The following is a 288,358-nucleotide window of genomic DNA, read 5'->3' as shown; positions in this document are numbered from 1 at the left end:
AATCTCGCTATACTCTCGCGAAAATACATCCGTGCGGGCCTCGCATCCGGATCACAATGGAAACCGGCCATGCGGGAGCGCCATACAGAGTGGAGTCCGGCCAGCATTATGAGGTCGAATGGAATTCCGTCTTGTTTATTGCTAGGTATCTAATGCCGTGTGGGTCCAGTGGAAAATCTTTTTTGACCGTTCGCTGCAGAACATCCCAAAAGTACACACCTTCCCAGCAATGCAGAAAAACATGATCTATAGTTTCGGGCTGTTTGCATATCATACAGTCAGCTCCCCACGGTAAGAAAAAGCCCCGTTGCTCTAGGAATTTCTTTACTGGCAGTGTTTCAGTGTGTAGCTTGAAGAAAAAGGATTTCATTCCAGGCGTCACCTGCATTCTCTTTACCCTTTTCAAAACATTCTGACCGGGTTCTCCACTATGCAAGGCTCTGTACAATGGTTCCGGAAAAATGCTGTCACACACATCTTTATACAGTGTTGTTATTTTCACTGAAGAAACATAATCAACCGATAAAACGCGCCGACAAGAATCGTACACTAGTCACGACCTCCTTGAAAAAACCTGAAATGGATCCAAGCATCACATTTGTTCCAACAAGAAAACTAGGCAACGCACCTCTTAATCTGACTTCGCACACTGTGCGTAAAAAAGGATCGCTCGTGTCACGAAAAAACATAAACCTATTAACGAGCTGTCGCACAAAGAGATGCGACAGGCTAAAACCGCCGTCTTTCACCCTTCTGAACAAGTTCGTTCGACTACATCTTTCCCATTGCGATGCCCCATATAAAGGTGGCGAACACTCTGTGTAGCCTTTGCACATTCAGCCGCGAGCAGTGCAGTACCTGCATCAAATACCACAACTTACTTACAAAAAAAAGATTGCACACTGTGGCCCTGGCGAAGAAAGAAAGGGGAACCCCCTTCCACCTGTCTGCTTTTTCTCGCGTTTCGTGCAGCTGGCTTAGCCAGAGGTCGTCATTGTTTTTGTAGCATTCCAGAGGGACACCTAGGTACTTCGCTGGGGTGTTCACCCACGTCACGCCAGCAAATGTGTCTGGGGTTGTCGGCCATTCTTCATGCCAGAATCCCAGGCATTTACCCCAGTTAATTAAACTGCCCGTGAGATCCCGGAAACACTTCACTACTTCAACCGTTGCTGTAATACTTCCTTGGTCGATGCAGCATACGGCGACATCATCGGCATATGCTAAGAGCTTTACTTCAGAAGCTTGCAGTTGAAACCCGCGAATCGAATCATTCTGAATAATAGCCAAGCACAGTGTTTCAGTGTAAAGACAAAATAAAAGTGGGCTGAGTGGGCAACCCTGGCGTACAGAACGCTGCACGACAATGGGGGCCCCCAGACTCTTGTTTATGATAAGGTGCGTGGTGCAATTCCTGTACGCCATGCCCACTCCATCTTTGATAATCGAACCGACATTAATATGATCGAGAATAGCGAACAAAATAACATGTGGGACACAGCCAAAGGCCTTCTGTAGGTCGAGCTGCAGCACAGCGACACAAGCTTTCATGATGTCACGGCACTCAAGCACGCACCGCATCTTATGTATGTTAGTCACTATAGACCTGCCCCTGATTCCACATGTCTGGTGGCAGCCTACTAGGTCTTTAATCACTGTTTGGAGTCTTCTCGCTAAAACTTTCATAAAAATTTTGTAGTCAACATTAGTTAAAGAGCTTGGTCTGTAATATGACACCAGTCTAAGTTTTTCTGCGGCATCAGTCTTAGGTATAAGAACAGTGTGTGATGTACTATAAGACTGTGGTAAAACTTTCATGTGGTACGCCTCATTGAACACTATACCGTGAGCACTGCAGCCAGCTTTTCTTTGAAAAACTTATAAAACGAGGCGGATAAGCCATCGGGCCCAGGCGACTTTCCGTCGTTTAAGTTTTCAATTGCTAGGCACACTTCACTTTCACTTATTGGTCGCTCCAAGAATTCTTTTATCTTATCGTCCAGTCGCGGCATATGGCCAAGAAATGTCTTTTTAAATCCGTCCAAGTCTGCATGATGAAACGCAAATAGCGCCTGATAATGCTCAGAAAACTGGTGCCGAATGCCCTCGTTATCATTCACCACGACGCCATTCCGCTCTATCTCGGCTATGTGGTTTCGTCGGGCGTTTGTCTTTTCAATCCCTAAAGCCCGCTTCGTAGGTACCTCGCCTGCTTTCAGTGAATTTGTTCGTGCACGCACCAGCGCACCGCGATAGCGCTCTTCTTCGATCAACTGCAGTTTCTGCTTTACATTCCTGATATCATCTTTGAAAATGCCGGGCGTTTTGCACTCCTCTGCTATCAGTTTCTCCAATATTGTGCGCAGCTCGGTTTCCTTCATTTTTCCTTCGAAACGAATCGCACTGGCCCTGTCAATTGCTGTGACTTTAATCTGCTGCTTGCATAGTTCCCACTGCTGACCCAGATTAAGGCTAGTGTTTGGTTTTATTCTGTTAATATCTTCTAATGCTTTTGTTACAAATTGTTCGTCGCCAAGTAGCATAGAGTTCATTTTCCACATGTCCCATACAAAGTGTTTCAGTTGTTTCTTTGTTCCTATTGCGCATTTAACGAGGCAGTGATCAGTAAAACATATTGGTACAACATCGTAGCTACGGCACATCGGGATCACATCCAGAGCAACGTATATGCGATCCAGGCGTGAGTGGCTAGAACCCTGGAAATGAGTGTACTTTACCGCGCATGCGCTCTGTAGGCATTCAGCCACATCTGCTAATTCCGCTTCGGCAACGACCTCAGCTAATAACTCCGTACTCCTGTCTCGAAAAGCTGTGCAGCTGGTTTTGTCCGCAGAACTCAGTACTCAGTTAAAGTCCCCCATAATTATGAGGCGTTTCTCAGGCATCATGTACTGCCTAACATAAGCAAAAAAATTGTCTTTCCTCCAATGTGTTCGGCGCGTACACACAATTCACTCGATATTCCGCGTTACACAAAAGGAAATCACACACTATTAATCTCCCAGATGGGCATGACATGATGCTTTGAATATTAAGACCGGGCAACGTTTTCAAAAAGAGTACACATCCTGCTGACAGTCCTACAGCGTGGCTAACTACGGCGTAGTACGTTGCTGTGAAACGCTGCACCATGCTCCCGGTCTCCCCCTCTCCCTCGACTTTGATCTCCTGGACGGCGAGAATGTCAATGTCATTTTCTGTTACCATCCGATACAAATGACTTTGATTTCGTTTCTGTCCTAAACCTCTGACATTCAACGTAGCTACACAGAGGGCTGGTTCAGGAGCTAGTTCGGTTCTCAGTAGGAGGGAGGCCCGGAGCATGGTGCTCACCTTTAGCATCTAGCGTACCGCTAGACGCCTCCGGGGCCGTCTGGTTGTCTGCTCTCGCTTCTCGATGGCGGTGGCTTGTCGGCAGGCTTTCTTTCCGCGTTGACATTTGGCCGTGGCTTGAAGGTAGCCCGCCGTCCTTGCACCGCTTTCACTGGCGGCACTTCAACGCTGCTTGCGATTTCCTGGTCGTCGTGGTCTCCGGAGACTTCGGGGGGCGTTTCGTTAGACGATAGAAACGGCAGTGCATGAGTACTCGCTCCGCTTTTGTCGACACTCTGCTGCACCAGTGGTGGACCAGGCGACGGTTCACTCGGACGTTCCGCGCTTGTGTCCTGCGGTTCACCAGCGAGGGCTGCTTGCTCTGCCACAGTGGTAGGCAGCGGCTCGCCAGTCCCCTTCGCCGCGTCCTCTGCCTCGGTCGCGTTCATTAAGTGCTCGGCTTCATCCCTTTCCCCCGGGCCCATTGCTGAGGCATACGTGTGGACGCACTGGGAGTCCGCGTCTCCGAAACGCCGGCAGTTCGAGCAGCGCGGCACCTTGCATTCTCTCCGGACGTGGCCAGTGCCGTGACAGCGCAAGCACTGCATCGGACGACCGGGTGCCACGACTAAGGCCAGTTCTCCTCCCACCCGTATTTGATGCGGCAAATTTTCAACTGTCATGCCCTTCTTGAACTTCAGAACGACCGTCGTCGTCATGGAACCCTTGTCGCTCATACCTTGCACACGCCACCGCTCTGTGCTAACGTCCATGACAGTCCCAAACGCCGCTAGTGCGCTCCGCACATCCTCGTCGGCCACGCCGTGCAGCAGCCAGTGAAGCCTAAGCCTCACCTGATGATCCTGCGGGTCGATGATGACGCAGCGACGGTTCTTCACCTTCAGTTCCTTAAAGGCCAGCAGTCGCCTTGTAGCCTCCGCGCCGTTCAGGGTGCTGCCCACACGTGGTTGACCTGGTAGGCTACCAGGGCGACCACACCCGGCAGCAAACCGGTAGGCACGAGAGCATCCCTAAAATCTTCGACCCGGTAGGGCCTCGCTCACAGGTCGCCATGCAAAAACAGGGTGTTCAAATTGATGCTTCCTGTTGGCAGTTGGGGCAGTATCAGCTGATAATCCGTGTCGTCGCTATCGGTGATCCTGTTTCCGCGGCCAGCAAGGGCCGCCGTCGCCGCTCCGCCGGAGCTCATGATTCTGCGTCCGTCACGTTCGGTGGCCGGAAGTAGAATGCTGGCCACTATACTAACGAGGAGACGGAAGCTCTGGCTCATCTACGCTTAGCTAACGGCACAGCGGACGAAAGCGAGAAAAAAGAAGCTCCCCGTCGGGGAATCGAACCCCGGTCTCCCGCGTGACAGGCGGGGATACTGGCCACGACAGTGTCGTATGTACATAGCGTTTTTTTTCTTTATTGCCTGGCTTTGGCTCATAACATTTAACCAAAAAACACTCAACAAAAACCACACAAAACACTATGTACATAAGACACTGTCGTGGTCAGCCAGCATGAGTCTGGCTTCGTCATTCTAAAATTCACGAAGCATACAGAGCGGCTCTAGCCTCGAGAGCCACTCTGGAGGCTCCGCAGCGGCTTTCTGGATGGCCAGAAAGCAGTCCATTTTTTCCCGAAAATAAATTCGGGCAGGTCGTGCGTCTTTGTCGCAATAATAGCCTGCCATTCTGGAGCGCCATATACAGTGGAGGCCCAAGAGCATTATGAGATCAAATGGTGCCCCATCCTCATTGTCAGTGCTTAAATAACGAATGCCCTGCGCGTCAAGTGGTAGCTCTTTCTTTATTGTCCTTTGTAGCACATCCCAGAAATAAACCCCTTCCCAGCAATGCAAAAAAACATGGTCTATTGTTTCGGGCTGTTTACAAATTAAGCAGTTCGATCCCCACGGTAAAAAGAAATCCTTTCCCTCCAAAAACTTTTTAACTGGCAGTGTCCCGGTGTGTAACTTAAAAAAGGTCTTTACTCCTGGTGGCACCTGCATTTTCTTCACCCTTTTTAAAACATCAGCTCCCGGACCTCCACTGTACAAGGCCCTGTACATGGGCTCTGGAAAAACAATATCACAAAGATCGTGGTACAACTTTTTTCTTTTAGTTTTATACAAATAATCGCTGGAAAAACGCGCTGAAAGAAACCTAACACTTGTTACAATCTCTTTGTAGTAACCAAAAATTCCACCCGCGACCTCTTCTGTGGAAACAACAAACTCGGGCAGCAATCGCCGCCGCCTCACCTGGCACACGGTGCGCAGGAACGGGTCTGAGACATCGCGAAAAAACAAAAACGGTTCACCAGTTGCCTTAAAAAGAGGTGCCCTAGCCCCAGGCCCCCGTCTTTTACCCGCCGGAAAAGGTTCGTTCGGCTGCAACGTTCCCATCCGGAACCCCATATAAAGACGGCAAAAATCCGGTGTAGCTTTTGAATGTTCACCCGAGAGCAATGCAAAACTTGCATGACATACCAGAGCTTGCTAATAAAAAAAGATTGCATACTGTAGCTTTGGCGAAAATTGAGAGATTGGTGCCTTTCCATTTTTCAGCTCTGTCACGTGCTTCTTTCGTTTGCTGTTTCCAATACAGCTCGCTTTCGCGATAAGCATCGAGCGGAACGCCCAAATACTTGCCCGGGGTCGTCGCCCACGGTACGTTGGCGAAATGGTCCGGGTGGGATGGCCACCATCCATGCCAGAGTCCGAGACATTTGGACCAATAAACCCCGCTACTGGTGACTTCGCTGAACTCGCGTACACACCCGACAGCTTCGCTTATGCTTCCCTGATCAACCGTGAATACAGCAACGTCGTCAGCATACGCCAGCAGCTTAACTTCAGCAGATTGCAATCGAAACCCATTAATGCTATTGTTTTCTATTATTTTCCTACACAGTGTTTCAATGTAGATACAGAATAAGAGAGGGCTGAGGGGGCAGCCCTGACGCACCGAACGCTGCACGCTAATGGGAGCCCCCAGACACTTGTTAACGATCAATCTTGTCGTGCACTTTCGATACGCCAGGGCTACACCCTCGCGAATAACTGAACCGACATTCACATGGTCTAAAACGGAAAACAAGATTTCATGAGGAACACAATCAAAAGCTTTTTCGAGATCAATCTGAAGCATGGCCACTCGCCCATTAATATCATCGCAGCTTTCAAGTACACTGCGCGCTTTGTGAATGCTGGAAAAAATCGATCGCCCTTTTATTCCGCATGTCTGGTGAGGTCCAACAATATCCGATATCACTGTTTGCAGTCTTCGCGCTAATACCTTCATAAAGATTTTGTAGTCGACATTAGTGAGTGCTATTGGTCGATATGCGGTAACAGATTGCAATTTCTCTATATCATCAGTTTTCGGAATGAGTACTGTATGGGAAGTCCCAAAAGACGGAGGCAAAAAGTTTATTCTATAGGCTTCATTAAACATTGTACACAGCACCGGGGAAATTTCATGCTTAAATTCTTTATAAAATGCCGCACTGAATTCATCTGGTCCTGGTGATTTCCCGAGGTTTAATTCATCTATCGCTTGCGCTACTTCGTTTTCAGTTATTGCTAGTTCCACTTTCGTTTTCTTTTCTTCGTCCAGCCGTGGCATTGTACCAAGAAACTGATGCTTAAATGCGACTGCGTCTACCGGATGCCATGAAAAAAAGCTTCTCGTAGAATTCTTTAAAGGCTGTTTCGATGTGGTCAGTGTCTGCCGATAAGATACCCCCCATTCTATTTTATCGATGTGATTACTTTCAGCGTGGGTTTTTTCTAGACCGAGAGCACGTTTTGCTGGCGCTTCGCCAGCAGCTGTGTCTTCCGCCCTCGCCCTCACCAGTGCTCCGCGATAACGCCGTTCATCCATGAGCTCTATCTTTTGCTTGGTTTTCCTGACATCTTCTATCTATTGCCCAGGCGCTTTGCATTCCTGCTTCAGCAACATTTGCAGCAGTGCCCTTAACTCAGCTTCGTCTTATTTTCCTTACCCGGATACAAGTGGCCCTTTCTATTGCTTTGATTTTTAAGATTCTTTGCTTAGCTCCCACTGTTGCCAAATTTTCAGGTTCTTGCACGGGTTTATTTTCCCTATTTCATCCTTTACTGCTCGGTAGTACACATAATCGCGAAGAAGCGTGTTGTTTAGCTTCCACATATCCCATGAAAATGCCTTGCTTCACTTGACACTTCCGAGGCAGCACTCAACTAAACAGTGGTCTGAGAAGGACACTCCCACAACTTTGTACTGGCTGCATACAGGGGCAAGGTCAACGTATGTATAAATGCGGTCCAGCCGTGCATGGCTTGAGCCCTGAAAATGGGTGAACTTCACTGCCCGCGCACCCTCAAGCCATTCAACCACATCCTCGAGGTTCCCGTTATCAATAATTCTGATCAACACTTCAGTGCTCCTGTCTCGGAACCCACGGATGTTTGACTTATCACGCGCATTTAGGACACAATTGAAGTCGCCTAAGACGATGAGCTGCCTCTCCGTGTGAACGCGCTCTTGGAGGCTTTGGAAAAAAGCAACTCTTTCCTCTACCACATTCGGTGCATACACGACAACAATGCGCCACTCAATGCTATTCAGTGAAAAGTCAAGGACAATACACCGGCCAGACACACACGAAAAATAAGCTTGCACCTCTAGCCCCGGTATCTTCTTTACAAAGAGCACGCAACCAGCAGATGTCCCCACTGCATGACTGACGATAGGAAAAAATCTAGCTGTGAAACGTCGCACCATGCTGTCGGTTCTTTCGTTGCCGTCCACTTTCGTCTCTTGCACGGCCAATACATCTATCTCGCGCTCTGTAATAAGTCGATACACCTGGCCTTGTTTTTTCCTGGTCGCCAGGCCCCGGACATTTAGCGTAAGGCGGAGGCGGGAGCCATTTTAACTCAAAAGGAAGGACTCAACAGCACGGTGCTTACCTCCCACGTCTAGCGCGCGGCTGTGAGTGTTTTCTCTGGGCGTGAGATGGCCTTTTTCGGTGACGGACTGCATGGGCTGATTTTCCAGTCCATACGCACGAGGCACTTGTGTAAAGGACGTTGGATTACCGCCACCGCACCCATCGAACACATTAGACTGGGCAAGTCACCCGCACCGTCGCCTTGTGTCCCGAGGTATGCACCATATGTCTCCTGTACCAAAACTAGATGGCTTCTACACCTCTCAGAGCGTTTCGCATTCCAAGAAGCGTCAGTACCAACTAAGCCGGCTGTTCGTTGATAATGACCTCGACATAATAGCCGTACAGGAGACGAAAGTCGAAAGACAGGAACAGGCGGACCTTATGGTGCAGCCTTTTACTGCACGCTACAATGTTTGTGTGTGCCATTCTTCTGGCACATCGGGCGGTTGTGCTGTATTAATTAGGAATTCTCTGGGGATTGTCGAGCAGAATTTAACTGTGTGTCAAACTGGCCGTTTGGTTGTAGTGGATTTTTGTTATTTCTATTTGCTATGGAGAGTCATATGCGTGTATGCCCCTAACAGGGAGAACGAGCGCAAGGAATTTTTTGAGCGCCTTGAACAATATGTGTGCTGTGAGCGGTTAATTGTGCTTTTGGGCGACTTAAACTGCGTTTGTAAAGCAGAGGATAGAATTACAAAAAGACTCCTTCGTGACAAAAGTGCGGAATTGTTGAATTCGATTGTGCAAGAAAATGGTTTAGATGATGTTGCTGAAGTTCTTTCGGTAGCGCCGCATTTTACTCACTTCCAGGGTGAAAGTCACGCGAGACTTGACAGAGCGTATGTGTCGCTTGATCTGATTCCTTTGTGCAATAGCTACGAGGTAAAACACATGTCTTTTACCGACCACAGCTTAGTTACGTTTACCCTTGGGGAAAAAAAGACAAGAAATCTCGTTTCTCGTGGGACCTGTGGAAGTTTAACGCACAGTTACACGAGGATGAACGCTTCGACATTAAAGTTAATGAATGCATTAAAGCATTGCTATCAGCAGAGCCTGGGAACTGGGTAATTAGGTGGGAAGATTTCATACAGCAAGTGAAAATAAACGCGATTGAAAGGGCAAGCATCATATGCCACGATAAACGTGTTAAAGAAAAAGAACTACATTGCCAACTTGACTTGCTCGCAAGCCTGGAAAGTTCCCAGCCGGGAAGATATAAGAAAGAAATAAGAGATACAAAAAGTAAACTTGAGATTATCGAAAAAGACCAGTATATAGCTGCCATGATACGGGCCCGTGCTGAGCGTCCCGGGCCTGACAAAGTAGCTACTAAACGCTCGCTTAGTGACGAAAAGAAGTACGCGACTCAGAATGAAGTAAGACAAATCAGGTAGAGAAACGAGTTAACAAATGATAGCAAAGTGATTCAGTTGGCGTTTGTTGAGCAGTATCGGGAATTTCTTGGGCGGCGACGGCTTGAAGAAGAGGGGTTTGCAAACACGTTCTTGTCCCGTATGCCATAACTAGGAGACGATATAAAACAAGTTCTGGAGGTACCAATCAGCGTAAGCGAAGTGGGAAGAGCAATCGAAGAGCTGAGTGCCGGAAAATCTCCCGGTCCTGACGGCTTAGGTAGTGAATTTTATAAGAAGTTCAAAGCCGAACTCACCCAAGCTCTCCACTGCGTCTTCACCGAAATTTATGAGACAAAGAAAATGCCACCATCGTTTAAAACAGCACACGTGGTTTTAATACCCAAGAGTGAGGACCAGGCTAAACTTCTGTCCGTTGGGGCTTATCGCCCGATAAGCCTAACCAACGTTGACTATAAAGTGTTTATGAAGATTCTTGCAAACAGACTGCAAAAGGTCATAAAGGACCTTGTAGGGCCCCACCAAACGTGCGGTATTAAAGGTCGCACCATTGGAACAAATGTGCACATTGCTAGAACTGTTCTTGAATGCTGCGATGCCTTCGGGGGCCGAGTTGCCATGATACAGCTTGACCTTGCAAAGGCCTTCGATCGAGTGTCGCACGACATTCTTTTCGCCATTCTAGAATATGCCAACGTCGGCTCTGTGATAATACAAGGTGTACAGATGGCGTACGACAACTGTGTTACCCGAATTATAGTAAACAAACAGCTGACTGAACCTGTACCTGTGTGTTCTTCGGTCAGGCAGGGTTGCCCGCTCTCGCCTTTGCTCTTTGCGATCTACCTTGAGCCTTTTCTGTTATCACTGTTGCACAATGATGGGATCTGCGGTTTCACTCTTCTGTCGGCGCAAGTAAAAGTGCTTGCTTACGCTGATGATATGCTGTTTTTTGCGCGGATCAAGAAAGCGTTAAAGAAGTTGTGAAAGTTGCGGGGGAATATTGCAAAAAGACTGGGTCCGAAATTAACTGGGATAAGTGCATAGGTTTTTGGCACGGTGATTGGGATAGCACACCTGCCGTGTTTGCTAACATAAAGTGGACGACCTCCCCTGCGAAGTACTTGGGGGTACCCTTGGAGCACTATAAAAGCAGTACGGAGTTGTGGGGTGAGATAACGCAGAGTACAAGGAAAAAAGCGGATGGCTGGAAAGGACGTGACCTTTCTGTTTTCGCGCGCGCAAGTGTGTGCAATGTATTTTTAATAGCCAGAATTCGGTATTTATTGCAGTTCGTGCTCATTACCGGAGTAAACCTGCAGAAGCTGCATAGAGTGTTTGCTGTCTTTATTTGGAGCTCAAATTGGGAGCGAACAAGTCGATGTAATCTGTTCCTTCCGGTCAAAAGGGGCGGCCTTGGTCTTTCTAATTTGTTTCTGAAGCAAGTTGTCTGAACATTTTTGTTTCTATGTGATCAAACCGATCCTTTGTTGCGCACAATGTTGCAGGTGCGCTTAGGCAACGTGTTGCCGGAATTTGTTGTGTCCAGTTACCCGGCCATGAATTGTGCTGTAACAGGTTTTTTGCGTGAAGTTGTGGCAGCCTTCCGCACTTTGAGCGCTCACTTTTCTACACAGTATCTATCTGCTGTACCCAGGAAAAAACTGTACAAAGATTTGCTAGATATATTTATACCTGCTCCCTTATACCGTTCCTTTTGCTGCGGAGGCCCAGGCAAAGATGTGTTAAAGCGAGTTAAGAAGATGCCGGTAAGACCGACTGTCAAATCCTTTTTCTTTAAACTTCATACCGGTACCCTTCCGGTGAAAACATGGCTAAACGATAAAGGCATTTTTGTGCCCTGGATCACTGACTGCATACTCTGCAAAAAACCCGAGACCATCGAACATGTGTTTATCGACTGCTGGGACCCGGTTTTCCACTGGGACATCTTGCAAGGAACATTAAAGAAAGAACTTCCTGTAACTCCTTAGGGCATCCGGTTCCTACCTATAGAAAATGAGGAAGTTCCTTACGACATGTTTATGCTTTTGGGCCTCCACAGCATCTGGAAAACGAGAATCGCGGCCAGGCACGCTGACGCAAATGTGCGACCAGTGAGAGAAAACTTTATAGAAAGTGCAGTTTTCCTGAGAGATGTTCTCCGGAGTCAACCCCAGCCGCCGGACTGGGTGGCAGTTACGGATGAACTGATTAACATGAAAAAGTTTTAACCCATTGTCTCGGCCAAAGTGTGGCTAGAGATTTTTATGTATTGTTTACCGGCAATAAAGAAAAAAAATCTTCGTTAGTATAGTGGCCAGTATCCCCGCCTGGCACGCGGGAGACCGGGGTTCGATTCCCCGACGGGGAGCTTTTTTTCTCGCTCTAGCCCTCTGTGCCGCTAAATAAGCATCGGTAAGCCAGTGGTTCCGTCTCCTCGTTAGTATAGTGGCCAGTATCCCCGCCTGTCGCGCGGGAGACCGGGGTTCGATTCCCCGACGGGGAGCTTCTTTTTTCTCGCTCTAGCTCTCTGTGCCAATAACTAAGCATCGGTAAGCCAGTGATTCCGTCTCGTCGTTAGTATAGTGGCCAGTATCCCCGGATTCGACTTCCGGCCACCGAGCGTGACGGACGCGTTATCATGAGCTCCGTCGGAGCGGTTTCAGCGGCCCAGTCGGGCCGCGGTAACAGGTTTTTTGCGGCTACTGCCGAAGATTATCAGGTTATTCTGCCCAATCTGCCATCCGGACGCATCGTCGCCAACACCGTTTTCATGCACGGCGATCCAAGATCCCGGCCCTATCGTGTTGAAGACTACCGGGACACTTTGGCCAACCTTGGTGCGCTTCCCGACGTTGTGGCGTATCAAATGAACCACGTGTGGGCTGTGACAATGACAACTGCTGATGCTGCTCAGAAGCTGCTTTTGGCCGTCGACGTGAAGGTAAAGGATCGCCCATGTTTGCTCATTGATCCGAATAACCGAGAGGTTCGCGTAAAGCTGCACTGGTTGCTGCATGGCGTTACCGACGAAGACGTTCGCGTGGCACTGTCGCCCTACGGGAAGGTGTTAGAAGTGACCCGGGAGAAGTGGCGGGCGCTCGGTGTCACTGAAAAAGGGTCGACGACTCGTACAGTTGGAATAAAATTGCATGCCGACGTCAAAATAGACGATATTCCGCATCAGCTCAAGATAGCCGGAGAGCTAACTCTTGTTGTTGTGCCGGGCCGCGCTCCTCTGTGTCTGCGCTGCAAGAGCACCGGGCACATTCGTCGCGACTGCAAAGTGCCGCGCTGTAGTCGTTGTCGTCGTTTCGGCCACGTCGATGCTGATTGCGCAAAGACGTACGCCAGCGTAGCCGGACCAGTGCAGGCAAACGACATATCGGACCACCTGATGGACGAGGAAGACTCAGAGGAAACAGCAAGGACGAGCCGTAACCTGGTTACGCAAGGTGCATCGTCAAACTTTCAAGGGGAACAACTAATTGACGGCGGAGATAAACCCGCAGACAAGCGGCGACATGACGACGCAGAAGGCGGGAACGAGAAGGATGAGGCAAGCACTACGGGCCACCCCTCTCCCGGAGGAGGCGAGAAACCACCCACCGAGCCGGCACCAGTCACCGTGATGGACAGCGACAGTATTAGTGCCGCTGCAAAGCGACCTCACGACGCAGGCGAAAATGGGAAGGAGCTTAGTGTCGTTGCTGCAGACGAGCCGCCAGCCAAGACGACTGTTGGACGGCGTCCTTCATTTCGACCGCTGCCGAACACTTCGGCGGCGCGCAAGACGGCGGAAACGCCGCCTATGCCGCCGTGAGGACCGCCCTGTGCTAGCACACTCCGGATCAAATCGCAGTTGTGAGGTAACGCCATGCCGCCGGTTTTCTTTCCCGCCTTGCTATGATGACTATGGATAAGTCCATTCGCGTGGCAACATTAAATGTCCGAGGGCTTGCCTGAAGGAGGAAGCAGAGTCAACTGTACCGCCTGTTAAACGACTTTGACCTTGACATTCTAGCAGTGCAGGAGACGAAAGTCGAGGGCGACGTGGAAACCGGGGGCATGGTGCAGCAATTCGTAGCGCGATACTGTGCTATTGTGAGCCATTCCGTGGGATATTCTTCAGGCTGCGCATTGTTGGTCCGACATAGTCTAGGAGCTAAAATAGAAGCCGTTACGTCATGCACGTCAGGACGGTTTATTGTATGTGATTTCTTGTTGTCGTCCTTGGAGTGGCGTGTAATCTGTTTGTATGCGCCGACTGTTGCCGGGGAAAGGTGCAGGTTTTTTGAACAGCTACAACAGTATACCCAGTGTAATAGGTTGGTCATTCTTATTGGCGATTTCAACTGCGTTCTTTCATCCCGGGACAAAACTAGCACCCGACCGTACAAGGATGCAAGCACGACTGCCCTAAATGAAATAATAGGGAACAGTAGTTTGGCGGATGTGGCTGAATGCCTTGGTGGTGGAAGAAATACGCAGTACACCCATTTTCAGGCTTCGAGCCACGCTCGTTTGGATAGAGCATACGTAAGCCTTGATTTGGTACCCTTTTGCAAGGAGTACCGAGTGAGCGCTGTTTCATTTACTGATCACTGCTTAGTCAGTTTTCTAGTAGCAAGCACGAAAGAAAGGAAAAGAAGCTTCGAGTGGCAGTTATGGAAATTGAATTCAAAATTACTGGATGATGAAATTTTTATGGCAGACGTGACGACGCAAGTTGATGCAATGAAACATATGGGTAATACGACGTACAGAGAAAAATGGGAGAACTTCAAGCAGACAGTTAAAATGAAAGCATTGGAGCGGGCGAGCGCTATACGCAGACAAAAGGGGGCAGAGGAAAAAACGATGCGCGGAAACTTGGAAAAATTGATCAGTGAAGAGTGTAGTAGACCCGGCATGTTCATGGACGATATTCGCGCACTAAAGCATAAAATAGAACAGTTCGACATCGAAAGATACCACGGTGCTCTGGTGCGAGCGAGAGCTGAAAAGCTGATAGCGGGGGAAGTTCCATCAAAAAGAGCGTTGGGCGCAGAAAAGTGGCACGCGCGGCGCAATCAGATAGTGGAAATTGAAGTTGGTGGAAAAGTTAGTGACACAGCAGAAGATATTGAGCGCGCTTTCTTCGAGCACTACAGTGGGTTATTTGCCAACTGCTCAGTTGACATTGATCGTTTCAAGAAGGACTTCCTTTTGTTGATGCCCAGCCTAGACGACAGTACGAAGGAACTATTGGAGGCAGCTATCTCAGTAGAGGAGGTGAAAAACGCTATTGAAAGCTTGCAGCCGGGGAAGTCTCCGGGCCCGGATGGTCTGACCTCAGCCTTTTATAAACGTCTAAAAAGAATAATTTCACCAGTTTTAGCTGCTGTCTATAATGAGGCATTCGATCTCAATGTACTGCCGCCTTCCTTCACATCCTCCCACACTGTTCTTATACCGAAATCAGAAGACCCCTCTGTATTGCGCAGAGTAACTTCTTACCGTCCAATTTGCCTCACAAATGGAGACTATAAGATAATGATGAAAATTTTGGCTAAGCGATTGCAGACAGTCATTACTGACCTGGTGGGGCCGCATCAAACGTGCGGTATTAAAGGCCGATCTATTTTCTCAAATATACATGTAGCGCGTAGTATCCTTGAGTGCTGCGACGCAATGGGCACACAAGTGGCAATGATCCAAATTGATCTGGAGAAAGCTTTCGATAGGGTGCCTCATGAAATTCTTCTGTGCATTCTAGATCATGTGAATGTGGGTAGAATTATTCGAGATGGGGTCGCCATGGCGTACCAGGATTGCACGACAAGTCTAATTGTCAACAAGGTTGTGGGTTCACGCATTCCAGTCAAACGCTCGGTGCGCCAGGGTTGCCCTCTTTCGCCACTGTTGTTTTGTTTGTATATAGAGTCATTTTGTTTGAGCGTTATACAGAGCGATTGTATGCGCGGTTTTAAACTACATCAGTTAGAAGTCCGACTGTTGGCTTATGCGGATGATATAGCCATCTTTTGTAATGATTACGACAGTGTAACACAGGCTGTTAAGTGTGTTAAAAGTTTTTGTGCGGCCAGTGGCAGCGCGGTAAACTGGAGTAAGTGCCTGGGATTCTGGCACGGGGATTGGCCGGAGGCCCCAGACACTTTTGCCAACATGAGTTTTACTACGACTCCTGTTAAATACTTGGGAGTTCCTCTTGAGTGTTACAAAGACAGCGAAGCCTACTGGAGGAGTGAAGTGGATAAAATGAGGGAAAGAGTGAATAAATGGAATGGATGGAATTGGTCAATGTTCTCGAGAGCCACAATTTGCAACATATTTTTAGTGAGCAAACTTTGGTATGTCCTTCAAGTCTTGCATTGCTCCAGGGTTCATATCCAAAAATTTCATCGGGTGTTTGCAGTGTTCGTGTGGGCATCTTCCTGGGAGAGATCAAGCCGCACCAATTTATTTCTACGAGTTCGAAATGGAGGACTCAGTTTGTCACATTTGTTTTTGAGACAGGTTGTCAATCGGTATTTATTTCTTCGGGACGTTAAGCACCCGTTTCTACACACTGTCTGTCAACTTCGCCTGGGGAAGCACTTGCCTAATATGGTTGTCTCTGCTGGCAGTATGCCCGGTGGAGTGCATGGTTTTCTACGCGAAGTTGTGGTTTCATGTAGGTTTTTGACGGCGCGGTTTTCACTCCAATACCTGAGTGAAGTCAACCGGAAAAAACTGTATAAAGACCTCTGTAGTGTGGTTCTCCCCGTGCCTTTATATCGGTCCCTTTACAGGGAAGCTATAGGTTACAAGGTACTAAAGCGTGTTAAGGCAATGTTAGTCCCGTCTGGTGTTAAGACTTTCTTTTTAAATTACACACTGGAACTCTGACTGTCAAACCGTGGATGGCTGAAAAAGTTTTTTTTGTTCCCTGGGGTACTCACTGTATAATATGCAGAAAGGAGGAGACAATTGAGCATGTGTTCCTTGAATGCTGGGATGCTGTGTTCCTTTGGGATGTGCTTCAGCGCACAATCAAAAAAGAATTTCCGCTTGATGGGTACGGAATTCGCTACTTGCCAATTGAAAGTGATGACGGTACCCCATTTTATTTGATCATGCCCTACACAGTATTTGGAAATGCAGAATGGCAGTAAGGCACGCCGATCTCGATGCAAGGCCGGCACGTCAATATTTCAAAGAAAGCATAAGCAACTTTGTTCAGGAGAAAAAGATGCTGGAATGTAGTCCAGAGTGGCTATCACGTGTTGAGTTATTACTGGCGATGAAGGAATTTTAGTATGAGCGTGACCGCACAAGCTGGGCGGCCGTTGTTTTAACAAAGATGTTGATTGTGTTTTAGTGCTTATGTATGAATATGTGTTTTCTTTTCATGCGGGTCAAAATACCGGCAATAAAGAAAAAAAATAGTGGCCAGTATCCCCGCCTGTCACGCGGGAGACCGGGGTTCGATTCCCCGACGGGGAGATTCTTTTTTCTCGCTCTAGCCCTCTGTGCCAATAACTAAGCATCAGTAAGCCAGTGGTTCCGTCTCCTCGTGGTCGGGATTCTACTTCCGGCCACCGAGCGTGACGGACGTGTGATGACGGGCTCCGTAGGAGCGGCTTCAGCGGCCATGTCTGGCCGCGGTAACAGGCTTACTGATGAGGAAAATGCTTACCAGGTTGTTCTGCCACGATTGCCTACAGGGCGTTTCGTTGTAAATACAGTTTTTTTGCACGCCGATATCAGAGCCCGCCCGTACCGGGTTGAGGATTTCCGGGATGCCCTAGCTCAGCATTCGCTTTCCCCGATGTTATCGCCCTGGGGGCGTATCGGAGGAGCCACGTCTGGGCAGTCACTCTCAAGGATTCCGAAGCCGTAACGAAGTTGTTGAGCGTCGGTGAAATGCTTGTGAAAGAAAGCCGCTGCCTGGTTATTGACCCGACCAATCAGGATGTGCGACTGAAGCTGCACTGGCTGCTGCACAACGCAAGGCGGATTTATAGTGGTGGCGAAGGCTGGGCCGAAAAGTGGTTTAGCGCGACTGCAGCACAACCAGAGGATGGGGGGCAAAACACTCATATAAATAAATGATAAAACTACAAAATTGGAATGTAATCTGCCAATAGAAAAGAAAAAATATATTAGCACCTTGTTTTATGAAAGAGGTAAGTCATTTTATTAAAACCTGGCAAATTTTGTATTTTTGCAACACTCTTGACCTGCCCCCTATTCATAAGTGTGCGGTGCATTACAGCGCGTCTTTGCAGGCCTTGTTTCGATACCCGGCTAACCCGGCCACAGTGGCGATTTCTTATCGCCAGCTGCCTGCGATGGCGCGCCTGGTAAAGCGTATAAATTTAGCTCGCCGGTCTCAAAATGCTCCTTTTGCGAAGTTTTCGTCGTCCTTGCACGTCGCTTCTCTGTCACCGTTCGGTAAGATTTGCACCCCGCTGGACCGCTGCGGCAGTTTTCTCGGTTTTGTCGTTTCCTTCGGCGTGCGGCCAGTGCGAAGTCTTTTTCCGTCTTTGCACGCTTCGCGCTCTTCTTTTGAAGCGCTTAGCGCTTCATTTCAAGATGAGCTTGCGGCATGTGAAGAAACGATGCTCCGTGGTACACCAAGGCGGTACACTGCGACAGCGTGGATAGTACCATTGGTGTCACGCTACACCGATTCCCGCTTGACTTCGATATGGTTTCGCCGGGCTGTTCGCTCGTGTTTCATAGCTGTAACCCGTTCGTGCGTACTTGGCTTCATGTCTTTTTTAATGTATGGTATTTGCTCCTACGTTGAGCACGTTTGAGGGTGCTAAAGCTGGCTTTAACATTGCCTTGCAGATGTAAACGCACCTGCTATATTCTTTCAGCTGAAGAAATTAAATGTGAAGAATAATCCCAGTGTGCTCTATGGTCTGTGTTGATGCGCCTACTTATGTCATGTTATGTTTGCTTCAATTGAAGCTGTCGTAGCATTGTTTTCTATACTTTTCAATTTCCTAACTGACAACGTTCGTGGCACTTCAGGGCTTTTTCCTTCTGCACTGTGACTATTGAGATGATTAGCCAACTTAAACAATACTGCTTGTGCTGCCTGTGACATGTATTTTTTGTTTGTGTGCCAAGGGTGTGCTTTGTGACTGTATTTGTTTGGTTGCTGCAATAAACAATGAATATGAAACTATGAAAACCATACTTGCCGTACACTCTATTGCCAACTGTGCACTTGAGCCAGTGCTTTGTGCATCATACCTTGCATCATACCTTGCTGTACTCAAAAGCTCTCAAAAGTACTAGCACCAGTATTTGCACTACGAATCATGCATGCTTCGCCAGTGTCTGGAAGTGTTGCTGCCTTTCTATGCTGCCCCTCCTTTACCAGTCACTTTCATTGCGTTCCCAATTGCACATTAACAAAGCCATAACTAGCAGGAACTCGAGCACATTTGACTGGCAAAGGTTGGGGCGCGCTGAAAGGCAGCAACCTTCGAGAGATACGGGCTCGAAAACGCGGTTTCTACAGAAAGACCGCTTTATAATTCGCGCCAAAAGCATACGTATGCGTGACGTCATTCTACGTCACGTTTGCGTAGTTTGCCCCCCAAAATCCAGGGGGCGCTGGAGTGCCCATGAGCCGCCATTTTTTGGACCAATGGGCGTCTATGGAGCCTTCGCTACCAGTATACATCTACCTTGCACAACGTACCGGACGAAGACGTACGTGCTGCCTTTGCGCCGTACGGGAAAGTCACGGAAATCGCTCGAGAGCGTTGGCGAGTGCGTGGTGTGCTAGAAAAGGGCTCGACAACGAGGCTCGTCACACTAAAATTGAAAGCCGGAGCTAAGCGTGACGACTTGCCGCACCAGCTGAACGTTAGCGTTGAGTTGGCGCTGGTCGTCGTACCAGGCTGTCCCCCGTTGTGCCTACGCTGTCGCAATACGGGCCACATCCGAAAAGAGTGCCGAGTCCCACGTTGCGGAGCCTGCCGACGGTTCGGCCACGAAGACGGCCAATGTGCCCGCACTTATGCGAGCATTGCTGGCCCCGGGACCAGTGAAGACACGGCTGAGCTGCTAATGGACGAGGCAGACGCCGAGGACGCGGCCTGTGAAACTGGGCAGCCAGCGACACGGGATGGACCTACGTTGACGCGCCTGACGAAGCAAGGGGCGAAGACGTCCACCGCAGTTGCGACGGACGTACCAGTGCAGCGTGACCTTCCAACAGAACCCGTGAGCACGCAGAAGGAAGCGGCGGGAGCTGTTGCTGAAAATCCCGATAACGTAGGACCAGACAACAGCGAGGCCATGGATTCCAGCCAGGAGGCTGCCGGCCTCATAGCTGGGAAGCGCTCCCACGAGGAAAGCGTCGGTGAAAAGTCACAGGTAGGCGCTGGCGCTGACGAGCCGCCGTCGAAATCCCCGGGTGTTCGTCGCTCGTCTTTGAAACCACGGCCCAACATTGCGGCCGAGACACGGCAGGCAGGGAAGCCACCGCCCTAGCGCAGGAATGTGTTTGTGTAAGTGTGTTCCTGTTTTCCGCGGCTGTGGGTGGAAGCACCAAGCAGAGGTAGTTCCAAGGTCTGGCAAGGCCGACGGAGGACTGCCTAGCGGTTTTCCCGGTGCCTGCAAATGGACTAATGGATTGGCGACGCCGCACAGAGCACACTATGAGTCCAGAAGTGTTTTGTCTGTTATTGTGGGCACTGCACATCATATGTCAGCTATTCCTCACACATGGCGATGAAACTTGACACAGCTTTGCGCATAGCAACATTGAATGTGAGGGGTCTTGGTGCTCGTAGGCGCCAATGCCAACTTAATCGTCTTCTTGCTGATAATGCGCTGGACATCGTAGCTATACAGGAGACGAAGATTGAAAGTGAGGAGTTTACTGGGCGTATGGTGTCCACCTTCAGTGCGTTCTTTAATGTCTGTGCTTGCCATTCTGTTGGCACCTCGGGTGGGTGCGCCCTTTTTCTGCGCAATAATTTAGGCATCAGTGTGGAGTCGATTTTTTCTTGTCCAAGTGGACGCCTTCTTGTAGTTGACTTTTCTTTTTCGAAGTTATACTGGCGCATTATATGCGTGTCTTCACCGAACGTTGACTCGGAACGACAAGAATTTTTTTAACAGATTGAAGTCTTACATTGTTTGTGATAAAGTGCTGTTGCTTTTGGGCGATTTCAACTGTGTGTGTGCCGCTGCCGATCGGGTGAAGCGTCCGCCTGTGCGTGATAGCAGTGCACAATTATTAAACGCTTTGGTTAATGACAACAGCTTAGAGGATATTGGCAGCATATTTACCTGCGGTAATAGATCGCTATACACACGCTTTCAACGTGATAGCCATGCCAGATTGGATAGAATTTATGCATCTGTTGAACTTGTGCCCCTTTGCACAGGTTACAAAGTTGAACCTGTGGCGTTTAGTGATCATTGTCTTGTGATAGGAAGTTTCGGTGTGAAAGAAAGGTGTACGCGCTTCAACTGGAATCTCTGGAAATTCAATGCCAAACTCTTGGAGGACGAGGGATTTTTAAAAGCCATCGTAAATGAAATGCAGAGGCTGCTCGAGGAGCGGCCCAGTCTTTTTGCCGTTCGGTGGGAAGACTTCAAAGAGTGGCTAAAAAGTAAAGCCATAGAAAAGAGTTGCTCAAACCGACACAGAGAAAAACAAGAAGAAAAAGCAGCGCGCGAGCAACTGCAGTTTTTATTAAGCATGGAAAGCTCCGAGCCCGGGAGATATGCAAAAGATATAAGGGATGTGAAAAGCCAGCTTGAAAGACTTGACAGTGAAAGGTATAAAGCAGCAGTTATACGCGCAAGGGCACAAAAACTGTGGGTCGGTGAAACACCGACAAAGCGAGCCTTAACAGATGAAAAGCGGTACGCTAGACAAAGAAATCGGGCAGATAAGAAATGGTGCTGAAATTTCATGTGATGCCAATGTAATCCAGCAGTCATTTCAAAAGTATTTCAACGACCTTCTTGGCCAAGTAAGAGAGATTGGTGATGCTTTCTCTTCAGACTTTTTGTCGTTCATGCCAAGACTTGAGGATGATGTAAAGGAGAGCCTTGAGGTACCCATTACTGAGTATGAAATAGAATCTGCAATTGACGACTTACAGACCGGTAAAGCTCGCTCCAGGACCTGATGGGCTGGGCGCCGAGTTTTACAAAACATTTAAGCCCATAGTCGCTCAGATACTGCTAAGAGTGCTGGATGAGGCGTATGAACGTGGGCAAGTACCGCTGTCATTCACCACATCGCACATTGTGTTGATCCCAAAATCAGATGACCCAGAGAAGCGATTGTTGGTGGGGTCCTATCGCCCGATAAGCCTCACCAACGTTGACTACAAAATATTCATGAAGGTCCTCGCTAGGAGATTCCAGAGCGTAATAACAAAATTGGTTGGACCGCACCAGACTTGCGGAATCAAAGGACGCAGAATTGCGACGAATGTACACGTCGCACGTACTGTATTGGAATGCTGTGATGCGATAGGGGACCGCATTTCTATGATGCAGCTGGATTTGGCAAAAGCCTTTGATCGCGTGTCACATGATGTACTTTTTCACATATTAGAGCACGGTAACGTTAACCGCATTATCATAGAAGGCGTCAGAATGGCATATGCAAAATGTACCACGCGCATTGTTCTAAATGGTGACCTCACAGATAGGCTGGCAGTGCGTTCGTCAGTAAGGCAGGGATGCCCTCTGTCGCCCCTTTTGTTTGCGGCTTACCTAGAGCCACTATGTTTAGCTATTGCCAAAAGTGACCGCATCTCGGGCTTTCGATTGCAGTCGGCTCATGTCAAAATCCTCGCTTATGCGGATGATATCGCAGTATTCTGTTCCAATCGAGACAGTATTACTGAAGTGATCAGTATCGTTGATAAATTTTGTAAGCAAACAGGGTGTATGGTAATTTTTAGATTCAATGCACATGGTAACTGCGCTAGAGACACGGACAAAGATAGAAGGACACCACGAACAAGAGCTCTGGATTTTGGCACGGTAACTGGGAAACGAGGCCTGATCACTTCTCCCGTCTTGCCTGCCAACGCAATATCTCGGCGTCCCCCTTAACTGTTATCGAGACCCAAGTGAAAGTTGGAACGAGCAATGCTCAAGGGCGAGGGAGAAAGCAGATGCATGGCAAGGGAGGCCGTTATCAATGTTTTCACGCCCCTCCATCTGCAACCTTTTCCTTGTTTCGAAAATGTGGTACATGATGAATGTTCTGTGTGCGAGTCGGGCCAGCATTCAAAAGATGCATCGCGTGCTTGCTGTGTTCATTTGGGCGTCAAGCTGAGAGAGAACTAGCCGTACCAATTTGTTTCTTTCGGTTTAACGAGGAGGGCTCGGCCTCGTGCACCTATTCTTGCGCCAAGTTGTGTCGCGTTTTATCTTTCTCCGAGATCAAAAGGATCCTTTTCTGCGGACTGTTATCCAAGTAAGGTTGCAGAGACTCCTCCCAGAAATCGTTTTCTCATGCTGTGAAGGTATGTGCGGTGCTGTCAATGGGTACATGCGAGAAGTTGTACTTTCTTTTCGACCACTGTACGCGCGTTTTTCACTTGAGTACTTGTGTAATGTTTCCAAAAAAGAGTTTTACAAGAATCTTGTGGAAACAATGCTGCCGATTCCCATTTATCGTTTACCGCACCGTGGAGGCCCAGGACAAGACGTCTTAAAACGAATAAAAAGAATGCTGGTTAAACCAACCGTAAAAACATTCTTCTTTAATTTACATTGTAATACACTTCCTGTTAAGACGTGGCTGCATGAAAAGGAGATTTTCGTCCCATGGACGACCAACTGCCTACTATGCAAAAAGCCTGAAACGGTGGAGCACGTGTTTCTTGAATGTTGGGACCCAATTTTTCATTGCGATGTCATCCAACGAACCGTGAAAAAAGATTTCCCCTGCATCCATACGGCATCAGGTTTTTGCCAATCACAAACGAAGGAGGAGTGCCATATGATTTAATCATCCTCTTGGGCCTCCACAGCCTTGGAGGACACGAATGCAAGTGCGACATGCCGATGTTAATGTCCGTTCCGTGCGAGAAAACTTTATTGAAAGTGTTGTGAGCGTGAGAGAACTGTATCGTGCGCAAGCTGAACCTCCCGAATGGACCTCTGTCCTGGACGACTTAGTTGTCTTGAGAAGATTTTAACCTCTCCCGTGTCAGCCAAGTAGGCTGCTGCTGCTGTTTTTATCATTTCTACTTTTGTTTTAGCATGTAAAGATCGGCAATAAAGAAAAAAAATTGGCCAGTATCCCCGCCTGTTTTTTTTTCTTTATTGCCTGGCTTTGGCTCATAACATTTAACCAAAAAAAACTCAACAAAAACACACAAAACGCTATGTACATACGACACTGTCGTGGTCAGCCAGCATGAGTCTGGCTTCGTCATACTAAAATTCACGAAGCATACAGAGCGGCTCTAGCCTCGAGAGCCAAACGGGAGGCTCCGCAGCGGCTTTCTGGATGGCCAGAAAGCAGTCTATTCTTTCCCGAAAATAAATTCGGGCAGGTCGTGCGTCTTTGTCACAATAATAGCCTGCCATTCTGGAGCGCCATATACAGTGGAGGCCTAAGAGCGTTATGAGGTCATATGGTACCCCGTCCTCATTGTCAGTGCTTAAATAACGAATTCCCTGTGCGTCAAGTGGTAGCTCTTTCTTTATTGTACTTTGTAACACGTCCCAAAAATAAACACCTTCCCAGCAATGCAAAAAAACGTGGTCTATTGTTTCAGGCTGTTTACAAATTAAGCAGTTCGATCCCCACGGCAAAAAAAATAAACCCTTTCCCTCCAAAAACTCGATTCCCCGACGGGGAGGTTCCGCTTTTTTTTTTCTCGCTGTGGGCCTCTGTGCCACTAACTAAGCATCGGTAAGCCAGTGGTTCCGTTTCCTCGTTAGTATAGTGGCCAGTATCCCCGCCTGTCACGCGGGAGACCGGGGTTTGATTCCCCGACGGGGAGGTTCCGCTTTTTTTTTCTCGCTGTGGGCCTCTGTGCCACTAACTAAGCATCGGTGAGCCAGAGCTTCCGTCTACTAGTTAGTATAGTGGCCAGTATCCCCGCCTGTCACGCGGGAGACCGGGGTTCGATTCCCCAACGGGGAGGTTCCGCTTTTTTTTTTCTCGCTGTGGGCCTCCGTGCCACTAACTAAGCATCGGTGAGCCAGAGCTTCCGTCTCCTCGTTAGTATAGTGGCCAGTATCCCCGCCTGTCACGCGGGAGACCGGGGTTCGATTCCCCGACGGGGAGGTTCCGCTTTTTTTTTTCTCGCTGTGGGCCTCTGTGCCACTAACTAAGCATCGCTAAGCCAGTGGTTCCGTCTCCTCGTTAGTATTGTGTCCAGTATCCCCGCCTGTCACGCGGGAGACCGGGGTTCGATTCCCCGACGGGGAGTTTTCTTTTTTTTCTCGCTGTGGCCCTCTGAGCTACTAACTAAACATCGGTGAGCCAGCTCTTCCCGCTCCTCGTTATTATAGCGGCCAGGGGCCGTATTACGGAACGATCACAATTCCGATGAAACGTTATTGACAGTGACGTCACCGCTTGACGCAGCGAGGAATCAGCCAATTACTGCAGGGCGCCGCCCCTCTGCACGCCGAATGACCTTTTGCTGAATTGTTATAAAAGAAAAGACTGAACAAATACGCAGCGATCAAAATAACTAATATTTTGTTTTGCCGAAATATTGTGTTTGAAGATGAGAATATTAGGCTAAACAAAAAGCGTACGAAGTTGTAAGAAACCAATACCTTCATCATATAAGCTGGCTGGGCAAAGTGAGTCACAGTAAGCAAGAACAGATTCACTATGCCGAGGGAAAATGTTTAGAGGGAGGTGACGCTGTGAACTACATTGCATCAGTTATAGATGAGTCATTTAGTAAAGACGATATGGTAATCGCCCCAAATGAGGGAGCCACACAGGGCAGCTCAATAGAAAGCAGCTTAGAATTAACTAATCATAACTGGAAAAAGGCGGAAGTAAATATTCCAAAATGCACGTCCGCAGGGATAGACGAAATTCCAATCAAGCTAACTAATGAACTTGTACCAAGAAGCAAGGAAACGCTGATAAAAGAATTGGAGGCATTCATAACAAATATGCAATTTCCGCACATCTGGAAAAAGAGTAAAATCAATTAGATTTATAAAGGGGAAGGCAGTAAGACAAACATAAAATACTTCCGACCGATTACGATAACATCAGCAATGATGACCAGACCGTTGATAGTTTCTATGAAGACTTGGAATCGGCAATGAATAAAGTAAAATCACAGTACACTGTAGTGATGGGCGACTTCAATGCGAAGGTGGGCAAGAAGCAGGCTGGCGACCACGCGGTAGGCGACTATGGGTTCTAGAAATAGCAGGAAGAGCTATTAGTCGAATTTGCAGATAGAAGTAATTTACGGATCATGAATACTTTCTTCCGCAAACGAGAGAACAGGAAGTGGACCTGGAAGAGCCCCATTAGTGTGAATAAAAATGAAATTGACTTCATACTATGCGCTCAACCTGGCATCGTTCAGGATGTGGCCGTCCTCGGAAAGGTGCGCTGTAGCAACCACAGCGGTAAGGTCTCGAATTAGCTTAGACTTGAAGAGGGAACGGAAGAAGCTAGTGAAGAAGAATACCATTAACGAGTTAGCCGTAAAAGGTAAGTACAGGAATTTAGGATATCGCTGCAAAACAGATATTCGGCTTTAACTGAGGAAGACGATTTTGATGTTCATAGAATAAACGATAATCTGACAGCCATCATTACGGAGTGCGCAATAGAAGTAGGCGGTAGGACAGTTCGACAGGATACCGGAAAGCTATCTCAGGTGACGAAAGATCTGATTAAAAAACGCAAAAACATGATGGCGTCTAATCCTACCGACAGAATAGAACTGACAGAGCTATCAGAGTTATTAAATAAGCGCAAGGTAGCCGACATAAGAAAGTTTAACATGGAGAGAATCGAGCATGCTCTAAAGAACGGAGGTAGCCTAAAAGCGGTGAAGAGCAAACTAGGCATTAGTAAAAACCAGATGTCTGCGTTAAGAGGCAAGAATGCCAATGTCATTAGCAATATGGATAAGATAGTTAACGTAGCCGAAGGGTTCTACACAAATCTGTACAGTATCCAATGTAATCAGAACGTTAATGAGAGAGAGTAGCGCACAGCAATGCGTCATCCCGCCAGTAACGAAAGAGGAAGTAAAGACGGCCTTAGGAGCAATGTAAATGCGAAAAGGAGCTGGGGAGGATCAGGTAAAAGCAGATCTGTTGAAGTATGGGGAGGGGGGGGGGGGGTGAGATCGTGCTAGAAAAACTAGCCACCTTGTAACCTAATAACCTCGTCCGTACCAGAAGCTTGGAAGAATGCAAATACCATCTTAAATCATAACAAGGCAGACGCCAAGGACTTGAAAAATTACAGACCGATCAGCTTACTATCCGTTGCCTACAAGGTATTTTCTAAGGCAATCGTCAATGCAGTCAGGGAAACCTTAGACTAATCAACCAAGTGATCAGGCTGGCTTTCTTAACGTGCACTGACATCGCACAGTACACGGGCGCCTTAGCGTTTTTCCTCCATAAAAACGCAGCAGCAAGGCCAATTTTCTACAAGGGTCGCATATGATTGCTCGCTCGACAAACAACGTGCTTTTGGAGACGTACAGAGTTCACTGTAGCCGTGCCAATAGAAAACATCATATAAAACCTATCAGCTGCATGCCGAAGATGTTTTGCCGGGTGTAAATTCGGGGTGTTCTATTATTTGATGAGGAGATTTTCAATACTCTAGAAGAGGAAAACTAGGTTACTAAATGACGTTAGAAAAGTACCTTCTATTTAATGGACCCCGTGTGGAGCGGGTCCATTCGCAGTTGTTTTGTAAGTGGTGTAAGGTTCTCGACACAGTTTAATCACACACACACGCTACTATAGTGTGCATAGTTTACGTGGGTATGGTTGTTTTCCGCACTCTGAGCATGATAACATATAATTCTCCCCACGTACTCTCCCCACGGGCCCATCACCGGATGCCTTGTCCTGGAGCTTAACACACTCCGGATCTGGGCCTTCACACCCAGAACAATGGCCTAACACTTTTGCTATCAGGAAACTCCAGCGGGTGACAGAAGTGCTCTCGCCAGGAGTGGTACGAGAATTCCCAAAGATATATGAAGGTAAAAGTTCTGAATGATCTCATGCAGACGGTCGGCACATCTGAATGCATCCTGATGCGCCAGCTGGTGGAGTAGCAGGGCGTAAGCCGCGGTAAGGCAGCGACTGCTTTAGCAATGTTAGCACGCAGATCGGAAGAGGTGCGGAGGCGTCGCGAGGGCGGCTACGTAGAACTTGTAGAGATTGAATCCCTCTCTCAGTTGTTGACAGGAAGAAAGAAAAAGAAAGTGCACAGGCCTGCTCACTGGATCAAGACGAGCCAGAATCGCTACCACGTGCAGATAGCAGGAGAGAAAGACAGGATAGTAAAGACGCGCTAAAGACAAGGCCGATCCCGGAGGCAGTGCAATGCCAGGCCAACCGGTGGCGGTAGTGAAGCATCCTTCAAACTCTCCGCCACATTTCCAGAAATAAGTCCAATTGGACACGTAACAGATACTCTACGGGGTCCGGACATGCGCTTTTTCGTCAGCTGCGAGCACATCGGGTATAATCACGCCGCAACGCACGACGACTCTTTCACGAAGAGAGCAGGCGGGCTTACGCCTTGTCAAGCGTGAGCAGTCTTACGTGTCGCTGCCGACTTCTTGTTTTCGCTTGTTTAGCGAGATGTTTCCGCTTGTTGTAACCGAATTCTGCAAGGCTATCGAGGCTCTGCGGCAGCCCGACTCAATCGCTGCGCAAGTATCGCGGCATGAAGACATGTTCTGTAATCCCTTCTGTATCTGAAAGAATCATTGTCGTCAATTTGGAGTCACAGGCATTCGAACCTCCGGCTCATTCTTTTTGAAGTTTAAGTTGTGTCAACTTGTGCCAACTTCTCCAGTAAACAAAATTGACCGACGGTAAACGCGCCTTTGTAACGCGACTTTCTGCGAAATTGATTTTCGGGATCTTAGTTGCGCCTCGGCTATCACAGCCCGGCAACTGGGCTTCCTCGCATTGTCTGTGTTCCCGCGGCGTTTTAGCTCCACTGCGTGCCCGGAATACCACAAATTCGATGTTTAGCAGACTGCCTAAGCTGTACTTAACTCTGCTTGACACAGAGTGCACTACGTACAGCGACTTAGCGCCTCGACCAGCTTAGAGGCTGTGAGAAAGAAGGAAAAAAAAACAGGAAGGAAGGTGAAGCCAAGCGGCCATGAAGCCGCTCCCTCCCCTGTTTTTGACTAGGTGCAGCGGTGATGAATATCATCGCACGCTATCATGTCGCGTGGTCACGGGGGTACTGACACTCCTTTGAATGGAAAAGGTTCACTACGCTAGGTAAAGAAGTCTTCGGGTAGACAGCATCATGACCTCGAACGACCTTCTGCCGCACCTAGGGTAGCCGTGTATGACCCTGTGTGGTCAAGATGTGTTTTCGAACCCCTGATCTTGATTGACTCTCTTGAAGGGAAAAGCTTGACTACGCTAGATAAAGCAGTCTTAGGGTACGAAGCACAATGACTTTGAACGACCTTCAGCCCAGCCAAGGATAGCCGTGTATGGCCGTATGGGGCACAGTTATGGTCTCGACCCCTATCCTTTGACCCATTAGTTGACCTTTGGCATTATGTGACATTTGGCTCGACCTTTGACCTTAAGAACATCCGATGGGATGATGTGAAGCCATGTGATGACATCCAATGAGGGTGTCATAAGACCATATGATACCACGTCATAACGGCATGGTCTTTGTGGATATATATAGAACGGCTCTCGCGAGCGACTGAGGATCGTCCAATCCTCAGTCGCTTAGCAAGCGTGGTTGCTTTTTTGCTGAATTCTAGGGTCAGTCAAGTTAAGCGACTGCCAGTTTTTATAATTTATATGACCCCGCCGTGGTGTCTCAGTGATTAGTGCGCTCGGCTACTGGTCCGGAGTTTCCGGGTTCGAACCCGACCGCGGCGGCAGCCTTTTTATGGAGGCAAAACGCTGAGGCGCACATGTGCTGCTTTGCGGTGTCAGTGCACGTTAAAGATCCCCAGGTGGTCGAAATTAATCCGGAGCCCTCCGCTACAGAACCTCTTTCTTCCTTTCTTCTTTCACTCTCTCCTTTATCTCTTCCCATACGGCGCGGTTCAGGTGTCCAACGGTATATGAGACAGATACTGCGCTATTTGTTTTCCCCCAAAGTCACATATTTCGATACAGCTCGGTTCGTGTGGCCACCGAGATTCGAGACAATAACTGCGCCGTTACCTTTCTTCAAAAACAAATTTTCTATTTCATGTTCTTGTCATTGCCCTTAACGATCATCAGGTGGTCGAAACTATTCCTGAGCCCTGCACTACGGCACCTCTTCCTTACTTCTTTTGCTCCTTCCTTCATCCCTTCCATTACGGCGCGGTTCAGGTGTCGGCCGATATGTGAGACCGATACTCGCCATTTCCTTCTCCAATAACCAATTTTCGTTTTCATTTTTTTATTAAAGCGACAGCTGTAGTGGCCGCGAACTTGCGATTTTGGCCTGGCGGTCCTCCGAGGAGCACATGACGTCACAACCCGCCCCTCGCCGCGGAGCCGAACCGGTCTGGCCGGAACGGCGGCGGCTGGCGCACTCTGCCCGAAATAGAGACATGCTCCAAGTCTGTGCCAGTGTGGTTAGATTGCGCCGAAGCCGGCGAGCCCGTCGGCGGTCAAGCGCATTTGGAGTATGGAAGGTCTCGCCTTGGCCGACGTGACGTCACCGTGAAGCGCGCGCGCACGCGTTACACTGGAGTATAAACGCGCCTAAACAGAGCCTGCGCTTAACAGCTAATACTAACCTATTCGATAGCGGCATCTATGCGAGCGACTGAAAAGCCCCCGCACACTGACTGAAAAAATGTATGTGCCGAGGATCGGAATCGAACCAGGGTCTATGGCATTTGAGGTGGAGACGCTACCACTCCGCCGCGACAAACCCCCGCTGTGGTTCATAGATTTCGACTACCTAAGGTTTGTTAACGTGCACTGACATTGCACAGTGCACGGGCGTCTTGAGTTACTTGTCCATCACTCTTTATTTTATATTATTGGTATCCTTAAAATCTTTTTTGCAGTTAGACAGCCACTGTGCATTCCTATTTGAAAGAAACCAGATCCAAAGCCAGGAAACTAATAATAATAATAATAATAATAATAATTGGTTTCGGGGGGAAGGAAATGGCGCAGCATCTGTATCATATATAGGCGGACACCTAAACCGCGCCGTAAGGGAAGGAATAAAGGAGGCAGTGAAAGAAGAAAGAAAGAGGTGCCGTAGTGGAGGACTCCGGAATAATTTCGACCGCCTGGGGATCTTTAATGTGCACTGACACCGCACAGCACACGGGCGCCTTAGCGTTTTGCCTCTATAAAAACGCAGCCGCCGCAGTCGGGTTCGAAGCCGGGAAATCCGGATCAGTAGCCGAGAGCTGTAACCACTGATCCACCGCTGCAGGTAGCTAGAAAACTATATTTGACTCTCCAGGGTGCCATAGTGTCTAGACCGCACGGCTGTTGACCTCAAGGTTTCTGGTTTCTTCCGGGCCGCGATGGCTTGGTCTCGATGGAGATGGACACGATATAAAAGTGGCTCGTGTACTGCGCGATTTTAGTGCATGCAATAACCCCAGGTTGTCAACATTTCTCCCGTGACCACCGCAGCGATGTTTCGGTCTTCCTTCTTTCACTCTTTCGTTCTACTATTCTCTTACGCCACAGTTGAGGTCTCCACCGAGAAGAGGAGAAATTACTGCGTCTGTGTAATGACGCGAAAAAAATTTGGGTTTAATTATTATTAATATTAATTACCGTTGGACCAGTGGTTAGGGCACTGGGGTACTGATCATGAGTTTGGGGTTCGAACCCGACGGCGGCGGCAGTGTTTCGATGGAGGCGAGACGCATAGCCGCCCGCTCTTGTGTTGTGCGATGTCTGTGCACTTACAGATCCCCAGGTGGTCGAAATTATTCCGGAGCCCTCCTCTGCGGCACCTCTTTCGTCGTCTCTTCTCTCAGTGCCTCCTTTATCCCTTACCTTACGGCGCGCTTCAGTTATGCGCCGATATGTGAGATAGATAGTGCGCCATTTCACGCAACAAGCCGTTCTCTCCCTGCTCACCGACCGATACTGTTCCTACACGCATGGGAACTAGTGTCTGTAAAGATTCTACACCAGACCTCACGTTCGCACATCGCCTTCCTCACACCACATGGTGCAACACACAAGAGAATCTAGGTAGCGATCACTGCATCATCGAGATTCTAAACATTCAACTAACACCGCAAGCCTCCGAGAGGCTCCACTTTGAAAAAGTGGGACTCTTTCCACTCACGTAGAGCAGCTTGCACCTTCGCCCCCATCACGGACATCAGCGAATGCTCCAAGCAACTACAAGGCGATGTACGATCCGTAAGTACATCCCTGCATACATCACATGTGGATAGCACAGATGAAGACACAGCTTTAGACAATGCAATCGCGGAGGCTCGCCGCCGACTAGAGGAACTCGCCCAGCGCCGGGAACAGCGGCGTTCTCAATCCTCTCGAAGAATTCTAATAACTAGAAAGCAATCATCAGACGAATCACCTCGAGTAAGCACTGGGCCACAATCAGGTGCAGAACACCTGTTAGCCGTGACTACCCCGACAGTGGATAAGATATTAGCGCTGATGAAGCAGGCGACATCCCTCATCGTGGAAGCTCTTCAGCCTCGTCATGGATAGCGCATCATCATCGGTGGCGGTGCAGTGGAACTGTCGAGGATTCGCTAATAAGGCCTCTGAAGTGAACATCCGCCTTCGCGACGGAAAGCTGAGGGCATGGGCGTTCCTCCTGTAAGAGCATAAGGCACTCCCACGCCTTTCAGGTCTCTGCGCATACCATTCACCCTCTATCCCTGATCGCCGTTGCACCGCCTCCTCCCTCAGCCCAGGTAAACCTGAAATTTATATTCACAGTTCAGTTCCGCACCCACAGCTCGACCTTTCACGGTGGTGCAACACACGTCAAGAGGTTGTCGCCCTTCTGGTAAAACCTGCACGCACACCCCTTGTCCTAGTTTCTTTTTATAGTCGTCCTGGCTCCGCATCTCCCAATCTGGGATGGGTTCGTTTTCTACGTTCTACCAACTCGGGTATCCCTATTCTAGTTGGTGGTGACTTCAACGGCGCGCACACTGCGTGGGGTAACCCATCGGATACCTCAAGGGGTGCACACATCCAAGAGAGCTTTTCGGATCATTTCTTTCAACTTTTAAACCACCCGAATACTTCTACTCGCCCACGAGGTGGCCCGTATTAACCTGATTTGACTTGGTGGATAGGCCCCGGTAACCCTCGTTGGGCTGTTCATTCTGATACTTGGGGTAGCGATCACAGCCCTATTTTTATCTCCCTCAAGCGTACGCGTCTACGGAAAATACGCCGCACTGTACGAATAACATCATGGGACTCTGTACGCGCCGACAATCATTTATCTACATCCAACCCCTCTTCAGCACTGTCTACTCTCTCTGCTGTTCTCGCTACTCACACTATTAGCACTACTGTGAATAAAGACGACCCAAACCCGGACATACATCTCTTGAATCTGTGGCCTCTTCGTCGCCAGGCGGATCTTTACGCTACTCGTCACCCCGATGACCCATCGGCTCTTTATACTCTTCACCGCGCTGCCACACGGGCGCGGCGCTATGCAGAACGGCTAGGCAGGCAACGCTGGGCTGCATGGTGTGCCCGCCTGTCCTCTACGCAGGGCAATCGACATCTTTGGAGAGTGTTTCACGCCACGGAGCGCCCTTCTCAGGTTGAAGATTACACAGAGAGCATTCGTCTTGCGCTAAATGTGGATGAGAACACATTTGCACAACAAGCGGCCCGTCAATTTTTTTCCAAACCATGACTGCACCGCTACGTCTCCACTTGACTTATCGGTTACAGAGCCTTCTGATGGGATTACTTCTGACCTCACCATGGCAGAGCTGCTGGCCTCCATTGAACGTTTAAAAACTATTACTGCTCCCGGGCACGACGGCATACCTAACTCCTTATTCCGTAACTTGGAAGGGAGGGCTTTGCAAACCCTACTTGATTCTTTTAACGAAGTGTGGCTTTCTGGCGTCATGCCGGGAGACTGGAAGCATTCTATTGTGGTTCCAATACCCAAGTCAGGTCAGCCTCCAGTATCTCTCTCGGCCCTTCGTCTAATTTTTCTTACGCCTACCATCTGCAAGCTTCATGAAAACATTCTAGCCGCACGCTTGTCGTGGTGGCTGGAATCCCATGATTGTTGCCCAGATTCCCAAATTGGTTTCCGCCCACAAATTGGAACGGAGGACGGCCTTGCTACTTTGGCTGGGGACGTGCTTGACCACTCTCCGCAGAGTCACCTTGTACGAACCGTAATCGCTACGGACATAACAAAGGCATATGATAGCATCCTTTACTCTGCCATTCCTGCCTCCCTTCAAACTCTTGGTCTCCCTCACCGCTTCCTCTTCTCCACTCACACCTTTTTAGCAAATCGAACCTTCAGCATGCGTGTCCACGGAAAGCCCTTTGGTAACTTCACTTCCAATAGAGGAGTGCCGCAGGGCTCCGTTCTCGCCCCCCACATTATTGAATGTTGCTTTAATTCCTTTTGTTCGAGCCCTAGAGACCACGCCTTCTATCCGCGTGCTTGCGTATGCCGATGTTATAACCTTGTGGTGCTTTCATCCAGATGCATCTATTCATCAGTCGGTCCTTCAGCACGCGCTGGAAGTATTGACATCTCGCCTCCTACCTCTGGGTCTAACACTCTCTCCTACTAAATCATGTTTCATTCGCATTGGAAATAAAGCCGGCTTACGGAAAGCTCCCCCTTTAAATTTTATGGTACATAATTCTCCGATTCCTCAGGTAGGAACTGTTCGTATTCTTGGTCTTCTCCTCCATACATCTGGGACTGGCACCCGTAAATCGGCTCACGCTACTCTAGGTCTGATTCGTCGCATAGCTATGCGCTCTGGTGGCGCACGTGCTCATACGGCCCGCCAGCTTGTGCGCTCTATCCTTCAGCCACGGATAGTATATCAGGCACAATTTCAACGTCTCACCCGCAGACAGTGGGACTCCCTTGAAGCTATCAATCGTGAGGCTATGCGCGTCATTACTTGTCTGCCTTGTTTAACACCCATACCTGTGCTACAGGAGTTCGTCCAACTTAATACACTCAGTGAACTCATCGACCAACGGTTGGCAAATAGAGCTCGAAAACAGTCTCTCCAACTTCATCGTTTAAAGACACTTCCTCCGTGGTCCTATTGCCAGCTCACTGACAATCGCCCCACTGTTTCCCCATCGGTATCAGCAGCGTATCTGCCTGAAGGGTGCATATTATACACGGATGTATCACATTCTTTAGAGAGGGTAGTTACTGCTGTGTACAGTCCATCTCATTCGCATCTCAACTCTCGCGCGACGTATACTGCGGATACGTGCACTCCCCTGGCATTGGAACTTCAAGCCATTTACAATGTCATTGCTTACCTTCCGCCCGTTCCAACATTCAATACAGTTCATATTTACACCAACTCCGGCGCCGCCCTTAAACAGCTTAAGGCTGTTCGACGGACATTCCAGATTTCACACTGAATCCATGTGCTCTGCGCAAAGTATCCGTGTCCTGTGCACATAGAATGGATTCGCGGCCATGCCCAGGATCCACATAACATTCAAGTGGATGCTACGACCCATCTTCATACATCAGACGATCCGCCACCTTCCCCTCTTCACACCGATCCGTTCCTGTCCCATGTTTTCGATTCCGCAGTTCTGCGCCAGCGAACACGCGCTCTAATTCCTCCGCGTTCGCACCCTCTCCCCCGTAGTCTTACTCGGCAGGAGGAGGTATCCGTGCGCCGGATTCGGGCAGGGGCGGCTCTGACACCCCGTCGTCGGTGGCGTGCCAAAGATCTGCCAGTACCTGAAAGGTGCCCTCACTGTAGCGCTGCACCGGACGTTTGTGATGTGCGGCACTTGTTGTGGACGTTCCCAGCGACGGCTGCTATCAGAAAACGGCTCCTCAGGGAGGTGGGCCTGCGTTGGAACCGCGAAAGTGACTACGTGAAATGGACAATGGACAACAGTTTCATCAGCAACCTCTGCAACTACCTCAGCGCAACTCGTCTCCACTCCTTCTTTTAAGTTTCAATCCCGTGCATTCCTTCCCCCGCTTCCTTTTTTTTCAACTTATGCCTCATGGCACACTTCTCGAATAAAAAAAAGTACATCTCTACCTTATTAACGCTAGATGGGCTGCTCAATTACAGCAGCCCATTGGCGGTAGCTGCTGCTCGGGTGCAACCGACCAGTTCCTTTTGGCTCTTCAGGTCAGCGCAGCCGAGCAGGGCCGCCTCGCAGTTCTCCCGGGTAGGGTTGGGGATAGGGGGAAGATGCGTGGTTGATTGGCATGCCCCCACCATGTGGTAAATGTCCGAAGGCTTTTCCCTACAATGCGGGCATTCCCCCGTGCACGCAGGGTCGAAATGTTTGATGACAGGCGGGCCCAGCAGTGTTTTAGTATAAAGGCGTTTGTAAGGAACGGCCCCTTCAGGACTGCTCTACTCGCTCCCTGTATATATTTCGAAAATAATGTTTTTCAGTCAGTCCTTTATTCCCCTTACCAGAAGACCGTCCAAGCAACACAACTGACTCCCGCCTCCTCCATTTATGGGAACTTAAAGCATGCGTAGAGCGACGCTGGCAGCGTTGAAAGCGCTCGTGGTGTCTCAGTCTCTTTCTTCGTGTGTTTGTTTTTTGTGCGCTTGTACGTGTTTGCAATGCACCAACTCGCCCAACAGTCTGTGCTCCGGAAGTTACGGGCCACCTCGCCCCTCTTAACAGAAATAGAGATACATGCAAGTAATCTTTCACGTCAAAACTGGGAATCACCATGCAGCTGGCTAGATGGCAATATGAGTTTACCCCAGACATAGAGCTCGGAATCACTATGCAACAAGCTGGATGGCAATATGAGTATACCCCAGAACTGGAACCTCTTTAGGCACTAAATACACTCCACTCACTATAAGGCTACAACAAGACACAACGTCACCAAAATCATACATACTTCCGATACAGCTCCAGCGGAGCTCTTCCAAGAACTTTGCAGTGAATACTTCCCCATGTACCCTCCCCCATATGTCCTCCGGTAAAACACATTGAGTATGCAGGCACCCCAACGACCACCTTGACCCCCCCATTTCACAAGCAGAGGTTCACACTGAACTCCAAAGACCTAACACGTCCTCAGCCTCTGGCTCAGACGAGGTACATAACAAAGCACTCAGGAATCTCGACGCACTATATATTGCCGTACTTGCCGAATAGCTTAATGTGTGCTGGTAAATGGGTACCCTCCCACCGCAATGGAAAGCGGTCAAAGTCGTCTGCATACCCAATCCAGGCAAACCTCTGCTCACCTCAAGCCTCAGACACAATCTATCTCACATATTCTGTTGGCAAACTCATGGATCATGTACTCCAGACAACGCTTTGCCAATACCTATAAGCCTACAATCTCATGCTCACTAACAAGTTTGGATTTCGTTCTGGGCTTTCCACACAGGACGTTTTGCAGCAACTAAAACATTACATTTTCGACTCACAAACCTCCGACACCAAAGCTAATTTTGGGGTGGATCTCATTGAGGCCTTTCATAACGTTAGACACTCAGCTATTCTACAAAACCTTACCACCCTGGGAGTCTGCACCAGGAGTTACAACTACATCCGAGACTTCCTCAGCCACCGCACAACCACGCTTAACTTCGGCGACCACCGCCTCCCAGGGATCACGCTGGAAGCATGAGGTACGCTCCAGTTCGCCTTCCTCGGCTACTAATCTGTAGTACCCTGGTCCCAACTCGAGCACGGCGGCCGTGTTTCGATGGAGGCAAAGTGCAAAGGCGCCCGTGTGCCATGCGATGTCACTGCACGTTAAAGATCCCCAGGTGGGTGAAATTATTCCGGAGCCCTTCACTACTACACCTCTTTCTCTATTCTCTATGTCCCTCCTTTATCCCTTTCCTTACGGCGCGGTTCAGGTGTCCGCCGAAATGTACGACAGGTACTGCGCCGTTTCCTTTCCCCAGCAAATAATTTTCAACCGCCCTCTCTCCGTTATTCTATTCAACATAGCACTCCTTTACCTACCCCGACAGCCAGCTCATGTCCCCGAGATCCATTGCAGTCTCCACGCCGGTGACATCACTATATGGGGGAACCGCGGCAGCGATACTATTAGAAGAACGCCTGCAATTGACACTAACCACCATCGAGACATATGTACGGTAGCGTGGCCTCACCTGCTTCCCTTCAAAATTCGGGGTTTTTTTCTTCAGGCCCAAACAACACGATTCAGTCAACTAGCCGATCTCCCTCACTCTAGGTGCCCATTCTTTATAGATAAGAAATCCGCGTGCTAGAGCATATTCTCCACTCCCTTGGCGGGCGCGAGGAAGTCGTAAAGATTCTCTAAACACACGCTCAACAGACCATCCGAATGATTCGCCGCATATCGAACCGCTGGGCTCGCCTCCGCGAGCGACACACGACTCGCCTCACCCAGGCTTACGTTATAAGCTGCACCACATATGCCCTTCAATACCTACCCCTTAAACAAGAGAGAGACTTGGTAAATGTGCTCCTGCGAAGTGGCACGAAAACGACTCTACGTCTTCCCCCAGCACATCCAACGACCGACTATTCAAACTAGGTGTCCACAAACCATTTGAGGAACTCACAAAAGCTACCTTTACGCCACAAATATCCCTTCTATCAAACTGAGAGGCTGGCTGCAGTTTATTATCCCAATTTAACCTCGCCGCAACTGCACACACTACCAAGGAGGTCCCCCTCTCTCCTATCTTCTATTCTAAACACAAGGTGCCCCTCGTCCCCAAGAGCAGGTACCTTGAGCGAGACAGGGTCGCACAGTAGCAAGGGTTCGGGCGCTCCCCAAACAGTATGGAAATGACCATGAGGCTGTCTACGTGGACGCAGCGGAATATACGTTAGGCTCTCGTGTGGCCCTGGTGGTAGCCAACAATCAAGCAAAGCTTCTTAGCTCCAGCTCAATCATCACCAATTCTACCACGGAGGCAGAAAAGGCAGCCAACGCGCCTACTCTCATTTCTACATCTGCCAAAAAATTATCTCAGACTCCAAACCTGCCATTCTCAACTATGACAATGGCTACATATCACGCACCGCTGCTCGTTAACTACAATTCTGGCACCCCCGCCGCGCCATAATCCTCATCTGGGCGGCAGCACATGCCGGCCTCCCTGGCCACGAGAATCCTCAATCCCTAGACCCATGTCTCAAATTTCCTGCTTGAGTCGAGCCTCCTCTACGGGCCGGGGTGCACCTGCTCTCCTTCGATGCTATTTTCTCGTGCTACCGGCAACAACGAATGGAGTCCGCCGCCCCATCCCCATCTATCACCATAGCGCAGGCCACACACTGGCGACGACTACAAACTCGGACTTGTCCACACCCGAAGCTACTACATGCCCGATACCCAGACCAATTCCCCTCCCCATGCAAACTTTTCGGAAAACCAGGAGACTTTCTACACACCCTGGCTCACATGCCCCACCTTACCCTCATCCCCTATTACCGACTGCGGCGGAGTCTTACTGGAAGACTCTTTTGACCAAAATTTCTCAAGGACCAACGCCGGATCATCTCCAGCGCTGAGAAGGATTGCGCTCCAAGGGCTATCCTTCGCTTTGTAAGGGTGCCTCCTCACAGTGAGGAAGCATCCAAGTTCCATGTATGTTGTTGTTGTTGCGGCTGAAAGAATAATGAGCAAATTTGGCTCTGGTTAACCCTTGATGAATTGCGAAAGCTTCGTTTCCTAGGGACGTCACCTACGCAACATCAAATACGGTGCTCTGAGCCTAAGGGTTCTTCGGTTGCCGAAGAGTGCAAGCGAGCTCGTATAGCTCGAGTCTCCTTGCACGTTCTTCCTCCGTTTCCTCGGCATGTCGTCTACGCAGCGTCTCATTCCGGCGCTCCCGAGCACTCGAAGCTGTTTCTTCCGAAGATGAAGAGCCCAAAAGAGCAAGCTTCCGGGCGTATTGGTGATGCATTTAAACTAAGAAACACCGCGAAGAAACACGGGCACACGTGTGTCGTTTCTTCGTGTGTCCATGTTTCATCGCGCTGTTTCTTCGTTTAATTGAAGAGTCACTCCGCGACGTGGCAGGACTTCTAGCCTCATCTTCGTTAGACATTTATCGATTCGTGCGGCGAGTTCTTCTGGCATCTCTTGAGCGCGTTGTCTCTTCCTCGCTTCGTTCTGTGGTTGTTACGTCTCTTTCGCGGCCTTCATAACGACTACAATACACTGACAGCTGCTGTTACTGACAGGAAAAAAGAAAAGGAAAGTGCATGGGCCTGCCTACTGGCTCAAGCCGAGCCACGCATGCTGATACCCCTGTCACACGGGACTTCTTCTCGGCCTTTGCCGTAAAGTTGTATTATTGCAATAAAGGAGAAAAACCGAAAAGGAGCAGCGACGCTGCTACACGGAAAAACCAAAGGAGCTAGAACGCGGCTTTCGTGAATGCCAAAAGTCACCGCTGTGTGTGAAGCGGCGCTAATAACATCATGAAATTAAAGCAGACGGTAGCACTTCAGCTAAGAGTGCATTCGTTTATGTTGGAAAAAGTAGCTATCACGATAATAGACGAGCGTTCTGACGGTGAGAAACGGATATTTTGAAACAAAGTTTCCTTTTTTTTTTTTCATCGTTCTCGGTCCGACCACGGTAGGCGCACTTTTCCGTTCGGCTCCTCGTTGTGTTCGAGAAGCGTGCTTTGTTGCTTGTGTCTTTGTGCACACAAGCAAACTCAAAACACTCACACAACAAAGCAAACGAATAAAAACAGCAAAGCGAGATGCGCAAACACGTGTGTGTCGATGCGGCTGCTGAAAAGCGTTCAAGTCCTTTCTTAGCAGTGTGGATGTCTTTAGTCATAGCCTCATCTACGGTTAAGTGCACTGTAACGCAAAATTAACCATTGAATAAGATAAATTAGATATTTTTTACGGTTTCAAAGCTAAAAATTGCGTCAATTTTTTATTCGTCGAGCTCGCTAGCTGGCGCTGCCGTCTGGGTTGCTTCTTTAAGCAACTTTAAGGCCGCTGACGGCCGCCTTTATTGCTACGGAACTTTATCGCAAAGGTCTCGACACTTTGCCGTTTAGATGCGCGTCACGCGCCTTTGGGGCAAAGGACCTTAATTTCTAAGGCCTTACAAGTGCACGTGTGATAGGGGTATGAGGCGAAGAACATAGCCCCCGCGAGGCGACACCTCCTCTCCCGCTACCCCAGCGCAGCACATCTGGTCTGGTGCAGAGAGCGGCGGCGACGGCGCATCTGTTGGAGGTTGGCTGCTGTGTTGCTAGGAAACGGCGGCTCAAGGTCGTTCATTGGCCATCGGATGAAGTGCCGAAATGTCTTGCTGGTTGGCGTAGTGTTGCTTTTGCAACAAGAGAAAGAGCACTGGCCGGCCCACTGGCTCTAGCTGAGCCACAATCCCTGCCACATGCAGACAGTAGGAGGCTTAAAAGAGATAAGAGAGAAAAGATTCAGAAGAAAGGACGCGTGTCGCAACAACCGCGTAATTTGAGGCGACAGCGACGGTTTAGCAACATATACCCCCTGTGAAAGGAGCCCTCACCACATTGGTGAGAGCTCGTAGAACCAAGCACCGCAGAGCCAGGAATCCACCACGCTCTCGCCATCTAGGGGGATTCGCCCCCACCATTTATATCCGTGGCAATAGAAGTTTCCGCCACCACCACTGTGCCATTTCCTTTACCCAAAAACCAAATGCAAAAGGCGCCCGAGTGCTGTGCGATGTCAGTGCACGTTTCACATAATATAATAATAATAATTGGTTTTGGGGGAAAGGAAATGGCGCAGTATCTGTCTCATATATCGTTGGACACCTGAACCGCGCCGTAAGGGAAGGGATAAGGGAGGGAGTGAAAGACGAAAGGAAGAAAGGGTACCGTAGTGGAGGGCTCCGGAATAATTTGGACCACCTGGGGATCTTTAACGTGCACTGACATCGCACAGCACGGGCGCCTTAGCGTTTTTCCTCCATAAAAACGCAGCCGCCGCGGTCGGGTTCGAACCCGGAACGTTTCACATCCCCACGTTGATAAAATTATTCCGGAGACTTCCACTACGGCACCTCTTCCTTTCTTCTTTCACTCCATTCTTTAACCCTTCCCTTACGGCACGGTTCGGGTGTCCACCGAGATATGTGAGACAGTTACTGCGCCATTTTCATATCCATTATATTATCTTTGGTTTTTGGGGAAAGGAAGTGGCGCAGTATCTTTCTCATAACGATTTTCAATTCCTAAAACCAAAGTTAAGCTTTTAATTTTCAGTCACCCGTAGCGGTTAGAGTCGCGGGAGCTCACTGGATAGGTGGCTCGGCTAATCGGGAGTGTCCCCGAGAAGAAACCCGACCGCGGGAGCCGTATTTCGATGTAAGCTGAACAAACGCAAAGGGCGCCCGTGTGCTGCGCGGTGTCAGTGCACGTTAAAGATCCCCACTTGGTCGAAAATATTCCGGAGCCCTCCACTACGGCACCTCTACTTCCTTTCTTCTTTCGCTCTCTCCTTTATCCCTTCCCTTACGGCGCGGTTCAGATGTCCAAAGATATATGAGACAGATACTGCGCCATTTCCTTTCCCCAAAAACCAATTATTATTATTATTAGTGGCAGACTCCATGCACTAAGCAGGCAAGGACAACGCAACGTTCGCTACTGCCCACGTGCTTTACGAGTTCAATGTTATTTCGTTTGGACTCTGTAATGTTCCCGCTACTTCGTAAAGCATGATTGGTACAGTCCTTTGTTGGATTAAACAGAAAACTTGCTTATTCCACCTGGACGACATTCCTTTTCTCCGACTTTTCGTGAGTATCTACTCCGCCTCGATGAAATGCTCACGTGATTCGCCTCCGCTGGCCTTCAGCTTAATACAAAGAAGTGTCATATCGCATGCAATTAAATCAAGATCCTAGGCTTCCTCGTTAGCTAAGAGGGCATTCAACCGGACGCTCATTTACTTATTTTCGAGTCGCTCTTTGCTAGGCAGAAGCCCGAAAAAATGTGAGGGAATGTATTTCCCAGCATTGCTATCACAGGTGGACACTAACAGTCTTGCCGCTGTTTTTAGCATTGCTGGTTCCCAGCGGGTTAAAGAAGTGCGCAGTGTTTCCTTGGGCTGTCGTCCGAGTTTTGTCCGGTTATCAAAAATTCCGCCACCATTGCCGCGCTACTGCATCAGATTCTCAGCGCTTGCAGTGTTGTTTTAGATTTGAACAATGTGAAAATGCTTGTCTAAGCTAAAAGCGCGATGTCATTTCAGACCCTGTCCTTGTCCACTTCGACAATTCCACTCCCATAGTTATACACACCGACGCTGGCAGCCATGTGCTGTACTGGTCCTGTCCTTCTGCAGCGCGATAGCACTTATAGCTATGAAGTAATTTCCTTCGTTATCCGCGCCCTGACTCTTGCGGAACGAAACAACACCATTGCTGAGGAGTAATGTCTCGCCGCCGTTTGGGCAGCTCAAAAATTCCGCCCCTATCTTTACGGCCGCCACTCAACGGTCGTCGCAGATCACTGCGATAATACTGTTTGTATACCCTAAAAATTTGCCTGGATGCCGCGGCCGTTAGGTTCGCTCTTTGCTAGGCAGAAGCCTGAAAAAATGTGAGGGAATGTATTTCCCAGCATAGCTATCACAGGTGGACACTAACAGTCTTGCCGCTGTTCTTAGCATTGCTGGTTCCCAGCGGGTTAAAGAAGTGCGCAGTGTTTCCTTGGGCTGTCGTCCGAGTTTTTTCCGGTTATCAAAAATTCCGCCACCATTGCCGTGCTACTGCATCAGATTCTCAGCGCTTGCAGTGTTGTTTTAGATTTGAACAATGTGAAAATGCTTGTCTAAGCTTCAAGCGCGATGTCATTTCAGACCCTGTCCTTGTCCACTTCGACAATTCCACTCCCATAGTTCTACACACCGACGCTAGCAGCCATGTGCTGTACTGGTCCTGTCCTTCTGCAGCGCGATAGCACTTATAGCTATGAAGTAATTTCCTTCGTTATCCGCGCCCTGACTCTTGCGGAACGAAACAACACCATTGCTGAGGAGTAATGTCTCGCCGCCGTTTGGGCAGCTCAAAAATTCCGCCCCTATATCTACGGCCGCCACTCAACGGTCGTGGCAGATCACTGCGATAATACTGTTTGTATACCCTGAAAATTTGCCTGGATGCCGCGGTCGTTAGGTTCTTCGTCTACAAAAGCACACTTTCGACGCCAGTACAAGTCTGGTCGCAAACACCAAGACAGCGATGACCTTTCACTGGCGGCTCGTCGACGCTGCTTGCGAGCACCTTGTCGTCGTGGTCTCAGGAGACTTCGTGGGGGCGTTTCGTTGCCGTACCGATACCGTTGTAGCGGAGGCACCATTTTCTGGCGGTTCTTGGCCCTTAGACGATAGAGGCGGTTAGCGCTTGAATATTCGCTCCCCTTTTGTCGAGGTCCTGTTGCACTGGTGGTGGACCAGGCAGCGGCTGACTCGGACGGTCCTCACTTTTGTCCGGTGGTGCACCGGCGAGGGCTGATAGCTCTGCCACCGCAGTAGACACTGGCTCACCAGTTCCCTTAGCCGCGTGCATTAAGTGCTCGGCCTCATCCCTTGCCCCAGGTCCCATTGCCGAGGCATACGTACGGACGAACTGGGAGTCCTCGTGTCCGAAACTCCTGCAGCTCGAGCAGCACGGCACCTTGCACTCTCTCCGGACGTGTCCAGTGCCGCGACAGCGCAAGCACTGCATGGGACGACCGGGTGCGACGACTGAGTTTTCCTCCAACCCGTATTTGATGCGGCAAATATTCAAGTGTCATGCCCCTCTTTAGTTTCAGTACGACCGTCCTCGTCGTGGAACCCTTGTCGCTCAGACCTTGCACACGCCACCGCTCTCTGCTAACGTCCATGACGGTCCCAAATGCCGCCTATGCGGTCCGCACGTCCTCGTCGGCCACGCCGTGCAGCAGCCAGTGAAGCCTAAGCCTCACCCGATGATCCTGCGGGTCGATGATGACGCAGCGACGGTTCTTCACCTTCAGTTCCTTAAAGGCCAGCAGCCGCCTTGTAGCCTCCGCACCGTTCAAGGTGACTGCCCACACGTGGTTGACCTGGTAGGCTCCCACACCCGGCAGCAAACCGGTAGGCACGAGAGCATCCCTAAAATCTTCGACCCGGTAGGGCCTCGCTCGCAGGTCGCCGTGCAAAAACACGGTGTTCAAAACGATGCTTCCTGTTGGCAGTTGGGGCAGTATCAGCTGATAATCCGTGTCGTCGCTATTGGTGATCCTGTTTCCGCGGCCAGCAAGGGTCGCTATCGCCGCTTCGCCGGAGCTCATGATGCTGCGTCCGCACTCGCCAGTGGCCGGAATTAGAATCACCGGGGTTCGATTCCCCGACGGGGAGCTTCGCCTTTTTTTTCCCCGCTGTGGCCCTCTGTGCAATACCTAAGCGTGGGTGAGGCAGTGCTTCCGTCTCCTCTTTAGTATAGTGGCAGTATCCCCGCCTGTCACGCTGAAGACCGGGGCTCGATTCCCCGACGGGGAGCTTCTTTTTTCTCGCTCTGGCCCTCTGTGCCACTAACTAAGCATCGGTAAGCCAGTGTTTCCGTCTCCTCGTTAGTATAGTGCTGCTTCCGGCCGCGCTAGCGAACGGACGCGTTATCATGAGCTCCGTTGGAGCGGTGTCAGCGGCCCAGTAGGGCCGTGGAAACAGGTTTTTTGCTCAAGATTCCCAGGGTTATCAAGTTGTGCTGCCGCAATTTCCAACAGGTGTGTCCGTTTTGAATACCGTCTTTCTTCACGTTGATTTGAAAGCCAGGCCTTTTCATGTTGAAGACTTTCGCGACACGTTGGTTCACCTGGGAATGCTCCCCGACGTTCTAGTTCTGGGGGCGTTTCTGATGAACCACGTGTGGGCGGCACCTTCAGTAGCGCAGAACCGACGAAGAAAATTCTGGAAGTTGGCGAAGTGAAAGTTAAGGACAAACGATGCCTTTTAATTAACCCGAATAACCAGGATGTCCGGTTGAAACGGCATTTGGTGCTGCGTAACGCTCCAGACGAAGATGCGCTGGCCCTGACGGGAAAGTAAAGAACCTGTGTCGGGAATGCTGGCGCGTTCAAGGCATTGCTGACAAGAGGTGTTCTACCCGCGCAGTTGGTCTTAAACTAAAGCCCGGACTGACTATCCGGGATATGCCACATCAAGTACATATTGCCGGAAGTACCGCCCTACTGGTCGTACCATGCAGGTCGCCCGCCGTTATGCCTAAGGTGTAACAGTCGAGGGCGCATCAGGCGAGAGTGCAAAGTGCCGCTCTGCACCGTGTGCAAGCGCTACGGCCATGATGAGAGCAAGTGCACTAGAGCGTACGCCAATGTAACAGGACTCGGCACAAGCGATGAAGTACAAGCTGAGCACCTCATGGATATGGTCGACGCAGAAGAAGCAGCTGGTGGTGCGATTGAACCGCCAGCTCAAAACGCCATTAGTCCGCTTCCTCCTGCGGATGAAGAGGCACAGAGCGTACCAACAGAGGAGCGTAAGCCGGGGAGCGCTACAACGTCCACCAACGACTACCCCGAAAAGAATGACGAAAAAATGATTAACGCATCTCACACTGCAACCGTCACGCAACAGGGAACTGAAGACGTTGTGATGTCGAGCGTCGGGCCACCGCGGCAAAGCGACTTCACGACGATAGCGGCAACGAGACGCACGACACAAGCAAAGAAGTCGGCGGGGAGCCGCTTGTGAAAACTACACCCACCCGGAGATCAACAATGAAGCCGGCACCCAAAATTCCGCCCGAGCGGAAGCCGTCGGCGCTGCCGCCGACGTGACCCCAGGCCGAGTGAGCCTGTCGAACCCGCCGGCGAGCGACAATGACTAAGGTACAGACGCTTTCTTGCGGTGACATAAGAAGCGTCGCCTCAATCAGCCAAAGGGCGCAAGCGACTGTCCAGGTTGTTGGAAATGCTACTTTGATAACAGATTTCAATAGTGAAGGTGATACTGTGCGGTTCGGGTGCTTCTTTAAGGAAAAATGGCAGTCAACCTAGAAACAAGTTTACATGTAGGCACGCTCAACGTGTGCGGCTTGTCTAATCGCAGGAAACAGTACCAACTTAGTCGGCTTTTCATGGAACATGACTTAGATGTAATTGCTGTTCAAGAAACGAAAGTTGAAAGTGAAGAGGCAACGAACCGCACGGTGGAACATTTCAGAGCGCGGTATATTGTGTTGCATTTCTCACGCCATTGGCACAGCGGGTGGATGTGCTTTATTTGTTCAAAATTCTCTTGAAGTGTTTATAGAGAGTGTTTACGCTAGTGACAGTTGCCGCTTCATTGTGTGTGACTTTGTTCTACATGCAAATAAGTTCCGAGTTATTTGTTTATATGCTCCAAATAGTGCAAGTGAGCGAAAAATGATTTTTGAAAGTGTTGATCGACATTTAAACAGTGATGAAAGGATCATTGTCATGCTGGAGGATTTTAACTGTGTGTGCAGATCAGAAGATCCAGCGAGACAGCCACCGGTTCGAGACGCGAGTTCAGTGTTTCTGAGCGAGTGTGTAGAAGACCGAGTCCTAGCAAATCTGGGTTACTTTATGTCTAATCCAACGTCGCAATACTTTACCCATCAGCAGCGAAGTAGCGTCGCCAGATTATACCGAATTTACGTTTCGGCAACACTGGTGTCGGCGTGTACCAATTATGATGCTAAAAGTTTCCTTTAGTGATCACAGCTTGGTCACTATGACGTTGGGTCTGAAAAAACCATCGAAATTCAACTGGGATCTGTGGAAGTTCCATGTTCAGATTCTTGATGATTATTATTTTATACAGAAAACGCAAGACAAAATGAACGACGTGCTTGCATGCAAGACGCAAAGCTACACTAAGGCGTGGGAACTATTCAAACAAGAAGCGAAAATAGTTGCCATAGAAAGAGCCAGCGTTCGGAGCAAGAATAAGAGGAAAACAGGAAATGAAGTGAAAAAAAAGTTGCACTGCTATTTTAACGAAGAAGCTTCGTCACCGGGTAGGTTCGATAAAGAATTTAAAGAAGTGAAGAGCGAACTTGAGATAATCGATGTAGAAAGATACCTAGAAGCGGTAATACGGGCGCGTTCTGAAAGATTGTACATGGGGAAGCCCCGACTCGACGATCCATGTCAGACGAAAGGAGCTATGCTACACGCAACGAAATAAGAGCGATAACGTTCAGAGACACAGTTGTGCGAGACAAGGAATCGATTAAGTGCGCTTTCGTAGATTATTACTGCGAACTGTTTGGCCGGGAACTAGAGCTCGTAGAACGATTTGAAACAGAGTTCTTAAAGCTCATGCCAAAGCTAGAAGAAGTGAACGAAAGCTTAGAGGCACCAATTACCACAACAGAAATAGAAAGTGCTACTGATGACTTAAGCACCGGAAAAGGACCAGGACCGGACGGGTTCGGTTCGGAATTTTATAAAGCTTTTAAAGATAAGGTGGCAATGGTCCTACATTGTGTGATAGACGAAGCATACAACACAAAAAATTGCTTCCGTCTTTTAGACATAGCCATGTGGTGCTGATTCCCAAATCTGATGACCCTACTTCACTGTTGTCTGTGCGTGCGTACCGGCAGATAACGCTGGCTAACACAGATTGTAAGATTTTGCGAAAGTATAAGGTAAAAGACTGCAACGAGTAGTACAACAGCTAGTGGGACCGCACCAAACATTCGGCATTAGAGGACGTTCTATTCAAACGAACATATACGTGACAAGAACTGTTCTAGAGTGCTGCGATGCGTACTGTGGGAGGGTAGCAATGGTTTAGTTGGATTTACAAAAAGCTTTCGATAAATTTGCCCACGAAGTACTTTTTAGGGTCTTGAAACACGTTAATGTCGGCAAGATACTTTCAGAGGGAATAGAGCTATGTTACGCTAATAATTTTACTAGGATTATAATAAATACCACAACAACCACTTCAATCCAAGTGAACTCGTCTGTTAGACAAGGGTGTCCCTTGTCACCTTTATTATTCGCTTTGTTTCTCGAGCCATTTTCATTACGCATTAAAAAGAACAAGGCTATTACCGGTTTTAGTTTTTGCTCAAGAGAAGTTAAGCTTTTGCCATACGCTAATGACATTGTGATTTGCTGCGCCGGCAAGCACAGTGTCAGCAACGCAGTAAAGGTGGCAACCAAGTTCTGCAAGATGACGGGAAGTAGTATCAATTGGAGCAAATCAGTCGGTATTTGGCACGGTGAATGGGGCCTCATGCCAGCTTGTTTGAAAATATGCAATGGTCGCTCTCGCCAACAAAGTATCTCGGAGTGCCTCTGCAGAATACTGGAAGCACGAAGCGGAACGCATTAAGGAAAAAACAGCGAAGTTCGGAGGGCGGGACCTCTCCATATTTGCGAGATGAACGGTCTGCAGTCTATTTTTTACCGCGAAGATTTGGTATTTTCTGCAACTCATGTGTGCGTCGACAGTTTTAACCCACCTGTTTTTGAAGTCAGTGGCTTCCAGATATCTGTTTGTGCGAGACCAACCTGATGGATTTCTACGGACTATAATTCAAACCAGACTGCGTGATCATTTGCAGTTTTTTGTTGTCTCATCTACTCTGGTCTACGGGCCAGGTGTGCGAGGATTTTTACGGGAGGTCGTTTTGTCCTTCCGCTTCCTTCAGGCGCGCTTTTCTGTACAGTACCTGAGCAATGTCGCGCGGAAGAAACTTTACAAAGATATTGTTGATGTGTGTATGCCAGTGCCAATGTATCGTTCATTGTGTATCCGTATGGAGGGGGTAAAGATGTTTTGAAGAGGGTAAAGCGGATGCCGGTTAGGCCGTCTGTGAAAAGCTTCTTTTTTCAAGTACACACGCGACGCTCCCGGCCAAGCCGTGGCTCGAGCAAAAAGGCATCTTCGTCCCGTGGACTGCAAGCTGTTTGCACTGTAGAAGACCGGAGACCATTCACCACATATTTCTTGACTGTTCAGATTTGGTTTTTCTATGGGACATACTGCAACGCACCATAAAAAAAGATTTGCCACACCGTACGGCATCCACTTTCTCCCTACCGATAATGAAGGAGGGGTGCCATAAGATATGCCTATGCTTCCATAGCATATGGCGCACTCGGATGGCTGTGCATCGTGCCGATCTGAACCCAAGGCCTGCTAGAGAGTACTTCATTGAAAGTGTTGCTTTCATACGCGAAGTGTGTAAGGCAAGCAGTGAGCAGCCAGACTGGCTGCCTGTATTAGACGCTCTTGTCAATTTGAAGCGCTTTTAAACGCCGGCGCATGCCAAAGAGCGGTAAGCGCCTTTTCAACTATCATTTGTGCATGTGTAATCATGTATTGTTGTTGGCCGCAAAACAGGCAATAATGAAAAAAAAATCTTCGTTAGTATAGTGGCCAGTATCTCCGCCTGTTACGCGGGAGACCAGGGTTCGATTCCCCCAAGGGGAGCTTCTTTTTTTCTCGCTATGGCCGTCTGTGCCACTAACTAAAGGTACGGTCGATTCGCCTGCACTCCCTGCACCAGTTCTGTAAAGTTCTGCAGCGGTGCCGTGGCGGTGCCGCGAGCGTGCAGCGCCAGTTCCAGCAGTTCATGTGCTGCTTACTTCCAAAATTAATGGTCGAGTGCAGGCCTGGTCGTCTGCTAGCTTTGGCGTCGCCACCAAATTGCAGCCAGCAGCGTGGCGCCCAAATCAACGGCCGCCAACATCCCGAACTGCGTGAAGAATTTTCAAACAGCACATCGCAGCGAAGTGTTGGCATGAAGCAGTCTCGATGCAACCTTGCGGCAGCTAAGTGAAACGCACGTGTGTTCTTTTACTGAACACGACTGAGGTGCGCGCGCGCCGACTTGCATGCTAAGCGGTTGTAACAACGTGCATCATGCGCTGCATGCACGTGTTTAGTTTTTAGTTAACATAACCGGCTTTGAGTACTAATATAACTTTATTAGTAGAAAGGATCGACAAACGCCGGTTACGGGTCCGTCGAGAGCACTATGGTCGAGAAATGCAAGGTGCCGGCGACGGCCGCCGTCCCCACCTCCGTCGTCGCCTTCTCGGGTGGCCACTCACGTTCCATGAGAGTCGGCGGGCCCGTGTGAGGCACTGTTGTCATCGATGTGTGGAATAATTTGAGTATGTCCGCCGTTTATCGCAAAGCGCAATCCATCGTCGCGAAAGCCGTCGTCTGCTTCCATGGCGGCTACAGCTGCACCATTTCGGCACCGACCATTGAGGAGGTGCAGACTTTTCCTGCACTTTCCTGAACTAGACCTGCACAACGTCTGCACTTTTTTGAAACGAATGGCGTCGTGCAGACGGCGCCATCTTGCACCGCTGAATCGAATGGCGAAGTGCAGCACCGCGAGAACCAGTTCACGAAGTGCAGGCGAATCGAACGGACCTTAAGCATTGGTAAGCCAGAGCTTCCGCCTCCTCGTTAGTATAGTGGCCAGTATCCCCGCCTGTCACGCGGGAGACCGGGGTTCGATTCCCCGACGGGGAGCTTCTTTTTTTCTCGCTCTTACACTCTGTGCCACTAACTAAGCATTGGTAAGCCAGTGCTTCCGCCTCCTCGTTAGTATAGTGGCCAGTATCCCCGCCTGTCACGCGGGAGACCGGGGTTCGATTCCCAGACGGGGAGCTTCTTTTTTTCTCGCTCTTACCCTCTGTGCCACTAACTAAGCATCGGTAAGCCCGTGCTTCCGTCTCCTCGTTAGTATAGTGGCCAGTATCCCCGCCTATCACGCGGGGGACCGGGGTTCGATTCCCCGACGGGGAGCTTCTTTTTTTTTCTCCCACTTACCCTCTGTGCCACTAACAAAGCATCGGTAAGCCACTGCTTCCGTCTCCTCGTTAGTATAGTGGCTTTATTGCCTGGCTTTGACCCATAACATTTACACAAAAAACACACTCTGCTTCCGGCCACCGAGCGTGACGGACGTGGGATCATGAGCTCCGGCGGAGCGGCGATTGCGGCCCTTGCTGGCCGCGGAAACAGGCTTGTTGCCGACGCAGATAAGGACTACGAGATTGTTCTGCCTACTCTGCCAACAGGACGTGTTGTGTTTAACACGGTGTTTCTGCATGGTGACGTGCGAGCGAGGCCCTACCGGGTGAAAGATTTTCGGGACGCCCTCGCCAACGCTGGTGCGCTCCCCGACGTCGTGGCGTTGGGGGCGTATCAGATAAATCATGTGTGGGCGGTGACGCTCAGCAGTGCTGAAGCCACGAAAAAGCTTGCTGCATTGAAGGAGCTACAAGTGAAAGGACGCCGGTGCATCATTTTCGACCCGGAGGATCAGCAGGTTAAGCTGCGCCTGCATTGGATGCTGCATGGTGTGGCTGACGAAGACATCAGGACTGCTTTCGCGGCGTTCGGAAACGTGACGGAGGTGACGCGGGAGCGTTGGCGCGTCCAAGGGATGAAGGAGAAAGGCTCAACCACCAGGACCGTGCTACTCAAGTTGAAGCCTGGAATGAAGGTGGATGATCTGCCACACCAGTTGCGAGTAGCCGGTGAGCTGGCACTCGTGGTTGTGCCCGGGCGACCGATGCAGTGCTTGCGTTGTCACGGCACGGGCCACGTTCGCCGAGATTGCAAGGTTCCCAGGTGTTCCCAGTGCAGGCGCTATGGACACACGGACGCGGACTGCGTCCGTACCTACGCGTCGGCTACCGGTCTCGGAAAGGCGAACGACACCGTGGAACTCATGGACGTCGCCGAGGCGGAGGAAGCAGCGACTGGCATGGACGAGGCGGGCAAGCCGCCTTCGACGCTTGCCACGTGTGTGAGCTCCGAGGATAGCACCAAGGCGGCCGACGAACCAGCGAGCCAACCGCCGACGGTAGACTGCCCCCGCTTTGCTAACGAGACGTCAGGGAACGGGGCCTGCCCAACAGAGCCTGAGGACGTCGAGGCAAAAGAGCCGAGCGAGGACATCCACGAGAAGAGCGGCGCCCGTGCAACTAGCGTCACGCCCCCCGTCACCACACCGGCGAAGTGTCCCCACGACCAGACCAGCCCCGAAGGGGACAAGGTGGTAGCGCCCGGCGTCGAGGAACCCCCTGCAAAGACGGCTCAATCCCGGCGTCCGAAGTTACGGCCGCGCCCGAACCTTTCGGATGACAAGCGTTCCGGCGGCAAGGTACTCCTCGAGCAGGCCGATGTTCTTCGGCCGGATGATACCGGCGGCAAAAGTGGTGTCTAGCCGCGCGCTAGACGTGGGAGGTAAGCGCCATGCTGTTGGGTCCTTTCCTTTTAAATTAAAATGGCTCCCGCCTCCGCCTTTAAAGTCGCTACGCTGAATGTACGAGGCCTGGCGACTAGGAAAAAACAAGGTCAGGTGTATCGACTTATTGCGGAGCGCGAGATAGATGTATTGGCCGTGCAAGAGACGAAAGTGGACGGCAACGAAGGAACCGACAGCATGGTGCTGCGTTTCACGACTAGATTTTTTGCTGTCGTCAGTCATGCAGTGGGGACATCTGCTGGTTGCGTGCTCTTTGTAAAGAAGATCCCGGGGCTAGAGGTGCAAGCATATTTTTCGTGTGTGTCTGGCCGGTGTATTGTCCTTGACTTTTCCCTGAATAGCATTGAGTGGCGCATTGTTGTCGTGTATGCACCGTATGGGGTAGAGGAAAGAGTTGCTTTTTTCCAAAGCCTCCTAGAACGCGTTCGCACGGAAAGGCAGCTCATCGTCTTAGGGGACTTCAATTGTGTCCTAATTGCTCGCGATAAGTCAAGCATCCGGGGATTTCGAGACAGGAGCACTGAAGTGTTGATCAGAATTATTGATAACGGAAACCTCGAAGATGTGGCTGAATGTCTTGAGGGTGCGCGGGCAGTGAAGTTCACCCATTTTCAGGGCTCAAGCCATGCACGGCTGGACCGCATTTATACATCAGTTGACCTTGCCCCTGTATGCAGCCAGTACGAAGTTGTGGGAGTGTCCTTCTCAGACCACTGTTTAGTTGAGTGCTGCCTCGGAAGTGTCAAGCGAAGCAAAGCATTTTCATGGGAAATGTGGAAGCTAAACAACACGCTTCTTCGCGACGATGTCTACTACCGAGCAGTAAAGGATGAAATAGGAAAAATAAACCCGTGCAAGAACCTGAAGGTATGGCAGCAGTGGGAGTTAAGCAAAGAATCTTTAAAAATCAAAGCAATAGAAAGGGCCACTTGTACACGGTATAAGGAAAAACAAGACGAAGCTGAGTTAAAGGCACTACTGGAAACGTTGCTGAAGCAGGAATGCAAGGCGCCTGGGAAATGGATTGAAGATGTCAGGAAAACCAAGCAAAAGATAGAACTCATGGAAGAACGGCGTTATCGCGGAGCACTGGTGAGGGCGAGGGCGGAAGACACAGCTGCTGGCGAAGCGCCATCAAAACGTGCTCTCGGTTTAGAAAAAGCCCACGCTGAAAGTAATCACATCGATAAAATAGAATGGGGGGGGGGGGTATCTTATCGGCAGACAATGACCACATCGAAGCAGCCTTTACACAATTCTACCAGAGGCTTTTTTCGTGGCATCCGGCAGACGCAGTTGCATTTAAGCATCAGTTTCTTGGTGCAATGCCACGGCTGGACGAAGAAAGGAAAAAGAAAATGGAACTAGAAATAACTGAAAACGAAGTAGGGCATGCGATAGATGAATTAAACCTCGGAAAATCACCAGGACCAGATGGATTCAGTGCGGCATTTTATAAAGAATTTAAGCATGAAATTGCCCCCGGTGCTGTGTACAATGTTTAATGAAGCCTATAGAATAAACTTTTTGCCTCCGTCTTTTGGGACTTCCCATACAGTACTCATTCCGAAAACTGATGATATAGAGAAATTGCAATCTGTTACCGCATATCGACCAATAGCACTCACTAATGTCGACTACAAAATCTTTATGAAGGTATTAGCGCGAAGACTGCAAACAGTGATATCGGATATTGTTGGACCCCGCCAGACATGTGGAATAAAAGGGCGATCGATTTTTTCCAACATTCACAAAGCACGCAGTGTACTTGAAACCTGCGATGCAATTAATGGGCGGGTGGCCATGCTTCAGATTGATCTTGAAAAAGCTTTTGATTGTGTTTCTCATGACATCTTGTTTTCCGTTTTAGACCATGTGAATGTCGGTTCAGTTATCCGCGAGGGTGTAGCCCTGGCGTATCGAAGCTGCACGACAAGATTGATTGTTAACAAGTGCCAGGGGGCCCCCATTAGCGTGCAGCGTTCGGTGCGTCAGGGCTGCCCCCTCAGCCCTCTCTTATTTTGTATTTACATCGAAACACTGTGTAGGAAAATAATAGAAGACAATAGTATTAATGGCTTTAGGTTGCAAGGTGCTGAAGTTAAGCTGCTGGCGTATGCTGACGACGTTGCTGTATTCACGGTTGATCAGGGGAGCATAAGCGAAGCTGTCGGGTGTGTACGCGAGTTCAGCGAAGTCACCGGTAGCGGGGTTAATTGGTCCAAATGCCTCGGACTCTGGCATGGATGGTGGCCATCCCACCCGGACCATTTTGCCAACGTACCGTGGGCGGCGACACCGGGCATGTATTTGGGCGTTCCGCTCGATGCTTATCGCGAAAGCGAGGAGTATTGGAAACGGCAAACGAAAGAAGCACGTGACAGAGCTGGAAAATGGAAAGGCACCAATCTCTCCATTTTCGCCAGAGCTACAGTCTGCAACCTGTTTTTTATTAGCAAGCTCTGGTATGTGATGCAGGTTTTGCATTGCTCTCGGGTGCACATTCAGAAGTTACACCTGATTTTTGCCGTCTTTATATGGGCTTCCGAATGGGAACGTTGCAGCCGAACGAACCTGTTCCGGCGGGTAAAAGACGGGGGGTTGGGGCTAGGGCACCTCTTTTTAAGGCAGCTGGTGAACCGTTTATTGTTTTTTCGCGACGTCTCAGACCCGTTCTTGCGCACCGTGTGCCAGGTGAGGCTGCGGCGGTTGCTGCCCGAGTTTGTTGTTACCACAGAAGAGCTCTCGGGTGGAATTTTTGGTTACTACAAAGAGATTGTAGCAAGTGTTAGGTTTCTTTCAGCGCGTTTTTCTAGCGATTATTTGTATAAAACTAAAAGAAAAGTTGTACCATGATCTTTGTGATATTGTTTTCCCAGAGCCTATGTAGAGGGCCTTGTACAGTAGAGGTCCTGGAGCTGATGTTTTAAAAAGGGTAAAGAAAATGCAGGTGCCACTAGGAGTAAAGACCTTTTTTAAGTTACACACCGGGACACTACCAGTTAAAAAGTTTTTGGAAGGAAAGGATTTCTTTTTACCGTGGGGATCGAACTGCTTAATTTGTAAACAGCCCGAAACAATAGACCATGTTTTTTGCATTGCTGGGAAGGGGTTTATTTTTGGGATGTGTTACAAAGGACAATAAAGAAAGAGCTACCACTTGACGCGCAGGGAATTCGTTATTTAAGCACAGACAATGAGGATGGGGTACCATTTGATCTCATCATGCTCTTGGGCCTCCACAGTATATGGCGCTCCAGAATGGCAGGCTATTATTGCGACAAAGACGCACGACCTGCCCGAATTTATTTTCGGGAAAGAATGGACTGCTTTCTGGCCATCCAGAAAGCAGCTGCGGAGCCTCCCGAGTGGCTTTCGAGGCTAGAGCCGCTCTGTATGCTTCGTGAATTTTAGAATTACGAAGCCAGACTCATGCTGGCTGACCACGACAGTGTCTTATGTACATAGCGTTTTGTGTGTTTTCTGTTGAATGTTTTTGTTGGTTAAATGTTATGAGCCAAAGCCAGACAATAAAGAAAAAAAAAGTCGGCAGTAAAAAAATAGTGGCCAGTATCCCCGCCTGTCACGCGGGAGACCGGGGTTCGATTCCCCGACATGGAGCTTCGCCTTTTTTTGTCTCGCTTTCGTCCCCTGTGCCGTTAGCTAAGCGTCGGTGAGTCAGAGCTTCCGTCTCCTCGTTAGTATAGTGACCAGTATCCCCGCCTGTCACGCGGGAGACCGGGGTTCGATTCCCCGACGGGGAGCTTCTTTTTCTTTCTCGCTTTGGCCTCTGTGTCATTAACTAAGTATCGTTAAGCCAGTGCTTCCGTCTCCTCGTTAGTATAGTGGCCAGTATCCCCGCCTGTCACGCGGGAGACCGGGGTTCGGTTCCCCGACGGGGAGCTTCTTTTTTCTTCTGGCTCTGGCCCTCTGTGTCATTAACTAAGTATCGGTAAGCCAGTGCTTCCGTCTCCTCGTTAGTATAGTGGCCAGTATCCCCGCCTGTCACGCGGGAGACCGGGGTTCGATTCCCCGACGGGGAGCTTCTTTTTTTTTCTCGCTCTGGCCCTCTGTGTCATTAACTAAGTATCGGTAAGCTAGTGCTTCCGTCTCCTCGTTAGTATAGTGGCCAGTATCGCCGCCTGTCACGCGGGAGACCGGGGTTCGATTCCCCGACGGGGAGCTTCTTTTTCTTTCTCGCTTTGGCCCTCTGTGTCATTAACTAAGTATCGTTAAGCCAGTGCTTCCGTCTCCTCGTTAGTATAGTGGCCAGTATCCCCGCCTGTCACGCGGGAGACCGGGGTTCGATTCCCCGACGGGGAGCTTCTTTTTTCTTCTCGCTCTGGCCCTCTGTGTCATTAAGTATCGGTAAGCCAGTGCTTCCGTCTCCTCGTTAGTATAGTGGCCAGCATTCGACTTCCGGCCACCGAGCGTGACGGACGCGTTATCATGAGCTCCGTCGGAGCGGTTTCAGCGGCCCAGTCGGGCCGCGGTAACAGGTTTTTTGCGGCTACTGCCGATGATTACCAGGTTATTCTGCCCAATCTGCCATCCGGACGCATCGTCGCCAACACCGTTTTCATGCACGGCGATCCAAGAGCCCGGCCGTATCGTGTTGAAGACTACCGGGACACTTTGGCCAACCTTGGTGCGCTTCCCGACGTTGTGGCGTTGGGGGCGTATCAAATGAACCACGTGTGGGCTGTGACAATGACAACTGCTGATGCTGCTCAGAAGCTGCTTTTGGCCGTCGACGTGAAGGTAAAGGATCGCCCATGTTTGCTCATTGATCCGAATAACCGAGAGGTTCGCGTAAAGCTGCACTGGTTGCTGCATGGCGTTACCGACGAAGACGTTCGCGTGGCACTGTCGCCCTACGGGAAGGTGTTAGAAGTGACCCGGGAGAAGTGGCGGGCGCTCGGTGTCACTGAAAAAGGGTCGACGACTCGTACAGTTGGACTAAAATTGCATGCCGACGTCAAAATAGACGATATTCCGCATCAGCTCAAGATAGCCGGAGAGCTAACTCTTGTTGTTGTGCCGGGCCGCGCTCCTCTGTGTCTGCGCTGCAAGAGCACCGGGCACATTCGTCGCGACTGCAAAGTGCCGCGCTGTAGTCGTTGTCGTCGTTTCGGCCACGTCGATGCTGATTGCGCAAAGACGTACGCCAGCGTAGCCGGACCAGTGCAGGCAAACGACATATCGGACCACCTGATGGACGAGGAAGACTCAGAGGAAACAGCAAGGACGAGCCGTAACCTGGTTACGCAAGGTGCATCGTCGAACTTTCAAGGGGAACAACTAATTGACGGCGGAGATAAACCCGCAGACAAGCGGCGACATGACGACGCAGAAGGCGGGAACGAGAAGGATGAGGCAAGCACTACGGGCCACCCCTCTCCCGGAGGAGGCGAGAAACCACCCACCGAGCCGGCACCAGTCACCGTGATGGACAGCGACAGTATTAGTGCCGCTGCAAAGCGACCTCACGACGCAGGCGAAAATGGGAAGGAGCTTAGTGTCGTTGCTGCAGACGAGCCGCCAGCCAAGACGACTGTTGGACGGCGTCCTTCATTTCGACCGCTGCCGAACACTTCGGCGGCGCGCAAGACGGCGGAAACGCCGCCTATGCCGCCGTGAGGACCGCCCTGTGCTAGCACACTCCGGATCAAATCGCAGTTGGGAGGTAAGCGCCATGCCGCCGGTTTTCTTTCCCGCCTTGCTATGATGACTATGGATAAGTCCATTCGCGTGGCAACATTAAATGTCCGAGGGCTTGCCTCAAGGAGGAAGCAGAGTCAACTGTACCGCCTGTTAAGCGACTTTGACCTTGACATTCTAGCAGTTCAGGAGACGAAAGTCGAGGGCGACGTGGAAACCGGGGGCATGGTGCAGCAATTCGTAGCGCGATACTGTGCTATTGTGAGCCATTCCGTGGGATATTCTTCAGGCTGCGCATTGTTGGTCCGACATAGTCTAGGAGCTAAAATAGAAGCCGTTACGTCATGCACGTCAGGACGGTTTAATGTATGTGATTTCTTGTTGTCGTCCTTGGAGTGGCGTGTAATCTGTTTGTATGCGCCGACTGTTGCCGGGGAAAGGTGCAGGTTTTTTGAACAGCTACAACAGTATACCCAGTGTAATAGGTTGGTCATTCTTATTGGCGATTTCAACTGCGTTCTTTCATCCCGGGACAAAACTAGCACCCGACCGTACAAGGATGCAAGCACGACTGCCCTAAATGAAATAATAGGGAACAGTAGTTTGGCGGATGTGGCTGAATGCCTTGGTGGTGGAAGAAATACGCAGTACACCCATTTTCAGGCTTCGAGCCACGCTCGTTTGGATAGAGCATACGTAAGCCTTGATTTGGTACCCTTTTGCAAGGAGTACCGAGTGAGCGCTGTTTCATTTACTGATCACTGCTTAGTCAGTTTTCTAGTAGCAAGCACGAAAGAAAGGAAAAGAAGCTTCGAGTGGCAGTTATGGAAATTGAATTCAAAATTACTGGATGATGAAATTTTTATGGCAGACGTGACGACGCAAGTTGATGCAATGAAACATATGGGTAATACGACGTACAGAGAAAAATGGGAGAACTTCAAGCATACAGTTAAAATGAAAGCATTGGAGCGGGCGAGCGCTATACGCAGACAAAAGGGGGCAGAGGAAAAAACGATGCGCAGAAACTTGGAAAAATTGATCAGTGAAGAGTGTAGTAGACCCGGCATGTTCATGGACGATATTCGCGCACTAAAGCATAAAATAGAACAGTTCGACATCGAAAGATACCACGGTGCTCTGGTGCGAGCGAGAGCTGAAAAGCTGATAGCGGGGGAAGTTCCATCAAAAAGAGCGTTGGGCGCAGAAAAGTGGCACGCGCGGCGCAATCAGATAGTGGAAATTGAAGTTGGTGGAAAAGTTAGTGACACAGCAGAAGATATTGAGCGCGCTTTCTTCGAGCACTACAGTGGGTTATTTGCCAACTGCTCAGTTGACATTGATCGTTTCAAGAAGGACTTCCTTTTGTTGATGCCCAGCCTAGACGACAGTACGAAGGAATTATTGGAGGCAGCTATCTCAGTAGAGGAGGTGAAAAACGCTATTGAAAGCTTGCAGCCGGGGAAGTCTCCGGGGCCGGATGGTCTGACCTCAGCCTTTTATAAACGTCTAAAAAGAACAATTTCACCAGTTTTAGCTGCTGTCTATAATGAGGCATTCGATCTCAATGTACTGCCGCCTTCCTTCACATCCTCCCACACTGTTCTTATACCGAAATCAGAAGACCCCTCTGTATTGCGCAGAGTAACTTCTTACCGTCCAATTTGCCTCACAAATGGAGACTATAAGATAATGATGAAAATTTTGGCTAAGCGATTGCAGACAGTCATTACTGATCTGGTGGGGCCGCATCAAACGTGCGGTATTAAAGGCCGATCTATTTTTTCAAATATACATGTAGCGCGTAGAATCCTTGAGTGCTGCGACGCAATGGGCACACAAGTGGCAATAATCCAAATTGATCTGGAGAAAGCTTTCGATAGGGTGCCTCATGAAATTCTTCTGTGCATTCTAGATCATGTGAATGTGGGTAGAATTATTCGAGGCGGGGTCGCCATGGCGTACCAGGATTGCACGACAAGTCTAATTGTCAACAAGGTTGTGGGTTCACGCATTCCAGTCAAACGCTCGGTGCGCCAGGGTTGCCCTCTTTCGCCACTGTTGTTTTGTTTGTATATAGAGTCATTTTGTTTGAGCGTGATACAGAGCGATTGTATGCGCGGTTTTAAACTACATCAGTTAGAAGTCCGACTGTTGGCTTATGCGGATGATATAGCCATCTTTTGTAATGATTACGACAGTGTAACACAGGCTGTTAAGTGTGTTAAAAGTTTTTGTGCGGCCAGTGGCAGCGCGGTAAACTGGAGTAAGTGCCTGGGATTCTGGCACGGGGATTGGCCGGAGGCCCCAGACACTTTTGCCAACATGAGTTTTACTACGACTCCTGTTAAATACTTGGGAGTTCCTCTTGAGTGCTACAAAGACAGCGAGGCCTACTGGAGGAGTGAAGTGGATAAAATGAGGGAAAGAGTGAATAAATGGAATGGATGGAATTGGTCAATGTTCTCGAGAGCCACAATTTGCAACATATTTTTAGTGAGCAAACTTTGGTATGTCCTTCAAGTCTTGCATTGCTCCAGGGTTCATATCCAAAAATTTCATCGGGTGTTTGCAGTGTTCGTGTGGGCATCTTCCTGGGAAAGATCAAGCCGCACCAATTTATTTCTACGAGTTCGAAATGGAGGACTCAGTTTGTCACATTTGTTTTTGAGACAGGTTGTCAATCGGTATTTATTTCTTCGGGACGTTAAGCACCCGTTTCTACACACTGTCTGTCAACTTCGCCTGGGGAAGCACTTGCCTAATATGGTTGTCTCTGCTGGCAGTATGCCCGGTGGAGTGCATGGTTTTCTACGCGAAGTTGTGGTTTCATGTAGGTTTTTGATGGCGCGGTTTTCACTCCAATACCTGAGTGAAGTCAACCGGAAAAAACTGTATAAAGACCTCTGTAGTGTGGTTCTCCCCGTGCCTTTATATCGGTCCCTTTACAGGGAAGGTATAGGTAACAAGGTACTAAAGCGTGTTAAGGCAATGTTAGTCCCGTCTGGTGTTAAGACTTTCTTTTTCAAATTACACACTGGAACTCTGACTGTCAAACCGTGGATGGCTGAAAAAGGTTTTTTTGTTCCCTGGGGTACTCACTGTATAATATGCAGAAAGGAGGAGACAATTGAGCATGTGTTCCTTGAATGCTGGGATGCTGTGTTCCTTTGGGATGTGCTTCAGCGCACAATCAAAAAAGAATTTCCGCTTGATGGGTACGGAATTCGCTACTTGCCAATTGAAAGTGATGACGGTACCCCATTTGATTTGATCATGCTAATAGCCCTACACAGTATTTGGAAATGCAGAATGGCAGTAAGGCACGCCGATCTCGATGCAAGACCGGCACGTCAATATTTCAAAGAAAGCATAAGCAACTTTGTTCAGGAGAAAAAGATGCTGGAATGTAGTCCAGAGTGGCTGTCACTTGTTGAGTTATTATTGGCGATGAAGGAATTTTAGCATGAGCGTGACCGCACAAGCTGAGCGGCCGTTGTTTTAACAAAGCTGTTGATTGTGTTTTAGTGCTTATGTATGAATATGTGCTTTCTTTTCATGTGGGTCAGAATACCGGCAATAAAGAAAAAAAATAGTATAGTGGCCAGTATCCCCGCCTGTCACGCGGGAGACCGGGGTTCGATTCCCCGACGGGGAGCTTCTTTTTCTTTCTCGCTTTGGCCCTCTGTGTCATTAACTAAGTATCGTTAAGCCAGTGCTTCCGTCTCCTCGTTAGTATAGTGGCCAGTATCCCCGCCTGTCACGCGGGAGACCGGGGTTCGATTCCCCGACGGGGAGCTTCTTTTTCTTTCTCGCTTTGGCCCTCTGTGTCATCAACTAAGTATCGTTAAGCCAGTGCTTCCGTCTCCTCGTTAGTATAGTGGCCAGTATCCCGCCTGTCACGCGGGAGATCGGGGTTCGATTCCCCGACGGGGAGCTTCTTTTTTCTTCTCGCTCTGGCCCTCTGTGTCATTAACTAAGTATCGGTAAGCCAGTGCTTCCGTCTCCTCGTTAGTATAGTGGCCAGTATCCCCGCCTGTCACGCGAGAGACCGGGGTTCGATTCCCCGACGGGGAGCTTCTTTTTTTTCTCGCTCTGGCCCTCTGTGTCATTAACTAAGTATCGGTAAGCCAGTGCTTCCGTCTCCTCGTTAGTATAGTGGCCAGTATCCCCGCCTGTCACACGGGAGACCGGGGTTCGATTCCCCGACGGGGAGCTTCTTTTTCTTTCTCGCTTTGGCCCTCTGTGTCATTAACTAAGTATCGTTAAGCCAGTGCTTCCGTCTCCTCGTTAGTATAGTGGCCAGTATCCCCGCCTGTCACGCGGGAGACCGGGGTTCGATTCCCCGACGGGGAGCTTCTTTTTTCTTCTCGCTCTGGCCCTCTGTGTCATTAACTAAGTATCGGTAAGCCAGTGCTTCCGTCTCCTCGTTAGTGTAGTGGCCAGTATCCCCGCCTGTCACGCGGGAGACCGGGGTTCGATTCCCCGATGGGGAGGTTCTTTTTCTTTCTCGCTTTGGCCCTCTGTGTCATTAACTAAGTATCGTTAAGCCAGTGCTTCCGTCTCCTCGTTAGTATAGTGGCCAGTATCCCCGCCTGTCACGCGGGAGACCGGGGTTCGATTCCCCGACGGGGAGCTTCTTTTTTCTTCTCGCTCTGGCCCTCTGTGTCATTAACTAAGTATCGGTAAGCCAGTGCTTCCGTCTCCTCGTTAGTATAGTGGCCAGTATCCCCGCCTGTCACGCGGGAGACCGGGGTTCGATTCCCCGACGGGGAGCTTCTTTTTTTTTCTCGCTCTGGCCCTCTGTGTCATTAACTAAGTATCGGTAAGCCAGTGCTTCCGTCTCCTCGTTAGTATAGTGGCCAGTATCCCGATTCTGCTTCCGGCCGCGCTAGCGAACGGACGCGTTATCATGAGCTCCGTCGGAACGGCGTCAGCGGCCCAGGAGGGCCGCGGAAACAGGTCTTTTGGTGCTTTTTCTTCGACAGGTGCTGAATACCAGGTAGTTATACCGAGTTTGCCTACAGGGCGTTTCGTTGCCAACACAGTTTTTTTTTTGCACTGTGATATCAGGGCACGCCCATACCGGGTGGAAGATTTCCGCGATGTTCTGGCTGAGTTATCGCTCCTGCCGGAAGTAATCGCCATCGGAGCCTACAGGATGAGACACGTGTGGGCGGTTACGTTTAAGGATGAAGACGCCGTGAAAAAAATTGAGTGCTGGTGAGCTGGTTGTGAAAAAGTGCCGGTGTCTCGTCATCGACCCAGCCAACCAAGACGTGCGCATGAAAGTCCACTGGCTCTTGCACAGTGTTCCTGACGACGACGTGAAGCTCGCCTTCGCGGCATTTCGCAATGTGACTGACGTTGCCCACGAGCGGTGGCGAGTGCAGGGTATGGCAGACAAAGGCTCCACCACAAGGCTCGTCACCCTGAAGCTGAAACCGGGAGTGAAGCTCGACGACATTCCGCACCAGGTTAGCGTCGCCGGTGAGCTGGCTCTCGTGGTCGTGCCGGGCAGGGCTCCGCTCTGCCTTCGCTGCCGTGGCACGGGCCACATACGCCGGGAGTGCCGCATTCCGTGGTGCGGTGCTTGTCGACGGTTCGGCCACGAGGACAGCCAGTGCGAGCGTACCTACGCAAAAGTCACCGGGTCCGTTAACACTCAGGACGCTTGAGCCTTGCTCATGGACGCGGCGGATATGGAAGAGACGTCTGCCGCTACGACTGCGACAGCGGCGGGCGAGACGAATTCCGTGGAGACATCGCAACAGGACAAAATTGTTGCTGAGGAGGGCGTAACCATACGTGAACCAGCGCCTCGCCAGGACGAAGGGCCGAGGTCGGAGGGCGAGGTGAAATCCCCAGTCGCTACTGGGGCTCCTTCCGTTCCTCCTGACCCTGTGAGCATGGACATGTCTTCCGGGGCGGCTAACCTAGCGGCGGGAAAGCGCCCGCACGACGACGGTGAGAGCACGGCGCTTCAACAGGACGGCAATGGCGGAGTCGAGCCGCCGTCCAAAGCCGCAGGTATGAGGCGGCCGAGCTTGAAGCCGCGGCCGAACACTTCGTCCGAAGCACGGCAGGCGGGGAAACCGCCTCCGTAGTTTCATGCCTAGAGCCCGTTCTGGGGTCTGGGGTTTTTTTTTTTTTTTGGCGTGGCGCGAAGGCAGACACCATAAAATAAGGCGTTTTTTTTCTCGGTATGGCTCTCATTTTAACTGAAGCACTGCGTGTAGCCACTTTAAACGTGCGGGGCCTTGCAGCAAGAAGGCGACAATGTCAGCTCAGTCGCCTTCTTCTAGACAACGATCTGCACGTTGTTGCAATACAAGAAACTAAAATTGAAAGCCAAGAAGCTACAGAACGTATGGTGTCCGTTTTCCGTACGCACTTTGAAGTATGTGTGTGTCATTCTGTAGGTGCCTCTGGCGGCTGCGTACTTTTTCTTCGCAATAATCTCGGTATTACGGTGCAGTCACTTTTCTCGTGTGATAGCGGCCGTCTTCTTGTCGTTGATTTTTTTGTACTCTGGCGTTGAGTTCCGAGTTATTTGTGTGTATGCACCAAATGCGGAGTCCGAGCGAAGAGTGTTTTTTGACCGCTTTGAGACATACCTAAACTGTGACAAGGTACTAATCCTACTGGGCGATTTCAACTGCGTCTGTCAGGCTACTGATCGTGCAGGAAGTTCGTTTGTGAGAGATAGGAGTGCTGATGTCTTGAACGAATTGGTCCATGGCCATAATTTAGAAGATATTGTAAGTGTTTTCACCAATGGCCCTTGTACACGGTATACCCATTTTCAGGGCAATAGCCACGCCCGATTGGACAGAGTGTATGTGTCGGCAGAACTTTTTTCACTATGCACATTGTATGATGTCAGACCTGTGGCTTTCAGTGACCACGCCCTAGTGATTACAACCTTTGGCAGGCAGCAAAGCAAAAAGCGGTTTAATTGGCATTTATGGAAATTCAATAATAAGTTGTTGGAGAACGAAGGATTCGTTAAGGAAGTAAAGCAAGAACTAGAGAAGCTAATTACAGCGCAACCGCCGAACTTCGCTGCAGAGTGAGAGGAGTTTAAGCAAAGGGTAAAAATAAGAGCGATTGAAAAAGGTACGCAGTTGAAATATGCCGAGAAACAAAAGGAAGCAGAGCTTCGTGAACAGCTTGAATACCTCACGTGTATAGAAAGCGCACAACCAGGCGAATGCTTTAATGAAATCAGGGATGTCAAAGCCCAGCTGGAAAAAATGGACGCCGATAAGTATACTGCGGCAGTTAATCGGGCGCGAACTGAGCAGCTATGGGCAGGGGAAACACCAACAAAACGAGCGATATCCGATGAAAAACGATACTCGTGCCGAAAGCAAATACGACAAATAAACACTGGGGCAGGGGTTTCGGCAGACAGTGGCGTAATCAAGGAAACAATCTGTGATCACTTCAACGATATGCTGGGTCATTCGCGGAAAGCGGCTTCCATTGCGAATTTCTACCACTTATGCCGAAACTTGAAGTAATCAAAATACGGCTCGAACAGACGATTTCCTTGCAAGAAATAGAGGACGCGATAGATGCATTGACAACCGGTAAAGCTCCTGGCCCCGACGGCCTGGGAGCAGCTTTCTACAAAGCTTTCAAAACTGCAATAGCCCAGATACTGCAAGTCATTGTCGTTGAAAGTTATGAGAAAAAACGTGTTCCGCTGTCCTTCACAACTTCGCACATATTGCTCATTCCTAAAACCGATGATGCTGAAAAGCTCCTGATGGTGGGGTCTTATCGCCCGATAAGCCACACAAACGTCGACTACAAGATTTTCATGAAGGTGTTGGCGAAGAGACTGCAGAGTGTTATAACACCGATTGTAGGCACGCACCAAACATGTGGCATAAAAGGTCGAAGTATCGCTACGAACATACACGTGGCGCGGTCCATACTAGAATGCTGTGACTCTTTTGATGACCGAGTGGCGATGATACAACTAGATCTGGCAAAAGCCTTTGACCGGGTGTCTCATGACGTCCTGTTTGCCGTACTAGAGCATGCGAATGTTGGCCGAATAATAACAGAAGGTGTTAGAATGGCATACGCAAACTGTACGACTCAGATTGTTGTGAACGGCGAACTCACTGGCAGCCTGCAAGTGCGATCTTCTGTAAGACAGGGTTGTCCCCTGTCGCCATTGCTGTTCGCGGCGTACCTTGAGCCACTTTGCATGGCCATCCGGAATAATGAATGCATAACGGGTTTCAGGCTGCATTCAGCGCACGTAAAAATCTTGGCTTATGCTGATGACATCGCTGTATTTTGTGCAAATACAGAAAGTATTTCTGAGGTAACGAACGTAGTGCACAAATTTTGTAGCTGCACTGGAGCCCAGATCAACTGGGAAAAAAGCAACGGGTTCTGGCACGGTGGCTGGGACGTCACGCCTGAACACTATTCTCGGATGCGCTGGTCCACCACTCCAGCGTTGTATTTAGGAGTACCGCTTGACAGTTACCGGGACCCAGATCCGTACTGGCTTGACCAAGCATCGCGGGCCAAGGAAAGAAGTGATGCATGGCAAGGGAGACAGTTATCGATGTTTTCGCGTGCCATTATCTGCAACCTGTTCCTTACTGCTAAAGTGTGGTATGTGACGAATGTGCTCAGTGCTTCCCGGGCAAGCATTCAAAAACCTCATCGAGTATTTGCGGTTTTTATTTGGGCTTCGACCTGGGAAAGGACGAGTCGAACAAACTTGTTTCTTTCTGTGAAGAAAGGTGGGCTTGGCTTGGTGCATTTATTTTGGAGACAAGTTGTCTCGCGTTTCATGTACCTACGGGATGAAAATGATGTCTTCCTCCGCACCGTAATGCAAGTACGGCTTTGTCGACTTCTTCCTGACCTTCTTGTAAGTTCGGTACATGCAAATGGTGCGATAAGAGGGTACCTTAAAGAAGTTGTGCTCGCGTACAGAATGCTGCATGTTCGGTTTTCCATGGAGTATTTGTGTAATGTCAAGAAAAAAAATTGTACGTGGACTTATGTGGACACAATGCTTCCTCTGCCGATATATCGTTTGCCACACATTGCAGGCCCATGAGCTGATGTACTTAAAAGAGTTAAGAAGATGCCAATATTGCCAGCAATCAAATTCTTTTTCTTTAAACTCCACACTAATACCTTATCAGTGAAAACGTGGATGCACGATAAAGGTCTTTTCGTCCCTTGGTCAACAAACTGTTTCCTGTGCCACAAACCGGAAACCATTGAACATGTGTTTTTGGACTGTTGGGATCCCATTTTTTTCTGGGATGTCCTTCAGAGAACTTTAAAGAAAGACCTACCATTAGATGCATATGGCATAAGATTTCTACCTTTTCACAAAACAGATGATTTTCCATTTGATGCAGTAATGCTCCTGGGACTTCACAGCTTGTGGAAAACCAGAATGGAGTTTAACAATGCAGATGAACAAGTGAAACCTGTACGGGAACATTTCATTCAAAATGTTGTGCGATTTAGGGAGGCGTATAAGGCCCTCCCTGAACAGCCAAAATGGATCGATGTGCTTTTGATTTGGCAAAACTGAAAAAATTTTAACATGCCGTGTCAGGCAAAGGTCTGCCGACACGTTTTAATCGTTCATCTTGTGTGTTTTGAATGTCAAAGTCGGCAATAAAAAAAAATAGTGGCAAGTATCCCCGCCTGTCACGAGGGAGATCTGGGTTCGATTCCCCGACGAGGAGCTTCTCTTTTTTTTCTCGCTCTGGCCCTCGGTGTCATTAACCAAGCATCGGTAAGCCAGTGCTTCCGTGTCCTTGTTAGTATAGTGGCCAGTATCCCCGCCTGTCACGCGGGAGACCGGGGTTCGATTCCCCGAAGGGGAGCTTCTTTTTTTCTCGCTCTGGCCCTCTGTGCCATCACCTAAGCGTCATTGTGCCAGTGCTTCCATCTCCTCTTTTTTTTTTCTTTATTGCCGGTATTTTGACCCACATGAAAAGAAAGCACATATTCATACATAAGCACTAAAACACAATCAACATCTTTGTTAAAACAACGGCCGCTCAGCTTGTGCGGTCACGCTCATGCTAAAATTCCTTCATCGCCAATAATAACTCAACACGTGACAGCCACTCTGGACTACATTCCAGCATATTTTTCTCCTGAACAAAGTTGCTTATGCTTATTTGAAATATTGACGTGCCGGTCTTGCATCGAGATCGGCGTGCCTTACTGCCATTCTGCATTTCCAAATACTGTGTAGGGCTATTAGCATGATCAAATCAAATGGGGTACCGTCATCACTTTCAATTGGCAAGTAGCGAATTCCGTACCCATCAAGCGGAAATTCTTTTTTGATTGTGCGCTGAAGCACATCCCAAAGGAACACAGCATCCCAGCATTCAAGGAACACATGCTCAATTGTCTCCTCCTTTCTGCATATTATACAGTGAGTACCCCAGGGGACAAAAAAACCTTTTTCAGCCATCCACGGTTTGACAGTCAGAGTTCCAGTGTGTAATTTGAAAAAGAAAGTCTTAACACCAGACGGGACTAACATTGCCTTAACACGCTTTAGTACCTTGTTACCTATACCTTCCCTGTAAAGGGACCGATATAAAGGCACGGGGAGAACCACACTACAGAGGTCTTTATACAGTTTTTTCCGGTTGACTTCACTCAGGTATTGCAGTGAAAACCGCGCCATCAAAAACCTACATGAAACCACAACTTCGCGTAGAAAACCATGCACTCCACCGGGCATACTGCCAGCAGAGACAACCATATTAGGCAAGTGCTTCCCCAGGCGAAGTTGACAGACAGTGTGTAGAAACGGGTGCTTAACGTCCCGAAGAAATAAATACCGATTGACAACCTGTCTCAAAAACAAATGTGACAAACTGAGTCCTCCATTTCGAACTCGTAGAAATAAATTGGTGCGGCTTGATCTTTCCCAGGAAGATGCCCACACGAACACTGCAAACACCCGATGAAATTTTTGGATATGAACCCTGGAGCAATGCAAGACTTGTAGGACATACCAAAGTTTGCTCACTAAAAATATGTTGCAAATTGTGGCTCTCGAGAACATTGACCAATTCCATCCATTCCATTTATTCACTCTTTCCCTCATTTTATCCACTTCACTCCTCCAGTAGGCTTCGCTGTCTTTGTAACACTCAAGAGGAACTCCCAAGTATTTAACAGGAGTCGTAGTAAAACTCATGTTGGCAAAAGTGTCTGGGGCCTCCGGCCAATCCCCGTGCCAGAATCCCAGGCACTTACTCCAGTTTACCGCGCTGCCACTGGCCGCACAAAAACTTTTAACACACTTAACAGCCTGTGTTACACTGTCGTAATCATTACAAAACATGGCTATATCATCCGCATAAGCCAACAGTCGGACTTCTAACTGATGTAGTTTAAAACCGCGCATACAATCGCTCTGTATCACGCTCAAACAAAATGACTCTATATACAAACAAAACAACAGTGGCGAAAGAGGGCAACCCTGGCGCACCGAGCGTTTGACTGGAATGCGTGAACCCACAACCTTGTTGACAATTAGACTTGTCGTGCAATCCTGGTACGCCATGGCGACCCCGCCTCAAATAATTCTACCCACATTCACATGATCTAGAATGCACAGAAGAATTTCATGAGGCACCCTATCGAAAGCTTTCTCCAGATCAATTTGGATCATTGCCACTTGTGTGCCCATTGCGTCGCAGCACTCAAGGATACTACGTATTAAAGGCCGATCTATTTTCTCAAATATACCTGTTGCTTCCATCTCCTCGTTAGTATAGTGGCCTCCATTCTACTTCTGGTCACCGGCGTGTACGGACGCAGAATCATGGGCTCCAGCGGAGCAGCGATAGCGGCCCTTACCGGCCGCGGCAACAGGATGGAACATACTGAAGATGATCGTTCGATTATTCTGCCGACTTTGTCTACAGGACGTGTTGTTCTCAACACCGTTTTTTTTTTGCACGCTGACCTGCGAATGCGACCGTACAGGGTCGAAGTCTTCAGGGATGCTCTCGCCAACGTTGGCGTGCTGCCCGACGTGGTGCCGTTGGGGGCGTACCATACCAACCACGTCTGGGCGGTGACGTTGTACTCTGCGGATGGTGCGAAGAAACTAGCTGCGCTGAAGGAGCTGCAGGTGAAAGACGGCCGCTGTCTAATCATCGACCCCGAGGACCAGCAGCTGCTGCACGGCGTGCCCGATGAAGATGTCCGAACGGCTTTCGCGGCGTATGGAAAGGTGACGGGGCTGACGCGGGACCGTTGGCGCGTCCAAGGAGTCAAGGGGAAGGGCTCGACAACGGGAACCATTCTTCTGGTATGAATGTGGACGAAACCTGGTATGAAATTGGACGACCTGCCTCATCAGGCACGCGTCGGCGGCGAATTGGCCCTCGTTGTCGGGCATGGGCGCCCAATGCAGTGCCTGCGTCGCCGCGGCACGACACGTCCGACGCGAGTGCAACGTGCCCCGGTGCACAAAATGCTGGCGGTTCGGCCACAATGATGTCGAGTGCGTTCGCCCATGTGCGACAGCTACAGGGCCTGGATTCACGGACGATTCGGCTGATTTGACCATGGACGCAGTCGAGGCAGAGGATGCGGCGAAAGGCACCGAGTTAGCCGAAAGAGGCTAAGCAATGGCGGACACTTTGATACCGGGCAGCGGTGACGCCAAGGCCAACGAGACAACTAGAGAGGGGGAAGTAAAAGAAATCTCTTCTACCGAAGGAAGTACGTCGAATGATAACGCGAGTTCTCTGGCACCCAAGGGCGCCGAACCGTCAAGGAGCGCGGATAGCTCAGACAAGGGCGGCGCACACGTGGCTAGCGTCACCGCACCAGCTAAGCGACTTCACGAACAGACCGATGGCGATGGACACAAAGCGACAGTAACCAGCGTGGAGGAGCCGCCAGTGAAAACGGCCCAAGTGCGGCGGCCCAGTTTCAAGCCGCGGCCTGTCTCGGCGGACAAGCGGGTCGACGGCAAGGTGGCCGCGCTGCAGAACCAGTCTCTCGCACCAGATGGCTCTGGTGGCGGCGACGGCGTCTAGCTGGGTGCTAGACGCGAGCGGTAAGCACCGATCTCTCTGTCTCCTCACTCTATAACAATGGCTACTGCGCTTACGCCCACGGTGGGTACGCTCAATGTGAGGGATCTAACCGGTGAAAAGAAGCAGAGCCAAGTTTACCACCTCCTAACAGACCGTGGGTTTGATGTTCTTGCTTTCCAAGAAACAAAGGTGGAAGGGGACGAAGAGACCGGGATTTTGGTGCAGCGTTTCACGTCCAGATATTAGGCGGTCGTTAGCCACGCAAATGGCACATCGGCAGAATGTAATATTTTTTGTTAAAAAACTGCCGAGCCTTGAGGTGCAGACGCAGTTTTCATGTCCATCGGGACGATGCGTAGTGGTGGTCTTTTCTTTTGCGAGTGTTGAATGGAGATTCATTTGTATTTGAATGGAGATTCATTTGTATTTATGTGCCCAAGGTGCTGGAGGATCGAGTTCTGTTTTTTGAAAGTTTCCAGCAATACCTAAGCGCTGAAAAACAGGTAGTTTTTCTGGGCGATTTTGATTGCGTGTTGAATGCTGCTGACAAAATCAGCAAACGTTCCCACCGGGATAAAAGTACCGAGGTTTTGTGCCGTTCAACAGATCTTTTTGCCTTGGAGGACGTGGTTGATTGTGTGGAAGGTACGCGTAATGTTAAGTTTATGCATTTTCAACGCAGTGGTCATGCCCGTCTTGATAGAGTTCATAAATCTTTAGATCTGGTACCAAAATGCCATAGAATGTCGTGCCCGTGATTTTCTCAGATCACTGCATGGTGCAGTGTAGTATAGGATTTAAAAACGATCTAGCGTATATCAGTGGGATTTATGGAAATTAAATAAATTAAATTAAGTAACGTGCGAAGGCATACACGAATGGGGGACGCAATGGAAAATTTGCAAACAAATTAAAATAAAAGCCATCTACAAAGCTAGCTGTATAAATTACCAAGAAAAGTTACACGAAGCACAATTAAGGTCCCTGCTTGAAAAAATATTTGCTGAAGAGTGTAAATCACTGGGTATGTTCTTAGATGATATTAAAGAAATCAAGCAAAAGATAGAAGTGCTCGAAGAAAACCACTATCGATGCGCGCACAAGCGCGCGAGAGCCGAAGAATTTTCTACATGCGAGACGCCCACAAAACGAGCCCTGGGAGTAGAAAGAGTGCGCGCACGGTGAAATCACATAGTGCAAGTCGAGACATGGTGGCCGAACTGTGTCTGACGATAGTATCGCGCAAGCTTTTTTTGATCACTATCAAAAGCTTTCTGCACAGCATCGAGTAGACGTGGCACGGTTCAAAGAAAATTTTTTGGAGGGTGTAGACGACGAAGACAAAAAAAGATTATAGCGGCCGATTAGTGAAGCAGCAGTAGAACGGGCCATAGATAAACTGAACGCGGGAAAGTCGCCGGGATCTGATGGTCTAACCGCGGCGTTTTACAAAACATTCAAGAACGATTTAGCGCCAATACTATCCACTGTGTTCAACAAAGCTTATGAATTAGATTCACTTCCCGGATCGTACGCGTCATCTCACACCGTACTTATTCTGAAAACCGAGCAGACTGAAAAATTAAGACAGGCGTCAACTTACAGGGCGATCGCTTTGACAAATGTTGATTACAAGATAAACATGAAGGCGCTAGCGGCCAGCTTACAAACTGTAATATGGATATGTTGGATCACACCAAACATGCGAGATAAAAGGTCGCTCCATCGGACATAACATCCACAAGGCGAAGTGCGTGCTGGTGGGCTGTGATGCCACGTACGACTGCGTGGCAGTCCTCCAGTTCGACCTCGAGAAAGTGTTTGACTGTGTGTCTCATCAACTTTTGTTTTGTATTCTAGACCATATTAATGTCGGGTCTATAATTATTGAGGGAGTTGCCAAGGTGTACCGTAACTGCAGTACAAGGTTAAATGTAAATAAGTTGGGGGCCCCCATAATCGTGGAACGTTCGGTGCGCCATGACTGCCCCCTCAGCCCTCTGTTGTTTTGTATATATATATATTGAAGCACTGTGTTTAAAAATTGAAAACGATTCAACTCATGGTTTCTAAGTGCAGGCAGCGGAAGTGAAGTTGCTTGCATACGCAGATGACATCATTGCTTTTTGTGTCGATCAGAGCAGTATAAGTCATACGGTCGACATTGCAAAGCACTTTAGCACAGTTACCGGAAGTTTAGTGAACTGGAGGAAGTGTCTTGGGTTATGGCACAGAGATTGGCCATCAACCCCACACACTTTTGCCAACGTCTCATGGGTGACAGCACGCGTTAAGTACCTGGGCGTTCCTTTGGAACTTTATGAAGATTCTGAGCCTTATTGGCGAGAGCAAGTGAAAGAAACACTGGGGAATGCAGCAACATGGAAAAGCGCCCATTTATCTATTTTTTCAAGAGCCACAGATTGCAAACTTTTTTTCATAAGTAAGCTGTGGTATGTAATGTACGTGTTGCACTGTTCTCGGTTGAATGTGCAAAAGCTGCATCGTGTTTTCACAGTTTTTATTTGGGCCTCAAGTTGGGAGAGGTGCAGCCGGTCGAATCTTTTCCGGGGCGTCAAAGTAGCCGTCGAGGTAGCGGGCTTTGACTCGGGCATTTGTTTTTGCGTCATCTTGTAAATAGGTTCTTGTTTTTCCAGGATATTAAAGATCCCTTTCTTCGCACCATGTGCCAAGTAAGACTTGAGCGTGCTTTGCCGGAGCTTGTTGTCGCAACACAACAAACGACTGGATGAACTTCAGGGTTTTTTAGAGATTGTCCTCAGTGTTCATTTTCTCATCGCCCGTTTTTCAGTACAATTTTTAAGCAATGTTAAGAGGGAAGCATTGCATAAGAAGCTAAGTGAAAGCGTTTTCGCGGAGCGTATATGTACAAACCCTTATACTCTGGAGGCCCAGAGTATGACAGATGACATGCTTTTTGAGGGCATTCTCGCAGGTAAAGGAAGCCAGGCAGATGTCACACTTATACACATCCACGAGGTTGTGGTTCTGCTCCACGTGCATTGCAAGGAGCCTCACGTTGTTAAACACCTTGGGGCCATACACACACTTGTATGGCTAGGGATTAGGGTGGTGGTTGAAGTGCTTAGAGGGTCTGTACTTGGAGCGAAACACCAGGGGGCAGAGGTGACAGCTGCGCATCACGTCCCTACAAGTGGCGCCCTTGCTTGCGGGCGCATTTTGGTTGTCCGAACGAGTAGCTTGCTCCGCCACAGGGGCTGGGATGCTTGAGCAAGTAGTGGCTGCAATGGGTCGCAAGAGAAGGAAGAAATACAATCAGAAAGCAAGACACAAGGCACACAAAAAATGACAGCGACAAATAAGTGAAAAGCATCTGCACTTCAAGGAACTCTCCATTTTTTGATTAGAATAAACACCTGCCAGTAAAGAACTACTAGCATTAAGTTTGCAGCCCTCAAGTTGAGTTATGCAGAAGTTATCATGAGAATTACCCAAAGCTGCTCAAGTACTGCAAACATCAAAGCAAAGCTTAAACTGATATTATAGCTGGCTCAAGCTGTACTGTAGCTCAAGCAGTCACTGTCACAGTTACATAGCTGCAAGACAGAGCAATCTGTTGCCTGCCCCATGTGTGCATCGCAAATTCAAAGACAAACCTGCACCGTCACTATATAGGCACTAAAATGCCTTCAGACTGTCATTAAACTCAATTGACAGTCTTTCCACTGCCACGCACAAACCTTCAGAAGCCTTCAATAGAAATGTCATTTGAGTTGGTGGAACACTGTGAGGACATTCAAGATTTTTAAAACCCTTTGAGACACGAGCACATGTACCTCCATGTGTAACACCTTGGTAACTTCATTAAGAAAAATTATGCACTGATGTGTATTTAAGTTCATAAATTTTGGCACATAAATCTAAATGACAAATCCAAATGACACATGCCATTTGGATAAACTATCGTGCCAAGTGTGGCTTCAAAACACGGAGGCCCTAGCAGCCATGCATCTAAAAAATGCAGCTGCTCTTCCATACCATCGACCTCAAAATTTTGCGGCATCAATTTTGGAGTCAATCTGTGCAATAGCAGCCATTCTCAAAGCAAACTGAAAGCCATCATGTCTCTTTTGCCATTCACAGTAGACTAGTGTTAGGATGAACTCAGTTACGTAGAATTCTTGGATAAAATGAACAAGTGAGGACATTTCGTTGGTTTCCCATAGGACTCAATGCAGAAAACATCAACTTAATTATGACAAACAGTTTCACGTGTCCTTTGGTTAAGACAAACTTTTGTAGCGACTGTGAACCATGGTGACCCCGTGTAATGGCACTCACTGGGCGTCCGCACATCACTAAGGAAAGAAATAATTATATATAAAACGCTTCTACGCAACCAAGCGACCCCCGACAAGATGCCTTCTGCGCACCTTCGCGAATGCTGAGGAAAAGCCATCTTGTAAGAGCGCGTGTATTCCTAAGGGAAAGCTTTCTAGCCGGTGCGGAAAAGGCAGGGCACATCTTGCCTACACTGGTGCAAATCTCGGCATCCCATGCTCATCACGTGCCAAGCATTGCCTCCAAAGACTAAACGATGCATATGCTCGAAGTGCACCAGCTTGTTGACTTGGTGCTTAAAAAATTTCACAGGGTTTCAACAAAAGTTAAACCAAGAACCCCAGGACCACATTTTCAATAGACGCGGCGTCGCAACACATATGTTGTCGCAGTGAAGAGGTGGTCAGATATCAGCAACACACTGCCTGCAGCGTATGGAAAGGTGCATGGTGTGCCTGCTCGTGGCGTTGGTGACAGCTATGCTGCAGAGGGAGCAAAAATAGGGACTATTTTGCTGGACAGCTTTGAAGCAGGATGGAAATCAGAAGAAAACATACAAATAGCAGCCACTACAGATAACGGCGAAAAAAAAGAGATGTGGAAAAAAGAATGTCATTTTCTACCAAGATAACATAATTTTATTTCATACTCTGTCTTCAGCTAACTTCATGCACAGATCAATGCATATTTATTTATTTATTTTCCCACAGCACCACATGTGGCATTATAGTGGGAGGGCAGTAGGTTGTACAAAACAAGGGAAAATTGCAAGGGTAGTCACAATGACGATACAAGCACTTCACTGTTGGTAATATCAGCAAGAAATGAAGATAACTCATTCCCTTTTTGAACAGTGTAGAGAAAGGACGACAACTTGAACAAATCGGTTCTTTATCTGAATTTGCGCACTTCATGGTTATGATCAACCCGCTCGGATCTGTAGTGTGGCTGGAAAATGCGCTTCTTTTCTCGGAGTAGCAATCCTATTGTAATATATATTATGAAAAAATTTAAGCATTAGTTTTCTCTTCTCACTTCAAAAGATTCCCATTCTAATTCTTGTTCTGAAAACTAAACATTTTGACAGATTTACCTGTCTGGTTGGGTTTGAAGACTTATAATAAACTGCACATCTCCAACCAAAAATGTTAACTTTAAGCCAACATTTTGAAGCCAACTCGGCTCCTTCATCAGAGGTGACTGAGGGCAGTAGCAAGCATCTTTTTATGGAGGGGAGGGGGGGGGGGTGAAGAGAACGACAGCGGTGTCGCGAAAGGCGCGGGGGAGGGGAAAATCGCAGGAAAAACAGCGACCCATATCCGTCATTCCAGTCACTTCATCGAACTGGTGTCCCTAGCCACCCCTGAGGCCGATGAATGCATTGTCTCCTTCGACGTGGTGTCCCTTTTCACAAACAAACGTGAAGCTTGTGGTGGCCGCTACCCGTGATGCCCTACAACGCGACGACATACTCGGCGCACGAACCCCGCTGGGTGTAAATGATGTGTGCCGCCTCCTGGAGTTGTGCCTATCAAACACATACTTCTCGTCAAACGGGGAATTTTACCGACAAGTGAAAGGAACACCAATGGGAGCATCCATCTCTGTCGTCATGGCCAATTTAACAATGGAACACGTCGAACAGCGAGCCCTCAACTCATTCCACCCGAAAGCAAAGATTTTCCTCAGGTATGTCGATGACTGCGTCGCGGTCATCAAAAAATCGGAGGCTCAAAATTTCCTTCGTCATTTAAACTCCGTAGAACCTGACATTCAGTTCACGCTAGAGGTGGAACAAGAAAACTCCCTGCCGTTTTTCGACGTCCTCGTGTCCCGAAACGACAATACCCTTCAATTCTCCGTATACCGCAAACCAACCCACTCAGGCCGGTATCTCCACTTCTCTTCGAACCACCCGACATTCCATAAAGCATCAGTGGTGAAGACGCTGTTCAGAAGGATTGAGACACACTGCAGCACAGATTTTGACAGAAAAAAAGAACAACGCACGATATTCAAAGAACTCATCATGAACGGCTACCCAAAAGACTTTATATAAAAAACCATTCGACGTCAAAAACACAACATTCGTCAAGAAATCAATGCACAAAGACCAACGCCACCACCAAAATACGTCACTTTACCTTATGTGGGAGGTGTCAGCGAAAGCATCGCTCGAATCCTGAAAAAATCGGGTCTCCAGGTTGCGCACAAGCACACGAACACTGTTGCGCTTTGCCTACCTGTTCCCAAAGACCAGACGCCGAGAGAAAGAGCCCAAGGCATTGTCTACAAAATTCCATGCGCCAACTGCAACGCAAGCTACATCGGCGAAACCAAAAATTTCAAAGAAAGATTTCGGCAACATAAAAACGACGTCCGCAAATTAGCAAAAGAGCGCAGTCCAGCAGCCAAACATTCCGAGGACTCGGACCATAGAATCAACTTTGAAGAAGCCCGCATCCTCGGAACCAAAACAAATTACCACAAGAGGCTCCTTTTGAAATCCTGGCATATCCAAACCACCCCGAACAATATCAACTGCACAAAAGGAAACCTGCCCCCAGCATATGCCCAGGGACTTCGCTCTTCAACGCAACTAAAAAAAGTCGCCATTCAGCACCTCCCTGCAGTGGGCAAGCGTGACTAACAGCCTAAACCCCCCTCCCCCTCACACAGCTGTCGTTCTCTCCACCCCCCCCCCCTCCCATTCATACTTAAAAGACGCCTGCTACTGCCCCCAGTGACACCTGATGAAGGAGCCGAGTCGTCGGCTTCGAAACGTTGGGTTAAAGTTAACATTTTTGGTTGGAGATGTGCAGTTTATTATAATTCTTGTTTTACACGAGACACACTAATGTGTTTACTATAATTGCAGTACAGTGCAGTAAATGCTCTGCTTGCAATTATCCTCTCTCTGAAGGGCTATTATATTCATTGTTTTCATGAGACATGCACTGGACACAAGCATGTATGCTCACAAACCTTTTGTAGGGGCACTTGTGTTAAGACGAACTTCTGATAAGTCAAACAACTTTTCTGGTCCCCTGCTAGTTCCTCCTCAAGAGAGTCTACTATATATATATGGGCAAACCAGCAGTGATGACCTACATGCAAACCAAGTGAATCCATGGCATAGACAAACAGCGTGATGAAAAACTGAGACTGCAAGACAAAAAAAATGAAAACCAGGGAAAGCAAGATTTGTACAGCAAGTCATGTGCAATAACAAAATAAAAAAAAATTGTATGATTATGCCTAAAGTTTTCACAGTTAGTGATATTCCTTCTCGAGTGAAACTGCCATCTTTACTCGCGTAATGAACCCAACCCCAGTACTGCCATTGAGAATTTGCGTTTTTAACCTCGCATAAATGACGCGAACCTGACCTTCAGGGATGGTGTTCAGCAAGTTCAATTTATATTGGCGCAACTGGCTAGTGCAGTCAACTATCACAAAATCCTTGGATCGCGCAGCCTTTTGACGTTAGCTCTATTGTAGGGGGCAGCGAACTTGGCAGAGTGCCAGCGCTTGTCCTGTTGTGCAAGCCTCGTTTTCACCACGTCTTGGCGCTCTGCCAAGTTCGCCGAGCGCACCGCGACCCCCCCCCCCCCCCCCCCACCCCTCTTGAGGAGCTCTCCTCAAAATATATATATATATATAAAAACAAATGATGTTATCGGTGGCGGCAGCGGCTTGGCGCGCTGCCAATGCTCGCGCTCGCCCCCCCCCCCCCCCCCCCTCTGCTTCCTTGCTTCCCTCCTACCCCTCTGGTTGGAGCTCTCCTCAAAAGATAAACAAGTGGTGTTGTCGGCGGCGGGCAGCATCTTGGCGAGCTGCCAAGGCATGCGCTGCGGACGGCAGCGAAAACTGAGGAACTCGCTAGGCTGGAAAACAAATAAAGTAAATTCTGGCAGACAAAAGTGGGGGCGGGTTCATTACGCGAGTAAATATGGTAGTTCCGGGTTTCGGAGGTTGCGCGGAAAAGAGGGTAGGCAGCCGCCACCGCGTTCGCCAACCCCTACCCTACCTCGCCGCCGGCCGCCGCGCCGGTGATGGCGCCATTTAGGCTTTACCCACTCTTCCACGGTTTTCTCTGGTTCCATCTTCTGTCCCCGATTAGCACGTGCGCAGCCTCTAAGTACGTGGAGGCGCTTTTTTTTGGCCACGTGCTGTGTGCCAAGCCGCCCAGACGGGGCGACGCGTAGTTCGAATTATCCGTAGCGGAACCGACTCGCTTTTGAATTAACGGGCTTTTTTATACACAGATCTGTATGAAGCTTGGCCGAAACAAGTAGAGCAGTTCGAATTATCCAAAAATTCGAATTATCGAGGTTCGAATTAACGAGCTTTCACTGTACATTCCTCCAGTTAACATTCTCCTGTGCCAGCTGTGGTCACCTTATCCCCGCAAACATTCTAATCTCATCTGCCCAACTTAAGGCCCTTTCATAATTTTAAAGTAGCCACTCTCCTCTTATACGGCACCTTCATCCTCCTTTCTCCTCACATGCCGGCTGCAAGCGCTGCAAGGTTTTCCTCTTAAGCGCCCATTGGTTAGCTACAGCAGTGAGCATAGTCTTGCGTTTTTTGGGCCAGTTCAGTGTCTTGATGGTGCATAAAATTTTGAAAAAGAATAACAACAGCATCGAGAATATTAAGAGTAATAATTCTAAGCAAGTTTCATTTCTTACGCTTCCTGAATAAGCGACAATAAAGTTAATGAGCGTTTGGCCGAGTTGGTTTGATACTTCAGAAACTTTCTCGATTGCAAGGCATTTTATTCTGGTTATTGGTAATGGACCAAGTATTGCCTTTATTTGGCATGTGTCTATCTGTGCTTTGCATTGCTCAGTGTCTCTGCTCATATGCAATGCAGGTCTTTTATCCAGCATGCCTTCCTGAAGTCAACTAGTTAGCATGACATTACTCTGCATGCTTTCTGATATAAACGTGACTTTTGTGCTGCAGTTATGTCTGAAGCGACTAGGATAGCACCATAATTTCAAGGCAAGCTATGCTGAGAACCGCGCCCTGCTCACAACTGAAATGCAGAATTCAAAATGAAATACAAAGGCCTACAGGAGAACCCACCATTCTAAACAAGGATCAAAATTAATCAAAAGATGAATTTCAAATATTAATTATTATTACAAATATCTGCATTAAGATGTGCTACTTATTATTCACCTTTATTTTTCAACTCCTGTAAAAACCCCATACAGGACTGACAGTATCAATAAATATTAATAATAAATGAAGAGAGCTAAAGTGTCTTTACCAATGCTTTCGTCAAATTCGGATACGAACGTGTACATCAAGAAACGGCGATTCGATTCGTTTGATACCATTCACACCCCTCTGCGGCCACTCGTTACCCTGCCATGGCCCTCCGAAGGTCGCCCCCATAATAGTTTGTGGACCAAAGGTCATCCGTATGAATTTCTCACATATACTAGGCTTCAACAGGACTAACAACTTTGTGCGCAGAATAGTGCCAATTCGTTTGCCACCACTCTGAACCCTCTGCACCAAACAGGCGAGCCACAATTTTGTCACCAATGGCGCCCCCAAGAGGCACCAGTCTCGGCACCTGCTCAGACTACATATATAGCGGAACGCCAGCATAGGGGCAAATCGGCCATCATGCCAGCTCAATGATTGTACGCATGATCGGGCCACATTTCGCTGATCTGAGATTTCCAGCCACCATCTTGAAATCTCGTACGGACAAGCAACATTCAAATGCGAACAGTAAGAGCTGACGCTCCTAAAAAAATCACCTTGCACACAATGACCAGTCACTAATGCATTACATGCAAATGCATCAAATGCAAATGAATGTATTGTATTCTCTGTACAAAATTCGAGCACTGTTACATAATAAACCTAGTCAGTATTGGGCCACTGTGGTGGCTAAGTGGCAATGCAGTTTACGTGCTCATTTCAAGCTCACAGGTTCGATCCCAGCTGCACTGGCTTTATTTCAATGAAGTCGAATACAAAAATGCCTCTATGCTGTACGATGGCAGCCCATGTTAGAGAACGCCAGGTGGTCTAAAGCCCTCCCCTACGGTGTCCCTCATATGCAATGTGTTCAGACGGTTAAACTTCATAATTTATGGTTAATTTACGTGATCGCTATTGATTGCTTAACCTTAGTAATCATGTCGCATTGGCGTTAGGATCTTGCGTCATGTTGCAATGATGCAGAAACTTGCCCACTGTGCCAAAACACCCGCAGAGCTTGACCTTGAATAGCTGAACGCGATAGCGTTATCCAGCGGCCGCCGTTTATTAACTGCTGCTATCGGCTGTGGTGCGAAGGCTTGCCCGTGGGCACATTCCAAAACGAAAATGTATTAGTCACTGGACTACTCGTGTGCTGGTACTCGTATACCTGCCCATAAAGGTTTATTATGCCCATTGATATTAGCCCGCAAGATATTCACATGCTAATGCTCCATGTTAACAAATGTTGCTCCTCAGGTCCAGTTAACTGTGACGAGACCATTGTACTTCTTTTAATAAATTACTACCGCATTTACACGACTCTAAGTCAGCCCCCCATATCACATCTCAGGAAAATAACTTGGAGGTCGGTTAATTAAGCTAGGCCTTTAATAATAGAACGCGGTAGCATTGTCCAGCGGCCGCAGCTTATTGCCAGCCACTATTGGCTGCCGCGCACGGGCGTGCCCAGGGGTACATTCCAAAATGAAAATGTAGTTGCTTAGTCACTGGACTCTTCGTACACGCTTCTGCCATTGTCTTCACTAGCGCTGCCATCGTGATCGCTGCTGCGGTCCCACAGCACGTCATTCTAACGTCGTCGTCCAGGGATATCCTGCACTTCGGAAACAGCCACATCACGACATCGCGTGGGACAGCTGAAAATTTTCTGCGCTGCAGCTGCCACACCTGTATCACCCGTTGCGAACGTCGAACTTCCCGCCCGGCGCGCGGTTGTTCATTTCTTCGGCGTGAAAAATGGCAGCCATCTTGAATGTAGCCGTGAACGAGCGCAGGTCGCTTGACGGACCTGTAGTACAAAGGATGATTCACGAAGCACTGCTTTAAAAACCTGTGAAACGCGGCTGGCAGTAGTCAAATCCATCAGAGCCAAAGAGAAACTACGCGTGAAAGGCGTCAGCTCTTCCGTCGGCTACCGACATTCCCCGGCACCGCTGCTGTTCCGAGCGGGGGGCGCCGCCTCAATTGAAACGGTGGCCCTTCCATCAACTATCAACGCTCCCTTGAGCGCCGAGCGCGCATTTGAAAGTAAAAAGAAAACTTCGGACACTTGAGCTTCCCTTAGAAGTTGATTATGTTATTGGGTCGTCGCCGCTTATCAGCAACCACAGTCAGCAGCCGCTTGTGGGGAATGTGCGGTGCCAGTTTGCTGTTTATCGATAGCCACCATCAGCCGCTGCCTGCGCGCGCGAGGAGGGGATGCCAGTTCTGATGCAGATTGCTGGTCACTGGCCAAAGTCAAAAGATGAAAAGACGTTTCGGGAGCACTACGGCTCCCTTGTTCACTATGAAGCAATCGGCGCACGGATTCGTCCTTTTGTAGCACCCAGTAGCGTTTTTAATGATTTAGCATAGATAGGATGTAGAGTTCCGTCGTTCCTGTTTAATGTGTTAGACGATGTCTGTATGATAAGGGACTCAAGATTCTGCCGTGCTGATGTGTTCTTTTCTGTTGTCAATATCTTTACTTGATCCCAGTTAATCTCGTGGCCGGATTCTTGCACATGCTCGGCGATGGCGTTAGATGCTGCTTTCCGGTTTCGGACGTCGTTCTGGTGCTCTCTCAGGCGTCTCCTGAAGTCCTTTGTTTCACCGATATATATTGATGAGCAATCGGCGCAGTCTATCTCATATACAACACCTGGAAATCTTTCACGAGGGAGCTTGTCCTTCACATTCACCAGTTCTGTTCGCACCTGCTGCTCAAGGCCAGCACCAAGAGTGATGTGACGGAGCTACGCGGCAAAATGTCAACCATGCTGTAGCATGCCTGATATCTCGTTTGTCTCGTCTCTACTTAAACTGCAATGTTTTCATTGCTATTGTAAGTCGACCCCCCCTTTCGGATTTTCAAACTTAAAAAAATAGGTAGACTTACAGTCGTGTAAATACGGTACTATTATGTGGCAATGTACGTGCCTTACCTGGACTCTCTCACTGCCTCTTTGACTCGCCACATTTCTGAAAGCAATGCGAAGAGCTTCAGACTTCTCCAGCTGCATCCAGCAAAAATGAAGTAGTTGAGCCATGCTAAGTTCGTTGCCCTTGCTATAGAACTACAAGGCTTTCACTGTATCAAAAACCTTAAGGAAGAGGGTATCTCGTGGTACAAGATGTGGAGAAGCAAAACTGGAGACTCATCAGAAATAATACACTCTGAGGCCAAGGCATTCTTCCCCGCTGTTGCAAAAGCCATTGAGGTAGCTCTGGCCATGCAAGTGACCACTCGCACTGTCGAACGCTCCTTTAGTACAAAGAGGAGAATGAAAACCAGGCTGCACTCAACAATGACGAATGACAGGCTGGACGGCCTTAATATGAGTGTCCATCGTTTGGAGCACTTAATAAAGCACAAGGACCACTTAATCACTCATGTCATCAAGCAATTTGCCCGATAAACCCGAGACGTCTGCAGCTGCTATTGAAGAAAGACTGGCGGACTGCAGTTACATGCTGGTGAATATATTGTGTTGTGTGCTGGTTATCAGTTCACGTGAATCGAGAACCCGCACACAGTGAGACTGACCATTCTTCTTCACGAAGGGATACTAACTTTTTGCATTTTACTTAATAATTTTAATTCTTTGTTCAGCAATAAATTCCAATGTATGTTCTGCAAGACTAGCACTACTAGCAAGACTAGCAAGACTAGCACAAAAATTTGAAGCAGCACTAATTTGCTGCTTCAAATTTTTGTTTAATGTGCATAGTTCAGACCACAAAATAGTGCATTACTGGTGCTAACTTACCACCTCCCCCATCCCCGGCCATCCGATGCCCCCCTCGCCCTTCCCCCAGCAAAAAGTTCTGCGTATGCCCTTGGGCTTGTCACTGCAGCAAGCTCATCACTAGTGACGATGCAATTTATTCTTGCTTCTAGGTTATTGATAAGCTTTTTATTGCCATTTCTTTTTATACAAATTTATCAATATAGTGAAGTATTTTGTGATCCCCTTAAAGCACGATATATCCGAGCTTAACTGTATTCTCCACCAAATTTGAATGAATTAAAGTTTTTCAGACAGACAAGGTACAAAAAAGATTTGCCTAAGAGGTTGGTAAAACGCCAAGGATGCCTGACAAGTGTCGGTCCAATTTTGAACAACACCTCTCTCCCTTCATTCCAGAGGCACATGGCTTCAATCAGAAACTCTGCAGGTCTCTTTGATTTGACTGCACTTGCTGCACAAGTTCCCTGAAGTTCCAGAGGCGTGCAGCAATGATTCAGGCAGTTCAAGTACAGCTTGCAGCGGCTGCTTTCAAAAAGAATGGTGACGTGCAGACCTGGTCAATTGCTAGACATGGCATGGCCACAAAAATACAGCCAGCTGTATGCCAACCTCCACAGCTACAAATATCCCGATCCATGTGAAGAATTTTCAAGCAACAAATTGCAATAAGTGTTGAAATGAACCAGCCTCAGGAAATCGTTGTTTCAATGAAAAGGTCACTGCATGCACAGCACACAGATGCTTTACGAATATGCACTGAAATGCTGCCCATAGGAGTCAACTTGATTGCTTAGGTTGACAATTCTGACACCATCAACATATATCCCCCACTGCCTCTAGAAAAAGGATTGTCATCATTTCATTAAGACCACAGTCACATTCAAACTGCACATGGGCCTGCCATCTTGCCGTGCTACGGCTACCTCAAGTTATAGTGCCAACATTATGCAGCATTTGAAGGTACCATGACATATGGCACAAGGGGCAACCTATTGTCTGCATGTAATGCACACCGCTCCAGTAATCATCAAAATCTCTCTTTGAAAAAAATGCACTCAATGACAACTCTTTGCAATGAGACAAAAGTAAAAACGGCCTTAACTTTGGAAGTGACCAGTTCAAGAAGATGCCTTGGTGCCCGTTTCAAATTTTAAAACAAATGCACTACAGCCCAAACAGCAAAGGCATGAAAAAGCAGGTCAACATGCAAGAGGGGTCAGGAGCCAGTTTATAAGCAGGGACAGAGAGGAAAGGTGGACAGCTTCAAGTGACATTTTGTGCACTTTTTCACTCTAGCCCATCACCACTTCCTTCCCACAACACTAGGTGCCAGCAAACAAGAGCTGCCAAAGAGCTCCGCTACTCAAAACCATCTGAAGGTTACCACATATTTCCTCTCCCAATGAAGCCCATGCATTCTAGAGTGCCTTGAACATCAGCATCAATGATGATTGCCACAACCAAATATCGCATCTCACTTGGAAGTCCCTACAAATTCCTGTCTTCAGTTTATCCATGGGCAGTTCTGATCCAGGTTGCAATCCACTTATCTTGGAAGCAGTTAGGAAGGAGGCAAAGTTGTTCCAGACCAGAATGCTATCTCTTTGCATCTGAAGTTTATCACTTTTTCTCAAAATCAGGGAGGCGCTGCTCCCTCTTCGTGACGGCGATGGAAGTGGAGGACATCAGGCCTCCTCTGGAACCCGGTGGGTCGGCTGTAGCCGCCGAGAGGAAGCGCTTCTACCAATCGAGCGAGGCAAGCAGCCAGGACACAGTGCTGCACTCAACCACAAGCGAGGACTCCTCGCTGGATGACGGGTTCATCCCAGAGATGAGCAAGAAAGCCAAGAAGACTGCGTAAGAGTGGGGACTCGTCCTCATCAAGTACATCTACCGTCATCATGACGCGTGGTGCATCGGCGCATACAGTCTTGTTTGCACCTAAAATGGCCACCGATGTTTTTTTGGTTAAGTGTTTTGAGCCAAAGCCAGGCAATAAAGAAAAAAATAACCTCAACCTGCTATGTCGGTGTTCCTCGAGGCTCGCATCCCGGGGGTGATCAAGGACGCCAGGATCAACAGCTGAAGGAACCTCCTTGCCATCGATGTAACAGAGCGGAGCGCCTTGGAAAGTCTGGCCACCATCAAGATGATCGGAGACATCCCCGTTTGCTCTTGAAAACAATGGCACAACCACTGGCGTCATTTACGACATCGATGCGAACATCTATGACTCCGACCTGCCGATACTCATTGAATCAGCGACGAACAGCATAGAAATAACTAAGGTTCAGCGCCTCGGCAAGTCAAGGTGCATGAAGCTCACTTTCAAGGGCGATTGTATTCCATCACACATGAAGGTTGGCCACTTTTGACAGGCAGTTCACCCACTCGTCCCGAAGCTGCTTCAGTGCCAGAAGTGCATGAAAATTGGGCATGTAAGTGGTGTTTGTAATAACACCATAGCGTGCCCACACTGCTCTGAACCACGTAGCGGTGACAGTTGCTGCACTACCGTTTTGAAGTGCGCCAACTGCCGTGGCCCTCATGACGCTTCTTCGAAAGTCTGTCCCCGCCTGAAAAAAAGAACGGGCGGTGTTGACGCAAATGGTGCGAGACCATTCAGCACACAGAGAGGCCACAGCTACGGTGCGTCAGCATCATTCTCGTCATCGACGAACTACTAGACGAAAGGCTGACAGTGGCAAGGAAGCCCTCATCGCTGCTGCTACTTGTACCCTTCACCACAGAGTAATGTAAGCCTGGTGACTGGTGAAGCCGGAACGAGTTCTTCAGAGGTGACATGGCCACCATTGCCGCAGCCACGCTCGACCTTAGTGTATGAGCAAGCACCACACCCTTACTGTCCCACGCCTACAGCTGAGCGAGCCCAATGCAGAGATCCAGCCCTAAATGGGGAAGTGCAGGTGGTCACCATCTTGAGGTCCGTTATAAATGCCATGCCTGTGATGCTGTCTAGCTTTCACTCGCCAGCAGCATAGAATGTATTGCAGGTACTGGACGCACTAAATCCAGTCCTTGCAGCTTTCCAGTAGCAGACCCAATGGCTCTCCCAGCATTACCATTTGAAAGCCAAGTCAGAGAAGCATCCATTTTCCAGTGGAATGTCCATGGACTCAATTCCCGCATTTCGGACATTTGCGAATACGTCTATAAACACAGATTTCCAATCCTTGTCATTTGTGAGCCCAATTTACAAAATCCCATCTGAAGTTCTGACTATGAAGCATTTTCATCCTTCACACACAGGGGAAAGAGCAAGGTTGTCCTCTACATTCGAAGGGAGCTTACTTATGTGCACCATACGGTTCCCCTCACAACTATAACCAGTACGTCTGTTTAACGGTGAAAAGATGCACCCTGACGTTTACGCTTGTGGGTGCATACTTATCTCCAACAACAAGGTTTGACGCCGACAGACTGAGGAACTTGTTGGCTGTAACACCTGTGCCTTGGATCGTCACTGGTGACTTTAATGTGCATCACACCATGTGAGGAGGCATCCGGATGAATTCGAAGGGAAAAAGTTTTGTTTGTTTCGCCTCTGATCACGACCTACAATGCCTTAACAAGTGCTCTCCAACGTACATTCACGGGCTGTCTTACAGCAGTTGTCTGGACTTGGTGTTTGTGTCTCGGTGCCTTACGAGACGTGTCCGGTGGTTTGCCGACGCAGAAATACATGGAAATGACCACATCCCCACATATATTATTGTTCCTGGTCTCGCTGGATACAGATCTGCCATACGTTTGCAATGAATAGACTGGTCTATGCTAAAAACCTTTATGAAAGAAGCATGCAGAGAAGCCATTACAACATGCATTGAAGAGCGCACCAAGGAGGCTATGAAACACGCGAGATGCTTCTTCACTCCAATGCCAAAGTTCACAGACTTCGATGTGGAGCTGCAGCACCTCCGATCACTTCGACTAAGAGCAGAGAGAAGATACAGGCGCACAAAGTCGCTGCACGACTTAAGGGATGCAAGGCACACACAGAAGGAAATCCAGCGCAGAATTCAAGTCATGCAGGCTGACCGTTGGAAGACATTCTGTGAATCACTGGATCCTCAAAAGCCTCTCCCACGCATCCGGAGTGTGGTGCGTGGTTTGCAAACATCTCCTCAGCAGTTCCAACCATTCAAGTTTCTCGCACTTCACCAAGGACGTAGCGAAGCGGAGATTGGTGAACATTTTTGCACAAGAATAGCAGGTCCCAGAAACCAATCCACAACTTTGAATTGTTGCGAAGTGCCTAGATCTAGGTATTCACGAATTGATCTCCTTTTCTCCATGGAAGAACTAGACGCCGCCATGGCCGGTTGCAGACGGTCTTCATCGCCAGGGCCCGATGGAGAAACATACTCTGCCCTTGAAAACCATGGTCAGGAGGCTCGACGTGTTCTTTTAGACCACTTCAACTCATCATGGTGTGCGGGTACAGTTCCAGACGCATGGAAATCAAGTCATCTGGTTCCAGTCCTTAAACATGGAAAATCGCCGATTGACCTAGCATCGTACCATCCAATCGCATTGGCTAGTTGCGTGGGCAAACTCATGGAAAGAATGGTACTTACCTGAATTGAGTGGTATCTGGAGCACTATCAAATATACCCAGATGTAATGTCCTGGTTTCGGCGGGGATGTTCATCTATTGATAGCGTGATTGACCTGGTGCCATCAGTTCAACATCAGAAGCATCTCAAGCGGTTGACCACGGCGCTGTTTCTGGATGTTAAAGGGGTGCATGATAACGTCACTCATCAAGCGATTTTGGACTCTCTGGAAGCTGCAGAACTTGGTGGTCGCATGTTCTGCTAGATACAGAGTTATCTATCAAACCGATCACAATTTTATGCACATTGAGGACTGTCCAACATCTTCACATTACACTTCCTGTGGGGTCCCACAGGGTGGAGTACTTAGCCCAACGCTTTTCAGTCTCGTGCTTGTCGGCCTTGTTGATGTACTACCATAGTTGGCGAGAGTCTCAGTGTATGCAGATATTTGTATCTGGGCATCAGGAATTACATGACCACAAGTTCAAGCAATACTTCAAAAGGCGGCAAGCATTTTTGCGGCCTACCTCCGCTTGCAAGGCCTGGTGATTTCTACTGAAAAATGTTCCCTTGTTGCCTTTATACGCAAAAGCATGTCCCATTACCCCATACGCATAAATGGGTCAACAATACCCCATGAAAGAAGCCATTGCTTCCTTGGAGTAATCATTGATCGTAATCTAACATGCAGCCCACATGTCTCGTACATGAAAAGGCGACTGACGTCGACTGTTCACGTTCTCTCCTTTCTTGGAGGGAAGTCGTGGGGATCATCAGTGCAGTCGATGCTCCAGCTGTACACCGCATTATTCATGGGATTCCTTCGGTACAGTATCTCTGCACTAGAAAACTTGTGGAAAACGAACATGCGGTGTCCGCAAAGGGTTCAGGCTCAAGCTCTGCGGACGTGCCTAGGACTGCCAAAATGCGTGTCTACAGCCGCAACAGTACTCATTGCTCAGGAGAATCCAGTGACTGCCTATGTCAAAATCGAAGCCCTGAGAGCACATATTCGTCACCTCTCTCGGACTCCCACACACCGTCTTGCTAGTCTTCCTGCTAACCGGCAGAGTACATTGTTTGTGAAAATTATTGATGCCCATCACGACTTCCTACTAACCACAACTTCCTACTAACCCAATTTACACCAGCCTCTAGACCGTCTTCTCCATTATGGAGTCTGCAAAAGCCGTGTGTTTCTTTCCGTACCGGGAGTTAAAAAGAAGGCTGATTTATCAACAGCACTAAAACAGACCACTCTAGAATATTTGCATAAGAAACATGGACACCGACTGCACAAATACACCGATGGCTCCGTGACCCCTTCCAGTTCCTCGGGCTCCGTAGTCATCCCCATAAGGACCATAGTTTAGAAGGTGAAAACATCACACTGGACTTCATCGTCTGGTGCAGAACTTACTGCTATTCGTGTTGCCATTTAACATATCAGTGAAAAAACACCCCATCAATGGTCTGTTTTCACTGATTCAAAGGCAGCCCTCCATGCGTTACAATTTGCTCTTCATCATTGGTCCTATGAACAACTTGTCACGGAAATCCGAGAGCTCCACCACACAGCCATCAACAACGGTTACAATATTGTTTACCAATGGCTGCCAGGACACCGCGGCATCACAGGCAACCACAGCGCAGACGAGGCAACACGAACTGCTCATCATGAGGGCGATTGTGTGTCCATCCCCATCTCAAGAGCCAATGCAGAGGGTATGCTTGGACCACTGTCACAGGACATCATGCTTGCCACGTGGAATTCAGGCCAATTCTCGCATTTAAAAACCTTGAACCTAGATTGTAGCTTTCGCTTCCATCCAGCCTACCACGACATGAAGCAACTTTGTTGTGTCACCTGTGGCTTGGTGTAGGTTTCACCAAGCACTACTCCTCAATAGGTATGGCTGACAGCCCTGTATGTGCCATCTGCAGGTGTGATGAGACTACAGCCTACATTTTTTGTGAATTCCCTGCCTACAGCGCCGAAAGACAGTCTCTCTGCCGTGCACTGGAGCATCTAGACCTGCGCCCACTGATGTCAAAAGGTGACATGGTGATGTCAAAAGGTGACATGACCTCTCTCGACCAATCACCTATCAGGGCAGTTTGTGATGACGTCATCTTCTCTCCCAACTAATCAGCGAATTTCGTGACACCAGACAACAGAGCGGGTTGTGGTGCAGCGACAACTCAAATGCTGTCGCATTATTAACCTTTATTAGAAACCGAGTTTGAAGGGAGGCTCCAAGAATAGGAGCCCTTAGTCCAGGGTCGTATTTCCTGCTGCTATGTGGCTGGTGATCAGGTCAGGCTGGTTGTCCGTACAAGACAGGCAAGGTGTGCCTGATACTGAGGGGGTACTGGGGCATTCCCATGTGGAATGGTAGAGGGTGGAATAAAGTGTGCCTAAGTGCAGGATAGGGGAATGTGTTAGTTTGGAGTTGGTGCGAGAAGGCTGCCTCTTGTCGACGAAGATTTTCTGAGGGGGTGGAGACAACCAGTAATGTCGCATTAAAATGTGAAAATAAGCGAAAGGGAAGACTGCTGCCTCTTCTGGATTGAAATGGCCTTCTACTGGCACATGCAGGATAAGTCCTTAGGCTGTCACATGAACATGCTCATTGCCAGGGAGGGACACAACCCCAGGTGTCCACACGAGGACAGTTTTAGGCATGTGACGGGTGCAATGTAGGATGCCATGCACGATAAGAGAGATGCGTCTCTGTGCTTAGTTGCAAAAGACCATCTTGAGTTAGAGATAAAACTCTTAGGTGATCCTCGGTAGATCGCTTGAATAAGTTCACATTTTCAGCTGCTGATTTTGTTGTAGCTAATGGCGATATATGCCGAATTGGTCACGCTCTACTTTACATTGATAGATCGCTGGCAGTCCTCACACGGTATCACTCATGGCACAATGGTGCAGTGGTTAAGCAATGCGCCACTGCACCTGCTGTGGTTGTTTCAAACACAGCCACCAGTGGGGCTTGTGAGACCCAGGGGGTTTCTCTTGCCGAGCAACCTCTCGCGACCAATCATTATTTTGCCTCCCACCTGCTAGGATGGGCAGTTGGGTCACAATCCAGCGGTCAGGTAGAATTAATATCACAAGGTTCGCATTGCATCACGTGTCACACATGAAGGTAGTCGCCACCTTTGCTCGCACAGACCCTTCTAATGCCAATGCCATGGCCTACATAGTTGGTTTGGCGCCCGTCTCGGCTGCGGGAGGTAGTTGGTTCAAAACCCACCGCCGGACACCCACCGGTAAAAATGGGTACAAGCGGCCCCCGGCCTGGCGCCCGGCTTTCTTTAGGGGTGTTCGCTTGAGAGAAGCTCCGTAAAACCCGCTGCGCCCCTCGCGGGCTAAGCCCCAGTTTCGAACGACCTCGCAGCCTGCTAAAGGTGGTACTCCGGTCAACGTGCGATCAGCAAAGCAGCAGCAAATAACGATAGAATATCTGGGAGCCCTGTTAGTATGTTTAGGGCTATGGCATACTGCTCCACTTGTGTGGTAATTCTAGTGCCTACTGTGACTGTGGCAACTGAGTTACCCTTGCGATGAGCCACCACTGCTGTCACTGCTGCTCTGTGCAATATGCATCCTCTCAGCATTTTATGGCTATGAACAAGGAGGTACCATTTATCACTGTGTGGCTCACCAAGAGTGCCAATGAAAAAGCATGCCCTTTGTGAGTCGTCAGAATTTATCTGAGAGAGAGCAACTACAGGCTGCATTCTCCAGTTTGATACCAGTTATTGATATGCAATGGCAGCAGACATGTTTCTCAGTGCCATTTCCCATGTTGGCATTTCACAGCATCACAGCATTTCACAGAATTTAAAAGGAATGGAAAGAGAATCACAATAGGCTTACAATGTTTTCGCATTATTTGTAAGTTCCTTAACTGCCCCTGGTAGTTTTTAAGACGAAAGCCTTTAATGGCTCATACTCCCAGTCGAGATCCTGTCCATCTGTTACATCGCCTACCGGAAGTGACGTCATACAGTCTATCCGTCTGTTTGTTATGCTCTTCAGCTCGTTAAGAAAAAAAATTTTTGTGCATGATAGGATTCAAACCACCATCCTTCCGTTCTGCAGCGGAGCGTGGTAACGACTATGCTACTTCCTGCCAGCGCATATGTAGTTCTCCTTGTCAAGGACGCTGGACAGTGCTTGTGGAAAGGCGTCGAATCAGACGGATGCCTCCCAAACGCCCTCCGGTGTCACCAGCATTTAAGATCCACAAACAATTGTGTACTTAATTAGCATCTACACCACACATCAGTGACACACGCAGCAACACCTTGCTAAAGGCTTTTGCCTCACCACACTTTAGGTCAACAAAATGCCCCCTGAATGTTTTGTTTGAGTACACAGACTGATATCTAACTGCTAGATTAGGCTAGCAGCTTGCTGATCTGTGTTCTAGGCTGTCCTTTTCCACTGACAATTACCATTTACAATTGAATAAGAGCTACCAGCTGCCTGCTGGGGAAAGAATTGAAGGCTCGGAAATAGAGGAACCATTTCACTGGACTTTGACAAAAGCTTTCACATTCAACAGTAGAGCAATGTCAACCTTTGTATGACTTGATACAGATTCAGCAAAACAAAACAAATTTACAAACAAATGAAAATTTAGGAAAATAAAAAAGGCGACTGCATTAAGGCGGCAATTAGTAATCCTGTTAGGTTTGGTTTGGTTTCATGGGGTTTAACGTCCCAAAGCTACTCAGGCAGTGAGGAATGTGTAGTGGAGGGTTCGGTCAATATCGACCACCTGGGATTCTTTAAAGGGGCCCCGAAACACATTTTCAGTGCATTGTTTTGCGTGTTGGTTGTATAGAATGAGTTATAGTGATGCTATTAGCATCGGTCGTACCGCTTATACTGTGGTTTTTAATATTTTAATTAGCTCAAAAACAAATTTGTGGTGCTGACGGTGCCACCATACAGTGGTGGTTTTTACCAGCGGATATGACATCACTTTGCGCTAGCTAGATGATTGGACAAAGAGTAAATATACTGCCAATTGGGTTAATAACTAGAGATATGTTTTGTCAGGTTTTTGTGTTTTATATTACATTAACAAAACCAGCTTGTTTGCCCTAGATAAAAGCACTGTAGACCAAGTAAAACAAAAACTTGCCACCAGAGGCACTGGCTACTTTTTGCATCGAAGGACTTTGCACCTCTCTGTAAACATCCTACAACCTAGCACTAAACACTTATGGCTAATTTCTATGTATCTGAGAGCGGCTTTGCAGAATCGATCTGATCGAGCCAATGCACTCTATAAGCGTTCCTTTTGGTCCCATGGAAGGATGCGTTCGTTTCACATTTAGCAGGCAGTGTGCATTGTCAGTTTGTGGAGAATCACCGGGCGGTGGCGCCAGATGGCACCACTTTCCCGTCAACAGCGCGTGCTCCTTGCTCGCTGTGGCCAACCAGCGTGCTAGGAGCGACTATAGAGTGACGGGCAATGGTTGGCGGTAAGCAGTAGCAGTATGCGCTATGCTAAATGTGTCTGATACCTTGCGCAGGCTGTCACACTGTTGCAGTGTCTTGACCTCGAGTTCGGATCCATAAGTAAGGAAACGTCACTGATCAGTGTTCCCTTCTACACCGTCGACGTGATAGTGAAGCATCTCTGGGTCAGCTAGGCGTTCACATGGTTGTTGTAACCATGCAAACGGCGCTGCCAGCCTTGGCATGAACGAGTTACAGAGAACAGGCAACCATGGAGTGAAAACTTCCGCCACGTGCTAAGATAGGCTGTTTTGATTGGTCGCCCTGGGTGTCGTCACTGGGAGAGAGAAATCGGAATGGGAAGCTGCGCGAAAATCGAGTTGAGAACAGCATTTTGTTTGCTTGTATTTTAAAATTTCTTCGTTGAATAACTCCTGTTCCTATGCATCGATTCCCGTATTTCTTTTTGAGTCAGCATCTGTGTGACATAAAGAATCCATCTGAAGCATAACCGGCATCCGTTCAAGCAGTGTTTCGCAGCCCCTTTAAAGTGCACTGCTATTGCACTGTGCACAAGTTTCTAGCATTTCTCCTGCACCAAAATCAAACCACTGCAGCCAAGACCCCAAACGCATCTTTCGGGTCAGTAGACGGGTGGCGGCTAGTAATGGTGTTAAGCTAAGCTACAAAGAATGCCTTGCAAGCAAAAATTAGACATTGCCAAGTGAACAGTGCTTCCAAAAGAGGCATGTGGGAGTATGATTAAACAGAGTGATGAGAAATGCCCTCTCACAGAACCAAATTGCACAGATGTGTGTATTAAAAGCATGGCCGGGGCTTCTCAGCATGCACAGTTTTTTCGTTGTGCAAATTATGGGGTACGAAAAAAATGCCATCAGAATTTGATACTTTCCTGTTACATATAACAAATTAGGCCTGTGCAAACAATTCCAAATACAAGATCGAATAGTAAAATATCCGATACTTCATTCGTTTTATATGTTTGGCACTAAAATGCCAAAGTAGTCATCTTAAGCGAACGCTTCAGGAACGCTTGCTTCAGGTGGTTTGGGTTCAACGTACCTCCTTGGGAAGGTAACCAACTTGGCAAGGAGGTACCTGTGGCACACATATGCCAAAACCAGCATGGCAGCATGCATCATTAGAGCATATGTGGCTCCCTTGGCTTCCGCGGAATGAGCCTGGGCTGACTGCAGATACCGCAGCAGCTCTTCTCTGTGTGAAATTTTCTTAATCATGAGAGGAAGATAGCATGACACGCACTGAGATGGGTGCCCCTTTCTGGCACCTGATTTGGGGTGGTGCTGGGCATGCAGGTGAATAACGCATACGCCTAGCAGGTGTCTATCGAGTCACCGCTGAAAAGCAACAGCTGTGTAACAATCCAATCACAATTAAGAGCAGCTGTAGGAGGTCCCACAGACAGGTCCCACACCCCACAAATACGTTGGCTTCGAAAGCAGGTCAGCTCCCACAATAACTCCCGATGGCCATTTTCGAAGAAAGTCGAGACAGCTTCAATGAGAGTGACAATGCTTCAATGCACTCTTTCCCTTTTTCATGCAATGGCCTTATGTGTTAGAAAAAAACAATGATTTTGAAAGTGCCTATTCTGGCATTCAAACATTTTGTGTGCACCAGCAATATTTGTAATATTCGCTTCAAGATTATTCGAATAGGACTACTAATCACTCAGAACCAGAAAACCGGGGGCCGCCACGGTGGCTCAGTGGTTATGGCACTTGGCTGCTGTCCCAAAAGAAGTGGGTTCGATCCCAGCCGCAGCGGTTGTGTGAAGTCAGTAAATGTTAAAGAACACCAGGTAGTCAAAATTTCCGGAGCCCTCCACTACGGCGTCCCTCATCGCCAGATTTGCTTTGGGACATTAAGCCGCCATAAACCAGAACCAGAAAACCACTATTTGCACAGGCATAATAAAAAGCAACTTGAAATAATAGAACGTTGCTTGAGCCATTATTTTTAACTTTCAGTTATCACTCAAAGGGCATATTTTAAAATTTTTAATTCTATGCCTCCTGGCAGAAAGGTATGCAGCATAAAACTGGGAGACGAAAGTTCAAAAAGATTACAATTTTCAAACAAATCCACCATAATGTAAGCTCTCATTGCAAGTCTACAACTAATTTAAACAGTGAACTGCTGTGTAAGCAAAAATTTTTCTCCAGATCAGCGCTGTAGGTGCCTCTTGCAAGTTTTTAACACAATAGCATTAAGGTTTCGATTCTGCAAGAAATCTGGTGTCGGCGGTGTTAGAGCAAAAAATTGACCGGATAGGTATCCACCCAGTGCGGCCACCCTATGGCCAACCTGGAGCAAAAGATTCTGCTCTGCCTCCCGCAACCTACCATGGTAAAAAAATAATGGGCTGTCACAGGACATTGTCACATAATTCTAGGTCACGCAAACTTGTGGTGTCATCTCAACCTGCCCACTGGATCATGAGCAAACTGCCCCGCATGGCAGGTGGCATTTACATTAATGATTGGTCACGAGAGGCTGCTCGGGAAGAGCAATTTGGGTAGCAGAAGCCCCGCCGGTCGCAGCAGGGAAGTGGCACAACACTTAATTGCTGCACCACTACAACAGTGATACGAGCACTCGCCGTCATCTATGAATGTAAAATACAAAATGAGACAAGTTCCACACTTGCTATGCACATTAACCCATTGACGCTGTTGTGTCATAGCCTTTTAATGTTGAGCCTAATTGTCTGTTACAATTATTTCACACTGCCCTGTTGACATATTATAGGAAATGCTATCATTGCAAATGCAAAGCTGCTTAAAGACTGCCACTGAAAGAACCAGTGCTGCAGTGCCAAGGCAAGGAAATATAGTAAAAATTACCTCTGGTTGTGTAAGCACATGTTCTGCTCATTCTACCGCCTTCAAACTCTTCGCCTCTACTCTGGCCACCCAGGCAAGATTTGGGACGTGCTAACAAGTCCTTGCCCATCTTCTTTCACAAATTTTCCACCGTACTAATGTCAATCTTTTTTTCACTGAATTTGTAGCGTGCTGTCCATCCTTTAAACAGACAATGATTCTGCAATCTCCAGGGTGTAAATTTCACAAATCCTGGTATTTTAATACTACAGTTTGCATCTGTTTTGACAGCTTGTCAGAAATTTTGTACTGGTGTGCCTCATTGCAAAACTGATGAACAGGCTTTCCTGAGGCCTGGATACATTATTTACTCGGAATATTATTTGTTTTCAAAATGATCCACCAAGCAACACAGCCAGTGACTTTGACTTTTTTGTTACTCTGTGAAACACGAACATGACGTGACGACGGAAGGTCGCTAAAATTAAGGAGCCTAGGGGATGTTTTTTTTTTAATTTCTGGTGGTAATTATTTGAAGGTTAAAAGTATAATTAATTTATTGCTTAAAGATAACAAATAAGAAAACAGAAAAAAAAATGCATGCCTTCGGAGGGGTGTAAACTGACGACCTCTGAATTTTGCAGCGGTCTCGCTTCTTGGTTTCAACGCCCGTTGTCTTCTGCCATGTCTGCCACAACAAACACCTTTTTTTCCCCCTTCACTTGTATGCTTAATAGTTTACCGACGGCCTCAAATCAGGTAGCCTTGATGCCATAGGTAGCATAGGAGGGTCCTCGCACAGCTACCACCCTCACCATTCGACCACATTCCTACCTGGCACTCACCCACCATAAAAAATTACAGGGTTGTACTTATGTCTGCTTAAGAGGGGAAATGTGAAAGCCTTTCCCTTTCCTCTGTTTCTCCCTTAATTTTTCATTCTTTACCTTTCTTACCATTTTATTTTTCTAAAATTTTTACTTTTCTTCTTTTACTTTAATTTTTTATTTTCACACAAAGTTTTGCTTATTTTTGTTTTCAATTTTATTTTGTCTATTCTCATTTTTGATTTTTTATTTCATTAGGTAAGTGTTGCTTATGAGTTGCGTAATCAACTTTTACATTTTATTTTATTTACCATACAACTGACGATTGACAGTGCGGGCAACTTCCGTTCAAGGTTTGCTTACACTACACATACTCACTGTTGTGTAGATAAGAGAAAATCGAAAAAATTCCCTCAGCCTAACTGCCTTCTCGTTAGCGCTCAAAATTCGCGCAAATGTGGCATTTGGCGGTCAGTTTTGTTTTAGGTTGTTCTGGTGGAGTACTTGCCTGATTCGTTCAAGATTCATCGGAAATCTTCATTGTCTGTGGCGAGGGCAAACCAAAACTCCGAGCTTTCACAGTAATGATGCCAGTAGTGCCATAATACACGCTCCCAACAAACGAGCACTCTACCATGCAGGGAGGCTATAGAGAAGCTCATGGGAGAAACGCAAGGGGCGGGTGGGCGAGCAGTTGCATGAAACAGCACTGTCTGCACCAAATTTTGATAAAATAGCCGAGAAAGCAGTTTCAAACCAAACCCACAGCCACTCTCTCCACCTTGCATTTCTCCGCAGCCTCAATGGTAGAGTGCTCATTCCTTCGGCGAGCACAGATGGCACAGATGGCAAGCAGGGACAGCAAGGATAGGTGGACAGCTTAAAGTGACATTTCCTGCATACTTTTTTACACTAGCCCATCACCTCTTCCTTCTCACAACACCAGGTGCAGGCAAGCTCAAGAGCTGCCAAACCGCTCCACTCCTCAAAACCACCTCAAGATTAGCACAACTTTTCACTCCCAAAGAAGCCCATGCATTCTACAGTGCCTTGGACATCACCATCAATGATGACTGCAAAGACCAAATATCGCATCCCACTTGGAAGTCTCCACAACTGCCTGTCGTCAGTTAGTTGATGGGCAGTTCTGATCCAGCTCGTAATGCATGCACCTTGGAAGCAGTTTAAAAAAACATTAAATTTAGCTCACCGGTAGCTGCGGCAGGTGCTGGTGAGCGATCTGTTTCGTCAGTGGTTGCAGGAAAGGTCGTGGTCTCTGGAGCTGGCCATTCTTTCTTCAGAACAGAGGATGTGCAGAGGGCTGAGAGAGAGAGAGAAAACAAAACAGTGGGGACACACTTGTCACAGCTTCCATTGCAACTTGTGTGCATGACTCAGTCAGTTTCTTTGCAATTTTCAGTCTATTAAGCATCATATTCGGACTGTTAGTTGCAGTAGCAGGTATCTGCTATGGCGTGGCGGTGCCGACATTTGGATCTATCATATTTTTTTTCAATTTTCATTTATGTTTACCATTTATGTTGTGCACATCATGGTCAGCAAGTTGTGATACTGTCTCAGGGTCACACACATGACCTCCCTCCACCAATCATTAATTTAACTGCCACCCGCCACAATGGGCAGGTTGAAGGTGACGTCAAAATGTGACATGACCTCTCTCGACCAATCAGCCATCAGGGCAGTTTGTGATGATGTCAACTCTCTCAACTAATCAGCGAATTTTGGAACACCAGACACCAGAGAGGTTTTGGTGCGGCAACAACTCTAATGCTGTCGCATTAATAACGTTTCTTGGAAACCAAGTTCGGAGGGATGCTCAAAGGGATGGAGCCCTTAGCCCAGGGTCGCATTTCCTGCTGCTATGTGGCTGGTGATCAGGTCAGGCTGGTCATCCGTACTAGACAGGCGGGGTGAGGGGGGTACTGAGGGAGGACTTCGCCATTTTCATGTGGAATGGTAGAGGGTGGAATAAAAGTGTGCCTAGGTGCAGGATGAGAGAACGTGTTAGTCTGGAGTTGGTGCCAGAAGGCTGCCTCTTGTCGAGGAAGATTTTCTGAGGCGGTGGAGACAACCAGTAATGTCGCGTTAAAATGTGAAAATAGGCGAAAGGGAAGACTGCTGCCTCCTCGGGATTGAAATGGCCTTCCGCTGGCACATGCAGGCTAAGTCCTTAGGCTGTCACATGAACACGCCCATTGCCAGGGACAGACACATGCCCAGGTGTCGAGACGAGGGGGTTTTGGGATGTGATGGGTGCAATGTAACATGCCATGCAATAAGGGAGATGCGTCCCTGTGCTTAGTTGCAAAAGACCATCTAGAGTTAGCAATAAAACTCTTAGGTGATCCTCGGTAGATCGCTTGACTAAGTTCGCATTTTCTGCTGCTGATTCTGTTGTAGCAAATGCCGATATATGTGGAATTGGTCACTCTCTACATTACATTTATAGGTCAGTGGCAGTCCTCATACTACTCCTGGCACAATGGTGCAGCGGTTAAGCAATGCGCCACTGCCCCTGCAGGCGGTTGTTTCGAACATAGCTTGTGGGCTTGCGAGACCCAGGTTTCTCCTGCCGAGCAACCTCTCGCAAACAATCACTAATTTGACTGCTGCCCGCAAGGGTGGGCAGTTTGCTCAGAATCCGGTGGTCACGTTGTAATGACATCACAAGGTTCACACCGCGTCACATGACACACATGACGGTAGTCACCACCTCTGCTTGCACAGACCCTTTTAATGTCAATGTATTAATAACAATAAAATATCTGGGAGCCTCGTTAGTATAGTTAAGGCTATGGCACACTGTTCCGCTTGTGAGGTAATTCTAGTGCCTACTGTGGCTGTGCCAACTGTGGTGGTATTAGATTAATTCTGACTGAATCCGGCAAGCACACTACCTTAATGTAGTATAAAACAAAACCTACCACTACATACAACCTCTGTATGAAATTTTAGCCCGAAGAAATGTGCGATTAGACGAGACAATTTTTAAATTTTTTTTTCTGATTTATGCAACAGTCGGTGAATACCCATGAAAGCAGGAGACTAGACAGCCGTCGCCGTAGCTTAGTTGGTTGAGCACAGGACGTGAAATTCAGAGCTTGTAGGTTCAGATTCCACAGGTGGCATGTGATTGTTATTTCTTCTGCTTTGTTATCAGTTATATTTAAGTGACAAATTAATTGAGCTCTTAATCTCCAACGAATCAACACCAGAAATTGAAAAAAAAAACATTCCCTATGGTCCTTAGTTTTAGTGGCTATTGGCTTGCATCATGTTTTTCATAATGAGCCCCTCTTATCCCCCGCCTTGTCGGTGAAACACAAAGGAAGAGAAGGAAGAAAAGAGCACAACATTGCCCCACCCTCCGCAAACATATTTGCCAGCAACACTCAAAACTCAGTGCATCTCCGAGTAAAGATTCTATAAGCTGTTGCTTTGATGGCTACAAGATACACACCAGAACGGCAAACAAGAAAATCAAACTGGCCAGCAGTTCTGTTCCTTTCAAACTTCACGTCCATGACCATCGACCCTTTGAGATGCTACGTACACACAAAGTGAACTTGCAGCTTTTGCTGGGTGCGCTGCACCTAGCAGTGATTTCTGTTTGACATAAAATTCACATCATTCATGTCGCAAATAAAGTTTTTTTTTATGCCATATAGCAAACACAGAAAATAATATTTCATATAACAGTGAGGGGGCAGCACGTAGTCCACCATTTCTGCTAAGACATATTTTGCCACTAGAAGTACTATCATTTTTTTCACAATTTCAAGTGTTATGTGCACCTTCGAAATAAAATTTTTTTTTTATAAGATCCTTTGCGTGTTTACCTGATTAGTTGTGGCATTTCAATGTCGCTGTGGTGATCAAATGTGACACTCTGTACGAAATCTGGCATGTCCCTGCCAAAAAACAACTAAGAATATTGCATTAGAAAACTAACAAATTGTCATTAATATAGCCTGAATATATCATTTAGGTGGAGAAATATTTATTTTTAATGGAAGCAAAAATGTCGTAAAAACTGAAGAGTGTTAAATGCTACCTTTAGGTTGCATTCCAAGATGCTTTTGAGCAGAAATCATCGTTTAAAAATTCTTGTTCACATGAGCTGAAACACAAAGCTGAAGGTGGGGCAACGCACCATTGACAGAATGTAATTTACACAGCATTGGCTCCTCACCGGCCTGACTGTGCTGCTGGATCCAACTGGTCCATTCTGTGTCACCTTGGTACAACATCACACGCCCTGCATGCCCAACGCGCTCTTTTCTTTCAATTAAATCTGCATGGAAAAGGGTCACCTCAGTAATGGGAATGGCTTTCCCGTTTCACAACCCACCGACAACCAATTAAACATACACAAAACGCTTGTAAACCTGTCGGTTTCCTTTCTAGCCACGATTATTTACACAAGAACGGCAGCAAGAAAGGTGTTCAGCCATATTTTGCTCATAAGCTTAGCACAAGTGCATTTCCAGAACATATTCCCAGCTCGAGATAAACATGTATAGTTTCAGACAGAAGCAGAAAAAAAGCATACACACCTCATAAAATACAGTGTGAAAACATAAACCAAATTCCACAGCAATATGCTCTACATTCAATTGATTGCAAATATGTTTGGTTAACTGGGTGCAATGCTATGCTGACAAAAGTACCGCAAAAATATTGGGATATTAATGTCAGATTGGCATATGGGTACAGATACTACTCTTTTACAAAGCGCTTTACTTTGTAAGTAAAAATATTGTCCTGAGCTGCAGAACAAAAACAATAATTTAGTTCTGCGAGAACAGTCAGTAGCAACAAAAATATTTAACTTTTCTTAGACACTTTGCTAACTTGCAGTTTAGCTGCACTGTGTGAAAAGTTAGCACTTCACACTGCTATCTGACTAAGGCCGGCAGTACATCAACCTTAAGTGAATCTCAAAATGTGCCAGCGAAAGATCCACTGAACCTTAGAGCTATTAACCACTTTAACAAAATAGCACTAACAACAGGCACGCTCAAGAAAACCATTGAAGGAATATGAAGTGACCTTTGTCACTCTAAAGCAGTGCATAAAACAAAAACCCACACTGGTATATGTCACTTTCAAAAACTTATGAAAAGAAAGAAAACAAGAGAACCAACTGCTAAGTCGGCTACCATAGAAAAACATTCCGCAAAATGATGCACATGCTAAAACAGAAGAACAAAGAATTTCATTAAAAAGCACAATGACTGCAGGACTGCTTGTATATACCTCCACTGAACAAGTAAGAAACAACTGGTCCATGAAAAAGCACAGTAGCAAAGAGCTTCTAGCTACAATTTCACGCGAAACACTGAAAAAATGGGGGGAATGCCAATGGCCGCTAACACGAGCCAAACTATGTAAGAATTTATATGTGGCAGCGACAGCAAGCAAGCAAAATAAAACATGTAAAATTCTAGAAATACTTCTAAATGAAACCTGAAAAAAAAAAAAAAGATGTGGCTTGGAGTAAAACCAGCAAAGCAGCACAAGGCAATCACAAGAAGTGTAGAGTCAAAGTATTTCACGCAATAACTATGGCTGCAAGCAGAAAAACACTTCACATGCCATAAAATCGACATTACAGAGCATTTGAAGGTCCAATGGCACTCAGTATGAAGTGCTGTCTACCGTATAGAACTAAACAGTTCCTGCAAACAAAATGTATTCAATGTGAACTCTTCATGATGAGACAAAAGCAAACATGACTTAGCATCTGAAAATGGGTCACTGAGAAAGACACCACACTACAGATTTTAAAACAAAACACATCCCTGTCAAAACATTTAAGGCACACAGGAGGAGCAGGCCAACCCACAAGAAGTGTTAGAAGTAACCCAACACAATTTTGAGATGAAAGGCCACTGACAAATGATGTTCTCAGGTACTCATAAACAATCGGCGTCAAATGAAACATGAACAGGATACTTGTAATGCAAACACAAGAATACAAAAATATTAGCTGCTAGAGAAGAAATACAGGGAGGATGCATAAAGACTTCCATGAGGCACCTTCGCACCAGTGAAAATAAAATTAAGTACGCTAGTGTTCAGTGTCACTCATCTGCAATCTTTTGTTTTCCTAGTTATATTTCAGTTGTCTTGTTCACATTTAATTTGTTGCTGACAGTACAGTACTAGCATGCACTCAGTGTGCACAGTACATTACAATGTACAGTACTCATCACTATAGCCATGTGTGAGCATTCAAAAACCACATTAGTGTGCCATTTAGTACAAAACCCCGAATTTGCAATACACTGGAGGTGACAATGCTACACTGCAGAAGCATTGCCTTTTCACTGCTAAAACAAACCAAACATGACAAGAGTTACGTGTGACAAGAAATGCCTTTTCTAATAAAAAATGGAATTCTAACAACAGGAGCATGCTCCGAGACAGCTAGGTCACCAGGGGGGTTCAAAATAACACACAGGGTCACAGGACGGTCACTGAGAAAGCCTCCAAAGGAGCATTTGTGCAGGGTCCAGCCAGCAGCAATATTCTTGAAGATAAAGCCTCAGATAGCTAAGTTTCAAAATATGTGATAAAGCGATGCATGGTAGCGAGAAAACTGAAGAGCAGGTCATTTCAGAAAACTCAGAAGTGGGCTGCAAGCCAGACATGGTGTAGACATGGTGTGACGATGTGCCGATCTCTTCACAGTCTCCTGTGCTCAAAGTTGCTTGCCTGTCAGCTGTAGAACAGAGAAAAAACTCGTGAAAAGATGCTTTGAAATGGCAGTAGCAAGCACAGAAGAGGCTGAAATCGAGTGTGACACTGCTTTGAAGGTGCTCACTTGAGCAAGCCAGTGAGAAGAACAGATGGTAAGGCTTTCAAATTTTAGCCATTTGTTTGCTGCTTGCTGTGCTAAGCCTTGGTGTGTCTACTCAGTGAAGTGGGCAAGCGAAATTTGTTTCGGCTAGTAAGGAGTGTATCAAAACACTTAGGTGCAAATTAATGCAGCCTCACGGCAGAACTGAGTGGTTTCTAGATACATGTGAAAATGTCAATCATTCCACAAATGAAAGTTGAACACTTACGATTATAACCACAAACTTCACTTCCATGTGAAAAAGGAAAACAGCTTGTGAGGGCCAAGCTTTGCAATTTATAAGGAGATGAAACCTAGCTTACAAATTGATATGCTATTAGTGCCAAGAAAAAGTCATGCTGTTGCTCCACAAAAACAAAAAAATATCTACACTAAAACGATACATGCATAGCTATGTAGAGAGCCACACAATGTCATGATAATGATTTAAGACAGTGATGACTGCGTGTACAGATGGCCCCGCTAATGACAATGTTAAAAGGCCCGTAGCAGTCTTTGAACACAGTGCATCAACTGACCCAATCATTCATTAACTGGTGTGATCCCAATAATGGGTGGGCTCCCTTTACAGTCAACACATATTGCACCATGAATAGAGCGCTTTGGGAAACCTTTAACACACTTTGAAAAGTTGTTTGGTTGTGGAGCCAACCTTACAGTCTAAAGACACCAAATTTTTGCTTGCGTGTTTTTTTTTTTCCAATTCCAACAATGCATTAAACATTAGCATCACACAATGGTATTTCCCTAAATAATTTATAATTGAATTTCTCATTGATGCTCTTTTGGTTTCAGCAACCGAATGATCGCTGTGGTGCATAAGGAGTGTTTGGATCACATGAGACATGAAAAAAGCTGCAATGTAATCGCTGATATACAGTGTTAATTCACAGCAATGCTTAACCAAGTCTGTCTAAAATGTTGGAATAACAAAAAACAACGTATCAGTGTTTATATTGCAGTTTTTTTCGTGCCTCACATTTCTGACCACTTCTTAAACGTCACAGCCATCGTTCAGTTGATGAAACCGAAACAGCGTGTGAAAAGAAATTCAATTCTAAATAATTTAGTGCTAGTAGATGAATACCACACAGTGATCCATGCACTTTAATATTTTATGCATTACTACAGAAAAGAAAAGATGCAACTAAAATGAGATGTCTATATGCCTTTAAAAACATGCTACAGAAATTCGAGGAACGAATGATAGGGGGCTAGTTGGTACAACTATAGCAGCAAGTAATGCTCCAGGGGTATGTGGTGTCTCTGAACCTGTTTTCTGGAAAGCTTTTTGTAAAACCCTGCAATAGCAATAGCACATCACGTCTGAGGCAGCTAATCAGCTACACAAAGAATAAAAAGGCGCGAGAAATTCCGCAAGTCTTGAAGATACCTAAATATGACCCAGATTAAAGTGTTAGTGAGGTTTCAATCAATTTATATGATAAGGAAATAAAATTTGTGTTCAGTAAGCAGATTATGGTGGCGCATTTGACGGCTGCGAGCTAGTTGTGCATGTACACTGTAGGCTATGAAGGAGGCATTGCTTCAGTGGAAAGTCTGCATTTGTCCTTAGGGTATCTCATTTGCGTTTTGTCCATTGCATAGTTAACAGTTCATATGGATGCTACAGAAAATTCCTTGGGCCCTTGACAGGCATAAGTACTTAGGAGAGGAATCAGCTAACAATTAGTGGCCTAGGCAGCTTCAGAGCACTTATTCTACAATTACGCCTGCAAATTCCTTTCGTCATATACAGAACACATCTGACTACACAGTGATAGTTATCAATACATTCAGAACAAAAAGCAATTACTTTTTCAGTCAATGCCACTGATTGGAACATTGCTGGTACACATATACCTGCCCCTATAGGTTTACTATGCCCGTTGATAGTAGCCTGCAAGATATTCACGTGTTAATGCTCCACGTTCACAAATGTTGCTCCTCAGGTCCAGTTAACTATTGTGATGAAATCATTGTAGTTCTTTCAATTAATGTGAGTACTACTGCATGATTGCAAGTCGAACCCCCTATAACATCTCGGGAAAATAAAGCGGTAACCGCGCGCATGAGGAGATATTCTTTCGCGATACGTCGCGCGATGACCCGCCGTCGCCCATCGCTGCCGCTGGCGCAAACCGCACGAAGGGCCAGGACTCGGCGTTGGAGTGGCGTGTTTTCAGTGTTGCTCAATTGCGGCAGCTTCAGCGTTCAGTCATTTTGCAAAACGGATCGGACGTTACGCACTCGCTAGCTTTGGCTAGTATCGCACGGCACTTCCGCGGGCAATGGGCGAAATTTTCTGCAAACCCAGAACCTGGGCGCCACGTGCGACGCAATGAGCGACAGTGCTTCGGCGGCCCTCGGCTCATCGCGCGGCGTGTCGCTGCCATGCGGTTAGCGCTCAGCCTGTAACAATAGAACGCGATAGCATTATCCAGCGGCCGCCGCTTATTGCCAGCCGCTGTTGGCTGCCGCGCGTGGGCGTGCCCATGGGTACATTAATCCAAGATCAAAAAAGTGTTAGCTATCACTGGACTACTCGGCCACGCTTGCTATAATCGTCCTCACTAGCGCTGCCGTCGTGAATTAATTCTGCTGCAGTCCCATAAAACATCTCCGTGCGGCGAAATCCTGCACTTCACGCGAACAGCCGCATCACAACATCGCGTGTAACAGCTGAAAATTTTCCTCGCTGCAGCTGCTACACCTGTATCACCCGTAGCGAACGTCGAACTTGCGGCCCGACGCGCAGCTGTTCCTTTCTTCGGCGTAAAGAATGACAGCCATCTTGAATGTAGCCGTGAACAAGCGCCGTAAGCTTACCGGACCCGGAGCAAAAATGACGGCTGAAGATGCACTATTAAAAAATTGGCAGTGGCTTATGGTGAATTCCAATCGCAGGCCCGGAGCGGTCTGCACGCTCTGTGACAGAGCGCCTGAATCCGGCGCAGAGCGCGCGACATGAAATTGCGATTGGAGTACACTTGCTCTGGCCAGAGCATGTAGACCGCCGCTATCACCGCTTAAAAAGAACGTCACGCAAACTTCCGGTCGGATCCGCCGATTTCGGCGGAGCAGTCCCAACTGCTCCACGGAGCAATCTCGGCTCGGCAACCGCTCCCTGTCTACGATTGGAAGACGCGATCCGTGCCTCAGATCTGCGTTTGGAATACAGTTGCTCCGAAAAGAGCAGAAATCGTTGCTCCCGAAGTGCGCCAACTCTGCGATTGGAAGTAAAGCTAAATGCTAGGATATACAGTGTTGTGCGTTTTTATCACTGACACATTCAAAACTTTCCCCGCCTCAACCGCTGGCTCATTTGCGGTGAAACTGCACACAGAGCTTGCGTATTATGGTAACTTTTGTATCGTAGCAAGTTTGACAACGGTGCTTACTTAGTTCAGGCGCACATGATGTGAAAACTTGAGCGTCTACGAGAGATCGGCGAGCCAAAACCCACAGACGACACTTTTCGCTGAAAACCGGCAGTGGCGCCATCTGTTTTCGGCAGCGGGAAGCGTCACGACTAGGCCGCCGAGGCGAGCGTTGCAAGGAGCGCGGGCCCTTTGAATATGCCGTTCCGGCCATTTCGTCTGCTTCAACTGAAGCGCTTACAACATTTTCGGCTAACTGAGCGGGAAAAATATCAGAACAGCTGATTTAACGAGGCTTTACCTTTCAAAGAACATTGTTTGCAACGCTCGTCTCGGCGACTTTGTTGTAACGCTTTCCACTGTCGAAAACAGATGGCGCAACCGCCGCCATTTAGCGAAAAAGCGTCGTCTGCGGGTTTTGGCTCGCCGATCTCTCGTAGACGCTTACGTTTTCGCATCATGCACGGCTCAACTAAGTAAGTACCATTGTCAAACTTGCTACGATACAAAAGTTACCATAATACGCAAGCTCTGTGTGCAGTTTCACCGCAAACGAGCCAGCGGTTGAGGCGAGGAAATTTTTGAAAGTGTCGGCGATAAAAACGCACAATACTGTACATAGCGAGAGCTAAGGCATAGCTTGGTTAGCCTTGGTTAATCTTGATTGGAAGTCCAGGTTAGTTCGGCTGTCTAGCTATGTTGTTGCATTAAAGACGACACATAACGTGCCCGTCTCGCGGCGGCATATTCACGGCGTTTAGCCAGTCGTTCGGTTCCTCTGTTCGACTCGTTTCCTCTTCATCTCGTTCCGATGTCGATTCCAGGCCTCCTTTTGCTTAGCAGACTTGTCGCCGTCCATACTGCCGCCTCATCTGCGGTTGCGGCGCACGCGAGCACTGCTTTTAAATCCACCGACATCCGACACAGCTGGCGAAGCGAGCGCAACGACGAGGGAAGTGGTGTGACGTCATACCAAACAGCGGCGGTGGCGAGGCGTGCATGTGACGTCATGCCAGAAGGCGCGACGGTTGCTAGGCAACGGCTCAAGGCCTGTCTCTGCCTCCTCGGAGCAACGCCGCAGCGAAATCGCAAGTTCGTGGCCAGTACTGCTTTCGCTTTAAAAACTTGTAAAACAAGGCCGGTAGTAGCCAAATGCGTCAGGGCCAAAGAGAAACTACACGTGAGCGTCGTCGGCTCTTCCGTCAGCTACCGACATTCCCCGGCCCCGCTGCCGTTTCGAGTGGCATGGAGTGGTGCCGCCGCGATTGGAACAGCGGCCCTTCCATCAACTATCGTCACTCCCTTGAGCACAGAGTGCGCAGTTGAAAGTTAATAGTAGAGCGCCATCCCATCTATAGCCATGAGGGGGAAAAGGGGTGGGGAGGTGCTTATTTGCTGCATATCCACAGCCGCCGAGCGCGAGGAGGGGGTGCCGGTTCTGTGCGTTGACACAGCTGCTCAAGGCATAGAGTTTCTTACTATTAACTAGAGAGAAAGCTGGCGGCGTTGCACCTGTACCTCCATGGGCGCGCAAAGCATCATGGGGCAATGAGCTACCTGGTGCGGTGTGACAGTAGGTTTTTTTGAGGAACAGAGAGTGGCGTTACTGAGATATCCCATTCCAAAAACACTGCGGCGGCTGCTGTTCATGTGTGCGCGCTCACGGCGCACACGCGTGCTGCTTCAAAGATTGAATGTATCAGCTGCTCTTCAGGATCATATTGGAAATATCTGAATTGTGGTTAAGAGCGACACGCGGATGGTAAGCGCAAGTCCGCAGTTGATTTCTGAACTGTTATTCGCATGCTTTATTTCAGCCCGGGTCAGAGAAGGTTGCGTGCGTCAGTAGACATTGTCGGCGGTGATGGCGCATGAAGAAACATGCATATTTTTGATCATAGATCTCTGTTACAGTTCATGTATCTCTCTTGACCAGATGGGCTTATAACAGCTAGAATTCAGGAGGTGCTTGAAAGCGTTATCCCGTAGCAGCCGATGAGGTCTACCGTTTTCTTTTTCTGGTTTTCCTGAAGTTATAATTCACAGTAGTTGTTGTTGCCTCAAAAGCGATGGCACAGTAACCGTGCAGTTCGGGGGCATTTTTAACCCTTCAACATATTTATTTTTTGTAATGTGTTGCATGTTGAACGCACTGCTATGTTTATTCCTGTGTAGTTTAATCTGCAGTTGATTGCTTCATGCTTGAATTCAGGCAGCTTGTGGGCTACACGACCTCAGTCAGCATGCTTGGTCAAGCACTGATTTCCGCTCTTTTTAGCCTACTGAGGCAAAGGCTGATGCCAGTAAGGCTTTTGCCAGCACCCCAGCATTTCCCGGGGGGAACCACGAGGAGGCGAGAGCGGCGGGGTACAACGACGACCCCAGGGCTCGACTTCTCCTGCCCTTCCCCCCCAAAATTTTTTGCTGTGACCAGAGTGGCTACTTTGTCAGTCTAGGTAAGTGTCAAGGCAAAAAACATTAAAACACGGCACACAGTTACGTAGCAGGAACACCACACACTCGCGCAGTCACTCTTCTAACTTTGCAGTGTCATCAGTGAACAACGCGTAAACAATCGCACAAGCAGGGACCACTTCACAGCATGCACTCGGAGTCCATACAAGTGGCGTGGCATAAATGCCAGTTGTTACATCCATACAAGTGGCTTGCCATAAGTGCCAGTTGTCAGTTTTTACATCCATACAAATGGCTTGGCAGCAATGCCAGTTGTATCTAAACAAGCAAGCAAAATGTGCCCAAATGTGATGCCTTAGCTTAAGGACCTTTAAGGAGGAATGAATTATGAATGCTGCACACTCTGTAGTAACCTGTTGAACCTAAATCATTGTAGCTAGAAACAAACGCCCATGATGCAAAAAGGGTATGTGCTGACTGTCTTCACTGGTGTGCAAAAGCACGGGCTATCTCTCTGAGTCGTAATTCAATGTACTTCTTCTGCAGCACTCTTGTCAGGGTGATTACATGGCACGGATCCTCAGCGTATTGTGCACATTCTTGCAGTATAGGCTTTTGATGCTGAACAAATTCTCTAAAAGCTTTCAGTGTGAGTTCCTTTACACTGTGTGTTTTGACATTTGGTGTTATTTGCAGCATTCTTTCAGTATCATTAATTGCAGCGTGCACAAAGCAAGATGGCTCAATGAGGCCACCCTGGTTCTTAAGCAAGGTCAAGAGACTGCTTATGCTGTCAGATATGAGCAGTCCAGCGTAGTTGAGTGTGCTGCTGATGGCCCTGACTACGTAGCCACCTAAGCATTCAACGACTTTGCTTTTAAATTCACTTAACGCAAAGTAATGATGTTCAAGGAGTGACTGTGGCAGTGCAGCTGTTGTCACTTGAAATTCATAGGTGCTATCTTCCATGCAGGGCCTGATTGGTTGTCCTTGGCTCCTGGAGAAGCAAATGCCTTCCAGCTCTGTCGAGGCATTGCAGTTTTGTGAGGCAACCACAGCTGCATGAACAATTGTGCTCCGGTAGGCATGCCGGAACTGGGCAGATGATGGATTGTTGCTCCAGCTGCCGCGCTGCCTGATGCAGCTGAAGTACATTTCTAGGGGGTCCTGAGTGAGCCTCCTTGTGCAAACGTACAGGCAAGCAGCGTCGTGCGTAGTATGTGAGCAAAGCAATGTTTTTTAATTTATTTACGAGCTCATGTGCCTTTTGTGAATGCCCATATCCTTTCTTTGAAATCTAATGTTTGATGAAAATTTATCTCATCGGGTAGAAGATTCATGTATTAAAAAAAGCGGCGCCGACCAAAGGTTGCTGTTAGTACAAAGATGTTTCGGCTTCCATACGGAACCCTTGAGTGATCAAGGCCGAAACGTCTTCGTATTAACAGCAACCTTTGGTCGGCACTACTTAATACATGAATATCCTTTCTTTCATTTATCCCTTTATGTCCTTTAATTCTCAACCTTCGTGTGTAGGGTAGCAAAGTGTGTATGAGGTTGGTTGATTTTTGTGCCGTTATTTTCTGTTCTGTCTGTATTTCTGTGTATGTGAGAGACAAGTCGTGATTGACATCGAAAACACCTGGCTGAGGGCTGCTCCCCCAACTTGGGAGCCGATAATAGGAAAAAAATTGGCGCACACTAACTGCACTTCACATGTGCACACATTGCCTTGCGCGGCACACTCCTAGAGGAGTTGCCAGGCAACGATAACTGTCTGCTACAGTGCTCATTTTTTCTAGGCACACTGTTTTGCAGCTGTGCCATTTGAAACAGCTTTCACACACCTGTACTTCGAGTGGGTGACAGTGATCAACCATAGAGTGCTGCTGCCTGCACAGCTCAGAAGATCATAATGTAAGCCCGCTTGGGCTTGTAGTGTGAGTTTGTGGTGTGTGGTGTGAGATAGTGGTAAGAGGGAAAGTAGAGGAATTCAGGATTGGGCTACAGAACAGATGTTCGGCTTTAACTGAGAAAGATGATGTTAATGTTCAAACAATGAATGATAATCTCACTGCTATCATTACAAGAAGTAGGTGGTAGGATGGTTCGACAGCATAATGGCAAGCTATGTCAGGAGACGAAAGATCTGATTAAGAAATGCCAAAGCATGAGGGCATTTAGCCGCGGTGACAAAATAGAACTAGCAAAGCTATCAAAGTTAATAAATAAGTGCAAGGTAGCCGACATAAGGAAGTTTAATATGGAGAGAATCGAGCATGCTCTGAAGAACGGAGGTAGCCTAAAAACGGTGAAGAGGAAACTAGGCATAGGTAAAAACCAGAGGTATGCGTTAAGAGACAATGAGGGCAATGTCATCATCAATATGGATAAGATAGTTGAAGTAGCTGAAGAGTGCTACAGAATTTTATACAGTAGCCAATGTAATCAAAACGTTAATGATAGAGACAGTAGTGCACAGAACTGTGTCATTCCACTGGTAATGAAAGAGGAAGTAAAGAGAGCTTTAGGAGCAATGCAAAGGGGAAAAGCAGCTAGTGAGGATCAGGTAGCAGATCTGTTGAAGGATGGAGAGGAGCTTGTGCTAAAAAAACTAGCCACCCTGTATATACAATGCATTATCTCAAGCGTACCAGAACCGTGCAAGGACTCTAACATTATCCTAATTTATTAGAAAAAAGACGCCAAGGACTTCAAAAATTACCGACCGATCAGCTTACTGTCTGTCGCCTATAAGGTATTTACTAAGATAATCGCTAATAGAGTCAGGGCAACCTTAGACTTTAATCAACCAAATGATCAGGCAGGGTTTCGTAAAGGATACCCACAATGGATCATATTCACGGAGCACATATGGCAGGTTCTCTCAGTGCATGAATGGCAGTTTACCAAATGCCTCAAGAGAAAATTATACAACAGCTGTACCTTCGTAATAAATAGCTATGTAGTAAAGTTATTGCCAAGTATTAAGTTATAATGAGTATAATTTCATTGTGGGTATCATATATCATAGGACCAGTGGTAAGTCTAGTCACTGCCATTTACATGACACACAAAAAAAATGATCTACCAAACAGTACAAGAAATCAACATGTGCGCATGAAATTTTGCACTGTGCACAGAGTCAAGAGTGTCAGTTAGCTATTGTGTGGATATACAGCGTGTGACTATAGCATAGATGTGTACTCACTCGCATAGTTTACCATCAAAAGAGCGCGTTTGCCAGCTGTGACACACTCTTTAGCGTGAATGCAAGTGCAATCACAGACATGCGCCTGCCATCTTGCACTACTGGACTCCCATCTGGTAGCTGAAGATCCATCAGTTCTTTGCCTGTAGCCTGAATTACCTCTCAATGGTACTGCAATGTTGACGGCCGCAATGGTGCCTTGAACCCTTTGGCAGTTGGGTTGCAAGAATTTAAAAGATCAAATGTCCTGAAAAGCAGTGGTAGTTACATGATTAGCTTACTGCATGTTCTTGCACATCAATGCAAGCCGAAGGAATTATCCATGTACCTGCAGCATAAGATGACGAATATGCGGTTTTATTTTCAGGTGTCTCGTTTCCCCAAGCATTTGTGCACAAAGCACATTCACAGAGAGGTTAATGTGTATTACGAAGTGCAGGCAAGGCCCAAGTTATGCTTAAATATTTGCAATGCATCACTGGAATTAACCTTAAACAGTCGCGTTCTCAATGTCCCAGTGACGCAAGTTTTGTGGAGTGTTGTCCCCTGAGGTGCTTCACCCAGAGATTGATCCTTTTGTAGGTGGTGGCACCTGCGGCACCATGTCATGCTTTCAGCCATAGGAGGACCAGAAGAGGGTTTGCTGAAGTGAGCATAACTGAGGTATGTCTGACTTCTGGCATATAATCTCTTATCGTACCTGTGCACAATGTAAAGTAAACTCTGTGATTGCATTTTATATATTAGCATATAGCATAGAGACTCTTTACAGGCTTAAATAGCTCAGAGGGAGTTAGAATTGTTTCTGATACAAGTGCCTGTAAATAGGTCGTTGAGATCCTGTAAAGACATTCACAGGGGTTTCAAACAACAGAGAGCTATTTACAGGGATATTCCAACAGTGTGTTTCAAAGGAAATAAAAAAAATGGCCGTGGCTTAGCTTGGTTAAGCCTGGAGATTGCGAAGCTTCTCGTTCTTCTTCCGTCTCCGCAGCTCGCTGATGCTTCCTCTTTGCATTCTGCCAAGCTGCCTTGTTCGTAGGCACCATCGTAACATCTGGCTGTATGACTGCCTTGGCGAAAGGAGCGGAGCTGTTTTATACAGCTGGTGTGACGTCACTCTGACCGTAGCGCCCCTGGTGAGAGGAGTGGGAGTTAGGCCACCGTTGGTGGCTACCGCCTCGCCTTGCGACGGCGTGAGATGGGGCCCTGTTTTTACACAGCTGGTGTGACGTCACACTGACCGTAGCGCCCCTGGTGAGAGGAGCGGGAGTTAGGCCGCCGTTGGTGGTGGCTACCGCCTCGCCTCGCGACGGCGTGAGATGGGGCCCCGTTTTTACACAGCTGGTGAGACGTCACTCTAGGTCACGCGGTGTGACGTCACGCAGCGAGGTCACGCTAAAGGTCAATGGTGCCTACCACCGCCTCACCACGGAACGGGCTGAAGTGCGACCTAAAGTAGTATTGCTTCGCAATAAAAATGAACACTGTACAGAAAGAAATGAGTGAAAAAATAATTCCACTTTAACAGATCAGACTGAAATATGAATCGAATAATTGTTCGTCCCGATTGATTCAGGCAAGCAATATGTACTGATATTCGTTCCATACTGTATGAATACTCCATGCGAGATGCACAGTTGAGTGATCCCTCAAAGTGTGTGATGTGACATTCCAGTCCGATGCTATCACCTCCAGGGAAAAGTGGTAATACATGCCTACCGGTGCAGTCATTAAAGCAATGCTGGCCGAGCACAGCTGCATTTTGCATTTACCCAAACAAGCTCTGCCAGTTGCTAGACTGTGTAAGCGTTTTGTTTTGGGCTTGTTTCGCACACGCAGAGTGTTCGGGTTCATAACAACATTAATTGCACATTGATCTCGCAGGTGATGGAAACTGCTATCTTGTGATGCAGTTGCTAGTGCGGCATCCTGTCACAACCACGGAATTTGTCGGCCAAGCAACAAGTGCTTACTCTAATACTCTAAATAGACGAGTTGGGCAATGAGCAAGGTGTTCATTGTGTTGAAGCACCAGAGCTGTAATAGTGCACTGGCATGACGATAGTGCCATGCCTGCTTTGTGTGACGTAACCCGGATACAAATCAAGGACTCATGCAAACAACAGCCTTCCTATTTCACTAGAATTGGTGTTAGTTGCTGTACACTGCTGCTTAAGGTTGCCACTTAGTATGAAGCCATTATGCCTCAAGATTTTTTGCATTTGCACTTTTGTCGCCATTTGTCAATGATCACTGTCTTATTTTTCTGTTGGCATGCTTTCCCTTGAATTTATATTTTCAGATCCAAAATATTTTCCTTTCGGACATCTCCTTGACCCGTACAGTCTGTGGATACAATCAGAAATACTTAAAACATTTCCAGCATTTCAGGAACTGTCCAAGTCATGACCCTTTTAGCATTGAGAATTATGCCTCAAGGTGAGTAAAAACAATATCTTAATGATTTATGTCTTCTTGTTCCACATGTCATGGGTCATGTAGGGGTTTTGCATACCTTATGTCCTGAAAATGCCTCACGCATTAACTTAACCGTATGCCATTCTGCACAGTACTTTACAAAATAAATGCAAATCAGCCAATTGTAGGCTTTACCAATCAACCATGATGAGAAACTTGGCCATGCCACTGTAGTCAGCAAAGTCCGGCAGCTGCATCCTTGAGGCATATTCCAGTGCCTTGCTCACAGAGCTGCTGAATGTTTGTGCGGCGAGTTGAACTTTCATCCCCTCTTAAAGGAACCAAAAGCAGGTATGTAGAACTAGTGCTGGCGACATTACAAGGAGCCACCTCACCTGTCGACAGTACTCGATGTGGGCTTTTGAAAGTTTGTTGGCTGCACGTAGTCCTTCCTTGTCCTGCAACTGGTGGAGGCACACAATGTGCTTCCACTGGATAGTCTGCGGAGTAGAGGGACGCAAGGTCTTCGGTTAGATTTACAGCCCAGCTAACTTTCTTGCCATTTACCACCTTTGTTGAATACTAAAGGTCTTATTAGGGCATTTTTTCTTTTCTTGAACTGCGGTGCATAAAAAGAGCAGCATGTAATTTTACTGCTGCAGTATCCTAAAGCAATCACTGTAAAGCAAACTTTAAATCTTAAATAATCTGCTGTGCCCGTAGAAGTTTTCGATACTAGAAAGTAGCCATCCTGCGGTGGCTCAGTAGCTGGGGTACTACTCAATTACAGAGTCGAGCGACTAGTGGCCGATTCCAGCCATAGCGGATTTGTTTCAACGGAGGCGAGATGCAAGACGTCTTTGTACTGTGCGCTGCCAAAGCATGAAAACAATTCCACCTGGTCGAAACTGTCTGGAAAGCTCTGCTAAAGTGGCTTTCTTTGAGTCACTTCGGGAGATTAAACTTCATAAATCGTGACTTAAGCGGTGCAGCGGAGGTGATCTTTGTACAGGGATAGTTGAGTACAATAACCTCGCTGTGGGGATGTTAAGGGAGAAAGTGCAGATCACATGGCGGAAATCACAAAAAAATTTGATTTTAGAAAAGTAAGCTTTTCGGAATCTACAAAATTACTTCTACGCACTGAAATATTTCAATCACAAGCTACTTCTAAATGTTCCAAATAAATATATGGAGAGTGTAATATAGACGGGTAGCATATATTGTTATGTGACAGCCTGCTGAAGTATGAGACGAGATGACTGATGGCAATGAGATGGTTTAATGGCGGTGGGCCTAGCGCGAGTGCTCCGTCTCGGGCCACTGCCAACTTCGTCTTCTTCGTCACAATATGCTAGTTTAGAACTTTCAGGCTTGTTTTCTCGAAACTTAGTTTTACGCTTATCACCTCGGTCATGGAAAGCATAGCACAGCAATGGATACATGGAGTTAAACGACGTTTGTTTTGCTGCACTTGAGAATATAAGCTTTGTATCAAGATATACTCAGATTTACCTTCTAGGCTTGCATTTATTTTAATAACTAGTAATTAGGCCACAATACATCCTGAACATTACGAGATGCATACTATGTCCTTTTAAAAAAGGCAAGTGAAATTAAAAAAAGAGAATGCCTTGATTTAAACTGTGCTTTTAAGAAAATATCCAAAATATCTACTGACCCACAGCTCGTCTTGTCCTGCTAAGTTTTCCACGAGCAAGAAATGTGTATACAACGTATAAACCATGCTAAAACAAAAACTATTGACAATATCACTGAAATTTTAGATCTGATTGCTTGCTGCTATTTCAAGCCATTGTGCTCAACTTCATCGCTCCAAGTCAAAGATTAGAAAAGTCCACCTGCGGTCCCCTCTTCCCCCCTCGCTCGCGTGTAGTTGCAGTTACCTTATATCTTGCCTTATATAAAAGCAAGTGATAAGCTCAATGAGAGCAGATTTAAAATTGCTACGCTGTTTCCACAGGCCATTTTTTCTGAACAAAATAGCCGACTATCAACAACTTTTGGATCATTACATTCTTTTATTACTGATTAATGACTGTCAATAGAACAGTTATATCTGTCTCCCTATAAAGCATTAGTCATTATGTGAAGTGATTACAATGAGTGCTACCACTTTCATGCTTTGTTGTGTACTATTTTCCATGATGTCAATCGTGGTTTTTAAATTCGAATGAACGAAAAAATTTTCCCTTGGCATAAAATCAAAATGTTTACCTGCTGTACACTTTTACTTTCAGAGCAGCCACTGCCTTTACGATATATGCTTTAATAGCCCGGTCTTGACATATTAACAAAGGCATGTCACAGTCAAGGGCTTCATATGGTGGTCTTTTATCTTTCAGACATCCAAGCGTACCGACCTATGAACAGCCGGCCATTTAATATATTTTGGAGGCATTACATGTGCTGTTTTAACATGACAACATTAAGGGTCTCGTTCTGCAAATAAAATTCTAGCATCGTTGTTGCTGACATTGTGAGCGAAGAAATCATGGCCATGCCTCTCGTAGTAGGTACGTGACATGGCCAGGCACTGATTGGTCAACGGGTTTGATGGCATCACAAGACGACACGACCTGGCCGAGTTCACAGGAGATGGGATTCGAACCCAGGTCCCTTGGCATTCCCAGTCAGAAACTCTGCCCCTAGGCCACAGGCACATTTGCACAGGATCGTTGAAGTGGTGCTTTATATCTATGTCGGGTGGGCATTAATATATGGTAAATTATAAATGTATGGCAAAGAGTATGTGCAACATAATAGAGGCACAAATGAAGAGATTAGTCTCTGAGCGAGTAATAAAACGGATGTACGAATCCAAGGATCTGCTATAGGAGCTGCAGAAGAGAGTCGTTAACGCTTTAGAGTCATACTATTAAAGGCAGCCGGAGCTACAATACCCTCCAAATTTTTTTTTTGTTGACAAGTGATTACACTTTTAAGTTTCCTCATTGTTAAAAACTAGTATTCCTTAGCCCATAGCTGCTGCTGACCAGAGCACCTTTGTCACCAAGCAGATTCCTCAGCAGCTTTATACCATGGCAGGCATCAAACAGCATGAAGACTTTTTGCTGCTCATTTTCTGGGTGAAAAAAAAGGTCTTCAGGTCATTGTATGATTGCTGGTGGACCTGGCAACCAAGCAGCTTTGCCATCGACACATTTGCGCTGAGATAGTCGCACACAACAGCCACTACTGTCAGCCCACACTCTGTTATGCAGTGTACAGCGTTGAGAGAGTTCTTGAGTACTTCACCAGAGACCAGCATTGAGGAAGTAGCCAAATGTCATCTTCCACGGTGATGCTATGTCAACCACCATGAACACAAGCGCTTCTGTCGCTAACGGCGCATCAATGACATTATCAGTTTCCGGAGAGTGGCCCAGGTCTACATAACCAATGAGATGGCTGCTGGAAGCGTCAAGCTCACAAGCCTTTCTTATGCTCATACCATCAAGTACAATGGAGCACAGGTGCTCCCGCGACTATTCTTGCACGTTTGGCCTTTAAGTCGTTGAGAACTTCAGCAGTGAAGCCTGACCAGCCGCTGACTTGTACCCACTGCCTGATAGATAGCCTGTACACTGATCATATAGGAAACTGTACGCAAGTATGCATATGCCCGTGTAGCATGGTATACAGTGTGGAAGAAAACTTCATCTCATCGGTATACCTTCTGCGACAGGAATGTTCTGTTGCTGCATTTTCACCCCACCTCTGTAAAATCTCTTGCGGCAGATTCCGAAACTCTGCAATCTTTTTTCAGCTTCTTGTGAAAGCAAATTTTTCTCCATCTCCAGAATGACATTCTGTAATGTTGCACTTTTTTGTTCGTATCTGGCTGTTTTGCGGTGCAGCACTTTCATTTTTTTCCGGGCAGATGTAACAGTTTGCTCAAGCAGCTTCACCCTGTCCTCGGTTATTTCTCGGCTGTATGCATGCTCATGCTTTACTGCCGATAGTTGTTGTGCCACTGGCCCGGAGATTTCAGCATTTGGCTGGTCTGTTCAGCATGATGGTGGTGTTTTCTCTCTGTGGGACCGTGTCAGCACATCCACTGGGTTGCGGTGCTTCCTGGGAGAAATAGACATGGTTGTTCAACTTGCTTGTGCGGCATTGCCACACATCTTTAAAGGACTATAGACACCCAATTTTATTGCGTGTTTTCTTCTGTCAAACACTGCATTCGACATTTGAATACATGGATCATTCAGTGATATTTGCCTACAGTCGCTAAATAATATATATGCTGTTTCAGTTTCATCGACTGACCTACGACTGTGACGTCAAGTTGATGCTTTGGTCACGTGATCCACTACAAAGACTGTAATATGCTCGCTGATATGTAGTTTCAATTTACTGCGACATTTCATCCCGTCTCTTCCAAGACCTGCAGTGAGAAAAAATGACCTGTCAGTGATTAATGTTAGTTTTTCTAATGCATCACATGACCAAAACATCAATTTGATGTCACAGTCATCGTTCGGTACATGAAACCGAAACCAAAAGAGCGTCAAAAAGGAGTTTATTTCTAAATTATTTTAGTGGTCGTACGCGGATACCACAGGGTGATCCACGCATATGAATGTCTAATGCAGTGTTTGAAGGAATCACGCATATGAATGTCTAATGCAGTGTTTGAAGGAATAAAACACACAAGCTAAAATTTGGTGTCTACAGTTCATTAAAATCTGGTGTAGACCATTGTCACTTGTATTAAATCAGGCCAAGAGGTTGCCTCAGATTGCAGTGTTCAGTTATACCACAAACTCTAGCCCTCTGTATAATACCTGCAAAGTATGTTCAATGTTTTTAAATGTCAGAGGTAATATTTATATAAACAGGCTTCTCCCCCCATGGCAACTAAAGTAAGGCACATAACCTTAGCTGCCCACCAGTTGTCTAATTTCCTCAGGCATTCTTCGTATAGTATTATACTGTGAGCTTCCCGTGCTTCGAATGATGCCCAGCCCATATCCCCCTGTACTGCCTCATTTGTGATTTTCCTGTGGGCACCTATTGCTAATCTTCCAATAGCTCTCTGATTTACTTCTAATCTCGACTGAACTTCTGCCTTTTAGAACAGAACCGCATTCCTGAAAGTAAGCCCCGGCACAATTATTCCTTTCCAAATACCTCTTAGTACTTCATATTTGTTGTACCCCCATAATGCCCTATGTTTCATTATCCTGGCATCTCTTCACCCTTTGGCTATGAGAGACTGTTCGTGCTTTTCCGCGTACATCTGCCCTTCGTTTACCCATATCCATGGCCTTGTATTGTAAGCACCTGATCAGTTGTATCAGGTACTTACAATATGTATCAGATAAAAGCGGAGACGAGTGCCATCCTTTGGCGCCTACTCGCAATGTGCGACCATGGACTCTGCGATCAGTTCTGGCAGCAAAGACGAGGCCTCTGTGATCAGCTCCGGCAGTGCTGACGGCGCGCTGCCGGAGCTGACCACGGAGGCCACGGTATGACAGGATAGTGTTGCAGCGGGAGAGCAGCAGGAAGCGCTCCACTTATGCTTGCTTTGTGTAGGCGCAGAGAAGCCTCCGAGAGTGTGAATGTGACCATATGCACAATCCCAGATGTCCAGAGGCAGTCTAGCAGAACAGAAAGGAGGGTCGTTGAGGCTAACCATGTAATTAGGTTAATGAGTCAACAACTAGGATACGGGGTAATGAAGTTAGCAGGGATGTGTACGAGGTCAGCTCCCACCCTTTTGCACAGGATGGCATTCACTATGCTGGTGCAGGCTCCTCGAGCCGTTGAAACCGATGAATAATGGGAGGCACGTCTGGAGAAGCAACGGCACAGGCAACAAAAATATCTTAAGCGGAAAAGGACAGCGGATGTTGCCAACGTCTCCGTGCCAACATTGGGCACCGCATAGGTTGCCTTTCACTCTGTATAACCTGGCTCAGACAAGATGAGCCACAATTTTTTATTTTCCCTTTCGTCCTCTCTTAACGATAGGTTGCTGCAAAAACCTGGCACCAAATCTCCAACTTTCAACAGCACAGAAAACACATCATTTTGCACAGCTTAGTTAATAGAATCAATCTATAGTTGTACCTGAATAGTATTATACTTTTGACATTTAAGAATGCAGCTGCTGGTGTGAACAACAAAAGGGTCTGCCAGGCCTGGTCTTGAGCAGCATGTAACACTGCACTCTATATTGTATGCACACTCTGTATCAAGCATATTGCTCTTCCAGGTTCTTAGCACCGCTGAAAAGAAGAGCTTTTGGGTTTGAGCTTATTTTCTTGAAATAAGTTACACAGAGGAAAAATTTACAGAAAAGGGTCAAAATGAAAACTGCGGTGGAAAATCTCATTACAACAGTTAATTTGTGACCAAAGAGAATTGCGGATGTCGGACACAGGTAGCGCTTGAAAGAAACAAAAACAAAATACAATCCAAAATTATAGGAGTAAAATAACTACATAATATGAAACCAAAAGGTTAACGTAAAAATAGCAAAGAAAATTCAAAACTAGCATTTCTTAAGAAATGCAGTAACGTGCGTTACCAATTTCCAACTCATGACCACGAAAGTTGTAATGCAACATACAAGGCATGATATTGTTACGTGGTGGCCAGCCGAAGAAGGAGACACGATGGTCGATGGCAATAAGATGATTTAATGGCTGCTGGCCTAGCGCGAGCGCTCCTGCCCACGCCACTGCACAGTTCGTCGTCTTCTTTGTCACACTACCTAGGGCCACCGAGCGATAGTCTCGATCGGTGACAAAGAGAGGTGCGTAGTGGTTACGGGCTTAAGAGGATGGTTGGACAGGGACGAGAAAGAAGTGAGGTGCTAGCCGCCACGATGAACGAGATGGCTGAATGATTCCTGGTCTTGAAGCTTCCGGGCCGCAGGTCGCCAAGAGCCAAATGTCGAGGCCCCAGGAAGCGCCGAACGGCCTGGGCAGGGGAACGGTGTCTTCAGATGTACGCGGCGTCTCGGGTCAGTGGGGTCGATAGGTCAGGTCCTTAGTCGGGTTGAGTTCGTCGTGTTGAGTGGTCTGGGCGGGGGACTGGGTGGGGGGGGGTGCAACGGCGAGGTCTGTTCGGGTCGGTAAGGCTGGGGCACGGCCGAGCGACGCACGCCAAGTACTCACAGATGATGACCACGACTGACGCAGGACGCCGAAGCTCCCCGGACCAGGATGTCGAAGGCACCCCGCACCTCCACCAAATGTGACGTGGCGGCCAACAGAAGAAAGACACGATGGTCAATGGCAATAAGATGATTTAATGGCTGCTTGCCCAACGCGAGCGTTCCTGCCCGTGCCGCTGTACAGTTCGTCATCTTCTTAGTCACAATATTTTCGAAGATCTATGATGTCACCCGCTTAATGATGCATATAGCTGGTTCAATATTAGCAGGCAGCGAGGCCCATAGTTTTCTGGAAGCGAACCTAGCTGTTGTAATTAGTATGAACTCTTTGAACACAAAACTATTGGCAAACGAACACGTATTTTGCTTTGAAACATTATACAAGAACATGCACTTGTGAGTAGCTGGTAATAACAGAAAGCAAAGGCATAATATGCTACCAGTGACCCAACTCATGGAACAGCTCACCTAGAGAAAGTTAATTGAATCGGAGAACGTGGTTACTAAATGCGCAGTTTTCTGAAGAGACTAATAACAAGATAAGACGTGCGCTAGATAATTTTGATTGATTCAGCGTCACTGCAAATAGTGCTGCGCCAGACGGTCAAACAGAGGGCTACTCAAGTTCATGCGCACCAAATGCACTAATTAAGGAAAGCTCAGTTCCAGCATCATTTCAGGAAAGGCATTCCGCACTTCTTGCCCCAACAGCTTCAGGTGACGGGTATCGGTGACGGGATAATACAAGGGAGAGGCGCATTTCGCAGCAGTGGGAGTAACACTGTGTTGCGTCTCGCAGCCTGCTTGGAAAGAGCAGGAGTGCAGGTTGATAAGTTTAAATTCGTGGGAGCTGGGCCATGAAACAGACCACAGGAAAGGTCTCACTGAGGCGTTTGCAACTACAATGCCTGGGCATCCTTAAGATTTCTAAACAAACATCTAAAAAATGAGGAAGGCAAAAACATTCCATTTTTTGGTTGATAGAGTGTCAGTTTGCTTCACACCATCTTAGTTCAGTGCCCTTTCCCTTCAAGAACTGCGTTCTTTGTTCTATTCCACGCCAACTATACATACAGTCATTTTGGGGAGCCACAGCTCTCAACTCCGTTCAGAGGGACTCTGAGGAGAACCCCATCCAATTACTGCTCTGAGCGAAATATGATTCTATCGCTCTTTCTGGGTATGCTTACGTTTGTCCGGAACCAAAAGATGCAGTCATGGCTGAGAACATTGAATTTTAAAATTTTTTCCATCAGTCTATTCCAACTCTCGACGGGTACAATAAAAAGGACTGGTTGTCACCGTATGAAACTAATTGCAATGTAGCTAGCTTCTAGGATCCTCAAAAAAATCAGAGATGACGTGCGTACTTTACTTGCAAAATCGGTCGGTGATGACACCTGTACTTCGTTTCTTGCTGTTTTCTAGATTATAAAAGGTGTGTTTTTGGTGACAGTGGTCTCTTTGTGATTATGACGTGACAGCCTATCAATATAATCTAACAAAAATTTGTTTCCAGGGTGCTTTTACGGAACACTGGTGATCCTATTCCACTGCTTTCAAGGCTCAGCCATCCGAGTGTTCACTGGTCAAGTGTGACAGCTGATATGGTGTCACCTTAGGACTGTGTGTATAAGGTCAGTGTGGGTTTGGTGAGAGTGAGAGGGAGGCAGTGATTTCAAGGGGGTAGGCAGGGGGCCCACTCTTCGCTAGGCGCATGGCCCTTATAGCAGTAACGAAGCACTGCGCCTCGGAACCCTGCTCGGGAAGTGCAGGAAAGAGGTCCTGCCCTCTCTTGGCCAACACTGCATCACTAGCACGCGGGAGAGTGTGTGTCATTGCGATTCCCCTTGCAGGCATGCCAGCGCATGCGGTTGGCTCTAGTGAACGTTTTGGAACACAGGCGGCACGCGAAGGGTCGTTCCCCTGTGTGGCTGCGCAGGTGCAGGCTCAGGTGGTCCTTGCGCTTGAAGGACATGCGGCACTGGTCACACCGGAATGGTCGCTCGCCCGTGTGCGTGCGTTCGTGGCGCACCCGGTCCGATGCGCTGCTGAACGTCACCTGACAGTAGCGGCACTGCGCCGACCTGCAGTTGACCGCTGCCCGACTGATGCTAGCAGTGGCCTGTGGACAGGCAGGAAGAGAAGTAAACAAAATCATCATTCATTGGACCCCTATACCCCTTTACAGGGTATGGGGATGGGGGACGGGGGGGGGGGGGTGATATGTAAATACATAAAACACAGTCAAAGAAGTTGAAACAAAAAATAAAAGTCCAGTAAAACAGTTTAAATATAAAGTGAGTGCAAGAAATACGAAATGAATACAATACAATGAAAATCTAGTTGACACAGATTCAGAGGATGCAATCAGAGCAAGGGAAGTACAAATTTATGAGTTGCTCAAATACATCAATCTTGGAATGCGAAAGGGAAGTAAGATATTTTTATTCCCAAAAAAAGCTGCGACAGCCCTTTAAATTTAACAGGATAACTTTCCATGACAGTAGAATCTGGTAATTCATTCCATTCCTGTATTGCTGTTGGCAGAAACGATTTATTAAAAGCAGACATTGATCCATGCAGGCACTGTACATCTATGCTATAGAACAAACATCGTGATGAACATGCTGGTGCGTGAAGAAGAGACTGGAAGTGATAGAAGAACTACTAAAGTTTGAAAGAGGCATAGTCGTAATATTTGCGGCAAAAGACCAATGTGGGAAGATCAAGCGATGATTTGGTACAGCTGATATTGATTTTGTACTCCTACTTTCAAGATATGAAGCGAGCAGCGTGGTTCTGGAGAAATGAGTGAACAAACTGGTTTTTGAGGAAAGGAAATGACGCAGCAACTGTCTCACCTATCTCTGTGCAGTAAGAGAAGGGCTGAAGGACAAAGTGAAAGAAGACTGGAAGAAAGAGGTACCATAGTGGAGGTCTCTAGAAATAATTTCGACCACCTGGAAATCTTGAACGTGCACTGATATCGCACAGCACATGGGCACCATGCCACGTGCATTAGCTTTTCACCTCCATCGAAACGCGGCCGCCGCGGTCGGGTTCAAACCCGGGTACTAAATCATGCATTGATTAGGTACGTCTGATATGGACACCAAATTCCGGATGTGTATTCTAGTTCTGATCGTACTAAGATTTCTTATGCCAGTTTAGGACGGAAGGGGGTGACAACAATCGTGGTGGCTCACCACTGAAGATGCAAAAGATGGTACAACAAACCTAGCGGAAATTAAGATACTTCTTAATGCAAAACTTGAATGCAGCTCCTCTGGTATTCTAATTTCGCAGTATAGTGCGGCAAGGATATCAGAAAGAGGATGTTGTGTGTGGCGTAGCTGGCACAGACAGTCTCGCGCAGAACATTTCACAACAGCAGCCGAGAACGGAGCAGTGTGTGCCGCGAATGCCTCACTAATCGGGAAATCGCAGGATCTGGGAGGGTTTCAAAGCAACCGCCGCATAGAGAACTCTGCTTATGTAAACACGACAACGCAATGCACCACTCGGACACCATCTTTGAACGAGCGGTGGAAGCAAGTTGCACTCCTCGGGATGCGCTCGCTGCATATCTTTCGCAATACCATCCTTCTCTGCTTTCCTCCTCTTGCTTCTGCTGCACCCTCAACTTCCGCTCGCTCTCTTCGCTATCACAGTCTTTCATCCTTCTCTGCGGTCACTTTCTTTCATACTCCGATGTGCTCCTCGTTCCCGCGGTTATACCAAGGCACGCCGCTCAATGCAGGAACGCATGCTTAAGTATGTGCTCTAAACAGCTGTACAGAGGGCTCCAGAATAATTTCCACACCAGATTTTGGAACATAAACTGCTTATTACATCATATAGGCGGTATGGCCTGGCGGACAGCAGCGACTCGGCGCTACGGTGCAATGCCACCAGTCGCCATGATTGAGGTGCACGTAGGAGATGAACTCTTGCTCCGCAAGCATGCTTTCTTCATGTGTCAAGCTGCCGCTCACCACCTTCACGGCCTTCTTGTGTAGTGAGGCTCACTCACCACCAATACGTGAGATGATGAAAGTGTACGCTGTCCCGTGCCACCTTCAATTACCAGGCGACAGCGAAGTGCGGTGTTTCGCTCCAGACGGCGCCACCTCCACTTTGTCCATTTGGTAACTATTGTGTAAATACAGAGACAAAGTAATCAAATTCGATATGCAGACGAGCTGATATGTCATGGGAAGCTGTCGACCGAGCGCAGAGATGCAAGTTTACTCAATGGCGTGTATTCAAATGTATACATTTTGTTTTATTTCACTGGAATGTTTTGCTGTCATGAATGTGTGCAGTGCGAATGCTTATCAATGCTGTTTAAAGTGCCACTGAGGACACTGAGAAGAGTGAAGTGGCGGAAACGGAAACGAGGACTTTGTGACTGCTGACAGCGAGCGCTGCACTCCTGCCTAGCAGCAGCTGAAATGAAAACTACTGCCGGCCGGACGTTGAAGGTCTCTATCATATCTGTCATCGCTTCGTTTACGTTTGCACCAATGTTAGGATGGATCCTAATCCCGATTCTGATAATGAAATTCTCGCAAAGGACTGGGGCATGCACTCAGAGACCTCAACCGCACACAGCGTGCGATAATGCTTTTAAGGGGTGAGGCAGTGGGTGGGAAAGTCCTAGTGCCCTGGAATCGGCAGCATCGCTGTCACCTCCAAGTCACCATCACAACTGATGTGCTGCGACTGGCACGTGCGAGATTATTTAAATTCTGTAAAATAGTCCTCATAGGGCTGGTTATGCAGTCAAGCGTCTTCATACATTGGCGAAGCGAACATGCCGAGCGGTGCGTTTGCTAGCGTGCAGGCACGTTGAACATAGGCTATACACAGCTCTTTTTTTTCTTGTCGCAGCTGCCTGCCGTTGCATGAGCTTCGTCTGAAGAGCACTTAGAGAAGCACTTGGAGGTCCTCTCCTCCTCTGCCCTTGTAAATCGAGGCACATAACTAAACCAGGCGGGCACGTAGAACGCATAGCCGCGAAGCACTCCAAAGCATACCGAAACTCAGCTGGACGCCTGTTGCGCTAGAGGTTTTGTTTGACTTCCAACATTCAGGTTGTCTTTAAGTCTTCCTCATGTGATAAAAACGCACTAGCCGTTTCAATACAAAATTGATATACTTCCAATATAGATGAAACGCATAAGCTTCATGCACGTTTGTAAGCCTCAGAAATCTGTGGTTTCTTTTCTCCTATTTCATCATCATGTTTGTGTTTGGAAGATTGGCCTGTGGCAACGACACTGGTATTTTAGTTCTTGCTCATTTCTACTTTACAAGAACTTTGTTTTCAGAAAGGGTAGTGTTTTTGTGTTTAGGAGCTGGTATTCTATCGATAAAATCCAACTTCTCCACACTGTCCCTTTAATTTCACACCACCAGAAGTACCATGAAAGTCTTGTGCCAACCAGTGCAGCATGATTTGCAACTTATGCTTGTGCATTTGTACTGCATACAATATCCCGGTGTCAGCAAGGGAAGCTGCCACAAGTTTTTGAACATATATAGTAACCACCTGGCAATGTTTAACGCTAGAAGATTATCTAGTGAGGCTACCCTAGCAGTGCTATTTGAGGAACTAGCGGGCATTAAATGGGATGTCATAAGGCTCAGTGAAGTTAGGAGGATAAGTGAGGCATATACAGCACTAAAGGACAGGCACATATTGTGCTATCACAGATTAGCAGATAGACGAGAACCAGGTGTGGGATTCCTCATTAATCAGGATATAGCTGGCAACATAGACGAGTTCTATAGTACTAAAGAGAGGGTGGAAGCTATCGCAATTGGACGCAATGAGAGGCACAAGCTGAAGGTGGTGCAGACCTACGTGCCAACATCCAGCCTTGATGACCAGACCATTGAAAGCTTCTATGAAGACGTGAAATCGGCAATGAACAAAGCAAAATCACTGTACTGATGGGCGACTTCAATGCGAAGATGGGCAAGAAACAGGCTGACGACCAGGCGGTAGGCGACTGTGGGATAAGTTCTAGGAATAGCAAAGGAGAGTTATCAGTTGAGTTCGGAGATAGAAATAATTTATGGATCATGAATGCTTTCTTCTGCAAACAAGAGAACAGGGAGTGGACCTGGAAGAGCCCCAATGGAGAGTAAAATGAAATCGACTTCATACTATGCGCTCAACCTGGCATCGTTCAGGATGTGGCCGTCCTCGGAAAGGTGCTCTGTAGCGACCACAGAATGATAAGGTCTAGAATTAGCTTAGACTTGAAGAGGGAACGGAAGAAGCTAGTGAAGAAGAAGACCACTAACAAGTTAGCAGTAGAAGGGAAAATAGAGGAATTAAAGACATCGCTGCAGAATAGATATTCAGCTTTAACTGAGGAAGACATCTTAATGTTCATACAGTGAAGGATAATCTGACAGCGATCACTACGGAGTGCGCAGTAGAAGTACGCGGTAGGATAGTTTGACAGGATACCGGCAAGCTATCTCAGGAGACGAAAGTTCTGATTAAGAAACACCAAAGCATGAAGGCGTCTAACACTACAGACGGAATAGAACTAGCAGAGCTATTGAAGTTGATAAATAAGTGCAAGGTAGCCGACATAAGGAAGTTAATAAGGAGAGAATCAAGCACGCTTTTAAGAATGGAGGTAGCCTAAAAGCGATGAAGGGGAAAATAGGCATAGGTAAAAACCTAATATATGCATAAAGAGACAAGGAGGGAAATTTAATTAGCAATATGGATAAGACAGTTGAAGTAGCTGAAGAGTTTTACACAAATGTATACAGTAGCCAATGTAAACAATGTTAACGTGAGAGACAGAGCACAGCGATGCGTCATCCCACCAGTAACGAAAGAGGAAGTAAAGAAAGCCATAGGAGGAATGCAAAGGAGAAAAGCAGCTGGTGAGAATCACGTAAAAGCAGATCTGTTGAAGGATGGAGGGGAGATGATGCTAGAAAAATCAGCCACCCTAATGACCTTGACCGTACCAGAAGCTTGGAAGAACGAAAACATTATCTTAATCCATAATAACGGAGACGCCATGGAGTTAAAAATTACAGATCGATCAGCTCACTGTCTGTTGCTTACAAGGTATTTAGTAAGGTAATCACTAATAGAGTCAAGGCAACCTTAAACTTTTGTCAACCAAATGATCATGCTGGCTTTTGCAAAGGATATTCCCCAATATGTTCTAACACCCTAATAATCAGGTGATAGAGAAATGCGCAGAATGTACTAAACCCCTATATATAGCCTTCATTGGTTACGAGAAAGCATTTTACTTTGTAGAAATCTAGCATTCATACAGTCATTGCGGAATCAGGGTGTAGAAGAGGCTTATGTCAAGATACTGGAAGATATCTGGCCAGTCCGTGTTTTGATAATTTGTATGGCAAGAGTAGGAAAGAAATGAAATGAATGAATGAATAAATGAATGTATGTATATATCTATATATATATAGCAACTGCAAAACTACCATAGTCCTCCATAAATTCAGCAATAAAATTCCAATAACGAAGGGCATCAGGGAAGGAGACATGATCTCACCAATGCTATTCACCGCCTGTTTACATGAGGTATTCCGAGGCCTGAATTGGGAACATTTGGGGATAAGAGTAAATGAAGAATACCTAAATAATCTGCAATTCGCTGATGACATTGCCTTGCTGAGTCACTCGCGAGGTAAACTGCATATCATGATCAATGACTTCGAGAGACAGAGCGGAACGGTGGGTGTAAAAATTAATATGCAGAAAAGCAAAGTGATGTCAAACGTTCTAGAAAGAGAATAGCAATTGGCAGCGTGGTACTGGAAGTGGTGACAGCTGATCCGGATCATGCGAGGGAAATAACTAGAAGGATAAGAATGGGGTGGAGTGCATATGGCAGGTTCATAGCAGTTTACCAATACCCCTCGAAAGAAAAGTGTACAACTGGTGCATCTTGCCGGTACTCACATACGGGCAACCTACGGGCTAACGAAAAGAGTTAAGTTTTAAGTTATGGACAATGCAGCGAGCCATGGAAAAATAAAATTATAGGTGTAATGTTAAGAGACTGGAAGCAAGCAGAGTTGGTGAGGGAATAAACATGGGTTAATGACATCCTAGTCCCTGCAGTGGGTGTATTCAGGCTGATGATGATGATAATGAGTCGAAATCAAGAGGAAGAAATGGGCTTGGGCAGGGCATGTACTTCGAAGGCAAGATGACTGCTGGTCCTTAAGGGTAATGGAGTGGATTCCAAGAGAAGGCAAGCATACCAGGGGTCAGCAGAAAGTTAGCTGGGCGGATGAGATTAAGAAGTTTGCATGTATACGGTGGTTGCAGCTGGCCAAAGACAGGCTCAATTGGAGAGACATGAGAGAGGCCTTTGCTTTGCAATGGGTGCAGTCAGGCTGATGATGATGATGAGAAACCACGTGTGATACATTGTATTTCTTTTGCGTTAACCATGGTAACGAAAAGAATCTCTACGGGATAACACGTACGGAACAACCTCCACCACAAGAATCAATCACGAACAGTGTTCTTTGTTCTCATACATTCTTTGCATGGGCTTCTCAGTGAAATGATACCCCTGAAATTGAACCATTTCACCTGAACACGGTTGTGTGCATAAGGTACCACACTCCCGGGCCCCTTTTGTGGTGTTTCACTCTACAACAAAACATGGTGGCTAGGGACGTGAAAAGGACAGTACCTTTTTGTTTGTATGATTACGTTCTCTAAACATTACACAGTAACAGGATGGACGGACTGAAATTAGAAGCTGCCTCTTTAATTGGAACGGGGTGCTGATGGATGCCACTATGCTCATTTTTCTTTACATCTGTCTAATCAATGTGTTGAATTTTCAGTTACGATCTAAAAATTCTTTAAAAACAATTCTATTGAGCTTTACACCACCATCATCAGCCTGACTACGCCCACTGCAGGACAGAAGACTCTTCCATGTCTCTCCAATTAACCCTGTACTTTTGCAGCTGCGGCCACCGTATGCCAGCAAACTTCTTAATCTCATCCACCCACCTATCTTTCTGGCGACACCTACTACGCAGCCTTCTCTTGGTATCAAGTTTGTTACCCTTAACAATTATCGATTAACTTGCTTTCACATTACATTCCCTGCTCAAACCATTCTTCCTCTTGATGACGACTAGGATGTCATTAACTCGCATATGTTCCCTTACCAACTCCGCCCTATTCCTGTCCCTTAACGTCACACCTATCATTTTCCTATCCATGGCTCTCCACACTGTCCTCAATTTAAGTCGAACCCTTTTCGTTATCTCCCATATTTCTGCCCCATAGGTGAGTACCGGTAAGATCAGCTATTATTTTTCTCTTGAAGGAGATTGGTAAACTGCCATTCTTATGCCCTGCCCAAGCCATTATTCCTCTTGATGACAACTAGGATGTCATCAACCCGCACTTGTTCCCTCCTCATCTCCGCCCTCTTCCTGTCCCTTAACGTTACACCTATCATTTTCCTACTCATGGCTCTCTACACTGTCCTCAATTTAAGTTGAACCCTTTTCGTTATTTTCCACATTTCTGCCCCAAAGGTGAGTACTGGTAAGATACAGCTATTATTTATTTTTCTCTTGAAGGAGATTGGCAAACTGCCATTCTCAATTTGAGAGATCCTGCCAAATGCACTCGGCCGCATTCTTATTCTTCTAGTTATTTCCCTGTCATTATCCAGATGTGCAGTCACTACCTGCCCTAAAGGGACGTATTCGTTAACCACTTCCAGAACCTCGCTACCAACTGTAAACTGTTTCCTTGCAAGACTGTTAAATATTACTTTGGTTTTTTCCATATTAATTTTCAGACCCACCGTTTTGCTCTGCCTAAGTAATTGTTCATACCTTTCAATTCATCCCGAGTGGCATAGCAAGGCAATGTCATCAGCGAATCGCAGATTACCAAGGTATTGTCCATCAACTCTTACCCCTAACTGTTTCCAGTCTAAGCCTCTGAATACTTCTTGTAAACAGGCGGTGAATAGCATTGGTGACAGCGTGTCTCCCTGCCCGACGCCCTTCCTTATTGGAATTTTACTGCCGACTTTATGGAGGACTATGGTAGCTATGCAGCCGGTATAGACATCTTCCAGAATATTTATACGGCTCTTCTACACCTTGATTCCACAATACCTGCAAGACAGTTGTTTCAAATGAGTCAAGTGCTTTCTCGTAATCTGTGAGGGCGGAGTTGGCTATATTCTGCGCATTTCTCTATCACCTGAGTGATAGTATGAATATGGTCAATTGTCAAGTATCTTTTTTGACAGCCTGCCTGATCATTTAGTTGCTCAAAGTCTAAGGTTGTCCTGACTCTATGAGTGATTAACTTAATACCTTGTAAGCAACGGACAGTAACCTGATCGGCCTGTAATTTTTAAAGTCCTTGACATCGCCTTTCTTATACTTTGGGAATGTACAGCATTTGAAACTGGGAGAAAAGCCATAGTCTCTCCAGCATGCAGATTACCATACCATGCTGGTTGCTGTTACAGCCACACAGCTCCTATTGCTGTATATAAAAGCCAAAGCGGCCTGATCAGGGCGGTGTAGGGGTGCTGGTTAAAGCCCTTCTGATGGGGTCCAGCCATAGCAAAGTGGACAATACACCAACTCGGACCTCGAGTGTGACTAACGTTCTTTCTTCACTTCCCCCACAGTGGTCTTATGCCCTTCTCTCAAAATAAAGGACTTACCATCAATCAATTTTTTTAACTACCTTATTCATACTGTTAACGATATTGCCCTCTGTCTCTTAATGCATACATCTGCTTTTGCCTATTCCTTGTTTCCTCTTCACCGCTTTTAGGCTACCTCCGCGGTCGTTCTTTAGAGCATGTTTGATTCTCGCTATATTAAACTTTCTTATGTCGATTACCTAGCATTTACTCTGTTAGCTACTAGCAGGCTGGTTAACTAATATTAAATGTTAGCTTTTTAACTATTATTGTTAGGCTCCTAAATTGTTCATAGGCCTGTAGCCTACAGTAAGTAATATCCATATCAGTTTTTGTAATTTCGAAAAAGCGATTACCCTTGGTGCTGTGGCCCCAAGAATATTGGCTATTTCGATGAGTTACATGCACTGGAGAGCTTGCTTTGCCTGCACGCTTCTCAAAAGCAGATGTATTTTGCTGCGATGTATCCAGAATTTGTTGGGCCACAGCACCAGAGGTAACCGCATTTTCAAAATTTTAAAAACTGATACGGATATCACTTACGGTGTGCTACATGCCTCTGAACAATTAAGAAGCCTATCAGTAATAGTTAACAAGTTAACTACTCAATATTAGTTATCCAGCCTGCTAGCCAGCACGTCTCAGTTGCATTCAGATGTACTACATGGCTCATAATGCTATGACAAAAAAAGTCCCCTTCTAACTCAAAAATCTGCTTTTAGAAATTGTGTAAAGTCTTCAGCGAAACACCCCACGTATGTCCCTCTTGAGTAATAATGATAAATTTCCATTCATGATCACATAGAACCTAACAAATAGCTCCACATTATTCTTATTCTTCTAGTTATTTGACTCTCAGGGTTCGTATCTATGGTCACTACCTGCCCTTACCACTTCCAGCACCTGGCTTGTAAACTGTTAACTTGTTCCCTTCTGAGACTATTGAACATTACTTTAGTTTCCTGCCTATTAATTTTCAAGATGTGCCATTCTGCTTTTCCAGTCTAAGTCACTGATCATGCTTTGCAATTCATCTCGACAGTTACTTAGCAAGGCCATCTCATTAGCTTATCGTAGATTACTAAGGTATTCTTCATTAACTCCTTTCCCAAAATGTTCAATCCCGGTATCTTCTGTAAACACGCGCAGTGATGTGATTGGCCATAGTCACTCTGCAACAGCTTTTGCAACAGCCAGAAGTTCTTTTTGGCGTAGACAAGTGAGTGTTAGAAGCAGATACATGTAATACCATATTCATATTTTTCGTTGCTGCAACTTATACACGGCGATAAATGACGCACCATTTTTGCCGTTCCTAGTAACTATGTTAAAAAAAATGATGTGTAAAAGAAAAAAAGAACAGAGTTTTTACAGTTTTAACGCAGCACGACCGACTACCGTGATCCACTTTAGTGAGGGCCCAAACACGACTGCACAGTGGCAAGTGTGCACTCCTCAGGGCCATCTGCACGATGCATGTATAGCTCATCGTGGATGTGGTTCACAGTGGCTGAGCGCCTACCGCGTTATTCTAAGCCGGCAGTTTTAAAATGCAGTCCCAATCTTGCATCGACCAGACTAAATGTAGCTTGAAGTGTGCGTTGTGCCGCTGCATCCAGTCCAGCCAAGAGCTTCGATTTCAGCGTCGCATCCGTATGGCTTTGCGAGCACCACCACCTTACTGAAAATGATGCCGCCTGCCAGGTGAGGAAGCTAAGATGCAAAATTGAAGTTGCGTGCCAGTGATGAATATGTATTGGAGAACGTGAATCGCGAAGCTAGGAAACAGTTTGACGTGAGCAAGAAAAATCACCTGGGACTATCCGCTTCTTTTTGATAGGGCAACGAAGCGAATCCCAAAATCAACGCCGACGGAAATGTGCAGTAGCATGCCATTTCTCCCCTTCGGCTGAGAAAGTGCTAGTCAACACTGCAGCCATTTGTAAATGTGCCATGCACATTTCTGGTGTGCCCTCTACCTCATAGCATGACCAGAGTAAATCCCAGCGTGCAGCAGGACAATCTCGCTTGTTTTCATTACGCAAGGTGACAACGCATCTGGTCAGGATGATCTGGTGACCCTGCGAGGGTTAGTCAGTTTATTAGCGCCAAAGAGGAGGTTGGTACTAAATTGAATGCTGCAAAAGGTTTTTATTACAAGGTTACTCTGCCAAAATTAATAAAAACTAATCCCCGTAAATTGTGGAAGTCTATTCTACCCCCTGGGTACCCTTTGGATACATTGATAACAAACAATGTCGCAGTTTCTGAACCACTAATAATACCTTGTTTTTAAAGGGGCTCGAAACACATTTTCAGTGCATTGTTTTGCCCGTTGGTTGCATAGAAGGAGTTATAGCGATACTATTAGCATCGGTCGTAGCACGTATACTCCTGTTTTTAATAGTTTAATTAGATCGCAAAAACATATTCATGGTGCTGACGGTATCACCATACAGTGGCAGTTTTTAGCATCGGATATGACATCACGGAGGGCAAGCTTTATGATTGGACAGAGGAAATATACTGCAAATTGTGTTAATAACCAGAGATACGTTTTGTCAAGTTTTTGTGTTCTATATTACATTAACAAAACCAACTTGTTTGCCCTAGATAAAAGCACTGTAAGGCAAGTAAAACAAAAATACACCGCTAGAGGCTCTGGCTACTTTTTGCATCGAAGGAGTTTGCACCTCTCTGTACACATCCTACGACCTAGCACTCAATGCCTATGGCTACTCTTTATGTATCTGAGAGCGGCTTTGCGGAATCGACCCGATCGAGCCATTGCACTATATAAGCGTTCGTTTCGGTCCCAAGGGATGATGTGTTCAGTTCACATTTAGCAGACAGAGTGCATCGTCAGCTTGTGGAGGATCACCGGGCAGCGGCACCAGATGGCGCCACATTCCCGTCAACAGCGCGCGCTCCTTGCTCGCCGTGACCAACCAGCGCGCTGTGCCATGCGACCAAGGCAGCAACAACAACAACAACCAGCACGCTAGGGGCGATGGTTGGCGGTAAGCAGTAGCGGTATGCGCTATGCTAAATGTGTCTGATATCTTGTGCAGGCTGTCACACTGTCGTAGCATCTCGCGCTCGAGATGGGAACCATAAGTAAGGGGACGTCACTGATCAGTGTTCCCTTCTGCGCCGTCGTGGTGACGATGAAGCATCGCTGGGTCAGCTGGGCGTTCACATGGTTGTTGTAACCATGGAAACGGCGCTGCCAGCCTTGGCATGAACGAGTTACAGAGAACAGGCAACCATGGAGCGTAAACTTCCGCCACGTGCTAAGATAGGCTGTTTTGATTGGTCGCGCAGTGTGTCGTCATTGGGAGAGTGAAATGGGAATGGGAAGCTGCGCGAAAATAGAGTTGAGGGCAGCATTTTGTTTGCTTGTATTTTGAAAATTCTTCATTGAATAACTCCCGTTTCTATGCATCGATTCTCGTAATTTTCTTTTTGAGTCAGCATCTGTGCGACGTAAAGAATCCATCTGAAGTGTAACTGGCATCCGTTCAAGTGGTGTTTTGCAGCCCCTTGAACGACTACTTCCATTCAGTTTTCACTACACACAATTCAGTAATGCCAGCTTTTATTCTCAATCACAATCTTCTATTGGCGATGTGCCAGTGCCCACTGAAGGTGTGCTCAATAAGATATTAAACTTAGATGCCAGGAAATTGTGTGGTCCTGATGACATCCCTGCTGCATTCTTGTTTGCTACTCTCTTTGGTCCAGCAGGTACCTTAACAGTTATCCTTAGGAAATTCTTCACAGGCGCTCATCGTCTTGTATCATCTTGTATCAGGACCGATTGGACTGATACAAGCTTTTATCGTCAGTACAGCAATGTACAGCCTACAAATCCTTACAACCCAAGAGGTCCAGCAGGGAGAGGCTATGCTGTGGAAGGCATATAAGACGATGTTTGGGCTGCCTCCTGCCACCCTGTCTCCCTCCCGGGCAACCAGCACCTCGCCCTGCAACCACCGACACTGCAGCCACCTCCAGAGCAGAACATTAAGTAGTTCGAGCTAGCTCCGAGAGGCTACAGCCAGCTGAATCGTCATGCCGTGGATGAGCCACACTGGCATGAGAAGCTGTTTAATTGATTAATTAGATTTTGCAGAGTTTTGTCTTGTTACACCTCAACTTTTTGTGGATGCTCGAAAAGGTTAAAACTGTGACGCAGCCTTAACCTGGATTGTCACAAAGCAAAGATGCGCTCTCAGAGGTCTGTTAAGTAATATTGAATAGCCAACTTTTTAACTATTGCTGTTAGGGTCCTTATTTACGAGAAGCTTAAGCGCACCTTACCATCCGTATCAGTTATTAGATTTTCTAAAATGCCATTGTCTTTGCAACTGCAGCGCAAGCAATATCGAGACAGCGAAAGCGAAACTGCACAGCCCGAAAGAGTGATATAGCAACACCTGTGAGCGTGCATCACGCAACTGTGCAGGTGTCACGTGCTCTTTTCGCAGTGCCCAAATGAGAGTGACCACGCAAAACTGTGGCCATGACGATGTACCAAGAACAAAAATTTCACTCATCATGTGCTCCCATACGCGTGTTGCAACTTTACACAATTTAATTTCCCTACTTGACTACAACCTTCTGAACCAAACACAAGCGGACCACCTCTCTGAAGTACACATAGTCTGGACCTCTGCTCATGAGTCTCTCCCTAGTAATGACCACAGCCAGGCGGTAGCCCGAGGCCTGAGGAACGAGGTACCAGTGGACGGCCATCCCATCTCAGACTAGGAACAGGTCCCCTTAATTTATAGCCACATTGTGCAGCAGTACCGGTTCGGCCATCAAACATTACCCTCTTCTCCCCCCCTATAATCAACACAAAAAGAGGCCACCAAATGGCGCCAACTTCAAATGCAGTCGTTCCCGAGTTTTCCTTAGCAATCTCTTTGTGTCAGGTTGTTAAGCTTCTGGCTGTGCTCTTCCAATTTTTGCTCGAGCTTTGTGGCTCTATCATCCAACAACACATACAGGATGCAAATCACAAGTCTGGAGTAATCGACACCACTTTACAGGAAAATTTATGCCGTCTTCCCCTGTCAGCTCAAGACGAACCACTCGAACTATCCCAGCAAAATGGCCAATCCTAAAATTATAACAATTTGACAGTGGAACTGCAAGTCTATGAGCAACAAAAAAGCAAATCTGCAGTGCCACATTAAATTGCAATCTGAAAAACCTGGTTCCTGGATAGTGATCTAAGAACCCAGAATGTCTCGATTAAGACTGCCAGGGTACCGGTCAGTTCTGCCATGTCACATCGCAGAACAGCCTTTAACCACTATGGTGGTACTACATAGAAACCTTACCGTGATTAACCACAAGATTGAAAACATAGATCGTGATTGTATATTAATCGAAATTCTACCGAGCAAAAGAACCTCTTCCTCTCTGTTCGTACTAAATGCATACGACCACCCCAGAGCATTGGCTGGACCAGCAAAAGCTGCTATACTCAAAGCCCTCCAAATCGCACGCCAAAACCCAAGGGTAATGGGTGACTTAAAACGCTCAACAATCCAATGGGGACACGCGACAAAATACAAGAAAGGCAGTGCCGTAATGGATATTATCCAACAAAGAGGGCTATCCCAATACATGGACCCCATGTAACCTACCAGGATAGGCAACAGCGTGAACAGGGGACGCGTGCCCGTACCTCAAAATAGGCAAAAATCTTCCAGAAAAGGGTTGTAGCGCCGAAAAGGACAACATATAGCAAGCGCTAGTCCCGTCTCGCATGCTACATGTTGTCCTTTTCGGAGCGACAACCCTTTTCCGGAAACATGCACCGACTAGCCCCCCAACAAGTACTACTCAGGCAAAAATATCTCAGACTTAAGCTGGAGCAACACCAGGCAAAATGTGGGGAGTGACCATTATATCATGACACCTAAAATCACCATTGTCAATCTTAAACCCAAACTTCAGAAAAAACAAAATCACTGACTAGGACAAACTTAGGACGCTTCGCGACCAAAATCGGGAACCGATTACAGACCAATATCAATCAACACAAACTCTCCTATTGGATGTAAGAAAGGCCACTAAAGAAGTAGCAAACAATCTGGGTGTAATTACGGTTGACAGAAAACTTACACACATAGGAGGCAAGGTAAAGCATAGAAAAAAAATGGCTTAAGCAAAAATACAATATAAAGCTTAGAAACAGGATAGTCAAGCTCACGGAGGAAATTAAACACCACTTCGCAGAACTCGCGAGACACCAGTAGAACCAAATCTAAGAAAATCTAAATGGCAATACAGGCACCAGAGATACATGGAATCTTCTGCGGCATCTCCTTGATCCGGAACCCTGCAAAGCTACAACTCAAAAAGAAATCACCAAAATTTTAAACATAGACTCCAGCTAGGATCAGGATATTATAAACATGCTACAGCAGAAATACCTCTGTACAACTCGAGAGACAAAGAACCTGCCCGATTATAAAGGACAACCAAACCCCATCCTGGATGCGGACATGACAATGGCAGAAATAAGAGCAGCCCTCCGTAATGTACGGACGACACCTGCCCTGGGAGAGGATGGCATTAACAACAAGACACTCCGAAACAGAGACGATGCTTCCATTGCGGCCCTCATGGACTTTGTGAATGAGTGCTGGAAGGAGAGAGAAGTCCCAGTGTCTTGGAAACACGCCATTGTTAAACTCATCTCAAAACTGGGCAAGAAGCTCTCGCTCGAAAACCTCAAACCTATTTCACTTACTTCTTGTGTAGGAAAACTGATGGAGCACATTACACTAGACAGACTCCAGTCCCACATGCACAAAGAGAATTTATACCCAAACACTATGGGCAGTTTTAGACCACATTTATCAACACAGGATATTATGCTCAGACTGGCAAACGAAGTCCTATCTCAGAAGCAAGAAAAGAGCACCAGGGCAATCCTAGCTCTAGATTTAACCAAAGCATTTGATAACCGCAAACACAAAGCAATCCTAGAATCCTTTTCATACTTGAAAGTTAGTGAAAGAATGTGCAACTACATACATCAAGGATTTTGTCTCTCCAATAGAAGAGCTAAAATCCAAACTGGCACGATCAAATCCGACATCTTTAATTTAGGAGACACAGGAACGCCGCAAGGATCGGTCCTCTCCCTCTTCTTACTCAATATAGTCTTCATGAAAATAGCACATGAACTCGCAAAAATTCCAGACCTAGAACACTCTTTGTATGCGGACAATATCACCCTTTGGACCACCAAGGCGAGTATCGGCACGATACAAATTACGCTAAAACAAGCGGCAGATGTAGTAGTATAGGAGGCACAAGCCGCATGACTCGCGTGTTCCCCCCAAAAATCTGAAGTCCTCATCCTACACCCAAAGCGTCAAGGAAAAAATAAAGCACGTGAAATCAAAATCTAGGCGAAAGTAGCAGCCATCTTGGAAGTGGAAACACTAAGAATACCGGCAGTGCTGATAGTCAAATAAATAAAAAAAATGACATACTCATTAAGAAGCCGGGGAACACTGTCAACAAAACGTCCTTTCTCATCAGACACATTGCGAACAGGCAAGGAGGAGTTAAAGAAGCCAAGATCAGGACACCACACGTCACCCGCACAGTTAGAGAAAAAGACAAACTGGATGACCTAATTAGACAATCCTACAAAACTGCACTCAACCTCCCTGTCATACACCAAATGGGTAACTACTACAGTTAGGAATTCATAAAACCTTAGCGGAAGTCATGGAAGCACACCTCAAATACAGTACTAAGACTATCCAGCACTGAAACGGGATACTTCATCCCCCAAAAAAGCAGGAATACAATAGGAAATCAGTACACGCACGTTGCCAATTTCAAGACAAATGTACGAACAATTAATAGTCTGTCCAGTGTCTAAAAACATGCATCCAGACTTTGATATGGACAGAAGAAAGGCTAGGGCATAAAATATTCCCAAAGGGTTTTCAGTTCACAAAGACATGGCACACTCGGACATATCAGAACATGCGAACAGAGATGCCTTTTCCCCGGAAGTCGTCGATCACCGAGGTTTTTTCCTTGCATCGGCAATGATCGATAAACAAAATTCCCAGAGGAGGCCGAAGAAGCTGCCATTGTTTTAGCCCTTACCTCCACCACTGCCAAATACATTGTCAGCGACTTGAAAACCGGAATTGAAAATTTTGCCAAAGGAAGGGCCCACTCCACAGCCATCAAAATCTTGCAAAAAATCTCCAATACCCGCTAGATCGCATTAATCTAGGTCCCCGCCCATTCGGACAATCCGGGAGCACCAATTTGACCGAGAATTCGTAGTTAACCGGGAGGTGCGCTACCCCGAGCTCAGATCAGCCACGGACCAAGTGACATATCCTACAAAAAAAATTAGAACCCAACTTAAGAAAGAATGACAAATCTCCAGAACCCCAATGATCTCTAAGTAAAACACAAGTCAGTGGTTGGCAGCTCCAGATGGATACTTTCTTTAATCTGCACATGCACTCCATCCCAGAGCAGTTCAGCCCTGTCTGTTCTCTCTGCAGGCACAAAAAGACAGACACGCCACACATCCTATACTCATGTAATCAAGACAAGCCAATGATGAGTCTGCAGCTCTCAACCCGCTCGCAGTGGGAGGCTGCGCTGCTCAGCTCGGACCGAACTCCGAGTCATGGAGTGGGCCGAGGGGTCGCCGTATGATATCGTCGGTCGGCCACCTGGTATCTGGCTTAGAAGAGGAGCCCACCACTTGGATGGGAACACCACTCCAACCAGCACCTAAAACTTCTTTAATAAAGTTTACCTCCTCCTCCTCAACCAATCTTTCCTCCTACCCCTCCTACTAGCAAGGTTGTGTTAATGCAGTAGCATTTAGGTTTTCATCTCACAAAGAATTCCCAGCTTCTGTGCAATGAAATTTCTCGATTGGTCTAGAGTCGTGATGTCATCAGGATCAGCAAATTTCAATATCAGAAGTGGAATGTCCAAATATCTTCCATTGGATTATCATCTGATGTTATGCTAATCCAGCCCTCTAATCTATCAAATACATCCACTAACCCACATTAATCCATCTGCTAATCCTACTGACACATGTTAACCCATTTTCAGGGGTGGGCCTGCTTCTAGAATTTGGGGTGTCCTTTGGAATTTTTGGGGGTGGATCAACTTACAAATGCTATCACATTTCCGTTTTCTTTAAGAACATGGTTACGAAGGCTCTCAAGTTTATTTTTTTTCCTTCACCCCATACCCTAAGCTCACACATGTCCCACACGTGGTGCCAGACCCACTGTACCCTACTCTACGTGGGAGTGTCTTAAACCGCCCCCGACCCGTCCCAGATCCCACCCACGACTGTCCCACATCCCAACCCCCGATCATGAGAACCCGCTCTCTCCAGCACCGGCCTGAACAGCAATGGCTGATCGACTTAGTCGCAGGATAGCTGTGGCTGATGGAGACATCACCAACTCAAAGAGGTCACCAACGCAATCCAGGATATAAAAGTTTATTATTATTACCACTGTCACTGGTGTAGCAGGTACAACGCCCCGTAGGAATGCATACGAACATTTCGAGGTAAATAAGTTTCATTGCTTGGGAGGTGGGCCATGAAACAGATCACTAAAAAGGTCTCACTGAGGCCTTTGCAATGACAGTGCCTGGACTGCCTTGGGATTTCTAAACAAAGAAACCTTAAGACTTTTAAACATCGAAAAAATGAGAAAGGCAAAAACATTTACCCATTTTTGCTTCACACCATCTTACTTAGCTGTCCTTTTCCTTCAAGAACTGCGTTCTCTGTTCTATTTCATGCCACCTATACATACAATCATTTTAGGGAGCCACACCTCTGACCTCTGTTGAGGGGGACCCTGAGGAGAACGTCATCCAATTATTGGTCTGAGCAAAAAATGATTCTCTCGCTCTTTCTGTGTATGCTTATGTTAGTCCGGAAGCAAAAGATGTAGTCATCGCTGAGAACATTGAATGTAAAAAATTTTCCCACCAGTCTATTCCAACTTCCGACATGTACACCGAAAAGGACTGGCTGTCACCGTTTGAAACTAATCGCAATGTAGCTAGCCTCTCAGGTCTGCACAAAAATTAGTGACGACGTACGTACTTTACTTGCGACATCGGTTGGTGATGACACCTGTACTTTGTTTCTTGCTCTTTTCTAGATTATAAAAGGTGCGTTTTCGGTGAGAGTGGTCTCTTTGTGATTATGACGCGACAGCCTATCAAAACAATCTAACAAAAATTTGTTTCCCAGGTGCCTTTATGGAACACTGGTGATGCGATTCCACCGTTTTCAAGCCTCAGCCAATCGAGTGTTCATCGGTCAAGTGTGATGACTGATATGGTGCCGCTTCAGGACTGCGTATATAAGGTTAGTGTGGGTTTGGCGAGTTTGAAAGGAAGGCAGTATGACTTCGGGAGGGGGGCTTTGCTCGCTCTTCACTATGTGCATGGCCCCTATGGTAGTAATGAAGCACTGCGCCTCGGATTCCTGGAAGTGCAGGAGAAGAGGTCCAGCGCTCCCTCGGCCAGCACTCCATCACTGCCAGGCGGGAGAGCGCACGTAAGGGCGGTGCCCCTTGCACGCGTGCCGGCGCATGTGGTAGGCCCTGGTGAACGTTTTGTCGCAGAGGCGGCATGTGAAGGGCCGCTCCCCAGTATGGCTGCGTATGTGCAAGCTCAGGTGGTCCTTGCGCGTGAAGGACATGCGGCACTGGTTGCACCGGAACGGTCGCTCGCCCGTGTGCCCGCGCTCGTGGCGCACCCGGCCTGACGCGCTGGTGAATGTCATATGGCAGTAGCGGCACTGCTGCGAGCTCTGGTTGACCGCTGCCCAACTCCTGCTGGCGGTGGCCTGTGGACAGGCAGAAAGAGAGAAAATTAAACGTGGCGACTCGCCATTACAGATGGAAAAGTTGGCATGAGAGATGCCATAGTGAATGGCTCCAGAATAATTTCGACCACCTAGGGTTCGCTAAAGTGCGTTGACATCGGACAGCATACGGGCATCTTTTTCACTTTTTCTCCGTCAAAACTCGGCCACCGCCGCCAGGGTTCGATACTTGAGCTCAGCAGCCGAACGCCATAGACACTAAGCCACTGCAGCGCCATAAATACAACGCAGTGACTGCCTACGCAACTGTGGGCATTATGACCGAGATCTCGGCCAATAAAGTCAGATGGTTTATGTACAAGCAGTAACAAATCATTATTCTCGAGATGACGACTGTGTCCTCTTGGAGGGGGGAAGGGGGAGGATATAGTCTGTCAGCTGAACCAAACCGTTTCTTTTGTCCCTGTGAAACTGGTTACGGATGAAAGTTCCTATGCTCCTGAACCAAGTGTAGCTCACACTCAGTCACTCGTCCTGATGAAGAACTCACAGACCACGAAATGTGCGCTTCAGCAGGCTTTTTTTTTTAGCTAATCGAAACTCTTGCAGAGGTTACATTTGCAGAAGGAGTTGATGTGTGTATTGAGCGAAATGCATGAATCGTGAGTATAAATTTCAAACGTAAGAATAAGTTATACCAACATAAAAGTGCTTTCCGGTAGTTCCGAGGCATCAAACTTAAAGGGATGCTAAGGAAAAAAGAAAATCAGCCACAACTTAACTCCGCTTAAACCGATGCGTGACATGCGAAAGCATGGTAATGTAATTGGTGACACCACAAGCAACACCATAGCACCGAGACGGCACAAATCTCAAAGCCGTGAACTACTTTTTCGGGGGTGGCCCAGGCCAAATGTTTGGAAATGACCCGGGCTAAATTTCAAGGTCACCACTGTGCCGGCCACGCTCCATTCTGGTTGGACATCGATTTTGGTCTAAATCAGCCAATGTTGAATTTGGGGGGTGGCCCGGGCCAAATTCTTGCCATTTGGTATCATACTTGCTATGGCAACAAGCAATGCACAAACCAAGATGAACAAGCAAGATTTTTGCGCGGCTCTGATGATTGTATGAGTGCTGTCACACTAAAAACCACTCGCATCGAAAATGAAGCCTTTAGTAGAAAATTGTCATCTCAAATTTTCGATTAAATAATCTCAAGAACACTAGACATCGCCGTCTTCATGATATCACCTTTCAAAGTTTTCTCATTGACATCTGCAAGCTCTCTCGGGCGGACCGAGTTTTGATTAACAAGCTTTGTAATGATGCTGCTTACACCCCCAACATTCTCCAATAGAGCGCGACCCATTGCCCACGATTGTCGTCGCCAATGGTTGTACTGTTCTTTTAATTGCAAACCAGATCTATTTCACCCTTGGTTGCCAAGGGACACCTTGGAAACCTGGCATGCCACACCCACGTGCGCCAATGTCTTTAATAAACTGCCTTTTTTCGGCCTCCACAACATTAAGAAAGGCTTTACACTGCCCACGTGGTCGACAAAGTGGCCTTACACGAGCAGTATGAGGTGGGGCTTGTGAGTCGAGAAGCCCTCATACCCTCACTCATACTCGAACCCTCTTTTCGTCTTGCAGCCCTATGACCTGAAACTGCATATTATGGATCCCATGCACGATCCCCCAGCCATAGCCACAGGCCTTCCTCTACCTCAAAAAAGTTTACTCATTCAATTATACCTTAGAAAGGAGCAAAAAATGAAATACAGGAGCAATCGCCAGCGGATTTCAGAATTAATGCATCTCTCACAACCGATTTCTCGGCGCGGGTGTTCGATGCTATGCTACATGACCTCTGCATTTAAAACAGTGGTAAGGCATCCATAACACGAGTTTAGTTGCACAAATTATGAGAGGGAGCACGTGACAGCTCTGATTGTGGGGACATGCCCTACTCTGTCTCTTTGGTTCACTTTCCCGCAATGCACACTCCCTAGGTACCTTAACTAACGAAGGGGCTGCGTCGCAGCCACACCAGCACCACAAACAGCATGGGGGGTTCTCGAGGAGGGAACATTTCTTGTAAAACAGCGCAACGGCTCAAGGCTAAACAAGAAAGGGACAAAACACAGCACTGAGCACAGCATTGGCCTGCAGTTCCTCAGCTCGTCAGGCAACCCACCTTACCACAGCAAGTAGCTCAGGAGGTAGCAATCTTGGCTCAGCAGCACAATTTGGGCCAAGACATAGGACTCGTTGAGTATCCTCGGGAATAGGCACACCTTCGACATTGTGAACTTAGTTGAGAATCCCTGATCTCTTCTCTGGAACGCACCCTCGAACTAGTGGAAGAAGCTGCTGCCACCAAAAATCCGTTGTGCTTCTGATGAGCCGGTTGATTTCTTGCTATTGTTGTTTCCTAAGTGCCTTCTGGCCTCAAAAACGTTCTCCCACATCTCGTCCCGTCCAGCTTCGGAGCTTCTCCTTTGCTCTAGCGTGGGCGAATGTTAGCTTTTTACATTCCGGGTGAGTCGGACCACCTCGATTCCTTAGCGTATTTTGTTGCTAGATGGCGTCATTGTTGTAGCAATAAATGTCGTGTTTGTGTAAGCCACATTGTTGTTCCTTTGTTCCCTTTCAGAGCAAGGCCTGTTGTGTTCAGCGTGCACTCGGTAGTGTGCACGATAACGGAGTAGGGTCCGGGCGGTTTTGAAGTGTGTTAGCCGCGGTTAAGCAGGAAGACCGTATTTATCCCCCGCATTTAAGACCCCACATGCTCTACCTAGGCCGCTCGACAAGCTGAATCCACTGGCGGAAAGAGTGACGATTTTGCCAACAATAAATGGGTCTTTTGCTGCCGGACAAACGTCAGTGTGGCCACAAAGTGCCCATAAAACAATAATTGCACAGAGTTTCCCTCAGTGTGCAGTTGCGACTCCAAATATCTAAGGGAGGAGAGTCCTCGCTACCCTCTCAAGATTGGGAGCGCACTCAGCTACAGCTATATTTACAGTGAGACCTATATCTGCGACACTGCAAAAGAATGCGTGCTCTGCCCGCACCACGGAGAGGAGGAAGCACACTGAATTCAACGTTAGGGGAAGGGGAGTACACGCACAGCCCTCAATCCACTTTCGTCGACTTCGGATGGGGAGCGTGCTCAGATGTCCCAGGCAGGTGGGAGCCCTCAAATATGCGGCCAGTTGAACACAGCCAGCAGGCGCTAGGGACGCTGCCCGCAAACTTCCGCAAGTGAGTGCATACATATTTCATGGACAATAATTGATAGTGTTCACGCCATGCTGCATAATACAGGAAGTTCAGACCGCAGAGAGATTTAGCATAGTGCGATTCACTTCCGCGCGCCTCCATTGCGCATGCACTATTGGCCCCGACACAGCAGGCGTGCGCGCAGGTGGCTGGGCGCACTGGGGTGACGCTTCACACTTGATTCATATAGCATAGCTCTAACCACGAGCGTCCTCGCCCTGCCGAAGCCACGAAGTGTGCGCAGGGGATATACTTAAGCAAAGGAGCGGTAGCAGTCTTACAGCAGGTAGATGCCTGTATGCAAGTGAATTAAGAGGGGGGGGGGGGGGGGGGTGAAATCGGTAGAGATTTTAAAATATCCCACAATCCAAGTCGAGAAAAAAGCAGCTTTTCCCCTGTCCTATCAAAGGAGCCACTTCCAGCCAATGGCATCTGACGAGTCTCAGGAACCTGCTAGCATGAGCAGCGCAACAATCAGGGAGTGGACTGTCTCCTTTCATCTGCTACTCCTGCCTTGTGAAGCTAGCAGGTTCATGAGACCCGTTCGATGCCATTGGCTGGAAGTGGCTACTTTGACAAGGGAAAAGCTGCTTTCTTTCTACTTGTATTCAACTACAGTTCTCGCCAAATTTCACGATTTCTGCAAGAAAGCGCAATGCTGTAAAAGTTTGGCCAGCTGCATTCTTGCTTGACGCAAGCTCCTTAAGTGTGCTACACACCGCAGCCCCAATTTCACCCATTCAATATGCTCAGCAAGCACTCGCTTTGGAACAAGCTCTGCAACGTCAACGTGTCAACCGGAATCTTGTGAATCGCCGGTCGAGTAGGCACTGCTGCGTGCACCGACTTTCGTGCAATGCCGGCACTACCACGAGTGCAGTCGGGAAGCCTGGGCCTCGAAACTGCCTGCAGTGTAAAATCGAGCATGCGCATGACCAAGAACTGCAATGTGCTCACCATGGGTTGACCAAACTGGTTTTCATTCCAGACGTGGTCAGCATCACCTTGGTTACAGCTCTCTGGTGGTGCAAGCGGTTCCAATATAATCTGCATGTCTGAAAGGCCGAAAAGAAAGGAAAGGCGCGCTGGTAGTTCTCAGTAGAAACAAGTTTCATATCACTCCACAATAGCTGCCACATGGAAGTGTTCATACTGGTATAGAATTCATTTTTCGGACATTATTGTAACTTAATTCATGTTCTTTTTTTCTTGCTAATTCTGTCTATAGTCTGAGAATGTGATGCACATCTGCATGGTGATGCGTAAAAACTAATTTCCTTGGGTTAATGATTATCATACAATCTGTTTCCACAAGGCATGCTGCTGAAACTTCCTGGAGCGCCGTTATCACAGTCTGAATGATGGCTAATAAAAGATACTCGCTGAGCTTTTCACCAAGCCTAGTAGGCTGAGTAACAGCCATCTGCTTAGCTACTCTACTGAAGAGTAATAGAAGTTCATTTCAATTAAGTGCCAAGTGCACTTTACATGAAGCCGGGGTCTGCGTGAAACAGATAGGTCAAAGGCAAAATTTTTCAGACACTGTAGAAGAAAGCACCAAAACAACCCAGGACTTAGACCAATGACATAAAATTCAAAGCTGGTGAATTAGCGGCAGGACATATCAACCAATAATTACCGAGGGTGGAAAAAAATGTGACCCAAAAAGGAACATGCAGGGTCATTTCTGCATGCAATTTTGAAAACTGATTTGCATCATCTGCCAGTTGCAAATTTGAGTACAAACACCAAAAAATTTTATTCATTTTAATAAAAACAATTTTTCTGTCAAAGCAATAACAAGAAGCAAAAAATCAGGCACTGAGCAATTTGTACAGTGCTAAAAACAGAACAACAATCAAGGTCATTTCTGTATGTAATTTTGAAAATATATTATATCACATGACAGTTTCAAATACGAGAGCAAACTGAAAAATTTCAGATTTATTTTTATTAAGAAAATCATTTTTTTGCAAACCATTTGCAATAACCAGAAGCAAATACATGCACTGAGTGATTTGCACAGTGCTAAAAAGAGAACAGCAGTCGGAATACAAAGGTCGTTAAATATACTGAAAGATATAAAAATGGCACTCCGTGCTAATCCTGCAAAAATAACTGATTTATTTCCAGTTAGTTGGCAGCATTAGGTGACAACAACACTTAAACAAAAAGACTGTCAAAGAGGCATACCTTGCCAACATGGCATGAACACTGGCAGCACAAACAGCTCTTGGAGTACAAAAAAAAAATGTTCAAAGGTTTAAAAGTACACAGCCTCAGTGGCATGACTCGACCGCCACATGTGGTTATGGTTGAGCATGTCTGGACAATTCATGCTGCAGCAGGGCACGCCTGCTTTTAAACAGTCTCAGGCACAGGCGACATCTGGCCTTGCCATGGCAGATGACATGCTTCTTGAGGGCATTCTCGCAGGTAAAAAGAAGACAGGCAGATGTCACACTTATACACATGTACGAGGTTGTGGTTCGGCTCCACGTGCATTGCGAAGAGCCTCACGTTGTTAAACACCTTGGGGCCATACACGCACTTGTACGGCTAGAGATTAGGGTGGTGGTTGAAGTTCTTAGAGAGTCTGTACTTGGAGCGAAACACCAAGGGGCAGAGGTGACAACTGCGTGTCACGTCCCTACAAGTGGCGCCCTTGCTTGTGGGCGCATTTTGGTTGTCCGAACGAGTAGCTTGCTCCGCCACAGGGGCTGGGACGCTTGAGCAAGTAGTGGCTGCAATGGGTCGCGTGAGAAGGAAAAAATACAATCAGAAAGCAAGACACAAGGCACACAAAAAATAACAGCGACAAATAAGTGAAAAGCATCTGCACTTCAAGGAACTCTCCATTTTTTTGCTTAGAATAAACACCTGTCAGAAAAGAACTACTAGCATTAAGTTTGCAGCCCTCAAGTTGAGTTATGCAGAAGTTATCATGAGAATTACCCAAAGCTGCTCAAGTACTGCAAACATCAAAGCAAAGCTTAAACTGATATTATAGCTGGCTCAAGCTGTACTGTAGCTCAAGCAGTCACTGTCACAGTTACACAGCTGCAAGACAGAGCAATCTGTTGCCTGCCCCATGTGTGCATCGCAAAAGCTATGAAAAACCTGCACCGTCACTATATAGGCACTAAAATGCCTTCAGACTGTCATTAAACTCAATTGACAGTCTTTGCGCTGCCACGCACAAACCTTCAGAAGCCTTCAATAGAAATGTCATTTGAGTTGGCGGAACACTGTGAGGACATTAAAGATTTTTAAAACCCTTTGAGACACGAGCACATGTACCTCCATGTGTAACACCTTGGTAACTTCATTAGGAAAGCAAAAATTATGCACTGATGTGTATTTAAGTTCATAAATTTTAGCACACGCCATTTGGATAAACTATAGTGATAAGTGTGGCTTCACAACACGGCGGCCTTGGCGGCCATGCACCTAACAAATGCAGCTGCTCTTCTATACCATCGACCTCAAAATTTTGCGGCATCAATTTTGGAGTCAATCTGTGCAATAGCAGCCATTCTCAAAGCAAACTGAAAGCCACCATGTCTCTGTCCCCATAATTCACAGTAGACTAGTGTCAAGACAAACTCAGTTATGCAGAATCCTTGGATAAGATGAACAAGCGAGACCATTTCATTGGATTCCCATAGGACTGAATGCAGAAGACATCTGCTTAAGACAAACTGTTTCGCATGTCCTTTGGTTAAAATAAACTTCTGTAGCAACTGTGAACAGCGGTGACCCCATGTAACAGCACTCACGGGGCATCTGCGCAGCACTAAGGAAAGAAAAAAATGGCTGTGGTTTAGCTCTGGTTAAATCTGGAGTGACGCAGTAGCTACAGCTGGCTCAGTCGAATTGCAAAGTCAGTCTTTCGCAGCTCGGTTTCGCTGGCCGTTCTTTCTTCATCTTCTTGCCTGGAAGTGGGTTCACTCTCTCCCCCCTCTCCACTCCCCCTCATTTGGTTTCGCCACCGGCAGCTGCTCTGCACCACATGACCAACCATGTGACCAACCATGGCGCTGCCACGGAGCTCAAGGGCGGCCATGCAACTCATGGGGTGCTACGTCGAAGGCTCGACGTGCTAGGGTAATGTAGTTATCGCTACAAAAATTATATAAAATGCTTGTACGCAACAAAGCGACCCCTGACAAGATGCCTTCTGCACACCTTCACGAATGCTGCGGCAAAGCTGTCTTGCAAGAACGCAAATTCCTAAGGAAAGGCTTTCTAGCCGGTGCGGAAAAGGCAGGGCACCATCGCGCGTACATTGGCGCAAATCTCGGCATCACATGCGTGTCATGTGCCAAGCATTGCCTTCACAGACTAAAAGGTGCATATGCTCGAAGTGCACCGGCTTGTTGACTTGGGGCTTAAAAAATTTAGCAGGGTTTCAACTAAAGTTAAACCAAGAACCTCAGGACCACATTTTCAATAGACGCAGCGTCGCAACACATGTTATCGCAGTGAAGAGGTGGTCAAATATCAGCGACACTCACACTGCCTGCCACATATGGAAAGGTGCATGGTGTGCCCACTCGTGGCGTTGGTGACAGCTATGCTACAGAGGGAGCAAAAATAGGGGCTATTTTGCTGGACAGCTTTGAAGCAGGATGGAAATCAGAAGAAAACATACAAATAGCAGCCACTACAGATACGACGAGAAAAAAAGAGACGGAAAAAAAATAATGCCATTTTCTACCAAGCTAACATAACCTTATTTCATGCTCTGTTTTCAGCTAACTTCATGCATAGATCAATGCATATTTATTTATTTATTTTCCCACAGCACCACATGTGGCATTATATTCGCACTTCATGGCTATGATTGACCCGTTCGGATCTGTAGTGTGGCTGGAAAATGCGCTTCTTTTCTCGGAGTAGCAATTCTATTGAAATATATATCATGAAAAAATTTAAGCCTTAGTTTTCTCCTTCTCACTTCAAAAGATTCCCATTCTAATTCTTGTTTTACACTAGACACACTAATGTGTTTACTATAATTGCAGTACAGTGCAGTAAATGCTCTGCTTGCAATTATCCTCTCTCAGAAGGGCTATTATATTCATTGTTTTCATGAGACATGCACTGGACACAGCATGTATGCTCACAGAGCTTTTGTAGGGGCACTTGTGTTAAGACGAACTTCTGACAAGTCAAACAACTTTTCTGGTCCCCTGCTAGTTCCTCCTCAAGAGAGTCTATATATATGGGCAAACCAGCAGTGATGACCTACATGCAAACCAAGTGAATCCATGGCATAGACAAACAGCGTGATGAAAAACTGAGACTGCAAGACAAAAAAAATGGAAACCAGGGAAAGCAAGATTTGTGTAGCAAGTCATGTGCAATAACAAAATAAAAACATTGTACGATTATGCCTAAACTTTTCACAGTTAGCAATATTCCTTCTCGAGTACAACTGCCATATTTACTCACGTAACGAACCCAACGCCAGTAATGCCATTGAGATTTTACGTTTTTTTAACCTCGCATAAAAGACGCGAACCCGACCTTCAGGGCTGGTGTTCAGCAAGTTCAGTTTATCTTGGCGCAACTGGCCAGTGCAGTCAACTATCACAAAATCCTCGGATCGCATTATGATGAAACAAACACCTTTTGAAGGAATCGATGCTAAATACCGGTGACACAAATGTGGGGCATGCGGGGATGCAACTTGTCAACCGCATGCATTTGATGACGGATGGACGGACAGCTGGCCGGGCGGGCAGGTGGATGGACGGACGTATGGTGTGGAATTTCAACTCTTACGAAAAAATTGTCAAAACTTTTTTCTCACCTAATGAACCCTCCCTCAAATTGATGTGAACATCTCTAGAAAAAAAAAGACAGGGCTCATTATGCAAGTAAATATGGTATAGAATTTAAAGGTGCAGCTAAAGTTATCAAAGCAGAACCTTACTGCAGCAGCAGTAAGGTCTGCTGATTTTTGGCTGATTTTTGGAAACTACAGTGAAGCACTTCAGCACTGTGCGTAACCTGGATGCCATTCTGAGCCCTACATTAACATGCCTGTGCATCATGCATATACCTATGAGTATATTATTTCAATACAGGCATTTAAAATCGCACACAAAAGGTGTCACATCAGAATGTTTAGCCCTCAAGCAACCAAAGTTTGCATTAAAAAAAAAAAGCTAGGGTAGAAAGCATAATATGAAAAAAAAATGCTACAAGATAACGGAAGTTTCTTCTGTCAATTCACTACTACATACGCAAAATGTATACAATGCAAAAATTAAAAAAAAAAAAACTTAAAAGGATATATGCACAGCATGAACTGCATGTTTGCGCATGTTTAAGTAACTATAGAATTTCACTGCCTCGAAACATACCCCGGGTTGCAAAAGTCTGCACGATAAAAACTCGCGTTTGACTGCTTTACATTCATCACCCTGCGTCACTGTCTCAGCATGTGAGTTGCGCTGAACTCAGCAGCACGCTGGAACAGGTGCTCCAACTAAGAATTAACATGCAAACTGGCGGTAGGCAGCACAGTATACCGTATTTATACGAATGCAGGGCAAGTTTTCTTCACTACCAGGCTTGTGAGCCACTAAAGAAAGCCAGCTTTTCCAAGATCTTGGAGATGCGCAGTGCGCATGGGCACAGGACAGGGGGCTATAAACGTGGAAAGAAGGCGGCACGGGCCGTTGAGAAAGAGAATCCACTGAAAGAGTTGATAGGATTAGGAAAAGGAAAGAGGGGTGAACAGGCACATGGATGGCCCCACGAAACATGAAGCAGTGGCGGCACGACTGTGACAGTTGCCGCTGCTTCGTGGGAGACTGCGTGCATTAACACGTTGGAGGCTTTGCTGCACTCCGCGATGTGACGAGCACCTCTGAACTGCTGCCTCAAAATTAATATTGACGTATCAGTTGTGACATATCAGTTGCTTCCATATTTTCTCAGTTGTGTGTCTGAAACTGATGAACTCAGGGAAAAAAAAATGCGCAATAAATTTGCGCAAATATGGCAAATATAAAAATACGTTGTAAATTATGGAGTTTAATGTTTCAAAGCGAGCGACACATGGGATATGAAGCGCACCATAGTGGAGAGCTCTGGACTAATTTAGACTCCCTTGGGTTCTCCGACGTGTGCTAACACAGCCAAGCACACAGGCATTGTTGTATTTTGCCTCCCTTAGAATTGTAACTTTGAGATCACCAGCCAAATGTGAAAGCCACAGAGCCATCATGGCAGGTGAAGTGAGAAGGTAAATAAAAGTAAGAGAGGAGTGTTTCCGCGTGGAACTTTCACCATTGTTGACCTTTAGAAGTAAGCATCCAAAGAATAAGCAACATATGTTTTGCCTTTACTAAATTTGCGTAGCTAACGGCCTTGTTTCTGCAATCACTGCAGGCAGAAGCATCACCACACCTGTCTCTGAGCTCGTACTCAAAAGGAGAGCTACAAGATAGCAAACATTGTCATCATCAACCGCGCCAGCCTAACTGTGTCGATTGGAGGACAATGGCCTCTCATTCATTCCTCCAGTTAACATTCTCCAGTGCCAGCTGTGGTCACTTTGTCCCCGCAAACATTCTAATCTCATCCGCCCAACTTAAGGCCCTTTCATAACTTTAAAAAAGTGCCACTCTCCTCTTATACGGCGCCTTCATCCTCCTTTCTCCTCACATGCCGGCTGCCAGCACTGCAAGATTTTTCTCCTAAGTGCCCACTGGTCAGCCACAGCAGTCAGCGGAGTCTTGCGTTTTTGGGCCAGTTCAGTGCCTCGATGGTGCATAAAATTTTGGGAAAGGATAACAACAGTGTCGAGAATATTAACAGTAATATTCATAAGCAAGTTTCATTTCTTTAGGAAGGCTTCCTGAATAAGTGACAATAAAGTTAATGAGCATTTGGCCGAGTTGGTTTGATACTTCAAAAACTTTCTCGATTGCAAGACAATTTATGGTGGCTATTGGTAATGGACCCAGTATTGCCTTTATTTGGCATGTGTCTATCTGTGCTTTGCTTTGCTCAGTGTCTCCGCTCATATGCAATGCAGGTCTTTTATTCAGCATGCCTTCCTGCACTTAACTAGTAATCACAGCATTAGTCTGCAGGCTTTCTGATGTAAACGTGATTTTTGCGCTGCAGTTATGTCTGAAGCGACTTGGATAGCACTGTAATTTCAAGGCAATCAAGCTATGCTAAGAACCGCGCACTGCTCACAACTGAAATGCAGAATTTAAAATGAAATACAAAGCCCTACAGGAGAAGCCACCATTCTAAACCAGGATCAAAATTAATCAAATGATGATTTACAAAAATTAATTATTATTACAAATATCTGCATAAGGATGTGCTACTTGTTATTCACTTTTATTATTTTTCCACTCCTGTAAAAGCCCCATACAGGACTGACAGTATCAAAAAATAATAATAATAGTAAATGAAGAGAGTTAGCTATAATTGTTTTTACCAACGCTTTCGTCAAATTCGGATACCAACGTGTACATCAAGAAAAGGTGATTCAATTCGTTTGGTACCATCCACATCCCTCTGCAGCCACTCAATTGCCTGCCATGGCACTCCAAAGGTCGCCCCCATTATGGTTTTGAGGACCACAGGTCGTCCATACGAATCTCTCACACATACTAGGCTTCAACTGGACTAACAACTTTGTGCGCAGAATAGTGCCAATTCGTTTGCCACCACTCCGAACCCTCTGCACCAAACAGGCGAGCCACAATTTTGTCACCAATGGCGCCCCCAAGAGGCACCAGTCTCGGCACCTGCTCAGACTACATATATAGCGGAACGCCAGCATAGAGGCAAATCGGCCACCGAGCTGGCCCAATGACTGTGTGTGTGGTCATGTGATGGGGGCCACATTTCGCTGATCTGAGATTTCCGGCCACCATCTTGAAATCTTGACCATCTTGACGGACAAGAAACATTCAAATGCGAACAGTAAGAGCTGACGCTCTTAGAAAAACATCTTGCACACAATGACCAGTCACTGCATGACCAGTCACTGACCAGTTACATGCATATGCATCAAATGCAAATGAATGTATTCTCTGTACAAAATTCCAGCACTGTTACATAATAAACCTGGTCAGTATTGGGCCACTGTGGTGGCTAAGTGGCATTGCTGTTTAGCTGCTCATCTCAAGCTCACAGGTCCGATCCAAGCTGCGCTGGCTATATTTCAATGAAGTCGAATACAAAAATGCCTCAATGCTGTACGATGCCAGCACATGTTAGAGAACCCCAGGTGGTCTAAAGCCCTCCCCTATGGTGTTCCTCATAAGCAATGTGTTCAGAACGTTAAACTCCATAATTTATAGTTAATTCACGCGATTGCTATTGATTGCTTAGCCTTAGTAATCATATCGTATTGGCGTAAGGATCTTGCGTCATGTTGCAATGATGCAGAAACTTGCCCACTGTGCCAAAACACGCCCGCAGAGAAACGCTGTTTCAGAGCCTGTGTTTCTTGGATCTGTTACCAATGAGCGCATCAAAGTGCAAGCTGGAGTGAAAAGAATAGCTTCTCTACAGTGAATCCTCGCAGCATAATGAATATGTGATCGAGCGGAAGCATCTATGTGCAAAGAAGATACAGAATCTATGGGGCTGCTATACTGACTGAATAAAAGTCGATAACTTACGTTTTGAAGAAGTCTAGCATGATATTTAGTCTGATCAGTGCAAGGGGCCTTTTCATGTAATGTAGAAATTACGCCAGCAAGAATGCTAAAAGAATAAGGAGCAAGCAGAAAGAACTAAAGATCCCAGATGAGCAATGTGATTCATACAGCACAGTACGTGTTAGCATTCCTCATCAACAGCCTGACTATGCTCACTGCAGGGCAAAGGCCTCTCCAATGGCTCTCCAATTAACCCTGTCCTGTGCTAGCTGCGGCCACCATATCCCCAAGAACTTTTTAATCTCATCCGCGCACCTAACTTTCTGCCGCCCCCTGCTATGCTTGCCTTCTCTTGAAATCCACCCCTTAACCCTTGAGTACCAGCAGTTATCTTGCTTTTGCATTACATGCCCTGCCCAAGCCCATTTCTCCCTCTTGATTTCGACTAATATGTCATTAACCCGGGTTTGTTCCCTCACCCACACTTCCAGCTTCCGGTCTCTCAACGTTACGCCTATCGTTTTTATTTCCATAGGTCGCTGCGTTGTCCTTAACTTAAGCTGAACTCTTTTCGTTACCCTCCACATGTCTGCCTCATCGGTAAGTACTAGTAAGATAACACTGTTGTGTAGTTTTCTCTTGAGAGAAATTGGTTAACTGCCATTCATGATTTGAGAGAACCTGCCATATGTGCTCCACCCCATTCTTTTTCTCTAGTTATTAGCATTAAATTTCCCTAAAGACTGAAAAGCCACTCCTATGTTCAGACTCTGCAAGCAGGTGGCATGACCCAGTTCATCAATCCCCACGTGACACTGAGCATCCTTTCTCCACTCTCCCCAACCCTCGACTCTAACTGGTAAAAGTGATTTCCCCTTTCCCTACCCGTCGCCTTCCCCCTCCTTCCCTCTCCCACTTGCCTTCCTCTTTTCCCTTAAAAGTACTGAGGAAAATTTCCCTTTCTCCATTTCGCCTACTGCCAACACTGCCTTCACACACCAATGCCAGACACCTTTTGCGATAATGCTCATTCAAAAAATGTTTAATCGTGGTTATGATCAAACACAAGTGATAATCAATGTGCATCATCTAACCAGAAACTCTGTTGATGGTCACAAAAATTCCTTCATCCAGTGTTGGGGAGCCCCTACGCTTTCTTCGTAGCACATCACAAAAAATGTGTAGCCACTTTCAGGCCTCTTGCTGCAGTTAACAGCTCAAGAGTACGGCGCAGCAGTAGTGCACAGCTCAACAGGCATGGAGTGGAATGTTCGCCACATCATGCTTATGAGAAAAATGGTGCAGACGAAAATGAGAAATACAAGGAAGACGCAAGCTTCACATGTTTCAAACGGTGGAGGAGGAGAACCAATTGTCCAAAAAAGCAGCCAAAATGTCGGTGTGCACAGAAAGGGCACGCAACGGGCGAAGAGGTTGTAGTGCAGCAGAAGCAGAGTTCGAAATTATAGACGGGCTTAAGCCTACCCAACTCACTGCTGCTCCCTGCATTCAATTTCGATACGATTCCCAAAGCAATGCGATACACTAAAACCTCGCCAATCTTCGAGACAAATTTCTCTGATTGGTTGAGAGTGGTCACATGACCTTGCAACGACATCACAACCTGCCTTGATGAGCCATCCCGATTGGACGAGTAAGGTCACATGACCTTGCGACATCATCAAAATCTGCCCACTGGATTGTGAGCAACCTAGGTTCTGACAGGATAGTTTTAATGGGTGAGTGCCCATATATGTGGTATTGGTTATTCACTACTTTGCATCACAGATCACTGGAAGTTCTCATAACACTCCTGGGGCACTGCTGCAGCAGTTAAGCGATGTGTCACTGCCTTGCGATAGCAGGGACTGCCACTGGTAGGGCTGGTGAGGCCCAGGTTACTCTTAACGAGCAACCTTTCACAGCCAATCATTAATTTAGGTTCCACCTGCCACAGTGGGAAGTTTGCCCACAATCCAGAGGTAAGGTTTTGATGATGTCACGTCACGTAACCTCGGTGGCCCACCTACCTCCTAGGTTGCTTCTCTGGAAATTTTTCATGAATTTTTCATTAATGACTGCCGCCACCTACATCAGCTTTTCTGTTACAAGAGACCCTTAACGTCTCTTACTTAAAATGTGATACATATGCGAATTTCAGCATCATGAGAGCATAGTAGACACCCGGAACTGCAACTAGCAGTCTGAATATGGCAGTTGATTGACTGAAAATTGCCAAGAAAGTGATGCAAACACACATAGAAGTTTCGCCAGAAGCTCGGAAAAATGTGAAATCTAAAGCTATCACATTCCATTCTTAAAGCGACTTATGTGTCCCCAGGTTTTTTTTTTTGCTTTGTCTTGACATTCACTCGTTTACTTTCAAGGTTACCTTCCATTTACATCACATACCCTACGCATGCCCATTTCTTCTCGATTTTGAACAGGACATCATTAACTCACATTTGTTCCAGACCCACTGTGCTCTCTTCCCGTCTTTTAACACTATTGCAGATCAGGACCACGACAAGAGTGGAACAACTATAAACATAAGAATGAGGTGGAGCATGCCTGGCAGGTTCTCTCCAGTCATGAATGGCAGCTTACCAGTATCCCTCAAGAGAAAAGTACATAGGAAACAGCTCTATCTTACCGGCACCCACCTACGGTGCAGAAATGCAGAAGCGAACAAAAAGGGTTCAACTTAAACTGAGAACAACGTAGCGAGCTGTGGTAAAAAAAATTATGGGCGCAACATTATGAGACAGGAAGAGGGCAGAATGCACTAGCACCGTGCCCCTAACAGGGTAGGCGCAATAGGGATTTGCTTTATCTGTTCCAGAGCACGCTGTTGCAGTACTCTAGACTAGCCTGCTTATATACCCTAGCGGTTGCCCCCCCCCCCCCCGCAATTTAATTGAGCAGGCAATTTCCAAAATAGTAGGACCCCTGATACTACAATAGATTCCAAGATAAGCATATATTAGAGATAAGTGCAAGGGTTCAGGTTCTGAACAAATAACCATATATTACGCTATGCATTTGGACAGGCACTATATTAGATACTAATTGAAACACTTCATGTAACACAACCAAAAACATGCAAACGAGAGCTGAGGCAGTATCAATGACAAAAAAAAATCAGAGGCACTTAAGGCTGCTTGCATGCTGTGAAGGCGAAAGCATTAGTATGCCAACATGAGCATTCGATCTCGATGCAAGTTGCACACTGAGAAATGAAATCGAGAGGCACCTCCGAACGCTGCTTTTGAGCTAGCCTCCAGCCATACTAAGAAACTTACGCTATATGGAATGAGAAACCATATGACAACACCCATAATAGTTATATAGGAAGAACAGTTGCATCACAATTTCAATACAAAAATTGTTTTTTGAGGAAAGGAAAGGGTGCAGTAACTATCTCATATCTTGGTGGACACCTACCTTGGTGGACACAGCAGTAAGAGGTCTGAGAAGGCATACAATTGAATGTGCATATGTTGTCAGTTCGAACCTCTGTTGCAAGCTAGACTCCAACTTGACTAGAACATGCAAGCTAAATACAAAGAGAAATGGTATGACACAACCTGGAATGCTGCACGACAAACAGTTGCTCAACTTTTGGTACGAATCTAGTCGAGAATACTGGCATAAAATTGAGGTTAGCCAATGAGGATATGTAAGACGAATCAAATATATATCACTGTCTGAAATTGCAGTGCTGGGCTTGCTGTGTACATCCTATGGCCAATTGATGACGTCACCCTATTTTAAGGCGAAAGCCTTACTTGCCTCATCGGTGTCTGCACGAAGTGCCTGTTCGCAGAAAGTGTCTGCCTCACCTGTCAATCGAAATGACATCATTAAAACAAACAAGTGAAATAAAAATGAATACAAATAAAATTAAAATAAATGAAGATAAAATAAAATGAAAATAAATGAACATAAAAATAACAAAATGAATAGAATGTGTACTGGCGTCGTGGAACAAAACCTGCATTCTAGAAAGTTCCACGCTTCCACATTAACCCACGTAAGCAGACAAGTGCCCTTTTTTCTTGCCATGGCTGGGATTTTCTGCACCATCTGCAAGTACACACTAACTCACGCTTCCAATTTTCTCGTCATTGGGGCTAGTACGGCTTTCAAACTAATAATGTAAAGATCAAAGGGCATGAAGAATTACTGCTTTCAATACATTATTGCGGCTTTTCCTTCCAGGACTCACAATTACCCTCAAGAACACCATACACTGTCTGAAATGAAATAGTAGAAGCTCATTAATTTAAACCCCAATAATTTGAAAACCAGATAACCCGAACTGTAGGCACGATCCTAGCCAAACCTCTTGTACGCTCGATAATTTGGATGCTACGAGTCTTGCACCGGTTAATTTGAACGGGCTTCTGCAGGGATGCCATGTCCAAGTATGACCGTGCAAAGAGCACTACACAATCCTGAAATACATGCTGCAGAGTCGCTTGCTCACCTCCGACGTGCACATAATGGCATGGATGATGACAAATGGATGGCCCCGTCTCAAGAATAGTCACACCAAACAGCTTCAATTTTGTTTCGCTTTTCTGAACTTCGCGCCAGCCTACATCCACCAACCAACTGAGCCCAGCCGTGCACCTTTCGTGTGCTGATTGGTGCATCTCACTGGTCTTTTCTATCCCCGTTTTTTTCTTTCCTCTTTGGTGCTACTGAGCGTTCCTATCCGCAAGATTCTTCCATTATTCCAGTGTGCCAAAACTGCGCGCTCTTTACATGCCATTAGCAGTTTGTGCAGTGAAGCCTCCTCACATGCGGCGCTGCCACTTATAAGGTGTATGATGCAGTAGTGCTGGGGCTCCACCGCTAAAATAGTCATTGTCACACCGTTCTCATCTCAAAAGCAAGCAACCATAGCTCAGTCTTTCACCCAACAAACTTATTGTGATGCAAACTGTTCTTGTTAAGTTTTTTGGGGTCATTCAATAATTCAAAATGTCAGATAATTCAAACATTTTTTCGTTCCCTTGAAGTTTGAATTTATGATCTTTTATGTAAGGAATTACAACATGTAGGCTGCATCAATCAAGTTACGTACCAAAAAAAAGGTAAGTATTTCAGGTGAAACCATTTTTGAAAATCACAGACCTCAAGATTATCAATGTAAATGGTTGTCTTCTACAACATGAATAAATACCGACATCTCAGTTTCGATGCAGATTTGCATGAGCATAACTGAGGTTTTAGACCACATCACTATGGCAAAAGTGCTGGTACCTCTGGTTGAACTACTTCTACTCAAAAGCATTGGTAACCAAAGCAGAACCATTTCTAGTCAAAGGTGCTGGTAGCTCAGGCATAATTATCTCAAGTCTCATTTGGATGGTATTGAGGTCAGCACAATACTGTACGGGGAACAACTGGCCCTACACAAAAAGGCCAAAAGAATCTACCTGACACCTCACAAAACACTGACTAAAGCCAAGGAACATAGGCTTTGACGCATAGAAACGAACACGCTCCCTACCCCTACAATATTACATCCGTGGTACCCAACGCTATATAGCTCTCAATGCACACTCTGCAACCAAATTGCAGATATATATCACACGATATGGGAATGCCAGGTCACAACTCAGGTAGATCCCAACGACAACCCCTCTAGAGAGAAATGGGAGGTCGTTCTGCTCAGCAACGACCAGGAGGACCAGTGACGACTGGTGAGCAGGGCAGAAGCTGTGCTGAAGGCCAATGGACTGCCGGACTAGGAGGTCCACCCATCCTGACTCTTTACTAATTTATTGGAAACAATAAGAAGCTTTATCCATCCATGCTGGCATCCCAGGAGAACCATCTGTAGTCATACATACTGGCACCCCAAGCTAACTACGAGTAGTCAAAAGTGACAGTAACCCAGGCAGAACCATCTGCAGTCACATAAGCCAGTACCTCAGGAAGAACCATAGCGATTAAAAAGTACCAGTACCTTAATCAGAGCTACTTGACGTCAAAAGTGCCAATACCTGAGGCAGAGCTATTTGTGGTCAAATGCGCCGGTAGCCAGGCAGACCCACTTGTAGTCACAGTGCTAGTACATGAAGCAAAACTACTGTATTTACTCGTATAATAAACCCATTTGCATAATGAACCCATCCTCCACTTCTGCCATTGAGAATTTGCTTTTTTTTAACCTTTCCTAAAACAAGTGCAAAACCTCTAGTGCCAGTGCTAAGTATGTTTGCTTTACCTCGCCACAATTGGCTGGCACCATCCGCCATCAGAAAATTGCCGGATTGTGCCGTGGCACAGAAAATACCTTTTGAAGCGAACAATGTTAAACACTAGCATCACTATATGGATGACGCGAGGGTGCAACTTGTGAACCGAGTGTTTTTGGTGTACTAAATGGACAGATGAGCAGCCAGACAGAGACAGCGGTGGACGTTTGATATGAAGCTTCAACCCTTACAAAAAATTTTCCCGAAACTTCTATTTCCTCACATAATGAACCCTCCCCCCAAATGATGCCAACTTTTCTGGAAAAAAGCGGGTTCATTATACAACAAGTAAATATATTATTTGTACTAAAATGTGCTGACATCCCAGGAAAAACCACTTGTGGTCAAACATGCTGTTACCCTAAGCTCAGCTGCCTGTAGTCAACATACTGTTACCCCAGGCAGAACCATCTATGGTGAAAAATGCACGTGCTCCCCGCAGAACCATTTGCAGTCAAAAATGCTGCAACCCCAGGCAGAACCAATTACAGTCGAAAGTGCTCGTATGCATCCACTTCTCCCTGCATGCTCCAGTGCTCTTACTTGGCTTCAAGGTGACCACCTTCCCAGCAGTGCTTGGACTCCAGCTCTCTGGCTGTGCACTGTTTTTCTCCAGACAGACATGGGCTCTGAAAATAAAATCATGTTCATGAAAAGTGCAAAACAGTGGCATGGCAAGTGAAGACAACGTAAAGCATTGTGCAAAGCAAAGTAAGATGAGAAAGAAGGCAGAACCATCTGTAGTCAAATATGCTGGTACACCAAGCAGAACCAATCGTAGTCAAAAAGTGCTAATACCCTAGGCAGCATTTCCCTCAGTCAAACCGTCAGCACTCATGCAGGCATTGCAGAAACAGGCTGTAGAAGAGTCATATGTAAAAACACTGGAAGATATCTATGATGGCTGCACAGCCACCACAATGACGTAATGATGTTTTATACTTTTAGATCCTTTACCAGGAGCACTTGGACACTGTTCCCACTTCAAAGTTTTTGATCAATTTGCTCTCGCCCTACCACATGCTAGCTGTCTCTTTTAGCACAGCTGGCAAAGCAACTGCCCCAGTGAAGCGGTGATCCTGGGTTCAAATCCCGGAGACCCCATCGAATTTTTCTTTAACTACAGTTTCTGCGGAAGCTGTAAGCTTTCCTTTGTAGCCGCATGGCTGCTCTTGGCTGGACAGCAATGAGTAATTTGCTTTCTTATTACTTGGATTTCGCGAACAAAGGGACAACCTCATAGGTGCCCCATAAAACAAGAAGTTTGCTTTTAAAATTTTTGCTCATGTAAATTTCTAAGGGCCATAACTGTAGCACCACTGCATGTTGTTTACATCACGGATCAGAGTTGGTCTATACCCGAGTCCCATGGAGCCCTCGTATTGAGCTGGTCAATGTGCTCTGTGGAACAAGGTAGGACTGCAGTGGTGAACTAGTGGTCTGCGCATGCCCTTTGCATGAGGGAGGAGCGAGGCTTGATCCCTAGTGCCGCCGGGTACACAACAGCGATACAATGCATACCAGCTTCCCCTGGCCTGGTGCGCGGCTTATTTAGGATGAAATGCTTCGGAGATGGGTCTTTGACCCCACCTTGAGTAGACGAGAACACCTTGTGCTATGGCACTCTGGCCACAGATGCCTTTGCGCCATAAAAATCATCATCACCATCATCATGTTGCACAAAGTACCTTGTTAGGTCACCCTTGCACAGCTAAGGGCAAACACAGCACCTATACTCACACACTTGTTTGCGATGACACGTCGACGGGCACTGAGGGCATGGGAAAAGCGGGTGCAGGCCCATGTGTGCCTCCAACAGTTCTTCCGATTCGAACAAGCATTCGCAGAACTTGCAGCCGTGCCAAACCTGCTTCCTGCTGGTGCTCTTCGGCCTGACACGACCTTGAACACCTGAGCACGGCTGCCTCTCTGTCAGCAGGTCACTTGCCTGTGGCTCTTGTATGGCTTGGCTGCATGCCGAAAGCTGTGACGCAAGGAAAGCTGCAAGAATCAACAGCCAAGTGAGAAAGCTGAGCAGTAACTCAACCACATTACATGTGTACACCGCGCAAATGATTGCACTGACAAAAGACAAGGCAGCAAAGACAGCACTCTTTAACTCCTAGCAAACCACACCATGGCACAGGAAACAGGTGCCTCGGCTGTTGTGGCATTCAGCTGCCAAGCACGAGGATCACATCATGAAATCCTGGATGTGGCAGCTGTGTTTTGATGGAGGCAAAATGCAAAAGGTGCCAGTGCACGGTGAAATGTCAGTGCATAACAAAGGTCCCAGGTCGTTAAAATTCTTCTGGAGCCCCCCACTATGACATCTCTTTCTCTATTCCTTCTTTCCCTATCTCTTTCATCGCTGCCCTCACTGCGGGTTGAGGAGACAGCGAGGGTGAGAAAGTTACTGCACCCTTCTTCTCCTCGTAAACAATTATTCATGCTTGACACACATTGCCCTCTGTTGACTCTCAACAGCAGTTTGCGTCTGCTTTTATGATCAGGTGGGCTCCAGTCCTCAACATATCCATTTTCCATCAAACAGCCACTGCTTGAGCGCAGCAATGATAACAGCACTGCTGTAATAACCTACAGAAGAAATGACTTCAGTATGACAACAAACACTGAAGCAGTAAAAGAAATATGCTGGGACTAAAATCCCCTCCGATGCTTGCACAGAAGGTTGCAGTAACATGCATGCAGCAATTTACTTCATCAATACCCACGTTACATCTTTGCTTACTTTCTACAGCTGCAGAAAGCACAATGCTCATAGTCTCATCTTCAGCAAGAAAAAAAACACTGCTGACTGCAACCTCTAGTTAATATCTAACAAAAGGCGAAAGCTTCATGGAAAACGAAGTGATATATACCCCATATATTGCACCAAGAAGCTGAAGTATACTACTTGTTACGTCCTCAATTAAATGTGCGCATGCAATGAAAGTAATACAGTGGAGCCCAGAAATATTGAACCCACATATATCAAATTATTAATGCGATATCACTAAAAGCATCAGAGAAAAAAATTGAAGGGAACACTTAAGCTGTGCCTTAAGAATACGACGCGATAGCATTAATGAGTTAATGCCCATATATGCAGAATTGGCCAATCTCAACTTTACATTCATATGTCCCTGGGAGTCCTCATACCACTCCTGGCGCAATGGTGCAGCGGTTAAAGGATGCGCCACTGTCCTGCGATGACAGGTGCCATCACCGGTGGGGTCTGGTGTGACCCAATTTGTTCTTTGCGAGCAACCTCTCGCTCAATATTTAAATGCCACCTACCAGAGTGGTTATTGTGCTCACAATCTGGTGTTGGTAAGTTGAGATGACGCCACAACGTCATGTGGCCTAGGTAGCCCCACTAGGTTGCTTCGACCGACTGGGCCACCCTACACCACCCTATTCATCGTTCACAAAGCCGCCAACGATGCCGATGACGACGGATTTTCTGCAAACGGGAGCCTTTATGCTGTCACGTTAAAAAATGTGTGGTCGGTCGGCAGTGGTGTCACCAGACCAGAAGTGGCATCACTTCTGGTAAAGGCATCAACAGCTTCTGATGTTATTGCACTGCCAACACATAAGGTACTCATTAGGTGTCCCTGCGACTTCTGTTTATATCAAAAAGAGTCAGAACGTTCCACTGAAAATCCATCTTAAAAGTATAGTGCTATTGTTAATGCTTACTGAATTCGCATCCAGAAGAACATTCAATGTTTCAAATAGTGTGCTGCACCCATGCAAGTGGTGCTACGGTGCTCTTCATCACTTTTCACGCACAGAGATGGCTCTGCTCTGCAGCTTTGGCCACCTGCTGCAAGCATAAGCGCCCTGAAGCAGCGTGAAGAGGCAAATGTGGAGTGTGCCTTACGGTGGCCATCAGTTTCTTGTATTCATAGTCCGCGCCACATGGCTGTCATGCGGTGAAGCCAGCCTAACTAACCAAAGCCTAGCGACAGCCCTTGTCTGGCGCATTTTGCTCGCTTCGTTCCCAAAGGCGTTGTGTAAAGCAACGTTGCGTGCCTCAATTTTAATGAAATTATTCTAGTTATAGTGTACTGGCAACAGTATTAGCTACCTTATGATAGGCAGTGGCTAGTTCCAATGCACCATCTGCTGCAAGTTTGATGCAAGGCAAGTTAAGCCTAGCAATGCCTGGTGAGCGGTGAACTGCGAGCACATCAGCAGACGGCATGTCCATGGGTGTCCGGAAGAGGGGGCGGCTGCCCCCCCCCCCCCCCCCTTCCCCCCCCCCCCCACCCCCCCCCCCTGCACCTTCCTGGAATTTCGAATATTTTTTATGTACTAGCACAACTACACAGCTTGATTAGCAGGCTTGGGTCCCACATATCCGTATGAACGTCCTTCAGGATTGTGAGCCAACTTTACACGTTACACACTATGATTTAGACAATGCCGCTGACAGAGCCGTCATCGTGTGTGGTCCACAGAAGACTTGTCACATTGTGGGAATTGATTATGCAATTATATGTTGACAGAATTCTGTTAGTGTCACACACACTGTCAAACCCACATACAGCAATACCAGTTAGAACAATTTATCATATATAACAATAAACAACCGCAGCACCGTCAGCTTCACCCTGTGTTCTAAGATAAAATGAACTGCTTATAACAATGCGGTTAAACTGCTTTTAACAATGCTGTCATAGCACATTATCGGTTATAACAATTGAATCTTATCACTGAGAGACAATCTTAAAAGATACAAAACCATGGAAATGCTCAGACGACACCAGCCAAGCAAAAGTCCACTTTCAGGAATTAACCAACAGACTCTTCCTGCTTTCATCTAGGTTGCATTGGTGCCTGCAAAGACTAATGAGCCACTTCACCGTCGACTGGCGAGTCACAGGGACCACTTCTATGAAAAAAAGCTTTCTTGCTTTCACCAACGTTCGGGATTCCTACTTCTGCGGAATTTCAAACAAAACGCCAAGAGAGCCCATCCCAGATCAGCCCATTCAACGAGCAGCGCAGGCCGTGATGAACAAAGGCTGTCCGGTTCGGGGATAACACATCACCCGCTCCCCTTTCTTGCTTTGCTGTCTACTGTGCTACTGCCGCTCCTGGAAGTTCGAGATGGTTCCAGGAACCGACAGGGAAAAGTCCCTAGAAGAAAGAAGATTCCAAGCTTTAGCATTGGGATATGCGTTGACGACTCTGCCCAAGGACTGCGCCAACGAAACCGGCTGCCTGGCAGGAAAGGGCAGGAACCAGAGGCGAAAATGCTATAAAAGAGCGGCCATCTGCCTCATCGGGAGAACTTCCCTCATCATTTCTTACCTAGTACAGTCTTTCATTTGCTCCATGATGTAAATAAGTGTAAATAGAAATGTCTTGTTGTTTTCCCTCAGTCTCCCTCCCAGCCTCCTCATTTCTCTTGCGGGGCACCACTGCAGACCATGGTACGCAACAATGTGCGGCGAGCACCTGACCGTGCACATGGAAACAGTGGGTGCGCTGGGGAAGCCTGCATGCCACAGTGACACAAGGGAAGAGAAAAATTGGCAGTGGCTTAGCTCGGCTATGCCAGGATGTACGTAGCGAGAGGTACGTTTCCCTGGCTGAGCTTGATGCGGTCACTGTATGTTTAGCAATGAGAGACATTGGGCTCCATCTCGGCAGCTGTGCGTCGTCTATTACACTCGGCAGTCTGGCATCTCCGTTTGCCAAGCCGTTCCTCTCTCTGTTCGGGCATCTCCGCTGCTCTCTTGGCATTCTTATGCCATTCTTTGTTGAGTAGCCAAGTGCCAGGCGACAACCTCAGGATCGCAAGAGTTAATCTCTTGTCTGTACCGCCGTTCAGCAGCGGCTGGACTCTGCTTCTCTACATCCACGTCAAATGTTGCGATACAGCCACCCATTATATCTCCACCTTATATAGGCAATGCTGTGCATGCGACGCGCGGTTCGGGTGACAGAGCGGCATGCGGCACGGCGGCGATGAAGCGCGTGGCGCACCTGTGGGGGCTCTCGGGTTACCATGGTAGCGGCGCATGCGCACAACTGCTCATCACCGTGACGTCATGCGCAGCTCCCATAATGGAGCAGGAGAGCGGCCGCAGCAATGGCAAAGCGCGCGCCGCACCTGCTGCTCCTCTCCGCTTGCCATGGTAACGGCGCATGCGCACAACTGGCCTCTCCCAGCCACCGCGAAATGCTCGACTGGTCGCCCAGTGTAGCTCTCACTACAAAGGATTTTCTCCTGCGCTAACGCTGAGGAGTAAGCGGGGGCGCCTCTTTCAGCGGAGCAGTCCACTACTTTGGGGTGTGCCACTCATAGAGAACGCGCTGCCGCAATTTATTTTTTTTTTGCATTCTGTATGGGGACTGGCCTTGAGAGCTCAAGCATTGCCCCATCCTCCTTTCCCGGTTTCCCAATGCCAGCGCCGCCGACGGGGCACGCTACATCGAGGCTCCCTCCTATCAGCCCACAGCGGCAAGCAGTGTGTGTGCGGTTGCTCGGCTGTATGGTCAACCCTGAGGAACTCCCCAGCCAGCTTTGCCTATAGCGGTCCCAGATGATGGACATCTGATGCTTCTTCAAGCGTCAGCGGGTGCCTGACAGAGTTTTATCCAGCTGCCCGGCCGAAGAGTCTAGTGTGCCACGTGACAACGCTGCAGCATTTGGCCAGAATGATGCAAGCTTTCATCACCGGACAGCAGCTGAGGTCGTCTACTCTGTGGAAGAGGCTCCACCAACAGTGAGCCCCCATAACGTAGTAAGCCATGCTGATTCCCTTTCTCCTGTTTGGGACCAAATTGCAGTGACAAGAGCAAGAAAGCAACTAACCTGTCTCAAGAATGTGACTTCGGAGAGTTTCTAGGCAAAGCTAAACTAACAGGCACTCCGGACTGTGAAGTTACGCCTTCTTACTAAATGCTACATTCGAGTTTAAGGAAGATGTAACACCCGACAAGAGAACTTTTCGCTACCATTGGCTGGCAGATTATGCTCCATGGCTAGCGTACTCAGCAACAGTGAAAGGTGCCCTTTTTTATTTCTGCGTGACTCTTCCACCGAATGCTCCCCGGGGTACTCAAGACAGTTTTATCATGTGCGCTTTCAGTAGCTTAAAAAAAAATGCACGAGGCATGCAGGGACCACGTAAAATCCCAATGGCACCAAGAGGCAATCGTTGCATCAGAGATCTTTATGGATGCGATGACTGGCAAGGAATTACCCGTTGTACAGCAGCTGAGAAGAGCACTATGAGAGCAAGTTCAAAGGAACCTTGAGAAACTATTTCCTATAGTTTCCACCATTATCTTTTGCACAACGCATGACTTGCCAATTCACAGGAAGCAGTCTGACAGTGGAGTCTTCAATGATCTCCTTGACTTTCGGTTAGAAGCTGGAGATACTTGACTTCAGGAATGCTTCGGTTCTTCTGCTGGCAATGCTAAGTACACTTCCGTCCGTGTTCAGAATGAGATCACCACAATCAGTGGCGATATCCTGACAGAGCAAATAGTAGCTGAAGCTAACACAGCGTTTGCTTTTTCTGTCCTCGCAGACGAAACTGCAGATATCGCAAGAAGAAAGCAGATGTTTATAGGCATTTACAAGGCAGGAACACAGGTTTGCATTCAAAAGCGGTTTTTGGCATTTGTAGAGCTGGAGCCACTGAACTCTGCTTTCATCGCCACTGTGACCTTGAAGTGTTTAACAGTTGCCGGGCTGATTCTTTCAAACCTCATTGGACAGGGGTTTGATGGATGCTCTACAATGGCTGGAAAAGAAGCTGGAGTGAACAGAACAATACAAAAAGAACTTCCAAAGGCCCTATTCTTCCACTGCGCAAGTCACAAACTGAATCTCGTGATCAACGATTTGAACAAGGTCTCTGAAATTCAATACATAATAGGGATCATCAAACAAACTATAAACTTCTTCCGTGAGAGTGTGCTCTGAAGGAAATTGGTGCCCAACATTCCGCTGCTGTGTGAAACAAGATGGTCTGCAAAATACAAGTGGATTAGGATCTTCTCTCGGCATTACGTGGCCACAGTCGAAGCAATCGAGGAGCTCGCATCAATGGAATCAAGCATGAACGCTGCAACTAGGCAAAGAGCTCACATCCTCTATAGTGCAACAAGCTCATCTTTCATCGTTTGCTTGCACATTGTAGCGAAGTACAGCGCACGCTAGGACCAGTTATGAACATTCTGCAAAGTGTATACATGGACTAACATTTTGTTGATGACCACATCACTGAGTTGCAGAATATTTTTTGCAGCCACTGGACTAATGTTGACATCATGAACACAGCAAGTTAAACAGCCAATCACTCAAACGTGTTGATATCTGTACCAAGACAAGCCTCTTATCAGGCCCACCGAGACAACAATGGGATTCTGTCGTGTGGTAACTACTATCGTACTATATCGTGTGGTACATACTATCGTGTGGTAACATATGTGCCTTACCTGGGCTCTTTCACTGCCTCTTTGGCTCGCCGCTCTTCTGAAATCAATGAGAAGAGCTTCAAACTCCTCCAGCTGCATCCAGCAAAAATGAAGCATTTTAGACGTGCTGAGTTTGTAGCCCTTGCTGTAGAACTCCAAGGCTTTTATTGTATCGAAAACTTCAAAGAAGAGAGGGTATCTAGTGGTACGGGATGTGGAGAAGCAGAACTGGGGACTCGTCAGAAATAACATACTCTGAGCTTCTGCTTGAGGCCAAGGTATCCTTCCCCGCTGTTGCAAAAGCCATTGAGGTAGCTCTGGCCATACCAGTTACCACTCGCACTGCCGAATGCTCCTTCAGTACAATGAGGAGAATGAAAACCTGGCTATGCTCAACAATGACAATTGACAGGCTGGACGGCCTTAATATGATGAGTGTGCATCGAGAGCGCATAATGAAGCACAAGGACCACTTAATCACTCGTGTCATCAAGCAATTTGTCCGAAAAACCCGAGACGTCTGCAGCTGCTATTCAAGGAAGACTGACGAACTGCAGTTACATGCTGGTGAATATATTGTGTTGTGTGCTGGCTATCAGTTCACGTGAGTCGAGAACCCGCATGCAGCAAGACTGACCATTCTTCTTCACGAACTGATAGTAACTTTTTGCATTTTACTTACTAAGTTTACTTCTTTGTTCAGTAATAAAATCCCAAGTATGTTCTCCAAGACTAACACTAATTTGCTGTTTCTAATTTTTGTTTCATGTGCATAGTTCAGACCACAAATAGTGCCTTTTTGGTGCTAACCTACCGCCTCCCCCATCCCCGGCCATCCGGTGCCCCACCACCCTGGCAAAAAGTTCTGCGGACACCCTTGGGCATGTCACTACAACAACCTTTTCTACAACCCTTTCTTTTTATACTGAATTATCAATATAGTGAACTATTTTGTTATCTCCTTCAAGCAGGATATATCTGAGTTCAACTGTATTCTCCACCAAATTTGAATGAATTAAAGCTTTTCAGAGAGACAAGGTACAAAGAAGATTTGTCTACGAGGTTGATAAAAAGGCACGGATGCCTGACAAGTGTCAGTCCCACTTTGAACAACGCCTCCCTTCATTCCAATGGCCATGCCTTCAGTCAGAAACTCTGCAGGTTTCTTTGATTTGGCTGCACTTGCTGCACAAATTCCATGAAGTTCCAGGGGCATGCAGCAATGATTCAGGCAGTTCAAGTACAGCTTGCAGTGGCTGCTTCCAAAAGGAATGGTCGCATGCAGACCTGGTCAATTGCTAGCCGTGGCGTGGCCACCAAAATACAGCCAGGTGTGTGCCGCCAATATCAACAGCTACCAATATCCCGAACCACATGAAGAATTTTCAAGCAAGAAATCGCAATAAGTGATGAATTGAACCAGCCTGAGGAAATCGCTGTTTTAATGAAAAAGTCACTGCATGCACAGCACACAGATGATTTACAAATATGCACTAAATGCTGCATACAGGGGTCGACTTGACTGCTTAGTTTGACAATTCTGACACCATCAACAGCTACCTCCCTCCGCCTCTAGAGAAATAACTGTCATCATGTCATTAAGACCACAGTCACCTTCTAACTACACATGGGCCTGCCATCTTGTTGCGCTACAGCTACCTCAAGTTAATAGTGCCAACATTATGCAGCATTTGAAGGTCCCATGACATATGGCACAAGGGGGCAATCTATTGCCTGCATGTAATGACCTCTTTAAGGCACACCGCTCCTGTAATCATCAAAATCTTTCTCTTTGAGAAAAATGCACTCAATGACAACTCTTTGCAATGAGACAAAAGCAAAAATAGCCTTAACTTTGGAAGTGAAAAGTTCAAGAAGATGCCTTAGCGCCCGTTTCAAATTTTAAAACAAATGCGCAACAGCCCAAACAGCAAAGGCATGAAAAAGCAGGTCAACACGCAAGAGGGGTTAGGAGCTAGTTTCCAAGCAGGGACAGCGAGGATAGGCAGACAGCTTCAAGTGACATTTCCTGCACACTTTTTTACTCTAGCCGATCACCACTTCCCTCTCACAACACTAGGTGCGAGCAAACTCAAGAGCTGCCAAATTGCTTTGCTCTTCAAAACCACCTCAAAGTTAGCAGAACTTTCCTCTCCCAAAAAAAGCCCATGCATTCTAAAGTGCCTTGGACATCACCATCAAAGATGATTGCCACAACCAAATATTGCGTCCCACTTGGGAGTCCCTACAACTGCCTGTCGTCAGTCAGTCAATGGGCAGTTCTGATCCAGGTCGCAATGCATGCACCTTGGAAGCAGTTTACAAAAACATGATTTTAAATTTTGCTCACCGGTAGCTGCAAAGGACGCTGGTGAGCTATCTGTTTCCTCAGTGGTAGCCAGAAACGGCGTGATCTCCGGAGTTGGCAATTCTTGCTTCACTACAACAGAGGATGCGCACAGGGCTGAGAGAGAGAGAGAGAAAACAAAACAGTGGGGACACACTTCTCACAGCTTCTGTTGCAACTTGTGTGCGTGTTTCAGCCTGTTTCTTTCCAATTTTCAGTACATCAAGCATCATATTCAGACTGCTAGCTGCACTAGCAGATACCTGCTATGGCATGGTGGTGCTGACATTTGGATCGATCATTTTTTTTTTCAATTTTGATTCCTGTTTACCATTTAGGTTGCACACACCGTGGTGGGCAAGTTGTGATACTGTCTCAGGGTCACACACGTGACCTCTTTCGACCAATTATTAATTTAACTGCCACCCGCCACTGTGGGTAGGTTGAAGGTGACGTCACAAGGTGACATGACCTCTCTCGACCAATCAGCCATCAGGGCAGTTTGTCCTCATCACCTCTCTTAACTAATCAGCGAATTTCAGGACACCAGACACCAGCGAGGTTTTGGTGCAGTGACAGCTCTAATTCTGTAGCATGAATAACCTTTATTGGAAACCGAGTTTGGAGGGAGGCTCAAAGGGGTGGAGCCCTTAGTCAAGGGCCGCATTTTCTGCAGCTGTGTGGCTGGTGATCAGGTCACGCTAGTCGTTCGTACTAGACAGGCGGGGTGTGGGGAATACTAAGGGAGGACTGGGGCATTGGAATAAAAGTGTGCCTAAGTGCAGGATGGGGGAATGTGTTAGTCTGGAGTTCGTGCCAGAAGGCTGCCTCTTGTCGAGGAAGATTTTCTGAGGGGGTGGAGACAATCGGTAATGTCGCATTAGCATGTGAAAATAGGCAAATGGGATGACTACCGCCTCCTCTGGGTTGAAATGGCCTTCCACTGGCACATGCAGAATAAGTCCTTAGATTGTGACATGAACAAGTTCAATTGAATAGCGTGCGCTAACAGGATGAACACAGGAAACTTGAAGAAGACGTCTTCTCCAAGTGTGTAAACATAAAAAACCTAATTCCACAGCAATATGCTCTATGTTCAATTGATTGCAAATATGTTTGGTTAGCTGGGTGCATTGCTGTGCTGACAAAAGTTGACAAATGTATTGCAAAAACGTTTGGATATTAATGCCAGTTGGGCGTATGGGTAGAGATCCTACTCTTTTACAAAGCGCTTTACTTTGTATGTAAAAATATTGCCCCGAGCTGCAGAACAAAAACAATAATTTAGTTCTGCGAGAACAGTCAGTAGCAACAGAAATATTTAACTTTTCTTAGACGCTTTGCTAACTTGCAGTTTAGCTGCACTGTGTGAAAAGTTAGCCCTTCACACTGCTATCTGACTAAGGCCGGCAGTACATCCACCTTAAGTGAATCTCAAAATGTGCCAGCGAAAGATCCACTAAACCTTAGAGCCATTAACCACTTTAACAAAATAGCACTAACAGGCACGCTCAAGAAAAACATTGAAGGAATATGAAGTGACCTTTGTCACACTAAACAGTGCATAAAACAAATACCCACACTGGTATATGTCACTTTCAAAAACTTATGAAAAGAAAGAAAACAAGAGAACCAACTGCTAAGTCGGCTACCATACAAAAACATTCCGCAAAATGATGCACATGCTAAAAAAGAACAAAGAATTTCACTAAAAAGCACAATGACTGCAGGACTGCTTGTATATACCTCCACTGAACAAGTAAGAAACAACTGGTCCATGAAAAAGCACAGTAGCAAAGAGCTTCTAGATACAATTTCACGCGAAACACTGAAGAAATGGGGGGAATGGAAATGACCGCTAACACGAGCCAAACTATGTAAGAATTTATATGTGGCAGCGACAGCAAGCAAGCAAAATTAAACATGTAAAATTCTAGAAATACTTTTAAACGAAGCCTGAAAAAAAAAAAAAAAAGATGTGGCTTGGAGTAAAACCACCAAAGCAGCATAAGGCAATTACAAGAAGTGCAGAGTCAAAGTATTTCACGCAAATAACTATGGCTGCAAGCAGAAAAACACTTCACATGCCATAAAATCAACATTACAGAGCATTTGAAGGTCCCATGGCACTCAGTATGAAGTGCTGTCTACTGTATAAAACTAACAGTTCCTGCAAACAAAATGTATTCAATGTGAACTCTTCATGATCAGACAAAAGCAAACATGACTTAGCATCTGAAAATGGGCAACTGAAAAAGACACCACACTGCAGATTTTAAAACAAAACACATCCCAGTCAAAACATTTAAGGCACTCAGGAGGAGCACGCACACCCACCAGAAGTGTTAGAAGTAACCCAACACAGTTTTGAGATGAAAGGCCACTGACAAATGATGTTCTCAGGTACTCATAAACAATCGGCGTCAAATGAAACATGAACAGGACACTTGTAATGCAAACACAAGAATACAAAAATATTAGCTGCTGGAGAAGAAATACAGAGAGGATGCATAAACACTTCCATGAGGCACCTTCGCACCAATGAAAATAAAATTAAGTACGCTAGTGTTCAGTGTCACTCATCTGCAATCTTTTGTTTTCCTAGTTATACTTCAGTTGTCTTGATCACATTTAATTTGTTGCTGACAGTACAGTACTAGCATGCACTCAGTGTGCACAGTACATTACAGTGTACAGTACTCATCACTATAGGCATGCGTGAGCATTCGAAGACCACATTACTGTGCCATTTAGTACAAAACCCCGAATTTGCAATACACTGGAGGTGACAATGCTACACTGCAGAAGCATTGCCTTTTCACTGCTAAAACAAACCAAACATGACAAGAGTTACGTGTGACAAGGAATGCTTTTTCTAATAAAAGATGGAATTCTAACAACAGGGGCATGCTCCGAGACAGCTAGGTCACCAGTGGGGTTCAAAGAAACACACAAGGTCACAGGACGGTCACTGAGAAAGCCTCCAAAGGAGCATTTGTGCAGGGTCCAGCCAGCAGCAATATTTCAAAATATGTGATAAAGTGATGCATAGTAGTGAGAAAACTGAAGAGCAGGTCATTTCAGAAAACTCAGAAGCGGGCTGCAAGCCAGACATGGTGTAGACATGGTGTGACGATGTGCCGATCTCTTCACAGTCTCCTGTGCTCAAAGTTGCTTGCCTGTCAGCTGTAGAACAGAGAAAAAACTCATGAAAAGATGCTTTGAAATGGCAGTAGCAAGCACAGAAGAGGCTGAAATCGAGTGTGACACTGCTTTGAAGGTGCTCCATTGAGCAAGCCAGTGAGAAGAACAGATGATAAGACTTTCAAATTTTAGCCATTTGTTTCCTGCTCGCTGTGCTAAGCCTTGGTATGTCTACTCAGTGAAGTGGGCAAGCGAAATTTGTTTCAGCTAACAAGGAGTGTATCAAAACACTTAAGTGCAAATTAATGCAGCCTCATGGCAGAACTGAGTGGTTTCAAGATAAGTGTGAAAATGTCAACCATTCCCCAAATGAAAGTTGAACACTTGCGATTATAACCACAAACTTCACTTCCATGTGAAAAAAGGAAAACAGCTTGTGAGGGCCAAGCTTTGCAATTTATAAGGAGATGAAACCTAGCTTGCACATTGATATGCTATTTGTGCCAAGAAAAAGTCATGCCGTTGCTCCACAAAAAAAAAAAATCTACACTAAAACGATGCATGCATAGCTATGTAGAGAGCAGCACAATGTCATGATAATGATTTAAGACAGTGATGACTGCGTGTACAGAAGCCCCTGCTAATTACAATGTTAAAAGGCCCATAGCAGTCTTTGAACACAGTGCATGAACTGACCCAATCATTCATTAACTGGTGTGATCCCAATAATGGGTGGGCTCCCTTTACAGCCAACACAATTCGCACCATGGATAGAGCGCTTTGGAAAACCTTTAACACACTCTGAAAAGTTGTTTGGTTGTGGAGCCAACCTTACACTCTAAGGCTAAGGATTTCATTTGGGCTAGTTGGTTGTAGCAGTGAAGCTTATTGACTAGCGCAAACACAGAGAGGGACCAAAGTAAGAGTAAGAGACAGGACAGACGCTAGTTTGATGCGACGGCAACTGAAAGGTGGCACTGGTGGCGCAGAAGGAAAGTGTATAAATACCGTGTTTCAAGTAAAAGATCCAGTTGCAAGTCTAGCGTGTGTCCTGTCTCTTACTCTTACTTTGGTCCCTGTCTGTGTTTGCGCTAGTCAATATGTTTCACTTATACTCTAAAGACGCCAAATTTTAGTTAGCGTGTTTTCTTCATTCCAATTCCAACAGTGCATTAAATATTAGCATCACCCAATGGCATTTCCCTAAATAATTTATAATTGAATTTCTCTGATGCTCTTTTGGTTTCAGCAACCGAACGATCGCTGTTTTTCATAAGGAGTGTTTAGGTCACGTGAGAAATGAAAAAAGCTGCAATGTAATCGCTGATAGGCAGGGTTAATTCAAAGCAATGCTTAACCAAGTCTGTCTAAAATGTTGGAATAACAAAAAACAACGTATCAGTGTTTATATTGCAGTTTTTTTCGTGCCTCACATTTCTGACCACTTCTTAAACGTCACAGCCATCGTTCAGTTGATGAAACCAAATCAGCCTGTGAAAAGAAATTCAATTCTAAATAATTTATTGCTCGTAGCAGAATATCACACAGTGATCCACGCACTCTAATCTGTTATGCATCACTACAGAAAAGAAAATATGCAACTAAAATGAGATGTCCATATGCCTTTAAAAACATGCTACAGAAATTCGAGGAGCGAACGATAGGGGGAAAGTTGGTACAACTATAGCAGCAAGTAATGCTCTAGGGGTATGTGGTGTCTCTGAACCTGTTTTGTAGAAAGCATTTTGCAAAACACTGCAATTCTTGCAACAGCAATTGCACGCCACTTCTGAAGAAGCTAATCGGCTGTACAAAGGATAAAAAGACACAAGAAATTCGCGTAGTCTTGAAGATACCGAAATGTGACCCTGATTAAAGTGTTAGTGAGGTTTTGATCAATATATATGATAAGGAAATAAAATTTATGTTCAGTAAGCTGAATCTGGTGGCACATTTGACAGCCGCGAGCTAGTTGTGCATGTGCACAGTAGGCCATGAAGGAGGTGTTGCTTCATTGGAAAGTCTGCATGGCTATCTGTTTTGTGTTTTGTCCATTGCATAGTTATCGGTTCATATTGATGCTACAGAAAGTCCCTTGGGCCCCTGACAGGCATAAGTACTTGAGAAAGAGAAGAATCAGCTAACAATTGATGGCCTAGGCACCTTCAAAGCACCTAGCCCACAATTACACCTGCAAATTCCTTCTGTCATATTTAGAACACATCTGACTACACAGTGATAGTTATTAATACATTCAGAAAAAAAAGCAATTACTTTCTCAGTCAACACCCCTGATTGGAACATTGCTGGCACTCATATACCTGCCCCTATATGTTTATTATGCCCACTGATACTAGCCTGCAAGATATTCACATGTTAATGCTCCATGTTCACAAATGTTGCTCCTCAGATCCAGCTAACTTGGAAGAGATCATTGCACTTCTTTAAAGAAATTACTGCCGTATTTACACGAATGTAAGTCGACTCCCCATATCACACCTCAGGAAAATAACTTGGAGGTCGGTTAATTAAGCTTGGCCTTTAATAATAGAACACGATAGCATTATCCAGCGGCCGCCGCTCATTTCCAGCCGCTATTGGCTGCCGCGCACGGGCGTGCCCATGGGTAATTTCCAAAATGAAAATGTATTAGCTTAGTTACTGGACTACTCATCCACGCTTACGCCATCGTCCTCACTAGAGCTGCCGTCGTGAATGCTGCTGCAGTCCCACAGCACGTCTTTGTAACTTCGCCATGCAGCGAAATCACACACTTCGCAAGCAGCCGCATCACAACATCGAATGGAAAAGATGAAAATTTTGCCTCGCTGGAGCTGCCACACCCGTAACACCCACTGCGAACGTCGAACTTGCGGCCCGGTGGGCATTTGTTCGTTTCCTCGGCATAAAGAATGGCAGCCATCTTGAATGTAGCTGTGAACGAGCGCCGGACGCTTAATGGACCCGTAGCGAAAATGACAACTGATGAAGCACTTAATTAAAAATTTGAAAAGCGTGGCCGGCAGTAGTCAAATGTGTCAGAGCCAAAGAGAAACTATACGTGAGTGGCGTCGGCTATTCCGTCAGCTACCGACACTCCCCGGCCCCACTGCCGTTTCGAGTGGCTACAGTGCCTAGAATATACTGTATTTTCATGTATATTTTAGGCACCGCGATTATAACACCTGCCCTTCCTTCAACTATTGTCACTCCCTTGAGCGCCGAGTGCGCAGTTGAAAGTTAATATAGTAGAGCGTAATGCCATTAATAGTAGAACGCAAGTGTGTCATCGGGCCACCACCGCTTATCAGCAGCCCGAATCTGCAGCCATGAGCGGGGAAGTGGGTGGGGAGGTGCTGGTTTGCTGCTTATAGACAGCCGCCGCGTGTGGGGAGGGGGTGCCAGTTCTGCGCATTGACACAGCTGTGCAAGGCCAGCACTAAGAGTGATGTGACGGAGCCACGCAACAAAAATACAACCGCTGTAGCATGCCTGACATCTCGTTTGTCTCGCCTATATTTATGGTGCCATGCTTTGGTTTTTCATTTCATTTCATTTCATTTATTTACCCTCAGGTCCGTTAGGCGTTACAGAGGGGAGTGGGAATAACATATAAGTACAAGAAACAAAAACAGCAGCTAAAAAATTTGAATATAGTTACAGCACACACTGATTTAAGATTAGTAACAGCACTAGCAAAAGGCAGCATTACACAAAACAAACCACAAAAGAAAACAGCAGCAAATAAAATAAAACATAGATATAGACAGAGACTTATATAAAATTAGTAACTTAGTAAATTAGTAGTTTTGATTGTAAGTCAAGCCCACCCCCCCCCCCCCACACACACACACACACACACACCACCACTTCAAATTTTCAAATTAAAATATAGGTTGACTTAGAATGAAGTAAATACGGAACAGCCTTTCCGCATACCAAACATCATGCGTTTGAAGAAGCAGAATTAACATGAAAGGAACCCTTTAGTGGCATTAAAGGGTCCCTGAAAGGTGTATGAGGTTGTCTATAAAATGCTCGCATTATGTACAGCACAGGCCAACGAGAGTTGATGCCGCGTACAAGACCTCAAAAGCGAGCCGATAATTTGCAATAAAATTTCTAAAACTCCCGCTTCCGCGCCTAGCCGCAACCTGCGGTGCTGGGCTTTTGGCCGAATCCACGCTCACGTCAGCAGCGGACTGCGCTCGTCGGCAGCTGGTGGAGGGGGCGAGTGCGAGGGGCTGGTGGAGCAGCGTCGACATTTCATTGTGCAAAAAGTGATGAGAGAGGAGGGAAAGGCGCGAAGAGACGGAAATTCAAATTTTGACTACAGATAACTCAGCTTCCACGAAACGCATCTAAAAAATTTTTGCTGGAGGATATTTGTGAAGCGGTGTCCTTTAGCATCCTATTAAATAGCGTGCGTTAACAGGACGAACACAGTCTCCAAGTTTCCTGTGTTCGTCCTGTTAGCGCACGCTATTTAATAGAAATGTACCAACTAGCCCGTCAGAAAGTTCTACTTAGCATCCTAAGCTCACCGCACCTTTGTTGAGACTCCCTTTCACAGCCCCTTTAAAATGTGCGTCAAAAAAGAAGTCAGTAGCCTCACACAAGCATGTGAATGCCAAAAACTAGCAACACGAAGAGAGAGAAAGAGGAAAGAAGGAAAGAGGTAGTGTCGCCTCAGAGATGGTGACACACCAGCGTAGAGACAGAGATGGGACCTGTCTCCACAAGTGTGATGCCAAATCATCATTGGCTGGGCGAAGCAGGTGCAACAGCAAGCACCTCACCACAGAGAAACATCGGGCAAAAGTGGAGATGGCAGTAGGTTGGGCAGTCGGGGCCACTTAAAAATGGTAGGCACACTCAAAACAAATTCAAAACATGGGAGAAAAGTGTTTAGGTATGTGATTTTCACGTGAGTCACGTTTCACTTTTAAAACTTCACGTGATGAACAGCAGATATCCACAACAGCCCAAAACCAAAGAGACGGTCGTAAATATCGTCCTCAAGCAGAGGCAGGAGAACTGTGCACATTGGAGAACAGAGTCTTGGCGATGATATCCAGGTGGAAATTTTAAGATGAAAATGATGGACTCCCATCGCATTCACTAGAATCACATTTTCACATTCACATTTACTTAATTCCGCATTTCTTCCATTACAGAAAAATGCGAGGACAAGGACTAAAAGCTCCTATGTAAGCAGCTTGCCTCAAGTCCTTGCCCGAGTCCTTTGCTGACAGCATACAGTGGTCACAGATAATGCAGAAATGATATATCATCAAGGTGCGTAGTTGAAAAGTACATAATGATTACAATTGTAAGCAATATTTCTACACAATATAACACACTGCATCTGACAAGTTCGTGTTCACAGTTTAAAAATGTTCACTCTGTCTTCTGCAGCAGTTGCTGCACTGCAGTACAAAAATATGAGCAAACAAGTACATGCAGATGCACCCAAAAGCCCCTTTGCCCATCAGCACACACGTACACACGTTCAGAAAAAAGTCTATACACTACACACAGAAAAGCTTATAAAGAAAGAACAGCATATATATACTTTGCAAATAAAACCAAAGGCTTAACACATGCATTTATACACAAGTTTCTCCTGAATATTGTGCTGTTATGCACATACCTAACTCATTAATTCATATTGTAACCATGCTATTATTGTTTATTTATTATCAAAAATCTTCGCTGTTTTTAAAATGTCGCATGAGTACAGGTCTAGATGCAGTTTTTATGTCTGTGTCTGTGTTGGTAAGTCGGTTTAATAATACAGACAAGCGATTTTCTAATCTGTTAAAACCGTTATTTCTACAAGAAAATGGGTCTTGCCTAATATCTCTGTGTCTCATGTTGTAGGGAATTTCCAGAGGTTTTATAAGACTGCAGAACTCAAGAAAGCATGTATTTGATTCTGTCAGCGAGTTTTTATACTTAATACTTAGGCTGAACTCGTATAGGTCTAGTGCAGGAATTATGTTAAGAGTTGAAAAAGAGCTGTGTTGAATGGGCATTGTAGGGTAAGCGTGCAATGTGATGGATTGCTTTTTTTTTTTTTGCATTAAAAATAGCCACTGTGTTTGTTTTGAAGTTGTTGCCCACACAAGGCTGCAGTAATTGATGTGTGGGGAAAATAAAGCATTATATAACACTAGTTTAATCTTAAGTGGAACGAAATGATGAAGTGTACACAGAATACCACAGGCCCTCGCCAACCTTCGGAGCACATGTGATTTTTGTGCATTCCAATTAAATGTGCATTAAATTCTAAACCTAATTTTTCCTTCTGTACAATACATATCTATTTTTTCAGATTCTATTTTTAAACTATGACTGCAACCAAGAAAATTTTTCATAGGTCGAAATAAGGCAGCTGTAAGACTGGCCTTCAGTTCCGGAATCTTAAGAGGCTGGCACTTAAAGAAGATAACGACAAGCACCGAACGCTCCGACCCTCGTGCATGCTCTGGACAGACCAATGCCTCTGGTCTGTACCTGGACTGTACCGCTAGTTGTTCGTAACGTAGCCCCTTGCAACACATTCCTTATTACAAGTGGTGGAGGTGCCAACGATCCCTTCACCCTGGAGCTTCGCAGCCATGCATTGCCTACCGCCTCTGCAATGTCCGAGGCCGTCACTCCAACTGCATCGCTGCTTCTGTCGGCTGTCTTCTGTTCCGGCACTGCGTGGCAGCGTGACCTGGCCATCTTCAGCAGTACAGATGACACGGATGTGGAGTATTGGTTGGCCTCCTATGAATGCTTAAGTGCATACAATAAGTGGGATAACAGCATCAAGCTCACCAATATATTTTATTTGAGCGTTGTAGCCAGTCTCTGGTTTCGAGACCAGCAAACCAGTGGAAACTTCACCAGTTATAAATGTCGTTGACCTCTGCAAGCGTATCAACCCTTCTATGAGTGAGGCTGACAAGATCAGACGTATGATGAAAGGCATTGACGATAATGCCTTCCAGATGCTCATTGCCAAGGATCCCCAGAGTGTCTCCGATGTCATAAGCTGCTGCCAAAGTTTCGATGAGCTGTGCAAACAGCCCCTTTCCACCCGGTGTGCTGGCTTTCAGGAGGCCACACTTTCCAGCTTGGCTCTCCCAGGGGACAGTGCTCTGGACCAAAAGTCGCTCCTCCAGCATGTCCAGCAGTTTGTCTGTGAGGAAGTCACACGCCAGCTGTGCCAGTTTACCTGCACACCTACACTTGTGCCCTCGCTCATTCCCAACATACAGCGTGTCATCGAGGAGGAGGTTGCTGAAGTCCTACCGCCTCCTCCTCAGCCACCCCTGATTGCGGCTCCTCTGACGCAAGCCGATGCTGTAGTGTGGTTACGGCCCTCACCTGCTGCCCTTGTCTACAGGCAACCTAACTGACTGTTAGAAACCCAGCGACCTGTGGCCCTACCTTATCGTCTGGTTGGCAGCCACTCAACCCCTGGCGAACGCAAGACGACTGCCCTATCTGCTATGCCTGCGGCGTCGCTGGCCACGTGGCTCCTTTATGTTGCAGTCGTGACCACCGTCTGTACGATCATAAGCGTGAGCCGACATACGACCTTCCGCCGTCGTCCTCGCCTGCGTCACATGAGCCGCCTCCAGATTCTCCTAGTTACCATCTCCGCTCCCACCGCTCGCCGTCTCCTGGCCGACGTTGTCGTTCTCCAATGTTCCGCCACCAGCCCGGCTAACGGCCGCAGTTCCGCAGGCAAGAACTGCGTCACCAGCGATTCACTCGAGACCTGTTTCTGTGCCTGCCAATATTATTACCGTGTTCGTTGAGGGAGTCGCCATGGAAGCACTTGTTGACACTGGCGCAGCCGTTTCTGTTCTCAGTCACATCCTCTGTCACAGACTCAGAAAAGTGACGCCTCTTCCTGTCGTTTCTCTCTGCATCACCAGCGCTCAGGACACTCAACCATTGGCCGCCTGCTTTTCGAGAATGTTCCCTACACAATGGAGTTCATCGTCCTCACCCACTCATCTCACAACGTCGTCCTTGGTTGGGACTTCCTCACGCCGTTACTGACTGCACCCATGCTGAGCTTGAGTTATCGCCCTTCAGAAACACTTCCTTGGACGTACCCGGTGTTGCTGCCGCTACTGTGGTCGTCTCAAGAGGACACAGACGTTCCGCCTTTCTCTTCAGTGCTGGTGTCTCTTTCTTGTGCGGCTCTTTACGACGCAACTGTTACTTATACGACCTCTTTACGATGTGCTGACCAGAAATCTGTTTCACTGCCTCATGCCGTGCTGACAATTATTCGTGGCTAAAGTGCTATTTATGTGTCCAACCCGTTTTCCTGCCCTACCACTTTACTCCGCGGCCAATTGCATGATAGTGTTGCCTTGCTTGATACTGCCTCAGCATAACCCCTCGTTGATACTATGGCCGGCCTTCACGTCAGCGCCATTATGCCTGCTCCCATTGCCAATCTGTCTTCTCTCGATATTTTTCACCGTTCCTTCGAAGCTGCCCTGACGTCTACCCAACAAGCCCAACTTGTTATCATCCTGCACCGCTTTGAAGCTTCGTTTGACTACCAGCAACCTTCCTTGGGCCGCGCAACTAGTTACCCACTGTATTGACACTGGCACTCATGCCCCTTTGCGCCAACGTCCAAACCACGCGTCAGCCGCTGAGCGCCGCATCATTGACGAACAGGTGACCGACATGCTCAAGCGCCACGTGATACAGCCATCACACAGCCCGTGGGCATCACTGGTGGTCCTGGTCGAGAAAATAGACGATTCCATCTGGTTCTGCATCGACTACCGTCGTCTGAACCAGATTACATGCAAGGATGTTTACCCTTTTCCTCGTATCGATGACGCCCTGACTGCTTGCAGGGCACAGAGTTTTTTTCTTCATAGGACTTGCGCACCGCTTACTGGCAGGTGCCGATGGCAGAGGCCCATAGCCCAAAAACTGCATTCATCACACCCAACAGGCTCTATATAAATTTAATATCATGTCCTTCGGCCTCTGCAACGCACCCGCCACATTTGAGCACATGATGAACAACCTACTCCGAGGGCTCAAATAGCACACATGCCGTTACCTAGACGACGTGACCTTTTCCTCGGATTTTTCGCCTGACCTCCAGTGCCTTGAAACTGTTCTTCGCTGCCTGGCCGATGCTGGCCTCCAACTCAATATAAAGAAGTGCCGCTTCGGAGCTCGGCAGCTCATTATTTTCGGACATGTCGTCTCGAAGGATGGCATACTTCAGGGCCTGGCAAAGCTGCGAGCTGTGGCAGAATTTCCGAAGTCGACTTCTGTAAAAGACCTCCGCAGCTTCGTCGGCCTCTGCTCCTAGTTCTGCCGCTTTGCCCACAATTTCACCACTATCATCGACCCCCTGGCCGAGCTCCTTTCCGGCCACGACCTTTTGGCCAGCTCGCCAGCCTGTAATGAAGCCTTTACAACACTCCGCCACCTCCTGACCACTCCGCCAATTCTGCATCATTTCGGCCCTCATTCTCCGACAAAATTCGACATCTATGCCAGCAGCGTCGGCCTCGGTGCAGTACTCACTCAGCGCAAGCCTCGCTTTGACGAATACGTTCTCGCTTACGCCAGCCGGACACTCAGAAAAGCTGAAGCCAACTATTCTGTCATCGAGAAGGAATGTTTAGCCTTTGCAATCATCAAATTTTGCCCCTACTTCTACGGGCGGCCTTTTGACGTTGTCGCTGATCACCACACCCTCTGCTGGTTGTCCTCTTTGAAAGATCCCTCTGGTCGACTGGCGCGCTGAACTCTGTGACTCCAAGAGTACAACATTCACATTGTCTATAGTTCTGGCCGTAAGCATGCCGATGCTGATGGCCTCTCACATTCCCCTCTGCCATCTGAGGCAGTGCCTTGTATGTCCGCCCTGTATTTTTTTATGTTTGAGCCCGCTGATATGGCTTCCAAGCAACGGAGAGACCCATAGATCGGGCTTGCCTTTTAGATTTCTTATCTGGCCAATCACCTCGACCTCCTTCCCGTGCTTTCCGTCGTCAGTCCCACCACTTCGCCATCAGAGACGAGCTTCTTTACCACCAGAACTACCTTCTGGATGATCGCAAGAGGCTGCTTGTCATTCCCACCTATCTGCGCTCCGTCATTTCCTTTTCCTACCATGATGATCCCCAATGTGCCCATGCCGGCTTCTTGAAGACCTTCACCACCTGTCTACGACATCGGTACTACTAGCATAGGATGTACCGTTATGTTCGCCAGTTTGTTTAGTCCTACACCGCATGCTAGCGCTGAAAAAAACTCACCTCGCTGACCCGCTGCTCCTATGCAGCCGCTGCCTTGCGCAGCGCGTATTGGCAGAGCGCATTGGCATTGACCTCCACAGGCCTGTTCTCAGCACATCAGCCGCCAACCGCTGGATCATCGTTGTCATCGATCACCTTACCCGCTAAGATGTAATGGCGACTTTACCATCTGCTACAGCCCACGACATTGCATTCTTCCTCCTCCACCGCATCATTCTTCGCCATGATGCTCCCAAAGAGTTCCTCAATGATAGAGGTCTGGCCTTCCCCTCTGAAGTTGTATAAGCTCTCCTTCAGGAATGCAACATTGCTCACCACACCATCTCCGCCTACCATCCGCAGACAAATGCCATGGTTGAGCGTTTTAACCGCACCCTCGGCGACATGCTGACCATGTATGTTGCTTCCTATCATTGCAACTAGGACCGAGTTCTCTCTTTTGTCACCTACGCTTATAACTCCGCTGCCCAAGCCACCACCGGATTCTCTCCGAACTTTCTCCTGTACGGCCATGAGCCTTCTTGCATAACGGACACTATTCTACCGTACCGGCCTGATGCTTCTCAATTTACGACTCTCTCTCAAGCCACAACTTATGCCGAAGAATGCCTACAGCTTGCCCGGTCCTTCACTTCGCACGCCGAGCAGCAGCAGAAAAACACCCATGATAACCGAGCACTTCCTCCCACTTACCTTCCTGACTCTTTGGTTTGGCTCTGGGTACCCTCCTCAGGTCCCGGCCTTTCCTCCAAACTTTTAAGCTAATACCAGGGTCCCTATCGCATTTTTAAGCAGACATCCCTCCGTCAATTACCTCATCCAACCCCTTACGCCATCTCCTGATCATTGCTGCCGAGGCCGAGAGATTGTCCACACGGCCCACCTCAAACCATACTACGACCCCACCGTCTTCACATCGCGCTAGGCAGCCAGGATGGTGCCTTTTCCTCCTGGGGGAAGTTGTAAGGCTGGCCTTCAGCTCCAGAATCTTCAGAGGCTGGTGTTTAAAGAAGACAACGACAAGCGCTGAATGCTCAGACTCTCATGTGTGCTCTGGACCAACCGCTGCCTCTGGACTGTACCTCTAGCTGTTCACGACGCGGTGCCTTGCAAGACGTTCCTTATTACAGACTTTCTTTTTTTCATTGTTTTTCATAGTGTTTGTTCCGGAATGTTCTAGTAACTTTGCACACTTTATCTCAAAAGTTCGCTATCAGCTTTAAATTGAGCACGGCCGACAGCGGCGGGCATTCTCTTCGACGACCGCCGAGCACGCTTGTCGCTTCGCCGCTGCCGAGTGATTCAGTCCATTTTGGGTGCAAGTCAGCCCAATAAACAGTTTTCTTTTAGAAGAACCTTTTGTCTGTCTTCATCGCTGCTTCGACTGCCGTCACCACTACATGACATCTGGTGGAGGTGCGGGGTAGCCTTCCATGTTCCGGACGCCCCCTTCAAGTCGGGAAGCCAGCCCTCAGCGCTTCGGACCCGAGGATGAGCCAGCAGCTCAGCGAGCCAGCCGACGTCTCCAGGGAGAGCAGCCTGAGTTCAGGAAACTGCCGGACCGCACCAGACAGCGAATAGACGCTGCTACGAGCACCGCAACCTCGCCGAAAATGTCGACACCGATCATACTGCAGCAGCCGCGGGTGCCACCAACTTTCAATGGATCCCTAGGCGAAGACCCTGAAGAATGGTTGGACCAATTTGAGCGTGTGGCATCATTCAACAAGTGGGATGATGCGGCAAAAACTGGACACATGTTCTTCTCATTGGATAACTCCGCACGCACGTGGTACGAAAACTACGAGTCGTTCCTTACGACATGGGAGCTATTCAAGAGAGAACTATTGAAGGTATTACCAGTGTCGTGAGGAAAGAAAGAGCCTCCTCGAGTCCAGGATCCAGCTTCCGAATGCGCTAGTCCGCGGTTACGTCGAGGAGATGAAGCGCCTATTTCGCCGCGCCGGCCCCGAGATGACCGAGGAAAAGAAAGTTCAGTTTTTAATGCACGGCATAAAAGAACAACTCTTTGGCAGCTTCGTCCGCCAGCTGCCAAATACCATCGAGGAATTCATGCAAGAAGCCTGGATGATTGAGAAGACCCTTGACGTCCGAGCTCAGCAGTACAATCACCCTTCCTCTGCCTGTGCAATCCGATCGGACACGACGGCCGCCACCAGCGACAGCTTGCGGGATGTTATCCGCGAAATCGTCCGAGAGGAGCTACACCGATTACTGCCATCCTCACCACAGCCACAAGCAGCGAATCTGATGGATGTGGTACGGGAAGAAGTGCAACAGACACTTGGCACCCCGACGGCCACACAGCCCCAGGCCATGACCTACGCCGCTGCAGTAAGGACTGCTCAGCCCTGACGACAACCCCTACGTCCTCCCCGAGATGAGCCACTTGTTCCACAACGATGCCTCCCAGCACCCGCCTGCCCAGCCTATGATCGATGGTCAAGTCCCAGGAAATGCGACGCCTGGAGGACTTCCAACAACCGGCCGTTGTGCTTCCATTGCGGTGAGGCTGGCCATATTCTTCGTCACTGCCTGTACCGATGTATCGGTCTTCGAGGATTTGCCGTTAACGCCCCACGACCACGCTTCAGACAGCGTCCGCAGGAAATCGACGAGTACCTGCGTCAAGAGGAGTACAAGCCGAACCGCTTTTCGCGCTCACCATCACCATCAAGCTTGCGCTTTGCGTCGCCACGACGCAGCTATGCAGCCGCTGTACGAGGAAGGTCTCCCAGCCCCCGAAGGGGAAACTAAAGGCAGCAACCTCTGGAGGTGAGGTTGCTCACGAGTGAAACGCCGAAGATCCTCCACCAACCATGCGCCATGAAGACGCTGCACCCGCGAAGCCGCATGAGGAACCTACCCTCGCTGCACCGCCGCCGCACAAAATGACAACCCCGACCACGACGCAAACTGCCTTCAAAATGACGACGCCACCCAGAAAAGCTTCGACTACACGCCACACCCGCGACTCGCATACGTGACGAAGCCATGACCCGACGCCGAGAGCGACATGCAAAGCAAGAGCCAGGACCTTCGACATAGAAGTGACTATCGACGGCCGGAAAGTTACCGCTCTAGTCGACACAGGAGCCGATTACTGTGTGATGAATGGAACATTCGCTGTGCAACTGAGAAAAGTCACAACGGCTTGGGATGGCCCACAAATTCGCACCGCAGGGGCCACCTCATTACGCCATCAGGACGATGCACAGTGCGAGTGACTGTCAAAGGACATACCTATCCTGCGACCTTTGTTGTGCTACCGCAATGCTCCCACGAAGTGATCTTGGGTATGGATTTCCTTAATGAGCATCAGGCGATCATCGACCTGCAATAAAAGCTAATCACACTTTCGACGGACGAAGCCATCGCTTCGATGAAAACTGGGGAAAATCACGTTGCCCTGAGCGTCCTGGAGGAAGAAGTGAGCGTTCCACCCCGATCAAACGTTATCGTGACCGTAGGCGCCACGAAAGCCATTAATGCTGAAGCGATCATCGAGGGGAACATGCTGTTCCTTCTAGACCGAGGAATCAGCACCGCAAGAGGCATCGCACATTTCCGCAATGGCCAGGCCAAAGTACTGCTGACTAACTTCAGCGAAGAATACCGGCCCATTAACAGCGGAACGACGATTGCTTTCTTCGATGAAATATCTGACGTACGAGACTCCTTCGTCCTCTCCAACCCCTCCGCAGAAGATTCGCCTGACCAAGAGAACTCGCCCACTTTCGACGTCAACCCAGCCCTGCACCGGAACAGACAAGATGAGATCCGCAATCTGCTTCAAAGCTACAGTGAGTGTTTCTCGACATCGCCGAAGGTGCGACAAACGCCAACTGCCAAGCATCGCATTATAACGGACCAACACGTCCGACCTCCGTCAAAGCTCCTACCGTGTGTCACCGTGAGAACGACAAGCCATCCGGGACCAAGTCGAAGAAATGCTTCGCGACGACGTCATCCAGCCTTCAAACAGCCCATGGGCGGCACCGGCTGTTCTAGTGAGAAAGACGGCGCACTTCGATTCTGCGTGGATTACCGCCGCTTGAACAACATAACAAAGAAGGACGTCTACCCCCCCCCCCCCCCCCCGCATCGACGACACACTGAACCGCCTCTGCAACGCCAAATATTTCTCGTCGATGGACCTCAAGAGCAGCTACTGGCAAATTGAGGTCGACGAAAGAGATCGCGAGAAGACAGCATTCATCACTCCGGATGAGCTGTTTGAGTTCAAGGTGATGCCATTTGGTCTCTGTTCTGCACCAGCGACGTTTCAGCGAGTAATGGATACAGTGCTGGCAGGCCTGAAGTGGCAAATTTGTCTGGTATATTTAGATGATGTCGTTGTCTTCGCCTCGAACTTTGAACAGCACCTGAAAAGACTTCAAACAGTACTAGACGCAATCAAGTCGTCTGGCCTAACCTTGAAAGCAGAGAAATGCCACTTTGCCTACGAAGAGCTGCTGTTTCTAGGCCACATCGTTAGCAAGGAGGGAGTACGCCCAGACTCGCAGAAAACAGCTGCTATTGAACAGTTTCCACCGTCGGCCGATAAGAAAGCAGTGCGCAGATTTCTCGGACTGTGCGCATACTACCGACGATTTGTGAAAAACTTTTCGCGCATCGCCGAGCCCCTGACCCAACTGACGAAGGCAGACGTGCCGTTTAAATGGGAAGCGCCGCAAGCAGAAGCCTTCAAGGAACTTCAGCGTCGTTTACAGTCCCCTCCGCTCCTTGCACATTTTGATGAAAATGCCGATACAGAAGTTCATACCGACGCAAGCAGCATGGGCCTAGGAGCCGTCCTCGTTCAAAAAAGCGACAGGCTGGAGAAAGTCATCGCATACGGTAGCCGTTCCCTTTCCAAGGCCGAGGCTAACTATTCGACAACTGAGGAGTGCCTTGCCATCATCTGGGCTACGTCGAAATTCCGCCCCTACCTCTACGGACAACCATTCAAGGTGGTCAGCGACCACCGCGCGCTGTGCTGGCTTGCCAATTTGAAGGACCCCTCTGGCCGACTTGCTAGATGGAGTCTGCGTCTCGAGGAGTTTGACGTCACTGTCGTTTACAAGTCTGGACACAAGCACTCCGACGCCGATTGCCTCTCACAAGCCCCTGTAGATACACCGCCACCGGACGACGTTGAAGACGCCTTCCTGGGACCCATCAGCCCCAGCTCTTTTGCTCAGCAGCAACGCTCGGACCCCGACCTAAAAGGCCTCATCGAGTACCTGGAAGGCAAGGTTTCTTCACCCCCGCTTCATTCAAGCGAGGACTGTCTTCCTTCTGTATGCAGTATGAGGTCCTTGTGAAGGAGAACTTTACAGCGGGCAAAACAGGCTACCTCCTTGTTGTACCTGCTTGTCTCCGCGAAGAAGTTTTTCAGGCTTCACACGATGAGCCGACCGCTGGAAATCTCGGGTTTACTCGCACCCTCCGCCGCATTCAAGACAAGTATTACTGGCCCCGACTGTCTGCCAATGTTGCACACTATGTGAAAACCTGCCGAGATTGTCAGCGATGAAAGACCCCTCCCACACGACGAGCAGGATATCTGAACCCCATTGAACCTCCCTCAAGGCCCTTTCAGCAGATTGGCATGGACTTGCTTGGCCCTTTTCCAACGTCAACATCTGGAAATAAGTGGATCCTCATAGCGACCGACTACCTGACCTGCTACGCCGAGGCGAAAGCCCTACTGAACGGAACAGCAGAAGAAGTAGCCAAATTTTTCGTGGAGTGCATTCTTCTTCGACACAGCGTCCCCGATGTGCTCATCACGGACAGAGGAACAGCATTCACGGCGGAACTAACGCAACCCATCCTGCGTTACAGCCAAACCAGCCAACAGAGGACAACTGCATACCATCCGCAGAACAACGGACTGACCGAGCGCTTGAACAAAACCATCGCCGATATGCTCGCCATGTATGTCGATGCAGAACACGAAACCTGGGATGGCATCCTGCCTTACGTCGTCTTCGCCTACAACACCGCAGCGCAGGAGACCACCCAGATGACACTTTTTAGGCTCGTCCATGGCAGGGAGGCCACGACCACGCTAGACGCCATGCTGCCCAACGTTACAGAAGAAGAGAACGTCGACATTGCCGCCTACCTTCGACACGCAGAAGAGGCTTGAAGGCTTGCCCGACTACGGATCAAAGATCAGCAGCGGTCCGACGCCAGACACTACAACCTATGAAGACGCAACGCGGAGTACAACCCAGGAGACCAAGTCTGGGCGTGGACGCCCATTCGCCGCCGCGGATTGAGTGAAAAGCTTTTGCGCCACTATTTCGGACCGTACAAGGTTTTTCGTCGGCTAGGTGAACGGGATAATGAAGTCATCCCTGACGCAATGACTGCATCCCAGCGACGCCGCATACGACCAGAAGTTGTCCATGTAGTCCGTCTGAAGCCGTATTATGCGCACTGAAGGCCGCTGCATTTCTATGCTCTATGTTCGCAAGATGCGTTTTTCTCTTACTAATCACATTATTTGTTTTAATGCATCGGGTCGATGTTTCTTTGAGAGGGCAGTAATGCCGCGAATATTTGCAGTATTTGTTCGTTTTTCAAATCTCCTGCCACACCATTTTATCGCTTTGTTTGCGACGCAAGACGCGACTAGATTTATCTCGATTGATCGCAGCCAGGCATAGCTGATTCTACGTTGTTCTCGAATGTTCTAGTAACTTTGCACGCTTTATCTCGAAAGTTCGCTATCAGCTTTAAATTGAGCACGGCCGACAGCGGCGGGCATTCTGTTCGACGACCGCCGAGCACGCTTGTCGCTTTCCCGCCGTCGAGTGATTCAGTCCATTTTGGGTGCAAGTCAGCCCCATAAACAGTTTTCTTTTAGAAGACCCTTTTGTCCGTCTTCATCGCTGCTTCGACTGCCGTCACTACTAAGTGACAATATCATTTATATTGGTACCAAGGTTCACCTAGCCAAATTTCACAAAATGCTGCATACTCACATCAGAATGTGATGTCCCTGTGCACCACTGTACCTCTATAGAGTTAATAATCTTTCTTTTGTGCTCCCTCGAATACCACTATTTTCTTTCAGATTTTCTCCATTCTTTTAATTTCTTTCTACATTGTTTTTGTATTCTTAATCCCAGCTGTTTGAATTTTTACGATTTTTTATTTGCACTCTAGTGTTATTGTGTTTTGTTACTGTACTTCAAAAAATGGTGTCTGTATTTTTTGTTTCTTTCTTTTCTGCGCCTTTGATTTCGAGCGAAGCGTTATCAAAGTGCTTTGTGTGTCCCCGCTATGTAATACCCTCCCCGGAGGGCCTTTAGGGTATTTGAGTGAATGAATGAATAAATAAATAAATATAAATTGTAAATAATATTTGCCCTAATGTACTACCTTGTGGCACTCCACATGATACATTATGCAGAATTGATGACTCCTCATTTACTGAAATGCATTGTTGTCTCAATGTGAGATATGATAATGAATGCGTAAGTACACCACGGAATCCATAGTGTTCTAGTTTAAAAAATAGTGTGATATGGTTAATTCTGTAAAAGGCAATAGAGGAATCTATAAAAGTACGTAGTGTTAATTTTCTTTCTTCAATACCTTTAATTATGAATTCTTTTTGTGTTAGTAGGGCCAGTTCTAATGGCACACCCTGATGGAAACCAAATTGCTGGGGCGATGTAATGGAATGGTTGCCACGAAACGACCCAACTCTTTCGCGTATTACTTTTTCCATTTCTTTAGACATGATAGGGAGCACAGAAACAGGTTGGTAATTTGAAAACTAATTTTTATCTCTTGACTTAAACAGAATAGTGACTCTTACTAGCTGCATTTTTTGGGGGAGAACACAGCAGCCAAAGAGATAACAAAAATAGGCATGGCAGCAGGCACCAGGAGAGGTCAAGTAAAAGCTTTACAGGGCGAATAAGAAGACCACCAATATCACGTGTTTTGCTCTTCTTCAGGGACATAAAAATAGTCAACTTCGTCTGGAGTAGCCAGATGGAAAGAAGCCTTGTGGGTGTTCAGTAGGCCCAAATTGGAGAATGCTTTACCGTTCTGGCTGCTTTTCATTAAAGTTGTAAAGTATTCAATAAAATTATTTGCTAGGTCTTCGCCTTTAAAACTCAGACTAATGATTGTAATTTCTAGGTCCTCAATTTCGTGTGTACTTTGATTTAAAGGTTTATTCAATTCGCGCCAGAGAGAATCCCCACAAGTGGCAACACGGCCAAAAATATTTTAAAAATAACTGTGTTTAGAGTTGCACAAAATCTCTGTTACACTGTTTCTGTATTTGTTAAATGCTTAGAAGTCACTGGTGTCTTTTGTTTTCAAAAACTGAAAGTACATGGTATTTTTCTTTCTAATCATTCTAATGCATTCTTCAGTGAGCCAAGGCTTACAGCATATTTTGGGATTTTTGATACATTTGTGTCTAAAAAAATCTCTGTAGGTACATTTAAATACACTCAAGATGGTGTCATAGGCGTCATCAGCAGTAGCACACTCAAGCACAGATGTAAAGTCGATTTCTTCCTAAATTTTTCAACCATTTCATCATTGATTTCTTGAGCTAATACTGATTTACAATGTTTTACAAATTCATTACACAGCTCACCGGGCTTGCAAAACATAAAAATAGGCTAATCAACACTCACCTCTGCGGTGATAACGCCTGCTTTGATGCAGTCTTTCGGATCATCTGTGATGAATATGTCAAGAAGCCTTTCACAGCGACAGCTGGTGCATGTAGGTTTTGTTATCACATTTAAACAATGAAATGTATCCAAAAGCAAAGACAGATTTTGCAAATTTGAAACAGGCTGAAGCATGTTAATGCTGCAGTCCCCACTGTGAGTAATGTGAAGTTTATTTAAATACACAAAATTCAGGATGTTTTCTAAGTGGGTAAAAAAATTTTCAGTACTCCCATCAGGCGGCTGATAAATAACAACATAGACCGTTTGCACTGGAGCGTCAGTGACTCGTGATATGTAGCAATAGATGAGTAGATAAGAAGTCGGGGAGCACTACACACGGCAACTGCTCGAATACCAACTTCAATACCCTCTACCACACTTGTAGGGCCAGTTTAGGTTAAAACGTCTGTAACCAGGCAAACAAAGCACTTCTTCACGCATTCTATACCATGTTTCGGTGGTCATATGAAATGAAACTTGAACCTAAATTCGTCGAGAAATATTGTTACCTCGTCGTACTAATTCCTTCCAGGCTATATGCATTAAAATGCAGAAGGGCAAGGTGTGCACTATCGCTAAGACAAGCGATATTTGTAGCATGTTGATCAAGATGGGAAAGAAAATGCGATGAAGAATTCATGTGTGTGTGGCGTGCTTATACTATCTTCTCCACCTCAGCTTCGCATGAAATCCAGATGACATGTGACGTCTCTGTTTTCCATGCTAACACTTGGCTAACTCATTTCTTCCTTTTTTGCAATAGGCTTTCCCAGCAGAAACTTAAGCCGTGGGCAAACGCGCTCGTTCACGAACACTGACACATTAGTGGAAAATGTTAGGTCTTCTCTGTTTAGTTTCTTGCTGCGTGCTTTTCCAATTACTCCAGCTAGTTTCACATGGCGGTTGAATGCACAACAATGTTCATGCTTTCTGTGTCATTCCATATGGGAACATAGGGGCACACTTCGATATCTTGCTTATCTATAGGCTCGCCCACTACGTCGTCCACTTTAGCAAGCAGCATTTCTTGGTTTTCATTATCCTCACATAGAACACCCTTTATTTCAATATTCTTGTTCCTAGAATACTGATGTTGTTCTGTAACTCTTCGAGAGCTGTCATGAACCTGTTTTCTCAGCTTTTCAAGTTCATGTAGCAACTATTCTTTGGATTCTTTAAGTGCAGCATTCTCCTTCTTTACTTTAGCGCAGGAGTTACTTTAGAGCACTCCTGCTTCATCTCTTCACAGTCTTTATTTATGTATGCTACACTATTTTTCAGCTCTCTCAGTTCTTTTCAGAATTCGTGCTTTATGTCAGCAATCTCTGTCACCTCGGAAGCAGTTCGGAAAACATACTACAAGTACCAAAGGCCACTGGCAGCAGAGGCAGTGCAGAGAGCAGTATAAAAGTAAAAGATACAGAAATGACAGTTCAAACCTGCAATTCAAGGTGAAAGAATGAGCGCTGTGCCCGAACAACTCCCACCACTGCCAAGTGACCAGGAAAATGATGTCGCCGTCCTTTTATACCAAGCAGGCTATGCAGCAGGTTGGGGATGCAGTACCACATGATTTCAACAGGCACGAAGAATGCCGGGAAGCTTTTGTTGGCCAGAAGTCAGTCCAGGGAATCCGACTGTCCTCACTATCAGGTGATAGCGCTTGGGGCAGTAGACGCCTGTGACTCAAGGTGAAAGAATGAGCATTGTACCCAAACCACTGCCTCTGCTGTGTGGTTCTTTGGGTGTAAAAGTGAGAGTGCAAGAAATAAAAAAAGTTTTTAACATTCAGTGGCAGTGTTTGCAATTAAACAATGCTCCTTGGCCATGCCCAAGGTTTTTATGTGCTCAATGGCCAAAGCAGTGCCTGCCTTTCCGAAAACTTTCTGGAAGGGCACATTGGCAAAAGGAAGTGTAGCATACATGACAACACCAAATTTATGACATAATTTAAATAACAGCACACCTGCACTATAGCCTAACTGAGCCTGGTTAATCCCTTTTCATCTGCCGCCCTCTATGATGCCCCGCTAGCAGGTGCCATGGGGATCAGCCATGACATCATGAGAATCTGTCGACGCCATTGGCTGGAGGGCCACCTTTGAGGGGCATCTGCCACTTTGCTCTGGAGTTAAATGCGGCCATAGTAGCTACAGTTGAATCCTGCTACAATGAAATTCACGGGCCTCATGAAAAATATTGACATGAAACTTCGTTGCCACGAAATCAGTCCAGAACATGACAGACCGGGCTAGACAATCCATGAACAATGTTTATTTCAAATATTCTGTCAGCATTGGTCTTTCCCTGTTTAAAAATCAGTGATATACTGCAGAACTCTGAAATCTCGAACAATGGACTTATCACGTAATAACGCACTCACTACAGTGGCAATCAAAATGCTTTTTTTATGCACATTATAAAAGCACCCATTTTGATTCTGCGAGAGCTTTTACCGAGACCATGCACACTTTTGGCGGTCATGAGATGCATGCGTGTGCTGATTTGACTGTGTTATGCTCCTTGAAATTGATACTTTGGCCACCTGGTATATGGAACAAATTCGGGTGCTCCGATTATACGAAAAAGTTTGGCTGCGCGCGGTATGAACATACTGCTGTGTGCCGTTTGGTTGCAAAACCATCTAGAACCACTGCTTCACCAGTTTATGCAGCAATGTGTGTACCAGATGCACCAGAAAGAACAAAAATAACACTATCGTGATGCTAACCTGCAGCACAAAATCAACAGCAGAGTGTACCGACGATAGAACACTTCCTGCAACAACGTGCCACCCGCCGGTATGCTGGGCAACAGTGGATTGTTTCGGGCCGCTTGGTCAGTGTCACTGTGCCTAATGTGCTCTGCACAGAAGCCACAGCGAAAGTGCTTTGCAACTAGCCACTACTTTTCACAGAAGGTCTAATGTTGTTAACTTTCAGAGCAGACACAGTACCTTCGTACTGAAATGAACGTAAAACTGATTTCCGTCATGCCTTCAACAATGAACAGAGCGAAAAAATGCAACAGCTGAATGGCACCTGGCACCAATAACCGCGTGTCACGAACGCAGAGTACAAGAAAAACAAATTGTTTTTCTTGGGGGTCTGAATGCAATAAGGAGGAAAAATATGTTTTTGATGGAAACAAAATGGTGCCTAAAAGGGTTAAACTGCTGTTGCAAACAAGTGTTCAAACACGAGGTACCAGGCGCTACTGCAGTAAATTGCACAGAGTGCAAGGTTCTTCAGTTCAAATTTAATTGCGTTTGTTCATGATGCAGACCTTGCTGCTGCCCTCCTTATAACAACTTTGGAAAAGCAGCTAGTTAGTGAGCAATACTTGCTACACAATGAAATCCATACTCTCATTGATGGAAAGCCATGCAGTAAGCAGCAGTAGACTAAGTAAAATGAAGTGCTGTCACCCTCTCATTCAGCTGGATGTTGTTTTATGTCTTATCCAGAACATCTCTGCACACTCACCTCGAAGAGTGCTACACAAATTGAACACTGTTCAGATCACATCTTATCGAGACACTTACGGCATTTATTCATGTAATCAACCCAGCCCCCACTTTTGTCACCAAGAATTTACTTCTTTTAACTTCGCGTTAAAAACATGCACGCACCTGACCTTCAGGGATGGTGTTCAGCATGTTCGCTTTATCTCACTGCAATTGGAAAACACTGCTGACTATCACAAAATCGTCGGATCGTGATGTGGTACAGCAAACACATTTTTCAAGCAATGCGAAATGCCGGTGACAGAATGTGGGTGGCGCGAGGACACAACTTGTCGAGTGCACACCTTTGTTGATAATGGAAGGATGGACAGGAGAGCGGGTGGGAGGGATGGACGTACGGTGAACTCTTGCTGACCCTTTTAAAGTTCGGATAAAATCAGTTAATTTGCACAAGAGGTCGTGTCAAGGTACGACGCGTGCAGCCAACGATTATCCATGCTGAACCTGAATTGCATAAAGCAGTGGTGCCCACATGCCTATGGAATGTACAGTATGGCAGGCGTAACAATAATCTGAAGTCCCCAATGCAGAAATTTAGCTCAGCCACATAGTTTTGACTTCGCTTTCCTCAACTTCACGCCATCCTGTGGCTGCCTTAGGGCGTGTGGATCACCCAGTCACGCCGTTTAAGAAGCTGTTTATTCAGGAATAGCGTCATGTCCTTCTCATGCTTATGCATAATCCCCTCACGTTCATCCACGAGCTTCTTCTGTTCTTCCAGTATGCAGAAACATGCTGTTCACATTCCATGCGGTGAAGCATCCTCAAAAAACGACAACGGCATTTGTGAAGAGGCCCCACTGCTATTGCGCCACACTGCGAAAAGGGCCCCGAAGTCCTTTACGATTTGGGAGCGATTCTTCGACATTCCCAATTCTGTGCACAATGAAAAGCATTTGGCGAAACCGTGAAAAATTGTTTGTTGTCACTTGGTTTTCATCTCAAATGCAGAAGACCATCATCCAGGCATTCATTAGATAAAAATAATGGGATGCAAACGGTTTTCGACAGTTTCTTAAGAGCCATTCGATAATTCGAACATTTTTTCTGGTCCCTTGAAGGCCAAATCAATAAGATTTTCCTCTATAAGATGTGAAATTTCGAACGTTACCAAAAAATCTGTCTAAACATTTCTTTTTCCTGCATAATGAATTCTCCCCTCGAATTGTGTAAACTTTCCTGGGAAAAAAAAAGCAAGTAAATATGCTATGTGACAAACCAAAGTGCACCTACTTACACAGGGTGCACAGGAAGGAAGTTTTTGTAGTTGAAAACGCCCCAGGTAAAGAAAATACTCTGCAGCAGCTAGCAATAGGCACTGCTATCAACATTCAACCAGTTTTACAACGTGTATACTGTCTACGTCGATGGACAAGAGCTGCTACTAATTATCTAACTTTTCGCCTCGTGTAACACTTATAATACCTTACAGTCAAAGACTTTTAGAGTGTAATTGCGGCCGGGTATGGAATGAAGTCACAATGACATCAACTGTAAACATAATTTTCTGCTGTCATTAAAGCATGTTTTCCTTGATTCTGTGGAAATGTGGGAAAAAACATGCATGTGTGATTTCATGTATGCATTTGTTGGGTAATTTCTGTATCTCAGTGCAATTAACATGCCAAGTATTTCCATTGCTATTATTGAAGTGTTTGCGTCCATTTGTATATTACGGTCTTAAGGTCTGCCGATTATACTCCTGCATTCATTTTGCATTTGGATCCTTCAATAGCCATAATGGTTATGCAACCAAAAAATTTTCTGTTTATTGATTTTGCAAAATAGATTTTTTATAAACGATCCGTGTGCACAGACCGGTGCTTTTTAAAGCCACATACACACGAAGTCAAACACAAAAATGCTTGCCAGCAAGAAAAGAAAGGAACGAAGAGCGCAAACAAACGCAAGAGCCTATTCCCAAGTGCATATCGGTCGCATGTGGCACATCCTTAACATTTCTTTATATTGCCTCTCAACGCTCAACATGCTCAATTTCTAGCCCACACCTATCACAAACACTCACGGCCCAGCAGACGAAGACGATGCCTTTTGTTGGGAGATGTCACGACAAGTCAATGCCAACAGACAACATAAACCCCAGAAAAGCACCTGAAGCAGGTGGCACTGAAAAAAGTATAAGATGAATAATTTACTCAGCTAAACTAAAGACGAAGGTGCGCTAGCACAATCACACCTTCACTGGCACACTAAACCAGCTACATCTGATGAATAATTTACTCAGTTAAACTAAAGACGAAGGTGCGCTAGCACAATCGCACCTTCACTGGCACACTAAACCAGCTACATCTGATGAATAATTTACTCAGTTAAACTAAAGACGAAGGTGCGCTAGCACAATCGCACCTTCACTGGCACACTAAACCAGCTACATCTGATGAATAATTTACTCAGTTAAACTAAAGACGAAGGTGCGCTAGCACAATCGCACCTTCACTGGCACACTAAACCAGCTACATCTGATGAATAATTTACTCAGTTAAACTAAAGACGAAGGTGCGCTAGCACAATCGCACCTTCACTGGCACACTAAACCAGCTACATCTGATGAATAATTTACTCAGTTAAACTAAAGACGAAGGTGCGCTAGCACAATCGCACCTTCACTGGCACACTAAACCAGCTACATCTGATGAATAATTTACTCAGTTAAACTAAAGACGAAGGTGCGCTAGCACAATCGCACCTTCACTGGCACACTAAACCAGCTACATCTGATGAATAATTTACTCAGTTAAACTAAAGACGAAGGTGCGCTAGCACAATCGCACCTTCACTGGCACACTAAACCAGCTACATCTGATGAATAATTTACTCAGTTAAACTAAAGACGAAGGTGCGCTAGCACAATCGCACCTTCACTGGCACACGAAACCAGCTACATCTGATGAATAATTTACTCAGTTAAACTAAAGACGAAGGTGCGCTAGCACAATCGCACCTTCACTGGCACACTAAACCAGCTACATCTGATGAATAATTTACTCAGTTAAACTAAAGACGAAGGTGCGCTAGCACAATCGCACCTTCACTGGCACACTAAACCAGCTACATCTGATGAATAATTTACTCAGTTAAACTAAAGACGAAGGTGCGCTAGCACAATCGCACCTTCACTGGCACACTAAACCAGCTACATCTGATGAATAATTTACTCAGTTAAACTAAAGACGAAGGTGCGCTAGCACAATCGCACCTTCACTGGCACACTAAACCAGCTACATCTGATGAATAATTTACTCAGTTAAACTAAAGACGAAGGTGCGCTAGCACAATCGCACCTTCACTGGCACACTAAACCAGCTACATCTGATGAATAATTTACTCAGTTAAACTAAAGACGAAGGTGCGCTAGCACAATCGCACCTTCACTGGCACACGAAACCAGCTACATCTGATGAATAATTTACTCAGTTAAACTAAAGACGAAGGTGCGCTAGCACAATCGCACCTTCACTGGCACACTAAACCAGCTACATCTGATGAATAATTTACTCAGTTAAACTAAAGACGAAGGTGCGCTAGCACAATCGCACCTTCACTGGCACACTAAACCAGCTACATCTGATGAATAATTTACTCAGTTAAACTAAAGACGAAGGTGCGCTAGCACAATCGCACCTTCACTGGCACACTAAACCAGCTACATCTGATGAATAATTTACTCAGTTAAACTAAAGACGAAGGTGCGCTAGCACAATCGCACCTTCACTGGCACACTAAACCAGCTACATCTGATGAATAATTTACTCAGTTAAACTAAAGACGAAGGTGCGCTAGCACAATCGCACCTTCACTGGCACACTAAACCAGCTACATCTGATGAATAATTTACTCAGTTAAACTAAAGACGAAGGTGCGCTAGCACAATCGCACCTTCACTGGCACACTAAACCAGCTACATCTGATGAATAATTTACTCAGTTAAACTAAAGACGAAGGTGCGCTAGCACAATCACACCTTCACTGGCACACTAAACCAGCTACATCTGATGAATATTTTCTCAGTTAAACTAAAGACGAAGGTGCGCTAGCACAATCACACCTTCACTGGCACACTAAACCAGCTACATCTGATGAATAATTTACTCAGTTAAACTAAAGACGAAGGTGCGCTAGCACAATCGCACCTTCACTGGCACACTAAACCAGCTACATCTGATGAATAATTTACTCAGTTAAACTAAAGACGAAGGTGCGCTAGCACAATCGCACCTTCACTGGCACACTAAACCAGCTACATCTGATGAATAATTTACTCAGTTAAACTAAAGATGAAGGTGAGCTAGCACAATCGCACCTTCACTGGCACACTAAACCAGCTACATCTGATGAATAATTTACTCAGTTAAACTAAAGACGAAGGTGCGCTAGCACAATCGCACCTTCACTGGCACACTAAACCAGCTACATCTGATGAATAATTTACTCAGTTAAACTAAAGACGAAGGTGCGCTAGCACAATCGCACCTTCACTGGCACACTAAACCAGCTACATCTGATGAATAATTTACTCAGTTAAACTAAAGACGAAGGTGCGCTAGCACAATCACACCTTCACTGGCACACGAAACCAGCTACATCTGATGAATAATTTACTCAGTTAAACTAAAGACGAAGGTGCGCTAGCACAATCGCACCTTCACTGGCACACTAAACCAGCTACATCTGATGAATAATTTACTCAGTTAAACTAAAGACGAAGGTGCGCTAGCACAATCGCACCTTCACTGGCACACTAAACCAGCTACATCTGATGAATAATTTACTCAGTTAAACTAAAGACGAAGGTGCGCTAGCACAATCGCACCTTCACTGGCACACTAAACCAGCTACATCTGATGAATAATTTACTCAGTTAAACTAAAGACGAAGGTGCGCTAGCACAATCGCACCTTCACTGGCACACTAAACCAGCTACATCTGATGAATAATTTACTCAGTTAAACTAAAGACGAAGGTGCGCTAGCACAATCGCACCTTCACTGGCACACTAAACCAGCTACATCTGATGAATAATTTACTCAGTTAAACTAAAGACGAAGGTGCGCTAGCACAATCACACCTTCACTGGCACACTAAACCAGCTACATCTGATGAATAATTTACTCAGTTAAACTAAAGACGAAGGTGCGCTAGCACAATCGCACCTTCACTGGCACACTAAACCAGCTACATCTGATGAATAATTTACTCAGTTAAACTAAAGACGAAGGTGCGCTAGCACAATCGCACCTTCACTGGCACACTAAACCAGCTACATCTGATGAATAATTTACTCAGTTAAACTAAAGACGAAGGTGCGCTAGCACAATCGCACATTCACTGGCACACTAAACCAGCTACATCTAATGAATAATTTACTCAGTTAAACTAAAGACGAAGGTGCGCTAGCACAATCACACCTTCATTGGCACACTAAACCAGCTACATCTGATGAATAATTTACTCAGTTAAACTAAAGACGAAGGTGCGCTAGCACAATCGCACCTTCACTGGCACACTAAACCAGCTACATCTGATGAATAATTTACTCAGTTAAACTAAAGACGAAGGTGCGCTAGCACAATCGCACCTTCACTGGCACACTAAACCAGCTACATCTGATGAATAATTTAATCAGTTAAACTAAAGACGAAGGTGCGCTAGCACAATCGCACCTTCAGTGGCACACTAAACCAGCTACATCTGATGAATAATTTACTCAGTTAAACTAAAGACAAAGGTGCGCTAGCACAATCGCACCTTCACTGGCACACTAAACCAGCTACATCTGATGAATAATTTACTCAGTTAAACTAAAGACGAAGGTGCGCTAGCACAATCACACCTTCACTGGCACACTAAACCAGCTACATCTGATGAATAATTTACTCAGTTAAACTAAAGACGAAGGTGCGCTAGCACAATCGCACCTTCACTGGCACACTAAACCAGCTACATCTGATGAATAATTTACTCAGTTAAACTAAAGACGAAGGTGCGCTAGCACAATCGCACCTTCACTGGCACACTAAACCAGCTACATCTGATGAATAATTTACTCAGTTAAACTAAAGACGAAGGTGCGCTAGCACAATCGCACCTTCACTGGCACACTAAACCAGCTACATCTGATGAATAATTTACTCAGTTAAACTAAAGACGAAGGTGCGCTAGCACAATCGCACCTTCACTGGCACACTAAACCAGCTACATCTGATGAATAATTTACTCAGTTAAACTAAAGACAAAGGTGCACTAGCACAATCACACCTTCACTGGCACACTAAACCAGCTACATCTGATGAATAATTTACTCAGTTAAACTAAAGACGAAGGTGCGCTAGCACAATCGCACCTTCACTGGCACACTAAACCAGCTACATCTGATGAATAATTTACTCAGTTAAACTAAAGACGAAGGTGCGCTAGCACAATCGCACCTTCACTGGCACACTAAACCAGCTACATCTGATGAATAATTTACTCAGTTAAACTAAAGACAAAGGTGCGCTAGCACAATCACACCTTCACTGGCACACTAAACCAGCTACATCTGATGAATAATTTACTCAGTTAAACTAAAGACGAAGGTGCGCTAGCACAATCGCACCTTCACTGGCACACTAAACCAGCTACATCTGATGAATAATTTACTCAGTTAAACTAAAGACGAAGGTGCGCTAGCACAATCGCACCTTCACTGGCACACTAAACCAGCTACATCTGATGAATAATTTACTCAGTTAAACTAAAGACGAAGGTGCGCTAGCACAATCGCACCTTCACTGGCACACTAAACCAGCTACATCTGATGAATAATTTACTCAGTTAAACTAAAGACGAAGGTGCGCTAGCACAATCGCACCTTCACTGGCACACTAAACCAGCTACATCTGATGAATAATTTACTCAGTTAAACTAAAGACGAAGGTGCGCTAGCACAATCGCACCTTCACTGGCGCACTAAACCAGCTACATCTGATGAATAATTTACTCAGTTAAACTAAAGACGAAGGTGCGCTAGCACAATCGCACCTTCACTGGCACACTAAACCAGCTACATCTGATGAATAATTTACTCAGTTAAACTAAAGACGAAGGTGCGCTAGCACAATCACACCTTCACTGGCACACTAAACCAGCTACATCTGATGAATATTTTCCTCAGTTAAACTAAAGACGAAGGTGCGCTAGCACAATCGCACCTTCACTGGCACACTAAACCAGCTACATCTGATGAATAATTTACTCAGTTAAACTAAAGACGAAGGTGCGCTAGCACAATCGCACCTTCACTGGCACACTAAACCAGCTACATCTGATGAATAATTTACTCAGTTAAACTAAAGACGAAGGTGCGCTAGCACAATCGCACCTTCACTGGCGCACTAAACCAGCTACATCTGATGAATAATTTACTCAGTTAAACTAAGGACGAAGGTGCGCTAGCACAATCGCACCTTCACTGGCACACTAAACTAGCTACATCTGATGAATAATTTACTCAGTTAAACTAAAGACGAAGGTGCGCTAGCACAATCGCACCTTCACTGGCACACTAAACCAGCTACATCTGATGAATAATTTACTCAGTTAAACTAAAGACGAAGGTGCACTAGCACAATCGCACCTTCACTGGCACACTAAACCAGCTACATCTGATGAATAATTTACTCAGTTAAACTAAAGACGAAGGTGCGCTAGCACAATCGCACCTTCACTGGCACACTAAACCAGCTACATCTGATGAATAATTTACTCAGTTAAACTAAAGACGAAGGTGCGCTAGCACAATCGCACCTTCACTGGCACACTAAACCAGCTACATCTGATGAATAATTTACTCAGTTAAACTAAAGACGAAGGTGCGCTAGCACAATCGCACCTTCACTGGCACACTAAACCAGCTACATCTGATGAATAATTTACTCAGTTAAACTAAAGACGAAGGTGCGCTAGCACAATCGCACCTTCACTGGCACACTAAACCAGCTACATCTGATGAATAATTTACTCAGTTAAACTAAGGACGAAGGTGCACTAGCACAATCGCACCTCCACTGGCACACTAAACTAGCTACATCTGATGAATAATTTACTCAGTTAAACTAAAGACGAAGGTGCGCTAGCACAATCACACCTTCACTGGCAAACTAAACCAGCTACATCTGATGAATAATTTACTCAGTTAAACTAAAGACGAAGGTGCGCAAGCACAATCACACCTTCACTGGCACACTAAACCAGCTACATCTGATGAATAATTTACTCAGTTAAACTAAAGACGAAGGTGCGCTAGCACAATCGCACCTTCACTGGCACACGAAACCAGCTACATCTGATGAATAATTTACTCAGTTAAACTAAAGACGAAGGTGCGCTAGCACAATCACACCTTCACTGGCACACTAAACCAGCTACATCTGATGAATAATTTACTCAGTTAAACTAAAGACGAAGGTGCGCTAGCACAATCGCACCTTCACTGGCACACTAAACCAGCTACATCTGATGAATAATTTACTCAGTTAAACTAAAGACGAAGGTGCGCTAGCACAATTGCACCTTCACTGGCACACTAAACCAGCTACATCTGATGAATAATTTACTCAGTTAAACTAAAGACGAAGGTGCGCTAGCACAATCGCACCTTCACTGGCACACTAAACCAGCTACATCTGATGAATAATTTACTCAGTTAAACTAAAGACGAAGGTGCGCTAGCACAATCGCACCTTCACTGGCACACTAAACCAGCTACATCTGATGAATAATTTACTCAGTTAAACTAAAGACGAAGGTGCGCTAGCACAATCACACCTTCATTGGCACACTAAACCAGCTACATCTGATGAATAATTTACTCAGTTAAACTAAAGACGAAGGTGCGCTAGCACAATCGCACCTTCACTGGCACACTAAACCAGCTACATCTGATGAATAATTTACTCAGTTAAACTAAAGACGAAGGTGCGCTAGCACAATCACACCTTCATTGGCACACTAAACCAGCTACATCTGATGAATAATTTACTCAGTTAAACTAAAGACGAAGGTGCGCTAGCACAATCGCACCTTCACTGGCACACTAAACCAGCTACATCTGATGAATAATTTACTCAGTTAAACTAAAGACGAAGGTGCGCTAGCACAATTGCACCTTCACTGGCACACTAAACCAGCTACATCTGATGAATAATTTACTCAGTTAAACTAAAGATGAAGGTGCGCTAGCACAATCGCACCTTCACTGGCACACTAAACCAGCTACATCTGATGAATAATTTACTCAGTTAAACTAAAGACGAAGGTGCGCTAGCACAATCGCACCTTCACTGGCACACTAAACCAGCTACATCTGATGAATAATTTACTCAGTTAAACTAAAGACGAAGGTGCGCTAGCACAATCACACCTTCACTGGCACACTAAACCAGCTACATCTGATGAATAATTTACTCAGTTAAACTAAAGACGAAGGTGCGCTAGCACAATCGCACCTTCACTGGCACACTAAACCAGCTACATCTGATGAATAATTTACTCAGTTAAACTAAAGACGAAGGTGCGCTAGCACAATTGCACCTTCACTGGCACACTAAACCAGCTACATCTGATGAATAATTTACTCAGTTAAACTAAAGATGAAGGTGCGCTAGCACAATCGCACCTTCACTGGCACACTAAACCAGCTACATCTAATGAATAATTTACTCAGTTAAACTAAAGACGAAGGTGCGCTAGCACAATCGCACCTTCACTGGCACACTAAACCAGCTACATCTGATGAATAATTTACTCAGTTAAACTAAAGACGAAGGTGCGCTAGCACAATCACACCTTCATTGGCACACTAAACCAGCTACATCTGATGAATAATTTACTCAGTTAAACAAAAGACGAAGGTGCGCTAGCACAATCACACCTTCACTGGCACACTAAACCAGCTACATCTGATGAATAATTTACTCAGTTAAACTAAAGACGAAGGTGCGCTAGCACAATCGCACCTTCACTGGCACACTAAACCAGCTACATCTGATGAATAATTTACTCAGTTAAACTAAAGACGAAGGTGCGCTAGCACAATCGCACCTTCACTGGCACACTAAACCAGCTACATCTGATGAATAATTTACTCAGTTAAACTAAAGACGAAGGTGCGCTAGCACAATCGCACCTTCACTGGCACACTAAACCAGCTACATCTGATGAATAATTTACTCAGTTAAACTAAAGACGAAGGTGCGCTAGCACAATCACACCTTCATTGGCACACTAAACCAGCTACATCTGATGAATAATTTACTCAGTTAAACTAAAGACGAAGGTGCGCTAGCACAATCGCACCTTCACTGGCACACTAAACCAGCTACATCTGATGAATAATTTACTCAGTTAAACTAAAGACGAAGGTGCGCTAGCACAATCGCACCTTCACTGGCACACTAAACCAGCTACATCTGATGAATAATTTACTCAGTTAAACTAAAGACGAAGGTGCGCTAGCACAATCGCACCTTCAGTGGCACACTAAACCAGCTACATCTGATGAATAATTTACTCAGTTAAACTAAAGACGAAGGTGCGCTAGCACAATCGCACCTTCACTGGCACACTAAACCAGCTACATCTGATGAATAATTTACTCAGTTAAACTAAAGACGAAGGTGCGCTAGCACAATCACACCTTCACTGGCACACTAAACCAGCTACATCTGATGAATAATTTACTCAGTTAAACTAAAGACGAAGGTGCGCTAGCACAATCGCACCTTCACTGGCACACTAAACCAGCTACATCTGATGAATAATTTACTCAGTTAAACTAAAGACGAAGGTGCGCTAGCACAATCGCACCTTCACTGGCACACTAAACCAGCTACATCTGATGAATAATTTACTCAGTTAAACTAAAGACGAAGGTGCTCTAGCACAATCGCACCTTCACTGGCACACTAAACCAGCTACATCTGATGAATAATTTACTCAGTTAAACTAAAGACGAAGGTGCGCTAGCACAATCGCACCTTCACTGGCACACTAAACCAGCTACATCTGATGAATAATTTACTCAGTTAAACTAAAGACAAAGGTGCGCTAGCACAATCACACCTTCACTGGCACACTAAACCAGCTACATCTGATGAATAATTTACTCAGTTAAACTAAAGACGAAGGTGCGCTAGCACAATCGCACCTTCACTGGCACACTAAACCAGCTACATCTGATGAATAATTTACTCAGTTAAACTAAAGACGAAGGTGCGCTAGCACAATCGCACCTTCACTGGCACACTAAACCAGCTACATCTGATGAATAATTTACTCAGTTAAACTAAAGACAAAGGTGCGCTAGCACAATCACACCTTCACTGGCACACTAAACCAGCTACATCTGATGAATAATTTACTCAGTTAAACTAAAGACGAAGGTGCGCTAGCACAATCGCACCTTCACTGGCACACTAAACCAGCTACATCTGATGAATAATTTACTCAGTTAAACTAAAGACGAAGGTGCGCTAGCACAATCGCACATTCACTGGCACACTAAACCAGCTACATCTGATGAATAATTTACTCAGTTAAACTAAAGACGAAGGTGCGCTAGCACAATCGCACCTTCACTGGCACACTAAACCAGCTACATCTGATGAATAATTTACTCAGTTAAACTAAAGACGAAGGTGCGCTAGCACAATCACACCTTCACTGGCACACTAAACCAGCTACATCTGATGAATAATTTACTCAGTTAAACTAAAGACGAAGGTGCGCTAGCACAATCGCACCTTCACTGGCACACTAAACCAGCTACATCTGATGAATAATTTACTCAGTTAAACTAAAGACGAAGGTGCGCTAGCACAATCGCACCTTCACTGGCACACTAAACCAGCTACATCTGATGAATAATTTACTCAGTTAAACTAAAGACGAAGGTGCGCTAGCACAATCGCACCTTCACTGGCGCACTAAACCAGCTACATCTGATGAATAATTTACTCAGTTAAACTAAGGACGAAGGTGCGCTAGCACAATCGCACCTTCACTGGCACACTAAACCAGCTACATCTGATGAATAATTTACTCAGTTAAACTAAGGACGAAGGTGCGCTAGCACAATCGCACCTTCACTGGCACACTAAACTAGCTACATCTGATGAATAATTTACTCAGTTAAACTAAAGACGAAGGTGCGCTAGCACAATCACACCTTCACTGGCAAACTAAACCAGCTACATCTGATGAATAATTTACTCAGTTAAACTAAAGACGAAGGTGCGCAAGCACAATCACACCTTCACTGGCACACTAAACCAGCTACAACCAATGCATAATGTGGCTTTCCACTGTTGCTGCAATTTGAACAAGCGACTATTAAGGGCGTGATGCAGGTTTCCCCCATTCCACAGAGCTGCAGCTATCGTGTAACCTGTTTCATCTTGGAAGCAATTAGTGTGACATGATTTTGTTACTTCCACATTGATGATGATGACACAACACTAGGCCACTGCTGTCGTGAAACCAGTTTTCCTCCTTTCCACTTGCCCGTTTGCAATTGCGGGCTGGTGGCAACCTGTCCACCGAGTTGTGGGCAGCCTGCCATCTTCAGGCTTAAACCACAGATAGAACGACGTTTTCGCTAGCGAGGCATCTAGTGCTATACTTGAGGACTTTTCTTGGCAGTGCAGTAGAAGCTAGGCAGGAAAGGGAAAGTGACGGGCTTTTGTCACCGTCAGTACCATGGGAGGTGGGCTGCTCATTGTAGGGCCAGGGGTGTAGAGAGGTGAAAGAGGGGAAGCTATGAAGCCGAACAATGGAAAACATGGCATGGGGACAAAAGCCCATCTCCTTCCCTTTCCTGCCTAGCCTCTGCAGCATTGCCAAGAAAAGTTGTCCCCCATCATAGCCGCACTTAAAATAACATGCATGGAGAAAGCTCAGGCAGTTCTACTCCATGAAGCCTCACAATTAGCTAGCCAGACCAAACTGGAACCTGCACTGGTTATCGAAGCAAAGGTACTGCACCAATACAGTGAATGATGAAGCTATCCATACAGCTGCACAGTTCCACCAGACCAAGCAACTGATGCCCTCAGTTCAGGTTTTTTACAACATAAACTAAGCACAGTAGAACCCCGCTGTTACGTTACTCACTGCTGCGTTTTCCCGGCTGTTATGTCGTTTTTGTCCGGTCCCGGCATAGCTCCCATAGGATCCAATGTATTGGGCACCCAGCTGTTACGTTGTAGATGTGAAAACGTTCCCACATGATACGTCGCAACCTGGCACCCCGAACCCAGCCGGGCAACGCGCGCCAACCGCCATTTTGACGAGTCTTGTCCAGGCTTGGCTACGGAATTGGCTACAAGGCCATGGTCTCCGAGATCACCCCCTTGCACGCGCATGGGTAATCTCGGAGGCCATAAAAAGCCGCACGCGAGTTGGAGAGATTGCCACTAGATGGCCACTGCCTCATCAGCCGAAGCGAGTAAAACCCGCGGGCCCGCAGCAATCCAGTCTTTCTTGTTCGTGCGGTTCAACCCATTCGAGTTGTCCGTGTCCTCCCGTCAACACCTACGCTGCCTACGCCTCGTCGGGCCTCGCTAACACCGCGAGCGATTTGTCGTCCTTTGATGGCGTCGCACAAGCACAAGGCGCTTTCCCTCGAGGAAAAGCTGGATGTTCTCAACGCAGTCGACAGGCAGCCAGCGCGGAAAAGAGTCGACATCGCCTCAGACTGTGATGACGACGAGGAGCACGAACCGCATGATTCCGGGGAGTTGGCGGACCCGAGCTTTGCAGAAGCCGTCGCGGCTCTGGACCTCCTCCGCAGATACGTCGCACATCAAAGCGACGCTGAGAGCAATGCGGCTTTCCAGGCCATCGAGAAACGCGTGGTGTTTTCCAGCGAGCGGAAAAAACGGCAATCGACCATTCTCAATTTTTTTAAGACCTAAGCTCACTTGATGTCGAAATAAATTGTTTCAAGAAAAAGCTGCACTGTTTTCATTAATTTTCGGACCTTTCCTCACTGTTGCGTTTTCCCAGCTGTTACATTTTTTTTTCGCGGTCGGTGAAAAACGTATGAACGGGGTTCCACTGTAGTGTGGAAAGCCACTCACATTACAAATGTTGCAGTCAGCACAAATCCAGTTCACACGCATACAGAGGGATATACAACAAGAAAGCAAAAAAATGGGTAGTGAGACAAATCGACAGTATTGGTGCAAATAGCAAAACGGGGCTATTTATTTTTCACATTTCAGCAAAAGAAGAGAAATGTTTGCACAGCAACACGCAGCAGCTTTGAGTGCACCAAGGCTCAACAGCCACTCCACGCATGAAGCCAAAAAAAAAAAAAACAGAAAAGGCAGCAGACCTCCACTCCGCGCATAGCATCATATACAGTAGTCGCTTAACATCCCTCTGGTGATTGGAACCCCTGAATGAGAACAGGCCTTATGGTTGAAATAGTTTTCAACCTGTCCACTTTCTCATCTAATGTAACATAATGAAAGGGACCACAAGGTTGAAATCACTACACACACGTAGGATATGCTGGCCCCTCCCCCCTAAGAAAAGTAAATAAATAAAAACAACAGCATTAACAAATGAAAGCACACTATGTTCAGGATCCCGGGGCAATAGCAGTAAGAAATTGAGCCAAGTGCTTGATTCACTAGGAATACAACTATTCCTCTCTTATACATGCCAACTCCTTAGCATGTTGGGAACACTTGTCCCAATCAGGGTCAGGAGTCAGGAATTAGTTCTTGCATGATGCAACAGCCAAGATATTGACCCACATTCAAAGTATACTCCCTGTGTTATGGCAGTTCACAAGTGCATAACAATATAAAATAATACCTTGCCCCTAATGGGTACCTAAGACCCTCTCCACGAACAACTATGCCAGTCAAGCACCACACACAATCTCATGAGTAATTGAATCCTAAACGACCATTCTCTGCTGGCCCTGGCCCAGTCAAAAGCAGTCTTTAGGAAACAACCTTAATGTAGTGCAAGGAACCTGCCTGACTCGCGCAGTCGACGTGACCTCCCGACAGGAAGCGGACCGGCCATGGGACTCATCAAGACTGCAACAAAGGGCCCAGGGCTGAGCGACCATCTCGGGTGTGGACCAGCAGGCCAAGTAATTTTCTACAGTGAAGCAGGTTGGTGTCTTGTGGGTCCTTACGCTGGGCACTATGACAGTTTTGGGGCATAGTGTGAGCAGGGAGGACTGGTACCGACGAGTAGGAGGTGGGCAGATGAAGCTGGCTGTGAACGCCGAGGTAGCATGCGTCAGCGGAGGGTCAGGGCTGCCTTTCGCGATGAGATAGCGTTGTAGAAATTTAAATTAAAAATATCAGAAGCAGAATTGGCAACTGAAAAATTGCGGTATGACAGAGAGATCAGAGAAGTTGCGGCAGGCGTGAAACAAGATGCGGTGCGTCCAGAGAATGGGGTGGGCATTGCGAAGAATTTCGAGGTAGGCCGGAGAGCGGTAGACTGACCGCAGACTGGAAAGCTCGAGTGGCGACACCGAGGTCGCGGTTGAGGGACAGGACGTAGGTGTCCGTACGGTAAGAACAGGTTCAGGGAGAAGGGCCACAGGCTCACGGGCACGCAGGTGCTGCTACGCGTGTAGTTCGCCAGTCGACCTCGTCCGCGAGTGTCCAGAGTTGGGACTGGCACAAACAAATCCCATGAAAATTGACGCACAGAAAAAAAGAGTTCGCTCGTACTTTTGAGGAAGGCTGAATACCAAAGTGAGAGCACGGCTAGTGAGGCACCTCGATTTCGCGGACTTGACGCGGTCTCACTCAGCTGTGGGGAAGGCAAATTCGCAGGGTAACCCAATTGGAGCGCAGAGAATATTCCGGGGAGTATCGGTTTTCGTATCCAGGCAAAGGCTGAATCGGGAGGAGAGGAAAACAAAATAGAGGAGGGAGGAAGGAACCTGCCTGACGCAGGGGAGGCATACTCCCACCACACAAAGTTTGTGAGTGCTAGAACAAGGCAGTGCTCTTCGAAGTGAAGACTGGTCAAAACGCTTGGCAGTGCTATTTTTCTCGGTGCGGTACCTATAATTACCAACTTTTCACTTTTCATCTAATTTCAACTGTCAAAGGGTGTAAACAATAAGGTATTGCCTGCTTCAAAGTTCGTTTCCAGAAACATCGCAACTATCAAAGCCAACGCCGACTGAGCGCTCACCTCAGTCATGTCACTTCTGCATTCTTATCTTTTTCACTTCTGCATTCTTATCTTTTTTTTGCGTGGCGGAAGCAGCGCAGTTCCTGCCGCGGAGCATTTGCTTTCGCATTTAGGCTTTGTCCCATCATGTGTGCTCATTGGTGACATGTCAAACCGTACCGCCATTGAAGGCACAGTTTGTTGACGCGGCTGCCCCGCTGCGTGCATCACACATTCCAAAATCCAGAGCGGTGCAATAGCCCGGAAGTGTCAGAACGCATGCAAGAACATCAATAGCTTCATCGAGCACCTTATTTTGTTCAATTCACTAACTTCGAAATACTTTGAAAATATTAGCGGCCACCGAATATTGCTATTCGTTCAAAGCCCAAATAGAATATCGCATTACTAGCTTTGATATTCAAAACATTCGGATAGTCGCACAACCCAATTAATTTTGAATTCGAGTTTTTAGAACCAGTTAATAAAGTGCGAAACTGTTCTTATCAAAAGTTCTTTTATATCAGTGCACAATATGGAAGTGCCCGGAAAGGCCCGGTCTTTTTATTACAGATACCTCAAGGGCCCATGGGTGAGGGCTTTACATAAGGGGTGGGGTGCAATTTTATACTAGACTTGGGAGTATGTTATTCTACGAGACCTTGGCAGCCAGTTAAGAAATGCAGGGCACTACACTGAAGGGCAGTAGCCTTGAGTATGATTAAAAACGTCGTCTAGGAATCTGAACAGCCCACGAACCCTTGTTTGGAAACTGCTGCAAAAAATAATCATAGTTGGATGTAGTCAAGGAATACGCAGATCTGGGTTAAGTAATAACAACAAATCTAGACAAAATGCGTATTAGGTTACTCCAAACACAAGGTTACTGATATCCCTGCCCAAGAAAAGTAAATTAGGATGCATCTTAGCAGTACGCATGTCAGTTCTACACTGGCTTTCTAACAGTAGACTTCATGCTTCATTACAGGTGTTTTGTCTCTCTCTCTAACCCATGAGGCCAAAGTGTGCAGGATAGCAATAAGGATGGAATAGTGAAACAAGTGATGGAAAAGAAGAAAATAACTACCGTAAAAACCGGAATATAGGTCTAACTTTTTTTCAAAAAACCATGGTGAAAAGTCGACCCCCGTCTTATATACCGGTCATTGGCGGAAAAAATACGGAAGTCTTGCAACAATGGGTGGCTGAAGTCAACAGCCTCCATCACCATCGCCATCAGCAGCAGTGCCGCCATTTTGCGTTTCAGTAGATGCAAAGCGGAAGCTAACGGCAATTTACCGTCGCCTTCAAGAAAAACACGATTGAGTACGAGGAAGCTCACGGGAACCTGGCGGCACAGCGCGAATTTGGAGTATCCGAAAAGAGCATTCAGTACTGGCGGAGGCAGAAGCTGCGTAGTGTATCGAGAATAGGAAGGAAACGTTGCGCTGCGAGCAAGATCGCTGCCTGTGACTGCCGAATGCATCCGCGTGAAAGCGGCAGAGATCGCGCGTGCCTCTAGACTCACGAGGGCGCAATTCAAAGGCTCGCCATCCTGGTTGCGGCGATTCATGAAGAGGAGGGCTTTGCTCTACGGCGCCGTACTTGCCTGTGCCAGAAACAAACACGCGGGCCGATTGGTGCGCGATATTGTTAAAAAATTTGCCGGGTGTACATACAAGCAGCATTTAAATGAAATTAAATACTGTCACCATTGTGCAACCTCTCGAGTCGCATTTGTTTCAAAGTAAGGATGTCTTTCGGTACTTTTCCCATTGAAAAAAGATCTTTTTCATTTTTAGAATTGGTTAGTTAGGGGGTCGACCTATATTCCGGTCCGACCTATAGTCCGGTTTTTACGGTATATCACCAATAGACAAAAATAAGAAAGCAGTGTGGATTAAAAAGCAAATACAAAATTAAAGTTAGGAGGAGAAAGTAGACATGCGTAGGGTATGCAATTAAAGTTAAAGGTGTGCTCCCCTGAATCATTTTCTCATCGAAATACCACCTGTTTCACAACACTTGTGCATCAAGTACGCTGAAGAAAAGCCATCCCAGATTAAAATCTGAAGCTCAAGAATCATGCTGCTGACAGCTGGCTTATCATATGCTGCCTGTAACTGTAATCACAAAAAGAAAAAATGTTTCCTTTTACGCTACTGATAACAGACATCCTAGCACTGCAATCTGCCATTGAAGAAAACCGTCAAGGTTGCAATGGTTTGGTTCAACTAGCAGGCACTATGTGTAACGGTGTAGCCATAAAGACGACAACAAGAAGTGGAATTGGACAATCACTACTTAGACAACTTGTGTGGCTTGCTCAACCCAAGCAGCACCAGTCATTGGCCCAATATTGGAAGTATATTGGCAAAGGCTGGCCCTATAACAAACCAGCATGAAACCGGCCATTTCCAATATTGGGCCAATTATCTGTGCTGCTTGGGAACGAAACTCACTTGAATTCCTTCTTCTGACATTCTCCAACATCCTTGACCCCCTTTTTAAAGCTGTGCCTTGTGCCCACTTCTTGATCGAAAAAAAGAAATGGTAGGGCTTTAACGTAGTTAAAGCAAGTAGGACATGTGAAAGCACTTGAAGCAACACCGCCTCAAAAGCAACCGCATGCAAGATCTTATCGTCAGTCGCTATCGCAAGCCACATGTGGGGAAGGAGGCGGGTGGGGGGGGGCTCCACGATTTGACGGAGCAGCTGTACAAGGCCTCTGCCGCACTCATCAAAGATCAAAGGTGGAGGCTTCACACATACCTCTGGTTCCTCAGCTTTGCTAAAACATGTAATGGTGCGATTCATGAACCACAACCGAGATTATATAATGCAATGAAATACACAACACAAAGACTACTAAACTGGTGTCACAAATATAATTCATTACTAAAAAGCAACAAAAACTGCAATTGAATTTTTAACACATCATTACAACTAAGAGGAGTTTGTGAGTAGCTATGCATGAAAGCACATCCAGTATAAGAAGCAAAAGCTGCACCGGAAAGATCAAGTCATAGGCCAAAGCACGTAAAACATCCAAATGTTACAGCAAGTGCATTCAGTTAATCAACTTTGAGCTCTCATCTGCACTGCAAACATTTCCCTTAGTTGAGCAGTGCACACTCATGATGCACCCCTGTCACACGGCCAGTTTCAGTGGCCATGAAATTGAGAGCCTTCGAGATTTTCAGTCACTATCAAGCTCGGAGTTGTGTCGCTGCTATAAAATCTCAATGGCCATTGAAATGGTTCTAGTGTTTTATGCCAAGTTTGTGTGGTACAACAAAAACTACTTTCGATTTAGTGCAAATAAAAATATTTTTACAAATTTAAACTAAATGTTGAAAAATGCTTTTTCGGAATCATAGGAGGTTTTTATTTATTATTAAAGACCAGTTGCGTTTTTTGGAAAGACACTGCCTTTTGTACCATTTGCTATCGCAGTTTTGTGACGCTCTGGCAACACTGATACCGCTGGCATTTCCGTCTTCTGCGATGGAGAGTGTAATATTAATGCACTTTGAACCAGACCAACCCAATTATTATTGAGTAATATTTTACTGTTTGCATTCAAGTTGAGGAGAATAATGTTTGTTCATGCTTTTGTACTGTGAAAGTATCATGCACAAAAGTGCGCACTGGCACCACACGAAGCAACGCTAGCAACTTTGGGCAACACTCAAAGGCCCTTGAAACCTCGATAGAATTCCGTGCTGCTCAGTTGACTCGACGGACTACAGACTCGACGACCATTGAAACTGCTCATGTAGCACTGCTCAAAGGCCTTCCAGCTGACAGACTCAAAGGGCTAGAGGGCCTTCGAAATGCCAATCACTGGAAACTCTGGAAACTGAGTTCAGCTACAATATACATTTTCCTATTAATAGCAAAGGAAGAAACTAGAGGTAAAGCAAGAAATAAAGAAAGTAGCCTTCAATGCGTTCACTTATTCAAAAAACGTTGCTGGGTGCAAGCAGTAGAAATTAGAAACCGTTAAAGCGACGTTACCGAACAAACGCTTAAGATCATAGATGTGTGATTAAGAACAATGTCCAGTTAAACAACTGCGTCTAAAAGCTACTACACAGGTTTGGGAGCTCAGCTCAATATGTCCTTAGCAATTTCTGCAAAGGACGTATTCTTTGCGCTTCATGAGATGACACTAAAACTATGAGTCATACTTCAGTGAGGTGTTCAATCAAAGAAACCAAGCCAATCCAAGACACAGACAAGCTGCAAAGGGTCACCCTTCCAGCCACAGTCATGTCCTCACACCAACAAGCTGATGACCAGGTCAAGGATGACCAGGTCAAGGACACAAAACACGGTAGTGCCCTCTGAGCAAGACAGGAGCCTCAGCATCAAACCTACCTCCAAACATTAACTACTGTCATCGCTTGAGTTATCTATCTGTGGTAATTATTACACATCAATCCACAGTTACAAGACCCATAAAATTGCAACAAGACACCCAAGCATGGCAGACTTTATGACTGTGACGCTGTTGGGAAGAGTCTGCCTAGTCCAAAGCCAAGACCAACAGCAAAAGCTGGCCCATAATTTGAGTATACTTCACACCTTGGACCAAATGTCTCTCTGTAGCAACATAACCGATCTTTTCAGCAGACTCCGGCTACACACATAGCCAGAGGCTTGTGACCACTCAGTAGCACTTGTCTTAAAAGGACTTTTATCCGTGCCTCCTAACTTGCACAAACATTATTTTTGTGAACCACAATGAAACAGCTTGGCATTCTAAGACAAGCTTAACACTCATTATTCTAACATCACTGCAAATATTTCAGCACTTTTGCTGAGCACCCCTCATAATAACTTTACGAAAGATCACTTTTAAGATACTTCAGACCTACCTAGAATGTTTAGAAGAGTCCTTTGAAAAAATGTGCACAGTGAAAAAAAAGTGGCTGCACTTACCATACTTAGCTAAAGCACACTTTATTCATTAATTATGGCAATCTGATCAATATTAACAACTATATATCTTTCTGAATTGATAGCCATAGTGTACTCGCAAAAAAAAAAGCAGTTTTCGAAAAACAAACAAAAGATAAACTGCAGAAAGTTCCGAAAATAAACTGCCCATTAAATGAGTCAGTCAGAGACCTTTAATGCAAAGGTCCCAAACAAACATGCTAGCTAGATAATACACTTCATAACACTGGAACATAGGCATAAATGTACATCATGGGAATTGAAACATGTTTAGGACACACAAGTCTCCAAGGACTTCTGTCCAACTTTCCCACTAGAACACAGCCACACCATGCGGTTTTGAATAGCAGTTACACTTTGATTCCAAAAGCACGGGATGCCTGTCTGTTACATTGTTTGACTCGCAGCTGCAGCAGCATAATGATGCACAGTTCAGTTCCTTCATCGGTGCTCCTCATTGAGGATGCTTGTGCCAATGTTCTGTGTTTCTCAACCAGCAGCTGCAGCAGCAACTTGTCCGTGGAACAACAAGACGAAACGAATTCACCTGGTGGTAGCCTCCCCAGTCAGCGGCAACAAAACACGAAGACTGGCACGCTGATTTACCGGCTCTGCGGCCTTCCTCGTCAAGTTGTGGAGTCACCTTCAGGAGGGTTTTCTGTGCCAGCCCCAGCATTGCCAGCCCCAGCATTCCCATCTGAAGGAAGGGAAAAACAACCTTTTGAGCCAGTGTGTTTGTTTGGGATAGCTCGCAGGAAAACAAAACAATCTGACAGTATTTCACACATTTAAGGGGGGAGGCAACTTTCAGCAAAAATTTTTGTTACTTCTGGATGTATTTACATGGAATTTTGGGCACATATTAGAAATAACTTTAGATCACTCTCACGGAATCTCACTGTAACATGTCCAGAAAACTGTTTTCTAGAATACATTCTTCCTCAAAAACTTCTGAAAAAGCTGCCAAGTTAAAAAATATGTGGCAGATGGCCTGGTCAAAATTCACTGTGTTCCTACTAGCATGCTCTAGATCAAGACATTCTTAGAATTGTTTTTCGCAAGACAGGAAATTTCGGTTTTGAATTTTTGCGATGCAGCACCCATTGACTAGATATAGTGGGAAGAAATTTTCAGACAAGAAACTTAAAATTCATAAATCTGAAAAAAAAAAAAGGATGCCTTAGAAGTGCGACAAAACCGACAGTGCAAAAACAGACAAGACAGCCGTTAAAAAAGCTGTGCAGCACGGCAGAAAACCATAACAGAGAAAAACTCCCATTGCCCAAGCATTTCTCCTCAATGCACAGTCGCCGCTATTTATAAAACAATATTTTTGGCACTTTCTGGTAGATTGCAGTACCGAAACTTTAAAACAGCATAAAAAAAAATGCAGCATACAAGCAGATACAACAAACACAAAAAAAATCCATTTTGTGGCCATTTTTTTGTGATTTCAAAGATTTGTGTGCTCCCTGAAGCACAGATTCAATAGGCTTGAACTGTCTCAATGCATTGACAAGGCCTACGCAACCAAGAAATTAAGTCTCAAAATGCCAGGAAGCCATCGTATATTCAGGGCCATCAGTAATAAATACTGCAGTAAACTACTGTTATGCAAAGAAAGACACACAAAGTGACATCTCAGCAGATTAGGTAGGCCTGAAGGATTAAAGGGAACATTTAAAAGGGGACCTTCAATATAATGCAAAGAAAGAAATGGCAGGGTTTCAACACAGTTAAACCATTTAGATGTATGAAGGGATGCGCTTAGCCTGAATGGCTCATGGTTTTGCTTTGCCGGGTCATCGGCACGTCTGTCAACGACTTTAGACTCAAGTTAGGCTGACCTGATCTGTTCGCACCGTGGATGGAAATTGATGAAGACAATGATGTGCAATGCACAGCGTGAGAGTGTGTTGCAGTTTAACATGAGGCTAGATCAGCTGCAGCAATAGTATAGTGCTCTCTTACAGTGGCCAGCGAAGCTGGTCTGTTCGCACCTCCGTGTGTTCGGATCCCAGTCGCGGCAATATTTAGTTATTCAAGGTGAAAGCTTCAGCAGTGGCCCAGCTTTTGCAGGCTTGGTCGTGAAGCAGAGAGTTTTCGCTCTAAAAGCCACTTCTGGATCCCAAATAGCAAAGCAAAAGGGATTTCGACACAAGGCTTAGGGACACGCGTTAGATCAAACACATAATCTGATTGCAGAAAAAATGTATGAATCAAGAACAAACCTGTTGTCTGAGCACTTTCTTTTCAAATTTTCAAGCCAGAATTCACGAATGAGCACAAAGTCCACAACATAAAACAAAGGGATTCGATTCTTGAAAATCCTGACAAAAAGAGATATCCTTGGCATCATTTTCTTTTCCTTTTTTATTTTGTCACAGAACCTCAGCACAGTGGCTGGTTCACCTTAAACAAAGGGACGAGCTTAAAGGTGCATAACCATCAAATTCTGGTTGTCGGTTCTTGCGCCAAAAGCAAAGTGCCACGTGCCTGGTAAATAATTGAATTGAATTTCTTCTCATGCCATTGCAGGTTTCAAAAGCCAAATGGTGCCTTTGACAACTTGGACTTGGGTAATGCAAGGCATGAAAAAACCATTATATAGTCACTACTTGCACTGTTGCTATACTTCAGCCTATGGCACAAGCTGGCGTAAGAATGACGCATGTATGCGGCTATGCAGGATACATGCGTTGTATTCGGCGCGTCAGCGTACACTGGTAATCGGAGGACGATCAGCTTTCGCGACTTCCAGAACGTCTTCGATCTGACTGCTTTACTCGCATTATACACGGATGAAAACTTTTTTTCTGTTTTCGGTATCCCAAAATTACACCTCGTATCATATGCAGGTCCGTATTATACGCTGATTTTTACGGTAATCATGAAGAGCCAGAGTGGCAAGATTAAGCAATCTGCATGAACAATGTAACAACAACTGGTGCAAACCAGGTGCAACTGGAGGCCACTGTAAGAGAAGTGCTTGGGTTTGAGTTAGTTGAAACATGACAATATGCAAGAAGTGCGCTGCTTAGCTTGACAAGGAGAGAGTTAAAGACAACACGAACATATTGCATATTGCATATCTTGCATATTGGCACTGGAAGATGTTTTTTCTCACTTAGACACCATCGATGACGATGATGACCTACATTACATGCAGAGGCAGCAACCTGGGACAAGCCATCATGTGATTCAACTGCTATCCACGTTGCAGACTAACAACACAATTAGGCTGTGCAAGGCTTAGCCAGCCACAGTGCAGCAGGGTAAGCTGAGCAAAGCCAAGGCACATGCAAGTTAAACCGGTCAAAACGGTCACCTGCACTGTCCGGACGATGTGTCCGCATGTGCAAGGCCCGATGGTCCTGGCGGGCAAACCTCTTGGGACACATCGTGCACTTGAATGGCTTCTCCCCGGTGTGTGTGCGCTGGTGCTTCACCATGGTGGAGCTTAGGGCAAACGCCATGGGGCAAAGGTTACACTTGAACGGCTTCTCGCCCGTGTGAGTCCGCAGGTGGTCGATGAGATTGCTCTTCCAGCCAAACTTGCGTTGGCAGAAGTGGCACTCGTACATCCGCCGCCCCTCTCCAGGCACACGGTACCAGCCCATCGGTGGCTTCCCTCCGGCCCTGTCATTTGGAAGTTCGTCCGGTAGGCATCCTCCAATCAACGGCGGTTGCAACTCTGGCATCTGCGGCCCTTCCACAGCCACCGCTGGCGGTAGCTGCTCATCCAGACCACTTGGCGCCAGTTGCTGCTCCTGCTGACTCTGGTGTGATGCGTCCGACACCAGCAGCTCGCGCAACATCTGTCCTTTGCTGTGCAATGATGCTTCCTCGCCTCGCACACCAGACATAAGCTGTGGAAATACTTGTGTGTGCCTCCAAGACTGCGAAACAAAAGGCCGTGTGGACGTGCCGGGCAGAGCCAGTCGAGTTGGGTCTGGAACGCAAAGGCAGAGCCAGCAATTCGGAGCATTTGTTTTCGCGCACTCAATAAACTCAGTAACCAGAGCAACGAGGCCTCAAAGTTGAAAAAGTGGGCCAACAGATACCAGCAGCAACAAGCAGTTACTGGTCACCAACAGAACACAGCAGCAGAAGGACAGAAATAAGGAAGACTAAGCAACCAGGGAATCACAGGAAGTAATGGCACCCCTGGCTGAAACACGACAGACAACGTAGTGTGTTCTCCAAGGCCTCACGTGATGCTCCAAGTGTGAAAACAATTTAACTCTTTCCTCACCACAAAAATTACCGATCTTGAGTGTATTCAATAAAAAATTATTTCTTCAAGAAGTACCAAGTGCAATGCGTATTCTAAGGCATCTAACTGTAGCCTATTGGTTACAGAGTCAAGTCCACTTATAACAAACCTGACGGTCACACTGATTTTGTTCGTTGTATCTGATGTTCGTAGTAAGTGGACACTCTGTATTACAGTAAAATCTTGTTACAAGAGACACTTGGTTATAAGGAACATTTGAAAGTGGTTTAGTGGGTTTCCCTATGTTCGCCATGTTAACAACAACGCATACAAGAGACACAGTTAGAAGAGACACTCGGTTGCTAAGGACAACTTTTTGAGGTCCCTATAGTAAATTCTTTACTATTTAGAAGAGACACAACCCAGATATGCTCACGCCATACGGCCGACGCTGCACCAGCTCATACGCGCTGCACTTTTCATTCCCTTGGCTTGATTCTGTTCCGTTCAGCAGCTGGATGTCGCACAACGCATGGTTGCAATTATAGTCTCACTGCACCGAAATTTCCATCATTCTGCTTCTATAATTGCAGTCATGCTCCTGCACCAACTGCTGAGTTTAATTTACGCTGGGTTAGATTTCAGTCCCAGCTTCCGCAGTGCCGGCCGCTTTGTACGCCAGTAGTCAGACAGGTCAGACTCCGGAGCTATCGCCACGTTTGGATGGGGCAGTTCTGTTTGACGATCTATCCGCTATAATTTCACATCAGACGCAAACTCAAATGTCTAAAAGTCATGTTGAAAAGAAGCCATGTGAAGTCACATAACAATTTCCTGCTACTGTGAGTGAACGTGTTTAAACGCACTTATATCCAGATGTGCAATAAACTGATCTAGTCCGACTCCTCAGTGTTTTTGTAATTTTTGGTTACAAGAGACACCTTTCTCGGGTTGCTTGAGTGTCTCTAGTAACGAGGTTTTACTGTACAGCCAAAAATATTAGCTCTGCCAAAAGTGGTGTTTATGTCTTAAAAAACTGCTTTAATCGTGTCTGCTTTCTGAAAGCAGACCATACTGCATCGCTTTCCAGGTTATTCAGGGTGGTCATGTTCTCCTCACCGAGACCCTTGCAACCAACACTTAGCTTTGGGGATGAGATATAACTAATCGTGACTGCAGAATCCACAGCAGCCAGTGGCAGATTGTCCATATCAGATTCCTAGCGGTAAGGAGTGCTCGTACTTGGAGTACATCAGCTTCGTCAAAGCACGTAGCTCTGCGATGTGGTGCGCAACAACGTAGCCAACCGAGGAAACATCTGGCCAGCTAAGTTACACATCAACGACGCGTTGCCACAAATCGACATGCGTCTTATCACATGTGTTTGCAACACTGCCACCTATTGTTTCTAGGCCCGTGCAGTGACAAAAGTAGCACAGCGCTCGTGGCACAGAATGTATAAGCTGCACTGCCCGCAATCTGGCGCTGCCTGCCTACACGTGGCAGCGGCACAAAAGGTAAAGCACCACACCATGTGGCCAGCATGGCCAGCAAGGCATTCAAACTTCTCAAATCATTGCTGTTCGTTGATCCATGACCATGTGCAGCAGCTTCACCCTCGACGCTGCCCTATCTCGTGCCCACCGCGCTTCTGCTTCTACTTGGGATGCTTTACACAGACGGCAATGATTGAGCTTGTAGGCCATTGGCATATGCTTGGATGGCAGTTACTTACGGTTTCATGCCACCTGTTTATTGCTTTTTTTTCTGGTCGACATGCTCCTTCCAGGACAATGTCGCGGGAACTGAGAAAAACTGTTTGATCTCCGCACTTACTGCTTGGAACGGGGGGGATTTCATGCCACCTCCTTGTTCGTTACTATTGAGTGGTGTGGCCAAAGTATTTTGTTGTATCTGGGACGAATTGCCATTGCCCTAATGTACATTTTGATGGCAGCACCATGCTCATTCATACTAAGTGAGTGTTCGTTATATGAGTGGCCATTATAAGTGGTCTTGACTGCACTTCTGAACAGAAAAAAATGCTAGTTGTGTGCGCAAAACCTTTCGAAAAATTAATGGTTAAATACGCTGGTAGCACAAAATAATACACGCAAAACAAAAATAAGCCACTGCACTAAAGCAGAGGCTGATTACAAAAAAATTGAAATATACAAAACATTACACATGTTCTAAGCTAACATAACTGTCATTTTCAACTCTACACATAATACACCTCACTTTCCATGGCCTCTCAAGTTGGGGAATATGACTGCTGTTCCACTAGAGAAAGCAGCTGTGCGAGGACGTGAAGCGCAGACAGATCTAGAATATCAGACTTAGACCCCATCAAAATTCTCCCGGCACATTGATAAAGTATCTTAGCAGTATGTTGCAAAGACTCTAAAGCATCAAATAAAACCGTTCTCATCATTTACAAATCAAGTGCTCTACATAGAATACAACACGAACGGTAAAACGAAACACGTGCGGGCACGCACTGATATCCCGGGCCTCTGAGACAAAGTCTCGCTATTGGAACTGAAATCCAATCATTTCACATCGGTGTCTAAAATTGATGCATCAAGCAGCCCTCTGAGCTTGACATGTCACGCGCACACAGATTTTGAACACTTTGCCTGCTGATGCTAGATTTTCAACACATCGCAAGACACTGCTAGATACTTTAGGACTCTGCCAGGATGACGCCCTGTGACTGAAGCATGTGCTTGGATCCTGGAGTGATGTGGTTTCGGATGGCATTGGACAAAAGCCCTACTAGTTTATCTTAGGGTCATGGGTTTGATAGACACCCTTTGACGATCGGTTGCGTTTTTGAGTGCTTAGGTGTTGTGCATGCTTGATTTAACCTTTTCCTTTTTTTTATTTTCCCTCTTTTTATTACCATCTTATTCACCCTCATCTGGAGTAGTAGCATGCCAGGTTAACTACCGGACACACCTCTCCTGTAATCATTAAAGGGGCTCTGAAACACCTTGTGAGGAGAGGACACCAACTTGCTCAATCACTGCATTGTGTTGTTATGAACACCTGAGCCAAACAATACACTTCTACAAGCAGCAGAGGACCCACAATCACGAGCGAAAATTGGCGAGCCCTTCCCGGCGACTTTTTCATGCTCACACCCTCCTCCGTCACTCGCATCTACGTATAGATGTAGAGAGATAGCTACTGGTTAGATTCTTTCAGACGTCAGGCAGCTATCAAGGCTGCGGCCAATAAGCCGCTTAGGTCCGGAGGGTCAGGAAGCTCTCCCCCGGAGGTTGGGCCGACGGAGGAATCGCCGACCTTCCAATGTGCAAAAAGTGACGAGGAGAGGGAAAGGCGTGAAGACGCTGAAATCCAAATTTTGACTACAGATAACTCTGTCTACAAAGCGCATTAAAAAATTCTTCCTGGACAATATTCGTGAAGTGGCGTGCTTTAACATCCCAGGCATACCACAACTTTATTAGAGCCCCTTTAAAATGTCCCTCCCTCTCCAAAAATCATTTCCCATCAACAAATTTTCAGCACAATCCACCCTCTTACAGGTCAGAGTAGGATGCCAAAAGGGAGAAATGGACAAAGGTAAAAATACTGAAGTACAGCAGAACCTCACTCATACGTTCCCCGTTCATACGATGTCTCGGTTGGCACGCTCAAAATCGCGTAAAATGAAAATGTCTCATAGAGTTACGCAGTCTTTCTTCCGATTAATATGTTCAAGGATAATACGATTTCCCTGTAAGTTGATGGTATGATACTGATCTGAACGTGCGCAAACATACAAGCTGCCCAAGTTTGAGGACATGCGACAGCAGCAGAAGAGCAGCAGTCGGCCACTGGGGTAGCCTTTCCGCAATGCAGGACCAGTGCTGGGGCAAAACATCTGAAAACAGCAATGGCGATGACGACGTGGGCCCAGTTACTTTCACCACTGTGGTCGCCTGCCTGGATATGTTGCTAAGTTAACTTCACTCCAAGGATGACACAAATAGGATAGAAGTCTACAGGCACAATAACAGAACTCCAGATCTTGCGCCAACAAGCGCTAACCAACCTTTATAGGAAATGAAAGTGTCAATAAATGCCCTTGTACATCATTCTTAGGCATATTTTACAAAATCATCTTGGTTGTGGATCATACCTTCTCCTAGGTATTAAGTCTAGAATTACTGCATTTATTAGGCAGCACTACCAATGAGGTTTACCTCATTTTGTTCATTCATATTATAGACACCAATGTTTATGTTAAATGTGAAGCACATTTCCAGTGGCTTTGTTCCTTCACATTTATTTCTGGTTATGGCAATTGACTGTGATGTTTGTTCTGTGCAGTACTGATATTTTGCTGAGACTGAAAGTAGGTATTTCTGCTTTCCTGTTTGTTGTTTTCCTTAACTTCAAACTTGCTTCAAAATCACCTGCATTTCTGACTACAGCCACAAATATGTTAACTGATCTGCTACCATGCTTCACTTTTCTTTTCATTACAGATCTACTGGCACAGCCTTTGGTAACAGGATGTTCAAGGACTGCATGGTTTCTAGTTATCTTCTCTCCCAAATTCCAGGCAATGTCATTCCATTTTCTTTTTACAAAATTCTTCTTAAAAAAGAAATGAGCTCCCAGCAATACGCATTCGTGTCGACAGATTGTGAGCAATTATTAAAATAAAACATCACCATAAAAGGCACAAAGGAAATGACAGCATACAGGCTATAACACCAGTGTACTAGCAACGACTTTTGTGGCATGTAGTTTTTAGCATACCTTTGACCTCAAGAACACGTGCTGATTAAGTCAGCTGTTTGCCATGTGAAAAATATTTAGGCTATCCTAATTCAAAGAAAAGTGCACAAGCCTAGTTCCCTTTAATGCGGAGCAACCTAATGCTACCACCATTAACATCTGCTGAAATGAATTTCTAGTGATTCGCTCTTAATGAGAAAAATTAGCCTAATGCAAAGCCACACCAGAAATTAACAATCAGAGCTAAGTGCCAGGAAACGACTGTGCGCTGTCAAGTTGGTTATAACTTGCGCTTTCACATCTGCCATTTTTTCTTGAACTGCTTTCCTGCAATAGGGGCTGCTTCAAACATAAAAACTCTCGCCTAGGTGGAAAAAAATCAAGTGTCAATAGGCCGCTAAAAGGTACCTTAACTGTGCAATTCATGGAGAAGGCCAAGAGACGAGACAATGTCCCATTCCTCCCTCCAGTTAACCACCCCCTACCCCAACTGCATCATACTCAATTAACAATGGTGTTTCCCACCAGCACATTTGGCGTCATGCATAGATCCCATATCAGACGCTGGAGTACTGCTGGCTTTCGTTGACTGATTTCGACTGGGGCATCACGCAAAGCAAATAACAGATATGTAGTTTTGAGTGCCAAGGTCACACTCTTTTTCTAGAAAAATCAATAAAAAATTTCCCACACCAGTCATGTCAGCCATTTCAAACAGTGCTGCTAGTATCTTAGTGCCATCCATTTGGCTGTTGGTCAGCTTGCCAAGGCTACTCATTGATTAAAAATTACCGAGGACACTTAAGGGACTTATGTGCAAGTAATGCGAAAGCACTGCAATTTCATTTCAATTTTATTAAAATTCTGTTCCAATAGTATTCTAATTTTATTCTATTCCTTTGTAGTTGGTGCACTTGTAGGTACTAGCACTGACTACTACTGGTTAATATTTCGTATTTTCCCACCTTTGATGACATCACACCGTTTCGACCGTTTGCAGGTTTTCTAACCCTGACAATTATTATGCGACACTGGGATTTGATGTCGATGAGCCATCTAGTGCTTTCGCAATAATAAATTCAAACTGTATCACTCCAACCGGTGTTCCATACCTCTCCCGCCTTTCCCCTGAGGGACGCAGCTGTGCGACTGACGGCTCACCCGTGTGTAGCCGCAGGTGCAGGCCGAGGCTGTGTTTCCAGGCAAAGCACTTGCCGCAGTGGGGGCACTTGAAGGGCTTCTCACCCGTGTGGGTCCTCTGGTGCGACACCAAGTGACTACGGAAGGCAAAGCGCTTGAAGCAGAACTGGCACTGCAGGCGACCCCCCTTTGGGCTGCTGCCCCCACGGGCCTCGGGGCCACTGCCACTGGTTGGCAGGACACTGGGGCCATAGCCACCGTAGCCGGCAGCACTCCACAGAGAGAAATGGCTCACCGCAGATGATGCAGACACCTGCGGCTGCCATGCTGGGCGAAACGGACCAGCAAGACTAGTTAAAAGGCTCCCTTCCAGAGGTTTATCTCATGCAAGGGATTGATTTCAAGAAACAAAACAAGGATTGCGAATAGCTGCTGAGAAAACTGAGCAGCATTGACAAGGGACTTTTTTTCTACTACTCGATTCAAACTCACCCCATCAATAATGAAAAGAACTTTTTAATAACCATTCGGAACTAAATGGCGGCACAGCACAGCCTTAGAGACCCACAACTAAAAATTAAGTCTCAATGCCACCACTTAAGTCTCAATGCCACCACAGTATGCCTGAGAAAATGGATAGCAGTTGCAATACCTGCATACTGTTTGCTCACCTTTCCTGGCTTAAGCTCGATTTTCGGCATAAGCAGACTAAAACACCCTATTCTATCTACACCGGACACCTAAAAACTGTCTTCAAATTTGACCTTAAAGCAAAAGAAATGTGAGAGCACATGGCAGGCAATAAAATGAAAACATGAAGAACTAAAGCTCATGAAAATATGCCAAAAGAAACCAAACATTATACAATCTTGAGGTAATCTCATGCAGTATAAAGAGCACCAACAAAGTGGCTAGTTGGAAAATGAACAGCAACTAAACGTGATCTAGAAACAACACATCTGGTATGTATAAAATATCATAGACATGAAAGCGGATAAAAAAGAAAAACAAACTGTTTTCCTGCCATTTCAAATGACCATGGGATGCAGCTAGCTCTGATAACAAAGAAAAACAAATTTCAAGCTGATAGGTTTTAGAATAGTGGACAGTTCGGTAAAATCAGATTGATTCTCCCGAGACCTCACGTAAAGTAACAAGCTTGGCTGTCTACCCTGTAGACAAGTATGGATACACCTGCTTCTGATATGATGGCTGAAATGATACGCTGAGGGACTCCCAAGCAAAGATTAGCCTCTTTGACACACTCATACTACCCGGTTTAAACGAGAATGTTAGGGAATTCACGCAGTGTATCAAGTTTGGCAGTGTTTAGACTGACCAAAGTGCACAAACTTCAGTATCAACTGGCATAGTTACTCAATTGTTTTGAGACACACGCCTACTGCGAGGAATTAACACTTGGTGCATAATTCACAAATTTTATTATGGCTTGGCTGCAAAGATGCTACCTTGTTAAACAGGGACTGGCTAAAGTAATTTGCAATAAGTTGACTGGATCTGAGTTACACAGCCCATGAGCAGCTGAGCTATCCGCCATATACTGACTTGCTGTCACATTACTTCCACTGCCAGGCTAAGTTTGCAGAACTATTAAACTAAAATTGCTGGTTGTGACATGTTTCACCCTACAAAGTTGCTTTAGGCAGTGTTACAGCAAATGAGTCAAATTTGTATATTTTAGGATGCATCAATCTGTGCCTTTCCTGACCCTTGGCACAAAAATCCTGAGCATACCGCTACACAGCAACACACACACAGAGCAGTTGTGCCAGTTTCTCCTTTTTTGCAATCTGTCAATTAGCTAGTAATGCTAGGACACTTGGAAGACCACCTAAAACAAAATGTAACCCGGAGAAGCAAATCTGCAGAGGAAAATAAAACTTTTACATTTTCAACACAACTTTCAACATGCCCACTGCAAGAGACCAGTGCAAAAAACAAATGTTGGGTAGTCTTGAGCTCATTTCCAAGAAATAAATGATGTGACCACAATCCACAACCATCTGACCCTTTAGAGAAAATCAACTCCACTCTGCGATCCAGCATACAGCGGACACTACACAGTACAGAAGAAAAATAACACAATCACTATGCACAGAAGAATCAGAGGAAAAATACTGCTCAAAGTAAAAAAAACACCTCAGAACAACTTTTTCAGGTTGTTGAGAAACTGGCCAAAATTCGCCACTCTGTGTCACTTTTGAGCAGCTCATACCAAAGGCAAGGATTGCCACCACTCCAGCAGCAGAAAATATGAGGCAAAAATAGGCTAGACTATATCTCCAATATCCCTTTCTGACACTACAAATGTGTGTATGTGCAGTGTATAGGACCACTTCAGTGCTCACTACACCCAAAACAAAGCATATAGAATTGTTCAATAAAATCATCTGAACACACTCCAATGCATCTTTTTGGCCAACCGGAGGGACAAAATATGCATACAGTGAAGACCTGTGTACAGGAAGATGGAGTGCAATCAAGAGTTAACAGAGTAGATAAAAATGGCTAGAATACACCAACATGATGGAAACTGTACTACCCCACTGATCTCCCTGATAAAACACTGCCTAGATGCGAAATGCAGTTTTCCGTAAAAATTTCACCTGTACAGACACTAAACACAATCAAACGAGAGTGTGTATGTTGCTTTCTGGAAGCATATGGATGATGCACGCAAGAGACCATCATTAGTGCCCCTTTAGAAGCCATCAATTTATGTTCCTTGTGCGTATAATACTGTAATCTAAATGCTGTAGCTAACCTTTAACAAGAAAAAAATTTCTACAAATAAGTAAGGGATTTTTTCTCAACAGCCTTTTAAGAGTTCTCCTCTTGTGCGGCAAGCCACAACAGACGGCAACCAGCTTGAGAGACCTGGACAGACCAGGTGCCAAACTCATTGGTCAGCATCATCGTGCTAACTTAAAGTACTATAGACACCAAATTTTATTGTGCATTTTCTTCTGTCAAACGATGCAGACATTAGAATACATGGATTACCAGGTGGTATTTGCCTACAACTGCTAAATAATTTAATTGAATTTCTTCTCTCGTGCTGTTTCGGTTTCATCAACCGAACGACGACTATGACGTCAACGTGATGTTTTGGTCACGTGATCCACCAGAAAAACTGTAATATGATTGTTGATATGTACTTCTAATTCACTACGACAATTAATCCAGCCTCTTCCAAGACCTGGAATGGCAAAAGATGACCTGTCAGCAATTATATTTCCAATTTTTTATGCCTCATGTGATCTAAACACCAACTGCACGTCGCAGTCATCATTCGGCTGATGAAACCAAAACAGCGTCAAGAAGAAATTCAATTATAAATAATTTAGTGGTTGCACACGAATACCACAGGGTGCTCCATGTATACAATTGTCTAATGCATCATTTGAAAGAAGAAAACATGCAAGCAACAATTTGGTGTCTATAGTCCCTGAAATACTCCTAGCAAACTGATTACCGGCCCATCAACCTGTGCAGCGTGATACCATTCACTAAAAGGCACGGAGCAACAACTTGTAGTTAAGTAGCGCCATGTAGCAGAAAAAAGGAAAGATGTATGAGAACAGACACGAACACAATCAAAAGCATTTGCTTGCGTTGATACTGTACTGCAGCAAGTTTGTACTGCATTTTCAGATGCGTAGGACAGTAAGTAGTCTTAAAAAACCTTCTTCATAGGCATGCAAATTATTCACAATCTCCCAGGGAGTGTATTGTTTTTTGGGTCAGCTACCGAGATGCTTCTGAACAAAAGCTGCTGCTTATAAAGCTGTATGATGAGCTAAAAAGCACAACCGCAAGTTATGGTCCTGTGCCCTCAAGACAAAAGAATGTTGAACCTATGCATGAAAATAAAGCACCTACCATCAAAGGTCTTCAAACAGGGGCAGGTGTGCCCTGATATTATTCTCAAGTGTGTATTCACAAGGAAGTCACTTCAGCAAAATGCAATGGCAGATTGGTTCTAACGAAATGGCTCCAACATGGCCACCCCCACATGCTCCAACACATAACAGCCTCCAGACACAGATGCTTCATGCCATAACAGAGCACTGAATCTTCCATCAGTTGTGAATAGTAAAGTGTGCTAATGCCCCTAGGGAGCAAACCCATGCCGACATCAGGTGGTGGTGAATACAAGCAGTGGAACATTGCAACTGCAGCACAAGGAAGGCCATTTCCTCAAGGCTGGGAGACATGAAAGGCCGCTACCACCTGCGAGCAATATGCACAAATCGAGACAAACAACGTTAGCATGACTTTGCACAAGCATTATGCATCCGCTCTTAACCATAAAGTCAAGACCTCAGATGAGTGCTTTTAGATTCCAGAAAACTTGGGGGGTTTTCTTAACTAGTTTCTTAAAGAAGAAAATGTGATAACCTTTAGGTTGCCCGCTATGGTGTCTACAGTATGTGTCTAATGTTCCTCATGCAATTTTCCCACCAAAACTCTGGTTCACACTGGCTTAATGGCCCTTACACGGTATGCATGAGTCACCGCATTAGAGTACCTTCCATGGGATTATAATATGAGATTATACTAATCCGACCGACTAATCCATCTAAACCCATTTTTTAGGATAGGTCTACTTCCAAAATTTCATGCATCCTTGGAATTTTTGTGGGTGGACTCATATTCCAAATTTTGGGGGTCCACCTTCCACCACAGTGGGCAGGTTGCTCACAATCCAGTGGCCAAGTTGTGAAAAACATCACAAAGTCACATGGCCTCTCTCGACCAATCAGGGAATTGCGTTACGGAGAAACCGGGAACTGCACGACTACAACCTAAAGGCATTAAAAATCTAAGCTTAATGATACAAAGAAATCTTAAAGAGACACTGAGGCCAAATTGAAGTTCACCTCTATTGATAGAAGATGAAGCTTCTGCAAGTTCGGAAAGACCCAAAACCAAAATACGGGTGTTCCCATCACCGGCTGATTTTGCAAGTAAACTGCATGCATCGACACCAAATTCTGTGTGCAGGTCCCAGAGGCCAGGCTATCCCACCACTCCCTTTCAAGTGGCAGCAACCAGTCCGCCTCGTTGTGGGTGTCACAAGTTTTGAATCGAGTGGTGGGAAATATTCTTAATCCAATTTTCTCAGCATTAAATGGGTTTTTTGCTGCCGGAAAAACGTAAGCATGCTCACAAGGAGCAAAGGCTGCGTGAACACAGCATTTCAAGCCCACGCTTGCTATCTCTCCACACTCCGCACCCTGGATTGCTTTCTGCTGAATTGGCATTTTTCTTTTCTTTTCACAGTCTCGCAACTCAACCGGTTAATCAAGTTTAGCAGCCGTCATGCCTGGACAAGATTCACCCTCCTCATCCTAACACCATTCCCACTTCACACCCTCCTCCCCCTCACCGGGCATTCCTCCTCGGAGGGATGACGATATTTAAACCCCGCCAGTGACAAACACTTTGCCCAGGCAAAGACAAGTCGCAAAGTCCCGCGCCCAAACTAGCTATGGCTATGGGCCCAACAGATTCCGATGTATGAGTTATGTGTTTTGTTGAATAAATGACAGACTGACAAGTCCGCTTGTCGAAACGTTGGCAAGCACACTAGGATTTTCCCTCCCTTGTTCATATCAAGAACCATCTGACCGAGCTCTCACTACCATAGCCCCATTCACGGCTTTTAAGGGACCACTGACCAAAACTTGTCACGAGATTATAGGCAAAATGAAAAGATCATGCCTAATATGATAAGAATTGAGCACTGCAATATCGAAAGAACGAGGATTTATAATCTTAACTGACACTGAAAACCGCATAAAACAAACTGAAGTGCCATCTTGCACTGTAACCTGCCATTGTTAGTGTAGCACACTACGTGACCACATTTGAGTAGAATATCACAGGTTTGCTTTTTATTTTCCTTTCAAGAGTGTTCATGTTTTATTAACGTTTACGCTCTCTCCGCTGTGCACTGCGATGACAAGCATATGGACCCTTTGCATCCCCAAAGCAAAGATGTGCTTTATCTTGTCACTAGATGGTACCACCATGTTTGAAATTTTTTGGATGAAGCGAAAACCATGGTCCACTAAAACATTCATCGATGAAGTGTACATGACAGTGCCGTAACAGGTTTGGGTTAGGAAACTGAAAATGAATGCTACTCTATGTTAAGAATGTCTAATTACTGTCTAGGGGGTCAGATTTATACATCACTTCTGCCAACGTACAACTGCCATTGCTTTCGCTGATCATGGTTTCCAGCATCACTCTACATAAAAACTGGTCCATCCACAGATACACAAATTCACAGTAAAAATCGTCAACAGCGTTTCTAACAAAACTGCTGCGGAATCAAGCACCTTAGACAGCAAGCTTTCCGTTGCGTCAAAAAAAAAAAAAAATTGGGCGATTAAAATTCACTGTTTTGTTTCTTTAAATGTTTAGAGTCTGTCAAAAGTTTCCAGGCAAACAGGGTGTGCTGCTGAGCTGTGTAGCATGGCATTTACAATGCTCCCAAAATTGAAAAATCTTCAGGGTGAGCTAGAGTTTCATCCTTACCCTTGAGGGCCTTGAAAGCTTCATACTTATTGTAAGTGCCTGACCATATTGCTCAAAAGCAGAACCTGTACACTGGGAACTTTTGACCAAATGCATCCATACATGCATGTAACACATGCATTTAACACATGCATGTAACTAACACATGCATGTAAGCACAAAATCAGACAGCTCAGCACCACAAGGCAATGGCAACAAGGCTGATTAGCAATGAAACTTGTAGGACAATATAGGCAAATAAGCTGCTTGAACTATAATGGCAGAATGGAGCACTAAATTGTAAGGGTCCATTATCGAGGGCGTGGTGTATGCAATGATCGACAAGGAAGTAGATGGGATATAGCTGCTGAAAGGCAACGAGACATTTCAAAATCTAGCAGAATTTTCACTGCACACTCTAGGGGTTCACATCTTGGTTATTAACGATAATTTAGGCCGAAAAATTTGTGTTCCCAACAAAGTGCTGTCTGCCTCTATCTGGCCTCTTCTGCACGCTTGACAGACTGGCTTTACACAGGAAGTGTGTTTCTTCTTTCTTCGTCTGTCGAAAGAAACAGGCCATACAACCTCGACCATTTACCACTACTAAATCTCCTACTTTGTACCAACAGCTTTCATTATCACAATTTACTTTAGAGAAGATGATCAAGTGATTTCAAATCGCTATGGTCATGGTGACGTGTCTGAAGTTGTGTAAAAAAACGAGATAGTGAGACTAATATTTGATTTGGATGCGCATGTCATAGCCATTTACAGCCAAGGATTGCCGTAGTGAATGTATTGCCATGTCTACAACAATAGCTGCTCGGCACGCAGCTCGTGCGTCACGCTGTTCGCTTCTGAAGAAGAAACTGACGTTCCGTTCGGGCCGTCTCGCTGTGCTGTCGCATCTTCTCAGAGCTTCTCGGTGTTGGCGTTTCTCTGCCGTCTAGACGCGAGCTACCAACACCGACTGGTACGTGACACTGGTGGACACCAGCATGTAGCCCTGACAGTATGTAAGCCCTACACAAGTATTGCACAGTTGCAGTTTGCGCAAGACTCTTCAATCCAAGAGGGAACAGCTCAAACAATGCTTTTGCTGTATTACTATACGCAACAGCAAACAAACATCACAATGCAACAAAGTACTGGCAGTGATGCAATGCAGGTGTCCCAGCAGCACAGTTCAAATGCTACACTAGTGTGAAAAGTGTCGCACTAATGCCTCCTTCACCAGCAAGTACAGTATGACGACACAAACACAGCAGCACACACCACAGTAGCAAAAGAAGTTCCCACTGGCACAGAGGTAACTGAATTGTGGAGTGTTTCAGTAGACAGCTACAGCCCCACACACAACAGCACTTGAAACATCAGCTACTGGAATGACACGGTCCACACCCACACACATATTGATACTTATACTGGGGGTAAGCGCAAATATGTGTGCCCTTCCAATCCTACTTTTAACCCATGAGAACGAGTGGCAATGTCTGACGTTTGTGTGAAAGAAGCTGGAAAAGAGGAGCTATGAAGATTCCTTGCACTAACTGAAAATGAGCGTACTAGCAGCAGTCTGGCTAACGTGCTTGGACATCTTGCATTCCGAGCGACTCTGGAAAAGCAGGGGCAAGGGGGTGGTTGTCCCCCCAAAATTTCTGCAGAGAGGGAAGTGCCCCTTGGTCTCTAACTGTTTGCACTGGGATCAGATTTATGACAAATTCTACAATTCTAGGACGCTATTATTGTGAAACATAGAGCGACTGTGCTAGTTGGTTTGGTTTATGGGGTTTAACGTGGCAAAGCAACTCGGGCTATCAGAGATGTCATAATGGAGGTCTGCACATGGGCCTCTTGCAGTCTGTCTCCATCGAAATGTGACCGCCATGGCTGGGTTTCAGTAACCTATACCAATCATGTCCCAACAGAAATCCCTGACTCACACCTGCTCATGAGCATGATTAGCAGAATTGAAACAAACAGTGCACAAACTTTCTTTAATGCAGTCAATCACTTCTACCGTATGCATGTTTTTACTGCTCATGACAAGAACAAATTCACCTTTGAACAGTACAGAATAAGGAAAATATATAAAAAATGGAATGAAAGTTTCTAGCATCGAAAAAAAAAAGAATAAAAAGCTCGACGTCTTGCCTCCATACTTAAAAAAGTTTCAGGGGGTCTGTGCACGACCTGCTTGGGAATTGACATGTTTGCATGCTTCATGCAAATTTTTCGTCCATAAATGCCCAGGTGTTCCATCTCTTGACGACAGAAACCGCCTTTACCGCTCCAGCCGATGTAGTTATAACTACTGTTGTCACTAAAAGACCGAATAGCTTTTGCGTCTGCACGGCGGCGGAATGAACACTCGCAGCAATCCCGAGCGCTGAATATTCCATCGTTCAGAAAGAATTCGGCTGGCACGGACGAGCGGCTTTCCAACAACTACGCGAACGCACACGTAAATTATTTTCTCGGCGTCGTCGCTGAAAGTAGCTTCCGCAACATTACGAGACGCCGGTACTTGCGTTCTGCCGACTCCGCGAGACGGTCAACTGCGGCAAAGGTAGCCCCGCTCACAGCGCACAACGAACACAAGGAGTCACCAACATTTATCATTAAACTTTGAGTTGGCAACAAACCACACGGTAGCTCACAGCCTTCACGGCACGGTTTGCTTCGCCGCTCGAAGTCGTGGTGACGGCCCGAACACACTCCCTGTCCGTTTGCAACAGTCGCCACACTAGGCTGGCAGGCTTTGCTGGCTACGCAGAGCAATCCACACAGACGCCGAGCTAGGGTCCCCAGCCGATCGTTCGTTGAAAGCAACAGTGCGACTTTGAGCGAAACATTCGGCAGAAACAGCCACTAATGCGCGACACCGCCGCCATGCTGATGCGACAATTGCGACTGCGCGTTGTTTGTTATGTGATGCGTTTGTCGCTGCGGCTTTTACAGCAACTAGTTTTGATTTCTTGTCGTTGCGATTGCGGTCGACCGCACCAGTTCTAGTACAGCCAGTAAGACGTAAGCAAAATAAATACTTGCAGAGTGCCGCGGTGCCAAGAAAGGAAAAGGCAAGAGGTCTTGCATATCTGACAAAGTGAACCCTTCAAACTTCAAAACCTGCAGTCTCTCATAGGGTTATCAGACAAGCAAAAGGGTAGAAATGGGTTGATGTTATGAAAAATGCAGTAAAACAGAGCGTTGAGGTAGTTGGTACCAATTGCTGTTGGTTGGTACTTTATTCTGCGGGTAAAAAACAGCGCTGCATCAAGGGACGAAGGACAGGGCCGGTCGCAGCGCTGCTTTCATTTTTCCTTTAGGATATTTCAGCTATTTCTTGAAGGCCAGGACAACATTTTGAAACAGAACCGTATGTGGATAAAATCAGAGCACACCCGCCCACGCCACCCGCCCACAGCTGTCAACCGGCCGCTCCAAGACAGACATCAAAACCACCTGTTGCTGTGAAAGCCGCAGCGACAAACGCATCGTCAAATAAAAAAAAAGACGCGAAACTACAACGCCAAAATGGACGGCATGTCTCGCGTCTCGGGCTTGGTACTTTCTGTAGTTTCGGCCCAGTGGTTGTGTGATAAAGGCGTCGTCGCGTTTCATGTTTGTTTTTTTTTTTGCATCCGTGAAGGCAGTGCCGCGCAGTCAACGAAGGCCTTCGCGAACAAGTCTGATCCAAGCGCGTTGTGGCGGCGTCCGCCGACGCGCAGGAAACCCCTGCTCGCTCGACACTTCGCCGGCAATCGTTACAAGTCGGAAAGTTTGGCAATTGGTGTTCATTTGGATAGGGTCATAGTTCGAGTGCGGTGTGTGTGGTGGTTTGGCGTTGTGTTGTGCCACAGGTGCAGTACGTTCAATCTTTGACTGGCCACCTGAGCGATTGCTCCTTCCGACCCGTCGGTTTCGGACTCGCCAGAACGCAAGTACCGGCGCCTCGTTTCTGCCCCGAATGATACGAAGAAAGTGTCTGCAAGCATGTAACTTGCGGAGACACATTTCGGAAGTCCATTTGTTACCACAGGGGCTTGGTTATGTTTTATGAACCTTTGAACGCGCTAGACAGCTTTGTTCAATGTTATGCTTTTCTCAGTGTGAGTACAATCTGCTCTCGTCAGCCCTTGCCTAGGTTTCGACGTAGCCCTGTAAGTAGCGAAAAGGAGGGGAAACACCTCGTCGGTGAACGACCGGTCCGTCACATCGACACCCAACTTCATCGCTTCTTTACCGAACCTGTTCGTAGCGGCCGCGTCTGAACGGATCGTTGAAGCTTGAAGTCACCTCAGCTCACTGTAGGTGCGTTCACACGCGAGGCGTAGTAACACCAGGGTCAGTGCTGTCGTGCGCATTTTTCAGCGTTATGAAGTAGAAGACAAAACGAAAACAGGTAATATTGATATGTTATCAGCACTGATCAGAAGTGAAACTGATATTTTGAATAAAGAAAAAATGAAGAACTAAGCTGTATCCAGAATGCACATTGTTCAGTTTTGAAGAAATAGTTCATCTTATCGGCGGAAAAATATAACTTTTCGCTTTAAGGATGCAATTCTAAGCAAACGTAAGACATTTGGAGGATTACAAATCTGTCATGTGAAGGTGATTGTTAATTTAATGCTTATGGCAGCGAGGACATGGCACGTGCGACGGGTTTCTGCTGCTCTGAAATGCATTTTCTCTTTTAATTTCTGAATCTTTGCTTCGCACTTATAGCAGTGCTGTGTCAAGAGCCCTGGTTTTAAGCTCGACCGTACATTTATCGAGTGCACACTATAATCTCGGTATGCGGTCGTTTGAATTCTCCCGCCATTGTAATATGGCAATCACAGCCAAATATGGAAGGTAAAATCTCATGCAGAACATTTAAATGCCATTTCCCCCAAGACGCATTGCGACGAGTTACATCTCCACAAATTGGTTGGTTGACAACTGAATAAAAGAGATTATATGATGGTTGAGGTCGCTGCTTGTTACTGGCCAGAGTGGCAATCCTGTAGTAAACTACTATAAATCGCTGCACTATAGTGGCAGTTTAGATGTGTGCTAAACAATTAGGCTCCATCCATGTAACAGTTCTGACTTGAAGGTGCTCTTTGATAGCCCCATTCAAACCTCCAGATCTCATTCGTCAACCTGATCCTCTCTTTACCATAGGTTGTCTGCTCCCCACCTTACATAGTTTGCTGATATCCATTTCTTCTTAATTTCAGCTAAAATATCGTTACAGGGCAGTCCCTACGAAGGACTGTGCTGCACTGTTTGGAACTCGGCGACCATAGGTCTGGAGGCAGGTCTTGCGCCTGCTCGCGCTCAGCATCGTCGCCATCAAGAGCACTTGGTTGTTCAGTGGCTCAATACTTGTACGTAACACTAACGTAACACTACCCCCCTCAGCTAATGCACAGTCTCAGTGCCTACTATATCGGTGAGTTAGAGTGTGTATGATAGGTAAATGATAGGTCTTTAGAGCCTCCTAAAAATAGCACACACTGCAGGTTTTTGACGTGTTTTGAGAGTAGATATGTTTGTTGACATTCTCATCTACTTCAGCACAAGAGGAGCATCATACAGTTCATTTACACAGATAAAATAGATAAACTTGGAAATCAGAAGATTTCTAAAATGTGAACTTGTATCTGCCTTTTGAAATTAGGTTTATAAGTACAGCTTTGAATGTTCCCTTTCATAACATCGTTATTGCTTGCTGGTAAGCTTGCCCGAAGAGCCAGAGGTATCATGTAGCGCCCCTGCATTTGTCTTTAATTTCCTGTCAAACCTGAGGGGCAGAAAATTGGGTACTTTTCTTTTGAGCTCAAAAATGGATAATAATTAAGTGTTTTAGGAAATTGTGCTATACCTAGGCTTTCTTTTATTTTTTAGCAGCAAACAAAATAAACTATGGGTACTTCTTTTTCTTTAAACTATATAATACTCTGGTTTTGCTTGCTGTTTTTATGAATCGTCTATAAATATCGGGTCACGCTAGGAAAATGTGATTATCTCTCTTTTTTTCTTTTATTCCAATTATTCTGTCATCATGTGCACTGCCATCCTTAGTACAATATTTTGTCACATCTGAGCTGAAGTTACACTGAGGGCAATAAGTGTTAAACCACTATCAAAGCTAACTGCAAACAACCTCATAATATGTTCTAGGTGCCTGCCTTGCTTCTTATGGTACGTGCGGATTTTGCACTGATGAGCTGAATTTTTTCGGAAGCGTCTTTTTGGGACACAAATTAGGTGGAATCCAGTTTTCATGTAATATGCTCGAAACACAACATTTGGGTGAAATTGGGTTTTAATTGAAAATAAATCGCCCTAGGTATGTGGCATTGTTCATTCATATACTACTTGTCACTGGTTGAATAATGTTTGAAGTTGCAAAAATTTGCTTGTGTACAAGGGAAAAAATTGTCTACTTTCCTGTTGCTGTAAGAAGCCTTTTAAAAAAATGGCCTTATTTGTACAGTATCTTTTTGGAAGGGTTTCACATTCGTGCCGTGCGGTGTTCCTTGAAGGAAGAAAGGCGGTTATAAACTGATCGCTGTGCCTTTGTAGCCAGGTTCAGTGCTGCAAGTGTTGTCTTCTGGAAATGCAGGATCAAGGTGTTGTTCATGATGGGATGTGATCCCTTAAAGGGTACGTCCTCCCCAAGGCTTCGTCAATGCCTAGCTGGATGATTCTTACCATCTGATAATGTGTGAATGGCATGTTTTATGCAGTTCTGAAATTTAAATTTCAATTTACCTCACCCGAGCTTTTCTGAAGTTCTAAATATTTACATATTTTGTTTTTAATGCACTGAAGCTCCATTTTTGTGGGATATTCCAGCCAAATTTCTACACTCTAACATACTTGTCATGAATATGAAAACATGATCTTGGTCATGAAGAACACAGTTTGTAGAAATTAATCATTACGCCTTGCGTGTGGCTCGTGTTGTCTCAGGTGTACCCCAGGTTTGTGTCTTTGCTCCTGTCCTCATAAACAATCTAGCAACTAATCTGAACATTAACGTATGAGTTTTCCCAGATAACTGGTCATTCATCAGGATAACAGTACAATAGATGACCATACTCGTTAAGAACACACTAAAGAAGATTTTGAGTCTGTTTTGTTATCGCAGGAACTCTTCTCTACAGGCTCCGCGAATTCTTAGAAAATTGGAATTAGTATCCTGTATGGCCCTGTTGAAACAGATTAAACGTCCCGGCTCTTTCTTTTTTTTTTTATAACTCACTGCGAAGAGTAGGAGGAGTCATCCAACATGGTTTTCATGGTGAAAAGCATGCGCAAACTACCTTTCAGCAAATCGCGTAGTGGCTTGCTGCTCTGCCATCGGCGGAGCAATATGCGGAGTGATGCACCCGATGGTTGGGCGCGTCACCCTTGCAACAACAGAACAAGAGAAAACAGTATGCTTGCTTAGGCTTTGTTATTTCAGTGATATATTCTCTGAACCACAAATATGTAGCTGTTTGATCAGACTATTACTTATGTTGCGTCCAAAATGAGTAATAGTCCCTTTTCAAACTAAAGAGTTATCCTAACTCAAAGCAGGTCAGAGAAAATCAGTTAGGTTTATATTTAACTAATACAGAACTGATTCACCATCTGAAATAATGAGGACAGAAGAAATAAAGTCACTACAGACTGGCGCAAAAATTGCACTGCTTAAATTCATGTGTCAGTTAATTCAATGCCACCTAAAACTGTATACCATTGCCATTTCTGAAGCAAAACGAACCAGTCATAAGCACTCACATTCGTTTAATGGATATCATTTTCATGCTGACTACTTTAAACTCTAATCGTCATAGCCATCATAATCATTGCTCATCATAGCCTTAGCTGCTTTTGCATCATTAAACTTAATATAACAATTTTGCCATTAGTGACTTCACAATAGACCAACCTGAGTCCACCCATTACTGATAGCTTATCATTGACAAAATTTGTTATCGCACTTGACAGTGTATCGTCTTATTAGGAAATTATTTCCCAAGTGCTTCTCTATTCTGTTATTCATGCTTAAACTTCTTATTGATTGTAACTATGCCAAGTTACATAAGCATACCAATACTGTATGTTATGCGCTTTATTATAATAATAATTTATTCACAAATATTCTAATACAATTATGGAAATCAAGCTCGCCTAAGCCATCACTGTGGCTTGTCACGTGAAGCCTGTCAGTCAACAGCAGAAGTCTGCTGCAAAATTGACTATTTTTAGGGAAAGAAAACAAACTCTAAAGAAACCATACAGGTTGCATACAATGCATTACAAAGCATAAAATAGGTAGAAACCAAGAACTTTCGCAATGGCACAGAAATTAAAGAATGCAATATAATTATTCTAAGTGTAACTTCTTCAGTTTTATGCAAATATCATGTATAGACTCAGAGGAATTTCTGGCAGAAGAGCAGTAAATCTGGAACACAATAAGATCGAGTATATTTGCCAAATCTGGTCAGTGTATGAGAAATTGAAAATTCAGGCACATGACGTTAGGGCCAGGAAACCACAGTGGGAACCACAGTTTAAATGTATCGCTGCAGAAATGTTTGAGTACCACTGTATAAACAAAAAGAGATTGAAAATTGTTCATTTCTAGCATCTGAAAAAGGTTTACATTTTGCGACGTACACACATCATAGGTAACACTTTTTAACATGCATTTTAACAATCTATTTACACATTGATGCCAGATACCAGAACAGTGAACAAAAGTTGTGATTCCATACATGAGTACACTGTAGGCTAATGAATAGACCAGTAGTTTCCTGACTGAAATAGGTAAAAACTTTTTAATACGATACAACAAATACACGACTTCACGATGTTTTGCACATACGTATGATAAGTGAATAAAAAAAAGAAGACCAGAATCAAACGAAATGTTCAAATAATTTACCGAATCCGAAAAATGTACTGGAGGGCAACAGCAGCTCATACAACGAGATGTGTGCAGATAAAGGCAGTAAGAAAGTGAGAGACTCTTCAGGGGGCTGCAGGAGCAAACTAACCTTGATTTAGAATTATTAATATCAATTGAATTCATATCAAACCACTCCATTAATTTTCTGACGTCATTTTGAAGCATTGAAAATGCATTGGGAAAATTCAAATGAGTAGCTACAAGTGCAGTGCCATCTGTATATTGAAGTAGTTTGCAAGTAGGTAGCACATTACACATGTCCTTAACGTATGCATTAAAAAGTAAGGGAGACAATATAGAACCCTGTGGTACACCATCCTTAAGATAAATGCGGGAGTTGCAGATGTTTAAGCAAGCTGGGAGCAATCTGTGAGGAAATTATGCAACAACCGAAAAAAATGACCACTAAAACCTAAATTGTGGAGCTAATCTAATAATATAGCATGGCATACCGTGTCAAACGCTTTTGCGACATCCAAAAAAAGTGCACGATATGAGATTTGTTTAAAGTGAAGAAAACACATGGTCTCTCATTTCTCTAATAAGGCCTGAGTGCCTCTATTTTTGATCAAACCGCACTGACAATAAGAAAACCCCCAATTTGGAAATAAAGCTGTTCATTACTAAGAATATGTGTTTTTCTAAAACTTTCGCTTAGCTAGGCAGGATGGAAATGGGGTGGTAATTATGCACACACTTAGCATCGCCACCTTTAAAAAGGGGCCGCACAACGGCTGTTTTTAAACGTGCAGGAATGCTTCCGCTTATAATTATCCCGTTTAGGATTCCTAATATATGGTACTTTCATAATATTTATTGTATACAACCTTTGTGTACAACCTATTAGGCAGTCTTACTTTCCTAATTTGTTCTTTCTTGTATAGTATTACTTCTAGTTTCCTTATTTCGTGTCCAATTTTTTTGTCACAGTTTTGTTGCATTTGTGTTTAACTATTTGTTGCTGTTTCTTCAACATGCTGATCACTTCAATGTTCTTTTAGACTGTTATCTTATTAACCCTATTGTTCCCTCCTGCTGCAATCATTTTAGCCGTATGTGTAAATAAATTAATAGAGCTCAAAGGGCCATTACGACTCTGTAGTGTGAACTTCAGTGTTCCCTTTCCCTTTTGGGAAATAAGGCATTAACAGGTGTCGCTGTAAGAGACACTTTTTGTATCGCCAGTATACATGGGCAAGTTTAGTACATGCAGGATACATACTTAAAAGGAAGAAACAGCGCGATTAAACACGGACACACAAAGAAACGACACACACAAGTGCTGACTCACACTTGAAATTCTGTTCTGGTGGAAAGACGTTTATATAGAAAACATGAGAGGGTAGGTAACAAGGCTACTGCAGCGATAACCAGCAATCAGTGTGGTCACATCACAAGATGGCAAGAACAAAAAACAAAAGAAAGTTATAAGCGATAAAAACAGTGTAAAGGGCCACGAAAAAGTGGTCAGGTAGGTAACATTAACAAAGAGCAATAAAAAGTTACCCAAAAGGGGCAGGGAATGCAACCATGAAGGACACAAAGGAGATTATACAAGTGAACACATAAAAACATGAAGAAAATAAAAGCTTTAAAAACTTGCCCAAAAGGGGGAACTTTTAGTTCCCCCTTTTGGGCAAGTTTTTAAAATCTTGCAAGATGCTGTAGAAAATAAAACAAGATAAAGGTAGCACCAACGAGGGATCAGTGAATTATTGAGCTGTGTGGCACCCAAGAAACACTAGAATTTCAGTTGTGAGTCTGCTCGCGTGTGTCGTTTCTTTGTGTGTCTATGTTCCATCACATGTTTCTTCCTTTTAAATGCATTACTAATTATCCCAGAACCTTGCTCTTCTGAGGATATGTACTCTAGGATTCATGTAAAACCATAATTAAGCTTAAGTCTCGGTATGACATGTTTCGGTTTTGTGCTCTTTGGATGAACATTGTGTGTTTTTTCCTTGCAGTTAGGAAGCCTGTGCACAAGTTGGTTTGAAAAGGAGACAGTCCAAGTTACAGATGAAATTAGTTTTTCACTGCTTGGGCTTTTATCAACCAAGATTCGACTACTGTGTGGATGTTCTCAAGGCAGCTTTCTGGAGATGGCTGCCAAAGAAACTGACACTGCCGCTACCAAGAGGTCGTTTGACTTGCAGTTAGCGGCCCTGGAACAAAGTGTTGTGGCAAATAGGAATTTTTTGCAAGGTGCACTTTTTTTATAACAGTGTGGACGTCATGGATAACCCAGTGGGGCCTGATAGCACACTAGTTTTAAATAAGAAAGAGATCTGGAACATTGTTTTTTTTTTTTTGCAAATATTGGTCCAGCTTTCTTGACTTGACAAAGACGTGCATGGAATGTAGATAAGGTCTCCATCTGTACTGTGCGGTCTTTACTGATGTTTGCTTCCTGTTTTTTTTTTAAAGCGAAGAAAAATAATTCCTTCACTACAACTACTAAAAGCAAAATTGCTCCTTGCTTTTCTTGGCTTGGATCATTGCTGTATATTCTTTTCCTGTGATTTATGCATGGCACGTGTCGTGCCGGGTGCAGGTGTTGTTGTAGATGCCTCATAGTGTTCTGCAGTTAGAGGAGCTGCACATGGCAAGAGGGCATTGTAAACGGTTCTACTCGAGTTGCTTGTCAGAAGGGGCCATGTGTGCTTCTGGGCCTCTCATCGCACCAGTCATATTATGTACATTCGTTATTTATACTACAGGCTTAAATGTGAACCAAGTATCAGCTTGCTGTATTTTGTTCGGAGAGACCAGTTTTGTGTATTTGTTTACTGTAATGTAAAATACACAGCAGTTAAAGTTAATTGAAAATCCTTTTTGCAGTGCCATCAACATTTCTGTTGTCAGTATTAGTTGACTGCTGCATAGTATAACAGTGCAGAATACGAGGACAAATGAAAAAGCAGACAACACGAGCACCGACTTTCAGCAAAACATTATTGCACATTTGCCTACGTTTATACCCTTTCTGCCAAGCCTAAGGTATTAAGTTGAACTTATCAAGGCTGATCAAGGCCTACAACTTCACAAAGGTACCCTCCAAAAATTTAATTTCGCGGTTGTCAAGTGATAATGACGGTTTGCTGACACACGACGATCTACTCTTACCAATATGGTAAGCCTCAACTATCTCCCTTACCGTCTGATTGCTACGTGTGAAAATTACTGACGTTTCATGGAACAGCAGCTTGCAGGAGTGCTCATTGGCGACAATAAATAGGTTAATTTCATTCCGTATCGCTGTCCAAAGCTTTGTTGTGTTCCATAAGGCAGATATTTAAACAATTACCCATCTGTCCTACGTAGTGGCCTCAGCAAGGGGCATCCGGTAGACAACATCTTTAGCACAATCTATCATTCTGGCACTGTGCTTTACAGAGCCACTTCTTCCTTCTCTCCTCCTTGTATTCGGCTGCCGGGCAAATATTGCCCAGTTTTCGGCCGGAAGAAAAACAACATCAATATTGTATTTTCTGCCAGCTTCCCGCATTCTGTGCACTACGCCGTGTACACGCAAGATTACAGCTACCTTTCTACGGACTTATAAATCATTCTGCCTCGGAGCATGACCATGATACAACTTGCTCTCAGCAATCATTCTTTTGCAGAATCTTGGGATCGCTGTGTTGGGATACCCTGCTTCCCTCAGTCTGGCTATTTGATCCTCCACGCTCACCGCAACTTGATGAAAACAAGAGCTGCTCAAGGCTCTATGAACACAAGAGATATGGCGATGCCATCTTTAAACATCCTCAAATGGCCAGACTGATAACTGAGCAGTGGCTTGCCCGAAAGGGGGAAGTGCTTCTGGCCGGAGAGATACTACCAAATCTAGAAACTGAATCTTGCCGTGATTTGTGGATTCCATAGTAATAGCGAAGCCTTGACCATGCCTGGCAAACGTGTTCAAAACACCCTGTGCACAACCTTTGTTCCTTGCAAAAATAAGGTAATCATCAACGTACCTATGTACCTTTAGTACACCATCTGGTAACTCTGCCGCTATTGCCCTGTCAACACAGCAAAGAAACAAGTCGCTGAGCAACAGTGATTAATCAGACCCAGTGCATATTCCAGACTGTTGTACATATATACCATCCTCCTAGGCAACAATGGTCGATCGCAGGTACATGCACAACACTTCTAAATAGGCATCAACCGAAACACCACACACACTTTGAAAACACACCTCGTCATCCTCTTCAGTTATGCGCTGTCTAACATAACGCAAGAAACATTCCTCAGGAATCGAGTAATATAAGTCAATAACGTCGACAGTAAACACAAGGCCGTCCTAGGATTCGTTGACAAAAGAAAGTCCTGAACAACATCTGAGTTTCGTACACGGAGCGGGTCTTCGGTGACCGTGGAAGCAAGCAACTTCTGCAGATAAGTAGAAATAGCGAGCTGCCACGTCTTGTGCTCAGAAACTATGGAGCAAAACTGGAGGCCCACCTTGTGCGACTTCACAGTAAAAAACAACTAGAGTGCGCAACGTCCCTCTTTTCTCACAGTCACACAGACGGTCAAGACTCAGCTTATGCAAGAAGGCCACAACAGATATTTTCACCAGTGCTCCATTTTCCTGCAGCTTTCAGAGAAAGTTCTCTCAGTCTTAACAACTAAGAAGGTTTCCTTGTCTGCTGTCACTGGTCTCCCATCTTTTGAGACAAGCTAGTTGACCGAAGACCCTTTTGGTGTCCTTTGCTTTCCAAGAAAATTGCGAACGGTGGGCAAGCAATCCAAGATGCAATGTTGACGCTGTCCCTCAGGAACCTGCCAAGAAACAGTCCTCAATAAGGCCAAAACCTCCACCAGAGGGTGTACAAAACTCGGATGTTGTTCAGGACTACCTTCTGTCAACGAATCCTGGGGACTGCCTTGTGTTTAACGTCTACATTGTTGACTTATATTACTCGATTCCTCAGGAATGTTTCTTGCATTATGTCAGACAGTGCATAACTGAAGAGAATGGCGGGTTTCTGCAATGCATGGAGTTGATGCCTTTCTAGAAGTGTTGTGCGTGTACCTGAGATTGACCATTGTTGCCTGGGAGGATGGTGTATATGCACAAAGGTCTATAATATGCACTGGGTCCCATGCTGCACCGCTGCTTAGCGACTTGTTTCTTAGTCAAGGTGAATTGTCGGTCAACTTGGTGAGACATCCTGTAGGAAAACAGCGCAAAAAACACAGGACAGGAAATCTCTGTGTCTGTCTGTCTTTCTTGTCCTGTGTTTTTTGTGCTGTTTTTCTACAGATTGCTTCTTAGCTGTGTTGATCGGGCGATAGCAACGGAGTTACCGACGGTGAACTAAAGATGCATATGTACGTTGATGATTACCTTATTTTTGCAAGGAACGAACATTGCACAGAGGATGTTTTGGACACGTTTGCCAGGCATTGTCAAGGGCTCACTTTTACCATGGAATCCACAAACCAAGGCAAAATGCAGTTTCTAGATTTGGAAGTATCTCTCTGGCCACGTCACATTTGCAGGAAGTACTCCCCCCCGTTCAGTCAAGCCACAGCTCTGCTATCAATCTGGTCATTTGAAGTTGGTTAAGAATGGCATCGCTATCTCTTGTATTCGCAGTTCGCAGAGTCTTAAAGGGACCCAGAAAGGGGGCCTCAATAAAGGTGCGATATGTCTGGGATGTTAAAAGACGACGGTTCATAATTACCCAGCAAGAATTATTTTAATGCGTTTTGTGGAAGCTGAGTTATATGCAGAAAAAATTTGAACTTCCGTGTCTTTGCGCCTTTTCCTCTCCTCTCACATGCCAAAACGGCGGCGCTCCTCCGCTGGCCCCACTCACTCGGCCCCTCCCCTACCTCCGCCCGCTGCGTCGCGCGTGGAGTGGCCGCGGCCACGGTAGCGCGTGACGTCCGAAAGAGTTTGGCACTGTGAACCAATGAAAACCCCTGGTTGCTGACTTCATTTGCAAGACGCGACGTCATCTGCCAGGTTTTCGTGGGAAAGCCTGGCACCGTGCGTTGCCGCGAGGTGCGAAAGCGGGAATTTTTAAAATTGTAATGTAAATTTCCCACCCGCTTCTGAGGTCTTGTACGCGGCATGGACACTCGGTGGCATGTACTCTACATAGTGCAAGCATTTTAAAGCCAAGCTTAAACACTCCTTTCTGTGGCCTTTTAAAGGAGTGTAAACACCTAGCATTAAGGTGTGTGTTTTCTTTGTAATGATGCATAAGCCATTACTCATCATCATCAGCCTGACTGCACCCACTGCAGGGCGAAGGCCTCTCCCATGTCTGTTTAATTAACCCTGTCTTTTGGCAGCTGCGCTCACCATATGCCTGCAAACTTCCTAATTTTATCTGCCCACCTAACCTGCCGTCCCCTGTTACGCTTGCCTTCTCTTGGAATCCACATGGATTAATTACCACATGGTATTCTCCTATGGCCACTAAATAATTTAAAATGAAATTTCTTTCTCATGCTGTTTCGGTTTCAGTTGCAGTAGCCCAATGATGACTGTGACGTCAGAGTGTGGTTATAGGTCATGTGAGGCATGAAAAAAGCTTCAATATAATCAGTGCTTCTACATGATTGTCATTCCGGGTCTTGAGGAAGGCCGACTTCAGCAATGTAGTGCATTGAAACGATGAAGCAGTGATTATATTGTAGTTTCTTCATCCCTCACGTGACATACAAGCACAGTTTGACATCACAGCTATCGCTCGGCTATTGGAATCAAGACCAAAACAGCATGCCAGAAAAATTGGATTATGGTTTCGTTTGGTTTATGGGGCTGAACGTCCCGAAGCGACTTAGACTATAATTGGATTATGAATTATACAGCGATCGTAGGCAAATTCTTCACGGTGATTCTTGCATAGTAGTGTCTTCCACATCATTGTGAAAAAAACATGCCACCAAAATAAGGTGTCTATGTCGGATCAGGGTCACGCTCCGAGGCAGAATGGTTTATAAGTGCGTAGAAAGGTAGCCGTAATCCCGTACATACACGGCATGTCACACAGAATGCGAAAGGTTGGCAGAGAATGCAACGTTGATGTCGTTTTTTTTTTTTACACCGAAAACTGGCCAGTATTTGCCCGGCCGTAGCCTGCTATATTTTCCATGCCTGGGCATCGGCTGAGAAGTGGCCATTCAAGCAAAATCAAGGCTACCAGCACTCCTTGCAGGCGAAGTGTGAAGAGGTCAGGAGAGGGTGTCACTATGTGCCAACAGGCGTGTGCTAGTGGTTCACGCACAGTTCAGTCTCTACCGCGAGCAGGTTGTCTGTGATGCAAGCGCCTCATCATGGCCAGCGGCAAAACTAGGCGCACCGCGATGAACCAGGTGATGAATGAGGGTTTAAGTACTCTTCGATTTGAGTGCATCATTGTGGTAAGCACCACATTCATCGCTGCAAGCCTGCTTTCGCTGAGAAGCAGTGCTCCCAGCCTTGACGAAAAGTGCGATGGTCGGCATCTATTGACCTTGGCGCCGATGGCGAGGCATGGAAAATATAGGAGGCTATGGCCCAGCAGTGCAGTGGAGGCAGCAATCGGATGCCAGAAAGAGAGGGGGAAGAAGTGGCTCTGTAAAGCACGATGTTAGAATGGCAGATTGTGCCAAAGATGCTGTCTACCAGATAACCCTTTCTTCCGATGACCACTTCAGTGGACAGACAGGTCGTTATTTAAGCATCTGCCTTATGGAACACAACAAATCTTTGGACAGCGGTACGGGATCTAATCTACCTATTCATTGTCGCCAACAAGATCACAGATGTAACTCATTGTTCCACGAAACGTCAGTAATTTTCACACTTAGCAATCAGGTGGTAAGGGAGAGATAGTCCAGGCTTACGATATTGGTAAGAATGGTTTTTCATGTGTTAGAAAATCGTCATTATAATTTGACAGCCGGGAAATGTAATTTTTGGAGGGTTCCTGTGCGGAGTTGTAGGCCTTGATCAGTCTTGATAAGTTCGGTTTTTTAACTTCGTCTTGGCAGAAAAGGTATAAATGTACTTATGTGTGCAATAAAGTTTAGTGGAATATCAGTGCTTATGTTGTCGGCTTTTTCGTTTGTCCTCGTATTCTGCGCTGTTATACTATGGATTGCAACCAACTTGCCCAGCTTCCTGTTGTTCTTGACTGCTGCCATTGGGAGTGCTTTGTGCAACTTCATAGCTTGTAGGTTGCGTGCACCTCAGGGTTATAGTCCTACTGCTCCCATATACTACGTGTTGCTTTGTACGTTGGCAGTACATTGTTTCCAATCAGTTCATTACTTCTGTCATCCAAGTTGACCGAGGCTGATTGCTGCCAACAAGAGGAAATTAAAGTTGTTTCATTTACCTTTGCCTCAGTTTTAAAATGAAAGATCAAAATCTTATTTTGTTCACTGTAATGTTGCTTTGCAGGAATTTGCAATCAATTTTATTATCCACAGTTTAAGATGTTTTGCGTTTGCATATAAAGCAGAGTGCGTTTTTTTTTTACATGGACAGCCATGCCCATTGGATGAGGATCTGTTAATAGCCTTTGGGGAAAGCTTAAAAGTGCTTGTTCATGCAGTTGCTTGGCTTTTTTCTTGCATGTACCTTGCAGATAGTGGGGAGCCTCCGTGCCTTCAGTCCCTGAAGGAACTGACCTTCAACCTGCCGTCATCACGACACTTGACCCCTTACGGCCGCCACCGCATGGCCACAGCGGGAGTCCGTTCTCCAGAGACATTGAGGCGGATCAGCTCATCACTGAGGCGCGAGCTCCAGCGTATCAGGTCCGTGCCCATGCACTGCGATTTGGCTCCAGTGTCATCATCCACCAGCAGCAATCCAATGGGAGTGATGCGTGTGGAGCGTCCAGCGTCAGCCGTGCTGAAACCGTTCCACTGCCACTTGTGTCCGAAGAGGTTTGCCCGCAAGCATGTGCTTGAGAACCACGTGCGGACGCATACGGGTGAGCGGCCGTTCAAGTGCCCCACCTGCCTGAAGGACTTTGCCCGCAAGGATTATCTCAACTACCATGTGCGCACATGCAGGTGCAGGCGCTAGAGGCTGCATGTTGGTTGAGAGTGCTTTGAGGGGCATTCTCTGAGGTATGGAGTGCATTAAAATTGCACTGAGAGTAAATTGAATCTAGCATGTATCAGCAGGTTACTGCATTTATAATGACAACAAGGCTAGTTTTGCAAAATAGGAAGGTCTCATCTATTACAAGAGAGCTAAATATCATTTGTGAGTGTCACCACCGCTGACTGTTCATGCAAGTAGATTGTAGCATGCCAGCTAAGATTTGCTATCGAATAAAACAGAAAATGTGAGTTTATCTGCGTTAATATTAAGGAGGCTAGGTCGTCACTGCCACTAATGTACTTTTATTCCAAAAGAAAGAAAACGTGAAAATTTCAATGAAGGACATCCACAACAGTACATTATATTAATATCAAGGGTGTAAATAAGTGTCGCAAAGGAAAAAGGTTTGAAATTTGACTCCAAGTTTCTCAGCCTTTTTGCAGCCAAATAAACATAATCAGAGTCGATGCAGCCATTCAGTTTTGCTAAGAAAGCAAAGGCATTATTGGGTTGCCTTTGGTGTCCCTTTAATCCCCTAGTGGACTTGGGCCCAGCTCGTCGTGTGTTTTTTTTGACACTCTGAGTTTTAAGGCAAGTAGGACTCACTGAAAGCATTTCTTTGGCTTGCCGACAGATGGCAGCACAGGTACTAATTGGCCTTTGTAACACGGTTACGTTAAGGCTCCTGTTCTGCAGAAAATCTGGCATCAGCAGTGTTGTGAGCAGAAAATCTGCGGAGAAGCAACATAAGTGGGCCACCTAGGTCACATGACCTTGTGGCATCGCCACAACGTGCCCACTGGAATGTGAGCAAACTGTGCACTGTGCAGATGACATTTAAATTATTGATTGGTCATGAGAGGTTGCTCAGGAAGAGAAACCTGGGCTGCACAAGCCCCTTTGGTGGCAGCACCTGCCATGGCACGGCAGTGGTATACCGCTTATGTGGTATTCACATGGAGGACATCGGCGTGGATGGATGTCACCGATCAGCCAAAGTCTGCCCCTTCTCTCGGACTTGCTGTTCACATCGGCTTCAAGGAGCCGCCGAGAAAAACGAGCAAAGCGGCCGGGTTGCGGAGGCAGAAGGGAGGGGTTGAAAAGGAAGGACGAAAACAATACCCTCTTGCGGGGTCGTGTTGATGTTCAGACAGCAGAGGCAAAAAAAAAACGGGGAAAAACAGTACAGATGTGCAAAAGGAAGGGAGATAAGAGAGAAAAGAAACCCAAAGAGGGGAAACAGACAGACGGCAACAGGCTGCACCCTATGCATGCTGCCGACGACGAATTGCAGCCACATCTCCTGGAGAGGGAGAGATAGGGACTGAAAGTACTGGCCGAACGAACGGTCCCCTCCTCGGTTGGCAGCAGCTGCTTGAGCAGAACCATAAACTGCGTCGCAGCGCTGCCTCTCAAACGCATGACGTGCGCAGTAGCCCTCACTTAGAGAGGGTTTCCATCGCCTGTGTAAATATCGCTTTAACCGCTGCACCGCTCTTCCTGGAACGGTATGAAGACTCTCGGAGATCTATGAGTATTAAGTAGAAAATGACCAATGCCGATACATGGGATTAGCCTATTAACGCTATCACGTCATACCTTTAAGCTGGAGCTTACGTGTCCCCTCCAGTTTTTGTTACCATTTTCGAAAAAAATCTTTCCCTTGGGGGTTAAAGGGACAGTGAGGATTACATGTAATTTTTGGTCTGAATAAAAATTGAATAAAACAGAAAATATGAGAGTCCTTTGCCTTGCAGTGGACGTAGTCAGGCTGATCATGATGATGAAAAATCGATTCCATGGCACTTCTAGCTGTGTTTACCTTTCTCCTGCAGCAAGAAAGCTCGTTTATTCCCTGTAAATTTAAATTTTAAAATTTTCCGCCATTTGATTTCAACTTAAGATGTCTACACTGAAAAGGATTCTGATCACCGTCCTGAAGTAAACACAGATGCAGCCTAGCCTCTGGGAATTGCACCCAAGAAGCTTTGGTGGTGCTCCACAGTTTACATCTGGAAACAGGAGGTGGTGGCAACACCTGTTTTTAATTTTTTACCCTTTTCTATCTTATCAAAGCTCCGTTACCAGTGCAAGCGGCATCTTTGTCATTTTGCCAATACAGGCCAATTTCAGTTTGCTCTCAGTGTTTTGTGCAATCTTCTTGGGGATGTGATTTCAGTAAGGATGCGAAGCATTTTATTGGGCTACTGTCTGAATGTCACAGGGAGAGGTGGCCAGTTGCATACTCTACAATTTTTCCCCTTGGGACTGCTATCAAAGTTCCTATCTAGTGCAGCATCATTGCTGTTGGGTGCAAGACGTGAAAATGCCTGCGCACATGTATTTCAGTGCATGAAAATCATTAATATCTCTCATTTATAGCATTTACATTGATATAAGAAACCACCATAGCTTTATCTGTATGTGCAGTTCTTGTGTGAATGTGGTCGGTTGCAGTTTTTGTTCGTTTTTTTGCTTGGGGGTTTGATCAGTTTATAGAGCTGTGTTGTCTCTTGAACAGCACGTCGTTAAAGCAAATCAGAGGCCATTCATTCTAAGTTGCGTCTTTCTATGCACGGCACAGTACAGAATATGTTTCAGAACTGTAGAATACTTGTGCCGTAAGTTGTGAAGGAAAGGGTATGGTTTATGGTATGGTTATGACAGCAGAAAGTTAGGTGGGTGGATGAGGTTAATTGGAGTGATATGGAAGAGGCATTTTTCCTTTAGTGGGTGTCGTCAGGCTGATGATGATTATTATTTAGGGTTTACGTCCAGAAGTGACATAGGCTATGAGAGACGCTGTTATGGAGGGCTCTGGATGAATTCTTACCACCTGGGGTTCTCTGATACACAACTGACATTGCACAGTACATGGGTGCCTTGCGTGTGGCTGCTGCTGCAGGGATCGAATACACATTCTTGGGTTTGGCAGCCGAGTGCCCTAACCACTAAGCCACCCAGTGGGTACTGTATTTGCACGATTGTAAGTCGACTCGAATGTAAGTTGTCCCCCACATCACATTTCTGAAACAAAAAACTTGGAGGTCATTTACACTTGACCTTTAATAACAGAATGCAATAGCACTATCCTGCGGCCTCTGCTTATCACCAGCTCCTATCGGCTGCCACGCACGGGCACGCCCGTGGCACATTCCAAAATGAAAATGTATTAGTCATTGGACTTCTCGTCCACACTTGCTCCATCGTCCTCACTAGCGCTGCCATCGTGATCGCTGCTGCTGTCCCACAGCTCGTCATTCTAACACTGTTGTGCAGCGAAATCCTGCACTTTGCAAATGACCACATCACAACATCACATGAAACAGCTGAAAATTTTGCCTCACTGCAGCTGCCACACCTGTATCACTCGTTGCGAACGTCGAACTTGTGGCCCGGTGCGCAGTTGTTCTTTTCTTCGGCATAAAGAATGACAGCCATCTTGAATGTAGCCGTGAACGAGCGCCGGTCGCTTACCGGACCCGGAGCACAAATGACGAATGAGGAAGCACTACTTTAAAAACTTGTGAAACGCGGCTGGCAGTAGTCAAATGCAGCAGAGCCGAAGCGAAACTACACGTGAGCGGCGTCGGCTCTTCCGTTGGCTACCGACACTCCCCGGCGCCGCTGTGGTTCCGAGTGGCAGTGTCGCCGTGATTGGAACAGCAGCCCTTCCATCAACTATTTATGCTCCCTTGAGCACGGAGTGTGCGGTTGAAAGTAAACAAGAAACGGACGAGAATGCGTTATTGGGCTGCCGCCGCTTATCAGCAGACGCAATCTGCGGACATGTGTGGCTAGTAGGCTGGTGCCAGTTTGCTGCTTATCGAAAGCCATTGGTTACAGAAAAGAAATAAAAAATAAACAAATTATTTACGCACTATTTTCATGGTTAAAGGGCCACAGAAAGCGGTGTTCGAGCTTGGCTTTAAAATGCTTGCACTATGTAGAGTACAGACCACCGGTTGTCCATGCCATGTACGATACCTCAAAAGTAAGTGGGAAATTTACGATACATTTGTGAAAATTCCCGCTTTCGCACCTCGCGGCGACGCGCATTGTCAGGCTTTTGCGCGAAAACCTGGCATATGACGTCACGTCGGGCAGTTGACGTCAGCAGCCGTAGGTTATCATTGGTTCACAGCACCAAATTCTTTCAGACGTTCTTGCGCGGCCACTACGCGCGTGCCGCAGCTAACGGAGGTAGGGGAGGTGCTCAGTGGGCGAGGCCGGCGGGCGAGCGCCGCCGTTTTGGCGTGCAAGAGAGGGAAAGGCACGAAGACACGCAAGTTCAAATTTTTTCTGCATATAATTCAGCTTCCACAAAACGCGTTAAAAAAATTCTTGCTGGAGGATATTTATAAAGCGGCGTCCTTTAACATCCAAGACATATCATAACTTTATAGAGAGCCCCTTTCTGGGGCTTGTGCATTCTTCTCTTCGTCCCTCGTCATTTTGCGCGGTTGCAACATGCACTCCCCTTTCTGGGGCCCTTTAAGGGGAATTGTGATGCAGTCTTTAAAAGTTGATAGGCGGCTGTGGATGACGGAACTATGTTAAAGTGCATGAATGCGCTACTTGAAGAGCATGACCGATGCCTACGGAAGCGTGCTCTGAAAGAGCAATGAAGGGTACACAACAAAGTGAGGTGTGGAAAGCTTATGAAGCAAGCACACAATGGCAGTGCAAATCTGGGTAGCAAGATTTGTCAGGCAGGACTATAAGTTCAATGATAATACACTATTGTATGAATAGCAAGAGTGATTGGATCTAAGGGCTTGGTTCTGTGCCATTTCCAGGGCATTGATTAGGCATGCGTGGTTAAGGCTTCAGGTAGGAGAGATTTGTTCCAGTGTAGATCGGGTTGAGGATTTGTATGTAAGCAGCTTTAAGTTTCTAGGAGTGTGCTGTTAGTTGATGATTTGATGCATGTTTTGTACGACTTGTGTATCTAGCGTAAAAGGATGTAAGGTGTTTGGGAATGTGTGTATTTGTTCTTTTTTAGTTAAGTTAAGGGCTCCTGATATCTCCTTTCTCCACTTCTGGCTTTGTGCACTTGTTGAGGGTAATATGTAATTTTTGATCATATTAAATATATTGTTGGGTGTGCACGAACTTCCATGGGTTCAGCCTTGCCAAGGTTTGTCATAATTTTTGCACAAACAGCCTCGTAGCGTGGGCAAATTTCACACAGGCTGGCTGACAGTGATGGGAGGTTGCACTGTCAGTGTTCTTTTTTTGTGATATCTTGCAAAGGATGTTTAAGGCAGGTTGGCTTTATGGTCTGTTATAGTTTCTTTCAGGTTTGTTTATATAGTGTTTGTTCACATAGACAGATGGGCTTGAGGTTAACGCACATGCACATGTGCGTAACCCAATCAACCACTCTGCGTCTGCTGGACGGACGATGTACGGCCATTTTCGAATATACAGATATCCGTGGGAGATCCGCCAATCTCTGACGGCTCTCCCACGGACGTCTAACGGAGGTACATGTGTAATTAAAACTATCTCCCTCAGACATCCGATCCGGATATCCGAGGATATCTCGCAAATTTAATGAAATCATTGGCATGTTATGCCTTCTGTGCTTTCGTGAAGCAGGCCTTGGTGACTGCAGCCAGTAATATATCCAGCAGTTCCCATGGGCTTGTATAAAAGCCCAGAGAATGCCCAAAATTGGACATATGTCCAATGCCTCTATGAAGCAACTAATGGCACTACAGCCACAAAGCAAAATATGTCAGATTGAAGACAATTTTTATTAATAACATTAAAGCTACCCTTAGTGTTTAAGAGGAATTCTTCAAGGTGGTCATACCTGCAGAAGTTTCATGCAGTAGGAAGGGTTACTGTGTGCAGGCAGTACTTTCATGGTTCAACTTGGTATTCCAAAAACGGATGTTCTGAAAAAGCAAACCGAAACAAATACAATACTGTTACTGAGAGGTTAAGCAAATTTCTGAAGTGCGGGGTACTGTAAGTAATAACGCTAATGAAAGACAATATCGAGAAAATTTCATAATTTTAACCCACAGTTTCTCCACGCTTGCTACCACATACCAATGCAACTCTGTGATGTGATAAGAGGTATGCAAGCATTTACAATGCATATAGCACACAAAGCAAAAGCTAGTGATCTAAAATGCCACTGCCAACCGCAGCTTGCAGGGGTATGTTATCTGCAGGTTGCAAATGTCTGAAAAAAGGTGGAAAAATACAAGAGCAGGCAATTTTTTCTTACTGGTTTATTTATTTATTTATTTTACCCTCAAGGCCTGGTGCATTACAGAGGGGAGTGGTTGAATGAGACATAATACAGAAAAGATAACACGAAGCAGACAAATTAATGATCGACATATACAATGGTGGCTAATGCGGTTCTAAAATGAGTAATGTCTACAATGCTGGCAATTGGTCCGGGAAGGTGGTTCCAGTCCTTGGATGTTCGAGGAATGAAGGAGTTGCTGCATGTTTTCGTCCTGAGTGGAGCAATTCCAACCTTGTGTGAGTGGTCCAGACGAGATGAGATGTATGAAGGCGAAGGGATGAGTGCGCTACGAATCTTGGGACAAATATGAAAAATTTTATGGAATTAGCAAATTCGAGAAAATTTCCGACGAGAAGCTAATGAAGGAAGGTTTAACATGCGTTTCATTGATGATATGCTAGCAGTACGATGGTAGTTATGCAGAATAAAACGAACGAAGTTATTCTGGACAAGCTCCAGGGCATAGGTTAGGTTAGCACAGCTAGGGTCCCAAATGGATGCAGCGTATTCTAGTTTGCTACGGATTAGTGTTTTGTACAGGAGAACTTTAAGTGAGCTGGGGGCAGAAGAAAAATTACGGCAAAGATAGCCAAGCATGCGATTAGCATTGTTAATTATGGTGTTAATGTGAAGGGACCAAGTAAGATCAGAAGAGATTTCAATGCCGAGATAACGATAGGAAGTGACGGATTCGAGCGCACTGTTATTTAGGTAATAGATGCTAGGATAAGATAGTACCACTGTTATGTTTCCCTGCATATTACTGAAATAGCATTCATTTCCCCTCATGATTCTAGGCTTTTGATTAAACTGCTTTGGCCAACAGCACAGTACAGAAATATATTTTTCCCAGGAACTCGCATCCTGCAAATTTTTATCCATTATTGTACAAGTACATTGCACTACATCTAAATACCCTTCACTGTACAGAGCAAAGAAAAATAAAGTATTGATTACATGACGGTAGAAAACTTGCTATGTAGTTCAAACTTACCTGTAGGCTGCTGCTGTACACTGCAGGTACTATATAGGACATACGTTTGTCACGTCCACACTGCATGTCCAAGGAAATAAAATAGAGAGTGACTTGTATTGCACTTTGTCAAAATAACGTAAGACGCCATGATGCAGCAAAACATGATCTTTGTCGAGACTACCTTCCCACAAGGTTCACTCATACAGCACGCCGTTAGCACTAACAGACAGCTCCCCCAGAGTAAGGAAGAGAGGTCTGTTCACAATCCAAGGACATGTAGCTCTAGACGTTCCATATATGGTCCTGCTACCTTGCTCAGCACTGAGTCCTGTGGGTATTTACATATTTCACAAAGCTGCACTAATGCACTGCATGATCTGCTTGCATTCAGTGCGCAGTGATAGGAAGATAAGTGAAGAATGTGTGACTGAAATTCGCAAATTTAACAGAACAGTTCAGCTCTCCTAAACAGTGCTACTGCACAATGCGAAGTACTGTGCAGTAGACAGTTAGACAGATCCACTCAGCAAGTCTAACATGGAAACGAGTTGATAAGCTGTGAAGGTAGACAACTTTTACATTATTTTCAACCTACCTGCGCTTTTTATGACGGCATAATTTAGGCCCCAATACATTCCGCAGGCGGGCCACATGCACACCGCAAAGGCAGTAGGAAACATGCTTTTCGTGAGTTTTGTCGCAATTATGTACCTATCTACAACTGCCTTAAGACTCACACTATGCAAATGCACTTCATCTCAACTTTTTTCGCAGAGTAGAGCAAGAGACAGGTGCGACGCACTGGCTTGTGGAGCTTAGGGATAGGCTTGCAAACGCCAGCAAACACGTTTGCAGCAGCTGTCGCATCGTACTTGTAACTTGCACTCTAGTGCAAACAAGTTGTGCAACAGAGTGTAATTGTGTTCCAGTGCTTTGGTCATCCCACAGCAACATCCGTCAAAGTAATCTTCAAGTACAGTTACTTCGCTAGCAACAACACCAGGCCGCTTCTTTCATCCGAAGCAACAAATCATCCACGTCTCAAGGGAGCAGTCAGGTCGGAGGTTTTTCACGAGAGCTTCAGGTGCAGAACGTCTTGTTGAGCATATTGGTGACAAATCACATTTACACATTTACAACACAGCCAAGCAACCACACAACAAACAAACTGCACACTGTAGCAAAAATAAATGTCGAAAGAAGGACATCGCGATGAAAAAGACGCAAAGACTGTACAGGAACTGTTGACTGACGGATTGGATTGGGTCGACTTTGAAGCCTATCGCTCTGCCACGGCCCCCCGTAGGAGTTTAGTTTTCATGGAAGGGTGCATGCCTCGTTTACCTCGGTGAAATGCTGGAGAAAAGGCCATTAATTATGAGCACTGGTGCCAAAAAGTCACACAATTAGTTTAATTCAGGTTCTTTTATATGAGCACCATATTCGAGTGATCTTAATCGATTAATCTGAATATTAAACTAATTGCTGGTATAGACGTCTGGTCGGCTAAATTTTGTCCTTTGCAAAACAATATTTGTTTGTAAGTTTTTGTCTGAGGAAAACAAAATATGTATGTGATGTGAAATCAAATCCCTAGAGGGATATTCACGGATACTCCTTGGATATCTGTCCATGGACATCCACCAGACAGCCAGAAACAAAGGTCTCTCAGAGATGTTCCAAATTTCCTATGTGTATATTCAGATATGGACGTCCATAGGGATGCCCTACGGAAATCCTTGCCTGGCATTGGAGATTTGGATTTTATTCAGACGTACTACAGATATGCATGGTTGACTGGGAAGCCATGTTTGAAGCCAGAGATTATGTTGCAAGGTGTGTGACACATTGTAAGAGAGCGGAGTTCATATATTTGCAAATCGAGATGGTGACGGGTGTTAGCGCACCTTATTACTGTTTCAAACTAATTTCACACATTTTGCACCTGAAAGCTGGTATGCTGACTGGGCATTCATGTTCAGGTAGGCAGCACACACAGGTGTGTATACATGTAGCATGCTGTTTTATTTTGTGCTTTTAGTTGATAGTGCATATGCATCTGTGTGTGTTTACCTTAGTGCACAAATGTCACAAACTTGGAACGTTTTGCCAACTTGCCCAGCTGTCTGCCACCGCACATTTTAAATTTCTCTTTGACAGACTCTTTGAGCAGTGCTGTCTTGCATTAGATGCTGTCTTTGTCAGGCTTTCATGAAATAAAGCTACAACCATAATTGGTTCCTTTCATTTTTGCAAGTGTTTGTCTTGTATCTGTTGAGTATCGGTTGTGTGAGCATCTGTAGCTTCTACATGCTTTTGGGAGCCCTTGTAGTTTGCAGAAGTGTGGAAAAGGTACCTGTATGAAGCTGCTTCCCTGTGGAAGGTTCAGAGCACTGTGCTGAATAACAGTTACTCCATGTGAGCTGTCAGCATTTGCTCTGCTTTGTGCTTTGTTCTTGTTGCTTTTAAGGACACAAACCTGTATGACCTTTTGTGGTATGCTGCATTTCATGTATATAGTCTCAAATTTTTGGATGCCAGTAGTAGAGCTAAGCCATGCGCTTTCTGTTGCATGCTCTCAAAGTAAATATAAGGTTTGATGAGCATTGCTCGGCGTTGCATAGAGGATTTAGCGACTTTTACTGATTATTTGCTTTTGGGATACCGGAGTGAAAATTAGTGTATCAGAATTGTATAAATTGGGCTGTTTTCTACTCAACATCAGTTTTAGCGACAGTTATATATTATACTTCTTTTTTTGTTTTAATGCTTTTTTGTGGTTTGAATGCATTTTTTGCAGCTATCTAAGTATGCGCCACAACGTACTCAACAGAGTATCAGCAAACAAGTGCCTGAATGGCTCTAGTCTTACATTACCATCAGAGATAAGTAACACAGTTATGTTCCTTCCTTGCTTGCTCAGAGGCTCGAAATCTTGTTTGCTTCTCCAGAAGACATCAATAGCACATAATAAGTGATAAGGCCAAATGCAGTTCTATGAATTACAAAACATGCATTACACTTCTTGGCAAGCTTTTTCAAGTAGCAATTTTGCATCTTTATTGAGGGAAAATGCCGTATAACTTAACTGTGTGTTTTTCTGGTTGTACTCATTCCGATTTTGATCAAAGTTTAATGTGCTCTGTGAAGTCACTGCCACTTTCAGTTGTGGTGGATGTCCCCTCTGCAAAACTGAACAACTAATCATACATCCATGCATGGTTAAAATTTAGTGAGTGTCTTTCGACTGCACACATTGCTCTATTTTGCCTAGCATGACTGACGCAGGCATTGCTATCATTATTGGGTCGCTGCGCCCACCTCAGAGTGGCTGTGGCTCTTGGTGTGTCCGTGACCCCGTGCACCTGCAGCTAGTGACGGCAGTCTTGGGGGCAGTCACAAAGAAGCCATTCTGCTTCAGGTGCTTTTTCCACTACAACCACCTGACGTTGCACCATGTGCCGCATGGGTGAGAAGGCCTCCAAGAGTGCATGTCTATGCCTTTCGCCAGAAGTGCAGTATGCGCCTGCAAATACACACGCTCTTTGTTATTGCATCAGCATAAAGTTCACATCAGGAACAAAATCTGCTGTACGATGTCATGAAATTTTCTGACAGGGCAAGAGAGGTTACGTGATCTTGTGATGTCTTCAGAACCTGTCCATTATGGCAAGTGGCAATTAAAAATAATGATTGGCGCAAAGAATTCACGTTACTTTGTGACGTCATCACAGTTTTCCAACTGGATTGTGAGTAACAAAGTTTCTGAATGGCATTAGAGAGCACATCAGGAACAACCCAGAGCCATCTGGTATCACGATATTCACTGATTGGTCAGGAGAGGTATGATGTCACAATGTGAAATCTAATGCCATCGCACTCAACTCTTAAGATTACTGAAGTGTCCCTACATTTTTTTTTGTGTGGTGTTTAACAACGTGAGGAGAAATGTAGAAAAAAATGACATGAAAAGCAGTAAAAGCAGCAAAAAAAACCGGGTGAAGCATATCTATAGCTTCAAAAAGTAAATGAACAACAAATGTTGTAAAATAGAATGCAAATAGAAAAAAAAAGGATGTGTAATGAACTTGTATCAGTCGCCACCCTGAAGAATGTGCTCAACTGGGACACACTTGCAGTCCATCGCACCATAGTCGGCTGTTCTCTATTAAATAAAACTGGTGCATGGCAGAAATTTCAGTAACCTCGTTTATCAGTAGCATTTGTGAAGTCTGCATGGTACAGTTCTTACTGATCAAAAAGCCCTTGGCAGGTTTAGTTAAAATACAGTGCCAAGATCTACCTGATTTTGTTTTGGCTTCTGAGATGACATCTGGTTATTATAATTGGCATTATTTCTACTAGGCAGCAGGTTTAAGCGCCATAAAAAAATTTGGACATGCCATTTGCAAGTGTGTGTGAAACTGCATTTCTTTTGCAGTACATCCAACTTTCATGAGCATATTTTATGAACAAGGGATTAAGCTGTGCAAGCTAAGCATTGGTGTATCTGGAAACATTCAGTTTTATTTATAGCAATTTGAAATGGTTTTTCTCTATTCTGAAATCCGAAACAGGGCCTTAAACTGTTACATATTGCCACCTAGGCCATTTACGCTGTCTCGCTTTGTTTGCAGTAGAGTAGAAACTGTGTGATGGTACCTTCATCCACAAGTTTGCTGTTCTCACGTACCCATGAGCCGGTTAGCAACCTGTTCAACACCACCATTCATATTCTCTTGTGGCCTGATTTTGAGAGCCCTCCTGGCAGAAAGATAAGTTTAAAAAAAAGTTAGGTTCCACGTGGTATTGCAGTTTTGAGATCTGCAGAGGACTACCTCCAAGCATCACGTAGTTGAAGGTATGACTTGTGACAAGTTTTGTGCTACTGTTTTGATAGTTCTAATTGCTGCGGTTGTTTGAGTTTGTGTTTCTGTGTTGTGTTTACCATGCTGTTGGGTCATGTGTCTTGCTGGCTTTAACATCTTTGCCACAGTAAAATGGAGAGGCTCCCCATGTGTCCATGTGTGGGGAAAAAGCTTGCTCACTTCTTGCTGTCCCCGTTAGAGCACCTGCTCTTTCCACCACCTCCACCTAGCCAGTGATGACTTGGTACTGCCCTTGCAGAGGCAGGCGCCATGCCTGTTTCTGCACTGGTGTATCACCAACTCTGAGGCACCCCCTTACCCCTCTTGTCGTCGTCATTTGGATGAACCATTGGTGGTGATTCATGCCAACTTGTGGTCTTGTCCTTGTTCTTCTCAGTAGCTCTGCCAGGGGACTAGTGTGTAGCTCTCCTTTGATATGCCATGAATAGATTTCACATGTCGTTGATAGAAAAGAACCGAAGATAAAAAGGCGTGCAGCATGCCACGCAAAAGGGAAGGTTATCTTTGGTTTTCCTAGAGGTGAATTGTTGCGACGTCTGGTGGCTTGCTCATACCCATAAATGATTTCTGCATCTCCGCCTCCTCTGAACAATGTCTGTATGTATCATCTTCCATAAATTATGCTTGTACCTCCTCTTTTTTGTGTATTTTTGGTGTTGTGTAGTGGTAAGGTAATGAATGTCGAATACAGTTGTACATAGGCTGTTCTACAACTTCAAGAGGGTGGGGTCGCACTGGGGCAAATACTACTTTTTCAGTACCCATCAAGTTGTCAAAGCTTTGCAATGTGCTTGTATCTAACAACTGAAAAAGCTCGCCTTGAAGAAAAAAACAGTGAGAAAGCACTTCGTGAATGGGGCTGTTTGTGCCATGTTTGCGATATTTTGGGGAGGCAAGTATTAGACAGAGTTGATGGACAGATGCCTGAATGATTGATTTCAGGAATATAATTGTGAGCAGTACAGTGATTTTCTGCCTGGCGATCCAGGGAAGGGGTTACGATTGTGTTCCTTTAGGCAGTCATTGCCGAGGTCTAGACAAAACTTTAAAAAAATCACCAGAAATATAACCAAGTGTGCAAGGGCACTGCCACTGGCTAGTTTGGTTCAGAAACCAAGTGGGCAAGGGCACTGCCACTGGCTAGTTTGGTTCAGATTAATGGAAGAGGACAGCTTATGACAGGACAACGAAGGTAGATGACAGAGGCACTGACTAGCAACTGAGGTTTATTCTTAACACGCCCACACAATATCTAGTCTTGAGGGCACTTATAAGCTGAGCCAACATCTCAGTTTAACAACGTCAAACCCCTACCAGTTTTTTTATGTGCTAAGCGTTTACTCTGGCTGTGTAATTCGGCTCAGGTGCTCTGACGTGTTTTACCTTCCAAGTGTGTCTTGCCATACTCAAAGCATGAGTCAGGTCTTCAAGGGTGATTGCAAAAGTGCTCTCTACCTCTTTCATAGGCTTGCTTTCCTCGGGTGTAACCTCATCTCTGTAAATTTCTTTCAGTGCTTTGTGTTCGTGCTGGAGGCAGCGGCTGACAAATGAGCCAGTTCCGAGACTTGTTGCGGGGATGACTTGAGGAATGAATGCCGCTGCACCTAGGGTGACCCTTCCTCCGCACTTCTAAAATCCATCCTGTTCCACCAACAGCTAGAGCTTGGCAAATCTCCTGTGCATTCACATGCTTTGAGGGCTGTCTGCTGATTTTTGTGATGGAAACACACTGCTTTGGGCTTGAAACCTGCGATCAAGTTGCTTTTAGTGGCCTGTCGCTGTCCTTGTATCTTGCTCTGTGTTTCATGTTGTGTGTTGTTTAGTCTTTGTCCCGCATCTTCTTTGGGAGCCAATGCCATCACAGTTTTCATTGGTCTAACTACTGCTGTTTATCATTTTTTTTTATCCATTTCCAGCATGACAAAAATAAATACAAAAATACAAGAAATACAAAAAGAAATTATGTGCATAGCAACCTATACAGATTGATTAGACAGCCAAACAGCATGCAACTTGCATATGGTCTGGCTAAATGAGTAACGAAATGAATCCTTGAATTGACACATGACTGGCAGCTAAAAATAACATGCTGAGTTGTAAAACCTCATTAGTTCGGACTACAAGGAATAGGAAGAAGTGCTTAAATTATCTGTCATCTTCATGATCATTAGCCTGACTACGCACACTGCAGAACAAAGGCCTCTCCAACTTCTCTCCAATTAACCCTGTCCTTTGCCAGTTGCGCCCACCGTATGCCCACAAACTTCTTAATGTCATCTGCCCTCCTAACTCTGCCACCCCCTGCTACGCTTGCCTTCTCTTGGAATCCACTCTGTTACCCTTAAAAACCAGCAGTTATCTTACCTTCACGCAACATGCCGTGCCTAAGCCCATTTCTTCCTCTTGGTTTTGACTAGGATGTCATTAACACGCGTTTCTTCCCTCACCCACTCTGCTTGCATCCAGGCTCTTAACGTTATGCCTATCATTTTTCTTTCTATAGCTTGCTGAGTTGTCCTTAACTTAAGCTGAACCCTTTTCTTTAGCCTCCACTTTTCTGCCTTATAGGCGAGTACCCGTAAGATACAACTGTTGTATATTTTTCTCTTGAGAGTTATTGGTAAACTGGCATGATCTGAGAGCCTGGCATATGTGCTCCATCCCATGCTTATTCTAGTTATTTCCCTCATGATCCGGATCAGCAGTCACTACCTGCCCTAAGTAGACGTATTTTTACCACTTCCAGCACCCCCCACCCCCCCAGCAAAAATAAAAACTGCCTAAAATGCAAAAATAAACTATCTGTTATGAATGCACAGTTTCGACTTGCTGGAAGAAAAATGCGGATGTAAGCGAAAGAAACTCGCATTGCTATTGGAACGACGAGACTTTTTTAAAATGGAAAAAAGAAATGACCAGCAGTGCATGGCTGTGTTCGGACGGCTGGCAAATGCGCTACCGATAGCCACAGGTTGATGGCAAAGCTTAGAAACCTAAACTACGTGGCCCTGCTCTTATTTCGCCTAGTGGCAAGGACCCTCCTGTCGCCATGCCTTCTGTTACACACATCATGTGCACGGGCTGCAATGCACCATGCAAAAAGAGGGATTTTTACACGATAGCTTGCCCGGTTGTAGCTCAACTCGGTTCTCCTTCAAGAGTTCCAAATGAAATTCTGTGAGTGGGCTTTCCCGCCTGTCGAGCTAAATGCGATGACGGAGCTCACCCTTGAAGAGTTGTGGAGTGGACATGACAAGTGCCTTAAGTGTGGGTGTTAAGTATGAAAAAATTATGTGATTGTGATTTTTTATGGCGCAAGGGCATCTGGGGCCAAATCATAGATGATCAATGTGATTGACACGATATGGTGTATGCGTTAGCATTATTGTTGCCCCAGACTGAACAGCCGCTGAAGGGGTTCAGGCTGTGTGAGTGGGTGGCATGATGCGGTCCATCATTCACAGTGTGACACATTGTACCACCACTCTACTCTCGATCTCATCCAGCAGTTGCAGTATGACAAGCTGTACCACTTCTCCGCCTGCCAACTCCCACCCTCTCTTTGTCTTCCCTCCCATGTTTCCTTTCCCTCGTTCCCTAAAAGTACAGGAGATTTTCCTCTCTGCACTTTGGCACCAGCCATCTGAGTCTACAGTAGATGGTCAGACGGACAGATTTTTCTAGCATGGTGCCTCTGATGCTAACACATTAAAGCATTATGGAAGGATAAAGCAAGCAACCTTGTGCTTTTGCACTGTGATTGTTTGAAGTGGGCAATCGGCCTCGTTTTCAGTGTGTAGTAATGGGGAAAGCCCACTTGTGGAATTTCATATGGGGTCCAAGCCTATCCGCTTCCAAATGTGAGCGGTCTATGTGATAAACAATGGAAAAAAAAGTGCAGAGGACAACTTTTGTGCTGTTTTCATGACAATTTAAACTCGACTTGCAGATAATTTGTCCAGGTATTATGGTTCTCCCACCACCATCAGATAATGAAAGGCGGCGGTATTCGGCCACTGCCGAATATTCGAGAATTTTTTAAGCGGAACTTTTCAAATGCCCATTTCTCGAGTCAGATATGAATCAAATAACTAATGTATTTGATTCGTGTTAAAAATTTTGAATATTCGCACAGCCCTAGGTTTGAGCTTTCCTGTTGCAGCGCATTTCTTGAAGAAAAAATGTGCATAGTGATATCTTTTTCTAGAGCCTCTTCCAAAAATGTGTTAGCCACTGTTCTGTTTTACTATTGCGTTGAAACCAGGGATTGAGCACTTTATTCTTTTTACTTTTCTGGCTCACATTTAGTACATACATGTCTCTACAGCACCAAGAGTTCCGAATTGTTCTCGTAGTCAGAAGCCCCAATGGCTTTCATTCCTTCCTGGCTAATATGCTTGCAAGAAGAGCATGCATACATACACCATTTCAAAAAAATGCCTAAATTCGATTTATAATGGCTGGCTTTACAGTGAAATAGGAGTTTCACTGGTCCTTAATGGTAACAGACTGGATTCCAAGGGAAGGGAAGCGTAACGGGCAGCAGACAAGATTAAGAAATTTGCGGGGATAGGGTGCCCGCAGCTGGCACAGGGCAGTGTTAATTGGAGAAATATGAGAGAGCCCTTTGTCCTGCAGTGGATGGAGTCAGACTGATTGTGATGATGCTGATGAATTGTGGTCCCAGTTAGTGCCAAAATAAATTTGGTAAAAGGAAAGATGGAGACTAAGGCATGCGTTACTAGGGGCTTGGGGAACCCAGAAAGCACTCCCAAGGAACCCAGTTAGAAAACCCCATTACTGTGTGCCCAGTTGAAGTTGAATGGTCTGTGTGGCAATCCCTAAAAGTGCCTCTTTCTTTTGCCATAGATTGTCATGTGGCTGCAACACACACATTTCAAATGATGAATTTCCAGCTGCTTAATGCAGAGGAGTTCTTTTTGTTGTGTTGACATGTAAATGCTTAGAAACGAACATAGCACAGCAAAACGCTGTGCACAGTTTTCGTGGTCCGCAACCTTTATATTTGATGATTATTTAGCCAATGAGTCGCCTTGAGTGTTTTCTTGCGCATTTGGTGAAGTTTTGCTGTGATAGCTGTAAGCAACCTTTTGGCAAAAGGGCAAGTCTGCATAAGACTTGTAACATGTTGTTATGGTTAGCTGACTCCCCTGTCAGGTGCAACGCTGTCAAAGCTAGCATTTTTGTTCGCGCTACCTACATCCACGATCAAAAAGTAGTGTGTTCTTTGCGGTGAGCAAAACATTAAATGTTTCACCTGCAGGCGTATTGCACTATACACTTGTCATGAGCTTGAGTAAATGCACTCGTATTGCTGGTGACAGGCTGTTGCTTTGTCGTGCCTTAGACCACTCAGCCAAAAAACAAGTGCAGAGTAACATGCTTCCCTTTATTTTTTTCATGTAGACTACTTCTGTACCTTCCACAGCATTGCACCTGATGTGTGAAATGAAGTATAGTGTACGCTTGCCAGCCATAGAGCATGTTGCCTAAGTAAACTTCAGTCGCAATAGGCACGTGGCCAGGGTAGTGTGTGTTTTTGACAACATGCCACCTGGGGTAATGTGGTCCACATGGCTGTGGACATGAGCGTACTAATGGGATGTCCGACCTTGTCTGTCAGTGCTATAACAGTAGTCATATTTTATCCATAAATTTAGATTCCAGAGCAGTACGCAGATTTTACAAGCCCTGAAATTCTTGGTGATCACAAAGCAAAAAGAAATTTATACAAAAGGAGCTGATACCACAGTACCACTAGTGCTTTCTTACTTCCGGAGTTACACGTGTACTTGACACAAAAATACTGCTGGAAGGTATGTGTGTTCTATTCATGCTAAAGAAGGTACATAATAATATTCTCAAACTGGCTGACATAAATAGATTGTTATGTAGAGCTAAGTCTTGTTTTGCTGCCCCTTCCGACTAGACCACCTAGAGCTTAGATTTTTTTTTCACCACTAGCCGTAATTCAGCTGTGCACTTGCGAGAAGGCCATTGTTTCTGTGCAGTCTGCTCAGTAGAATCTCGATGACACAGATCTCACAAAAAATATTCATATTGTCCAAAATTTGTAGCATCAAAAACAAACAAAATTCGCAACACAAGAAATGCATTCACGTAGTGCTATTTTCGACTGACGGCATTTATTTATGGCAGCGCACTTTATCTCGCGACATCAAAAGTGTGCTTTCCACGCAGCACCCCTCACTGTGCGTACAGTACAGCCGGCAATCACGTCAGCGGCATGCAGGCAGCGCTTAGTGCTTAAAGTGGCAGTCAGGGCTTGTGCATTCGTATCATTCCCAGTGGCACAGGACAGTGTTCGGAACACTAGAAATTCAGCACATTGTGCACAATCCACAACGGTGGCAGAATTTGATGAATTTGCGTCAACAATGTTCGTATCATCAAGATTCTACTGTAATCACATTCCGCAGTGAAACTCTTCTAGCTTGATATTTGTCTGGTTTCATGACAATTATTGTTCTTCCCAGCCCCAGCAATTAAACTGCAAGAGCCCGAGGCACCAGAAAACTCCATACAAAGTAGTGGCGGCAGTACTGCAGGAAAAGAGCACTTCAGTCATTTTTCTGGTGAGTGTCATAATTCACTCTCATCTTAGCATTCCTTTCACATTCCTGCTTTTTATGTCAATGCATGGTGGTAGGCCTTCAGCATACCGTGGTTGCTGCTGTGCTTGTGCGGCACCATGAAGTCGAGTGTCGAGATGACGTATGTTGTGGACTTCACTGGTAATGATTTTTCTCTTGTCTTGAGCACACACACCACAGAGTTGTGAGCTCTCCCCAGCCGCTAAGGTGGCTGAGTGGTTATGGCGCTCGGCTGCTGGCCCGAAAGACGCGGGTTTCATCCCGGCCGCGGCGGTCAAATTTCAGTAAAGGCGGAATACTAGAGGCCCGTGTGCTATGCGATGTCAGTGCACGTTAAAGAACCCCAGGTGGTCGAAATTTCCGGAGCCCTTCACTACGGCGCCTCTCATAGCCAGAGTCGCTTTGGGACGTTAAACCCCCATAAACCAAACCATTTCTAGCTCTTCCCTCTTCCAGAAGGCACCCCTAGTGTCGCACTAGTAAAAGCTAGGCGTCGAAATCATTAAAAAAAGAGAGACAGATGCATGTGCATAGCTGCAGTCTTCAGTTAGATGAACGACGCTATGTTGCCAGTCATCAAAATCTTCAGAGGAACACTACTTTTGTGGCCACCATTCAAAGTACAAACTTGCCCTGCGGAAAAGGGATACAAGGCACATAGTTTGGGATGAGTGCTTGTTAGCATCATTAAACACTTGTGATCTAAGTGCTGCGAATGATAAACATGCCCACAAATAGATGATTCTCAGAGCTCACATGTATCTTTGCAGCTACCTTCCCCATGGACGATTCCAGCAGTTTCCAGTTCCTCACACTGGCAGATGAGCAGGCATCAGCTCAAGCTGCCACCATGGCATACGTCACGGAAGGGCTACCTGAGCCAACGTTTGAAGACAGCTGTACCACTGCAGGCAGCGCTGTCCAGGGCAGTCGTGCTGGCCATGCTAGAGCTTCCTTACGACCCGAGTGGTCAGCAGCCAGCAACGCTGTGGCAAGCAACGCAGTAATGGCTGGCACCAAAGATTGGCCTGCGTCTGAGCGTCAGCCGGTAGAGCGTGTCAGGAGGACTCCAGTGCCCTTGCGCTCTTCGTGGTCTGCAAGCTGGCGCCAGCAGCAGCAACAACAGCAGCAGCAGCAGTCATCGCCATTCACCGGGCACACATCTGGCCGGAAGCTGTTCCGGTGTCCCATGTGCCCGAAAATGTTTGGGCGGCGAACCGGCATGGTTGCACACATCCGGGTGCACACCGGAGAGAAGCCGTTTCAGTGCGCGTTTTGCACCCGCAGCTTTTCGGACAAGAGCAATGCCAGGAGGCACATGCTGACCCACGCCGGACAAGAGCAGTGACAACAAGCGAGGCAGGACTTTGTTTAAATCTCATTGGATGTTCACATGCTAGAAAGGGTCCAGCAGAAAAAGTGTTTCAGAGGCCATTGGATGAAATGAGAGGCAATGCAACAAAACTGTGGTACACATGTGAATTGCCAGTATTGCACGGAATTCCAGGCTTAGTAAAAGGCAGCTGATTGGATATGCTTTTATGTTTCGCTTAGCAAGTGATGTTTCTAGACAGTGACTGGGTAATTTCGTTATCCTTTGGGCAGCATCAGTTTCAGTAATACCAGTCACTGCAAATAGCTGAGAAGTGTATTGGTGTAGTAGCAGGTTAAGATTACTCACTTCCAGCAAAAATAAGGAATTAAGTTACGCTGTGTTTGGTGTCTTTACACCTTCTTAATAACTGGCTCTGCCATTGCTGTGCATAAAAATTTGTTGGATCTGAACATGTGCATCGTAAAGTTGTGTGCTTAAGTTCACAACTTTGACTGGACATTCTGAAGTTTTTATGGCCAAAAATAACAATGCCTTTGCTGCCATCGAAACTCTGTCATCATCATGCTGTCCTCTTATCACACTTTGCTCATGCTGAAAGAGTGATTTCATCCCTCTCACTTGGCATACTTCGAGGGATGGCTGTATTGCAGTCTCGCTGCGGTGCTTATGTTTGTGGTGACCTTAAGATAGGAGTTAAGCAACAGTGGTTGCGAAGAAAACAGCATAGATGGATGGGACAGGAGATAGAACAGTCACACATAAGCTCTCGTGTGTGTCCATTCTATTTCCTCTCCTGTTTGTTTGTGCTGTTTTCTTTCACAATTAAGTCGCCAACTCACGCAGCAGCGTACATTACTGGATTACCAGGTGTCATGTCAAGTTTCATTGGGGATGCACATCCATTACTTCAAATAAAGGGATGTTGGTTATGTTAGTCACATAAAGCCTTAAAGTAATAGTAGGCAGTGCTTTTTTCATTTTGAGATCTTGCAGAGCAGGAAAGCTACAGCAGGACGCCTTCACGCTCTGCTGCATGCTTTCACAGTTGTGTGGAATGCTGTGCCAACCTGCGCCAACACATTAACCTTTTGTGTACCAGTGGGACACGCATCCCACTTGCTTCAAATGCCAGGAAAGGAAAACGGTACACCAATGTACCATATTTGTGCATGCTAAATTCTACCGAACTATATCAAACAGACCATTCAATGTGGTTTTATTTTTCGTTAATCGGCCTCCTTGGTGTTGTGTGTTTTTACAGGCGCGGGGTGTACAGTTCGACAAATCAGGTTGGCGGGGAAAAAAAAGAAATTTGAAAAATTGTTAAGCTTTTGAGTGTTTTCCATCTGTCAACTGCCTCATAAAACTTCTTGAAGCAATATTCAATTCTAATAACAGTCGTTTAAAACGTACAAAACACATATGGATGCAAACCCCATTTTAGGTCTTTTTATAAAGTTATTGGTACAACTGTTTACATGCCCCTTTTGCTGCAAAACCATGTGTCAAAGCAGCTTGGAAATGATGTCAATTCCTAGAGTCACTCTGAGTGTGAATATACCGTTTGTATGCATGTCAAACAGGCACATGGCTTCCGCCTTTTAACCCTTCCACGCTTAGCGATTTCAATTGGAATCGCCAAATTTAGAGGCCACCAGTAGTGAATTGAGCTAGAAAGTCCTGCTCTTTTTGCAGTTGTTCCTGCATTTAGCAATCCATCAACATATGTTACAGTAGTATACAGCTTAAAAAAAAGCAGTTGCTAATACTGGGCAATGTCCGCGGTGTCCTTTACTACTCTTCTGGACAATCGCACTAATAAACTAAATCAACTTTTTACTGTTTGACTATATTAAACAAGCCAGGTATCAAAATTCTGGAGAATATAATCTTTTCCTCGTGATTAATTCTTTGTTTAGGCATCAACAAAAGTTTTAACAACTGCTTACTTTTTGTCTGGAAGAATTGTGTGCGGCGGTCATGAATGTAGGTGGAGCTTCAGTGCAGATTTAAATTGTATCCGACTATAGCGGCCTTTCACATGACTGACTTATGCTAGTAGGTAGGAGAGGGATATAGCAACTGCGCACGCTTTGTTGTTGCCATCGCCTGGTGCCATGTCCTCCCTTGCACCGTGTAGAGAAAAGGAAACCATTTTTGTTTTTCTTTAATCATATGGAAGGGTGCTAGTAAGCCTCATATTATCCCTTCGAAATAAATTCTTTTGGCTAAGGACATCTATAAGTGCTAAGCATTTTGCAAATAATTATTCCAAATGGAATCACTGGGACCAGGAGTCCCTATTGTAGAATAAGCAGCGCAGTCGTATTTGAGATACCTATTCCTGCTTGTGCCATGTAAATATTGCCTTTTTCACAGTGTACATGTAGGAATGAACATTTTGCTTCCAAAGACAATACATGCATTCAGCGCAAGGACTTTTCATATGGAAAGGAAGAAGTTTCAAGAGCGGCCCACCACACCTGTTGAGGTGTTGATTCATCCGATGAAGAAGAAATAGTATTCATCATGCGTATGTCAACGACCCAAAGACAAATCATAACACGAAAGATTTGAACCTTTATGAAATATTGCCCATGGCTGCAAATTGAAAACTGCAGGACGATGCTGAACCGAGTGGCAGCATAACTACGCCAAAGTTTGAAAGCTGTATGGGACACAGGTCCCATATGTGTCTCATTTCAAAAGCCATATAGCTTTTGAAATCTGTATGGCTTTCAACCTCCCAAAAGCCAACCAAGTCGCTCAACAGTTCATGTTGTGCAACCAGATAAGTTACCACAGAAAAATCCTTATTGTGGATATAGCATGATAGTGCTGGACAATGCAGAAATTATGAATATGAACCACCTCTGCAAGGAACACGTTCACCGTACGAATACGTTGATTGTTTCTGTATCAACTCATTCTTTGAGATTTTCACATTTATGCTGTGAGGTCGAGGCCGGAAATCTAGATACTGGCAGCGTGGTCACCCTGCCTGTTACACAGCATATCTCAAAAGAACCAGTGCTTGTTTTCAACCAACTCTAAGAGGTCTACTTGCATAGGACTGCACACTGGCATGCACACAATGAAAAAATAACACCAGAGGTACAAGTTGTAGGTCATGTCATTATTGTGTATTCTTGATAAGAACTGTGGTATCCTCTACTCCAGCAGAGGCTAGAGTAGTTTGAAAGCAGTTATTTAATTAAATTCTCAAAGAGATCGCAAAAACTACGCAATTTGCACCCTGAATCCCAGGGATTTCATTTGGAATTATGCAAAAAAGAGTTATGAAGAACGGATGGAACTTTGATTTTCTGATATTAGAATTCTCCTACACATGCTAATCTTTGGGTATCAGTTTGGGCTGGAAGGGGTTAAATGTGCTAAATGCTACTGCAGACAGCTAATTATTGGCAAAATTGAGCGATTGCTGCGCCAAAATATTTCAGCAGCCAAAAACTGCTACCATACATATGTGAGGTGGCTGTGGCTATCGCCTAATGTGCAAGGAAGGGTATGCATTTAATAGTCCATTCTCTCAATGTGTCATAGGAGAGGCGAGCAACGAAATCCAACCTCACCTTGTTTATCTGTTTACCTGTCTGCCTTTTCTATATTTTCCTCAGTGACGTTGCTATCATTGTCCGAAGCGAACATGGGGAATGCACGCACCTGGAACGAAAAAGAGTTTTAAAAGACGAATACTACTAAATTTCAGTCCTGCTAGATTTAATGAATTTTTGGGCCGCACTGCCACGCAACCCATTGGGCCAGTCTACTGCATATAACTACGAGCTGCTACGAGCTGGTTTTCGGGGGTGTCGCAACTGATGGCTTGATTTCACAGCTCTCGCTGGCGGTGGTTGCAAAAGCAGCCACTTTCTCTGTACAGTATGACTGCGTTAATTCCACATTTAAGGGCAGAATATTGGTTCAATGAAACTCATAAAATTCACAGGTGATCAACGCAATTGATGCAGAGTGGAATATGCATTGGCATGTGAGCTTCGATTTCATGACTGATTTGTGCTGAACTGAATTCATTCACAGTAAGTTTTGCTTTGACATCATTTCTTTGCATGTTTTCCAATTATTTAACTCTAATTCTATTTGCAATTTTAATTTCAGTTTCAATCCTTTAATTCCAGTTGGCATATTTTTGGCTCCTCCCCACTCCACCGTTGTGCAGTTGAGCGCTCGGCGCTTCCTCCCCCATGACACTGGACCCCTGCTAACTCCACTTCAATCCACTGTACAGACGGGTGCCCACCGCGCTGGCTAGTGCACATGGTTAGGGCACTTGGCTATGGAGTCTGGCAGCAGCGTCCGAATTTCGTTGGTGCCGAAATGCAAAAGATGCTCGCATGCTGTGCGATGTCAGTGCAAGTTAAAGGTCTCTCCACTACGGCACCTTTATACATCGTCTACGTTGATGCAGCCAACTACCATAACAGCCCCAGATTCGCCATCTGCGGAGTATCCCATCCTGGAGACTGACCTGGCCACCCACTCATGGTCGCTACGGTATTCACCAAAACGTGGATACCGCGTCAGAAGCAGCTGTCATTGCCTTTACGGACGCCACAACGTCCATCGTAAGTTAGCGATTCCAAAGACGCCATCACCAACTTTGCCAAAGGCCGCGTCACACTCGCAGCCAGAAATATCCTGGAAAATAACGAAACATCCCCCCCTCCGAGACATTGACCGCGTATGGGTCCCGGCGCACTCCGGAAACGAGGCCGCGCGCCCACGCACAAGCTTGGTGTTAGAGCCGGCCAAGCAGTGGACGGTCTGAACGCGGAGGCAGCCGGCGAAGCTCTAATCTTCTGCCACGACCAAACCATGCACCCATTTCAAACTCGAACGAAGGCAATCCCCGGTAATTCCTGTCGCCACACCGCTCCCCCTCGAAGGAGCAGCAGGTGGCATGATGACTTCATACCGACTCCTTCCCCAACCCAAACGTCTACTCAAACCTCTAGTCCAAACTGCTGCTTTTTAGGCAAAAAAGCTACTGTATCTCACATAATCTGGGACTGTAAAGTGCTCCCTCCACCTCCAGATCTCTTGACCGCTCCCTAACCTGACTCGTGGCTTTCTTTAAAGGCCATAATTGTGACGACCGAGACATTCAACTCAAGGTCGTCGAATGTGGTCCGAGACATGCATGGTCTGGGCATCACTACCGACCACTTACCACTCTACTCTTTCGTTGAGTAAACTTTCAATGCACTAGCATTATACTGCCCACGGTGAGCGATTTCAGTGACGTCTGCATGGTTCTAGGTGATACGAACAGAAAAAAAAATCCCAGAAAATGTTCCACAGTTAGGATGCGAACCAAGGAATTTCTCATTAGAAGCGAGTATAAAACCTCATAGCATAGTCTTTCAGTGCTTTGCTCGTAGCTACGACGATTCTTTATATTACTGCCAGTTCATAGCCACGTGGGCCGTGTGAATCGATCCATTAAGTGGATACCCAGTAGTGCCAGCAAGCAACGAACCTCCCTATGTGCGCCCAAAACGAATGGAATGTCCCAGACCCAGCACATCATTTATCAAACGTTTCTAGACCGCGTAGAGACAGGACGTAGAAACACAACCAAAAAGGCAGTGCTCTCAGTAAGGGTCTATAGAAACGTTTTTTTTCGGGGGTGTTAAGCAGCAACAAAAACGAATACCATTTTGATAAAAGAAAGGTAACTGCACGGATAACGTTTTGGGACCAATGATACTCTTTCTCCCTCGCCCCGCAAGCTGCGGTTTGCTCTTGCACTCGTCGTTTTGAGATATCAAGCAAGGAAGCGGTTAACCCCGCATCTCTCGGCGCCTACGTTTCTCGCACGTGGGCCGTCGGCTCCATGCCGCAGGCGCGCGACGGCGGTCTGCCTTTTCATCGTGCCGCCGGAAGCGGCGGTCACCAGCGTGCCCGTCTTCTAGCGGTTCTCCTGCTGCCGCCCAACTTCAACATGGTGCGGCGGTTCCTGAAAGCATGAGCTGACTATCGGCAGTCTTTGCTGCGCCGCTGTCTAGCAGAGGTGCAGTAATGGCCGCTCCTCGCCTCGCTGGACGAAGCCATTTTGTGCGCCCTTTTTCACGCAGCTCCCAGTCGTTTGCGCGCAAGCCCAAGCGCGCGGCAGCTCTTTCATCACTAGGCTGAAGTAGATTTCGTAGCTACGGATTCACGGCAGCTTTCCCGCGCACCTCGGCGTGCCCACACTATTCCTTTTGGAACTGATGCAGCGGCGGTGCATCGCAAGCCTTTTGCGCAGCTTCATGACCCTACGGTTGCCGCTGTTCGAGGCGATGTTCACGGCGGTGGAGTCCATGACAATGGGCGACTCTTGGCACGCACCCTGCATCCCTCGGCGCCTCCGACGACTGCATCGTTGCCGTCAATTGCGGCCATGGGTGGGAGGGACCTTCGGAGGCCCACTCCTCTCTTGCTGCTAGTGCCCATGGATTAGCCTGCTCTACCTACTTCGCTGTCGCCCAGCCATCCTGCAGCAGGGGTATAGTTTGTGTTGTGTTGGCGTGCTAGTGAATCCTCCCGCCACTGGATTACTTGTGCTTTGATCTTGCCTTCCATACCGGACCGCGCCGCATGCGCGTTCTGCTTCACCATGGGTGCCGCGCGCCACGGCTCCTACCTCAAGACCCCCTCCCCGGGCCCGTCTGGCTCCTAGCATTCTTATCCCCACCACAAGAAAATGAAACACATGATCGTTGCGAGGGTGTAATGCGTATGTTTGAGTGCTCGCTGTGCTGTGAGAAGGTGCAGGACAGAAGGCTGCTTTGAATTCATGGTTGCAGCTGTTGAAGCCTTCTATTTCATTCCTGGGTTTAAGTTGGCAACGTCGTCAAGGTATGTTGGTTTGGGCACATTTTTTTTGTTTTCGCTTAGTAATACAAATTATTTTAGAGCGAAAAGCTGTAAACTCCTCCCATGCTGAGCCTGAAGGTCAACGGCGCTTAGATTTTACCGGGAGGCGCGCTGCATGTGCAAAATCGCCGCGTGGCAGTTGCTTAGATCACTCGTCGACGCCATAGCTGCGCGCTTGGCAGTCACGTCCGCCGCTGGGCCGACCACCGCTCTGAACGTTCTTGCGCTTGTGGCACGTGATGCAGCACATTTGCTCTCACTGAAGTTTTGAAAAAATAAAGATGAACCAAAAAAAGCGTTTTTTTTATCATGCTTAACAGAGCTTTCGCTCTGTGTGTCCTGGCTCAGCGGAGTTGAGCGACAGCCACTTTTTTTACATGTATCCCCATGGGGCGCTGACCACCTCGGGACGCAAAACTCCCCATTGGTAGCGCTGAACGCAGCGCCGACATCAGAATAGGGTATATAAACATGCAAGGAGGTGCAGAGAGCAAAATGGTTTGAAACAGAACAGCAGCCAAACGACGAAGTAGGTGCCAACAAACACAAAACGTCCTCAAAATCTCCCAGAAATATCCCATCAGGACTTTTGTAATGTCCCCAGGAGGTTCTCATTCTTCCCGAAGACGTGCGAAAAACGTCCCCACAACTAGCCATGTCCAAAAAGTTGTGCGTCCCTGGGACAGTCCCAAAATGTTAATGCTAGATTCCTCGGCTCTGGCTGAATAAAATAATTTCTTTTTCATGCACACTTCAGGCATCTAAGCGCACAGGAAATCGCCGCTAGGGGCCCGAATGAGCGGACGCGTCTCGCATCAACTCCGCCTATTTCTGGCTCCTGTGCCCAGCTAAATTTTCCCAAGGACCCATCAAGACCCTCAACGTATCCAGGAAGGTACACGGGCCCTAACCGTTATCATCTTTTGGATGTGCCCGATTATTTACAAGAACTGGCAAGTGAAAACGTCTCCGCCTGCTGTGCCACGGCGCTAAGTCTCGCCTCATCGAGGCGAGCCTCGCCGGCGCGCTGCGTTCCTCACTCACCGGCAGCGCACCTACCCCCAGCAGCCATGGAGGTGCAAGCGCAGAGGGAAGACCTTCGTCCGAGTGAGTGGACCCCGATACTCCCCGCGTACAAGGGTGAAATCTCAAGCGCGGAAACGCTGGCCATATCCCATCAAGCAGCGTCTGTTCCATCTACGCCTACGGCGTCCGCTACCCCTGCGACTTTCAAGCCTACATACAGGCCTCAGCAAGAACAGCTGCGCGCGACGCACGCAGTCTCACACCGAAGCAAACAACTTGCTTCACTCCCACCCGGCACTATAGGGGTCGTTTACCGACCAAGAGGAGGCCTCGCTTTGAAAGGCACCATGGCGCAGCCACTCCTGCAAGTCGGCGCCGCTGGCCGTGACCTCGGGGATATTCACCTGAGGATCCACCCTACGAATAACACCTTCACGGTCGCTACCCCGCACGAGACAACCGCCCTTCACCTCGTCCAGCTCAGGGAAGTGGTCCTCCAAGAGACCGCTTACCCTGTCGCTGCCTACATTGCACCGCCGGCGGCTGCTGTGCGTGGAGTCATTTCGCAAGCCTACTGGGAGGAGGCGCCGGAGCAGATGCTACGGGACCTCCAGACCCGTAACCCGTACGCTGATATCATTGCAGCCCGCAGAATGGGTAGGACTCATTCCGTGCTGATCACCTTTGCGCACGGACCAGTCCCGCATACCATACGCTAGATGAGTATAGTGAACAGATGCACGCCATACAAGGGATGTCCAGACGCATGCACGAACTGTCGTCGGCCGAGCCATAGGTATGACGTGTGCCCGCACCCCAAAACTGGTCTCTGCCCGCGGTGCGGAGACAAGCATGAACCGCAAGATGTGCCCTCCTGCATCCCGACCTACATTCTCTGTGGAGGCCAGTACCTCACGGGCACCGGCTCATGCATAGCTAGAAATCGCACCGCCCAACCACGCAACCCGTCGCGCCAGAAGGCAATGCCCCCTAACAAGGATGACTTTCCTCCGCTGCAAACGAACAAGAACGACTTTCCTCCGCTGAAAACGACCCTCCCGTCTACTGCAACATGGGCCTCCAAGGCTGCCGGGACGAACACCAGGACCTCCCAGGACCCGGACGTGAGGGCTCTGCGAGAGGAGGTAAAGCAGCTCAGGGCAGCCCTCTCTACCGCCACCTCTGCTGTATCTCCCCATCCACCACCCCCTCCCCTTCACCCACCGAACCCGCCCAACCTCCCCCTAAAAAAGAAGGCCTGATGAGAGCCCAGTCGAACCAATAGACCTAGACACCAAATTTCAGGCCTTCGCCCAAAACTCGGAAGCCAGGCTCACTGACCGCATTACTGCGCAGCTCACTGCACAGTGCCAGCTTATGATTGAATCTACCATTACCCGTCTAATGGATAGTGTCATATGTAGCATCATGACCAAGATAGAGGAGCGCTTAACTGGCCTAACTCCTGGACTCTCAACGGACTATCCCACAGTCCCACTCTCCACACTCCTCCTTCCCCTCACTACCCAAAAACATGGCTCCTCCGACGGGCCTTAATTCTTTACAGATTATTCAGTGGAATTGCAGGGGCTTTCTGCGAAAGCGCGATCCTCTGCAGCAAATTATCGCAAGTTCGTCATCCCCACCAGACATTATCGCCATTCAGGACGCCAATGTTGGCAGGCAGCTGCCAGGATACGCTTTTATCCCCTCAGACCCCACTGATCTTCCTCGGGTGGTCACATATGTCAGTAAATCCTTGCATTACGTGGAACACGTAATTACCTCCCCTATCGCTAACAGCCTTATTGAAGTCTTCCCGCCCACCCCTGCAAAATCAAGCCTGCTCTTAACTGCTACCTTCTCCCACGTCAGCCAATTAACTTACTCCCCTCACATCTAAAATCCGCAACCCAGTTGGCCGGATCAATCCCCCTACTTATTGCCGGAGATTTCAATTGCGCTCACGTGGACTGGGGCTATCGGCGCACCAACCACAGAGGCACAGTTTTATACCATGAGACGCTGGCGCTCCACCTGACCATCTTTAATGATTTCAGCTTACCTACGCGGATTGGTAAGAGTGTTACTGCCGATACTAGCGCAGACCTCACGCTTGGTAGAAACTTGGACCACCTGCAGGGGGAAAGAACGCTTTCCATACTAGGCAGCGATCACCTAATTCGAATGACGCTAAACTATCGCCGATCTCAGCGCAAATTTACCGTTAAGCACACTAATTGGGACGCGCTCCGCAAATTTAGACAAGCGCAGCCAACACAGGCCCCCTTCGACCTTGACACCTGGATTATTCAGTTGCAAAAAGACATTCGCCAACACACTCAAACGCTCGACTCTACCCCAGACACCCCTGTTATTGACAGCAAGCTCGCCCACCTCCTCCAAGCACAGGACAACATAACGCAAAGGTGGAAGACTCAGAAGCACAATAGGAGACTAAAACTCAAACTTGCCCAGATTCAATCCCAAATAATACAGTGTAGTGCCACTCTACAAAGCTAGCTGGGCTCAGGATTGTGAAGGTC

The 288,358-nt window shown here is 46.2% G+C and overlaps 7 protein-coding genes, 1 long non-coding RNA gene, 14 other non-coding genes and 2 pseudogenes across 29 annotated transcripts; 21 read left to right on the top strand and 3 right to left on the bottom strand.

The window, feature by feature from the left end:
• Positions 1-11,218: 11,218 nt before the first annotated feature.
• On the top strand, positions 11,219-16,492 carry LOC144107278 (uncharacterized; annotated as a pseudogene).
• On the top strand, positions 11,962-12,033 carry TRNAA-GGC (transfer RNA alanine (anticodon GGC)). The gene has a single exon. It is a non-coding gene; the product is annotated as a tRNA-Ala (tRNA).
• Positions 12,097-12,168, top strand: TRNAD-GUC (transfer RNA aspartic acid (anticodon GUC)). Its single transcript has one exon. It is a non-coding gene; the product is annotated as a tRNA-Asp (tRNA).
• A 773-nt stretch (positions 16,493-17,265) lies between the features above and the next one.
• On the top strand, positions 17,266-20,165 carry LOC144107277 (uncharacterized; annotated as a pseudogene).
• Positions 20,166-24,595: 4,430 nt separating this feature from the next.
• TRNAD-GUC (transfer RNA aspartic acid (anticodon GUC)) lies at positions 24,596-24,667 on the top strand. The gene has a single exon. It is a non-coding gene; the product is annotated as a tRNA-Asp (tRNA).
• A 215-nt stretch (positions 24,668-24,882) lies between these two features.
• Positions 24,883-24,954, top strand: TRNAD-GUC (transfer RNA aspartic acid (anticodon GUC)). Its single transcript has one exon. It is a non-coding gene; the product is annotated as a tRNA-Asp (tRNA).
• A 26,519-nt stretch (positions 24,955-51,473) lies between these two features.
• Positions 51,474-51,545, top strand: TRNAD-GUC (transfer RNA aspartic acid (anticodon GUC)). The gene has a single exon. It is a non-coding gene; the product is annotated as a tRNA-Asp (tRNA).
• A 204-nt stretch (positions 51,546-51,749) lies between these two features.
• TRNAD-AUC (transfer RNA aspartic acid (anticodon AUC)) lies at positions 51,750-51,821 on the top strand. Its single transcript has one exon. It is a non-coding gene; the product is annotated as a tRNA-Asp (tRNA).
• A 169-nt stretch (positions 51,822-51,990) lies between these two features.
• Positions 51,991-53,250, top strand: LOC144107275 (uncharacterized). Its single transcript, XM_077640279.1, has one exon. It carries the CDS (start codon positions 51,991-51,993, stop codon positions 53,248-53,250), a length of 1,260 nt encoding a protein of 419 aa, XP_077496405.1.
• Positions 53,251-57,263: 4,013 nt separating this feature from the next.
• Positions 57,264-57,335, top strand: TRNAD-GUC (transfer RNA aspartic acid (anticodon GUC)). Its single transcript has one exon. It is a non-coding gene; the product is annotated as a tRNA-Asp (tRNA).
• Positions 57,336-57,543: 208 nt separating this feature from the next.
• TRNAD-GUC (transfer RNA aspartic acid (anticodon GUC)) lies at positions 57,544-57,615 on the top strand. The gene has a single exon. It is a non-coding gene; the product is annotated as a tRNA-Asp (tRNA).
• Positions 57,616-57,741: 126 nt separating this feature from the next.
• Positions 57,742-58,944, top strand: LOC144106262 (uncharacterized). The gene has a single exon (XM_077639026.1). It carries the CDS (start codon positions 57,742-57,744, stop codon positions 58,930-58,932), a length of 1,191 nt encoding a protein of 396 aa, XP_077495152.1. The 3' UTR covers positions 58,933-58,944.
• Positions 58,945-62,679: 3,735 nt separating this feature from the next.
• Positions 62,680-62,751, top strand: TRNAD-GUC (transfer RNA aspartic acid (anticodon GUC)). Its single transcript has one exon. It is a non-coding gene; the product is annotated as a tRNA-Asp (tRNA).
• Positions 62,752-62,958: 207 nt separating this feature from the next.
• On the top strand, positions 62,959-63,030 carry TRNAD-GUC (transfer RNA aspartic acid (anticodon GUC)). Its single transcript has one exon. It is a non-coding gene; the product is annotated as a tRNA-Asp (tRNA).
• A 207-nt stretch (positions 63,031-63,237) lies between these two features.
• On the top strand, positions 63,238-63,309 carry TRNAD-GUC (transfer RNA aspartic acid (anticodon GUC)). The gene has a single exon. It is a non-coding gene; the product is annotated as a tRNA-Asp (tRNA).
• A 68-nt stretch (positions 63,310-63,377) lies between these two features.
• On the top strand, positions 63,378-63,449 carry TRNAD-GUC (transfer RNA aspartic acid (anticodon GUC)). Its single transcript has one exon. It is a non-coding gene; the product is annotated as a tRNA-Asp (tRNA).
• A 68-nt stretch (positions 63,450-63,517) lies between these two features.
• TRNAD-GUC (transfer RNA aspartic acid (anticodon GUC)) lies at positions 63,518-63,589 on the top strand. Its single transcript has one exon. It is a non-coding gene; the product is annotated as a tRNA-Asp (tRNA).
• A 68-nt stretch (positions 63,590-63,657) lies between these two features.
• On the top strand, positions 63,658-63,729 carry TRNAD-GUC (transfer RNA aspartic acid (anticodon GUC)). The gene has a single exon. It is a non-coding gene; the product is annotated as a tRNA-Asp (tRNA).
• Positions 63,730-74,539: 10,810 nt separating this feature from the next.
• LOC144106213 (uncharacterized) lies at positions 74,540-109,001 on the bottom strand. Of its 4 annotated transcripts, none has more exons than XM_077638955.1 (4): positions 108,817-109,001; positions 103,315-108,399; positions 100,312-100,422; positions 74,540-75,298 (listed from the first exon to the last, which is right to left on the bottom strand). In XM_077638955.1, the coding sequence occupies exons 2-4, from the start codon at positions 103,370-103,372 to the stop codon at positions 75,114-75,116; spliced, it is 354 nt and encodes a 117-aa protein (XP_077495081.1). In that variant the 5' UTR covers positions 103,373-108,399; positions 108,817-109,001; the 3' UTR covers positions 74,540-75,113. The 4 variants fall into 4 exon arrangements, with proteins under 4 accessions (XP_077495081.1, XP_077495078.1, XP_077495080.1 ...); XM_077638952.1 differs by having other exon boundaries at positions 103,276-103,416; XM_077638954.1 differs by having other exon boundaries at positions 103,315-103,416.
• A 791-nt stretch (positions 109,002-109,792) lies between these two features.
• Positions 109,793-119,910, top strand: LOC144106460 (uncharacterized). Of its 3 annotated transcripts, none has more exons than XR_013309015.1 (5): positions 109,793-109,843; positions 112,756-113,002; positions 115,576-115,656; positions 117,299-117,435; positions 119,781-119,910. It is a non-coding gene; the product is annotated as an uncharacterized LOC144106460 (long non-coding RNA). The 3 variants fall into 3 exon arrangements; XR_013309013.1 differs by lacking the exon at positions 109,793-109,843 and adding an exon at positions 110,855-111,129; XR_013309014.1 differs by lacking the exon at positions 109,793-109,843 and adding an exon at positions 111,726-111,823.
• A 3,631-nt stretch (positions 119,911-123,541) lies between these two features.
• On the bottom strand, positions 123,542-178,740 carry LOC144106833 (uncharacterized). Of its 2 annotated transcripts, none has more exons than XM_077639779.1 (5): positions 176,187-178,740; positions 167,126-167,386; positions 165,929-166,014; positions 150,424-152,210; positions 123,542-126,695 (listed from the first exon to the last, which is right to left on the bottom strand). In XM_077639779.1, the coding sequence occupies exons 4-5, from the start codon at positions 150,517-150,519 to the stop codon at positions 126,384-126,386; spliced, it is 408 nt and encodes a 135-aa protein (XP_077495905.1). In that variant the 5' UTR covers positions 150,520-152,210; positions 165,929-166,014; positions 167,126-167,386; positions 176,187-178,740; the 3' UTR covers positions 123,542-126,383. The 2 variants fall into 2 exon arrangements, with proteins under 2 accessions (XP_077495905.1, XP_077495904.1); XM_077639778.1 differs by lacking the exon at positions 123,542-126,695 and adding an exon at positions 143,197-146,197 and having other exon boundaries at positions 176,187-178,637.
• A 37,401-nt stretch (positions 178,741-216,141) lies between these two features.
• Positions 216,142-243,982, bottom strand: LOC144108532 (uncharacterized). The gene is made up of 5 exons (XM_077641746.1): positions 243,938-243,982; positions 242,393-242,618; positions 233,217-233,522; positions 226,413-227,036; positions 216,142-223,781 (listed from the first exon to the last, which is right to left on the bottom strand). Exons 1-5 carry the CDS (start codon positions 243,980-243,982, stop codon positions 223,711-223,713), a joined length of 1,272 nt encoding a protein of 423 aa, XP_077497872.1. The 3' UTR covers positions 216,142-223,710.
• A 6,382-nt stretch (positions 243,983-250,364) lies between these two features.
• Positions 250,365-257,758, top strand: LOC144107113 (uncharacterized). Its single transcript, XM_077640101.1, has 2 exons — positions 250,365-250,914; positions 257,313-257,758. The coding sequence occupies exons 1-2, from the start codon at positions 250,812-250,814 to the stop codon at positions 257,756-257,758; spliced, it is 549 nt and encodes a 182-aa protein (XP_077496227.1). The 5' UTR covers positions 250,365-250,811.
• Positions 257,759-268,356: 10,598 nt separating this feature from the next.
• Positions 268,357-281,662, top strand: LOC144107112 (uncharacterized). Of its 2 annotated transcripts, none has more exons than XM_077640099.1 (4): positions 268,357-268,447; positions 271,428-271,524; positions 276,434-276,532; positions 277,321-281,662. In XM_077640099.1, exon 4 carries the CDS (start codon positions 277,332-277,334, stop codon positions 277,896-277,898), a length of 567 nt encoding a protein of 188 aa, XP_077496225.1. In that variant the 5' UTR covers positions 268,357-268,447; positions 271,428-271,524; positions 276,434-276,532; positions 277,321-277,331; the 3' UTR covers positions 277,899-281,662. The 2 variants fall into 2 exon arrangements, with proteins under 2 accessions (XP_077496225.1, XP_077496224.1); XM_077640098.1 differs by having other exon boundaries at positions 268,361-268,495.
• Positions 281,663-288,358: the final 6,696 nt, after the last annotated feature.

Source organism: Amblyomma americanum, chromosome 10 (assembly GCF_052857255.1).
Source record: "Amblyomma americanum isolate KBUSLIRL-KWMA chromosome 10, ASM5285725v1, whole genome shotgun sequence".
Classification (NCBI taxonomy): domain Eukaryota; kingdom Metazoa; phylum Arthropoda; class Arachnida; order Ixodida; family Ixodidae; genus Amblyomma; species Amblyomma americanum.
Note: the sequence above shows the minus strand (reverse complement) of the source record. Positions and strands in the feature narration are given on the sequence as shown.

Bases quoted from the DNA above. Each gene is read 5' to 3' on its own strand.
- LOC144107275 (XM_077640279.1), top strand. From the start codon at position 51,991: ATGAGCTCCGGCGGAGCGGCGATTGCGGCCCTTGCTGGCCGCGGAAAC.
- LOC144106262 (XM_077639026.1), top strand. From the start codon at position 57,742: ATGAGCTCCGTCGGAGCGGTTTCAGCGGCCCAGTCGGGCCGCGGTAAC.
- LOC144106213 (XM_077638952.1), bottom strand. From the start codon at position 103,372: ATGTTGTACCAAGGTGACACAGAATGGACCAGTTGGATCCAGCAGCAC. The intron at 100,423-103,275 runs GTGCGTTGCCCC...TCTCTCTCTCAG, and splicing joins TAAATTACATTCTGTCAATG to CCCTCTGCACATCCTCTGTT. The intron at 75,299-100,311 runs GTGAGCTAAATT...GACCCATTGCAG, and splicing joins AGCACCTGCCGCAGCTACCG to CCACTACTTGCTCAAGCATC.
- LOC144106833 (XM_077639778.1), bottom strand. From the start codon at position 150,519: ATGCAGATTATATTGGAACCGCTTGCACCACCAGAGAGCTGTAACCAA. The intron at 146,198-150,423 runs GTGAGCACATTG...GCCTGTCCACAG, and splicing joins ACCAGTTTGGTCAACCCATG to GCCACCGCCAGCAGGAGTTG.
- LOC144108532 (XM_077641746.1), bottom strand. From the start codon at position 243,982: ATGAAGTTGGGTGTCGATGTGACGGACCGGTCGTTCACCGACGAG. The intron at 227,037-233,216 runs GTGAGCCGTCAG...TTTGCGTTCCAG, and splicing joins GCACCTGCGGCTACACACGG to ACCCAACTCGACTGGCTCTG. The intron at 223,782-226,412 runs GTGACCGTTTTG...CCCTTCCTTCAG, and splicing joins ACATCGTCCGGACAGTGCAG to ATGGGAATGCTGGGGCTGGC.
- LOC144107113 (XM_077640101.1), top strand. From the start codon at position 250,812: ATGGCTGCCAAAGAAACTGACACTGCCGCTACCAAGAGGTCGTTTGAC. The intron at 250,915-257,312 runs GTGCACTTTTTT...TGTACCTTGCAG, and splicing joins AAATAGGAATTTTTTGCAAG to ATAGTGGGGAGCCTCCGTGC.
- LOC144107112 (XM_077640099.1), top strand. From the start codon at position 277,332: ATGGACGATTCCAGCAGTTTCCAGTTCCTCACACTGGCAGATGAGCAG.